We start from the raw sequence: 288,358 nt of genomic DNA on the forward strand, positions 1-288,358 counted from the left end.
CCCCATCTCTCATAGCTATTCCCTCCTGTCTCTTCCCTCTGGCCACAATCTAGTTAAGGCCTTCATTTATAACTGCTTAAACTATTGCAATAACTCCTCTTTAGGTTTTTATAATTCCACTCTCCCCCACTCCCAGTTCATCCTTCACACTGTAATCAAACTACTCTTTCCTAGACATTCATAATAAATATTTGGTGAGTGAATAACACTGAATTTTCCTTGCTGGGCAATAGGGACACATTGCTGATGGCTGAGCATAGGAGTGATGAGAAAACTCTTCTGTTCAGTCCTTTGAAACCTGATGCCAACCATCCTTTCCAAGTATAGTTTCTCTTATCTCAGCTTCCTTCCACATGCACCCAAACAGCCCAGTCATTTCTTAGACCCCATACATCCTGTGCCTTGAACATCCTCCTTCTACTCTTCTCCTGGTGAATTCTGGCTCATCCTTTAAAGTTCAATCAAATACTACCCCTCAAGGACTCTTTCCTCCTGTCTTCCATACCCCCCACTTCTGGTACCCTTTGAGACCTCACAGCACACCTCTCTGCACCTATCCTGGAAGAGTGTATATTACGGCAGCCTGGGTTGGCTTCAGCCCCCCCTCCCCCAAATTGAGATGAGAGTAAGGACCTAGCCACGTGTAAATTCCAAGGCGCTAACCGCTGACCTCTCCAATCAACCACCATAGGACTCTTTGGTACAGTAAAGTGTTTTAAATGAGAGACAGCTACCAGATGTGAGAAGAACACTTGGCCCCTTTATTTCTCCTTCAGAATACCATGAGTCACACGTACTTATGTGTATGTATATGCAAAGAAGATGCTCCTGTCCTCTTCCTCTGGTAACTAAAGAATGAAATTAGACATTTCACCTATGACTATTAGGATTCCTGGTCCAGCAAGTGTCTGTTTTCTGGGCATGTGTGTGTACATACAAGTGTGCACATGCATGTACCTGGATGTGTGTGTACCCCCTCATTAACTTCTTCAGATGGTCCTCCCCCTGGGCATGGTGGCCAAGGGGGCCAGCTATGAAGGTTAGGCAGGTAAGAGGTGTGCACAGACATGTGCTGGCTTGGGCCAGAGCCTCCCCAGCTGTCCTTCTGTTGCCCAGGGAGCAGGCTAGTCACAATAAGCGCTGAAGGCTGCATTGCCATGTCAGCTTAGCCGACAAGGGGGAAAATGGCTCTTTGGCTGAAGGTCACCATGTCCTCAGTGCTAGAGGGGTTGGGAGCTCTGACCAGTCACTCTGACAGTGCCTCATCATTGGAAGGACTTCTGATGATCATATTGGTAGCTGCTGTCATAGCAATTGGAAGTTTACAAAGCCCTTCACCTATAGTTAATCCTCACAAGGGATGCTGTGAGGTAGGTATAGACAGTGTTAGTCTGCTACCCAAGTGCCCAAAAGGGATATGGTATTAGCTTTGGGGCCATGAAGACTGGAGTGCAAATTCTGCCTAATACTTAATAGCTGTGTGACTGAGCAAGTCACTGCCTCAGTTTCCTCAACTGTAAAATGAGGATAATAATAGCATTTATCTTGCAGGGTTGTATGAGGATTGAACAGACTGACAAATGTAAAGCATACTGCCAACTTTAAAGCCCTATATAAATGCTAGCTGTTGTTATCCACATTTTACAGATGAGGAAACTGAGGCTCAGAGGGGTACATTGACTTGCTCAAGGTCACATAAAGTGTAAATGTAAATGTGAAATGAAGATTATAGGTCAGTTCTCAAATCTGGTTCTTTCAATTTAACAACAAAAACTTGAACCATCGTTAGACAATAATTAAGCCAACAATGGCCAAGGACCCCTTTGAGAAGAGCAGCGGTGGAAACTAGTGGGAAGAGGTGTCAGTGATGCAGTCACAAGCCCTGAGTTATAGTCTAACTCTGTCACTTACTACCCGAGTAGTTACTGTTCTGCTTGCCTGGTTCTTCTCAGTCTAAGCATCCTCCATCTCACATCCTCTAAGTACTGGTGTTCTGCAAAGTTCCATCCTAGGCCCTCTCCTCTCTCCTCTTTTCTCCCTTCCCCTCCCCTCCCCTTCCCTCCTCTCGCCTTCTCTCCCCTCCTCTTCCTTCTCTAATCTCTTTTACTTGGCGATCTTATCTGCTCCCCTGCGTTCAATTGTCATCTCTGTTCAGATGACTCCCAGATATCTATCTATATGTGTGAATATATATCCATCCAGGCCTAATTTCTTCTCTGAAGGACACTACCACCATTGCTCTAGTCATCATGTTCATATTGGACTTGCCCCTCTCCCCTTATACCCCATATTCATTCAATTGTCAAATCTTGTTCCTTCTACTTCCACATCCATTCCTTTCTCTCCACTCCCACATTGCTAAAACCTTAGTTCAAACCTTCAACAATTTTTGCTCTGATTATGATAATCTCCTGATTGGTCTTCTTGCCTGTCTGTTCCAGGGTCCATATAGTGACCAAAAAAATCTTCCTGTGGTACAAGTTGAACCATGTCATTCTCCTGCTCCAAAATTCTCAGTGTCTCCCGACTTCCTAGCAGATAAAATAGAAATTCTCTAGTGTGTCATTCAAGAGCCCCCAAATCTGTGGCCTACTTACCTTTTCATGTCTCCTCAATAGAAGGTGAGCTCCCTGAGGGCACCTGCTACCTCATTTTTATCTTAGCATTCCCAGAATCCAAAACAGTGAGTGCCTGGTCCAAAGCAGGTGCTTTGGTTTGCTGAATGGAATGGAAGAGAGTTGTTGATATCAGGTGATTTGGGGTTTGATAAGAACAACCTTCTTCTCAAGCATCACCTCCTTGTAGGGAGTTTATGCCAAAGCAAGAGCTGCAAAATATCAGGTGATGGAATGAATCATCAAAGGACGGCAGAGGTGGCTGGAAATGCCACCACATCCCTGTTGGTCCATCCACAAGCAAGCCTCAGGCAAACACATTGGAGGGGAGTCAGGATCAAGCCTGACTGACCCTTAGCTAAACTGAGGAGTTGATTAAGTTTCTCCCTGCCCAAACTCTTCGTGGAGGCATACAGGCAGTAGAAGCAGCACAGAACTCAAGCATGGGGCAAGGAAGGCAGGCAGATGGTGAGAAAAGACTAACAGAGTATGTGGGCATTTGGAGGGTGGAGAGATCTTTAAATGAGCCCAGCCTCTCATTCCATAAGGCACCTTCTCGACTCAGTGGCCTTCAGCTCTGATGGCTCTCGATTCCCTTCTTCCCAAGCACCAAAAGGAACCCTTGGTCTCCTTGTGGAGGATGGGATTGGGCCTCAGGGATGTCAGAAGCCTCAAGATCTGAAGTCAATGCTCAGCTCAAGAATTCTCAGAAGAAAATCATGGCATGCCTTGGAGGCAGGGCTAAGTCATTTCCTAGGAAGAGATTTCCTTTGGTCTCCTATTAGCATTCTGGAATTGTGGAGTTTAGGATGGAACAGAAGTCATATACAAACCTAAGGAGATGTGGAATATGAACAATGAGAATGAACATCCCAGGTAGCTTGGGGAAGGAGGGCCCTGTTAGGGCAATAAAGAAAGGCCTCCTGGGTACTGGAGGGTCTTGAAGGACTCTTTCTGGCTTCTATTCATCTTGTATGTTGTTGGCATATAAGTATATGAGTATGTGACCTCCCGGAAAGCTAGTGTCCAGCATAGGGCCAGGTATAGAATAGGTGTTTAATAAATGCTTGTTGATTGTTTATTTCATTCAATTGTGTCATTTGGAATATATTGAAAAGGGCACTGGACTAAGACTCAGGAGAGACCTGCATTTGAATCCTGTCTCCAACATGTATAAATGTGAACATGAGCCCATCACATCACCATTCTGAGCTTCAATTTTCTCATCTGTAAAATGGGCATATAGGGCTATTGTGAGGATCAAATGATCTAATGTGAGGCTTAGACCAGATGCCCCTCCTCCATGAACCCCCCCATCTCCCTCTTGAAATGATCTTATCTGTGTACATTTTGTCCCCCTCCCCCCATCATCCCCACCAATAGAATGGGACTGTTTCACTTTGATATCTCTGTGCCTAGTGACTAGCATAGTACCTATAGGTGACAGCTATGAGTGTTACAATCAGTAGATCAATGAGCATTTATTAAGCACTGTCTGTGTGCTAGGTACTCTAAGTACTTAGAATACAAAAAAGGCAAAAACCTGGTGTTAGCCTCCAAGGAGATGAGATTCTACAAATGACTGTCCAGTACAAGATGTGTGTGTTTGTCCTTCATTGCTGAAGAAGACCTTGCCATCAGAGAAACAATGACATGACTTGCACTTGACTTTGTTTTGAGTGAGGGAAGGCTGTGCAGGTCACTAGCCTCATTTCTCCTCCAGAGCCATCTGAATCCAGAGACCTGGCATTCCTCAGGATGACTGGAGATGACCCAGGATGAGGCAATTGGGGTTAAGTGACTTGTCCAAGGTCACACAGCTAGTGAGTGTCAAGTGTCTGAAGTGAGATTTGAACTCATTTCTTCCTGACTCCTGCACTGGTACTCTCTCCACTGTACCACCTAGCTACCCAATAGAGACAGTGCAAATAGAAGGCCTATAATAGATGGAGAAACAGGCTCAGAAAAGAGGAAGGATTTGTCCAAGGTCACCCACTTAGAGCTGTGATGGGGCTGGACGATAGACCTTCCACATGCTCCCAGCCTGCTCTCCCATGGGCCTCACCTTAAGCCCTTTAAGGGTTGCTTGGGCATCTGAGAATGAGCGTGCCCTCACACCTTCTTCTCTACCCCAGCCCCACAGCCTTGGCCAATAGATGTATAGTCGGTCCTGATTTGTGCATTTATAATCCTGAGCTGGAGCAAAAGGGGAAGGCGGAGGTGATGCTGACAGGGCAATGAATGAGCCCTGAGGTGCCCAGTGAGTCCCTTCATCCTTCTGGGGAACAGGCCACAGCACTCCTCCAGCCATTCACTGTCTATCTGCCCTGGGGCCAGATGAAGCCAGGGCCCAGAGCCAGGGCCAGGGGGCTGTGCTGTTGTGGCAGCCCCCAACTCCCTCCCCTCCATGGGAAGGATGGACTGCTTGGGGAGCTTCATCCAATCTAAAGGAGGGCCTGGGAGAGCATTAGAAATCACAGTATTCAAGAGGGTGGTTCTGAGGATGGTTGCTCACAGGCCTGGAGCACTTGAAGGCCTACTACCTTCCATTCAATTGCCAGATGATTCAATTTAATTTGATAAACACTTATTAAGCAGGTATTGTATGCCAGGGACTGTGCAAGACACTGGGGGGTACAAAGATAGCAATGGTATGTTTCCTGCCCATGAGGAAATTGACGAGGGAGGCATGGTACCACCCAAGATTACAGTGTGTGCATGAATAAGGCTAATATAGAGTACTTTGGGCAGAGGGGGAATCACAAAGGCTCCTTGGAGGAGGTAATGCTTGAGATGAGTTGGAAGGGAGATCCAGGTGGAGGAGTACATTTCAAACTGTGGAATAGCCTATATGCAAAGGCATGGAGTTTAGCTAGAATATAGATTTTGGGAGAATGAATGATATGTAGCACCTGGAAAGGTGTCCTGGAGCCAAGCTGTAAAGGACCTTAAACGTTTAACTGACAAGTTTGCCTTTTATCCTGGAGGTATCCTGGAGCCATGGAAGGTTTTTGAGTAAGGAAGTAACTTGAACTTTTTGTAACATTTTGGAAGCTGTGTGAAAGGTAGACTGGAGAGGAGAGAGTGGAAGCAGAGAGGCTGATCAGCAGGCTCATTTCATGGGTGGGAGAGGTGATGAGGACCCAAGCTAGTCTGGAGGCTGGATGAGGGAGAGAACCCAGAAAGGGAGGGAGCGATAGGGTTATAATCATATTTCACAGCCCTGGGCTGGTAATGGGGTGGGATCCTTCAGATGTGATCTAAGGGCTCATGTAGATCAATCTCAGTGATTACTACAAGCAATCTTACTTTCCCATGTTAGCACAACTGACTGGGATGGGCATGGCGGATAGGATTGGCAGGGGGTTTTAACCAGGGTCTGTAAATTTGGTTTTTTCACTTTAATAACTATATTTCAATAGAGTAGGCTTCCTTTGTAATCCTATGTATTTTATTTTATGCATTTAAAGCATGATTCTGAGGAGTCGAGAAACCTCATCAGAATCCCAAAGGGATCGAGGCCTTCAAAAAGATCATGACCTCTTGAGATAGCAAATTTAGGGTTAGTGTATTCTAGAGAGACATCAAAGCCAGTCCACTCTGCTCCTTTCAGGTGTGCTCCTTGGGGTCTTTTGCATAAAGGAAATTACCTTAGCCTGGCTTTTCCACCAAATTCACCCCACTTAGGAAAAGGCATTTTTCTTTCTAAGACCGTGGAGAATCTGTAGCTCTGCATTTCTAAGGATCACTGTGTCTTTCTGCCAGTCACCCTCTCTAAGAGCTCATTCTTAACTTGGCTGAGGGTTCAGCAAGCAAGCCTCCCCCGGAGCAGGATTTCTGGGCTCAGATCACTAGGGAGCTTCCTGCTGTCCAGCCAGTACATGTACTTTCCATGGCATGATGACCCTGCCATCCTGAACATGCATGCCCAAGAACTGGGAGAGGAGCAGATGTTCCATCTTTCCTGATGCTGCATCAATAACATTGCCAGCTGGGCCCTGGCTCCCAAGTCATTCTCATTTGTGGCAACCACTGGGGCCCAGAGAGCACAGCATGCCACCAAGGTGCCAGGATGAGCCAGGGGGCATGGGCAGTGGAGATCCATTTGGCTTTGAGATTTGTTAATGTAACCAACCGAACCAAGAGCACTCTGGTGAGAACCCATTTTCAAGAGTCAGATCATTAAGGAGGCCCGAGGAGAATGGAGGCCTTGATTGGAATAGATCCAAGAACACTTCCTCTCAGGGATAGGCCAGAAGAAGGGCAGCAAAGCCTGAAATCCACTGCCAGGGCAGAGTTTGAGGTAGGAGAGGGGATTGAATGGAAACAAGATGGCACTGAGGATGCCAGGCCTTCACTGAATCCCAGAGACAGAAGATGTCTCTGGAGCCATCTAATCCAACTCATACCCACAAAATGATACCTCTAAGCCAAGGCATCTTATATGTTCCTGTCAAATTCTCCCCCAAAACTGCTTTTAGCAAAAAATCATGCCCTTTACTTGCTCAACAGATAACAATAGCTCCCCTCTTCTTGGCCTAGCATTCATAGACTGTCCATTAGCTGGCTCCCCCAGCAGGCCAGTCTCTTTACCATCCCCTGAACACATATGTCCCTTTCCTTTTTATGGTCATCCATGCTCTTGTTTCTGCTTCCATCAATCCATCAGTGAACATAAAACATGTCCTATGTGTCGGACACTGTGGTAGGATCTGGGGCTTGGAAGAACAAAAAGCAAGCAAACAAACAAAAATAAAGCAGTCCCTGTGCCCAGGGGGTTTATATTCTGCAGGACATCCTGTGAGTGACTTTAACACCTCAGAAAATACAGTACATCAAAGTTCTCTTGGCCAGGCTGGGGGACCACTACCTGCTGAAGCGATTCCTGCCTAAGAAGGGATTCCTACTCAGAGACAGGATGGGCTGGAAGACCTCAAAGGTCTCTGCTAACTTGGTGATTCTGTAATAAATCGATCTTATTGTCTGTATTTATACATCAGAAGCAGCCTACAAATGGTCATTTTGACCATTTCTGTGATCACCTGAGGTCACCCAAGGGTCTCTGGATGGATTGCTCTCCTGGAGGGTATACAAGGCTAATACATTCTATTTTCTTGGAGGACAAGAAATATTCACAGTGCTAAACACAGAACCTTATATGCAGTAGACACTACTATAATTCCAACATATGGATAATTATATGAAAATCAATCACAAAATTGACTTGTGGACACATTGGCAGTGTGATCTTGAACAATGGAAGCTCTCTGAGACTCAGTTTCTTTATTTGTAGAAGGAAGATGATAATTCTTACAGTGCCTACCTCGTAGGATGGTTGTAATAAAAGTACTCTGTAAATCCTTAGAATGCTCTAGGAAACGCAAGCTGTTATTATTCCCATTATCATCATTATAAAATGAGGGTGTTCGAAGAGATGGTCTCTGAGGTCCCATCCAGATTCTTAATGCTCTTTCCCTCCCAGCCTCCAAATGACTCTGGTATTTACCATAATTACCTTTGGATCAACTTTTCTGTCTAAGTGTTGGTTCCACTGGATGGGAGGGGAGATTATAAGCTCCTTGAGGACAGGGACTCTTTTTCTCATCTTTGTCTCTCCAGGGCCTACACAGGGCCAGGCACATAGTAGGTAGTTCATACCTATTGGTTAGGTTGCTTGTTGACATGAGGACTCTACGTTGCCCTGAGCTCAAGGATGACACATTGGCACAAATTGACCCCAGGGCATACTCTAGCACCCCTTACTTCTCATTCTCCTTCCATCTTTAGCTTTTACAAGGTTAGAGAGAGGAACTGGGCCTATGATCTCACTGATAGAGGGAACATCTTCAGTGAATACAGACGGCACATTCTTGACGACTGAGTGGCGGAGAGCCTTGCCCAGAACATTGAGAGGTTAATGATTTGGCCGGGGTCACATGGCCAGTGTCTTTTCATCACTTCTAACAAAACAAGCCAGAGAGAAGAGCCAGGCATAGAAATGCAGCATATTCTTGCTCTGCAATGAAACCACTTCTAATATCTCAGCTCTGAAACTCTATTTAAGCTAATTTGCATGCAGCACCTAAACCTACCTATTAAACATTTTCCTTAGCAATAGCGTTAGCTTAGACATTGCATCAGACACGAGCTGCCTCCCTCGGACGCTGTTTTTCAAAAACAGCCCCTGTGACTCCTCCCTTATAATATTTTAAAGTGACATTTGAAAGCCAGAAGCTTAACAAATTGGCCCTACTATGGCAGTCCCCAATGGGCAGAGAAAAAAGGGGGTGCATCGTGAAGGGGGAGAAGGGGCTGAGTAGACAGAGGAACATTTGCCCTCTCAAAGGCATCATAGCATCACTGCTTCTTTGGTGCTCCCACCATGGGACAGAGAAGAGCCAGGGGAGTTGGAGGGAACCTGGCATCAGTTCACTAGCTGAACTAGAGACAGTATTAAAAAGAAGAGGTAGGGCGTAGAGCTAGCTTTGGAATTCGAGGACCTGGGATTGAATTCCAGTTTGGCCTCTTAAATAGGTGACTTTGCTCAAATCACTCAACCTCTGTCTGCTTTGGTTTCCCCAGTTGTAAAAATGGAGATTATAACAGCGCCTATCTCCCAGAGTTGTTATCTTTTTTGAGATAAATTTGAAGATTAATTTGTTAAGCTTTTGGATCTAAAATGAGATATTTGGCAAGCATGCCACACAGTGCCTGACACATAGTAGGTGCTTAATATTTTCTTCTTTTTCTTCTTTCTAAGGCTCCTTCCAGTTCCAAATCTATGATGCTGCAGTGGACAATATCAGAAGTGGCAGGGACTCTAGTGACAATCTAGTCCAGCTCCCTTACTGAACAGAGGAGGACACTTCTCCATGGTAGGGAAGTGATTTACTCAAGGTCACACAGGAAGTGAGCAGAACAAAGGTCCACTCTCTCCCAATTTTACTTTACCTCAAGCTTTGCCCAGGGTGGTAATTCTCTTTTCTATGTTGTGGAGGCTTTTGAGCTCAGGCATTTTGCACAGAGATCTTTTCTCTCCTTTTGCTGCTGGAGGCCAGGGGAGATTGGATTTTGCTTTAACTAGGGGTAGCTAGGTGGTGCTGCAGTGGCTAGAGCTCTGAGACCTGGAGTAGGGAACACTTATCTGCCTGAGTTCAAATTTGACTCAGACACTTTCTAGCTGTGCCACCCTGGGCAATTCCAATGCATGAATAATTGCATGGAAATGAACCACACGATTGACCTTTGGACACATTGGCTGTGTGATTTGAGGCAATTGAAACTGTATGCCTCAGTTTCCTCATCTGTAAAATGAACTGGAGAAGAGAATGGCAAACCACTCCAGTATCTTTGCCAAGAAAACTCCAAATAAGGTCATGGAGAGTGGGACACTACTGAAACGAATGAAAAATAACAACATAAGAACGAAATTAACTCCATGCCAATACCTTGAATCAAATCTGCCATGAACACTGTGCCCATGTTTCTAGTAATGCAGGTCACACGGGGAACAGGCTCCCCCCTCCTCTGTCTGTCACTAACTCCTTCATCAGTGAGGTGGGAACTCAGATCGATAGAGCTCGCATAAGAGACCATTTTGATGCCACCTCCAAATCCCAGAATCACAGAATTTCAGAGTGAAACAGGTCCTCCAAAGCCCACCTAGTCCCACCTGTGTCAAAACAAACATTTTCTCCACAGTATCCCCAAGTGTTCATCCAGACTTTTCCTTGGGGACTTAAAGTGATGGAATCAAATCACTACCTGCTAAGGGAGCCCAAAATGGACCAGTGATTAGTTCGTTGGACCTGGAGTCAGGAAGACCTGAGTTCAAGTATGGCCTGACACTAGCTATGTGACCCTGGGCAAGTCACTTAACTTCTGTTTGCTTCAGTTTCCTCATCTGAAAAATGGGGATAACTATAGTATCTACCTCCCAGAGTTGTTATGAAGATTAAATGAGATAAAATTTGTAAAGTACTTTGCAATGTAAATGCTAGTTACTATTATGAATAATAACCCATTTTTAAAATTTTCCATGGGGGAAGTATTCTGATCCTTTTTGAAAGAGATTTTTTTCCATCTTCCCCTGGGGTGGGTCTCTAAATCCTGCCTATCATTTAAAAATAATAAAAACAATAAATCTTATAACAGCATTTCTATAGCACTTAGGTTTGAGAAGTACTTTATAAATATTATCTCATATTATCCTCACAACAATTCTGGGAGGTAGATGCCACTATTACTCCCATTTTACAGTTGTGGGAACTGAGGCTGACTTGAAGAGGTTAAGTGACTTGCCCAGAGTCCAACAGATAGTCATATCTGAGGTTGGATTTGAACCCAGGTCTTCCTGACCCCTAATAATTTTATCCCCTGAAGCTCTTAGCTTCTTTTTAAGTCCCCACAACATTTATTCAGTGTCCCTCCGAGACCCAGTTGAAGCTGTATGTCTTCCAGGAAGCCTTTCTCAAATACTCCAGCTCAGTGATAGCTCTCTCTTCTGAATGTTTGTGCTGGAGAGCACAAAGAAGTCAAGTATTTGCTCAGGCCCTCTAATCCCAGAAGGTATGTGGAGGTCGAGGATGGAGTAAGAAATAGGATCATAGGAGACATGACAGCCCTGATCTTAACCAGTGATTAACTGCTCAGAGTAACCCCCAGACTGAGCAGTCATGGGCAGTGGTAGATAGCTTCCTGTCCCTACTGTGCAAGATGAAGAGGAAGGCACCGCCCTACTGGACTTCTGATAGGTGGAAGTTGGCATCCGGGCCCACATGGTGCTGAGTGCAGACAGATGGAGCTCCATGGGGAGGCCAAGTGTCACGGAGCTCCGGGAACAGAGGCAGTTCTGCCTGGCTGAGTGCATACACAAGGGGACCACCTTAAGGGATTCCCCATGGGGCTGTATTCACATCGCAAGGTCCCCTTGCTCTCATCTACTTGTGACCAAGGGCATGTGTCTGCAGGACAGCTGGTAACTAGAGTGATATGAAGTGCCTGAAGCAGAGGTGGGAAAGGAGAGCAAGGGAGGTAGGGCATCCATGCCATGTTTGTGCCTGAGCTTGTCCAGCGCTTGGTTCACTGCCAAGTAGCAAATGATTTGGGCAGCACTGGGGACTATTTCCCTACATTCTGGGGATAGAAAAACTGGAGAAGCGTAAAAAATGTATCCTCAGGGACCTGAGAATAGCATTGCTGGGCCCTTCTTGGGGGGAGACTGCAGTGGATGGAACCTTTCATACCATCAAGGGAAGGATATTCCAGGAGATGGTACTCTTAGAAGGGCATCACTTCTCTGTTGATATCGAGGGCCTGGACCAGTGGCTTTATTCTTCCAGCAAGTTTGCTCTCATGTTTCAGACAAGGCCCAGGTGTTAAAAGGGAAGGGAGAACCCCAGACATGGGGGGCCAAGGGGCACAACTGGCTGCCAGCACACCTGACTCAAAGGGGAATTTGGCGGCAATGAAGTGCTTTGGGCCTGTGGCCCCCGCCGCCTAATTGGCAGAACTTGCCCTGGTGGTTGAGTCACTCCCAAGGCCCAGTGACCCTGAAGTCCCTGAGTACAGCTAGCAACTTCCTGGATGGCCCACCAGAAACAAAGAATGGAAGAGTCTCTGAAGCACCTTGGCAAGTCACTTTCCATCTCTGGGCCTACATATCCCCTTCAGTAAAATGACAAGAGTTTGTTTAGATGAACAAGAAGAGGCCTTTCAGCTCTGACATCCTATGACTCTAAAAGTCTCTTCTCTTTGGCCTTCAGTCTCCTTCCCTGTAAAGTGAGTCATGAGAAGGAAAGGTTCTCCAAGACCCCGGAGGTCTCAGCCATCTGATTGCCTTCTGAGCCCCTTCTGCTCTCCCGGGCTCAGCAGAAAGTGCCAAGCTTGGAAAAGATAGTCCCTAAGGTCCCTTCTGCATCACATTCTATGATTTGAAAGGGAAGATATTAGAAAAGACAAGAGAGAAGGAATAGGAAAAGGGGGGAAAATAGAATATATCCATGGAAGATTATCATTATGACCATGCTGTGTACTGAGTACCAGTCAAGAGGGACACAATATAAGTAGGGCAGGGTGTCAGAGAAGGGGTCAGGAGCCATAGGTTGGCATGGGAAAGCTTTCATGGTGAGTGTGTGTGTGTGTGTGTATGTGTAGGGGGGTAGCATGGGATGGTGGAAAGCATGAGAGACTGTGAGATAGAGAACCTGGGTTCAAATCTCAGCTCTTTCACTTCCTTCCTGTGTGACCTTGGACAAGTCACTTTACCTCCCTGGGCCTCAGTTTCCTTTTTTGTAAAATGATGGGGAGGGGGGAAACTAGATGGCATTTAAGATCCTTCCCAGCTCTTAATTTATGATGTGAGGCTTTAGAAAGGGCAGAAGTCAAAAAACCAGAAAGTCAGGGAAGGGTTGAATGGGGAAAAATTTTTGGTATCAAATTTATCTGCTGAGGGTTGGGTATCCAAGATATATAAACTACCTCTCTATCTCTCTATCTCTCTATCTGTCTGTCTGTCTGTCTATCCACATATATATTACATATATGAGTAATAGGCACTCTCCAATAGATGAATGGTCAAAAGATATGAACAACAGTTCTCACAAGAACTGCAAGGCATTCATAATCACATGAAAAAACTGCTCCAAATCACTAATAATAAGAAAAACGTCAATTAAGATGACCCAAAGGGTTCTTCTCAAACCTTGAAAATTGGCAAAAAGACAACACAAAATGGCAACACTCCATGTTGGAGGAGTTGTAGAAGGATAGACACACTACTACATTGTTGGTGAAGCTGCAAAACGGTATAGCCATTTTGGAAAACAGTTTTAAATTATGTAAATGAAATGACTAAAATATCTATACCCTTTGAGTCAGGTACTCCGTTACTGAGCTTATACCCCAAGGAAACCATTGATTAAGGGGGAAAATACCCCTGTACTCTAAAAGACTTACAGTGGCACTTTTTGTGATAACTAAAAATTGGATTAATAGAAAATGAAAAAATAAATTGTGGTATATGAATGTGGTGGAATGTTACTGCTCTGTATAAAATGATGTGTGTGATCAGATATGTGAATACAGAGATCCGTGGAAAGATCTGCATGAACTGATGCAGAGTGAAGTAAGCAGAGCTTAGAAAACAATATACATTGTAGCTACAACAATGCAAATGGAAAGAACCACCAGTAAAAAAAAAAAAATTAAAGGGGAAAGTAAAAATTAAAGCTTAAATAGGACAGGAATGAGGGGAGATGAGAAGACACCCCCCAAACCACCCCATCATGAAGGTGGGACACATGGTACATATTTTCAGACTTTTCCAATACGTCGATCAGTTGTGTTGACTTTTTTCTTTCCAAAAAAATACCATTTATCATGCGGGATGGCTCTCTGAGGGGAGGAGGGATACTTGAGAAAACTATTGTGGTGTAAGAAACAGAAAATGCCAGTCAAAACTTATTTTTCAAAAAGTCAGGGTTTGGGGCAAGTGGGAAGAGGGAAATCTTACAGAGGCCTCAGACTGCCAGACTGACAATGTGGTGCAGGGCAGAGCTGGGATCAGAGCTGATCTCTAGGAAAGTGAATGTGGCAGTGGCATGACAGACTCATTGGGGAAGGTGAGGAGCTCATGCTCGAAGAAGCCAGGCTGATGTTTACAGAAGGAGGCAAGGTGTGACAGCTACCTTCTCTCCTCCAGGCAGTGCCCAGTTATTTCTACAATTTTCCCCTTGAGCGAGATTGTCCATCCTGGGAGCTGAAAATAAAAACGTGTTAAAAGAAAGATCTGAAGGCTTCAAGGACAGACTTTTAAATCAGAGGCCATTGTCTCCACGTTGTCTGCTTCTGAGACATGGTGACCAAGACTCCAAGATGAATTAGGAGGAAAATATACTGAAAGCTTGCTTTCTTACTCCAGTGGCCAATGCAAGAGAATGAGGAAAAGCGTACTTGGAGGGCCACGCATTAGGCATAACTGGCATCACTTAGCAGGGATGCTGGCCTTTGTATGTCCCATGGGTGCTACAGTCTATTTTCTTTTCATTTAGCCTGTTCTCTTTGGGGAAAAGCATTCTTGCAAATAATTTCATTATTTTTTTAATGGAAAAAACTATAAATCAATGAAAGCAGCTGCTGAATGTATTTCTCCCCTTCTGGGGTAAGCCAGGCTGAAAATAAAACAAAATGAAAAACAAGTCTAGAACTTAGCCTCGAAGGGAGAAACCGATTCAGACCTACATGAAGGCACTTCCAGAGGTGCCTTCAAGGTCAGAGGAGTGTCCATGGCCTGCTCTCCACAGGGCTTGGACCCTGGGCCCAGTCATTGTCCTAGCTATCTCAATCTTGAAGGGCTGAAAAGGAAAAGCTAAGAGACCAGCCCAGCCCTGGGGCCCTCTACAGAAGTAGGAGATGCAGGCCTTCTGCTGGTTTGGGGCCCAGGGCTGCAACGCAGCAGCTCAAGCTCTGCTCGGTTAAGGAAAAGAGAAGTTTGAAAGGCCACTTGTGATGTTTGGGAGGTGACTCCCAGAGATAGAATGCTTCAGGGAAGTCCACAGAACCTGGGATGGAACCATAGGGTGAAACATTTCAAGCTTGGAGAGCATCTAGCCTAAGCCTCTTGTTTTGGTTTGACTTTGTTTTTGTTTTGAGAGGAAACAGAGGCATAAGTAGTGATTTTTGCCCCTGCAGTAAGTCACACAAAGCTCCTGTATATTTTTAAGACAAATTCAGTGGACTGGGGAAAAGAGAGGACCTGGGGATCCAAGGCCTTATGAGGAGGGCAGAACTGGAACACCCATTGCTTGGTCAGGGGAAGCTACTTAGTGGGAAGGAGGAAGAGAAGGGAAGCCACCTGGGATGTAGCCTTCAGGGGGAGGAAGCATACTACATGGCAGCTCTCTAGTTAAGATATTCTTCTTGGCAGCCAGATACTGAGATTAGGCCTTTCCACACAGATGTCTGTATGCAAATATTCAAATCTGGTGCCCCAGGACAAAGGGCCAGTTGCCCTACCCTAGTTACAGCTCTTAGAGTAGAAAGCTGAGACTCAGAGAGGGGAAGCAGTTTGCACTGGTACATGAAACTAGTCAATATTGGAGACAGGATTTGAATCCCTGTCTTCTGCCTCCTCATCTTCAGTTTTTCCTCTGCCCCAGTTCCTTGGAGTTTGGATCCAACTATAAACCCTAACAAAAATATTTCTGTGACAGATAGAAGGCACTCACTGCTAACAGTAATACCTCCATCCCCTTTTGTGTAGAGGGCTCTGATTCAAAATGCTTGAATTCTTTTCACTTTTCCTCCTGGTCCTTAAGTTCCCTGACCTTGGTTCTAGGAGGCTAACTTCAAGCATCATCCCAAGGAGCAGGCTGTGTTTTTCTGCCTTGGAGCTGCCCCTCCAAAGCCTCAGTCTATCTTCCTGACTCAGTGCAGTCTTCTCTCCCTTTCCTTTGTCTTCCCCTTACCTCTCCAGCTGGGATGGGACAGGGCTAGACCCAGAGGAATTAAGAGCTGGGGGGAAGAGAGGGAGGGATGTGATAGGGTCACTATGCAAACTTTGAACCTTCTACTTGGTGCTTCTTTCCTCCCTAATTCCTTGGAATGCTGTGTATTACCTTAGCCCTAGAGAATTTGTTCTTAACTTGTCCCAGAGAGTTGGGGTAACAGAGCAGGGACCTAGCAAGGCTTGATGGCAGTGACAGCTCTAAGTTGAGGAGTGGGCCAGAATGTCCATTAGAGAGAAAAGAAACCCTTTGTTAGCTGGTTGGCCCTATTGGATCGCTTTATGGATCCTCATTGAGCTGCCTAATCCTTCAGAAAAAGATTCAGTTCTCCCACAATGCAATACTGGTCATTTGAATAAGGGGGAGTCACCTGATGGAGGGGAAGGAGGGCAATGTTGGTTAGTCACCTCCTCCCTCCTTTCCTCCCCTCCAGAAGAGACAGTCTATGGGACCCCTGGTTTCCAGGAAGAGGGAGGGAAGTTAAAAAAAAGAGGGAAAAGGGATGCCCTGTCTGGACCAGCCTCAAGTCTGGGGATATTTGGTTTCTGATGCAGACAAGACTGACCTCACCCTTCTCTACCCCACCTGGTACCAGTAACTGTTTACATGTCCCTCCCCTTTGTCAAGTTCTTTTCCAGGAATTTTATTCTGAACTCTGGGTGCTAAAGGATAGCAGCTGCTCATAGACTTCTAAGAAATCACCTTGACTTCTGGCACACATCCTGAAACATGAAAGTGGACAGCTCCAAATCTCCCTGGGTTCCTACCAGGTTTACTCTGCTATAACAAGCTTGATAAGGGTCCTCCAATGCGGGACCCATCTTGACAGCTGTTCCAGGAGTAGAAATCCCCTGGGATATCTTGATTTTCATCAGAGGCCTGATCTGTGAAACTAATTAGAGTGAAAGTGTTAATGGCCTCCCTGAGGATATTTGCTTTGGAAAGGAGGTGGAGAGACCCTCTACAAAAGCTTTAGTCAAGACAGGTAGAGTCTATCTTACATACACACCTTAACTGACCCTGACTCTAATTTCTAGAGGGTTAAAAGGCTTGGGAGAAGAGGAACAGGAGAGGTAAGAGGAACGGGGGAATTACCAACCAGTAATTATCTGCCAATCACCTATTCGTTGGCTTTTTTGTTTCTGTTGATGCTGAGAATGATCCTTAGTGAAAAGGGGAAGCAACATATTTGCAGAGACAAGATTGGGCATGCTTATAGTAAACTTGGTGGCCAACATCATGGTCCGCTGTGGGCTCTCTTGGGCTGATTATATAGTCAGAGGGGTTCCACTCAGTGAGCTCAGCATCCTCTTCCAAGTGCTTACAGAATGACCTGTCTAGAGGGAGAGATACAGATTTTGCTTCCCCCAATTCCCCTAATTCTACAGAGAAGCAAACTCTTTGGAACAGAGAATCAGTGGGAGATCAATGACCAAAAGTTGAATCTGAGAGAGGATACTGGACTTGGGGTCAAGGTATATGAGTGGAACATCTAGTTTCAACATTGCCTTGCTGGGGAAGTCACTTAACTTTTCTGTGCTTTCTTTGTTTTGAGTCAGAGAATGTAGCACCAGGAAGGGACTTAACAGAATAGTTAATCCAGCCTCTCCATTTTAAGAATAAGAAAGGGGAGGTGTAGAGAGGAGCCCCAGGTCTCCTGAATTCTACTCTAAGATTCCTCTCCCTATCAGATAGGTCCTGCCTCCATGCCTATAAAATAGAGATGACTTCCCTCTACACTCACCCTCACCACTGAGGATTAGTGTAATAGTTGATAAAAAAACTTGAAGTAAAACAACCACAGAGTGGTAACATGACTAGTCTTAGGAGACCTAGAAGATAATTGACCTCTTCTAAGGCATGAGGGACATTATAAAGTGGCATAAAAGGTCAAAAAGTGTGAACTAAGATTATTCAGCTGGGAGAAGAAATTACTGAAAGGCAACTAATCGAAATCAAAAGGATTCATATACAGAGCAGGGAATCAGCTTTTTTCCTCTCTGGATAAAACAAGAGGCTGTCTGGACCAGTAGCAGGAGGATCTTAGATTAGATGCAATAATACTTTTACTATCCAGATCTCAGCTCTTGGAAATGGTAGTTACTCCCAGATTAGCTTTCTGTTTAGGCAGAGCCCCACTGGGCACTGCTGATTCTCCTCTCCAAATTACAAAATATTTCCTGTGTGGTATCCTTTGTTTTTGTTCAATGACCAGGGAACTTGACTTCTCTCAAATTACATTCATTGGAGTTGGAGTGGAAACCCTTCCATCCTATGTACACAGTACCAAGAATTGTGATCGTCTGCTTTTTGAAGTCATCTGAAGACAGCAGGTTTTGCTAGAAGTAGCATACTTAGGCCAGCAAGATATCTGAGATCCTCTGTAGCTTGTAATTGTTTGACTGCAATTTTAATTCTTAATTGATTTTGAAAGAAGAGACAGAAAAATGATAAAAACCAGAGAAAATTATTATGGTCTGGGGTTATTCAGCTCAGGAGCTAACAGGTCTACACACTTCAGTAGACCCTGAAGTCATCACCCATGCAATATCTGACATTGGCAATGATGGCGTTGGCTAATCAAGGAGAGACTCAATGCCGTTCAGTGTGTTCTGCTTTCCCCACCCCTGCAACGCTCTCCTCCAACACAACATTAAGACATAGCATGAGCATGGTCACAATGATTCTGCTGGTAGAGGATGGTCCTACGGAAGGTCCTCCTAGGCTGCAAAGGTTCCCAGGACTGGACATGATGAATTCATTAAGACTATCTCCTAAAATAGAGACCTTGTATCTCTGGCAATAAAGGAGATTGCCTTCTTTCACTGATTGGCCATCAATAGGTCCCATCCTAAAATTCATTTGCTCATTGTTTGGGTTTTGATTGTTCAGAGTGAGTGTAAATAGCAATAACGTTTCTGTTCTGACCAGAAATTCTGAGGGTCTTCCCCTCCTAGATTGATTCTTTCATGAAGGCAAACTAGGTCATCTTTGCCTCAATTCTTACCTAGTTTTTAATCACTGAATGAGTGTTGCCTCAGACAAATTGAGAACTGGGAAAGACCTTGGCTTAAAAAGGCCAAAGTCTCTGGCTGCATCAGGGCCACTGTCAGTCATCCTGACCTATCTCTTGCCACTGGATGAGCAAAGGAGGTTGATGACTTTGAACAGCTCTGCCTCACTTAAATCCAGTTCATTTGCCAGTCAAGACATCACCCTCCTGATGTCATTGGTCCTCTTCAAGAAGGAAGAGTAAACAACAACAATAGAAAGAGCCCTGGATTTGGAATACAAGGACCTGGGTCCTAGCTCTGCCATTTTTGACTTTGGCTAAGTCACTTCATCCACTTTGGGCTTGTTTCCTCATCTGTAAAAGGTGAGATTTGGACCCAATTACTTCCTTCCATGTGTAAAGCTAGAATCCAATTCAGTTCCTCAGTGAGAAGCTTCTTCCACTGATGGAAACAGAACCCTTCCGTGCCTTCGTAGACACTTGATTCTTCGCGGGTTGTTGGGACCCAAACAGTTCATTCTTGAGTGATCAACTCTCTTTACTTGACTAGGCTGTGCTTAGTTTGACTGACATACTATTCTCTCTGAAAAAGAGAATCTGGAGGAAGTCATTAATAGTAGGGAATCCTGTTCAGAGTGCTGTGCTACAGTAGACATTAAAAAATTCATCTTGGCAGGTACTTAAAGTGCCATCCTTGACCTGGCCCACACCAATCCATCTAAGTGAGTGCCTTAGCAAAGTAAGATGGAATCAGGTATTCTTTGCAGCAGTCTTCCATCAACTGATGGCATAACCAGCAGTGGAACACATGGCTGTGGCTCCATACCCCCAAGTAGGAAGGAGATAGAACTGTGAGTGAAAAGTATTATTCAAGGGACAGATTCAGTTGGGGCTGCATCGTGGCAGTGAATAGTTTGATTGTGGGTGCAATCAGGGTGGGGAGCACGGTCCTATTCTCCAGAAGCCAGCCCAACCTTCATCCTTAGCTATGACAAATGGAGAGTCATGCCTTCCTTGGGGGTAGTTGTGCTATGATGTTTCCAAGCCAGCAGAGAACTTCTAGATAAATTGTTGGGTTTGGTCTGGGGAGGGGCAGGGGGAGAGAAGCATGCCCCACTCAGGCATCAGCATCCTGTTTCAGAGCCCCAGTTTCCCCATCTTTGTTATGGTTCTAGAAGCAAGTATATTCCTTTAAAGGACTACTCATGCTAAAGGAACTTATTCAGCCTTGATAGAGAAGATAGTAATGACCCCTAGCATAGAATGCCTTCTAGTTGTTTCCATAATAATCCCCTTTCTTTGCTCAGGTCTCTGAATTGATCAAAGCACAGTGCCTGGCACATAGTAGGTGCTTTACAAATGTATGTTTCCTTCCTTCTGTTCTTCCTTTATCTTTCTTGTACGGGTCTATCTTTACAATTCAAATCATAAGATTTAGAGTAGGGTAGGATTTTAAAGCTCATTTGTTCCAATCCCCTCAATTTCTGGATAAAGAAACTGCTGAGACCAAGATTAAGGAAGAGATTTACCCACAATCCCCTGGCCAGTAAGTGGCGGAGCTCACATTTGAACTCCTCTAGGGAGGTCTGGACCTTTGTGTTCTTCTCTCTTCTTTCTGGTGAAGGCACCATTCTCCTTCCAGTTGCCTGGGCTCTGAACCCTGACATCATTCTTGACTTCCTTCTCCTTAACCTTTGTTGCTGAGTCTTATCATTCCTGCCCTTCAACATCTCTTGCATCTATCCCTTTCTCTCCACTCTCATATTCTCTCCCCTGATTCAAAGCCTCATCCCTCCTTCCCTGGATGATTGCAGTTGATTTTTCATTGGTATCCCTTCTACCACTCTCTCTTCTCACCAAACAATCCTCCACCTAGCCACCAAGCTGATATTCTTAACACAAGTCACAATCCCACTCCAAAATCTTAAGTGGCTCCCTATTACCTCAAAAACAAAATATAAATTCCTCAGCCTAACATTGGAAGCCCTCTCCAAAGTGGCCTTCCTGCATTCCATCTCTTACCCCCAGGTCTCAGCACAAGTTGCTCCCTCCACCTCCACCCCTGTCTGGGATAGTCCTTTCTCATGCCCTCTCTTAGAATTCTTACATGAAGCCTTCAGTGATCCTCCAGTATTGGCACTCTCTCCATGGTATATAACTTGGATTTACTTATCTTCACGCACCTCTACTCCCCTGAAGAACAGAAGTTTCTTGAGGGCAAAGACTGGTTTGCTTGGTGCCCCCAGAATCGAGTGTGGTGCCTGATGCCCAGTGCACCTTCTTAAGTGTTTGTTTGTATTGCATTAAATCGGGGCACCTCCTGCCTCCTGGAAGTGTCTTACTCCCAACAGGTGCTAGGTGAAGTCGTTCAGCTGGATGGATCTCCTGATCTCTCGGATGTCCCACTGAGAATGAATTGTGAACGGGGCAGGGTCCAAAAAACCTCCAGCCCTTCCTCCCTCCTACAGGGTGGACTCAGTATCAGCACTGGGCTGGTACTGGGGCTTGGAACATCCTGGTACCAGATGCAGAATTGTTCTGGAGCTGGGGAAATCTGGGTGAATTCCACAGGCAGCATATTACAAGTGGCAGAGGGCAGAAAGATACAAATATTCTGACACATCCCATATGCAAAGAGAGATAGCTCTGGGCCTGGCTTCCACATATACTTTGGCAGGAGTCTGAATGATCAGGTTGGCAGCAATCTGGTGGGGGCCAGGAAGTGACTCAGTGTGCTTTGGGAGGGGGCTGGGAAAGGACAAAATGTTTGCCTAAAGTCAAATCCTTCCCATCGGGGAGGGCAAGTGGGAGTCCACATCCCACAACAAAATGGGAAAACTCTGAGGTGTTGCTGAGTAATACCGAGGCCCTGCCTATGCCAGCTATAGGCAGAAGTCTGGTTCGGGAAGATGGGCAAGACCCTGGCACCCTTAGGGGGAGGGAAGAGCATGGCCTTCCCTGTGACCAGAGCTATAGGGCACTTTTTGTCTGTCCTGAGGAAGGCAGCGGGAGGAATTGGGGGTGGAGAAGGCCCCCTGGAAGAGGAGGAGGAGGAGGAGAGAAGGCATGGATTCACCTCCCTCTAGGCCCTCCCCACTCTATGTCTTCTGTTTACTCCTAGCAGGCCTGTGTTCACTGAATGGTCAGTTTTATTTAGCACATGGCCCCTCCCTGCATCAGCAGGGGTGGGATGGGGACCATGCCACATCTGTACCTTTGTATTCTTCTGGAAGATGACAAGAGCCTATTGAATGACAACAAATGTTTATAAAGCTGTTGTGTACTATGTACCAGGTCCTATGCAAAGTGCTGGGAATAGGAAAATGTCATCATTCCTGACCAAGCATCTTCGAAAGTTCTTTGCTGTGTCTAGAAACTTGGCATAGAAAATCTTTCACTCAGATTTGGCTCCAGTCTCTCTTTCCACATAGAGGAAGTCCCTTCTAATTTCCAGTCAGACTATTCCTCTAATCTGAAACATTTCCCACCTCCAGGGCTTTGCTTAGACTGTCCTCCATGCCCGGAATGTGTTTGCTTCTTGCTTATCTTTCTTTGATTCCTGCTCTCACTTCAAAGCTCAGCTCATGTGCCACCTCCTTGAGGAAGCCTTCCCTGATTGCCTTAGTCATTAGTGCTCTCTCCCATCACAATCAAATGAGATAATATTTGAAAATCACTTAGCAGGTGCTTAGAAAATGCTTCTTTCCACTGCCTCCTCCCTCAAATGATCCTGTCTTTATTTCTTCATTCACATGGTTTAGACCCTGAGGGATTGTCAGAACCTTGAGGTCAAGGACTATTTCGTAGTTTCCACCTTGGTATCCCCCAGGCCAACACAGTACCTGGCACAGAGTACGGACTAGGTGATCACTTACTGCTATTAGATGAATAGAGGGAGAGAGTTGTACAATCTGGGAGGGGTAGGGAGGATATGATAGGTGTACAAGGAGGTATGATCCAAGGTCGGTGCAATGGGGCAAGGGAACCACTGAGGCAGGAGATGCCTTGATGCAGGAGGGAGGGCCAGAAGGCTTGTGTGAGCTCTGACTTTCCAGGATCAGACTCTGCATACTCAAGGCACTGATCCTTCTTGCTATGGGAATTGCGTAGGGCTATGGCATCTCTGGGAAGCCAGCATGAGGCCCTGGCAGAAGAATCTGAGGATAAAGGATATGATAAGGAGCAGTAGGTTGACTGACTGGCAGCTGCCCACTGGAAGCAGAGAGGGGGGCCAGAAGCTCAGGGCAATGTAATCATCAGCTGCAGGCCTTTTCAGATAAAACCAAACTTTCCCTTGCTGCCCTTGGCTGACCAGCAGAGTACAGAGGCCCTGACATCAATCCCTTCCCCAGCTCCTGGCTTAGAGCATGGGGGCAGTTAAGGAGCAGGTACCATGGGAAGAGCAACAGCTTTGAATGAGAAATGGGCTGGCCCTGCAGAGGCAGCTTCCACTGTAGCCATCAGGAAGGCTTGCTCAGATTCAGCCTCAGATGAAAGGTGGAGGAGGCTGGTCAGGTAGAAAATTAGGCCTGGCCCACTGGTCCATTTGACCTTACCTACCCTGGGTGGGGGGGAATAACTAGAAGGGGCAGAACTGAGTTCTCAGGGCATTTGCAGAGCTCCAACATATACCATCTCTGTCCTCAACTCTTGCAGAACTTGCAGTTTTCATGTCTGGATGTTTCCAAGTGAAAGAGAGAACATGGCCCACCTAGGCTGCCCAAGGGTGAAAGAGCAGAGTCTCCTCCATGAAGGGGAAACAGAAACTGTCCAATTGGGAAGGGCATGATCATTCATTTATAGAAGGCTGAAAAAGATAACTCCCCTTACATGTCACAAATCTAGGGCAAGAACGTCTCCTCTAATCACACCTGTCTGTCCTGGGGATCCCACAGTAGGAGCAGCAAACTCCCAATTTTTTGTTCCCCATGCTGCAGAGAGATATAGGACTGGAAAGGGAGGTGGGCTGGTTTTGTAATTGCGGTGGTGGATCAGTGGTGGATAGTCTACATAACACTATTGGTGTCCATGCAACATCAAGAGATCTAGAGAACTGTCCCAATATGTCGGGTGGGCCCCTAGAAAGGGGCATTAGCAAGAGATGCACTGGATAAGAAACTGTGACTGGGTATGCTCTGGAGCCAAATCAATGAGATTGCAGAGCCATTGTAGGATTGAAGTTAGCTTCTCTCCCCGGACTAACATCCCATTATACTGGAAAGGGAGTGAGAGGGGAGGGGACGTAGCCTTTAACCTTTGACTTCCCGTTCAAGCTTGGAAAAGAGGAAAGCACATAATAGAGGAAAATTCAACTGAAAAAAATGGTGTAGCCCTTTGATGAACACTGATCAAGTCCCCAGTAGGCTATAGGAACCTCTGAAAACCCAGGGCAGTGGAGGGAAGGTGAGAAGAGGACAGGCCAGCAGAAGGCAGGCCAGGAGGCATCAGAAATGGACCTGGGCCTTGGAGCTGGACCAGGCTAGGGCGGGGGGGGGGGGGGGGGGGGGGGGGGGGGCGGGGAGGTGGTTAGAGATGAGGCTAGAGGACAATGCTGGGAGGGGAGGAGAGGATAATGAATGAGGGAACAGTCGTTAAGTTAGCCCCAGTGGAAGAGGGAACTCCTTTACTCTGACTTTGAGCCTAAAGAACAAACAGGAAACCAGTGACCAGGGCATAGGCCAAAACACAGATGGAACAGGACAGGGTATCTTGCTTGTTAAATAACATTTATCCCATACTAGGACCCGTGCTAGGCCCTGAGAACATAGATGGAAAGAATGGCACAGTCCCTGCCATCAAAGGGTATAGAGGTGGGAAGGAGTGAGATATGTACAGAAATAAAGGCCATATGGAATGGCAGGAACTATAGGACTTTGAGCTCCACCCCCATGCCTTTGCACAGGCTGTTTCCCCTCCTGGGAATGTTCTCCCTCCTCATCTCTGCCTCTTGGACTCTATGGCTTCCTTCAAGGCTCAGCAACTACATGAGACCTTCCCTGACCCTCACAGTGGGGAGGGGGAAGGAAAGAGAATAAGCATTTATATAATACCTACTATGTGCCAGGCACCAGTACACTAAGAACTTCTTATAGATATTATCTCATTTGATCTTCACAGCAACCTACAAGGTGGGCTCTATTATTATCCTCGCTTTACAAATGAGGAAACTGAGGCAAACAGAGGTTGACTTGCCCAGGGTCACACAGCTGGTAGGTATTGGATCTGACTTCAAGGTCGATGCTCTTATCTATTGCACCAGAAATTACTTTGCAATTTTTTGCTTATGTTCTTTATTATTAATCTATGTACATGTTATTCCCCATTCCCACCCATCCCCAGGAAAAAGCAATCTCCTTAAGGGTAAGTTTATTCTTTTGGTTTTGTGCCTGGCACATAATTAGCACTTAATAAATGCTTGCTGAATTGAATTGAATTGAATTGCAGCATCAAGCATGGCTGTCTTTAACTGGCCAGACAACTGACCTGAACCTCCTTCTCTGGAGCTTGAACTCTCCTTCCTTCTCATGTTTCCTTCAGGTCCCTGGTGAGCCTGACACTTAAACCCCGTCTAAAAGCAGCTGCCTTGTCTGGTCACAGAGGCTGAGCCCCAAACCCTTGGAGGCTGAAGCTCAATGTTCCTTGTATTTCTTAGATTTTCTTGCCCTCAGACCAAGTCCTACTCAACCAACAGAACCTGGGCTTGGCCAGTTTCCAGCCTCCATTTGTGACTTTTTGACTTGGCCGAGGCCTGGGGCCAATTAAAGGCAGTTTAGTCACAGAATAGGACACAGAATCTACTTATTTACTGAGTCATTATCTGATGATGCCAATTAAGAGTTCTTGGATGAGTTTTTAATCCTTGTGAGGCCTCCATGGAGCCAAGGTGACAATGTGTAATTAATAGGCTAACCAGGCCACTAAGTGACTCATGACATTATCCACAAGGAGGAAGGCACAATCCCCCCCTGCCTTGGTGGGCCTCCTTCTCCCAGGAAGCCATTCAGGAGACTCAGAGCTGAAAGGCACAAAGCCAAAAGGAGGGAGACATGCTATTTGTCAACTTCTCTGTCATAGATGATGAAAAGCCAACAGGGTAACATAGCTGCTAAGAAAAGTCATTTAATTTGGAACTGCATTAATGAGGAGGCAGTGTCAGCCTCAGAGTTGGGAGCTCAAGTCTTCCTTTTGACAGGGTGGCCCTGGACAAATCACTTAACCTTTTGAGTACACCCCTCACCCTGGGCCAATTATCTAAGACTAGAAATCGAAGAGGAATTGTTGATCCACTTTGATGAAGGGAGTCTCCTCAACAGAAGTTCTTTCTCTATGCCACTGAAATCACAGGTCCTGACCTCCTCCCCCCAGCCATAGTGGACATCTAGCAACTACAACAAGGGAGGTACTTATTCTATTGCTCTCTGTTTGGTTCTGGTTACCACCATTTTAAAAGACATCACCAAATTGGAACATGTCTAGAGGAAGATGACAGTATGGTGAGGGGGTTGGAACCATGTTATGCAATGATCAGTGTAAGAAGCTGGGGATTTGAGACCTGGAGAAGGTGTGACCTGAGGGAGAGGTGTGTTCATCCTTCATTGCTGAAGAAGACCATGCCATCAGAGAAATAATGACATGACTTGCACTTGACTTTGCTTTGAGTGAGGGAGGGCTGTGCAGATCACCAGCCTCACTTCTCCTCCAGAGCCATCTGAATCCAGTGACCAGACATTCATCAGGATGACTGGAGATGACCCAGGATGAGGTAATTAGGGTTAAGTGACTTGTCCAAGGTCACACAGCTAGTGAGTGTCAAGTGTCTCTGCACTCGTGCTCTACCCACTACCCCACTTAGCTGCCCCTGAGGGAGAGGTGGAGTAGGATTGAAGGGTCATCTCATGGAAGCAGGGTTAGTTTTGTTTCTCTTGGCTCAAGAGAGGAGAACCAGGAGAAGAAATACAGGGGTGGGGAACCTGAGGCTTTGAGGTCACATGTGGTCTTCTAGGTCCTCGGGTGCAGCTTTTTGACTGAGTCCAAGTTTTACAGGACAAATCCTTTTTTTAAGGGGATTTGATCTATGAAGTTTGGATTCCATCAAAGGGTTGCACTTGAGGACCTAGAGGGCCAGCTTCCCCACCCCTGAGCTAGAGGTTGCCAAGAGAAAGATTTTGGTTCAAGATCAAGAAAGGCCTTGCTAATAATTAGTTATCCAAAGGTAGACTGGTCCAGAGCTTCTTAAAGTTTTTTCCATTCATGACCCTTTCAGCACTTCTTAAACTGTGGGTCTTGACCCCATATGGGGTCAGTTTAAGAAGCACTGAACTGGGCTACCTTGTAAGAAGTAGATGTGTTCGCTTGGAGGAAGCAGTAGAAGGTGCTGAAGTGGGTGCTTAAGTTCTATGATCTCTTTCAGTTCCAGCCAATGAACTCAGTGAGTGTGAGAAACCAAGTCAGTCCTTCTCCTTGTGGTAATCAACCATAGTGGAGACAATGAAGCAAGTTAGTCAAGTCACCTGTTCTTGATGGGCTTGAGCCAGTGAGAGAAGGCTCAGGTTCTTGTGAGGGAAAGCCAGAAGAGGCTTGATTGATCCTATCATCTGGATATGTCTCCAGATGAGTGTGCCAGAGTGTTAATGGAGGGAAGTGAGAAAGGAAGCAAAGACCAGGTGCCCACCAGGAAGCTAGAAGGCCTGAAGGTCAGAGTTGGGAGAATGTATTTTATTCTGCCTAGGTCGTAGAAAAAGTGAGACAATGAAGACAGATAGGGCCTCATGATTTTCACCTTGAAAGCAGAACCAAGGATCCTAGAAGGCTGAGATAAGGCTAGAGGCAAAAGCAAATAGCCAATTGTAGCGATCCAAGGAGAACGGAGCCAAGGAAGTTGGATGAGGAAGCATCTGAGAGCAGGTGCCAGCTCTGGACAAAGAGTGGTACCAGGCCTTGGCCCCCACTGAAAGCTAGAGAGAGTGAGGGAAGTGACTGGAATCCTAAGTGGTGACTGCCTGGCTCTGAAGGGGACTCAAAGTTACTAGGCCCAACATCTGACCTACTTAAAGCTGTCTCAGGCTGACGTCGAAACGTCCTCTGGATCCCAAGTGGATGCAGTGTTCTTACAAGCCCTTGCTTTATCTCCAAGTGACTAGGAAAGGAAATTCAGTAGTCTCAATAAAAGGAGTGACCCCTATGTGAGTCTTGCTTTATTATTGCCCAGCTAGCTCTCTGGGCCAACAGACCAGCTGGCCCTGGCTCACTGAGCCTCTGGCCAAACTTCACTGTGGACAACCCTGAAAGGCAGCTGCTCATTCATTGCCTTTGGGGAAGCTGCCTGTTCTCATACAATTCCCACAGGGGTGGAGCTCTAGAAAAGCAGGGCCATTCCTAGGGACTGTGGAGGCTGCAGTGATCTCGAAGAGAATGTCAGGACTGGGGCCATCCCTACGGGAGATTGGGTTACCGAGAGAACAGAGGGTAAAGGAGTATAGATTTGGAGGCTGACAGAGGCAGGCATGTTCAAAGCAGAGCAAAATAACCCCTGACAACCTGATGCCAAGGGAGGAGACAGAACCACTGCAAAAAGCAGACAGGAGAAGAGATAAGACCCCACAATCTGGGGCCATTCAGTGCAGGGGCCAATAGCTCACACACCTCACTGAGCCCTAAGGATAGCATTATATTTCGGTCTAAAACAACAGATATTGCTCATAATGAGGATCCCGAGTCATCAAGAAATAGTCAAATGATGTTCAGAGCCTTCTATTTCAGAAGACAGGGAAGCAGGTTATTCATTGTAGAAAGATCTTCTATCCAATCTGCCTAAATATGTTAAAGTTTTGGCACTTAATACAGGCCTAGTGATGAACACCTGTCTGTAATCTGAGCACTAGCCACTCCCTAAGTTGACCAAAGGTTACAAATGTTTGCCACAATTCTGTGTCTAGTTACATTGGTGTCTTTATCTGTCTACTAAATCATATTGTTACTGTTCATTCGTTTCAGTCGTGTCCGACTCTTCATGACTCCATCAGAGGTTTTCTTGGCAGAGATACTGGAAGTGGTTTGCCATTACCTTCTCCAGCTCATTTTTACAGATGAGGAAATTGAGGCAAACTAGGTGAAGTTACTTGCCCATGGTCACACAGCTAGTAAGTGTCTGAGGCCAGATTTGCTCAGGTCTTCCTGATTGCAGGCCTGGAGCTCTATCCACTGCAGTGTCATTAAGCTGCCCCCTACTAAGTGATAGAATGTTTGATCTGTATCAGTCGAGGGAGTAGCCATACTGAAAAAAATCCTGTATACAATTGGAGCCCCAGCTCTGCTACATATTATGTATTTCTCCTTCAAGGCCTTGAAGCTTAAGCTAGGCAGGTGACCATTTGCCAGATATTCTGGAGATGGTATTCTTGTTCAGGTGTGGGCTGGATTATGTGGCCCCTGAGGTCCCATCCTCTTTTGGAATTCTGCGATTCCCTTCTTCTCTTTGGCCTCCACTTTCCTCATCCATAAAATGGGGGCATTGCAAAATTGCATTCCCTTTCAGTTTCAAATCCTGTAATGCTATGGCTTGAGCTGGACCTTAAAGAAAAGGTAGGCCTGGGAGAAAGAGAAGGCATTCTAGATAGGAGGAATGGCAGTCGCAAAGACAGAGTGATAATGCACTTAACATGTCCTAGAGAACAACGAGTAAACCTGTATGGCTTAAGAAAAGGATTCATATGTAAGAGAAATTAGAGATAGGTGGAGAAGTAGATTGGGGCCAGATTGTGAAGGTCCTTGAATGACATGCTAGAGAATCTGAACTTTATTCTTTAGGCAATGGGGAACCACGGAATGTTTTTGAGTCAGGAAGCACCATGAGCATAGTAGTGTTTTTGGAAGATAAATCTGTTAGCCTGTGTCTAATGGAAATTGGAGAAGAAAGATATATGAAACAGAGAAGCCAATTCAGAGGCCATTGCAAAGGTCCAGTTCAATGGTAATGAGGGTAAAGACCACAGGAATGTAGAAGGGACAAATGGGAGAGATATCTTGGAGGTCATGGCGACTGGTGTGAGGAAGGAAAAAGAGAGAGGAATCACGGAGTACTCCCAAGTCACTAGCCTGAGAGTCGTCTAAGAGGAGACTACAAGCTTTTTCTTTCCCCTGTGCTGAGACTGCAGATCTCATTCCCCTAGTGGATCAAGAAAGGTCTTCTCCAATGTTCTGTCTGGTCCTGGGACACCACAGTGGGCAGGGTAATGTATCCAGACCAGCTTTGATACCATAAGTGTCTTTGTTCTTGGTGCAACCAGCCCCTTTCCTAGTAATTGAAGAGTCATATCCTTACTGTAGGCCTATGAATGTGAGCCTGTGGATAAAGGTCATGTATCAATTTGAATTGACTATCAAGGAGGTGATGCATCCAGAATCCTTTTCAATACATCTCTTTGGATCCAAGCTCAATTCCTTCTTTCAGTCAGTACTCACCTTTTTTTTAGTTTTACTGCCTTATTCTTTTGTTTTTTTCCTCCTGGAATACTTTGAAGTCAGAAACACATCTATCTCCTGCTCGGTGCCCTTCATTCAAAATTGTTCTCACAATTAGACAGATGTACCATTCCTGGGTACCTGGGGCTCGGGGATTGGGCTGTCTTGAATTCAAGAGGGGCTTGGAACCCATATTGCCAACATTACTCCTCCAAATCCCATTCATGTCTGGCATTGAGCTTGTTCTTATCTTGAAATTGACAGAGTGGCTCTACTGGGCTGGGGTGATGGATGTTTGCCTCAGCGATGCCAGGTCGCCTGTGTACAAGAGCATGTGACTTCATTAAGAGCTGGGGCATGTGGCCAGAGCTGCCCCTCTCTCATCAATCCCTGACTGGTAATAGACCACTCTTTGACCTCTGCTCCTGTCTGTAATGTTCAAAAGCTGTTAATTTGATTGTAGTTCATCAAGGCAGCTCTCCCAACTAGGAAGACTGGAAGAGAGAGGTGGGCATTTGAGTGTAACAATTCCCTCTTTGCACCTAGAAAAGGCACTAAGTTTTTTTGTTTTTGTTTTTATTTTTTTTGCAATTGACATGAGGTTCTAGTCCATGTCTATTCCAAGATCTATGGCACTCTCTCTTTTCCTGCTTCTCCCTTTGGCAAGACTTTAGGATCCATTCCCCAGGTAAGCTTCAAGCCCTCTAGTTCTGGGATGTTTAAGAGAAGGGAATGTGGTGGCCATTCTGAAAGTAGAGGAATGGGTCAGTTGGGTTACTGAGGGCTCTTCCAGTCTTATTCTGTGAAATGATGGTTTGCAGTGATCTTCTTTCAACTCAATAGGCCCTGAGAACTGTCCAGGGTCCTGGAGACTGGTGGTCCAAGAGTTGCTCTATATGAATGACTTCTATAAAGGCCTAAAACACACACACACACACACACACACACACATACACACACACACACATACACACTTGCATCATGTACTGGAAAGAAAACTGGAATTGGAATGGATTCAATGTGAGAATCATAAAATCATATAGTTAGAGCTGAAAGAAACATCTAGCCTAAACCCTTGAATTTTATAAATGAGGACATTGAAACTCAGAGAGATGAATTGATTTGCCTGAAGTCACAGAGAGTAAGTGGCAGAGGGTTTAAACCTGGGTCTTCTGGTTCCAAATTCAGTACTTTTTATTAGGTCACAGTTCCTGTGTGACTTTGGGCAAGTCACTTCCCCTCATGAGCCTCAGGTCTTTTTTCCATCATTAAGCCTATCATACCTACTGTTCTGGGCTGCAGAATGAGTAGAGCTGTGAGGACTCAGACCTCCCTCTAGAAACAAATATAATCCAAGGTACTTTGAAATTCATAGTCAGCGAGCTGACATTTTAGAGAAATGTCAATTACTCCTGATACATGGTTCATCCTGGGACTGGCTGCTTTATAACCACCATGCAGCCTGGCTGGGCTTTTTCAAAAACAGCCCACAAGCATGCCCACCTTTCTCAGTTACAATGGCCTCTCCTACCACCACCCCCCCCCAGTTGGACAAAATGTTCCTTCTGTCTTTTGAGGGCTAGAAAACAGTATCCTTAGATAACTCCTGCCTAGATTCTGTTCTCATTCTCTGTCTCTCTCTGTCTCTCTCTGTCTCTCTGTCTCTCTGTCTCTCTGTCTCTCTGTCTCTCTGTCTCTCTCTCTCTCTCTCTCTCTCTCTCTCTCTCCCTCTCCCTCTCCCTCCCTCTCCCTCTCCCTCCCTCTCCCTTTCTCTCCCTCTCCCCACCCCCCCGCTTTCCTTTAGATCACCTCCTCTCTCCACACCCGCCCATTGAATACTCCCATGTATGAAAGTATAGTTAATCCTAACTAACTAACATGTTTACCATATCTGATAATTCAGGTCTCATTCCACACCTGTAGTCCACCATTTCTCTGCTGAGAAGGGGAAAATATGTTCCCTTGCCAATCCTCTTGAGTCAAGTATTCACTCACTTCCTTGATCAGAGTTCAGAAATCTTTCAATGTTGTTTTCCTTTACACTACTATGGTAATAATACATATAGTTATCTGGTTCTTCTTGTTTTATACTTTCTCAGTTCACCTAAGTCTTCCCAAGTTTCTCTAAGTGCATCATATTCACCTTTTCACATCACAGTAATAGTCCACTATATTCATGGGCCATAATTTGTTCAGACAAACATTTAGTTTCTTTTTAGTTTTCTGGTACCATAGAGTGCTGCTATAAATATTTTGATATATAAAAGTCTGACTACTTTTTGAATATAACCATTCAACAGGTTCTGAATCAATCTGATTTTACTCTTACCTAGCCCACTTCTAGTCCATAGTCTACATGAGGCCTTTCTATCTGTTGCCTCTTCAGAGTATACAGCTTAGTAACTTTTCTAATGTCATTAGTGACTTTTCTAGTATAATTCCAAATGGTTTTCCAGACCAATTCACAACTCCATCAGCATTAGCATACCTCTCTTCCCAAAACCCTATCAGTATTTGCCATTTTTTCTCATTATTTTTTGACAATCTGATGAATGTCACATGATGTTTTTGTTTTAATTTCTCTTATTATTAGTGATTTGGGATATTTTTAATATGATTGTCACAGCTTTCATTTCTTCTTTAGAGAACCACCTGTTTATATCCTTTGTCCACACGTCTATTAGGCAATGGTTCTTGTTTTCATAAATTTATATCAATTCCCCATAAATCTCAGATTATCGGATTTTTAGCATAGATGTTGGCTGACAAGATTTTACTTCATCAGTTTATAGCTTCTCACTGATAGGTAAACTATTGGATGATTGGTCCCTTCCTAGGATTGCCATTACTTGAGGAGCCCCAGAATTGTGAATCACTTTCTTTCCAGCTCAGTTCACTCTTTGGACTGCTCTAGTTCTCTACTACCTTCTCAGTAGGTAAGGACCTGCTTGTAGGTTTCACCTTCTCTCATTAGATTATAAACTTCTTGAAGGCAGAGACTGTGTCTCTTTTTGCTTGTATCTGTATCCTCAGAGCTTAGCCCAATGCTTTACATATAGTAAGTGCTTAATAAATTCCTGCTACCTTGGCTTGGCCTGCTAAGTAAGTGCCTAAAATGCCCCTCCCCTTTAACCTAGAGATTCCACTTACAGACATATACCCTAAAGAGATCAGTGGGAAAAAAAGGGCCCATATATTCCAAAATATTTACACCAACACTTTTTGTAGGAGCAAAGAACTGAAAACAAAATGGATGCCCATCAACTGGGGACTGGGTAAATAACTAGTGACATATGAATATAATAGAACATTATTGTGTTATAAGAAATGGTGAAAAAGATGAATACAGAGAAACATAGGAAGACATGGGAACTGAAGCAGAGTGAAGTCAGCAGAATGAGGAAAACGTACAATAACATGTAATAACAATGTAAATGGAAAGAATGACAAAAATGGAAGTGAACACTGTGAACTTAGACTGATCAAAGTTAGACCCAAAGAAGAAATATGAGAATTCACATCCCTCTCTTTTGGTAGAATTGAGGGATTATGGATGTGAAACATTACATATAACATCAGACTTGGTGGATGTATTGGTCATTTTTGCTGAACTTCTTATTCTCTTGGGTTTTTGTTATTGTTGTAAGGATTAACCAAAGGGTGTAGGATGTATTGGCAAATTGAGGTGATGTAAGAAAAAATATTTCAATAAAAATTTATGAAAAGCAAGATTGTTTCTCCCTTAAAATTCAACATCTCATCCAGGTGTGGAAATATTCTGGCCTTCACTGGCAGAAGCCTAGCTGCTGGCCTATACTAGCAGATAAGACCAGCTTAGCCAAATGGAGAGAAGTTCTTCAGTAGCAGTTGTCTATTTGGGGGTAGTTTTTTTGGCCATGGTCAACCATGAAACAAAATTCACAAAATATGAAAAGATCTCCAGAAAGGCCACCAACACCTTAGATGGATCCTCTTTGGAGAATTGATGGGAGGCTATGGTCAAAAATTTCATAGGAGGAGAAGGGGAGAATGGATCAGAATGTGTATTAGTGAAGAGTATCCATACCAATGTGTAACCTCCCTTCTGAGCTCTAGTCCTATACTTCCAACTGCTAGATACCTCCCCTGGATGTCCTTGGTATGTTCAAAAAAAGAATTCATCATCTTCCTCTGCCTTCTTCTAAATTTTTTGTCCTCCAGGCCTACAGCCTCAGTGATGGCAGTAGACTATGATGACAACAACAATGAGGTGGTGGGTGGTGGCATCCTTGACGTTTTCCTCTCCTTCAGAATCCCTCTTCTCCCTCTCAACCAATCCTTTGGCGAGTCCCATTGATTCTCCTTCCACAGTGGCTTTCATAGCCAGCCCCTTCTGTCTACTCTCCTAGCCACCGCTTTTATTCAGGCCCTCATCACTTGTCATTAGGACATCTATGATGTCCTCCTAATAGGAGGCCTGACTCCCACTTCTCCTCTCTCTAATCTCTTCTTCACAAGGTCACCAAAATGGCCTTCCATGGGATATGTCTGATCCTTTGAAAGAAAATGGAGGGAGGAGGAAGGGATGGAGAGAATGCAGTATTCAGACTATAGAACTGCCAATCCAACAACTTCCTAGAAAATTATAGAACGTGAAGATGGCAGAGTAGAAAGATACACATGTGCTAGCTCTGAACCCACAGCCCATAAAATACCTGTAAAGAAGAACTCCCAACAAATTCTGGAGCAGCAGAAGCCACAGAACAACAGAGTGGAGGAGATTTCTGTTCCAGAGAGACCTGAAAAACTGACCCAAAAGGTCTGTGGCACACCGGACCCGGAGCAGATCCCAGCCCTGCCTTGGCCACGTGGCACCAAGAGGAGCAGATCCGAGCAGGCTTCAGGGACAGAATCTCCAGTGGCCACGCAGGTCCCTCTACCCACAGGCATAAAGGTGAGTGAGAAAGTCTTTTTGGCTTGCCGAGAGAGGAGCGGGGTGTCCCCATGACTTGGGCCCCCTCGGGAGGCAGCAGCGGAGGGGCAGCAGACTGGGGCTCCCAAAGCAGGTAGAAGCCCAGATCCATTGTTGAAGGTCTCCACATAAACCTCCTGAGGGAACTGAGCCCCATGTGGCAGCTCTGTCCCCACCTGAGCACCTAAACTTAATCTCACACTGAATAGCAGCCCTGCCCTGCTGAAGCCCTAAGACTGGGAAGCAGCATTTGAATCTCAGACCCCAAGCACTGGCTGGGTGGATCTGGAGGCAAGGTGGGTGTGGAAAGGACACTCAGAAGTCAAGTAACTGGCTGGGAAAATGCCCAGAAAAGGGGGGGAAAAATAAGACCATAGAAGGTTACTTTCTTGGTGAACAGATATTTCCTCCCTTCCTTTCTGATGAGGAAGAACAATGCTTACCATCAGGGAAAGATGTAGAAATCAAGGTTTCTGTATTCCAAACATACAAAAGAAATATTCCATGGGCTCAGGCCATGGAAGAGCTCAAAAAGGATTTTGAAAATCAAGTTAGAGAGGTGGAAGAAAAACTGGGAAGAGAAATGAGAGAGATGCAAGGAAAGCATGAAAAGCAGGTCAACACCTTGCTAAAGGAGACCCAAAAAATGCTGAAGAAAATAACATCTTGAAAAATAGGCTAACTCAATTGGCAAAAGAGGTTCAAAAAGCCAATGAGGAGAAGAATGTTTTCAAAAGCAGAATTAGCCAAATGGAAAAGGAGGTTCAAAAGCTCACTGGAGAAAATAGTTCTTTCAAAATTAGAATGGAACAGATGGAGGCTAATGACTTTATGAGAAACCAAGAAATCACAAAACAAAACCAAAAGAATGAAAAAATGGAAGATAATGTGAAATATCTCATTGAAAAAACAACTGACCTGGAAAATAGATCCAGGAGAGCCAATTTAAAAATTATGGGCTTACTTGAAAGCCATGATCAAAAAAAGAACCTAGACATCATCTTTCATGAAATTATCAAAGAAAACTGCCCTGATATTCTAGAACCAGAGGGCAAAATAAATATTCAAGGAATCCACAGAACACCACCTGAAAGAGATCCAAAAAGAGAAACTCCTAGGAACATTGTGGCCAAATTCCAGAGTTCCCTGGTCAAGGAGAAAATATTGCAAGCAGCTAGAAAGAAACAATTCAAGTATTGTGGAAATACAATCAGGATAACACAAGATCTAGCAGCTTCTACATTAAGAGATTGAAGGGTTTGGAATTTGATATTCCGGAAGTCAAAAGAACTACGACTAAAACCAAGAATCACCTACCCAGCAAAACTGAGTAGAATACTTCAGGGGAAAAAATGGTCTTTCAATGAAATAGAGGACTTTCAAGCATTCTTGATGAAAAGACCAGAGCTGAAAAGAAAATTTGACTTTCAAACACAAGAGTGAAGAGAAGCATGAGAAGGTAAACAGCACAGAGAAGTCATAAGGGACTTTACTAAAGTTGAACTGTTTACATTCCTACATGGAAAAACAATATTTGTAACTCTTGAAACTTTTCAGTATCTGGGTAGTTGGTGGGATTACATACATACACACACACACACACACACACACACACACAGACAGAGAGCACAGAGTGAATGGAATAGGATGGGATCATATCTTTAAAAAATGAAATTAAGCAGTGAGAGAGAAATATATTGGGAGGAGAAAGGGAGAAATGGAATGGAACAAATTATCTCTCATAAAAGAGGCAGGCAAAAGACTTTTTAGTGGAGGGAAAAAGAGGGGAGGTGAGACAAAAACATGAAGTTTACTCTCATCACATTCCACTAAAGGAAGGAATAAAATGCACACTCATTTTGGTATGAAAACCTATTTTACGATACAGGAAAGTAGGGGATAAGGGGATAAGCAGGGTGGGGGGGATGATGGAAGGGAGGGCAATGGGAGGAGGGAGCAATTTGAGGTTGACACTCTTCGGGAGGGACAGGATCAAAAGAGAGAATAGAAGTAATGGGGGGCAGGATAGGATGGAGGGTAACATAGTCAGTCTTACACAACACGACTATCATGGAAGTCATTTGCAAAAATACGTAGATATGGCCTATATTGAATTGCTTACCTTCCCGAAGGGAATGGGGAGGGATGAAGAGAAGTTGGAACTCAAAATTTTAGGAACAACTGTCGAGTACTTTTCTTGTTACTAGGAAATAAGAAATACAGGTAAAGGGGTATGGAAAGTTATCTGGACCTACAGGACAAAAGAGAAGATGGGGACAAGGGAAGGGAGGGATGATAGAAGAGAGGGTAGATTGGTGACAGGGGCAATCAGAATGCTTGGTGTTTTGGGGTGGGGGGAGGGGACAAAGGGGGAGAAAATTTGGAACCCCAAATTTTGTGAAAATGAATGTTAAAAGTTAAATAAATAAATTTAAAAAAAATAAAAAAAATTATAGAACGTGTTATTAATGAGAAGGTTAGCATACATCTATAAAGGGAAGCTGTGATCACAAAGCCACTAGCATGGCTTCATCCAAAACAGGCCATAACAGGGCAACTTCATATCCTTCTTGTTTTGCAGGTTTACTCAACTGGTATATTAGGGGAATGCTGCAGAGTTTACCTAGATTTTAGCAAAGCATTTGACAATGTCTTTCATATTATACTTGGGAGGGGGCAAGATCAAGAGATGTGAGCAAGATAAGAATACAGCCAGATCAATTTGTAGATGGTTGCATGGCTACACCCACAGTGGAGTTGTTAGCAACTTGATACTAACTTGGAAAGAGGTGTCCAGTAGAGTGCCCCAGGGATTTGGGCCAGGTTCTGTTGACCATTTTCCTCAAAGACTTGGAAAAAGGCATAGAGGGTGTGCTTATCCAGTTTGCCGATGGTATAAACTGTAGAGGGAGGATGGCTAACGTTATATATCAGAACAGATTGAACTAGCACAAGCATCATGCTAGCTCCTTGACTGTGACCCTCAGCATCATCTACTGACACTTGAGGATGGACAGATATTAGGCAGTTAATGGGGTGGGGGAGGGCACTGCTGATGAAGAGCTGCCCATAGAACTGATCTGAGGAACAGGTAGCCTGGCACAGATGGTCAGTTTGGGGTACTGGAAAGAACCAGAGAACTTGGGTTCGAATTATTTGTCTGCTAGTTACCAACTGTGTGATGTTGGGTAAATTCTTTACCTACTCTGGGCTTCAGTTTCTTTGTCTGTAGAATGAGAGTTTGATTCAGTGACCTTTAAGATCTCTGCCCATTCTAGCTACAGTTATGGGGTAACTGCAATGAAATAAACATGTATGCGTTTGTTTATCATCCGTGTGTTAATCCAGAAATTTGTGAACTGTCTGCTGCTTTGGGAAAGTTTCTTCCTCTTCCCTGAGCCTGAAGGAGCAAGGGAGCAGATTGAGGTGAGGGAGTAGAGAGCACAAGGCTGGGACTCAAGTCCTAGGGAGCAGGGCTCATGTGGCCAAGAGCCAGGAATGGGTCAGGTTAGCTTGTGACTTCCTCACCAACTTCACTAGTGACATCTTTTGTAATTTCTTCCACAAACCAGCTCCCTTGAACCCTTTTAATCTGACTGTAAAGCCATTTCATTCTGGACAAAGCACCTTATTAAAGATTTGTAACCATGGGGTTTGCCTGCCAAAACAAATAACTTGAGTCTGGACTCCTCTGGGCTTGGAGTTTGACTCATTCAGCTGCCGAGGTAGGCACTGACTTTTAGATTTATTGAATGACCACAGGGCTCTGGCTGATGGCCTTCGACTAGAGGGGTAGGGGCCTTTCTGCCTGCCTGGCACAGGGACACAAGCTTCCTCCATGAAGGAATGCAGCAACTGAGGAGCTCCATGAATAGATCATCCCATCCCCTCTTCCCAGTCTCCATAACTGTCAATAGTACCCCTTTATTCACCCTCCCTTTCCCACTGTCTCCTTCCCAGGGCTATAGTGACAATCAAAGGACAGAGTGTCCTTGAAAAGGCTTTAAAAACTGTCAAGAGCTGTATTAGTGTAAGGGATGGCTGCTGCTGTTATTCAGGGCTCTGGGACAGAAACTCGAAGGGACTCAGGGGCCCTGAGCAGGAATAACTCACTGAGCCCTGAACCGAATGGAACTGAAATCAGCGTGCATTTATTTTTCAACTGAACTCTCTTTTTTGTTTTCTTCCCAAAAACAAACCAAAAAAAAGTCTCAGGAGCCAATTGAAGCTGATTTGGAAGCTCCATATTTTCTAAAAAACAATTGAACCAGAAGATGAGAATCCGCTCCAAATGGCCTCTGAACCAGACTGAGCCTCCTCGAGGAGCTATTTTTATCTCCTCCCTCTCCTTCCCCCACCCCATATTCTATCCATCTCTAAGCCATTGATTCTTTTTCCGCAGTGTCTAAGCCATACCTCTTCCTCATCATCTCATGCCTGGCTTGCTGCAGGAGCCTCCTAGCTGGCTTCCCGGCTCCCAGACTCTCTCAGAAGCAGGAGGCAGAGGTGAGGCAGGGCTGGGAAAGCAAGGGGGAGGAGAAGGTGGAAGATGCTACCATGGACAGTACAGAGGAGACATTCCCTCCAAGGTTCACAGGGCTGTAGGCATGGCTCACAGTGGGGAATTGGCTTCTTGTGATGGCATTTTTGCAAGGGGTGTAGGGTACCAGGAAATAGAGACTGGAAGTATAGTCATGACTTGTAGGAGCAAGGACCAGGCCTTATTTGCGGACCAGAGAGTGTGTTATAGGGTACAGAGAGAGCCTGTAGTCAGAGTTGGAGAACTGAGTGCTGAGGAAGAGGGCAAGAGACTAGCTGGGTCCTGGGTCTCCTCCCTCTTGAACCTGCATTGTTAGGTGGGTAGGTACCCCAGTTGTTTGTATTACCAGAAGTTAGAGAGCCTCCACCCAGCCCCTCTCAGGACGGGAAACAAGATGCACCATCAGATCCAGTCTGTCCCTGCCCATCAGATTCCCACCAGCTGAGTTTGCTCCTGGTTCCCATCTCAGGGAAGAGCTGCTAGCCCTGGTTGCATGGCCCACAAGCAACACTCCCCCGCACCTGTCCCATGAGCCATCAATAATTCATTTTCCTCTAGCATTGTTAAGTCACCCCCTACTCATGGGGAGGGGCTCCATTTTTTTCTTCAGATTTCAACTTGTGCCCATGAATTTTAAGGACCCCTCATCCCCCAACTCAGGTTCTCAGTTCCATTGAGGAAAACACATTTGCCATCTACACCAGTTTCTGCCTATGAGTCATCCCAAGACAAGTCCTGCTCCTTAGAATTCTTATCCTCTTCCTTCTACCAATCTTCCTTCCTTCCTCCCTTCCTTCCTTCTTCCCTCTATCTGATTCAGAATCAGACAACCTAAGTTTGAATCCTAGTTTTGTTTCTTACTACCTAAGTGACCTTGACCAAGTAATTTCACATCCCAGAGTCTCAGTTTCTTTATCTACAAAATAAGGGTTTTGTACTAGATGATCTCTAAGGTCTCTCCAAGGTATAACTCTATGACACTAATTCAGGGGCCTATCTTGAGTATTGGGAAATAGGGGTCTGAATAAGGGATTCATATTGCAATCAATTATCCTCCCTTCATGAACCTTACTGTCTCTGTCCTTTTGCTCCCTCAGAACCCTACTCAAGATTCATCACAACTAGATTAGATGCTCCCTGAGGGTAGATACATTACTGCTAATGGACTAAGAGCTGACAGACCCTGCCTTTTCCTTCTTCTGTCTCCCCAATATTAAATGCCGGGCTTGGCACAGGGAAGCCACCAAAGAACTTCTCTTGCTTGACTATATCACTGGAAGCATTTATTGCACTTCTCTTCTTGAAAAATTCACCCAGATTCCCATTTGTCCAAAGGTACCAAGTAGTTCTCTGTCCTAGAACTCTGTTTTACTTCTACTCATAATGAGTAGAATCACAGGCTCTCAGAGTGAGAAGGGACCTCATTGACCAGCTGGTCCAATCCTCACACTGACAAGTGTCTAATCAAGCTTTGCTTTCCCCACTTCCAAGGTGGGGAATCTACTATCTTCCACTCCAAGCTGTACTTGTTAGGAAAACTTTCCCAGCATCAAGCCTAAATTTGCCTAGATTTGCAACTTCTGTTTCTGCCCTCTGAGGTCAAGCAGACTCTTTAAAATATTTAAAATAGCTATCATACTCATGACTTCTTTAGTGAGCCATTCTAGAATTTTTTCAGGAACTGAAGTTGAGTTCACTGGCCCATAGTTTACAGAGTCTGTCCTCTTCCCCCCTTCTTTTGAAAATCAGGACAATAGTTGCCCTTTTCTAATCCCCCACATTTAAATCTCCAAGCTCCTCTAACCTAGGGTGGGTCCCTCAGTGGATGACTAGGTACTCTGCAGGTCTGCATCCCCTAAAAACCATAAGCCCCATATATGTGTCAGCCAGAGGATACAATTAGTTCAAAGCAAAGGTGTTTCATTGAATGGTATTTTAAGAGAAGTGCCAAATCAATTGTTCTGTGAAACCAAGGCAAACTGCCACAAATACACATAGCATCAATGGGAAGAAAGTAAATACCTATGGCCAGGATATGTACATAGTGTATGTGCATGGATCAGTACACACCTACATTCAGGATGCAGGTGTAGTGTGTGTGCATGGATCAAGACACCCCTGATGTGACTGATTTTTCCCCAACCTGGTTGATATAACCAAGAACATGGGTAACAGAGATAATAAGGGATTTTGGCATTAAAAGGATAGGGATGGGACCGAAGTTGTTATTTCACTGAGAACTCTTGGGTGAGGAAATCCTCTACCAATGCAAGTCTGAACCTTCTCCATAATTTAGAATTGCCTAAAGCACTAAAGTGACTTGTGTAAGGACTTGGACAAGGTCTTCTTAGAAGCCATACTCTCAAACATTCTTCTGCTTTTGGCCAGCTTTCTGATGGCAAGATCCATTGCATTGAACTTATCTGGGCTGGCTCTTGGGGGACAGACCCAGAGTCTGTCTCCGGGCTTAGACCCCAAACTTGGGATGACTTGCCATAGCTTGGGCTCTGTTGGCATTGTCTTTGAGATTCCAGGGTCACCTTCATGTCATGTGGAAACAGCAGAGGAAGGGACACCATTTTATCATAGAAGAATGACTTATATGAGTATATACACCTTCCTATATGTTGTAGGCACTGCTCTAGGACTTAGAATGGAGGGGGTGAGAGGGGAAAGGGAGCAAAAGGAGAAACATTAAGCTTTCTGAATCTTTGAGTCAGGAACAAGCATCAAGTTGGAAACTACTACCAGTTGGTTTGTGTGAATTGAGTCAGGAAGTGGAATTTCTGGACAACAATAGAGTTGGTTTTCATTTTCTTAATAATCTCAGTCAGTAGTTGTGGTCAGTTATTCTTGTCTCTGACCTTGTGGTTACTACCCTTAGGTCCCTTCCAAAATCCAAGCAAACTTTTTTTCCCTGAAAGCCAGGGGAGAAGCCCTGAGCAACTCTAAGATATCAGCTTTTCACAGCAACCCCCCACCCCCAACCACGTATGATCCACTTAAGGCATATAATGGGACCTGATCAGTCATACGCTGGTACACTTGGTCCAAGGGATTGGGAGGCGAAAAGACAGGGGAAATATATGTCCTGAAGAACAAAACCTTGAGTGTGCAAATGCAATGGGGACAACAGGCAGATGCTGAGAGACACACAGAGAGACAGAAACAGAGACAGAGAAAGACAGAGAGATGGAGAGAGAGAGGAGAGGAAAGGAGAAGAGAGAGGGAGAGAGAGAAGGAGACAGGGGGTGGGGGCAGGGTAGGGCAGGGCAGGGTAGCAAGGTAATGGTCTGCACTTCAAGCTCATTAATCATCCAGCCCTCTTGTGTTTCCTGAGCAAGTAGTAGCATGCTGGGGATGGCAGCCCCGTCAATATTCTGTGTCTGCTCCTAAAGTTCTCTCAGCAGGAAAGGTCACCCAGGAAATGTTAACTACGCAGGCAGGATTCACTCAGCATTTCCTCCTGATTGTCAGGTCCAACAACAGGATACTTTCCATTTAATCCCAGCTACTGCCAACCTCCCAGTATGGCCCACCCAAGGAGGGAGGTGGCATTGGAGAGAAGCAATCATCTGTGTGCCTCACTCGTATCATTGCTCAGGTCATTCACCCAAGAGTCCCTACTGGGAGGTTTGTTTCCTTCATGACTTCTGAAGTCTGAAGGTGAGTGCTATGTTTTGGGCTTGCATTAAATGATTTCTCCCTCCTGTAGTCATATTTCAGGCCAAAAGATAGTTGACATCTATATCATACTTTTTTAGGTGCAACAAGTTTTACATCCAGTGTCTTGTGGATTCCTCAGAACAGCCCTGTGAGATGGGTAGTGCAAAGATTTTCTCTAAGGAGGAAACATACTCAAAAGTTGTTCAGAGATGTGCCTGAGTTCACACAGAGTTAGGGGAGCTCAGGCTTAAACCTGAGGTCTTTTAATTGAATTCTCCAAGGCTCTTTTCCTTTCTCTACATAGGGAGCTGGTTGTTCATTCATCCAGTCCTTTGAAACCATGACTTCCTCGGGTGGATAGGTTTGGAGCTAAGGCATTCAAGGATGGCATCTTCCTGCTCTTGAGAAGGGATAGGCTGCATATTATTAACATCTGGCCAATGAAGAAGGTCAGGGACAACACTAATGACCTTATACGTCAATAGAAATATGCACAGAATAGTGTAATAAAATGAACTTGAGATTTTGACAAAAGAAGATGAATACAATCTCATAGGTATCGTGAGTCTAAGTGAGAAGGGAATTGTGCTTAGAATAAAGCAAAGGAAGAGTATGCTAATTCAAAGTAAATACATTCAAGAAAAGGAGGAGAGTAGTAAAGAAGCTGTGTATTGCTCATATAGAAATCAGCTAGCATGGGAGAAAAATCACTGCAGAAAGTATTAAAAGAAAAATGATACTATTTCTGGAGTATATTACAGATAGCCTAGCCAGGCGGAGGATATAACAGATGCTTTCCTAATCCAGATCCCAAAATTGCCTCTGAGATAAGTTGTGGTAGCAATATGTGACCTCTATTCACTATTTAAACATCTGTTGAAAAACTGCATTCTGGAGGCAGAGCCAAGATAGTGGAGTAGAAAGACACATATACTCTAGTGTTTCCCCCACAGCCCACAAAATAAATGTAAAAAATGACTCTCAACAAATTCTAGAGCAACAGAAGCCACAGAACAACAGAGTGAAAGAGGTTTCCGGCTAAAGGTAACCTGGAAGGAGGACAGGAAAGGTCTATCTCATGGAACACTGAGCAGAACAGAGCTCAGTCCTGGCCATGCAGCACTGGGAGTAACAAGACCTGAATAGAACTCTGGGGCAGAATTCCCAGCAGGGAGGGTCCCATATCCCTCAATCCACAAGAGACAATGAAAGCTCCAAAGGTCAGCGTGGGAGGGGTTTCCCAGCTGGGAGAGAGGGGAATGGGGTTCCCTGAGTACTGGCCCCAGGTGGCAGTGGCAGCAGGCCAGCTACATGGAAGCAATCTGCGTCCGTTGTCCAGGCAGCTCACGTTAAAGCCTCTGGCTGAATTGAGCAGCTGATCTGAATCTCATCCCTCAGTGGTGTCCCGCCTTTACCCAAAGCCCCTGGGGGAGTTGAGCAGCTGATCTGAATCTCAGCCTTGAGCACAGTACTGGGGAGAGGAGGAGCACTAGGACCCTCCACTTGACAAAGGATTCAGAAGTCAAGTAACTGGCTGGGAAAATGCCCAAAAAAGGAAAAAAAATAAGAACATAGAAGGTAACTTTCTTGGTGAACAAGTGTCTCTTTCCATCCTTTCAGATGAGGAAGAACAAGGCATACTGTTAGAGTAGGTCAAGGCCTCTGCCTCCAGCACCTCCAAAATGAATATGAATTGGGCTCAGGCCATAGAACTTGAAAAGCATGTCAGCAGCCTGCTAAAGGAGAACCAAAACATGCTGAGGAAAATAACACCTTTAAAAAGAGGCTAACTAAATTGGAAAAAGAGGTCCAAAAAGCCAATGGGGAGAAGGAGGCTTTGAAAAGCAGAATTAGCCAAATGGAAAAGAAGGTTCAAAAGCTCACTGAAGAAAATAGTTCTTTAGAAGAGAGAATAGAGTTCAGGGAAACTAATGATTATGAGATTACCAAGAAGTTAGGAAACAAAACTAAAAATTTGAAAAAATAGAAGATAATGTGAAATATCTCATTAGAAAAACAACTGACCTGGAAAATAGATCCAGGAGAGACAATTTAAAAATTAAGGGACCACCTGAAAGCCATGATCAAAAAAGAGCCTAGACATTATCTTCCATGAGATTATCAAGGAAAACTGCCATGATATTCTAGAACCAGAGGGCAAAATAAATATTGAAAGAATCCACTGATCACCTCCTGAAAGAGACCCAAAAAGAGAAACTTCTAGGAATATTGTGGCCAAATTTCAGAGTTCCCAGGTCAAGGAGAAAATATTGCAAGCAGCTAGAAAGAAACAATTTGAGTATGGTAGAATTACAATCAGGATAACACAAGTTCTAGGAGCCTCTGCATTAAGGGATTGAAGGGCTTGGAATAGGATATTCCAGAAGTCAAAGGAACTAGGATTAAAACCAAGAATCACCTACCCAGCAAAACTGAGTATAATACTTCAAGGGAATAAATTGTCATTCAATGATATAGAGGACTTTCAAGCATTCATGATGAAAAGACCAGAATTGAAAAGAAAATTTGACTTTCCAACACAAGAATCAAGAGAAGCATGAAAAGGTAAACAGGAAAGAGAAATCACAAGGGACTTACTAAAGGTCAACTGTTTATATTCCTATATGGAAAGATAATATTTTTAACTCTTGAAACTTTTCTCAGTATCTGGGTAATTGGAAGGATTATACACACACACACACACACACACACACACACACAGAAACAGAGACAGAGATAGAGACAGAGAGCACAGGGTGAGTTAAGTAGGAAGGGATCATATCCAAAGAAATAAAATTAAGGGGTGAGAGAGGAATATATTGGGAGGAGAAAGAGAAATGGAATGGGGCAAATTATCTCCCATAGAAGAGGCAAGAAAAAGCTTTTTCAATGGAGGCGAAAAGGGGGAAGGTGAGATAAAAAAAAGTGAAGCTTACTCTCATCACATTTGGCTCAAGGAAGGAATAACATGCACACTTAATTTGGCATGAAAATCTCTTATGCTACAGGAAAGTAGGGGACAAGGGGGTAAACAGGGTGAGGGGCATGATGGGAGGGCAAATGGGTGGAGGGAGCAATTAGGAGTAAACACTCTTGGGGGGAACAAGGTCAAAAGAGAGAATAGAAGAAATAGGGGAGGCAGGATAGGATGGAGGGAAATGTAGTTAGTCTTACACAACATGACTATTATGGAAGTCATTTGCAAAACTACACATATATAGCCTATATTGAATTGCTTGCCTTCTCAATGGAGATGGGTGGGGAGGGAGGAAAGAAAAGAAATTGGAACTCAAAGTTTTAGGAACAAATGTTGAGAATTGTTTTTGCATACAACTGGCACATAAGAAATACAATTAATGGGGTATAGAAATTTATCTTACCCTACAGGACAAGAGAGAAGATGGGGATAAGGGAAGGGATGGGTGTTAGTAGGGAGGGCACATTGGTGGAAGGGGCAATCAGAATGCAAGGCATTTTGGGGTGGGGAGAAGGGGATAGATGGGGAGAAAATTTGGAATTTGAAATTTTGTGGAAATGAATGTTGAGAACTTAGAAAGAAAGAAAGAAAGAAAGAAAGAAAGAAAGAAAGAAAGAAAGAAAGAAAGAAAGAAGGAAAGAAAGAAAGAAAGAAAGAAAAATGACAATAAAATGAAAAAAATAAAAATACGAAAAAGAAGGTAAGTTGAGAATTTCTGACAAAAGTTAGAAACAAGGAAGGGAAATTCAGAACTGATCCTGACCTATATGGAAGAAATGGTTGGTATGAAGTCAAAATGCTAGGAACCTTTGATTCAAATCAACAAACATTTATTAATCACCTACTATGTGCACTGGTCACTGGAGGTACAAAGATAAAAATGAAACAGTCCCAACCCTCAAGGAGCTAACATTATCCTGGAGCCATTATATTTGAGTGGGTAGTGGTGAATGGAACTCATATATAAAATAAACATAAATTTAATATAAAGAAAGAGGAGAGATCTAGAAACACTTGAGGAGAAGATATTTTCCATTGGGCACAGCAAGAAATACTACACAGAGAAGATGGTATAGCTACATGGTATTCATATAGAACTTTAAGGTTTGCTAAGCACTTTACATATGCCATCTCATGGGATCCTCAGAACAACCCCATGAATTAGGGGCTTTTGTTAGCCCTGTATTATAGATAAGGAAACTGAGGCCCAGAGAGCACCACTACATTTCATGTGAGCTGAGTCTTGAAGAAAGATAATTCTGAAATACTGATACGAAGAGAGACTGCATTCCAGTTACGGGGGACAGTCTTATAGCATTACAGCATAGACTTGAAAGATGGCAGGGCAAATCTAAGGAAGGGCCAATGGCCTACTTTGGTTGGATATGACTGTGGAGGGGAGTCATATAATATAAGGCCATGTAGATGGCAGGAGGCATAGTTCAGAGGACCTTGAATGTCCTATTTTTTATCCAAAAGGCAATAGGGACCAAATGAAGATTTTGGAGCAAGAGAATGAGATGGTTATACCTGTGCCTCATGATGGACTAGAGATGGGAGAGATTGAGGTCAAGAGATTAGTTATTATAGTAACTTGCCTGGGTAAGTGGTGATGATGGCCAAAACTGTTGCCTGTAGAAAAGTACAGAACGAGATAGGAGGTTATCCTAGCTATCTAGGCAGTGAGGTGAATAGAGCACTGGGCCTGGAGTCAGACCTGAGTTCAAATCTAGCCTCAGACACTTACTAGCTATGTGACCATGGCCAAGTCACCTACCTTCAGTTTCCTCAACCATAAAGTAATGATGATAATAGCACCTATTTCCCAAGGTTGTTGTGAGGATCAAATGAGATTATATTTATAAAGTGCTTTCCTCAGGGCCTGGCACATAGTAGGTACTATATAAATGCTAGCCATCATCATCATCATAATCATTACTAATAGGACAGGGTAATTAACTAGATATTTCTTCAACTTTGGCGGGGGTGAGCAGGTGAATTTAGAGCAAGGGTTCTTTCTTTGAGGAGAAGGTGATTTTGATCACTATATTTCAATATAATAGGCTTCCTTTGCAATCATGGGGATTTTATTTTGAGCATTTAAGAATAAGATTCTGAGAAAGGCTCCCCCAACTGCCCAAGGACATGTGTCCATGACACACAAAAAGGCTAAGAAACCCTGACTTTGAGAAAAGAGAATTCTGGGCCCAGAATTAACCTTAGGTATGGGCAAACCAGATGCAAGAAACTCAGAGGAAAAATCCTTAAATTAGTGCACTAACATCTCTTTTTGACAATCAAAGAGTTGGAAGGGACCTCAGAGACCATCTTGTCTCCCCTCAGAAGAGGACCCATTCTACAATGTGATCCTCTCTTTTTCTTTAAGACCTCTTGGGATGGGAAACTCACTACTTACCTAAGCATATCATTCCCACTTTGGGATTATTAGGAAGCTTTCCCTCACATGAAGCCAAATCCACGTCTCTGACTCTTACACCCCCAGCTCCACTTCTGACCCCCAGAGCCAAAAAGAATAAGGCTGATTCCTCTTTCATGTGACAGCCTTTCATAGGTTTGAGGAAATAGTTGCCTGCTATTTACAGACTATCTGCCAGACCCCTCCTGATAGCTGAGTTGACTGCCTGACTTATCCTGCCTGACATCTGCCCAGACCCAGTACTGAGAGCAGAGAGAGGACTGGGGAAGGAATCAACGATGGGCTCAGGCTGAAGGGCTCCCTGATCTCTGGGAGCTAGAAGTGGTCAATGGGAACCTTTTCCTTAGCTTTGGAATACTTTTGCCTCTGTGGGTGTGCTCATGCACATACACGTTTGTGTTGACGTGCATGGTAACAGGTTTTTACCTCATTCTGACTCACAGAAGGGAAATTAAGATGTAAATTTGTCTCCATAACTCAAGGACAATCCACTTAGGACACAATTATTCCCTCTCTAGGACCAAAGAGAGAGAACCACATCTCCTGCCTCTCCACATGTCCCAAGACAATCAGAGAAAGCTCCAGTACCTTTTGTACTATCAACAGCTTAGCTGAGCTCGTGATAAAGGAAAGGAGGGGAGAAGAGAAAGAAAGAGAACAGAGAAAGAAGGATGGCTCAAAGAGATGCAGGCTGGGAAGTCAGACACCTATTCTTAGACACAGGGGAGCCTTCTGAACATCTTTCTCATTGAAGATGGTACAAGTTGGGTTGGGGACTATCCTTGGTCCCCAGACCTCAATTTCTCCCTTCTCTTCCCCTATGTCTTGGAGATCGCAAGCTATTTTTGTCTCCCAAATAGAGAGAAAGGTCCCAGATTCAGGCGGGGAGGTGGGCTCTCCCACCTTAGAATCTGGCTTTATGCAACAAGAAGCTATTTTATGCTTCCATGGACTATACTATCTCCAAAGCACTTTTACCTACATGATCTCATGTAATCCTCACATCATTATGAGATTGGCAGAGCCAAGATTATTATCCCCGTTTTCCAGAGGAGAAAACTGAGGCTAAACAATGGGAAGTTGCTTGCCCACAAGTTGAGGAGCTGGGACTAGAACCCAGGTCATGTGACTGTGAAGCTGGTGCTCTTATCACCATATTCCAGCTGCCTTCTATTTCCATCATGTGTACAATGGAAGACAGATGGACTTAATTCAAAGGGATGATGAAGTGTCATGGGTGCCAGTGCACTTAGACAATCTAAGCCTCAGTTCTCCCCAGAGCATAGGAGGGACTTGCCAGAGAGAGATCAGAATATAAGCTCTTTGAAGGAAAGGAATGTTTGGGTTTTGTCTCTGAACCCTCAGTACCTGGCACATAGTAGGTGCTTAATGATCACTTGTTAAATGAAGAAATTAATAAGGAAACACCAAGTTGTAATTGGGCAGCCTCATTGTCCCTAATGTGGGACTGGTGGAGAAGGGGTGAAAGGTGGGTATGGGTATTCAGTATCACTTAGCCATAGAGTTCTGCTCAGTCTTTAAAGCGACCAGGACCCAAAATGTTCCCTAAGGCACAAGTCTGACTATATCCCCCACCTCTACCACTGCTCCACTCAGTAAACTCCAGTGGTTCTTCATTATCTCCAGGATCAAATAGGGAGCCCTTTATTCAACTTTCAAAGCCCTTTACAACTTGGTGCCTTCCTCTCTTTCTAGTACCTGAGGACTTCTTACTCCAGAACGTTCCTCTACTCTGTGCCCACCTTCTCTCATTGGTGAGTTCCTTCCATAACCTCCATTTTGGGAAAGGGCCCAGGTCAGCCATACTTTATACCTCTCCTAGTTCTGCTTCTGTCTCTCTGGACTTTGCCACTATGCCTCAGTAGTGCACCACATACAAGCAAACATACCGTAAATTTGCCCTGAGAACCAGAATGCCCAGTTATGGCTTAGCAAACTAGATATTAGCAGCATTCTCCAAGAGGAACTAGGGGCAGGTCATTCTCACTCCAACCCTTCTTCCAACCCCCTGAAAATGGGCCTAGAAGATACTCTCAAGACATTGGGAAACCTCCCCACGAGCCTGACTTTGCCTGGATAACCTGTGGCCCTGGACGTGGTCATCTCCTGGTCTTTAGGGATGGTGACACTCAGAGGCCTATCCATGACATAATTTGGAAAATTTCCAGTTTAGGCTCATCAAGCGGTGAAGAAATTGATTGACCTTTCCACCTTCCAAGGAACCAGGAAATTGTGAGTTTGCATTCCAGTTCTGGCCCTCCTTGCATCACTACACCCCCAGCCCTGGTTCCTCACAGAATCCTCACCTCAAAGACCAGTTGTCAGGGAGAACAAGGGCATGCCTCCTCATCCTTAGCAGGCCTGCCCAAGTTCCCATGACTATCCCCTCCCCTGAGGTCACCACTAATTGTTCTCAGCAAGGGGTCCAGCTTCCAGGGGGCTGGTGATTACAGGGTTGGACAAGTCACCACCTGGCTGCTTTCTCTTAGCTAGCTCTAGGGGCTCTCCTCAGCTTCGCTATGAAAGTCACTGAAGAGTTCACCCTTTTACCCACCCCCAGCCCCAACTAAGGGGTCTTAAAAGTTAAAAGGTGAACTTAAAAGGAGAACTTTAAAAAGTTCACCAAATTTTGGAATCCCAGGCTTATCCCAGTTATCCCATGCAGGAATTTCTACTCCAGAACCCTGGACAAGGGCTTCCTTGGATGGTTTGAACGCCTCTCATGCTGAGGAGCTTCACTGCTGGGTGGCTCTGTCCTTTAGTACACCTTTCCTTAGTCTGAGTCTTGAGCCACCTCTATGTACCCTCCACTCATTGGTCCTACTGATGACCTCATAAACAATATACAATGCATTCAGCCTTTTAACAAACTTTTATTTGGTGTTTAATATATGCAAAGCATCTTGCAGCAGACCAAGGAGGTGAGGATACACACAGAAATAAGATTCAAGTCTTACTGTCAAGGAACTTACAGTCTAATAGAAGAGATAATAATAAGATACATAGCAAAATGCTTTATATATATATATATATATATATATATATATATATATATATATATATATATATATATATATATATGTTATTTTATTTGATAAAGAGATAAAACACAGATACAAGTTGTTGTGTTTGTCCTTCATTTTCGAAGAGGAACATGACATCAGGGAAATGATGACATGACTTTCAGTTGACTTTGATTTGAGTGAGGGAGGACTGTGCAGGTCACCAGCCTCACTTTCTCCTCCTGAGCCATCTGGATCCAGTGACCAGATATTCATCAGGATGACTGGAGAAGGCCCAGGATGGACAGATACAAGTAAGAAAAATGCAGAGATACAAAATCACTATGAAAGTTCCAAAGATGGTGAAGGGTGGAGTCGGGGTATGAAATGGGTGTGTGTGTGTGTGTTTGTGTGTGTCTGTAGGAAGTGGGTGGAGAAGCAAGCAGGCCTCTTAGGGGGACAGAAGGGACTTTAACAGGCATAGACAAGTGGGGATAGGTGGTCATTCCAGGAGCATGGAACAATGTCAGATACTCTCAGATTCTACTGATACCCTTTGGGCATGCTCCCCTCCATCCAAGCTTAGAGTCAATTCCCTTGGTTGTGCCTCTCCCTGGTCACCCTGATTGCCATGCTTCAACCTACTTATCTCCTGCTGTGCTCATCATGCCCCAGCTGAAGACAAGATGGGGGTCATTACGAGTGGCTGACCTCAATGACAACAGTTAGATTGCCTTTTTCTATTTGCTGGTTGAGCTGACTAGTTTTAGTTTTCCAGCAATTTCGTTGTTGCTCAGTGGAACAAGATAAAGAATTTGAAAGAGGGTCATTTAGAGGCTAAACACAAAGGTGGGTAGAGGAAAATTCCAAGTCATTGTCCCCAACACCCAAATTGCAGTGAAAAGAGTGATGGATTTGGAATCTGGAAGACCTGCTTTGAATTCCATCTGTGGTCCCCGTGCAGCCATATATTAGCATATTTGAGCTTCAGTTTCCTCTTCTGTAAAACTGAGGCAATGATAACTATGGTACCTCACTTAGAGGTGTGTCGTAGGAATCAAGTATGCTTTCCAAATTGTAAAGTGCCATTTAAATATCAGCTGTTATTATCATTATTAGTAATTGTCATAGTGGTATTCCTTCCTCTTTTTGTCCGGGGCTCAAAATCACAACATCCCAGAATGGCAGACTTGTCTAGTCCTACCCACGTATATGTATATGAATCCCCTGACATCATCATCAATATGTGGTTATCATTCCTTTGTTTGAAGACTGCCAGTGAAAGGAAACCTCTGACACCCCCTATGGAGCTTTGGGACTCTTATTGTAATCATGGGGCCTTTTGGTCTTTATATCAGTTCTAAATCTTCCTCTTGTCCCTGTCCATCTATTACCATCAGAGGCCAAACCAAACAAGTGGGATTCTTCTTCCATATGAAATGATGGTCAATAGCTGAACTCTTCTGGATCTTCTCCCCTTCAGGCTAGTCATTCCCAGTTCCTTAAGTAGATCCCCATAAGGCATGAGCACTAATGAGCCTTGCACCATTTTGATGAAGCCTCTTTCCAGCTTGGTGATGTGATACCCAGGGCTGAGCACAATAGTCCAACTACAGACTGACTCAGATGCTTCTGAGGCCACAAGGAAAGTTCCTGGGATGTTAGCTATTCCCCCCTCTTCCACTTGTGATCCAGTCCATATTGGTCTTCTCCCTGTGACCATTCTACTTTCCCACACAGCCTTTAACCTGGTCCAAGACCTCATCATCTCTTGTCATGACTAGTGAATTCCACGTTTCCAACCTCTCCTCTCTTCAGCACTCTATTTCCTCTCTCCCTGCCTTTGCACTGTCCATACCCCCTGCATAGGAAGTATTCTCTCCTTAATTCTACATCATCTTCCTTTAAGAGGCAGCTCAGGCATCATAATCTACATGAAGCCTTTCTGGATTCCTCACCTCTTAGTGTCTCCCCCTCCCAAACCACTCCATATTTAAGCACAAAGCACAGTAGTCTGTGTATACATGTATGTATATATGTATATTATATATACACATGTTTTTATTCACATATTTGAATATATGTATGCATTCATCTTTAAATATGCAAGAACTTGGTATTGGTGCCACATATATTTTATATGCACTAGCTGTTGGTAACTTTCTGGTAAGTGTTTAACAACCAGCTGGGTGGAGGGGGAGGGGGGAAATGTATACAAAACTTTTAGGTTGAATCTCTTATTAACATTTTTTCTATCACTTTCTTAAGTATAGACAATCAAGAAAAGACCAAATCAAAGCCCTGACTTACAGTATTTGCTGATTTCTGGGTTTTAAAGGCTCAGGTTGAAAATTGAACAATTGATTCCCACAGGCAGTCAGTTCAAGCTCTAAGACATTCCTGACACTCCTAGTTTTTTCCCCATTAGAATGTAAGCTCATTGCAAGTAGGAATGATTTCATTCTTTGTTCTCATATCACCAGTGCCCAGCTTGGTGCCTGGCACACAAAGGGTGTTTAAGAAGTATTTGTTGGATACCACATCATACCTATCAGATTGGCTAACATGACAAAACAGGATGATGATAAATGTTGGAAAAGATGTGAGAGAGTTGGAACACTAATTCATTGTTGGTGGAGCTGTGAGCTGATCCAACCATTCTGGAGAGCAATTTGGAACTATGTTCAAAGGGCTACAAAAATGTGAGGCCTGGAAAGACTTATATGAACTGATGCTGAGCGAAAAGAGCAGAACCAGGAGAACTTTGTACACAGCAACAACCACAGTGTGCGAGAATTTTTCTGGTAGACTTAGAACTTCATTGCAATGCAAGGACTTAAAAATTCCCAATGGTCTCTTAAGGCAAAATGCCTTCCACATCCAGAGAAAAAACTATGGAATTTGATCACAGAATGTAGTAGATCATTTTCTTTTGTGTTACATTTTGATTTGTTTTATGATTTCTCCCATTCATTTTAATTCTTCTATGCCACATGACTAAGGTGAAAATGTATTTAATAGGAATGTATGTGTAGAATCTATATAAAATTGTATGCCCTCTCAGGGAGGGAGGGGGGAGGGAGGAGGGTAGGAGGGAGAGGAAAGGGAAAAAATCTAAGTTATATGGAAGTGATTGTAGACCACTGAAAACAAAATTAATAATAACAATAAAGAAATACTTGCTGGTTGATTCATCGCTTGTCTGTGCTAATGGTCCCTGCCACTAGTGTGGATAACCCATTAGAAACATTGATAATATCAGTTTAGCCTTCATATACAATGAGAAACCCCTTGCTACTCTCAAATAGCTCAGAGTCTTTTGCAGACAATGGGGAAAGGTTGTGCTCAGCCATCCCATTCCCACAATCATCCAACCTAATTCAGGACTTCGTCATGACTACTGACATCCCTGTTTCCAACATCTCTTCTCACCAAGTCCCCAACAAAACTGCCAAGATCATCTTCATAAATCTCAGGACTGACCATGTAGCTCCCTTCCTCCAAAACTTTCTGTGGCCCTCTCTTGCCTCTAGGATGAAATACAAACACCCAGCCAGGCATGGAAAGTCCTCCACAACCCTATCACTGCTGACCTTCCAGACTTATTTCAGACTACTCTTCTTCCCCCACTCTATGTTCTAGGCAAACTGGCCTGCTAGCTATCCCCTACCCTCAGTATTTCATCTCTCAACCCCATATCTTTGCTCATGTCATACATGTCTGGAATGAACTCCTTCCTCAGCCACCCTTGCTTCTTAGAATGCCTGACTCCATTCAAGGCTCCTTAGATTTGCATTATTCAGTCTCATTGGCCATTGAGCCAATGTATTGCTTCCTATGGGAAAACTTTTCTTAGCCCTCTCAATGTACTTTCCCCCTAAAATTAGACGAGGAGACTTGCTTAGAGTGAAACTAGCCAGCCAGATCTGAGATTTGAATTCCAGAGCATCATCTTGCCTGTTGAAGTCAATTGTCATCCCACACCTCCATCCCTCCATGCCTCGCTCCTCTTGGGTTGGATCATTGCCCTAACACTGGGTAGCTTACTAACAGGATTTAGGGGCTACCAAGTATGGTTGTAATATGAGGAGAAGCATCCTTGCCTAGGGGGGCTCTTGTGATATGAGCAAATGAGACAATTACCCACCCAGTATGTTTCTTATGCCCACACATTCACACTCACACACGTAGGTAACCCACAGTATGACTCATTAGGTCATAGTTCTAGCACACATCCAACTGTGCCTCCCACATACATGTGAGCACAGTCAAAAGCCTGATCCAGCTCAGCCCAGGAGGTCAGGCCAAGTCTTCAGCACTAGGTTACAAAAGGCCTGCTGTATTTCAGATGATAAGAATAAACTGTTCTCTCCTTGGCTCACATCTTTTTCATTATCATTCACTTTTGGGGACATTGAATGAGGTCCTTGAATCAGGCCACACTATTGGTCAGCCCAACTTTGGGCTGGGCTAAGAGAGCTATTGTGATAATAGAATGGCTAGTTGTACAGAGAATGGTCCATCAGAGACAGATAGCAGTGTGTGGAATCCATTATGAGAGGGGGGAAAGCTCTATGGACTGGTAATAGCATCAGGACTATACCCAGGGACTTGGAAAAGGACATTTGTCCAAGTTCCTAAAGTAGTCTCTTGGAACAATCTTCCCGTAGCATTGTGAATCCAAGATGGTGGCCCAAGGCAAAGCTTACCTGCCCTGGGAGTTCAATAGAGCTTCCCATCAAAGTCAGGTGACCCTTCTCTGGTCTCTGGGACTACTGGCAATGGGCTGAGACCTGGAGGGAGATTTGTGTGTCCCTCCTGCTGTTCAACACCTGAAGTTTTTTCATGTTGGGGGGATAGGTTAGGCCAGCTCCCCACCCTACCCCCAGAGCCACACAGCTTTGCCTACCTCTAAGTGCAGAACACCATCTACCAAGAGGTAGCCAGTGGTACCAGAAATCGGATCTCCTGACTCCCATCTTTGTAGTCTTTGCATGATAACAGGCATCTTGATGCAGAAATTCTAAAAAATGTACTCCTCTAAGGTCATGAAAAGTATTTTTCCATGTGTGATGCTAGCATTAACATGGGGAGTGTGTGTAATTTCTAGCATTAACATAGGAAGTTCCTTTTAAATAATCTGCCAAGGGCCAGCTTGTGATAAACCCTTTTTGGCTGGGAGAAAAACATGGAGGAGTAGAAAATGCTCCATGTTCCACTTTGGACACCTTCCCTCAGTGTGGTCTTGTACAAGTCTCTTCACCCTAGGTCTCAGTTTCCTCATCTGTAAAAATCAGAGGATCAGCAGCTAGGTGTCTGCAGTGGAAAGAGCTCAGGATTTGAAGTCAGATGATGTGGGTCCAAATCTCAGTTCTCCCACTACACAGTGCCTTAGACAATTCATTTGCCCTTTCTAGGAGCATCACTTACTCCATTTGTAAAATGGCCCAGGTGGATTAGAGGTACTACTCTGATCTAGATAATCCCCAAGGACTCTTCCATACAACATCTAGGAATGACCCTGTCAGGGTTGTCCAAACCCAGCATTAAAACTAAGGCTGTGCATTAAGAAGGTTATTAAATATTTAAATTGTCATTCTACCTAGATACATAATTTATTTCTTTGATGGCCCATTGTGTTTTGAAGTGGGAAAACCTGGAGGCCCCAGAAGCTGAATGCCTACAAAGGGAGACTCCAGCTGGGGGCAGGCGGTAATAATGGCTCCCAGCTGTGGCCCAGAGCAAATGAGGCAGGGGAGGGGGAGGGAGAAGCTTGAGAAGGAGATGCACATGCTCACAAGGAAGTGTGCCTGGAGTAGAGAGGGGAGAAAGATCTCTGTACTTTCCCTGCTTTTGTTTGAGTCAGACAAAATGGTTGGAGCTCTTGTCATTGCACCTTGGGGTGCCAGGCTTTCGACAGCAAATATATGTTTTGGGGGAGAGGATTTCCTCAGCTGCTCAAAGCCCTGGTTTACCCAGGAGGAATCTCAAGGAGGACCAGGGGAAGGTACCTGCTGTCTCAAACCTGAGGAACAGCCAGAAGCTACTGCACCTTTGGGGAAACTGAGTAAAGGACAATGCCCCTGGGCTTCAAGGGGTTGCTTCCCTTTGCTGGGCTTCAGTATCCCCCTTTGTAAAAATGAGGGTGCTAGGAGAGGGCAAAGAGTATCCACTTTATCCTTCCTAATGAGGACAGAGTGGGGAAGGGATGGGGGAGTGGTGTCTGCTCTATCGATTTTTGCTCGCTTTCTTCTCAGGTATAGAATTGAAAGCAGGGATTCCCAATATGGGGCCGGTGGATAGAGGTCTATTGTTAGATTTAAGGTAATCCAAGAACTTGGATAGGAAAAGAGTGACAACTTTATTTTCATCAATCTCCAGGTGGAACTTAGCCGTTTCCCTCAGTGATTTAAAAATATGATTTTGTTAAGGTGGATCCCTGGACTTCACCAGATTGTCCAAGAGGGTCAGGATACCAGAAGCTCTGAGATGTGGAAGGACCTTAGAAGCCACTTAGTTCCCTATTTACAAAAGAGTAAATGAGTCCCTGAAAGGGGTAGTGGTCAAGGGCACTTGGGTAATGAGTGGCAAAGCTGGTATTCAAACCTTGGTCCTTGAGCTCTAAAATCAATGCCACTGCTACTCTACCAGGCCTCCTCCTTCCCTCCGTTTGACTCCTTTTGACCGGATCTAACTCAGTTCCATTCCATAGATACTTACTAGGCAGTCCCCTGGCCATGTGCTGATCTGATTAAAGCAATTGACCCAAGGACTGAATGCCCAAAGGATTTCCACTCTCAGAAGATATGTCACTGGGCTCTGGAGAAGATGGCTGAGTAATGCCTAGGAACCACAGGGGACAGTTGTCCACATCCCGGCCTTCAGATCTCTCCTTGGGCAGCTAGGAAAATCCCTTTGTGACCTGGCAGTCCAAGGAGGGGTTCCAGTTTACCCAGTGGGGAGCAGTGGTAGTCAGGTGGCCTCCTCTCTAGCCCCAAGGCCACACCTAGCTGGGGCAATGTTAAGGGACTGGAAAGAGAGATTGGGTAAAAGTAGGAATACAAAGGAGGCCGCACAGTGAGGGAGAGGGACATCCGCAGGACTGGTCCTAGGTCCCAGTTCTGTTGTCTGTGTGGCCTTGGACAGCACACTTGCTTTTTCTGCTTCTATTTCTTTATCTTCAAAAGAAAAGGGCTTGGGCTGGCTGTTCTCTAAGGTACCTTCCAACTCTAAATCTTGTGTTCCTTGGGCTGGATGGGGAACGTGCCCTTCCACCCCAAAATGCCCCAGTTGCTACTGCCAATAGGCCCCTTTATTATTAATTTTGCTCAAAGCAAGGACACCTGACAAAGATCAGTCTGAGGTCACCTGGATAGGGAGAGAGCTCAGTTTTCTCCCAGGCCCTACCTTTCATATCCTCTTCAGAGAGGGGTATGGGGTGGGGAGCAGTGAACAAGTGACATGTATCAAGAGGAAATCTCCCCAGCCCCTCCCTGTGCTTCATGAGCCATGGCTTAGCATGCATTGGTATTTCCCCACTGGACCTGGACCTGTACCAACCCAGCCCTCCTCTGAGAGTCAGGCCAATGGTCCCTTCAGTACCCTTCCCTGTTGTAGAAGGGTCATGTAATTAGTTCTCTAAGATGTTACCTTGAAATGATGGCTCCCCAAAGAGCCCAGAGGGTCCTCAGGGATGTTCTGGAACTCTCATCCATAGAGTCCCTGATTTGCTCAACAAACATTTACTGACTTTTTTCTCTGTGTGAGAAAGGCAGAGTGGTATAGTGAATAGGGGCCAGGAAACCAGGAAGACCTGGTGTAAATGGACTGTGAGACCTTGGGCAAGTCACTTAACTTCCCAGTGGTCTAAGCAGATAAGACTATGAGTTTCAGAGAACACATGGACCTGTCTTCATAGAAGGAGTTTCTTACCCTGGAAGTTCCCTATATTAATGAAATCATAGTTACGATCCCTATCCTCCTTTTTCTGTGAAATGGAGATGGGGGAGAAGAAATGAATGTAGTACATAGCCTTCTCTTCAAAGAGCCAACCAGTCCAGGAATCAATCAATAAACATTTATTAAGTGCCTACTCTGTGCTAGGCACTGTGCTGGGAGCTCAGAATACAATGACAAAAGTGAAACATGTCCTCAAGAAGTTTAGATTCTATTGGGAAATAAAACTTTATATTTAGCGTACATGAACCTCTGTGTTCCAGGTGAGAATCTCTGTGCTATGCCCATGTGGAGGAGAGAAGACACCTAGCCTGAGTGATCAAGAAAGCCTACAAGGGAATCCTACTGTCTTCTGCCCTGACTAGAGCACATCTGGAGCAGCGAGCTCAATCCTGAAGACCTCTAACGTCTCCAAATGATGCCACCCTTGGCAAAGACAATCCCATTACAGAGAGCCGGTAAGTAACGATAATAATTGTCTGTTTATAGAGCACTTGAAGTTTTAAAAGCATTTTCCTCATGTCATCTCTATGGCAATGACTACTCTGGGCTATATCCACAGTGACCCTTTGAGGTAGAGAGTTTTATTTATTATTGTTTTCATTTTACAGGTGAGCAAACTAAGGCTCAGCAAAGCTAAGTGAGTTATACACAATCCCACAGTCTCAAAGCATCATAGCTAGGATTTGAGTCCAGGTCTTTGAATTTCACATCTTATACTCTTTCCTTAAATCATACTGACTGGTAGTAAAGACACTGAAAATGTTTAGCCTGGAGAAGAGAAAGCTAAGGGAGGAGAGGAATGACATTAAATGACAGGGAGGAGGAGGTGAGCTTGCTTTCCTGGTCCGGAGGGCAGAACTCTGAGGTCTGTTGAGAGATGGATTTGGGGGCCTCCAACAGGTAGAGTTATTCAAAGGTGCAATAGACTGCCTTGGGAAGGCATTGAGGTGCTCATCCTTGGACATCTTTGGTTACAGATGGATTTGCCTTTGTTAGGGTTGCATTAGATGAGATTCTGGTTCAGATACAAATGGACCAGTACTTCTGGTCCTTCTGTGGCTTTAGTGTGTGGGCACCAGGTATGCCATGTTCACATCCCTCACCAAAGCATCCCCGCTTTGCTCTTGGAGCCAAGAATTGGGACACTGAGACCTTGATGTTTTTCTGTATTGCCAACAGGATTTTGGTTTCCTTGGGAAGAAAGAGTAAGGAAATGACCCTGGGCAGGAGGGAAATTGGGTCCCTTTTTGCCAACTGTTTAAGCGCCCACTCTGATGCTGCCTTGTGAATGCCATTGGTTGCTTTGTGATTGACTGGAATGTATAGTCAAGCAAAAGACAATTTCAACTAGAAAAACCTGTATTCATTCAGCACAAAGAAAGTGTTTGGGGAATGGAAAGTCCTGTAAAAATTGCTTTTCATGCTGGGGACAAATGCTACAGTCCATGCCCACTGAAAATGCAAATAACTCCCTGAAATTGGGTAGGCATAACAACCTGCAGTGATCTAGGCTGCTGGCTCCTGGACAGAACCAGAAAAAGGTCAGAATGGCAAGAACTCTTCCCAGGTGTTAACATGGAAGGAGACACATCCTACCCAGGACAGTTCAAAGGTGCCCATTGGCTCCCTTGCCCACCTCTTGGTGTGTGTGTGAGGGGGAGGTGGAAGGGGTCATATCCCTGGAAAAGGAAAAGAGGTGGGCTCATGGGCTAGACAAAGAAAGAGGGAAATTTGGACAGGTCACCCCAACTCTACTGTACATGCCACATATCGAGTCCTAAGCATCACTGTCTGCTTCTTCTCTCACTATACCCAGGTGAAAACATACCTGGTTATGCCTCTGGAGGGAACCTGGGCTATACCATCAAGCAGCTTGAGGAATTGTGGGTAAGGGATGGGAGTTGTAGCTTAAAAACACCTAAGTGGGGAGCATGGGGCCAGGTTGTAAGCAAAGCACTTTGTAAACCTTAGATTAGAGATTCTTACCCTTCTCTTGCATCATTGACCCTTTGGCAGGCCATTACTGAAGCCTATGAACTCTTTCAGAATGAAGGAAATGTTAAATTCCAGTTAGAAGTTAGCAGAAATAAAGATGCCATATTCCCCCCTTGAAATTATCCACAGACTCTTGTGGGCTTGTAGAGCTTAGGTTGCAAACCTTTGTCTTAGTTACTCCCGTCCTTGAAACAGGCGTGGTCTTGTCACTACAGACCCTTCCTCCCCTGACCTAGTTCAAAATGCCATCTCTGTGACATTAGTAGTGACTTCAAGAGCCGTTGCAGCTGAAAAAGTTTCCACTCTGGTGACTAGTGGTGAGCACCTTGTCTGGTCTTCAGATAACCAGCCTCATTGGGCCTTTACCCAGAACCTTTCTAACGTGCTTGAGCAATTCAGAGCTGACGCTCTGTTGATCACCCAGGGTCTTGTCTGTATCATGACGAGACATCAGTGCAAGTAGTAAGCTCTCTAGAAGTGAATCATTATTGTTCTTATTCCTTGGATTGCAATATTCAGACTCTGCTTTCCACGCTAATCACCTTGCTCTGGCAGTAAGCCAGTTTGTCAACGGAGTGCCCAGATATGAGGTGACCAACACAAAGTGCAACTGACTTGTCACTACCATTATCAAGGGAGTGTCCTGGGAATTATCAACAACATAATTAAAGGTATAGAGGACATGCTTCTTAGATGTGTGGAGGATACAAAGCTAGGAGGAGGAGCTAATATACTGTCTGACACTGAGAATCCCAAAAACAATAGACCCAAGAAAATAAGATGAAATGGTATGGGGATCAATGCAAATATTGCTCTTAGGTTCTAGAAATCAATGGAACAAGTACAAGGATGGGGGAGGTAGCTATTTACTCTGCAAAAGATGTAGTAGTTTTACTGAGCTCAGTGTGAGTCAACAGCATGCTACAATGACAGGAAAAGCTGATGTGCCCATAGGGGTGTGCTGAGTGGCAGAGTCTTGGCAGAGCCAAGAGGTTCTTTGCTTTGGTCAAACCTGGACATTTGTGCTTAGTTCTGATGGCCACATTTTAGAGTGGACATTGAGAAGCTGGTCAGAGTCACAGAGAATGGTAACTAGGATGGTGCCTTGAATTTCTACCATATGAGGATGGATTTGAAGTAACTGGAAATGTTTAGCTTGGAGAAGGCATGACATGGTGGGGGGGGGGGGGGGCAGGGCATGCTAGCTCTCATCAACTATTTGAAAGGCTGTCATGTGGGAGAGGGATTAGTCTTGTTAAGCTTGGTCTCCAGAGGACAGAACCAGGAGCCCTGGGTAGAGGTTGCAAAGAAGCAGATTTCGACTAGATGTCAGTTGAAAAAACAGTCTGGCAATTAATGAGAGCTTTCAGAAAGGCAGATGTGCTTTCTGAGTGAGGTGCTGGGTTCCCCCTCACTTCAGGACTCAGCTAGAGTGCCACCTCCTACACAAGGCCTTGCAGTGGAATATGAAGGACAGAATGTTGAGCTTGGAGTCAGGGAACCCCAAGTTCAAATGAAGACTCAATGATTTTGCTTAGAGTCAGTTTTAGAGGTATTTGGAGGGGGGTGGGGGAGAGCTTAGGAGAGTCCCTGACTTTACTCCACCATCTTGACTCTGCCTCTCTGGACTCAATGATTTTAGAAACTCCCTTGGGGCTCTCGATCTCAGATGCTCTGCTCTTGGAGCATTTGCTCTACCTGTGCATTTTCTCTTTCTTTATTCATGTGCATCTTGTATCCTCTCAGAACATAAGCTCCTCTAGGGCAAAGCCTGTTCTGTCCTTGTTTTCCCACTCCCAGAGTCTAGTGCAGGCACCAGTCCTTGGAAGGGGTTTAATAAACGCTTGTGTTGGATAGAATGGAAAAGCTGGAGAGCCGCTTAGCAGGCTTGTGTGTGAGGAAGGGCTTCTTCTTGAGGTGGAGATTGGAGTAGATGGCCCCTCAGAATTGGAGGCCTCCATCCTTGGGAGAAACACAGCTTCCACGTCTGCAGTCTCAAATGTTGTTGGGAGAGAAAGATGGTGCTAAAAGGCCCCAGTCCTGCCCCCCACTAGGGCCACAGCTATCTGATTTGGAAACTCAGAGGCAAGTGGGAAGAAAGAATTGGTCTTCTGTATAGCCTAGCACAGGATGACACCTACAATACTAAGCGCAGGATGAAACTGCAGTGCCAGGACTGGTCAAGGTGGAATGGTAGGATTTGTTTCATCCTGGACTTGCAATTTCATTAACATAGGGAGCTCCCAGTGAGGTGGTTCCTTTAATCAAAACAGATCAGCCCCTACTCTGCAACTTAGAGTATTAGACAATTCCTTGGCACGCTGAATTTAGGTGACTTGCCCAAGGCATGTGTCAGAGGTGAGATTTGGACCCAGGTTATCCCTGTAGGAAGGCCAGCTCTGTATCCACTATTCCAAGCTGCCTCTCATTTGGGCTTGGCATTCGGGGCTTTAGAAACGTTAATTTACATAAATCCCACATTTAGAGCACAATGTATTCGAAAACAGTAGCATATTGGCTGGGGCGGGGGCAGTGAGGGGGATGTTTTGTGAGTTTCAAAGAGGAGGATCTGGGAGGGTAAACATGCTCCTCCTTTATTTATCCCTTCAGCTGTAACCCTACTGGCATAAAACCTACAATCTTAAGGAAATCGGGCAGATTTTTTCAAAATGATGTGTTGGTGATTTGGAGCTTGCCATTTTTTCAGTTCTCATTCTTGGATTTGTATTTTTTTGAAAGAGGAAGTTTTCCTGGGAAGCTGGAGGGCTATGGAGCCAAACTCTGGGTCATCATGGCTAGGCCTCCTGTCCCTGTGCCAGCCAGGAGAGGACAAAGGCATCTCAGGGGATCCAAGGAGAGGGAGCTGGATGGGACCAGACAGGTCCCCCAGTCCAAACTCCTTCATTTTCAGAAGAGAAAACTGAGACTCAGTCAAAGGAGTGAGGCTAGAACAGATTTCTGACCACAATGGATATTTCCCTTCTCTAGCTTTCCTAGTCTTCTGCTTAGAAGAAGGGCCATTCTTTTTCCTTCTTTCCCTCCAAGGGCACAATCATCAGGGATGCCTAGGTGGCCAGAAGCTCCCTGCTTATGATTTTCTGGCAAAGTGTTCCTTTTGACAGCACCTTGCCCCCATAAACTTGGGTGAGGCATCAGGTAGGAATCAGAAAATTACATTTGGGGTGGGGCCCCAGAGTATTAGGCATGGAGATTCTAGGGATGGAAAGGTGTCCAGGTTCCAAAGTGTCAGAAGCTAACAGCTTCCCAATTCTGAGCCAACACCCTCCCCCCAATTCTCAGAACTCAGTGTCAGGAAGGGTACACATCAAACCCCCAGAGGTTGAAGGGTTTTTCTTCTTTCTCCCTTGTATGGATAATGAAGAGATGACCACAGATACTGAACCAAAGCCAAATCAACCAGGTGTTTTTGTGGAAGCCCAGCAACCCCACAGCCAACTTCCCCTTCATCCTCATTCTTTCAGAATTACCAGGTGTGCTCATGCCCACATTGGCTTACTATGACCATGCAGAAGTGACCCTGCCTGACCTGTGGAGCTGTTAGGGGCCAAGGGAATGTTGTAGATGTGGGAGGGGACAGACCATGTGTCCTAACGATAAGGGGGAATTTGGGATGCTGCCTGTTGGAGGAAGGGGGGAACAGGTTTTTTAAAGACAGTATCTGTGTGTAGATGGTCCTTGATGGGAGAGAGGAAGAAGAGGGCAGAAAAATTGATAATCATGGGGCTGGACTGGATTTTGAGACCTTTCTGGCTCATGTCCTTGCATTACAAAGAAGTTCTGAGCCATTCGTCAGCCGTTGTGAATATGATTTTCTGGAGCATTCTTTACCATATCAGGAAGACTGGCATCTGGAAACTGTGGCAGCTCTCCCCAGCCCTGCCCACCCACTAGGCCTCAGGAAAACAGCCTTAGAGTGACGCCAATGACAGTGAGCCACTGTGATAGAGGCTGCAGAATCCTGCTTCCTTTATCATCTTGGGAGGTGAGAATCCTTTATCTTACTGGGGACTCCTCCTCAGCCAATCAAATCTGGCCTCTCATCGAGACTTTGAGATGGCTGTAATCTGTCTCCATTTACTTGAGGTACCTTTCCTCCCTCTCATTTTAGCTGTGCTGAGAAAGCTAAGGGTAAGGGTGGGATGGGAGGAGCGTGGGCCCCTGCAGAGCACACTCAATTAATCTTCTCAATTAAAAATCGGTCAGACAAATTTTCCAGCCAAGACTAGAAATACAATTCAGAAATAACTGTATTGAACAGGCATTAAACACTGCACCAAAAGCAAGGGGAAACACAATTCTACAGAGCAGAAAAGGTCACAGTTTCCATAAAAATTCCTTTAAGAAGATCATTAACAGCCACTCAATAAACTAACCCTAACCCCACCCCACCCCCATTCAATAAAGTGTACATTTCTCTAGCCATTAATTACTTCACAGATACAGTTTTAAGAATTATGGGATTGTCATGCATTACCACTGTGGATGGCCCCGGGTCTCTTTCATAGGGAAGGATAGACAAACAAAGCAGACCGCAAGGAAGAGGAGAGGAGGCAACTAGCAAAAGGGGATGCCTAGGGTGTTGTGGGGGGGAGAGTGTCTCCTAGTCATGGCCTAATGGAGTGGTTTTTGTTATGCCTGGGTGGAGGCCAGTGTGGGCATACCAAGCTGGAATGGCCAAGGCCTCCATCTTGAAAGCCCTCTGTTCACTGGAGACATGTCCTGTGAGGGCACTGCTGGATGAGGAATGGAAAAAGGTGACAATCATTTTCGTAGACCTTGTCATGCATCTAGTATTTGTTTTGGAAAGAGATGTCTAGGTGAATTTTTTTTCTTTTCAAATCCTGTTCCTTGGCCTGCCAAATGATAGCTCAGGACATGAAGAGTCACAGTGAAACTGTGGTATGGGTAAGCACATGCCACTCCATGGTGTCTCTTGGCAGGATGAGGAATTTTCCTCCAAGTCAGGCCATTCCTGTTTTGCCATGGCTTAGTGCGCAGTTCATCAATCTGTTGATCAGTGTTGATAGGAGATCCATCCATCTGTTAAGTCAGCAGGTAGGTGATCCAAAGCTATTGGGTAGATTGGTAAGAGGAAAGTTGGGTTTTTCATACTGTCACTAGGTTGGTGCTTTCACCTGGTGATTGGGCAAGAACTCTAACTTATGGGTATCCAGCCTTGCTGTCTGTTTTTTCAGTTGTAAGGAGCAAAGGAACCTATGGTGTTTTTAGTTTGGGGTTCAGTTTATACTAACAGGCTTGGTCCAATAAGGCCAATATTAATAAGACAGGCTTGTCCAGAATAGCTGTTGTGCTAACAGCAGCTAACCAGAGGTTCGTCCTTGAAGAATGTTGCTGACAGCTTTATGCCTATTTCTTTCCAAATAGAGAATTCTCTTTCTTTTCATGCTGCTAATGAGAGATAAGATTAGTTTCTGCCTTTTAGACAAATCAAGTCAGCTCAGACTTTGGTTGAAGGTTGAGGGGAGCAACAGAATATGACTACTAAGGGCCCCTGAGGCTAGATACCCAAGCAGGCAGGGTGTTGCATGTGAAAGCAAAGTGGAAGGGTGACTAAAATGGTGAATGACCTTGATTACCCGTGGCTAGGGAGCGGGGATAGCCCTAGGGGTCTATCTGGTCATAGGAGCAATGCCTTAGTTTCTCAGTTGGGAGTTGTCATCTGTTTTTCTTAAGTTGCCTTCTCCACTTCAAGGTGGGGATGTTGCCTCACAGTGACTCTCACAGTTTGGAAACCCAAATCTTAGCCTGGCAGAGGGGGGAGGTGAGAGTCCTCATTGAAGGGCAGGGAATGCTGGCTTTAGGAATGAGGAAGGGACCTCAATGCAAGAGGAGCTACTGCCGGTCACATACAGACCATTTTCTCAGCCAGGCATTCTTTCCAGTGGTTCCCAAGTCATTGGAGCAAGTACTGTTTTCAGCATCCAAGTCTCATGAGGCTCACCCTACTAGACAAATTGCTCTGAGAATAATAACTTGACACCCTTGGAGTCACTCAGATCACTAGGTTACCATGCATCCCTGAGAATAACTGTGTCTTTGATTTGATTGACTTTGCCCCCAATGCTACACCCAGAAAACTTTGGAAATGGCTGTTTCCAAAGCACACTTTTTCACAGGAGAACTGTATTTGCAAAAGAAATTGCATGCACAATTTGGGAAGCTGAGCTGACAAAAGGAGCAAAAATGTCCTGAATTAGTCCTGGACACACCAGAGTTTGCCCATCCAGAAGATATGGGGGATGGGAGGAAACACAGCCAGCACAGGTAATTGAACCTAGGAAATATCCCTTGAATCCAGGAAGCTGAGGGGAGAAATTGGCTCCTGAGTTCAATGAAATGGCCATATGACATTGTCTCTAAGAGGACAGAGAGTGGTGTCAGTTTGCTAATCCTGAGAAACCCCAGAAGAAACTTCCTCCTACTAGGGGTTCTAAAAACAACCTGGAAGAAAGAATTCTAACCAGACATGAGTGAAAGAAGGTTGGACCTGGGTATGGAAGCAGGCATCGAATAGGACATCTCTGAGGGAAAAGAGGAGGTACTCAGAAATGTCAGTCATTCTAGAAAGTACCATGATGACCACGAGACTTTCCTGAAGAACAAAATATGAAGGAAGGTGTCTAGACTGAGCAGGGGAAAGCCTTAGACTTGGAAGAAGTTAAAAAAATAAGGCAAGTCTGAGATTTCCAAAAAAGATCTAAGAATTTCTAATTTATCTGGAATAAGTCAGTTGACCTCCTGGCACCTCAGTTTCTCTACTTTTAAAGTGGAAAGAATGATATTTGCCTTCTTCCACACCTTGCTTCATTGTTCCTTCTCAGGGGGGGTCAGGGGAAATGAAGCCTAGATAATTGTTGGGGGTTGTTCAGAAACATGATGCTCAAAAATCTCAGATATCAATGTCCATAAAGGCAGCAGCAATAAGCCCAGTGATGGCAGGAATGCTGGAGGAGGTGATTGAAATCGTTCCAAACAACTCCCACTAGAAAAATTGGTTCATAATTCATATTCACATCAGAAAGCTCCATGTCCTTCTTTAATAATCAATAGTTCTCCCTCCCCTTCCCCCAGCCTCACTTCACAATGACTGAGGACCCTTGCTGACCCAGGTGGACTGCTGGGGTCTGCAACTATGCTAATAAAATGTAGAAATACACATCCTTTTCTACATCTAGTTCCATGCAAATCTTATGTACATTTGGGTGGCCTGGCTAAAGCCTTGGGCTGTCTCCAACAGAGATGGGCAATTAACCAATTCATTATATAAATTCCCTTTCAACACTCTCCATCTCAACTCTAACATTGGTTCATGTGAACTCCTTTCATTAAAATGTTTATAGTAAATAAGAATCCCTTTGAACTTGGAAAGATTTCCTATTAATCAGGATCTGTCTTGAGCTAGCAAGCAGCTATCTTCACAACTAACTACAAAAAGAAATTCTGATGAATTTTCTATAAGTTCTACCCTATTGAGAACATTAGCTTCTGAAGGTGTACATGGCACACACGTATACACATGCATACATATGTTACAACTCAGGATAATGTTTTCTGCTGGGAAGAACCATTAGACAGAGAATATAGCTTTGTTTACAATTCTATCTGGAACCAGTTGTTAGTTCAAGTAAGACCTTATGCCTTGATTATGGGTTAAGTAAGACCTTAACCTTGAGTTAGCACTGTTTTTCAAGATTCCCAGGTACCAAAGAGTGTATTGGCTGGGCCTGGTTCCTTATTCTTAAAATCGAATATCTCTGGCAAATTGAAAACCTTTCATGGTCTCTGGTGGTCTTAGCCCAGCAGAGCCTCTTTATGTTTGTATGGGGTTATGCATCCTTTGTACCTAGCCCAGTACCTCACACAGAGTAGCTTCCTAATAAATGCTTGTCAAATTAACCTATTCAAATAATCAGCCATATTAATAGAAATCTTAGTCATGAATGTGCTATTGGTTGGATGAGAATGGCACCCACTGTTTCTTTAGGTGGATTCCTATACATGTGCCTGTCCTTTGCCTTTTCACTCTTTCTTCTCCTCCTAGAATTTCCTGGCCGTTGTCTGAATCGTGTCTCCTGCCAAATCCAACTTTTCTTCCTTAGCCATGAGGAACAGCACCTTTTAAGGTGGACCAACAACTATTCCTGATCTAAAAGAAAAAGATTCTCCAGCCCTGAAAGCTCTGTGGAGCCAGTGGTAGAATTAGTGATGAAAGGACTCAGGGAGGGAGGGGGTCTCTGCTTCTGATTTTAATATCCGGGGGGGGGGGGTCCTTCCATGAGTTCCCCTTTTGCTCATTTTATTGAGGTTTGAAAGAGAATAAGAAGGCTTTTCTCTTTCTGCCGACCTAGAGTTCCTCCCTCCCCTTGCTTTCTTACTCTGAGACCTCCATTCCTTTGGAATCCAGGTGGATCTTTTCTCTTGCAGGCTGCAGACACATCAGTATGCACAGGATGCAGGACGATGGCATTTAACCAAATGAGACTCTGACCCTCTATGATAAATGTGGAGGGAACGTAAAGGTCACATCCCAGCCAGTCATGCAGGGCAGGTGACTGGTCGTTTGGAGGAGGACCTTGAGATTGCAATGGGGAGAAGGTGCCCTAGGCTGAAGGGCTTCACTGAAGAGAAGTGAGGTGCCAGGGGCATGGAGGAGAGTAAGAAATTGCCCCCAATTTGGTCACAGAGAAGGGTGACTAAAATGGAGGCCCTAAGTCAATCTGAAATCAGTGTGGGAGGGATTGGACTCTAGGTCGGCTTTGAAGCAGGCTGTTTTTATTCTCATTACATCTTCCACTGAATGCCCCAATATTTTTAGGGCTTCCTTCTGTCCCTACCAGTCTTTTATTCGTCTTGGGATTTCTGATTTCTATGATACCCTAACTTGGGAAAATGAAAACTCAGTCTCTCATCTGGGTGATCCCAGGGTCCTAAGGTTGAGGGGCAAGGGATGGGGAGGGCAAGGAATAAAATGACAGCCAGAACTCAGAAATGACATTCTGGGATCTCCCAATCTAAAGAACATGCGAACTAACCATTTAAGGGCAATGAAGCGAAATGAGAGGTCTTAAGGGGGAGGCTTCATTTGGGGGCTGCATTTACAATGCCTGAGTCAGCAGGTTTAGTGTGTTGAGGACCAGAGACTCTCAGCGTGGGGGCTGGAAGAGCCATGGATAAGGTGGAAGTTTTAACAGCCTGGGACAGCAGCGTTCTTGGAGTCATCCTGTTTGCTCATCTCCACAGGAATCCTCCCCAGATGCCAATAGGCCCCTTGGCTTCTGGCTTCGTCTTCACAGAGAATCTATGTGGGTGTTGCTGGCTAGAGAGAAGGCTGAGCCTTTGGCAAATTGGGAGAACAAGTAGGACTCCATCTAGTCCTACCCCACTTAGCTGGTTGACCACTCCATGGGTGACTTCTCAAAGCTACAACCCCTCAGCTGCTGGCTTCTTGTCTTGGCAGGTAGTTTGACTTGGCCTGAGTGGGCTAGAGAAACTGGAGAAGGTGGAGGCTTTAGCAACCTGAGACAGAACTCTAGGGAGCCATCTAGCTGGTTGCCCTCTCCAAGTTACACAAGACCCTTGGGCTTCTGGCTTCTTGTCTTTACAGAGAGTCTCATTGATGGGGGATGGGTCATGGATATCTTGGAGAAAAGCATTGAGGTTCTAGCAACCTGAGGCAGAAGAACCTTTCAGAACCCTACCAATCCATTTGAGTGCTGTCTCACACACCTCCTCCCTTCCCCTACCCCTGCTTCTGGCTCCTTGTCTTGTCAGAATTTCAGTTTTGAATTTCTTTTGTCTTGGAGGATATCTTTTTCCTTGGTGGTTTTCTTGGTCTGGTTTTCTTCAAGAAAAAAAAAAACCAAAACTTGATTCTCTTTCTGAAGAATTTGTAGGAGAGAATTTGGGGAGGAAAAAATCTTTGCAGGAGCCACCAAGGCCAGACAAATCAATGCCTCCAGGCAGGTGCTGGACAAACAGAGGAAAGATCCTACCAGTGCTCCTAGAGGAAGAAGTTTTCCTAGGAGTGGCTGGTGTGCTTCTTGAGGACATGCAGAAGGGTGGAGGACAGCCAGGTGGGGCCAGTCACTTTTCTCCATGCGGGGCCATACTTGGGGCAGCCAGGATGAGATGGTGTTGCCATGAAAACAAGTGGGCATGGTCAGAGGTTCAGAAGTTGGTTGTTCCGCTCTTCAGACAGTCTTGTCCTCCTGTTTACACAATCCAGGAGTTCTGGTAGCCTACAGTGATGTCTGTGGCACAAAGGGAGGCTTGATAAGAAGTAGCATGAGATGAGATAGTATGGGAATCCAGTTGTTTATCCCCATTATGGAATCTCAGTTAAACATACACATGCGGCTGATGAGTTTGGCCTAGGCCATCAAGTGCTACCTCATCACCTTGGAGTACCAAGAGCAGCCAAAGTACTCCATGGTGAATAGATGGTGACTGCATATGGGGCAGGGTACTTAGAAGCATGTACACTGGAGGATGTTAGTGTGGAATTACAGGTATGCATACATTGACTTTCTTTTGAGGAGTGGCAGGGCTGAGATGAGTGAGCAAGATGGGGAAGCTAGAGAACCAAAATAATGGTAGCAACAAACGGTACTGATGGAGGGCAGACTCCCATTGTTAGAGGCATAATTCCTTATTGACATTTTTTGAAGTTGACAGCCCAAAGTGAGCCAAATGAAAGAGTCACAACTTGGTTGACTGATGGTTCTAAAGCAAAGCCTTTATGTTCAGAAGGAAATGAGAGCAGACCCGTGGGCATTGTCTCCTGGGACGCTTCTTGGTAATGAAGTGTGTGGAGCTGTGGCTTTACTGTTTCCGGATCATGCCCTTGATGGCTGACTCCCGGTTGACGTATGTGGCCCAGTACACCAGATTAAAGATGGCAAAGAGCACAGGAAAGATGATGCGGGAGATCTTGTCCACCTTGCTGACACTGTTGTAGGTCTTCTTGGTTTCAGGGGGACTCTCTACCACATGGGGTGTCTTGGGTGGGGAGACAGCTGCCCCTGAGGCAGTAGCACTGGCTGCAGCACTCTTTGAGATGGTGGAGAGGCCAGGGTCCTTGGCAATGTTGAGAGCATAGGTGGTTCCCACGATGTTGTAGGTGTTGTTTGCTTTCTTGGCCAAGGTCATCGGCTCTTTTTTCTATGGGAATGGGTGGGTGGGTGGGAAAACAGGGGAGGGGGAACAAAACAAAGACTGATTACTTCCATTGTACAAACCAATATGGAGGACTGGGGAGAGAAGGGGGAGGTAGGACGCTGGAGTCATGGAGCCAATGGTAGTGAAGGACCAGGGTTACAGTTAGGGATGATGATTCATGATGGGGAGCAATGTACTGATACCAAATGCTATGTCATCCAGGAGTCAGGGCCCTTTGGACTGCTGTGCAGTGTAGGATTACAGAAAGAAGGACAAATTTTAGTTAAGAAAAGTTAGCTACCTTAAACAGAGGCACAAACCACTTTTTTTAAGGAGGAAAACACTGAATCCCTGTTAGAGGAATCTGCCCAAGGCCTCACAGGCAGCAAGTAGCAGAGTCAGTATTTGAACCAAGCTCTTCTAGATTTTTGTTTTCAAATCTAGTGTTTTTTCCAGGTTTCTGTGTTTAAGATGTAGCAAAACGATCACTGGAGTTGGAATCAGAAGGACCTGGATTCAGGTTCTCACTTGGCCATTTTCAAGTTATATGACAATGAGAAAGTTATTCTCTCTAAGCCTCAGTATCCTTAGCTGTAAAATTGGGATGATGCTACTTGGACTATCAATTTAATGCACATTTACCACTCATTACTCATCAATATGAATATATGTATGCACTCCCCACAGGCTCAGATGAGTGAGTTCTGCAGGTCACGTGGAAGGAGGACCCTGGCTCTCCTGGTCAGCAAAGCATTGTTGCCATGACTTGTAACCAGAAGCAGGGCAAGGTGGCTGGGGCAGTTGACTTGGGAAGAGTAGAAAAAGAATAGAATGAGAGCTCAGGGCTATCTGGGAGGAAGACCCAGGCACTTGCCCTCAGTTCAGGAGCAGGGACAGGAAGGGAGGGGCAGCAGCGAAGTGAGGAGGAAGCTACTGGGTCCATGGATTCATTGTTTTCCATGTCATGGAGCTGTCCAGGGCGATGGTCCTGGAAAACAGAGAGGATGAAATCATGCTGCAAAGCAATACATGGACACACATGGGGTGACCTTCCTAGGTGATTGACAGTCTGGAGGATCAGGAAGGGCTTGGTCTGGTCCAAAAATGACCTACCTTTCCCCAGTCCTTCAGCCTAGGAGAGAGCACAGGTGCCCTAGTAGGTTATTTCTCAAAAGCTACCATTGATGCTGCCCATGAATTACTCTGAGACCAAGCCCGCATGGGAAAAGAAAGTAGCAATGTCACAACAACTGGAAAAGGAAGCCCAAGTTATCTCCAGCAGCCCAGAATTCCAAAGCATGTCATTCACAGCTTTGGATTTCACATAGTTGACTCACGTGCTACTTCACCAGATGCACATTTCTACTCAAACAGTGAAAGGCTTGGGGAAACAGGCCTCAAGCTCTCTGATGACTGGCCAAGTCAAAAGGCAGCAGGACCCATTTCTCACATGGAACCAGATCCTGATGACTGTACTTGGTGGGGGTAGGGAGGTACAGAGCTCATTTGGCATAAGGAAGTGTAGTTAAAGTTCCCCCTTTGCTCTTTGTCTGCTCTCCAAAGTACTAAAGAAACTCACACTGGTCAAAGGACCAGGTGCCAGGGAGAAGCAAACTTTGAGATTCTCCAAGTGGTCCACGAGCCCCACACTGGTCCTTATACATCCGTAGGTGCTCAATAGATGTTGGCTGCATGAACGAATGAATGAGTCAAATGCAAGTTATTTTTTCAAAGCTGAGAGATGGTGGATATTAAGGTTGCTTTCCATGCAAATTTTGAATTTCACTTAACAAGCACTAGCATGTGCTCATCCTGAGAGTTACTGACCCAGCCCCAATTCAAGAAGATTTCTATGTGTGATTAAAAACAGGGCCAGGCTTATTTTTTTAAGTTCTGAGCAGATGGCTACAATGAAGATAGCATTACGTGCTGAGTTTTAGTGTTAGAATAAGACCCAACCTAAAGCATCTCAGAGGTGCAAGGACCCCTAAAGGACATATAGTCCAATCAGTATCTGAAACAAGCATCCCTCCATATTATCCGTGACAACTGGGCACCCAAGAGTCACGTGAAGAAGCTCCTGTAAAGGGGAACTCCCTACCTGTAAGGCAGCCTGTGTCATTTTGGGGCAGTGCTAATTATTAGGAAGCTTTTCCTGACATCAAGCCACAGTCTGCCTCTCTGAAAGTTCCACCCATTGCAGGGCACCCATGGCCCCTCTGGGGCCAAGAAAATGACTCTACTCCCCTTGAACTTGACAGAACCCTTCAAATGCTCAAAGGCAGCTGCCATTTCCCCCATTCTTCTCCTGCCACATCTTTCTCTCTCCAGGCTGAATATTTAGTGTTATGCCTGATAGATGTTATGTGTCAAGGGAGCCAGACTTCACTGAGTCTAATTCGTATTACTTTTCCACAGCCATATTGAGGATTTTACAGTTTTTCCCATTGCTTCTTCAGCTCTTTCTGAGAGGCAGTATGTAATATTAGAAAGAGCAAGGGACATGGCTTCAGATCTCATCACTGACACTCACCATCATGGGCAAGACCCTCTGAACTTCAGTTGGCTTATTTGTAAACTGAGAATGATAATACCTATAGACCCTACCTTGCAGGATTGTTTTGAAGATAAAGTGAGATAATGCATGTAAAACCCCTTATAAGCCTAAAAGGGCTATGTGTATGCCAACCATTACTGTTACTGTTATCCACTTTCTCTACCTTGTGTTCCTTTCTTATGATCCAGAGAAAACCTGCACAATTTCATCCTTTTACAGTCACAAGACACTAACACTCTTTGAAAGACAAATGTCTGGAATCCCACTGTCCAAGAGCTGGGTTTTCTTAGGCCCCCCATTCTTGGCTCCAGGTATTGGGCCACAGATGGAAAATTCCACATCTTGCTTTTTCAGAGGACACTTGGAGCAGTTCCTGAAACTAGTTATCCACCAGCCTCCATCAGGCCCTCTGGTCTCATTGATGTGTGATGCCTGTTTGCATGTAAACACCATTCCAACACCATGTAAACAAGCTCTTGCCCCTTGTGTATATTAAGATGGTATGGCTATATACCAAATTGAAGTTGGTAGGCTTTTCGCAAAAGCTTGACTCTGTAGGGAGAAGTGAAGTCATTCCTAAGTTGGGGGTTCTACCTTCCCCCAAGGTAGATGACTTCTTGAATGTTGTGGTGTAGAGAGTTCTGTGCTGGAAGTCAGGGAAGTTTCAGCTCTAAAGCCTCTGTTTCTCCATGTGTAAAATTGGAGTGAGGGTGGCCAGGATGATGTCTAAGATTCCTTCCAACTCTAACACTCCATGATTCTGTTGGACTGTCCTCAAGTTGCAGTGATGACACATTTCCAAGTTCATCATGATCAGATTTGACTAGAAAAGAATTTTATGATCATGGGGCAGTCCCAGGCCCAGTGTGCACCCCATTCTCAACATCAGCTATATTTCTGTCTCTTCTTTTTGCCCCTCATTCAGGGCTCTAAGCCCTTGGAAACATTGTCTATTGATTGCTAAGACCTTTCGAGGAGGCAGATATGGAGGAAGAAGGGTGAGGAGAGTTGGTAAGGATAACCAGAGACAAATCTGCTGCCCGTATCCTGGCCTCACTATACTATGAATGACAGAGGAAGAGGGAGGTGGAGGGAAACAGCAGCAAGACCAATGCCAACCCCCCCTTTCCCAAATTCATTTTTCTCCACCACAGCAATTTGATTTCTGAAAGTGTAAATGACATCACTTTGGATGTTTTGGAGCTTGAAAGCCTAGCAGGAAATGAGTTGTAAGCCTTACAAATAAGCAGCACTGAGCTTTTAGGGGATCACCACTAAAGGTTTTGCAAATGCCAGTGCATGGGATGTACTTTTCTTGAGAAGAAGAGACAAGTGGCCACCTGTACTCTTTGGGAGAGTGCTGTGAGTGCCAGGAGGTAGAATAATGTGTCATCAGAACAGCAGAGTGTGCTTTCCTCCTCCGCACAGACCTACTGGAACAATTCTGAGAGAAGTTAACTTTTGATGGCCCTACTGTCTATAGCCTCCTTAAGGCCACTGCCCAAACTCATGTCTTCCCTCCTCGTAGAGGACTTGATTTGACCCTCTAAATCTCAAAGTTGGGAGATATGCAATCATCCAGCACAGCCCACACCTAGACAAGAATCTTCTCCCTAACAACCAACAAGTGGTCATTCTGATTCTGCATGAAGAACTCCACTCTTCTTCAAGCTTCCTCCCAAGGCAGCTCATTCCTACTTTGGATAGCTCTATTTGTTAAGAAGTTGTTGGGATTGAAGATAGCCTACCCACTCCACCCCCAACTCTCACTCAGAATCTTTCTCTATTCCAAAATTAATGCCCACAATTCCATAAATCTAGAGCTGGAATGAATGTCAGAAGTCATCTGGTCTACTCCCTTAATTTTACAGATGAATAAACTGAGTCCCAGGCAGATGAAGTGGCCAGTAGATGATTCCACGGGTAACAAGTGACCAAGGCAGAATTCATACTTAGGACTGCTGCTGCAAGGTCTATTTCTCATAGCTGTATCACATTAAACTACCTTGGATGACATCGTTTCCTGGCTCCTTATCATATGGATGCCCTAATCATATGCTATCCAAATATTCTCACTCTCAGGACCTCACTTTATTTTTACAGTTACTTATCCAATTTTCTTTTTTGTTGTTGAGATTTTATTAATGTATTTTTAGTTTTCAACATTCACTTCCACAATTTTCTCCCCATCTCTCCTCTTCCCCCACCCCAAAAGAACATGCATTCTGATTATACCTTCCCCCAATCTGCTTTCCCTCCAATTTTCTTGAAAGAAGGGAATCATAGAGGTCTCTTTGAGGAGACTGGGACAATAATCTCTAACATTTCTATAACCTTTGAAATTGGCAAAGCACTTTCCATATATTATATTATCTCATTTGAGCTCCACAACATACTTGTAAGCTAGGGAATGCAGATGTTATCTCCATTTTAAGGATGAGGAAAATGAGACTGCAAGTGGGGCAATGACTTGCCCAGGGTCTCCTAGCTAGTAAATGTCATGGGAGAGACTTGATCATGTGGTTTGCCTGTTTATCCCCATTGCTTATCTGGGCCCAGTATTGTAGTTCTCCTCCCCCTGCTTGATGCTACTCAGTTCAGAATGTAAGAACAAAGACAGACACTGTCAACTGAAGGTGTTGAGAGTACCTTTCCCAAGGTGGGTGTCCAAGGGATCGATTTTTGAGCTAGTAGAAGAGGAAACTACAATTCTGTTTGGAAGAGTGATGGTCAGAAGTATTGGATGCTTCAAAGTAAGGAGCTGTCTATCAGCTCTGGGCAATAACAGGGCAAACCAGGTTATGCTTGGCCTGGCCAGCCACTCCTGCAGATTGTAAACAATTCTCAGGCCCATGGGAAGAACTACAGAAAAAAAAGCCAAACCCCCCCCCCCTTTTGTGGCAGTGATGCTCCCCTGAGAAGTGAGTCCCACAGAGCCAGCAGAGAGTAGAGTGTAGAAACTTAAGCATTGCTCCCTGGTTCCATGACAAATTTAGGGAAATCAGAGAGATCCAAGGGCACTGTCTAGACTGCAGAGTGAGAATTCTCTGGTCCCAAAGAATCCCATCTCATCTGGACCCCCACCCCCTATTGTAAGAGATATTCCAGAGAGGCTGGAAGCATTAGAGCAGGGTGGGAGGGGGCATGACTGAGAGACCATCTAATCCAATACCCTCATTTTAAACATGGGGAAACTGGGGGCCAGAGAGGGGTAACAGATTTTCCAAAGGTTACTCAGGAAGTCAGGTGGCACGATGGGCTCTAGAACCTAGATCTTCTGCTTCCTAGGCCAGTGTTCTTTATGCTAAAGTTTCCTGTATGGCCTTGATCTTGGTTCAATTCAGTAAATTCTCTTTAAACACCTCCTGTATTCAAGGATCATGTCAGTAGGGGACCCGTGGTCACCTAATACACAGAATTACATAGAGAAAACTTCCATTGGCCCAGGCCTCTAGTAAGCTATGGCTTCTAAAGACATTGAAATGGTGATCCAGTAAAGCAGCTTGGTAGCTCAGTGCATAGAGCAATGGACCTGGAGTCAGAAGGAGTTCAGATCCTTCCTCAGACGCTAGCTGTGTGACCCTGGGCAAGTAAGTCACTGAACTTCTCTCTACCTCAGTTTCCTCATCCATAAAATGCTGCTAATAATATGACCTTTCCTCCTGGATCACTGCCTTGTCGTGGCAGAGGAGCTTGCTTAGCTCAATGAAGCTATGAACTATGCTGGTCAGGGTTCCCCAAAATGGACAGATCATAGTGGAAAGTTGTGACAAAAGGTGACCCACTGAAGAAGGAAGTAGCAAACCACTCCAGTATCCTTACCAAGAAAATCCCAAGTATTCAAATGCTAAAAGAGATGGCACTGGAAGATGAGTCCTTCAGGTCAGAAGGGCCTGGTGTGCTAACAAAGAGTCAGGCACAGCTGAGTGACTGAACAACGACAATGTAACCTATCTCCAGGGATGGTTGGAAGGATCCAATGAGATATAAAATACTTTTAAAACCTGAAGGTGCTATATAAATATTAGCTACAACTATTACTCTCATGCCAAAACAAGACTCCTCCAATCCCACAAGGAGACTGGTCCTTGCCCCAGGAAGGCTGGGTTTGGGTGGGGTATGGAGACATTATTTTTTTTAACCACTAAAAAGAGTATTTTGGAAATGCAGCCCAGGGCTATTCCCTGTCCATTGACAATATGTTCTTCAGCTCTCCTCCTGACAGTTGTTTTGAGTAGAGCTAATTAAAGACCGAGACAGAATCAGTAGTGAACTTTCATGCCAGACAGAACCAAAACAACATGGCCTATGACTCAAAATGCCAAGCAAACATGGGCGAGAGTCCCAGTCCCAATCCCCTACAGCTATTCAGCTGGTCTGGAGGGGGCCAGGAGCTCAGAGAGCCTAGAGGCTTCTGGGAGAAGATATTCCCAGTAACTCCCAGACTGGGCTCAGGAAAGGGGCCTCCTACAATTGAGAAGGAAGGACATACTACTTTAGGGTCCTTGGAGGAATTCTGGTTACATACTTGCGCGCACGTGTGTGTGCGTGTGTTTGTCCTTCATTGCTGAAGATGACCATGCCATCAGAGAAATGATGACATGACTTGCACTTGACTTTGTTTTGAGTGAGGGAGGGCTGTGCAGGTCACCAGCCTCACTTCTCTTCCAGAGCCATCTGAATCCAGTGACCAGATATTCATCAGGATGACTGGAGATGATTCAGAATGAGGCAATTGGGATTAAGTGACTTGCCCAAGGTTACACAGCTAGTGAGTGTCAAGTGTCTGAGGTGAGATTTGAAGTCAGGTCCTCCTGACTCCTGCACTGGTGCTCTATCCATTGCACCACCTAGCTGCCCCTGGTTATATATAGGTAGTGGATCAACCTCCTGGAAGAATCTGGAATTTTTAAATGAAGACTGATGCTATTCACACTCAAAGCTCCCAGGGTGCTCCTTCTCCAGAGTGGACACTGCTCTGCTTTTGAGGCAGGATGGGAAGTGTTGAGGGAAAGCATGGCGAGCATAACAAAAGCCAAATCACTTAAACTGGGTGGGATCATAGCTAAGTGTTCAGTTAACCTGAGTACCGATGTCTAAACCAGACATCTAAATGACCAAGTGGCACAGGATGTCTCAAATTGCCTTGAATGCTAGACTTGGTCAGCATGACCTGAGACTTGTTCTTAATACGATACAAGCTCAGAAATCCTGCTGTTCCAGAACAGACAAGTGAAGACAGTTGCTCAGTTCTCAATCTGGAGGCTGAAGGTGCCAAGCACCTAATCTTCCCTGGTCCCTTCCAAATCCCTTGGAGATTCTTGTCAAAGCAAGGTGCCTTCCACTGACATTTGCTACAGATCAGGGGTTCTGAAACTCCAGCCTGTAGGGTGAAGCCATCCCTGGGCTTAATTTCATCCAGTCCCTGGCACTTAGCATAATGCTTGGCCCAGAACAAACGCTTAATAAAAGCTTCTTGACTGACTGATCATGCCTGCAAGACAGGGATGTTGTTCTATGAAAGCATATTTTTTTTTCTGTTATATAGGATGTGACTGTCTCCCAGTTTCAAAAGAAAGAAGTTAGTGTTTTTTCTTATTGAAAAGAAAAAATTGCCAGAAAACCTCTCTGGCAAAGAAGGAAGCTACCTCTCTCCCTTTATCGTGGTCTCTTTTGCTTTCCCATCTCTCTATTAACTGGCTGTGATGTAGAAAAAAAGTATGTTTTTATTAGGTGTTCTATTTATAGGTAACATTTTATGTTCACTTTTCTTAATTTAAAAAGTGGATGGGGGTGATATTTTATCGGTCTTCTCAAAAGACAAAATTAATTTTCTTTTCATTTATATGACTTGAGATTATTTTCCCCCTGTGACTCAGTGACCCTTGATAGAAAAAGGTCCCCTACATATCCTATAGAAATACAGAGAAAATCCAGCCCCAACTCCTAGGTCTAGCCATCTGCCCTCTCTGGGATTTACTTTCAAATCCACTGACTTGCCACTCATTGGATGACCTTGGACAAATTTCACAGACTATCTGGGTACCAGTGTCCTCGTTCAGTTTAACAAATAAGTAGTGGGGTCCTACTAGGTGCTAGGAGATGTTGGACTAAATGACCTCTAAGATGATGGTCAGTTCTAACATTCAGGCTCCTGCACTAGGGCCCTTGCTTGCTTCAATGGGCTCACTTCTTGGCACTTGCCCCTAAGGCTGGGAGAGCACCTTGCTATGGCAAGAATCTCACTCTCCCACTCCTTTTCCTTTCCCTATTTGACCTACAAAGCACATTCTGATGAGTTTCCTCCCTTCTCAGCCCCACCGCCATCCTCCAAGTCCAGCGTCCAGAATGAATGTCAAGGACAAAGCTTGATTTCAGAATTGATTCACTAATAAAAAGATGGGACCGGTCATGCTAGAGTAAGCATTTTCTGTAAGCATACGGGGTTGGAATAGAGATCGGCTGAGGGGTGGGGTGATGGAGGAGCTGTCTGGCAGTTATTTGCCCAGAAATTAAGAGAGTAACTATGGAGAAAGTCTATGCCTAGGAAGGAGGGCACCAAACCTTTCCCCAAGCTGGTCTTGGCTCCCTGCTCAGTGAATTTTCCTCAGAGCCTAAAGGGCGAGCTCTAGTGGGCAATAACGTCCTAGGGAGCCAAGCCATATATTCAGCATGGCCACCTACCCAGTCTCTGAAGAGAATACAAAGGTCCCCCTTCATAGTTTCAAATGGATACAGAATTATCCAGAGACTGTTGAGCTCTGTAGATGATTAGAAGTAATGGATTTATAGTCAATGGACCTGGGTTTTAATCCACATTCTGGGCACTTTCTACCTGTGTGACTTTGAACAAGCTATGTTCCCTCTCTGTGCCTCAGTTACTTCATCTGTCAAAAACAAGAGCCTTGGACTTGATATTCAAGGTCTCTTCCTTCTTCAAAATCATGATATTAAGATCAAGTTAGAGCAATAGAGGTAACAGGGTAGACACCAAGATCTTAAAACAAAGGATAGTTAAAGTTTGAAACAAATGACCGCTTGAACTTGTGAAACCTGCAGCTTTAAGCATAGACATATTGTTATTTGAGCCACTTTAGGCATAGTCCTGCCAGCCTCTGAAGTCTCCTTCTATCCTTTAAGAGCCTTTCATTCCTCCACTGATGGCCTATTAGAAGAAGAGCTAAGGAACAGCTTCCCTTCCCCTGGTCTCCCGCGGCACTAGTTGGCCACAGAGAAAGCTCCATTTGGCACCCAAGATATACTGGTCACAGGCAGCCCTTGAAGTGTTACAGGAGAGTGTGAAGCTGCTCTGGTTCCTTTCCTCTCTTACTATAAGAGCTGGTCAGAACCAGTAGAGGGGTGGGAGGGTGGAGGAGAAACCATGCTGCTGAAAGGATAGAAAAGGTGTGGGCAAAGAGAAAGCCCAATGAGTTAGGAGGATGAGTTTAGTGGTGAGTGCTAGAGTTTGAAGGGATTTGGGGAGGTTATAGGGTCTAGTCTCCTCCTACCCCAATTCAAGAATGCCCACAACAATGTCCCTTTGAAGTAGTGATTTGACCTCTACTTGAACACCTCTAGTCATGTGGAGCTCATTACCTCACAAGGGAACCTAGTCCAGTTTTGAACCAGAGCCACATGTTAAATTCTCTTTACTGAATTGAAATCTGCCTCCCATTTGGTCCTAGTTCTGGCCTCTGGAGCTACACTGGACACTTGTATTTCCTTTTTCACATGACAAATCTTCAGCTATTCAAAAGCAGCTATCATGCGCCCTCCCTTTCCCCAAGTCTTCCCTTCTCTAGGCTGACCTTCCTTGGTTCCTTCAGCAGTTCGTCTTATGGTATGGTTGCCAGATCATTCACCTTCCTGGCAACCCAGCCTTGAACACACTTATTAATGCTTCGCTTAACATGTGGTACCCAGAAGTGAGCACAATACTTCAGATAATATTTGACAAGTGCAGAGTACTGGAGGGCTATTATCTTCCTTGTTCTGGACACTGTGTTTCGATTAATGCAGCCTGAGATTGCATTAGCTTTTGGGGCAGCTATGTCACACTACTGATTCACTAAAAGTTCCAGGTTTCTTTGTCTTTTTTTTCAAGTGAATTGTTGCAAAGCCACATCTCCTCCATCCTGTATTTGTGCAATATTTTTTGGACACAAATGTTAGACTTTATTTTTCTTAAAGTGATTTTTTTAATGTTTCAGCCTATCATTCTAGTCTGCTGATAAATGGTGAATCTTGATTGTTATCCCTCCCAGCTTCATGCCATGGCATCTAAAACTTTGGTTGACATGCCATCCATGTCTTTGTCCAAGTCATTAATAAAACTGTTGAACCAGACAGGACCATGGACAGAGCCATACAATGCACCATTAGAGACTCCTTTCCGGGGTAGGATCAATCCCTTAATCACCACTCATAGTTGTTGTTCAGCTAGCTATGAATCTAACTCTACTATAATCTAGCCCCCATTTCTCCATCTGTTCACAGGGATAGGAGAGACTCTGTCAAATGCCTTGTGGAAATCAAGATACTCTATATTGATAACATTGCTATAGATTTGCCAGTCTAGCAATTCTGTTAAATAAAGGAAATGTGATTAGTTAGTATGACTTGGTCATATATAGGTCAATATAGGTAAACCTATATTGGCTCCTAGCATCTCTGCTTTCTTAAAGGCCCACAAATCATTTGATTAATAATCCATAATTGGAATTTGTCAAGGACTAGTGTCGAGGTTTAGTTCAGTAAATTCTAAAATTCATGTTTTTCCCCTTTTTGGAACATTGGGAAATTTGCCTGTTTCCAGTCTTCTGGCCTCTGACCATGATTTCTCCAAGATGATTGACATTGGTCTTGAAGTGATAAGAACTGCACGTTGTTTGAATTCCCTGAGATGTAATTCATCTGGGCTAGAACTCATTTAGTGACAAGCTGCTTCCTTACTATCTCCTTGCCTGATTTGGGATTAAATCTCCACTTAACCAGATTTATTTTACCCATTCTGAACTGAAAGTCATTGTGCTGGACAGAGAAAATGGAAGCAAAATCCAAGTTGAGTCATTCTATCTTCTTTCTGTCATCCATTCATCCTTTGTGTATTTACCCCAACATGACTGGTATATGTTGGGGAATCATACTCCTGCCCACCAGCACTGCGGTTCCTTCAATCTTGCTCTAGCCTTTGCCCCTTCCCTCCCTGCCTCCCTCCCTCCTAGCTGCCAAGAAGCACACCAGTCAAGACCTGGATTGATGACCCCAGTGAATAGAACACAGCCTCAACCAATGCCAGCAGGCTGCATGCTGCCCACTCCTGGTCCCAATGCAGCTCACTCATGGGTTGCTTCTTAGCCCCTCCCTCTGCCCTCTTCCCATAGCCACTCACCTTCTGTTCCTGAGACTCTATCACTTTCTTGCCATCCCAAGCCCAGCTCCGTTTGGTGAAATAGTTGACAGTGGCAAATTCAATCAGCGCAGAAAACACAAAGGCATAACAGACGGCTATGAACCAGTCCATGGCCGTCGCATATGCCACCTTAGGTAAAGAGTTTCTGGCGCTGATGCTCAGGGTGGTCATGGTGAGGACGGTGGTGACCCCTGGGGGAAAAGAAGGGAAGAATCCACTGCCATCAGAGGATGCTAAGTCTGATAAATGGGCTCACCAATTTTACCTGGGGAAAGAGGGACCATTTCAAAGGAAGTCATCTAAATCAGAGAGCATCTCAGAGCTGGAAGAGAACTCCAAAGTCATGTTGTCTAACCTTCTACTCAGGTCAGGATGCCCTCTCCAAACAAATACCATGCAGCCACTGCTCAAACATTTCTAGTGCCAAGAAGTTCATCATATCATGAGAGCACACAGGTTATTTTGGGGCTGTTTCCATCATTAGAAAGTTTTTCCTTTCATTGAGTAAGTCTGCCTCCTTGCTACTTTAGTCGCAGTCCTTCCCTGACACCCCAAAGAAAACTCATAGGATAAGAAATTCTGAGCCAGAGGGGATCTTAGAGGTCTAAACTAACCCCTTCATTTTACAAAGGAGACTGAAGACCAGAGTGGAGGTGTGGGCTATGGTTTGCAGTTGGTCACACAGTTATAGAGCCCAAATCCAGTTCTCTCAAATCCCAATCTGATGCTTTTCCATCACAACACATCTCCACTCTACTTATTGCTCCATGAGATAGGTAATGTCACCTTAGTTCCCCTTCCCATGATAAGTCTTCTCTTTTCTAAGAGGGCTCAACATCCCCCATTCCGTGAACTGCTCCTCATATGGTAGTTCCCCCTGTTCCCCCTCCCCTGGACACCTCGGCTTGTCATTAGCCTTCCAGATTTCACCATCCTATTATCCATGTAACATGACCAAAGCAGAATTTCACAGGGCTGTCGCCTCCCACATCTCATCACAATCCAGGCCTGTAGTACCTTGGTTGGCAGCCACCCGACGCTGTTGGCTCATGTTGACCTTGAAATCTTTTTCCTACCAATGGCTATCATATGATCTATCCCCCCAGCTTCTGTGCTTCTGCAACTGATTTATTAAAAACCCAAGTGGATGACTTTACCTTTATCCCTGTTCAATGTAATCTTGTTAGTTTCAACCCAGAATGCTATCAGTTGGGATCTCTGGTAGATGGCAAGTTTCATATGAATCTACAGTTTGACATGGCAGCCAACAAAGCTCTGTAACCAAAGGCATGAGACCGGGACCAAGGGAGGGTTTGGTCTCTGTTGCCCTCTGCCCTCAGTAAACCATCTCCGGAGCACTGGGTTTGGTCTTGGTGCCATGTTGTAGGAAAGTTCTTGATGAACCAGAAGAGAGAAATAAGGCTAGCCTTGGGGCCATAGATGGCACCATCCATGGAACAGTTGAAGGAACCAGGGAACTTTATACTCAGGAGAAGAAAAGACTTAAGAAGGACACAATAGCTATCTTCAGATATTTTCAAAATGGAAAAGGAATTAGTTTTGTTTCACTTAGACTCAGAAGTAATGGATGACCTTGAACAACAACTCACTTCATCCTTCTGGGCCTCTAGCTCTAAAATGAGGATGGACCAGAGAACCCTTCTGGCTCTGTATCTAGGATCCTAATATGCAAACAGATACATCAACAATATATGGACAAACTGTCTAAGAGTCAGAGCTAGCCCAAGGTGGAAGGAGCTTTTCACCAACAGACATCTCCAAGCAGAGGCTGAATAGCCACTTGTTTGGGTGACTTCTGTTCATGTGCAGGTTGGGCTAGAAGCTTCTAAGGCTGAGATTCTGGGTGTAGAGATGTAGAGATCGATATACAGGGGAACCACTAGATCTTGGGGGCAACTGTGGTGCAGTGGAATCAAGAGATTTGGGTTCAGATCTCTACTGTAATTTACTAGAAAAGGTTTCCAATCTGGTGTTTTTTCCAAAGCGTCTATGAGGAAACTAATTTCCTCATCTGTAAAGTGGGCATGAATACCAAAATGGGTAATCGAGATTCAGTGAGAGAATGAAGAAGCTGATGTGGAAATTGTCACCACTGTCCATGTGGAAGGGAGGGTTGTTCTCCACATAAGGAAATGTGAGTTGGGAGCTGGGAGGGTCTGAGAGTTCAGTATCTAGGATACAGCTGAGAACTGCTATGCAAGGCAAATGTTTAGGGATGGAGGGAGGGAAGGTATGGTTGGAATACCAGGAGATGAGGTGCTTTGGAAACAGGGAAGGAGGCAAGAGCTGGAAGTCAAAGAATCTCTCAGGCTTCAACCTCCTCAGCCAGGGGCTGTTTTTGGGGGGCACTGGAGCACCAGCCAGAGCTGGGGGTGAGGGTGGGGAAGAAGGGTAATTGCATAGAATAGGTTCTCCTATTTCTACTGAGGGTTAACAATCTGAGACTACAGTGTGCAGCTCCAAAATTAGCAGGACGTCATCAAGGGAGCTGATTAGCAGGGACAAATTTTGAGCCATGACAGGAATCAGCCCAATAAATTAATAATATTGCCAGCGACTAATTAACACACTAACTGAATTTGTAGCTTGGCAAGCTAAGATAATGGGCCCAATTGTTCAGGAAACCTCTGCCCATCACAAACAGGCACTGTGTTCTTTTTGGGAGGGTGCATATTTTATGGGCCTGTCAGAGAAATGTCCTGAGTAACCTTCTCTTCTAGGGGTAGAAAGTTTGGGGAGAGTCACCATCTTGAGTGAGCCCTCCTCATTAGCAGTCACCTGGAAAAACAGCGAAGGGTCCTTACAACACACTAGGGCTGGGGGCAGGAAAGGACATAAGAGGCCCCTCTTGGAAAAGTCTTCTTCTCCCCTTAACTCGAGAGATGACATCAGAGTAGCAAAACTCCTAGCCTCGAGAGACATAGCTATCCACTGAAGAGGGATGAGATCGGTCTGCAGTGGAGAACAACTTGACCACAAAGTTCTGGCCAAATTGCCTGATCCAACTCTCTCATTTTACAGATGGGGAAATCTAAATTACCAAGAGGGGAAAAGGATATTTCCAAAGTCAATAGAAAGTGTTAGTAGGAGAGCCAGAACTTCAAGCTAGATCTGCTGACACTGAACCTTAAGCTCAACATACCCAAAACTGAGCTCATTATATTTTCCTAAAGCCCCTCCCAAACTTCCCTCTTACTGCTGAGGACACCATTATCCTCTCAGTCACCCAGACCCACAAATGAGGTAACATTGTGGACTCCTCTATCTCTCTTACACCCCATATCCAATCTGTGGCAAAGTCTTGTAGATTCTACCTTCACAAAATCTCTCATATATGCCTCCTTCCTTCTTCTGACACTGCCACCACCCTGGGGCAGTCCCTTTTCACTTCATACCTGGACTGCTGCAATAGCCTGCTGACTGGTCTTCCTGCCTCAGTTCTCTCCCCACTCCAGTCTATTCTCCATTAAGCTGTCCAACTTATCTTTTTAAAGTGCAGATTTAACCATGTTGCGTACCCCCATTCAATAACCTCTAGTGATGCTATATGACCTTCAGGTTCAAATAGAAAATCTTCTGTTTCATTTTTAAAGCCCTTCCTACCTTTTCAGTCTTCTCCACCTTACTTCCCTCCCCATAACTTGCAATCCATTAATACTGCCCTCCTTGCTGTCCCCTCATGCATGACACTCCACCTTCTATTGACTCCATGCATTTTCACTGGCTGTCCCCCATGCCTGAAAGTCTTTCTTCTCAACTCTGGCTTCCCTGATTGCCTTCAGGTTCCAGCTAGGATTCAACAGTCTCCAAGAATCCTTTACCAGCCCCACTTAGTGCTAGTGCCTTCCCTCTGAGATTACCTCCAATCTATACTACCTATATCTTATTTGTACATAGTTGTTTGCCTATTGTCTCTGCCCCTACCCATTAGTCATGATCTCCTTGAGAGAAGGGACTGTAATTTGCCTTTCTCTGTGCCCCAGTCCTTATCATAGTGTCTGACAGACGGTAGGAGCTTAACAAATACTTGTTTACTTGGATTGACCCAAGAAACACTTATTGATTGGCAACGGAATTGAGCAGTTGGTTCCTTGGTAGGATATGGAGGCCAGACAAATGAATCGAGAGGCCTCTATTCAAGCCCTAGCTCTTCCATGAACTAGGCATGTGACCTAGAGCAAGTCACTTATTTTCTTTGGGCTATAGTTTCTTCATCTGTAAAAAAGAGGCAATTGAACCAGATGACTTCCTAGGTCCCCCCGCCATGTCCCAAATCTCTGCCCCATGGCCTTTCTGCTCATTTGTTGGGACTGCCTAGCAACCCTACATCTCCTTTAGTACCCAAAATGCTCCCTCTCTGAGATGGGTCATCAGACAGGATTAGAAGGATGGAATGCTGAATGGACTCCAAGCAAATGATTGGGGAGCCTGAGGTTGCATGCAGAAAGAGCTAAGTTACAGCTTCATAGGTGAGGACCCCCCAATGCCTGGGTTTTACCCTTCACTATAATTGCTTTGCCTAGGGGCCATGCCTGGGAGCACAGTACCCTCCACAGGGAATACTTACACTCTTGTTCAACACTCACCAAAGACTGTACGGGCAGGGACAGACTCCCGGTTAAGCCAGAAAGAAACCTGGGACAGGATGACAGTCATGATGCAAGGTAGGTAGGTCTGTATCACAAAGTAACCGATCTTGCGTTTAAGGTGGAAGTAGGTTGTCATGACGACATATTCTCCTGGAGATAACAGATTAGGCAGAAAACAGCAGCACTATTGACATCACCATGGAGGCCAAACTTAGCTAGCTCAGGTACCTGAGCATCCCAGGCCTTATTACGAGGTGTGAAATTTCCAACCACTCCCTCACACACATGTACACATTGTTAACCATTCCCAGATTTCTTTTTGCTCCAATAGACAGTGACTATTTGCCAAGTAGTCATTTGAACTGATGGAGATGGGCTATAGAACTCCTGGGGGATGGGGCTGAGCTAATGAGGGATCATATCTGGGAAAGAGCATAGGATTTGGCAACTGATAAGAAACAGGATAAGGGAGAGAGGGCAAGAGTTCTGAATGGCCCTAAGCTTGTGAATCAGACTGACTGGAATGAAAATGGTGCTATCAGCAGAAGTGGAGAAGTTTAGAAAAGGGATGGATTTGGGAGGAAATAGAATGATGGAAGATGTCAAGATAACTGTTTTCTGGCCAACTTCGAACAAGTCGTTCTACCTCTCTTGTTTCTTTATCTGTAAAATGAGTATAATTATACTTGCCCTAACCACCCTGTGTTGGCACATTGTGAGAAGGAAATGAAAAAGCAAAAGTTCTTTGCAAAATAAAATTCACTTTATCAAAATAAGGGGACAGGGAAGGAGACAATAATTAAATCACTGAGTACCAAGAACAGTGTGACCCAGTGAATGCTTGACTCTCATGTAGATGCACATCCCATAGTTGTATCCTGTAACAAATGATGTAGGAAAATGATCAGTCTCTACTGTGGGTCTTTTTGGCAGTTTTTAGGGCTATTCATTTATTTGCATGAGCATGTCCATATCTAAGTCCAAATAGAAGCTATCTTATTTCCCTCCCAATCCCATCTTTCCAAATTTCCCCATTTCTATTGAGGTACCCATTATCATTTCAATCATCCAAGTTTGCAACATCTGAGTCATCCATAGCTCCTTTCTCCGCCATTGAATCAGGTGTCAAGTTATCAATTTGACTTCCCCAATGTCTCCAGCATCTATCCCCTTCTCTCTACTCTTACAGCTATTGCCCTATTTCAGGTCATTAGCCTCCCTTTCTCTAGGCTCTCTCTCCTCTTCTCCAATCCCCTCAAATCCACACAGAGAGCAGCCAATGTAATCTCCCTCAAGCACCGATCATGCTACTCCTCACTCAAAAATCTGCAGTGGATCTCTATTGACTCTTGGATAAAACCCAAATTCCCCAACCTGGCATTGAATCTACTTCCTACCTCTCTTTCTAGACTTGTTTTATATTACTTCCTTTCAAATTTTCTGTTCCAGTCAAACTGATCTGCTGTTTCCTATATATAATATTCCATCTCTCACCCTCATATCTTTGCCCAGATGAACTGCCATGTCTGGAATGCACTCCCTCCTCACCTCAGCCTCTTTGAATCCCTAGTTTCCCTCAAAGAACACATCAGGTTTTACGTCCTCTGTATGACAAATATCTATCCATGAGGAATTTTCTGATTCCCATCCCCCATTACTAATGTCTTCTCCCTCTTGAAATGACTTGTGCAATCATTGTATTTACTTATTTGTGTACATATTGTATATCTTCACACACACACACACACACACACACACACACACACACCTACCTCAGTAACTTGTAAGCTACTTGGGGGCAGAGACTTTGTTTTTGCTTCCTCACCACATATCATAGTACATGATACATAGTAAAGGCTTAATGAGTACTTCTCAAATTAAATTCCCTTCACTACCACCACACTCATGCATATAATAAAATCAAAGTTTGTTTCTTTCTTGCTAGTTCTTTTCTGGAGAAATAGACCTAGATCAGACATTCTGACATTGAATTCTCAGACTCCCCCATGTGCCCTTGGGGGCCAGTTAAGGAGAAGATACAGGTTGTTAAAGGCAGGGTCTATTAACATCCAGCACATTGGATGGAAAACACTCTATGGTGAGGGGAGCGCTCCCTGATGTCTGTCCAGGGGTAAAATATTCATGAAATGTAATGAGGAAGAGAAAAGGGAAGAGGAATGAATATGGAAGAGTTATGGAGAAGGGGAGGGGAGGTGGCGGAATAAAGGACCCTTGGAGCTCCCTATACCATGGACAACTAACAAAAAACAAAGCACTGCAGATGGAGAAAAATAATCAATATTCATTACATCAGAAAATATTTTCTAGAGACACGTTCTTTGTAATTGGCATAATTAGTTGAAGTAGATTCAGCAATAATACTAGCAATGACCTCAGACAAGTAAATCCTTTAACCTCTCAGTGTCCCAAGATCAGGATGACATCTGTGGCTATGGGAGCTCCTGGATGGAGGAAAGCTGCAGTAAATACGACACCCAGCCCAATTCAACCAGAATGGAGGCTCGTGAATGGGCTGTCTACTCTTCAGTTATGCTGGTAAAGTGACATGTTAGGTTCTCAAATGCTATACATTGCTATGCCCTCCCTGGACATATATAAGAGGGCCTGAAGCTCACCATAGTTCCCTGCTATAGTGGTTAGACTTGTTACCATCTTAAAAAGCTGATATTTTTATTTCTCGGTGTCTTGGCCAGAGAAGGAAGGTACGTTAGCTGGAGTGAATGGGCATTGCTATACCCTAATGGGTACGTTGCTAGGCAGGCTAACATCTATAAAGTGGCTAATACTATATTTAAGTGAACCCCTCTATGGTTACCAAAGCAGGCCAATCTGATGGAGTACCCCAGTCATGCCCTTTACACAAGTTTGCGTTCTGGCACATCATGCCAGAACTAATACATAGGCATCCTCTACCTCGGTAGAGATATGCAAATAGCTTCTTCATCCTTTAGAACCACCACCCAGTTTTCTTCCTCCCAACACAGTGCACTGTGGCCTCTGTTGCCATATGGAAGTCTAGCTGGAACCACTACCCTTGGTACCTGTACTAGATCTGATAATCTCAGTTCCAACGACATGGCCCAGCAGGTCATACTGGTTCAGGCGGGAGCCATCCTGTGCCACTTCGACAGATTTGTTTTTTCCAAGAGTCCAGGAATAGATCACTTCAGCCTTTGTATAGGCATCTGAGGGAGAAGAGGAGGGAGGGAAAACAAAAGAGTCATCCTTTAACCATAAGAGATAGGAGGCGAGGCATAATTCCCATTTAATCTCTCCTACTCAAGGAAGCTCTGGACATTTCTTCAGTTGCCAACTGTCAATGTTCACATCTAACCAGTCACTAGATGTTTAAGCTTTTCTTTCTCTTGGGTGCCAGAGGAAGGAAGTATGGACCCCTTCTCCTGGAAAACCCTAGCTTTCTGATCAAAGATGATTTACTAGTCAGTGTCTCTAAGCTCATCACTACAAGTTTGCTCCTCTGTTCCAAAACCCCTCTGCACACATCAAGGAGAGAATGTGGCAATGACAACTGGGGAGGGCAAAGGAGTGGCCCCTGTTTTCCAGCCAGGGAACTTCTTTCTGGACTGTCTGCACATTCCTGTCCTACATGAGCTACCCACGCAGGTGGGTCTAGTCCAGACCTTGGTTGTTATATGTTGCCTGGTGGAAGTCCTACAGAAGGCTTGTCCAAAGAATCTCAGAAATGTCAGAGCTAGAGGGGACCTCAGGGGCCACCTAACCCAAACTGTGTCTAAACAACATTCCCAACAAATAGTCATCCAGTGTTTCTTTGACGATCTCTAGTGGGAGGGAAGCCACCACCTACCAAGGCAGCTCAAAAAACTTGAGTAAAAACTCAAGGATAAATCTACTTGCTAGGAAATTTTTCTTTACATCAAGCCTAATTTTGCCTCTGTGACTTCCATTTGCTGCTGCTTCTGCCCTCTGTGGCTGGACACAAGAAGGAAAGCAGGAGAGCCCACAGGAAAGCCTTTCAAATCCTTGAAGACAGCTATTATGTCCTCCCTTCTCCATGCTAAACATCTCCAGTAACATTAATTGCTTTCCACATACCATGATCTCCAGACCTTTCACTATCCTGGCGAGCCTCCTCTAACTTCTCTCCAATTTATCCATGTCCTTTCTAAAATGTAGCACTTAGAACTGAATACAATACCTTTGGATGTGGTCTGACAGAGGCAGATAATGGAAGGAATATTTCCTCTCTTGCCCTAGTCATTATGACTATCTTATTATAGACATAGCATTCATGGCTTACATGTAATGCTGAGGCATACTGAAGATACAATACCACAAAAGCCCCATAATGTTTCATATGAACTGCTGTCTATTTACTCTTTCCCTATCTTGGATTTGTACTGTCAGTTGTTTTGAACCCAAGTTTACATTTAACCCTATTGAATTTCATCCTCCTAACTTCACCCCCAATGTTCTAGACCTGCAAGAGTCTTACAGCATGTTAGCTACCCCTCACTGCTTTCTGTCACCTGAACATTGGATAAGCATCCTACATATTATGTCTTTATCCAAGTGACTCATGAAAATCTTCAACAATGCAGAACCAAGCACAGATACTTAGGGTTCTCCAATAGACACTTCCTTCCTAGGTGGCCATTTGACCAGTTCCAAATTTATCTAATAAATAAATATACTAAACAGTAAAAGTCTTTTCTCCATACTTCCACACAAACAACATTAGAGTATTTTTCCAATGGTTTACTAAAATCCAGGTAAACTATGTCTAGAGCACCCCAATCTAATCTAATAATCCTGTCAAAGGAGGAAATGAGGTTAGTCTGGCATCACCTGATTTTGAAGGCATGTTACTGGCTCCTGTGATCACTACTTCCTATTCACTTACCATTTCTCTCTCTTTTTTTAATATTTCCCAGGAATAGAAGTCAATCTCACAGGTTTATAGTTTATAAATTCAACTAGCTCCCTCTTTGTATAATTAGAATATCTTTCCTTTGCCAATAGTGCTCTACCTCTGCCAATTTCCAGTATTTCTTAAAGATCACTTACAATGACTCAGCAATCACACCTGCTAGTTCTTTCAATATCCAAGGTTGTTGTTCACTTGGGCCTGGTAACCCAAACTTGCCAAGAAAAGCTAGAAGCTCTCTTACTCTCTTCCTATTTACATTAGGTATCCACTCCTCATTGGTCATTTTTGTTCATTTCTGTCCAAATTTTGAAAAAATGGGAAAATAGTGAAGAGTGCAGGATATAGGTAGGAGAACTCATCTTGGATTCCTGGCAAAACTCAAGACCATGTTATTAAAGGGATTATTAGTAAAGGAAGCAGCAATCACAAAGTGGTCTCACAAAATGGCTTCATCAGGAACACCTGTCCTTTGAGATGTGGACTTGGGATTGAAGCATCCCCTGGAATCCAAGGAGAGGAGTATTGAAGAGTGAAGGACGTTGAATCTACTCCAGAAAAAGAGGAAAGAACCTGAAAAAAAATTCTGAAGCTCCGTGCTTGACACTTTCTCATGGCACTTTTCATAAAGAATGCTATGCTGTTGTTAGACCCCGAATAACCAGTATAAGATTCACACAAATAAAGATGTCTAACCTCAATATCTTCCGACCTGTGCCCTTTAAAATGTTTCATGTTTTTTAAAGCAAGATGATCAAATCTAGATCCAATGTTTGTTTCCATCTCCCTATTCTAAAAATGTGTGATTTGCTACAACAATTTGTCTATACTCTTCTCTGATCCTTTTAGCTTCTTGTAAACACCACCCCACTCTGTATGACCATGGAATTTCCTAGTTGCTAATCACACAGGCAAGTAATATCCTCAGTATACATTTCACAGTATTGTATAGTTTCTGGATGAGCAAAGTGAGTCAGTGGAGAGAGCACCAGGTCTGGAGTCAGGAAGACCCTGAATTTAAATGCAGCCTCAGATACTGACAACTTGTGCGACCCTGGGCAAGTGGCTTAAACTGCCTCAGTTTCCTTATCTATAAAATGGGGATAACAATAATGCCTACTTCCCAGGGTTGTTGTGAGGATCAAATGAGATGATAATCATAAAGCACTTAGCACAGTGCCTGTCCCATAGCAAGGGCTATATAAATATTAGTTGTTATTGTTATTTTAGTTAGCAAAAGTTTTCAGAATACTGCTGCTAAGTTCCAGGAGTTTCTACAACAACACCCAGGGATATCTAGGGATAGAATGTAACTAACAAGGGCTGGTAAGAATGTATTTGGTGAGTGTTTTGTAAAAATAATCAAAAGGGCTAAAATGGATATGAGATGGAGAAAGTTGCCTGTCTTTATCCACCAACTAGATTCCATAGAGAACAGCTATAATGATGGAAGAGGAATAGCTTCCCGGAAATCCACAGGAGATAAAATCCTTAAAAGGAGTCAATAGTACATCCCACAGCACAAATGCCCCAACTTCAGGCAATAGGTAAGATGAACTAGAGGTCCTAACTCAAGGAGAAACTTTTGTTACTGGAGTAGAAATGAAGGGAATATTGGGATAAAGTGACCATTCCATTACATAGTTGGGGATGGAGAAGAGGAAAGCCAGGTCTGACATTCATCCTAGATTTGGGGAGACCAGATTGCAAAAGGTTCAGAGGAAAAATAGGTAGATTTTGGGGGATGGGATGGGAAACTCTCGAGAATGGAATTCTAAAGACAGAAAGGGAAACAATTTTGGTGAGGAAATGAGAGGGGTAAAATTATTTTCAGTCTCAAATTTTTCTCTGTCTCTCCCCCAACCACTGAGAAAGTGAGAAAGACAATAACTCAGATTTTAAATAATTGATACAAACTATGGAAGAAAGAACAGTTAACAGAAGATGAACGTAAGAGTATGGGACAATTCTGTAACAACGGAGTCAGGAGTTCTCAAGAGCAGGATGAGCTGAGGCTCAAAGGCAAAGTTAAGAAAAACAAAAAGGGATTTTTAAAGAACTATATTGGGAAAACCGGGAAAATCAGAGAAGGACTAGGATGGTTGTTTTGGGTAGATGGGACAATGATAACTGACAACAGAGATAGTAGGAAGGGTGTGCTGGTAAATGTTTAACAACTAACACTCTGGGGAAAAAATGTATACTTGACCTACTTGTGAGCTTAATCTGCATTATTAACACTTTCTGAAGTCTAGACAATCAAGAAAACAATAAATCAAGCTCTTATTTGTTACATTTGTTTATTTCCTAGGCATAAATACTGGCACTGAAAATTTAACAATTGACTCTAATGACCCAGTACAAGCTAGCTCCCTGGGTAGAAGACAGAGATAGAGATAGAGTTCAATTCATATTTTCCTTCTGCACTAGTAATAACAGAAAAATTGACTAATAGAGTGTTGGTACCCAAAATAAGTAAGGAAAGAATAAGAGTTGCACTTAGTTGCACCATGATGAATTCGAGTCAACTGAGGCAAATAAATAAAATACATCTTCAGCTACTACAAGAATAGGCAGCTATCATTGGTGAGCCACAGGCAGTGATGTTAAAAGACACAGAAAATGAAAGAGGTACTACTGGACTGGAGGAGGACAATTATTATGCCATTTTTTAAAAGGAAGATAATGAAGTCTACCAACTATAGGCCAATGAACTTAACTTGGATTCTTGGCCAAATTGTAGGCTATATTGTCTCCATCTAGAAAAGGAAGCAGTGATCACAGAGAGCCAGTATTGTTTCTTCTAGAACAAGTCATACCATATTACTTCTAGTTCCTTCTTTGACACGATCACTCCACTAGCAGATGGGAGGGATGCTATAAATATAGTTCAGCTCCCTCTTAGCTAAACATTTAATAAGGTATCTCATACTATTTTGTGGGAAATATAGAGTTATGGACTAAATAATATGTGGAGTTTGAGCATGATCATTCAACCAATTCTGATCTAAGATGCTGGGCTGTGTTCAGAGAAACATAGCCTTCAGAAATCAGAAAATGACCTTCCCATTGGCCTCTGCCTCAATTCAATGGCATATGAGGAATTGTGCTCATTTCTGGACCACATCTTATGACTGATGATGACACACTAGAGGGTACCTGGAGAAGGGCAACCAGCATAGTGGAAGGCTTCAAGTTTATATCACATGAATATTAGTTGAAGGAACTGAAAGAGAAGACTTGGCAGAAGAGGGGGCAGGGGAAGTCCATGGTTAGCTCTGTTCAAGTATTTGAAGGGTTGCCATGGGGGAAAGGGTTGTCTTGTTCTGCTTGGCCAGAGAAGGGAGAACTAGGAGCAATGGGGGAGGGGAAGGAAGGTGCAAAGAGGTCCATCTAGGATGAATATCAAGGAAAATGTCCTAATAATTGGAGATATCCCAACATGGAACAGGCCACCAGGGGAAGTGGTGAATTTCCACTCACTGGAGCTCTTTGAGCCAAGGCTGGATAACTACTTGTCAGGCACAAGGTAGCACAGTAAGCATTTAGTGCCACCCAATAGACTGGTCCATGGGGACAGCATGTTAATCTAGTAGATGACCTCTAAGGTCTGTAACTCACCAGTTTTGTGGTTCCACCTCCTGTCACATACCCTAGGGGAAAGTATGGCAAAGGTATAGGTGGTACCATACATCTTTCCGATGTTAAATCAAGGCTGAAAATGTTTGAGTGTAGATTTGAAGCTCATGCCGTCAAGACTTCTCCAGAGATGTTCTAGAACTCTAAATCTCCTTTTTCCTGGTCACTGAGGTGTGCCTCAGTCTCATGTCAAGAAGTGCTCATTAATGGCTCCCCTTGGTTTTTAAAGGGGAACAATAAGTCTTTGTGAGGTTCAGGGCAAGGCCTAGGAGCTGAACCAGAAAGTCTAGATAGAACCTCTCCCTGCTGTACCATTCCCGGCCTGAGCTTAGCCACATCCCTTCACAGCTGACTTTTCAGCAGCAGGACACAGGCAAACCAAGGCTTGACTTTTCCAGTCAGAGTCAGCTAACCTCAAGCCTCTTCTTCCAAGGGAGTCCATCAGCTCCAGCTCCCAGCTCATGGAAGCCCTGTCAATGACTTTCCAAAGGAGGCTGCCAAAAGTCATCTGGCACACTGCAGTGGAGGCTTAGAGTATAAGGGGCACCTTTAGGTGGTAGCCAGTGTTACCAATCCTCCCTGTTTTCACATGAATCCTATGATGCAGTTGCCTCTGTGACTAGTCAAACCCATTCTTATTTTCAGTGAACCAGGAAGAACATATTAAAACCCCACCAATTCCTGCAACTGGAGGAAAGTTCTGCATCATACATAATTCCTATTCACACCTTCAATATTCCAAGCAAACTGTCCCATTTGGTGCTCCCCATAGATGACATTACATTTCCTGCTTCCAGGTCTTTGCACAGACTGTCCCCTATGTCAGGAACGCCATCCTTCATCAACTTTACCTCACAGCCTATCTCCCTTCAAGGCTCAGCTCAAGTGCCAGCCTTTCTTGTTGGCTATTAGTCCCCGCCCATCAATTATTTTGTATATACTTTGTGTTAATTCATCTGCGCATATGTAAATAATGACTCTATCCTTCCCAGGGACCCTGATCAAGGGTCTTCCCACCCCACCACTGGAACCTCCTCAGGGATGAACAAGCTCCTCTTTGGGGACACAAAGTCGAACCTCTTGGTCATTCATGCTTAAACTAGTCATTAAAGTAGTAGTTAAAGTGTTGTTGCAAGGATTGAATGTATAAAGTGCTTTTGAAGTGCCCAACACAGAGCAGATTCTATATAAACACCTGTTTCCTTCCTTCTTTCCATCATGTGGCTATTACTATCCTTTCCAGTCTTTGGTCATACTGTTCCACACTCACATACTCCAGCCAAACTGAGCTGCTGCTTCCTGTTTGCCATATGCAACATTCTATTTCCCATCTCCATGCCTTTGTCTAAGTGGTGCCCCAAGTCCAGAATGAACTCTTATTTCCTCCTCTTCTTCTTAGAATACCTAGTCTTCCTTCTAAACACAGGTCGAGTCCTCCCCAAGTGTTTCCCTGATATCCCTACTTGCTGATCTTATTATCCCCCTGAATTATTTCGTGTTACTTTTTTTCAAAGCCCAGGTTCTTCTTTCTTCAGTTCTTATCCCTCTCTCCTTGTTCTATCTCAATAACTAACATGCCTTGAATGATTCCGGGCTTTTCATGTCTAGAGGAACTTGTGCCCATCAGCCTGACCAAATCTGGAAACTCCCAAACTACAAATAGGAACAAGTTTGGCAAAATCTTTCGTCTCACCTTACAGGAAGTAAGGGTGCATGGTATCCAGGAAAGTGGGTTTGAGGTGAACTCCAAAAACCTGATTCTGAGTCCTAGCTAACTGTACTCTTTACTTACTATATGATCTTAGTTAATCATTCACCTTCACTTTTCTCATCTGTTAAATGGAGGAATAATTTTTGCACTGCCTACCTCTAAGTTTAAGCTTACTCAGTTGGCTTTTCTCCCTCTGCCATCCCACAAGGCAATGCTTGCCTTATTCTCTAGGGCATATGTGGACAACATATGGGTGACAGGATATATAGTAGAGAAAACCCAGGTTTTAGAGTCAGGAGACTCTGGTTCAAATACTGCTCTGGCATTAGTTCATTGTGTGACATTGGACGAATCACTTCAATTCTCCAGGTCGTTTTCTCATTCATAAAATGTAGGAGTTGAACTAGATCAGAGGAACTTAACCTGGGGTCCATGGACCCTGGAGTTTATAAATTTCGGAGGAGATGCAAACTAGGACAGGAAAAATCCATCTTAATTTTCTCTAACCTCTCACATCAATTTACAGGGGTGGGGGTGGGAACTGGTTTCACCACACACTATCCAAGGGGCCCAGGACACAAGGAAGGTGAAGCAGCCCTAAATGATTTCAGTAGTCCCTTACATTTCCAACTTGTCTGATTCTAAATTGGCACCAGCCACTGCACCTTCCTGACTGCCAGTATATTGGGGTTTCCATTCATGAGTGCTAACAGATTGGAGGAAGGAACAGTTAAAGGGGTCAATATTACTCAGGGCCTGGGGTTGAACTGGGTAGAGCGTAGGACAAAGCAGGAAGGGAAGACATGCTATCTGAGACACTCTTCTTTTCCAGTGTTTGGATTTTCTCCAAGATATCACTGTTATTTATGAGAAGAGTATGAGGGTCTCATGCCTGGGGAGAAATGGGGGAGAGCAGTTACAATTCTTCATGTCAGATCAATGAGTTGGCCCACACAGGATCCTGGATGGAAGGGACTTTAGAGGTCATGCAGTTCATCCCCTTTATTTGATCTCCAAGGTCCATTTCAGCTCCAAAATTCTTGCTTCCATGAGCCAGACCACTGGCTCTTTACATGTAGGACCATGCCAAAAGACTAATCTAATAACCTCTGGAGAAGGCCACCAGGAAAGGGAAGCATGTACTATCTGCTCTGAATGGTTGATAAGAAGTAGATCTTGACCTTGCCCTCTGGGCCCAAGTCATCTGGTTAGGTCCATGTCCTGATGTTCAGGCCCAGTTCCTTTCCAAGAAGATCCCAACTCCTCTTCTATGGGCTCATCTCCCACCCAGTACCGTGAATTCCACTCCCCTGATCTTGTCCCATCTACACTGGAATAAACAGAAATGAAGACATTCTGGTTTTCTGCAAAGATTTTGCATACTAGGAGACCAGGATAGGATTGAGCTCGAAGCTTATTCTTTTCTTCCTGACTGGACAGTACTGCCTCCCCTCCCCATTCCCCCTCTCCCTGATTCTCAGATCACTGTAACAGTTACCTGTGGGTACATGTTAAACAATGAACAAAAGTGCCCAGGATAAACGCTGGGGCCTCATCTCTCCCACTTAAAAGGCCACAGGACCAATGAACAATCAGAGCAGACTTACAGCTTCCGAACTTCAGTGGGCAGGCATGCACATCCATGGGGAAGTCTTCCAAGTGCATGGGACATTCAGCATGAATGGTCAACCTGGAAGACACAAGACAAGGCATTGTCCTACTTAAGCCTCAATACCCAGGATTTAGGTCATCTGCAATAGAGGACTTTTACAAGGAAGCTTGTTAGATCCTCAAGCTAGCTCCCCAACTCCATCTCTGGAGAGCTCTGAGTAGCAGATTCTCACTGTTGATGAGGTACCTGAGGGAAGGCCAGTAGAGTGGGTGACTCCTCCAAGAGCCCTTATAATGCAGACTTGACCCTGCCATCTTGGAAGGATAGAAGGGAAAACATACACAAAGGTCACAGCCATGCAAATGAAAAGAGCACTAAAAAGAAGTCAGACTGAGTAAGTGGGAAACCACATGGGACCATCCTCCTCTAGACAGAGAGGTGAGGGATGTTTAAGGTACAGTAACTGGATTGGGTGTTTTTGCTTGGTTTTCTTAGTTAGAATGGTAGATTCAATATCAAGGAGAGAGGGGAAGCTGGAAATGACTGTAATAAAAACAAAGGGTACCAACAAAATTTATTTAAAAGAAAACAAAAACATAAAGCTCTTCTTGGGTTCCCTCCCTTAGAAACTGCAGAGCAAGCTGACAGCAAACATCCTGGTTGGTCTACTGCAGCAGGCCAGTGACTCACCACCTTCCTGCTCAGTTTAATTCTTTCCCAAATGGGGCTAATAACACTGATCTTTCTCAGCAGGCTGTCTTGCAAGTTAACTAATTAGTGATTGGGGCAGGGAGAGGGAGAGGGATTTGAAGGGATGAATATCTTTACTCCTATAATGAAAGATCATCTAAGATGCTTCTGATGGGGATGGGCTACTGCCCACAGTAACTGGCTGCTCCATGGGTGTGGGGGGGCACGAAGAGCCAGTTTTTTGGAGAATGTAAATGAATTGTGTCTGCTCAGAGAAGAAAGGGGTCAGCAAGAAAATTCAATGTTACATAGTAACTGAGAATAGAGGGGATCTCAAGCTCCAGAAACCTGTGTTAGAGAGAGCCCTGAATTTGGAGTAAATGTCAGGAGTTTGACTATGAGTTTGACTATTTTGTATGACCTTGAGCAAATGACTTCAATCTCTGGGCATTAGGGTTCCTTTTCTGTCAAGTGGGACCTGATGATGACTAATGTCTTTTCTATGGTCCTGCTGCCAACACCATCCAAGGTGTACTCCAAGATCCATGAGATCACAGAAATCTGGACCTGAAAAGAGCTTTTGAGGTCCAAGAGGTTGTTACTTGAACAAGACCATGCAAGTGGGAAGGGACAGGCAGATTCCCTGACTCAAGTCAGCTGCCTTTCCATCATACTACACTGTTGCCCCAGAGTAGAAATGTACTTAAGGTTGTGACTTGGACTGTCCCCAAACTCAGCTGTGATCCAGGACTCTGCCACTTCCTATCTGTGGAACATTGCATTCACGCTCTGTGCCGCAGTTTCCTTATCTGTAAAATGAGAGTTGGACGAACTGGCCTTTGAGGTCTCTCTAAATCTGTGATCTTCTGAACCTACAACTCATGATTTCATCACAACTCATTGGTGCCTCAACAAGATGGTTCTCATGAGTTGCTATTCTCTTCACTTTCCCCAAATACATCTGACCAGTTGCCTGGTGTCGAACCTCTTCATACATAACTAGGTTGGTTTTTGGATGACAGATCCACAGTACATCACCACACTTATATTCAAAGCCTTTCCAGCTTGGTGGGACTTGGCAGAGTGTTTTCTCTCAGGACAGACTTTGAAAACCATATTGAGTACCCAGAAGAGGGCTCTTTTAAAGACCCAGCCACAGGAAGCCTTAGTGAATAACGAAAAGCAATATGATACCAAGAACATTATTCTCTCCTATCACAGATGAGGAAACTGAGGCAGAATGACTGGCCTAGTATTACAGAGTGGAAGTCAGGCCTTGGACCCAGGTTTTCAGAGTCCACATCAAACTGCTTTCATTGATACCATATTGTAACCCTCCAAGCAGTTTGTCATTCAGGAAAGTAGGAAGGAAAGTTAAATGTTTGTAGGAATCAACAAAATTAACAATCATGGAAAATAAGGTTGCCTAGAGATGGTGGGACTTTGAGGGCTAAACAGAAGTTTGGGCTAGATGTGCTAAGTGGTGGGTGCTCATACAGGGTTGGTTTCTCTGTGGTCTTGCCCTCTCCACAAGCTTCTTCCTTGTTAAAGTCTCAGGACTCCTCCAAACAAAGAGAGGTAGGGAAGGATTCCTCTGGAAGTAAAGCCCCTTGCTTAAAGAGTTTCCTCTGTTTAAAAAAAACTACACCACACACACACACACACACACACACACACACACAGTCATGGGAACCAATTCCTGAAACATTTAAGTTAAATTCTTCAGGAGAAATACCACTGGACATCAGCATTTATTCAGGGGGATGCAAATTGTCCTAAAAGACCTATGTAGTTTCAATCATAAATGTAGCATAAAGAGTTTAAAAATCTATAATAAAAAGCCCTCTGAATCATGTGCCTAAGGCAACTGGTTTTAAATACACTGAGGCCTAGAAAGCAGTTTGGCAGAAGTGAGGCTTAGGTTGGCACCTTGTATCATACATCCACACCAAGTAGAGAAAATGCATAATCTGAATGGTAAAGGTCATACAATAAGAAAATTAAAAGAGAATGAGATCAGATACCTTTCAGACTGGCAGTAGAGGTTGTCAAAAAAAGAAAAAAGAGATCATTTCCATCACATGACATTGAAAAGCTTTTGTACTAATAAAATCAATGGAACCACTAATGCCATGTACTAATAAAACTAATGATGCAATGTACTAATAAGCCAACTACTAATAACAAGTAATGATGCAAAATACTGAGAACATCAATAGGAGGGAAGCTATCAAATGGGAAAAATTCTGAGTCAGTCAATAGGCCTTTATTAAGCACCTGGGCCAGGCACAGTGCTACTTGCTGGGGATGTTGTCATTTGGTTGTTTCAGTTGTGTCTGACTCTGTGTGACTCGACTTGAGGTTTTCTTAGCAAAGAATGGCTGGCCAGACAGCCCAGCATGGGAAGCACAGCTCAGCATGGAGCATAGCCCAGCAGGGACAGGACCCAGAACAGGCTTCAGGGAGCCACCCGCAGCAGCAACTCCCAGATTGCTCAACCCACAAATGCCATAGATAGCTTCAAAGGTCAGTGGGAGGGCTCCTTCACTAAGGAGAGGGGAGCACTATCTGGACAGCTTCCATTTTTGGAACCCTCTGCCTAGAGTCCCCGGGGGAATTGAAGCACTGATCTGATTCTCAGCCCTTGGATGAGGAGGAGTTCTGGTGTGGTGGAACTGGAGGCAGATGTGGTGAGGGAATTCTAATTGAAGATTCTGGGCAGAAAAGTTTTTGGTTGCTCCCAGATCAGTGTGCAGGCCAGGAGAGGAGTAAACTCCTCTCCCTTGATTGTGCCCCCTTGGAGGAACTGAGAACTTACAGATTCCCAGAGTATACCCTACTCTTGACAAAGGATTCAAAAGTCAAGTAACTGGCTGGGAAAATGCTCAAAAAAGGGAGAAGAAATAAGACTATAGAAGGTTAGTTTCTTGGTGAACAGTTATTTCCTTCCACCCTTTTGAATGAAGAAGAATAATGCTTACCATCAGAGGAAGTCAAGGCCTCTGCATTCAAAACCTACAAAATAAATATGCAATGGCCTCAGGCCATGGAAGAGCTCAAAAAGGATTTTGAAAATCAAGTAAGAGAGGTGGAGGAAAAACTGGGAAGAGAAATGAGAGTGATGCAATAAAATCATTAAAATTGAGTCAACAGCTCGCTAAAGGAGACCCAAAAAATGCTGAAGAAAATAACACCTTTAAAAATAGGCTAACTGAATTGGCAAAAGAGGTCCAAAAAGTGAATGAGGAGAAGAACGCTTTAAAAAGCAGAATTAGCCAAATGGAAAAGAAGGTTCAAAAGCTCACTGAAGAAAATAGTTCTTTCAAAATTAGAATGGAGCAGATGGAAGCTGATGACTTTATGAGAAACCAAGAAATCACAAAACAAAACCAAAAGAATGAAAAATAGAAGATAATGTGAAATGTCTCATTGGAAAAACAACTGACCTGGAAAATAGATCTAGGAGTGACAATTTAAAAATTATGGGACTACGTGAAAGCCATGATGAAAAAAAGACCCTAGACATCATCTTTCATGAAATTGTCAAGGAAAACTTCCCTAATATTCTAGAACCAGAGGGTAAAATAAATATTGAGAGAATCCACTGATCACCTCCTGAAAGAGATCTGAAAAGAGAAATTCCTAGGAATATTGTAGCCAAATTCCAGAGTTCCCAGGTCAAGAAGAAAATATTGCAAGTAGCTAGAAAGAAACAATTCGAGTATTGTGGAAATACAATCAGGATAACACAGGATCTGGCAGCTCCTACATTAAGGGACTGAAGGGCTTGGAATACGATATTCCAGAAGTCAAAGGAACTAGGATTAAAACCAAGAAGCACCTACCCAGCAAAAATGAATATAATACTTCAGGGGAAAAACTGGTCATTCAATAATATAGAGGATTTTCAAGCATCCTTGATGAAAAGATCAGAACTGAATAGAAAATTTGCCTTTCCAACATAAGAATCAAGAGAATCATAAAAAGGTAAGCAGGAAAGATAAATCATAAAGGACTTTCTAAAGTTGAACTGCTTACATTCCTACATGGAAAGATAATATTTGTAACTCTTGAGGCTTTTCTCAGTATTTGGGTAGTTGAAGGGATTATACACACACACACACACACACACACACACACACACACACACACACACATAGAGAGAGAGCACAGCGTGAGTTGAATAAGAAGGGATGATAGCTAAAAAATAAAATAAAGGGGTAAGAGAGGAATATATTGGGGGAAGAAAGGGAGAAATGGAATGGAACAAATTACCACTCATAAAAGAGGGAAGAAAAAGCTTTTTCAATGGAGGAGGAAAGGGAGGAATTGAGAGGGAAAAAGTGAACCTTACTCTCTTTACATTTGGCTTAAGGAGGGAATAACATGTTCACTTAATTTGGTATGAAAATATTATATTACAGGAAAGTAGGGGAGAAGGGGACAAGTGGGTTGAGGGGCATGATAGAAGGGAGTGAAAATGGGAGAAGGGAGTAATTAGAAGTAAACACTTTTGGGGAGGGACAAGGTCAAAAGAGAGAGTTGAATAAATGAGGGGCAGGATAGGTTGGAGGGAAATATCGTTAGTCTTATACAACATGACTATTATGGAAGTCTTTTGCAAAACTACACATATATAGCCTATATTGAATTGTTTGCCTTTTCAGTGGGGATGGGTGGGGAGGGAGGAAGGGAGAGAAGTTGAAATTCAAAGTATTAGGAAGGAATGTTGAGAATTGTTCTTTGCATACAACTGGGAAATAATATAGGTAATCAGGTATAGAAATCTATCTTGCCCTATAATAAAAGAGAGAAGATGGGGATAAGGGAAGAGAGGGGTCTGATAGAAGGGAGGGCATACTGAGGGAACGGGTAATCAGACTGCAAGGTATTATGGGGTGGGGTGAGTGGAGAGATAGAAAATTTGGAACTTGAAATTTTGTGAAATGAATGTTGAAAAATAAAAGTAAATAAATAAACATTTAAAAAAGAATGGCTGGCCATTTCCTTCTCCAGCTCATTTAGCAGATGGGGAAACTGAGGCAAACAGGGTTAAGAGATTTGCCTAAGGTCACACAGCTAGTAAGTGTCTGAGGCCAGATTTGATCTCAGGTTTCCAGGTCCAGTACTCTATCCACTGTGGCACCCAGCTACCCCTAATTGCTGGCGATACAAAGAAATACATCTGATCAAGGTCTGATTGAAAGATATATAGGGAATTAACAGAAAAATATGACACTAAGTATAATTTGTCCAATAGATAAGCAATCAAAAAATATGAATTCATTTTTTCAAAAAAAAAAGGAATTGTAAATGATTAACAATCATAAGGAAGATGGCTCCAAATCTCTAATAATAAGAGAAATTCAAATCAAGGATGACAAAGGTAAATAGATGAGTCCCATATGCACCAAGATCTTCACTGCAGCAATCTTTGTGGCAGCAAAGAATGGAAAGCAAAGTAAAGTCCACTAATTGGAGAACGGGAGGAAGGGAACAATATTTTTCAAGTGTCTACTATGTGCCATTCACTGTGCTAAGCATTTTAGTAATATTATCTCATTTGATCTTCTGAGAGGTAGGTGCTATTATTATTCTCATTGTACAGACGAGGAAATGGAAGCTATCAGAAGTTAAGTGACTTGTCCAGAGTCACACAGCTAGTGAGTGCTTGGGGTTGAATTTGAACTCATGTCATCCTGACTCTAGGCCCAGGGTTCTATTCAATAGGCAGCCTAACTATCTAAAATGGTTAAATAAATTATGGTACATGAATATAATGGAATATTACTGTGCTGGAAGAAATGGTGAGCATGATGAATGAAAGGAAGTGAAGTGAGCAGAACCAAAAAGTAATATGTGTGATGACTACAGAGTAGTATTCATGATGTATATTACAGTTATATACACAATGCCTACAGCACTGCACATGGAAAAGCTGAAAATGACAAACTATCCAAACTGAATGGTGTTACCAAGCTCAGTCCCAAGGAAGAGATATGAATCCCCCTCTTGCAGAAATGGGGGATGGTCAGGGGCAGGAAGAACCTGCACGTGTCAGGCTTTTCTCTTTAATTTTGCAGAATATTTGTTTCTTCCTTTTTCATCATTCTAATGGACTGCTTTCTGGGAAATGGAGGAATATAGTGGGAAATATGAGTAATCAAAAAACAAGGGATCACAATAAAAATTATTTAAAGAAATGAATTGTAAACTGTCAACAACATATGAAAGATGACTCCAAAACACTCATAATAAGAGAAATGCAAATCAAAACAACTCTGAGACTTCACCTCACACCTAGCAAATTGGCAAAGATGACAAGAGATGTAATTAGTCCATGTTGGAGGGGCTGAAGGATGACAAGCACCCTAATATACTATTAGTGGAGCTGTGATGTGCTCCAACCATTCTGGAAAGCAATTTGAAAATATGCTCAAAAATGTCCATATTCTTTGACCCAGACATCCCACTGCTAGACGTCTATCCCAAGGAGGGCAAAGACAGAAAGAAAGGTCCCATTTAGACCCAAATATGCATGGCAGCTTATGGTAGCAGCAAAGAACTGGAAACAAGATTGGCAGTGGAGGAGAAAGCTGTCATTTGGTTGCTTTCTGTTTTAATTAATTATTCTTGCTAACTAGGTGCTAAGCTCAGTTGTTTCTTTGCTCTTCTGAGATCAAAGGTGCTGTCAGAGCCCCCCATAAATTTCACCACCATGGGACAAGCCCCAATTGTCCCACTCTAGCCATGGCTCTGATGAAAGACAAGCCCAGGATTGAAACACCACATCTGTTACATTCCTCATAAGAGGACGAAGGGTATTCATGCTACAAACATACCTGGACATGGACTTCAAGTCCACCATTTCTCACTTGATTCATTTCCTTGGCTGTTTTAATCACCTATTTATATGACTCAATTCAGTCATTTCACTGTTGATTCAGAGTGGGGGCATTCTGCAAACTGGCTTGCCGAATTTCAGCCAGTCTATCAGCAACCACTTGAGCATCTACTCTATGCAAAGTATAATCCCAGACATCCAAGGACACCAAGAAACAGTGAACCAGGTTCCTGACCTCAAAGAGCTCACAGTCTAGTTGGAGAGAGAAGGCTCCCATACTCAAAAAAATAATGAAACATTTTTGTTGTTCAGACACTTTCGATTCTTAGTTATCTCCATTTGGAGTTTTCTTGGCAAAGATACTGGAGTGGCTTGCCATTTCCTTCTCCAGCTCAATTTACAGATGAGAAACTGAGGCAAACAGGGTTGAATGACTTGCCCAGCTAGTCAGTGTCTGAGACCAGATTTGAACTCAGGAAGACTCACCTTCCTGAATTGAGGCTTGGCACTCTGTCCAGTGCAGCACCACCTAGCTGCTCCAACTTAAACATAGAAGACATCAAATATTATTGAAATGATGTTCCAGGCAATAGGTACTATATTATCAGAAGAGTCATGGCAACAGAGGATTTTTGAACTGGATGGGAGCTCATGGCTCAAGTGATCTAATTCACTTTATAGAGATGATTTAGAAAGGCTTCACAGCAGAGGTAAGATGTGACCCACGGCTTGAGGGACGGACTGGATTGGGATAAGCAGAGAGGAGGAAGTACAGCATTCCAGACAGGAAGAACAGACTGACTAAGGGTAAAGAGAGGAGATAACATATGGTATGTGCAAGGAGATGGGGCTGGCTCAAGTGGAAGGGGTGTATTTGAGAGGAGCCAGGGGTAAGGTGGATGATGGAAGTTGGAGTTAGGTTGTAGAATCCTTGAATAGTAAGCTGAAGAATCTGGACTTTCTCCTGTAGGCCATGGGCAGCCACTACTGGTTTCTAAGCAAGGGAGGGCTATGGTAGAAATAAATGTGTTTTTTTGGTAATTTTGCTACCAGATGTGATTTACAGCAAGAAGCAGCCTTACCGGAAATTTGGCCCCAAGGAGACTAACTCTGAGGGCACTTGGGCTGGTGTACTCTCCTGGGCTAATGCCCTTTTGCATGTTGTTTTGGTTTTACATGATTCCACCCCTCCAGCTTTCCCTGTACATTCTCCCCTTATCTTGGCTGTAACCAGAATCAAGTATCTGTTCAGAGCTTGCTTGGCTGCCCAGAGCTGCTTAAGATACTGTAGGAGAAAGGAGAAGAAGGGAGCAACATATGGGGGCTCGAGCTCCCACAGGAGGATGCCATAGGAGACTAAGGGGGGGGGGAGTAGAAAATTACCCAGACCTCCCTCCCTTTCCTTTTCCCTCCCTCATAAACTTGCAAGGGGCTTGCTTTGGAGCCAGCCACATCCATTTTCTTTGGGCTCCCCTCATGATCCCTGAACTCGAAGATCACTTCATATCTGAGAGCTAGACACACATACCCTTTTGATGCTAAAGTCAATTTCTCACTTCTCTTTGACACTGGTAGAGCTCTCACCTGGTTGGAATTCTGAATGTCACGCCTTATGGAATTGTGACGGGCATCTAAGGGGGTCATTGAGCCAGATTGTAAGAAAGATCACTGAGTCTCTTTTATTATTATGAAAAAGCAAAAATCATCCCTTTTCAGCAACTCCAAACTAATCTGTTATTCTCAAGGCATAGTGGTTCATTAGTGTGGAGTATGTGGTTGTGGCATATATAATGGAGGTGTGTTGGTATCAAGAATATATTAAAGAGAGGACGGCCTCTAGCACATTGGGTAAATCCCACCTTGGGAGTATTTGTGGAAACACATAGACAAGAATTAATGAAGGAAGGAATGAAAAGGCATTGATTTCGTGCTTACTACAAAGCGCAAAAGGGAGCAAGGTGTTGAGGTGTGATCTGAAGAGCTAGAACCAGACTAGAGCAACAAAACCTTTTCCTCATCTCACTGAAATTTAGAGGACAGGGGAAAGAATCTATTAATCCTCCAGTAACAGAGACACAACTGAGCTTAGTACCTAGTTAGCAAGAATACTTAATTAAAATAAAAAAAAATCCAGAGGCTGTACCTCCCTGGTCTGCCTATTTCTCTCCCTGATATTCTGCCATACATGCTCAGCCCTGCCCTGGATCAATGGGATCTATTTTTTAAAGTTGGTGCATGGTATCATTTTTTAATATTTGTACCCAGTGTACAAGTGACTAGTTATGGCTCTGGTGATGCATATTGATGGGTTGACGGATTCATTAGAATATTGAAACATGGTGGACATCCCTCCCTACAAGTTGTTATGGGCTGAATGAATGTGTGAAGGAAAGGCGAATGTTTGCCATCTGAAGAGCCACGGTCATAAACATTCCTCTCTAATTTCCCTTCCTGACCCAACTTCCCTTGGCCTAGATAGCAGACCCCAAGACTGAAATGGTATCAACATAGTAGAAAGGCACACAACTCTGGCTATGTTAAGCAATTCTCAATCAGCCCTATGGGTTCTAAATATTTTTTCAAATCATCCTTCCTAAGCTCTAATGAGATGACAACCAAGCCATCAATCCTGGCATCACTTTCACCCCCTCTTGCCACTCTTAACCCCACACAGCCCCCCTCCCTGCCATTCATTTCCATGCATGGTCCAAGGACTCCTTGGGACCAGGAGTCTTGCCTAATGAAACATCAAGATGTCAGGCCAAGAGGAATATGTCTCACTTCCCAAGCAATTACTGAGGCAGCTCAAGTGAAAAGTGACGTGTTGTTGTAATAAATAATCAACATGCTGTGTATACAGTTCTACATGCAGAGCAGAGATCAGGCCACAGGGAGCTCCACTCGCAAGTTTCCTGGCAACTGGGGCCAAGCCTAGTACTGCCATGGTGGATCTCATCTATTGAGGACTTTGGGAGAAAGCTCTACAGAGATGGCAGAGAGAGGGAGACCAGTCCTCTGGGGGTCAAAGGACCAGCCAGAAAATGGTAAAGCATGGGGGAAATGCCAGGGCCAGCAAGTGAACTACTGAAAATTCAGAAATGTTGATGGAGTGGGAAAAGCATTACATTTGGAGACAGGAGACTTCGGGTGGTATCCTGACTATTTACTCATCTGTATGACTTTAGACAAGTCATTTTACCCATTGTTTGTAAAAATGAAAGTGTTAGATTCAGTTGATCTGTAAGGTCCCATCTAATTACAAATCCAATGATCTTGAAATACTTGGTACTAAATGTTAAGTTACTTAGGTACTTAGTACTACATGTTAAGGGAACTATAAAGTGAATAAAATGTGGTTCCCCCCCTCAAGGAGCTTATAGGTGGGGAAAACACATACACACACACACACACACACACACACACACTATACCCCATTAGTACAAGACCAGGTTTATTAAGTGCCAAATGTTTGGCTTCTCTGAGTCTCAGTTTTCTCATCTCTATAATGGATTCAACAATGCTCACACTGCTCATTTCATAGGGCTATTAGGAAGAAAGAACTTGGTCAACCTGAAAGAGTTCCAGAAATGCTAGCTATTGGGATTCTTAAGGTTGCTCTCATTCTTCTTCCTGTGGTTGTACAGAATAGTCTCTGCTAGCTCTGAGGAGGGAGGGATTTGTGTGACTTGGAGTAACCAGGGAGGGGTGGGATTTGGAGATTGGCTAAGACTTGATCAAATCAAGAAGGGAGAAGAATAATATGAACAAAGGTAAAGAGGCTAAAAGATTGGGTAACCAGAGAGGGGAACATAAAATATCAAAGGGCAAGAGATACCTACAAAGCCCAACACCTGACCAGCTCTACCTAGTCTGGGTTTGGGTAGATGAGTCCCCTTTGCTGGATCACCATCCACGTTAACTATGGGTATGACCCTAGAGGTGCTGTCCAAGGTCCCATTGTCCTTTCTCTTGATCTGATCTCACTTTTTGACCTCACCAGCTGCCATCCTTTGGACTATAATCTCTATGCAGATGATTCCCAGATCTCTATGGTCAGATTAAGTTCCACATTGCCAACTGCCTCTAGGATACATCCAGCTGGATGGCATCTCAAACTTACCATGAAGTAAACAAAACTCATCATCTTTCCCCTCAAATCTACCCATCTTCTGAACTCCCTATTTCTTTTGAAAGTATCACCATCCTTCCAATGGCCCAAGCTCACAACCTTGGTGTTATCCTCAGCTCCCCACTTTTGATCACCTTGTGTACCCAACCAGTTACAAATTCTTATCATTTCTACTTCTCCACCACCTCTCAATATGTCCTTTTTTTTTTGACTTGCACAACCACCACCTGTAGGTTAGGTTCTCATGAGCTCTCACCTGAACCATTGTGATAGCCTCCTCATGGGTTTCCCTGCCTCATATCTCAACTCACTCCAATTCATCCTCCCCACAGATGCCAAAATAATGTTTGTGGAGTACAGGTGTGATCATCTCACTTCTTTCCAATGGCTCCCTCTTAATTCTAGGATCAGATATAGATGCCTTTGTTTGACATTTAAAATTCCTCCTAGCCTGCTCCCAACCTACCTTTCTAGCCTTATTATGCATTACTCCTCTCCCACACTATGATATAACTGTACTATATAGTCGAACTTAACATGCCTTCTCCCATCTCCATGCTTTTGTATGGTCTGTACTGCATGCCTGAAATGTGCTCGCTCCTCACCATTGCATGTTGGAATCTTTAGTTTTCTTCAAGAGCCACCTTCAGCATGAGACCTTTCCTCCCTCAGCGACTAGTGCCCCCACAACCTTGCAAGGTTTCTTTATATCTACCCTGTGTGTTTCATAGCTCATTCTATATGCATGTATGTTGTCTACTCCATCTGAATGCTCCTTGGAGGCAGCACCTGTTTTTGTCTTTGCATTCCCAGAATCTAGCTAAGAAAATTCCTGGTTTACAGTATGTGCTTAATTAATGCTTATTAACCAGGCAAGAAGCAGATAAGCAGGGAATGGCTCACCTATAATATAGTCCTCACATCTATAGCATCTTGTGGTTTGCAAAGGACTTTTCTATGAGGTAAGGGAGTATACATCTTCTAAGGCAGGGCTTCTTACACTTTTTCCACTCATAATCCCTTTTCGAGACCCTTTTTCATGTTGTTTTTGGCAGCTTTCCTTGGCATTGGATGGCCTGAGGACATGTGCAGTACAAAGTATACATGCCTTGTGCTCAGAACCAAGGCTGTTCAGTGAAGCTGCACTGTCAGAAACACCTAGAATTCATTAAACATTTGATTTTTAATCAATTTTGGTCATGTGAACAGAAAACTTTGCCGCCAAATTTTTTGTGACCCCCATATGGGGTCATGACCCACAGTTTAAGAAGTATTGTTCTAAGCCCCATTTTATAGAAGAGAAAACTGAGGTTTAGTGACTGGGAGGAACTTACCCAAGGTCACATTGCTACTAAGTAAAAGGCTGGAACTCAAACCCAGATCTCCTTTCTACTACACTCCACTGACTCTTAGGGGAATAATTTTCAATCAACATGCCTCCCAACTGGATATTCTGTATGCAGTGAGCAGCCTGCATAGATCATCTATCTGCCCATACATTATTCTCAATGTCCTTGGGGCAGCAAGGTAGCTGGCAATGTAATTTGCCCTGGAGATTACTGCTAAGAGGCTGAATCTTCCAAATATTCATATACATTGAGGGAGGGGAACCCAATTTTCTTTATTAAACCTCTCTGGAATCCTTTCAATAAGTAATATCTGACACAAGAAGCCATTGTGTCAGCAAAACTCACTTCTCCTGAACCTGCAAACTGCCAAGGCCCTGTTCATATACCTTCAAAGTGCAAAACTCCGTGTGTGCCCTAAAGGATGAGGAGATGATGGGATGAAGATTCCAGCTACCCTGGGTCTACTAGAGAATAGAGGAGAGGAGGGGTCCATAAACACATCTAGCAGTGACTTGAGCGTTCACCAATACAGCTACTCTTGAGTGGAAACTGCTCACTTGGTTGCTCTTGGAAGATTGTCACAAATCCATATGTTCAATTGCAATTTTTTTTCAAAGACTGTGTGCATTTCTGCCCAGATTGGAAGTATTGGCCAATTGGGCCAGCTGGAGGTTGGCTGCTAGCAGCACAGCTAGGCTGAGAAGGAAGCGTTCCCCACCCACCCTTCACTCCCCAATTCCAGCATTCAAAGACCCTCATTTGATTCCTGAGTTCCCCTGAGTTGAAGCAGAGTCTACAGTACTTACTCCTTCACCCACCAAATGCAAAAAGCTAAATTATGACTTTGGTGCCTGTGGATTCATTGAGTGATGTATGGAAAGGGCTGCACAGTCAGGGTCTTGAGAGAAAGTGTGGTGCAATGGACAAGAACCTTGGCCTAGTAATCAGAAAACCTGGGTTCCCATCTTGGCTGTACCAGGAAGTAGCTGCATAACATTGAAAATGTTACTTCATCTGTCTCTGGGCTTCAGTTTTCTCTGTGGGTAAAATCAAGGGGTCAAATTCTCTAAGGTTCTGTCCAGCTTTAGATTTGTATGATTTCAAGCCCTCCCTGTTCTTCCTGGGGCTTGTGTGCCCATGTACATAGAGCACACCCTCTCTGTGGAAAATACCAGTGACCTGGAAGTGCCTGGTAGGCAAATCCACATCATTTCTGTACCTACAGCTTTAAGGAGATGCTTGAGAGTGTCTATCACTGGTCTACTAAGAATCCATCATCTTAAAGGAGCATTCTCACTCTCTAGTGATTGGAAGGCTAGGAAACTTCCTTCTAATGTGCTGCAACTAAGGTTTATAGTGACTCATAAACAGTGTACTGGCGCTTTTATACTCAGCTGATCGTTGTTTTCCATTTAGGATCATTTATCTCAGAAATAACTCAGCACCATGGACAGCCACTGGAAATTGTCATTATGTATCTATAAATGCAGATGGCTTCCCTGGAAAGAGTGCCGGCTGCTTCCCAAGAGGATGTGGGATTAAAACAAAGGTGTTAATAACGTTAGAAACCACATGGGAAACTGTGCACAGAATATACTAGCTCCTCTTTAAGCCCAGGCTCCAATCCAAACTTAAATTGATATCATCAAATAAATAGGTTATAAGAATGTGAAGCTTGATTCACTGGTCTTGGCTTCTCAAAGCGCCCCCTTGAGGGGACTAGAAGAGTAGCCAGTTATTTCCATCAGAATAGCTCCTCTCTTCTCACAAGGCAAGCCTTCTCTAGGTTCTTCTCCCACTCCTGATCTCACCTCTTCTCCCTCATCACTTTCAGTGCCTTCAGAGCTAGATCATCCAACAGACACATTGAGTGAGTGGTTCAAGACTCTCGTGTACATAGAAACCCCTGATTTTAGTGGGAGAGAAGTGATTAGGTTGGGATTCTTCTCTAAGACAAGAGGTTTGTGATTTTATAGCCCTGGGGGCCCAGGGGTGAGCGTACTTGAATGACCTCTCCTATCCTGGTGCCACTATCCAACCTATCCTCACTCATGTGAGTGGCTAAGTAATGACTGAACACTGAGGAACTATGGCCAGGCATTAGGACGGGGGTGGGGAACCTGTGACCTCGAGGCTACATGTGACCCTCTAAGTCCTCAAGTGTGGCCCTTTGAATAATAAAAGGATTTGTTCTGTCAAACTTGGATTCAGTCAAAAGGCTGCACTCGAGGACCTAGAGGGCCACCTGTGGCCTTGAGGCCACACCTTCCCTATCTCTGGGTTAGGAGAGCAAAGTCCTTCCCAACATGTCCCATTTCCTTACCACGAAGTTCATCAGACCGTCATTACCTCTTGCATGGGGTTTAGCTTCTTTTTCTCTAATATTAAGGTCACAGATCTTTAACCTGGAGTCTTATGTACTTGTTTTTAAAAATATTCTGACAACTGTAATCAATATAATTGATTTCCTCTGTAAAAGTATAACGTGTCTACTTTGTAAAGTATAAAAAAAAGGATTGCAGTAGCATCTTAATCGGTTGCCCTAACTCACCTCTCCCTATTCTAATCCATTCTCCATATATCTGACAAAGTGGCAAAGTCCAGCTCTGACCACAGCCCAGCATTCTTCCTCACATACTCGATGCAGAGCTTCTTAGCCTCAGTTTCATGAACTTGTTTCGTCATTAATACTCTGAAAATTATTTTAATAGAATTCATTTCCTTTGTAATTTATGTATTTTCTTTCATACATTTACAAGCATTATTCTGGGAAGGGCTCTGTAGGTTTCACCAGATGGATAAAGGGGGGGTCCATGACTCAGAAAAAGGTCAAATTCAAAATTCCATGGTGTAGCTAAACTGGTTTTCTTGTTCCTCACAAGTGCCGTTCCATCCTCTACCGCCTCCATGTCTGTGCACAGGCTGTAACCTGTGCCAGGAATGCCATTCCTCATCTCTACCTTTCAGAATCCCTGGTTTTCTTTATAGCCCTTCTACATGAAGATTTTCTTGATGTCTCCCTGATTACCTTGAGTTTCCATCGTATACATTTTCTTTATTCCTAGATGTATATGTGTAAGGGGAGGGCACCAATACTGTAGCTGTTTCTCTCAAAAGTACGTTGACTCCTGGAGGACAGGGGCCATTTCATTTGTCTTTGCATTGTGTGCTCGATACCTCACATAGTGTTTGACACACACTTTAAAATGCTTGTTGGTGGAAGGGCAGATAAAAATCTCATGATACCAGTGAAAATATTAGCCAGCAGGCAAAAGAAACCATGAGCCCATTTTCCCTTTTTGCAATGTGTTATGTTAAAGGTGAATCACTGCACAAACAAATGCAAAGCAAGCAAGATTAGGAGAGAAGCAGAAAACTGGGAGAGATTTTTTACAACTAGTGTCCATGATAAAGGCCTCATTTCTTTTTTGACTCAGTTCTTTATATATTTTAGAAATGAGGCATAAATATATAAATAACTGAGTCAAATATACAAGAATACAAGTCATTCCTCAATTGAAAATGGTCAAAGTATATGAACAGGCAGTTTTCAGAGGAAGACATTAAAGCTATCTATAATCCTATGAAAAATGCTCTAAATCACTGTTGATTAGAGACATGCAAATCAAAACAACTCTAAGGTACCACATCACACCTATCAGATTGGCTAACCTGACAAAACAGGAAGATGATAAATGTTGGAGAAGATGTGAGAGAGTTGGAACACTAATTCACAGTTGTTGGAGCTGTGAGCTGATCCAACCATTCTGGAGAACTATTTGGAACTATGGGCTATAAAGGGCTATAAATATGTGCATAACCTTTGACCCAGAAATACCGCTTCTAGGGCTGTATCCCAAAGACATCATAAAAATGGTAAAAGGTCCCACATGTACAAAAATATTGATACCAGCTCTTTTTGTGGTGGCCAAGAATTGGAAATCAAGGGGATGCCCATCAATTGGGGAATAGCTGAACAAGTTGTAGTATATGAATGTAATGGAATACTGTTGTGCTATAAGAAATGACTAACAGTCAGACTTCAGAAAAACCTGGAAAGATTTATATGAACTGATGCTGAGTGAAATGAGCAGAACCAGAAGAACATTGTGCACAGTAACAGTCACAGTGTATGAGAACTGTTTCTGATAGACTTAGACCTTCACAGCAGTGCAAGGAACTAAAACATTCCCAAAAGACTTGAGGCAAAATGCCTTTCATATCCAGAGAAAGAACTATAGAATCAGAACACAGAATAAAGCAGACTGTTTTCTCTCATGTTTTGTTTTGATTTTTCTCATGATTTCTCCCATTCGTTTGAATTTTTCTTTGCAACATGACTAATGTGAAAATGTGTTTAGTAAGAATGTATGTATAAAACCCATACAAGATAGCATGCTGTCTCGGGGGGGGAGGGAAGGGGAGAAAATTTAAAACTTACGGAAGTGACTGCTGAAAACTGAAAACAAATTAATTAAATTTTAAAAAGGAATAAATCTGAAACCCTAAAAAAGGGAGTGAATCACAGTTTTTAGGGAGTGTGGATGGGCATTGCTACTTCATTGGAGGGAATATCCAGGCTATTGAGCTCACAAAGCCAGTGGGGTATTAGCATTACAGAAAGTTTTTTAAAGATTAATTATAATACTAGAGTTTGAAGGCCTTTTTCTTGGTTTGTAATATTTTATGATCAAAGTCCCAGTGCCTGAGGGTCCTTCTTTCATTTCAAGAACTTATGACTTCATCTTCCTGGGCATTCCCTCTACCAACCCAGATGACAGCCCCTCTATGATGTAGAAGTCCTTGTTAGGAAGAAGAGGGGCAATCCTGACGCTCCCTGATGAATCTAGCCATTTATGTTATCTCCAAGATGAAGACACCATGAGCCTGAACTCCAGAAGCAACAAGGCTGAGAAGACAGAAATCACCAGAGGGCAAAATCCTTCTCCTCCTTGACTACTGCGCAACAGCATGGCTTTGTGGGGAAAGCACTAGATTTGGCATCAAAGGGCCTGTGGTTAAAACCTGGTCACTGCACATCCTTGGGCAAGTACTTTGCTCTTCCTGAGCCATAGTTTCTCTTACAAAACTCAGGTTAGGGGCTCTTAACTTGGAGTCTTTGAGCATTTTTTTAATATTCTGATTACAGTATTTCAACTTTCTAACATTAGGAATTTGATTTTATGCATTGAAAAACCTAATTCTAGGAAGGGGTGCGTGTAGATATATGTATGTAAGCATAACAACTTCCCCAGATTGTGAAGGGGATATGTGACATAAACAATCCCAAGAAGCCTTGGACTAGATTCCAATTCTATGAGTCTGGGAAAGCCTCTCTGGCAGGAGCAGGACAAGTGAGCGGGTTCCTTGGATTCCCTGAGAAAGCTGAGATACCAGAGACTGTCAGGACACCCCCCCCCCCAGATGGTCTGTCAGAGACTATACTTTCCCCTGACCTGGGGCAAATGCCCCAGTCTTATTCTAGACAGCACTCTCTGCACAGAGCCACCTTTGGCTTCTTTTGTTTCTCCCGTCTGGAATGCCTTGTGATATTCCCTATAAACTATCTGTCCTTCGAAGCCCAGCTAAAGTCCCACTGCCTCTACGAAGCCCCCTCTGTCTTCTGCAGTCATTCCATTCAATTCATCAAGTGTTTCCTTTATGCTAGGTACTATGCTGGATCCACGAGAAAGACAAAAAGCACAACAGCCTCTGCCCTCAAGAAGCTTCTGTTCTACCAGGTAAATACACCATATATGCAGTGGAGAAAATGCAAAGCATGTACAATGGTATGCTTAGATACCGTGACATCTAAGCTGAATTTTCAAGGAATCTAGAGATTCTAAGAGGCAAAGGGAAGAAGACTGTGCATTCTGGGGCACTTGGGCAAAGGTCCAGAAGAGGAAGGTGGATGGGTGATAGCTAATAGTCCCACATGCTGGGGATACAAAGTATACGAAGTGGAGTGAGGTGTAGTAGTATCTTATTGAGACTGAAGAGGTAACTGGGAATCACTGGGAAAGATGTTCAAGGTCAGACTGAGGACTCTGCACCCTGTCGTATTACCCCTGTAATAGGAACCCACTGAAGCTTTTCACACAAAGTAGTGATATGATTAGACTTGACCTTCAGAAACAAAGCACATTAACTTTCCTTCCACCACTCCAACTCCTTTCTGGCTTCCTATCTCTGCAACAAAGGGTCATACTTGAAAGTACTCCTGGTTTTCTTTGGTTGCTCCGTGTGGATTGGGATTGTTTCCTCAGCTAGATTAAAAGCTTCTAGAGGGCAGGAGCCATGGCCAGGTCATCTTTGTATGTCCAACAGTGCCAGGCCTTGGATGGGCAGTCAGTCCTTGTTGGATGACTGAGGGATGGGAGCCTTGTCTTTGGGGAGAGACAGTTAGCATTTCTGCCAGTGGAACAGCTAACAATCTCGAATGTGGAAGTGCCATTGACCTCCAGTGTGAAATCCTGAGCTGCCCTCGAGGAAGAGCTCCCAATACCACCTCTTCCATGAGACCTGTCCTGATTTCCACTCCACACTCTCCCTCTTGAATTGGTTTTCTTCCCTGTTTGGTTACTTGTGTTCAAGTCAAATCAAACTACTCCCTTGTTCCCCAACCAATGGAACATAAGGTCCTTGAGAGCAGGGATGGTTTCCATTTTGTCTTGGTGTTCTCATTGCCTAGCAGAGCACACAGTAGATACCAAATGGTGGTTGGTTTAGTTGGATTGAATGGAAAGGGCCAAAAGAGCCCCCTGTCACTGGATACAACCAGCTCTCTTCCCCTGGCAAGCCAAGCAGTTTTGGTAAATGATGTGGCAGGATGTAGAATCACTATAGTCACTGTGTGAAGGGCACTTTGTCCCCTAGCTATCTTTGTACTTTATTGGGAATAAAGAACAGTAAATCGCTAACAACTATTATCTGTAGAGGGTGAGTCACTTGAAATATGAGCCCAAAGAGCCAAACCAAATGACACATTCATCTACAGAAACCCCTTTCTTCCTGGCCGGATACCCAAAAGGGAGCCTCAGATAGAGACGAGGGACAAGCCAGGGATGCCTTTCCTTCCCATGCTTGAGAAGCTGGGCCCTTGAGAAGGAGGAGGTGCCCTTGGTGGTCCCCTGATTACCTGCATGAAGATCTTACAAGGAGAGGATCATTCATTTGTGGGCTACAAAGGGCCATCAGAACTCTGCTAGCTCAACCTTGGTACATAGGCTTGAAGTGGTGGAGGCAGGTTTTGAACCCTGTTCCTCTGACTCCAAATGCAGACTTGTTTTCTACTGCCTCTTTAGCAGCCATCCATCATAAAAGAAGTTGTTGTCCTGGCTGGCTGGTGAATAGGGAATCACTGAGTAGGACTGCATCATCTGGAAGGAAGCACTAAGGCACCCAGGGCAGCTGGGTTAGTCCAACAGCCCCAATCTTTACTGGCAGTACCCCCTGCCATGCCTAGAATGCCTGCCTTGCTCCCCTCTGCCTCAAAGAATTTCTGTTTACTGTGTTTGTGTCATACTGCCTTCCCCCACACAAACACACCAGAATATAAGCTCCTTATAGGCAGGGAGTTCCATTTTTGTCTGTATTTGTTAGATTGTCCCTTATGGCACTTTTACCTGGTATCTTGAGAACAGAACAAGCCTGAAAAGAGTCTCACCCCCTTCATTTACAGATACTCCTAGAGCTGAAGTGACTTGCCCAAGGTCACACAAGCAGAAAGCAACAATGCCAGACCTGAACTCAGATCCCCCAACTCAAGATCCACCAGATCCTATTGACTTTCAGTGTCCCACATGCCTGGATGCTGGGATTGGTAGGCAGCTTCCAAGGCCATAGAACTTGTCTTATTTGTGTCTCTCTCCCTAGAATGTCTGTACAATAGAGCATTGGGCTGGAGTCAGGAGTTACTTCCCAGCTGTATGATCTTGGGCAAATCACTTAACTTCCTCTACATCAGTTTCCCCATCTATAAAATGGAGATCATAATACCTACCTTGCGGGGTTGCTGTGAGGAACACATGAGACAAATTTGTAAAATGCTTAGCACAATGCCCAGCACATAGTAAACACTTCATAGATGCTTCCTTCCTTCCTTGGTGCCTAGCACAGGGCCCTAAGCCCACTGGATATTCAGTCTGGAGCAGACAGTAAAGGGAGTGCTGGGAAATAGCCAGCTTGGAAAGCTCCTTTTTAGTTGACTCAGGAAAAACTCTGGTACTCCCCCCCACACTCTGGGTCTCCCACCAAACCCTGGGGCTTCTGCTCTGCCAGTCCAGCTGCCTCCTGTCTTGGCTACTAGCTCTGCTGACTGTGGCCACCTGGGTAACCTTTTTCACCTGGTCTGGGTGTGTTTCTTCAAAGGGACAGTTGGAGCCAGTCACCTGGTATGCAGAAGTCTGGTCCTACTCTGCAAAGCTGTCAAGATTGTGGCTGCTGCTGGGGAACAGGGAGTCGGCAGGAGTTCTATAGGACCCCATCCCAACAGGTGGAACAAGAAAATCCAAGGGACTGCCCCCTCCCCAAACATTGAGCAACACACTTTCTCCTGTCCTTTTGTCTCAGCCTGAAAGGATGGTGTCTGCTAGGTTCGAATTTGTGGGGTGTTAAAGGTAACGAACAAGGAACTGAGGTAGAATCCCATTGTAGCAAATACCATTACAAGGAAGAGTTCCACAATGGGGAAGGTGATTGTTAGTCATCTTGTTCAAGTACTTTCTCTGGTCCCCCTCCATTTTATAGTCCTCCATCATGAAAGAGCTCAATTGTATGCTGTTTGCACAGGGAGCAGAGAGGGGAGAGCAGCCAGGCATCTCATTGGACTCTTTTCTTGTCTGTGAGTCAAGTTGCCCCTTTGGCTTTGCTCACTCCTTCCTCCTTGTAGGACACCCACCCATAAAGATATACCCAGCCTCTAGGAAAGGAGGCAGGGATGGGGTTATTAGATTCCAAACACATCTACTCCTCTCGATAATGTGCTCTCCCACAGGCTAAGTTCATGTCGGTGTTCACTTCCAATCCTGAAGCTTCTTTGTCCTTCGATAAGCTCTTACTGAGTCCCTGCCGGGAAAGGGCTTCTTGGTCCCTTGCTCCTTCCAATAGAATCCCTCTACAACAAAACGATGGAGATCCAACACAGCATGCACTTAATTTAGTCCTGACCAAGGATGACCATTGAGGCAACATTGAGGGCAGTAATGACTTTTTCCCAAAGTGATTAAATTGGGCTGTTCCAGTGGCTCCCTTAGTGAAGTAATGTGTGAGCCTCACCCCACCCCTAGTTTCCTCACTAGCAGGCTGTCAGTCCTCCTCCCCAGGAAGCTTGGATCAGGCTACAGAGGGGCAGAATAATGATAGTGAAGCTGTCTCCAATATTGCAGAGTGTCTCTTCCCGAACAGTTTGGAGTCCTCTGCCAATTTGGGCTCCCAACTATGTTGAAAGGCAGGTGGCAGCGGCAGGCATGATTATTATCCCCATTTCACAGAATCAGGCCCAGGAGGAAGCAGAGACAGGTTAAGTGACTTGCAAAAGGTCACAAAGTGACTTAGTTGCAGGGACAGAAATAGAAGAAGGCTTTTGCTCTGCATCTCTCCCTTTTTCTCACTCCCTCTCCCCCTCCCCTTTTTGTCTCCCTTTCTTCCATTCTCTCTCTTCACTTTCCCCCTTCCCCATGAAGTGTCTGCTGTCCAAGGAGCCAGGTTTCTTCCAGGATGATATACTTGAAGGGCTTTGTGCAAGTTACATTCCTTCCTCAGGATCAGTGGAAATGCACAGAAAGCCACAAAAAGCAGCCTTATTTCCCCTTTACTACCTACCATGGGAGCTAGAACTTGAAGGGTCTTTCGAGATGAGCTATTCACACATTCTTCCAGTCAAACTGGCCTGTCAGCTGTTCCTCAGAAAAAAACCCATCTCCAGCCTCCATGCTTTTATATAGACTTTGCTTAGAATTTGCTGCTGCTTCACCTCAGCCTCACAGAATCCCTAGCTTTCTTCAAGATACACACCAATCAATGCTGCCTTCCTCCCAGTTGTTAATATTCTCTTCCTCTTGATATTACTTTGTATAATTTCTTGTATACCTTCTATGTCCTTATTTGCGTGTCTATTGTCTCCCTCCAGAGGAACATAAGGGACTCTTGGTATTGTTTTGTGTTTGTCTTCTCATCACTTTGCACAAGTCCCAGCACATGGTGCTTAAGAAAGGTCTACAGAATTGAATTCAATCGTCATGCTTATCAGCTGGTATCAGCTGATCAGCTGATTCTCCAGGATGGTTCTTTGCATAACCTTAAGCTTTCCTATGTCTGTACCCAAGGTTTCCTCTCCCTCTGTGCTTCAGTCTCTGAAGGCTTGGGGAGAGGGAAGGGCTGCCCAGTACCCTCTACCCAGCATGCACTAACCTCATTGTGTAGAGAAGTGTCCCATTATCCACCAGCCTCAGCAGCTTATTGGGTGTGGTCATATTATGGGCCACAGACTTCTTGCCATTGTGGAAGAAGGTATCTGGGGTCCAGATCTTACTGGCCAGGAGATTGTTGAGTGGGAGGATCTTCATGGGCCCATCAAATTTGAGACGCTCATCATGCCAGGTCTGCCGGAAGAACACATCGATGGTATACTCCTAGGAAGGAGAGAAAGAGGCAAAGAAAGAGGACCAGGCTCTGAGTTCTCTTTAGTATTTGTTATTTCTAATTCATAAATTCCAATCGATACTTGTTCCTTCTGCTTATCTCAGGTCAGCACTAATCTATCAGGTTAGTTTCAAGGGTTCCTTATGACTTGTCAAAAGAATTTGGCCCAGATAATCCAATTATAGACACTAACTCATTTCTAGAAGCTAAGTGGTAGGGTGGAGAAAGCACTAGACTTGAAGCCAAGAAGACTTATGTTCAAACCCAGCCTCAGAAACTTGCTAGCTGTGTGACCCTGGACAAAGTAGAACCTCTGTTTGCCTCAGTTTGTTCATCTGTAAAATGGGGTAATAACAGTATCTACCTCCGAGGATCAGTGGGAGGATCAAGTGTGATAGCACATGTAAAACATTTTTCAAACCCTAAATGTGCTTTATAAATACTATCTATATTGTGACTTTTTAATCCCTTTTTGCAGACTATGGCCAATGCCTGCAATTCAAGGTTCAGCTCACATGCCACGTACTCTGCTTGATCTGCCCATATTACCTTATAGGGGTCTCATCTGTACTTCCCCCCCCTACACACACACACACACACACACACACACACACACAACACACACACACACACACACACACACACACACACACACACACACACACACACACACACACACACACACACACACACACACACACACACACACACATACACACTGATCTTAAGCTCCTAGAGGGAATGGACTATTTGGTTTTTATCTCGGTATTTCCAGTTCCTAGCCTGCTGCCTGAGCCCATTAAGTTCTAAATAAACACTCATTGTTATTCTGGTGACAGATAAGGGCTCATCTTCTCAGTAGAGTGCTGGAGGGCTTGGGCAGTGAAAACTATCCACAAATTCAATTCCATAAACATTGATCCAAGGCTTGCTCTGCTCAGGATGCTGAAACTGGGGGTACAACAACCATCTGCTGTGGTACTGCTATTACAAGCCACCGTGCCAGGGGGTCCAAACCCAAAAGCTGGCTTATACCAGTCCCTGCCCTCGAAGAGGTCACATCCTCCTGGAAAGGTACTTAAGTAAGAAAGAGAGCACGAACATTGGGTGTAATCAGGAAAGGCCTCCTGGAGGAGATGGCAGAGCTATGCCTTGGAAGAAGCTGGGGATTCCAAAAGGCATTCACCAAGAGTTAAGAAGCTCTTCCTATGCCAATTGTCCAGCAAGAGGAATCCCACATTTAGGATGGGGGTGGAGGGGAACTTTATGAGGCATCTAGTCTTCTTCATCTTACAGATGTGCAAAGGGAGGACCAGAAAGGGAAAGAGACTCCCTCAAGGTCACACAACTAGTAAACATCAGGGGAGACTTCCTGGAGGAGGCACTGCCTGACTTCTGGGGTCAGTGATGTGCAAAGTAGAAAATCTTTCATAGATACTTGAGAGTTGGCTTAGTGAGTACAATGGATCATGATGAAATATGGATTTTCCTACAATGCTGAGTCTTCTAAATCCAGAACAAACACTCTTGAATGTAAAAAGTTTTGTTGGATTTGTTTTAGGGAAATTCAATTTATACATGACACGGATAGGAATAGGGCTACTGTGGGACCCTGAAGACACGCACCTTCCTTATCATTCAGTATGACATCGGCAGCCTCATCTTGAGATCGGAGGGGCTGAGAATTGGGCAGAAGTCCAACCCTGGAAGCCAGCTCTTCGAGCCAGCCCCTTCTCCCAGGGTGGACAGAGAGAGGTCAGGCTACTTTCTGAACAGTTAGAAACCATAAGGAGGGACAGCAAATGCAAGTAACCAGTGTCTCGGGTACCTTCTCAGTGTGTTCCGAGCTCTGGCACTGCATAGCAGAGACCTCTGCAGCCTCCCTCCTGGGGGAAAAGCACTGCAGACACTCTGCTATGCCAGCTTCAGTAGAGTGCTGCCTCAGCTCAAACACCGTCTGGTGCCCCAGCCTTGGAGAGCCTAGTTATGTGCTGCTGTTGTCCCCACCTCCCCCAACCCCAGCACTCCTGGCTCCCTTATTTGGAAATCTTATTTCTTTTTTTTTCTTGATGATTCAAATATCCCTAGGTACATATATATGGATTTCAAACCACACACATACAGACACACACAGACACACAGACACAGACACACACAGACACATACACACACACACACCCATACTTCCTTTGCTCCCAAAAGCAGCTCTTGGAGAGCAGCGAGGCAGGGAATATTGCCTACATTTGAAAGATGAGGAAATAATGACGATGACAGTAATCATACTAATTGTCTAAGGTTTGCCAAACACTGACATGCACTTGATCCTCACAACAACCTTGTACAGTAGGTTCAATTATTAGCCCTGTGCAAAAAAAAAAACAACCGAGGTTCAGCCTAAGAGGTTAAATAGCTTGCCTATGGCCATATGGATTCCATTTCTAGTCTTCCTCATGTCAGGGCCAGTTCCTTATGATGTCACGCTGTCAACAGGAAACAGAGGTTTGAAGGGTCAGGATGGATAGCCCCCTAGGGCACCCCCACTGGCATGGCTTGTGGAGCGCTGTCCATGCCATAGTGTGAGGTGTGAACTGCCCCACTCTGAAGACATGTGCCTCCTTCTAAATCAAGAAGCCAGAGACTAGAGAAAAAGGGAAGGAAAGTAGTAGCCAAGAGGGTCCTGTGAGGCAAACCCTCCCTTTTTTTTCTCCCTAGAGCAGAGAAAGGCTTGAAATTGACAAGCCAGCTTCCCTCTAATGGTCATGAGGCAGCCAGTTCATCAGTGTCAAGCCCAGGGACACCAGGAAAAGCACCCAGCATGGCCCCTGGCCATGGTGCTAACTTGTTTTTAATTAGCATCATTTTTTCCCTCTACAATCCTCAGGTACTTTGCATAACATTTTATAAACCTTTGTCAGATAAAAATGGATGTCATCTGACTGTTCCCTGGAATGACTCTGGTAATGTTTTTAATACCTCCTAATTTCCCAGGCCTCCATTTTATTTTCCTTGTTAAACAAGATGGTGAAGCTTTTGATTGGATTGTGGACTTAGAGCATTGCTTTGGGGTCCTAGTAAGCTGGGAGGCTCTCTGTGGATCACAGTCAAAAAGTGTTTTCTACCTAACAGATGTCTGAGTGGTACAAGTCCCCTCAGGACAGGATCCTCAAGTTTACAATACCTAGAGAAATATTTCCCAGCTCTTCCCTGCTTACTCTCTCCCTGACTTTCCTGACAGTCTTTCCTTTGGAGTTTCTGTGTCAGCTCTTTTTTACTTCAAGCAAGTATTTGAGGCCCTGATGAGAATGGAAAATGGGATGAAAAGGAGAAGGAAAATCCTTGGGATTGAGGAACAGGCACTTATGTCTTCCAGATAAGTTATTCCCAAGGAGCACTGGTCTTATCTAGGAAGGAAAGCAAGGGATATTTCACCTGCCGTCTTTCTACTTTCTCTTAGGATGTTGATAGGGCAGAGCATCAAAAAGAGAGTGCCTAAGACAGTGTAGGACCTTTGACCACGTGAAGCTCCACTGACAGAACTGGAGAAGAGGAGATGAGATCTGTGATCTAGTATTTATATGGAAGAGAGATTGTGAATTTGTTCTGCTTGGCCCCAGATAGCTGAATTAGGAGGAAGCTGTAGTGAGGTAGTTTGGGGCTTGAGTATAAGGAAAGTTTTCCTAACACTCAGAACTAACCCAAAATGGAAAGGGTTGCCTCAGGAGGGGGTAGGCATCTCTCACTGTTGGCCTCCAAGTAGAAGCTGAATGCCTAGTTGTTGGGGATGATGTAAGAGGAAATTTTTTTGAGTTCGTGATTCTATAACTGGATGTAATGAATTCTCCCTCACTGGAGATTGGCCAAGCAGATGCTAGATGACCACTCACCATGAATTCAGTAGAAGAGATTCCTGTTGATATATGGGTTGTACTAGGTCATCTCACAGGTTCCTTCCAGATTCTTTGCCTCTGTCTATACAACTTTTGATCAGTCAGCTGTGTGCCTTAAGGTTCTAACTGGTCCCACCAGCTCCCCTCCTTAATTGCCAAACAGTCATCTACTTTCTTCAGGGACCTCCAAGTCACAGCCTTTTTGATGGATGGCAGTGGGTCAGGTTCCCACTCATCCTCAACTTCAGGGATTTCTCAAAAGAGGTAGGGAAGAGGCTTTTGGGGGGCCAAGCATCCCTCTGAGATCAAGAAGAGCCTTCCTCCATGTAGAACAAGGTTTCCCAGCAAGAGAAATGCAATTGAGTTCAAGAAACATTCCTCTCTGGAACATCAATGAGCTTGGAGTGTCCCCATACAGCCACCATATAGCAAATTAGGAAGGAAGCAAAATAATCCCCAACCTAAGCCTACAACAAGCGTGTTTTCTACTTTCCCTCCAGCTAGAGTTTTCCCAGTTACTCAGAGGTATTATAAGACTGCCCAGGAGCTAAAAATAACTCTGGAGAGTCCTTTGTCCAGAGTATAGCCTCCACTTTGTAAGAGTGAGCATATAGCTTTAGCTCAATCACGAGAAGCAAAGACAGACAGACAACAGGAGCGATGAATTGTCATCAGGAAAATTGTCCAGCAATCAGAGCTGACTGTCTGGATGCCCCGAGGTGTTCGTGGATGCCATGCCAAGGGTAGCTTTAGTTTCTTCCTCATGATGGACCCTGAGACAAATTCACAGCAACTAGTCTGGAAGTCAAAAGAAAAATCTTGGCCTTTTTTGAGTTACATGGCCCAAGGGAAGTCACTCCCCACTTGGAGCCTAGAAAATTGGGGAGATCTCCTTCAGGCTGGTGGGAGTCAGCATGCTTGGCAAAACATCAAGCCCCTACAAATGGTTATAGAGACTATAGGTGATAGGGCTCCTGACAGAAAATAAGCAGTCTTTCTTCCAGAAAGCTTATGGGCTGCTCACTAATATGATAGTAACCTCTTTGAAGGGAAGGATAGTGTCTGGTATTCTGGCCAGATCTTCCAAACCCCTGGCACTGTGCCAGACACCAAGAAAGCACACAATGATCCCAATACAATGATTGAAAGAGCACTTGCTAAACATATGCTGTATCACAGGCATCATGCTTAGGTGTTGGAAACAACAAAGACACAAATTGAAACGGTCCCTATCCTTATTCTGGGGAGGTAGGAAAAGACAGATCAGTGTCACATAAATAGGTAAGCATCAGGCAAGGTACGGTGGGATGGGAGTAAAGGAGAGATGAAGACAAAGGAAAAAAGTGGCAAAGAGAGAATGCTTTCTGCTAGGCACATCAAGGAAGGTTCTGTAAAGGAGATGGCCCGTGAGCTGAGGCTCAGAGAGAGGCCTCTGAGAGGAAAAGGTGAGCAGGGAGAAGGTGTGTTGAGTTTGAGAAATGGCTAGTAGACTAGTTTGGTTGGTGTGCATGTGAATGAGGAGAATAATGTCAAATAGGTCTGGAAAGGTAGGCTGGAACTAGGCATCAAAAGAATTAAGTAACAGGCAAAGGTTTCTGAACAATGAACTGATAGGATGCCTTTGGAATATTAATTTAGTACCTTGAGGAAACTGGACTGGAGAGAGCAAAGCCAATTAGGAGGCTGTCATAATTGTTTGGAGAGATGATGAGGGCCAGAGCTCTGAGCGAGTGGGGGATAGCTTGGAGAGATGCTATGAGTTGAAATTGACATCTTGGCAAATGATTGCATGTGGGGAGCACAGGAGAGGGAAGGATCAAAGAGGATCCCAAAGTTATGAGCTCGGGAGCCTGGGAGAATGTTGGTGCCCTCCCTGGGAACAGGGGAGTTAAGAGGAGGCAAGTCAATTGATTGCTGTCCATTCTTTAATCATTCATAGATCAGGAGTCTCTGGGCATTGAAAGGGAAAGTATTCCAACACATATAGTGAGTGAGTTTCTCTGATGTGCCCAAGATGATGCCAGGAAATGATAGAGAAGTTTAGGACATTTATCTGAAAAGAAGAAGAGCTTAGAAGAGAAGATCTAGAAACAATTATAATCCAGACTGATGAGAGAGTAAACCAAAGCAGTGGGTAATAAAGTACAAAGTGGTGGAACTGTAAGGTTCCAGGTGTCTTTGGAGAAAGAAGAAATCACTAGGGGACTAGAGCAGTCAAGGGGGCTTTGGTACCTGGACTGGACATTAAGGATAGCTAAGACCTGGTGAAGTGGAAGGGGTGGGCAGGGCACGAGTAAATGTGAAACCAACATTTTAAAGGCAGCTTTTCCCATTGGATTTCAACAAACAATGATTTGGTTTACATAGAATCTTCAAAATTAGAATTTTCACTGAACACATTAGATTGCAGTGTAGCACACTCTCCTCACCCCATACCTACACATGTGGTACAGCGGAAAGATTGCTGGATTGAGCCAAAATCTCAACTATGTCTCTAGGCCTCTGTTTCTTATCTGGGAAGTGAGAGTGTTCAACTAGCATACTTCCAAGGTCTCTATCGATGATACTACGACCAATTAATGCTGACTATCCTCAAATGATCAAAAGCCAATTTTTGAGAATAGGCATGAAAAAATGGCTTGATGTCATCGTTGTTTTACCAAATATCGGGATTTTTGTAAACTTGGGGTAAATGGCATTTGACATCAATCCACGTACGCATATTCAAATGAAAGATTGGTTTATTCCCAGAGAAAAAAAATAGGTATTGAGTATGACCACAGGCTCACCAGTATCCCACATGTATTATTAATGTTCATCCAGGCAGGATCATAGGAATTCGATTTAGAAGGGACTTCAGAAATCCATTTGTCTGACTCCTTCATTTTACACTGAAACAAACTGAGATTCACAGTGAGGAAGGAACTTGCCCCCAGTGACACAGCTAGGAAGTAGCAGAGTCAGTTCCTAACAGTCTCCAATCTAATTCTTTCCACACTAGGCAATTTCAGGGAGATAGTGAGGAGCATGGCACATCCAAAGGGGTAGGGAAAGGCAGATGACTCCAGCGAGGAGCCAGATACATTGCCTGAGAGATAAGATCTCTTGCAGGACAACCTCTAGCCTAAGTTGCTGGATTTTCTTTCCCTCTGGATCTTCCCTGGACAGGAAATGGTACTCACCATGTCTGTGTCAGAGACAGGGCCAAAACTGGTCACGTAGATGTCCGTCTTGACTTCAGTGACAGTGTCTGGGGCAGAGAGGAGAGAGAAAGCATGGCACCACCATTTAAGAGCTGTTTGTCTTGACCTAGAAAGGCTTTTAGTGCTTATTGATAGCCGTGTTCTTTCTTAGCAGGCCTCCAGAGTGCCGAGCAAACCGATTTGATTCCCACGACTACATCCTGAATGCTGGCTAGCAGTCACAGCCTGTCTTTCGGAAGGGACACCAACCACGTGAACCAACCCAAAGAAATCCCTCTCTTGCCAAGCCTTGTCTCTCAAAAGACAGTGTGCCTACTGTACAATCAGATTCATCTCCCTAGGGAACAAGTCTGGGAAAATCCAGGAGGATTGAGAATGGCCATGTTTGCTAGAAAACTTGGGAAGTCTTGAAAATCTGCAGCAAAAGAAAAGGGAGTCCCCTACCTTGCCCTTTGGTCTCAAACTCCCAAATCCCATTCACAGTGTGATACTAGGCTTATCCCAGAGCTACGGGAGGGAAGGAGAGAGCCTTGCCTTACCACAGCCATCCCCAGTAGATGCTGCTCTGAGCCCAGACATTCCCTAGTCATTTAGGAGTTTCCTAGTAGGTCAGGTATGCCAGAAGAACACCCAGGATTCCAGTTGGTTTGAGGAAATCTTGGAGTGGGGTGAGGGAAGGTGCGAGAAGATAAAACCTCTTCCTTGAAAGGCAATATGATACACAAGCTATTTGCCAATCCCATCCCTGCTACTTCAGGCCATGCAGCAGGGAATGGAAAAGCAAGGCTATCTCCTATCTAGTCTCCTAGCATTACCTGAGACAAGATATGTGCAGCCTAAAGGACAGGAGAAACACACACATGCGCGCGCGCACACACACGCAGAAAAAGGGATCCCCTGTTGGGAGAGTCTGGGAATCAGTAATGGAGACAGAATTCATATGTATTGCTTTTGTTTTTAAGAAAAAGGGGAACCTAGAGAGGTACAATACACCTTAGTTACCAACACAATAAATAATTTCAAGCAGGAAAGGTTAGTGAAGCTAGGGCATTTAGCCTGGCAAAAATAAGGCTTGGGAGAGAAGAGAAAGGAATAATAATCTTGAAGTCTATACTGTCATCCTGAAAAAGATCTCCCAAATCCCCTTGAAATCTAAAGACAACAAAAATGAATAGATAGGAGGGATTAACAAACAATGGTATTCCTATCAAATAGGGCTGTCTCAGCATGGAATAGATCACATTGCCTGGTAGTGAGTTCCCCATCACTGCAGGTGAGCACTGGATGACCAGGAATGCTATGGAAGGGAACCTTGCTCAGGTATAGACTGAACATGGCTTGTGTGGTTCCTTCCAACTTGGACATCCTATGATGATGTAAGTTGCACTCAAGGACCATGGCTAGACATACAGTTGAACATTTGGACTCTTAGGATAATGAAATGCTGGACCCCAACCAAAGGAGACTGAGCAAGGTTTAACAATGAAATGGGTCACCATCTGTCTAGGCCAGATGATCTCTTGAGATTCCATCAGATCAATTATTCATGGCATTCCCCCTAACAGATATACAGCTGTGTGGAGAGGGAGGAGACAACTCACGGGTTATGTTTGTCCTTCCTTCTCTTGATGCTCTGAATCTCTTAGAGAACAAAGGGACCTCCCTCTTAGTCTCCTCCCTCTCCGCACAGCTATATTTTGATTTGAGGGAGAGAGGGAGGGCTGTGCAAGGTCACCAGCTTCACTTTCTCCTCCAGAGCATTCTGGGTCCATTGGCCTGATATTCATCAGGATGACTGGAAATGGCCCAGGATGCAATGGGAGACACTGGCCCTTTTAGGCTGAGGTCTTTTCACATTTTCACTTTGAGGGAAGGAGACAGGGGGAGATGGAGATAGAGGGGAGAAAGTAAGACAGTGTCCTTTGTTCTCCAAGAGGACTATTAGATGATAACTCCCCTATGTTCCTCCCCCTCTCTTCCTTATCTCCCCTCCTCCATATCTCCTTCCCCTATCTCCCCCCTCTCCCTATCTTCCTCTTCCTCTCTACATTTCTGGCTTCCTGGCTAGATTTCCTTCTCAAAGACCAAGCCTTAAACTCAATTCACTCTGAAGCTCATAGATTGGACACCAGTAGGTCCCTGCCCTCCTAGCACAGAGTGAATGTAAATAGTAACTGTTTTTCTTGGCCAGCAACCCTGAGGGTCTTCCCCTCCCCATTTGATTAATTTTTATTAAAGGGTCCAGCCCTTGACTCATTTCTTAAAGAGGACTATTCACTCAAGTGAGCACCTGATAAGCCTAATAGGGCCAGGGTCTCCCATTGCATCCTGGACCATCTCCAGTTGTCCTGATATATATCAGGTCACTGGACCCAGATGGCTCAGGAGGAGAAAGTGAGGCTGGTGACCTCGCACAGACCTCCCTCCCTCAAATCCATCAACTGTAAGTCATGTCATCATTCCCTGATGCCATGGTCCTTTTTGAGAACAAAGGACAAACACAATATAGCTGTGCAAAATATGTCATCTCCCACGATATTAATAAGCATTCATTTAGTGCTTTCTCTGCCAGCTGTGCTGACCAGCAGTTTTGTTTATGGCAAACTGCTGGAGTCACCACTTCCTCCTGTACTCAGACAGTCCCAGAGGGTCCTATGGCCTACATGGGCCTCAGTGTTGGTTGAGGCCAGGACCAAAGGTGCTAGGAGTGGCCTGCCAGCTGATTGCCCGCTCTCTGTCTTTAGGCCTCTTTTGGAAGGAGTCCTTCCTGGAGTGGATGCAGCTCTTCACAGGAGAAGAGTCCTTTCCTCACCAGCTATGTTGGGGGTGACCAAACAGTGAGCAGTCCCTTAGCTTATCTATCAGTTCTATTCCATTCCCTTCAACAAGCATTAGTAAGTACCTACTATGTGCCATGTACTGTCCTAGGTTCTGGAGAAGTAGTCCCTGACCTCAAGGAGCTGCCACTCTACAGGAATCTACACTCCTGGCTAAGATCTCTGATCCCTCCTATGGATAGGGAATGGTCCATTAGGGAGAGCAAAGTTTTCCACCTAGGAACCTTGATCATCTCTACCATCCTCACAGGTGCTGGCATCATAGGAATCTGGGAATGTCAAAGCTGGAAAAGATCTCAGAGGTCACCTAGTGCAATCCCTCTCACTTTACAGGTGGACAAAAGCAAGGCTAGAGACGATAAGTGACTGCTCCAAAGTCACCCAGCAGTTTAATGGAAGATCTAAGTCTCTGGACCCCCATTCAGGGATTTTGTTGGCCCTTTTACTGCCCAAAGCTTTGTAGCTGCCTGACGAGAGTTTGGGATAAGAATTACTCCCTTTCCTCTTGGCCCATTAATATTTGCATTATACTCTTTTCCACAGTCAACTTGGGAGGGAGACAGTGCAATCATGATCCTCTCCATTTTACAGAGGAAAAAAATGAACTCAAAGAAGTTAGGAACCTTGCCCTTTGTTATTCAACTTGTGAAGTAGGATTTGAATCTGCATTTCCTGCTTTCAAGTCCAACACAATTTTTGGTATAACAGGCTGCCTCCTTAGAAAACATTCCATGGAACCAGGCTGGGTGTTGAAAAGCACAGACAAAATTCAACCATGGGTGGTCGACTTCATGGCACTTTCTAATGGCTAAGGATCAGAAACATATCATTTTATCAGCTGATCTGACATTTAAAAAGAGGCATTAAGCATTTGCCTTGCCACTGCACTCTAAGGACCAAGATGTTTTTCTATCTGCCTTGCCACTGAAAACTTCTATTTGTGTTGTCTCACTTTCGAGAATATAAGTTCCTTGAGAACAGGGGCAGCCTTGCTTTTCTGTTTATATCCCCAGAGCTTAGAAGAGAGTTTTGCACAAGGTACGCACTCAATAAATGCTGTACTAATTCATTCATTCGTGTTGGGATAGGGGTGTGATACAGGGCCTCCATATCGGCTGTCCCTGTCTTTTGAAGTGTACTTTTAATGGGGTACTTTATTCTCAAGAGTCGGGAGGATAGTGGAGAACCAGGGCAGGGTACATCTAAGGGGCAAGGTTCTGAGACATTGACCTAGAACAACTGGACATGGCTGAACTGTGGATGGCCAATGCTTCTCTTCAGACTACAAGACGATTGCACAGGCAGGCTAAAGAATGAGCATCTAGGGGCTAGATACATCAAAGAAGGAGGTGCACAAACCTTAGCTATGCAGTCCTGGGGTCCTGCAGTCTTCCCCACATACTTGGAAGAAGTGGCCAAGAGCTCGTGTTGGGATCCACTCAGGGCCTCTTCCTCAATGGAACCTCCCCCTGCAAGTGTTCTCCAGCTCCCCTCATCATCCTGGCCCAATCCACTGGGCTCTCTCCCCTCTTTACTCCCTACTGGACATCATACTCATCTGTCTACATGGCCACAGTAGAGTGGAATAGAGGCCAGACTTGGAACGAGGACATCCTTGGCTAAGTCCAGTAGCTCACCCAGGGAGCTATGACCTGAGGACTCTAATGGCTGAGTTTACAGAATCACAACATTGGAGGCCACCCAGTCCCACTCAGTCTGGCTGCATGACCCTAGGCAAGTCATTTATCACCTTGGTGCCTCTAGGTAACTCTTTCCGTGAAGCTAGAGTAGCTAAACTTCATTTGCAGCTTGGCTACTTATGGCATGTGGCATGATGGATAAGTTCCCTCATCTCTCATCCTTGTTTTCTTTTCAGTGCTTCTTAAACTAGAGACTGTGACCCCTAGTTTAAGAGGCATTGAAGGGGTTGAAGTAGAAAGTTTAAGAAGCCCTGTTTTAGATAAGATGTAGAAGTTAGACTAGATCATTTCTTCCATTTTCAGCTTTAAATCTATGATGCCTGGGGGTAGAGACAGCCATTTTTTTCATCTTTGTACGCCCACTGCCTGGCAACAGGCCCTTCCTAGACACTTGTTGGCTCAGGTTATCCACAATGAAACCCCAGTTGTGGCTTACTTCAACAGCTGAGAAACCGCACATGGCCAGAAATGAATGCAGTATCTTTGCCCCTTCAAACCCTCTTCTCTTCCAAAGTTCACTCTTTCTATCAAAAGTACAAGCATCCTTAGAGTTTCCTGGGTTTATAATCTCATTGTCATCTTGGACTCTTCACTCTCCTCCCACATATCTAATCAATTGTCAGATCTGTCCATTTCTACCTCAACCCCACCTCCCACATCTGACCCCTTCTCTCTCTTCATCCAGTTACCACTTTAGACCAGGTCCTTATTGCCTCTTGCCTGGATTGTTGCCACAACCTCCTAATCACTCTGTCAACCTCAAGGCTCTCACCATTCCATTTTATCATCCACACAACTGCAAGTATGATTTTTTCTGAAATACAGATCTGACCCTGTTGTGCTTTTACTCTGTCTCAACTCCAGTGGCTCCCTATAGCCTCAGATCAAACATAAACTCCTCTCAAAGGCCCTCTCAACCTGTCTCCAACATCAGCCCATGAAACACTGCTCTCCCTCTCCCACACCATGTTGCAGCTAAACTAGCATTCTTTCTGTCTTTCACACATGATACTTCATTTCCCAACTCCATGCTTTTGCATCAGCCATCTCCTATGCCTAGAATGCCTTTTAGAGTCCCTCTCTTCCTTCAGTATGCAGATTAAACACCCCCTTCTTCACCAGCCTTTGTGATCTGCCATCCTTCCCATATTTTTCTATTATCTTCATATTTATTCTGTGTGTACTGATACATGTATTTATTGTTTTCCCCTTAGGAAGATTAGCTCTCACAAATTGCATTTGATCAATTCTCAGTTCTGTATCCCCAGGGCCTGGCACATAGTAGGCACTTAATAAATGCTTGTTGACTGATTAAAATTACAACAGAGAATGGGCTCCCAGCAGCCTGAAAGAGGGGAGCCCCTTGTTTGCCAGGTATCAGGCGATCAGAGGAGCAGAAGTTTTAGAGGAAAGGAACATTGAATTTAAGCTAATCTGCTCAGTAAATTACGCTAGGATTTGTCCTACCCTCCAAAACATCTTTTTTTTTTCCATTTGTTCCTCATTTGTGAGCATTCTGCCCTCTCTGCAGAAGCCCCTCTGTTCCTCATTTCTCACAGAACTGGGCTCTGCCTGCTTGCCTGCCCACCCACGCTCTCTCTATCCTTCTCCCTTCCTCCCTCCCTCCCTTCATAGTGCTGGATGGCACTTTGTTTTCCCTGAACTGGAGAAGGGGAGGGACAGCAGGCTGGATAGACAAGGGGATATAGAGGCCTGATGCACAGAGATTTCCAGCCCCCACTAAGCAGGGCTTTTCCTTATAGGAGGCCAGGGATCAGTCACTTCCTTTGTATCTCAAGTGCTTGGAGCAGATCCTTCCCAAGCAAGGAGGAGATGTGTGCACATCAAACTTCCATTCCCCAGGGCCCCTCAGCCCCTGGGTCCCCCCACCTCCTCCACTGGCTCCATCCTATTTAGGGAGTGGAACTATCACTCCTCCCAAACTGAAACCTCGAGAATCTCAGCTGCCAATGCCAAGAGATGCCACACAGAGAGAAGAGTGATAATATCTCCATGTTAGAAAGCCCTTTTAGCACCACACCCCTAGGAGGTAAGGGGTCAGATGCAGTATTATTCTGTTTTGACCAATGAAGAAACTGAGGCCCAAAGCTGTGAAGTGGCCTCCTCAGGCTCACACAGATAGTAAGTATTGGAGCCAGATCTTTCAGATCTTTCAACTTTTGAATCTTTTATTTTTTTCAGTGCACCATAGTATTATCTACTCATGCTCCTATAAACATTATAGCTACAAAGCAGTAAGAGCCTTGGCTTCAGAGGGCTGAGAGCCTTAATTCAAATCCCAACTCTATAACTAATTATCTATGGGGGTTTGGTTCAAGTCACTTGGCCTCTTTGAACCTCAGTTTCCTCATCTGCCAAATGAGAGGTAGTTCTTAAATGTCTGATTCTGTGGGAATTTCTTCTACATGCTTCTGCGTATTTATATTGGATTTTGTTCCTCTTGCCTTCTCAATGGGTGGAGAAGGAGGGAGATAATTCGGAACTTAAAATGAAATTGCATTAAAAAATAAAATGTATGATCTTTGGAAGTCTTGCCCTGCTATGTGGGTGCTTTTTTCCACAGAGTAGATTCAAAGAGGGAGGGCTAAGAAGCTGCAACAGCACTTTAAGAACCAACCTGCATTTGCCATCTGTGAATCCCTTGGAAAGGATGAGAGCTATTTACTGTCCACGGTCAGCAAGAACTCCACAGTGTACTGTTTCCATTCTCAGATAAGAAAAAAAATCAAGTTGACATGTTCTTTGGTCTGTCTGTTCCTATGGGAGAGTGCAGCACGATGAGGTCTGTCTACTTCTCCCACAAAGGTAGATGGCGCAGTGGATAGAGTACCAGGCCTGGAGCCAAGAAGACTCATTTTCCTGAATTCAACTCTGGCACTTCCTAGCTATGTAACCCTGGGCAAGTCACTTCACCCCATTTGCCTCAGTTTCCTCATCTGTAAAATGAGCTAGACAAGAAAATGGCAAGCCACTTCAGGAGCTTTGCCAAAAGAGTTAGACAGGACTGAAAAACAAGGAGACAACAAAAATTAGGAGTCAACTGAAACAACTTAACAACACCTACTTCTCTAGCAGAAAAGACAAGATTCTGTGCATGCAAGATTGACCTTATGCTAGGCCAAGTAAGCTGCTGCTTATGTGACTGGCATGAAAGGGCCTGAATCCAAAGCACCCAAACCACACTGACCTACAGTACAACTAGTACCCAAACAGAAATTCTATTTAAAAGATATCTAACGAAAAGTCATCTCACCTCTGCTTGAAGGACCTGCGACCTCCCAAGGAGGCTCTCTGGGGCAGCTGTGATGGTTAGAAAGGTCTAAAGGCACTTCTCTGCTTCTCCTCACCCTGTCTGTACCACTACTTGCTCTATTTGAGGCAAGTTGTAATTCCTATCCCGTTCGTAAAGAAGCCCTTTGAGCACTTGAAGACAGTTATCATGTCTTCTCTTCTATAGGCTAATATCTCCAATTCTTGCTCATCACTTGGCATGGTTTCCAGTACCCTTCCCTTCCTGCTCCTGGTTTATACCTTGCAATTCAGTTCTGCTACTGGCTCAGCATCGTGACCTGGACCCCAGCATCCTTATGACTGGGCCTTGATGTCTCCTGTCTTGTACCTTCCAGATACTAATCACGTGACCACTTGGTCTTTCTCCCATTTCCTATCCTATCTCTGCTTGACTTGACACCTTTCATCTTAACAGTACATAGTCCTACAAGTCCTTTAACTCAGAAGCTCATCTGTCTAGTAACAGCTTAAGTTTCTGGCCTCACATGACTGTTCCTAGAGAACTCAATCCCTGGTTGTGCTCCTATGCTTACACTCCTGGTATCCTCCTCCCAAACAGCTCTGCCTGTACCCCCAGCCTCAGTTCTGAAGACTCCTTTAAGGGAAGGCATAGGAGATCCCTATCAAAATGGAAAATTACCATTATAAGTGACATTTGAAGCCATTATCAAGTATTCTCACTTTCAAGTCAAATTAATTTCTCCCTTAGCAGGAGAGAGGAAGACAAGGAGCTTCTAAAAGAATGGGGAACAGAAGAGAAAACATTTGCCTTACTACCTGTGTGACCATTGATAAGTCACTTGACTTCTGTAGGTCTCAGTTTCCTCATCTGTTACAAGGACATTAGCACTCCAACCCCATCATTTAATGACATGATCTTTAAATCCTCTGATGCCTCTATAGGGGTGGAAGGAAAGTAGTTGGGAGGGGCCAGCAAGATTGAACATCAAACTTGATGACCTCATAGTTCTGCTTGGAGCTAGCCCTGGGCAGAGGTCAGATTCCCAAGCTAGAGATTGGAAACAAGACCCCAGAGGAACGAACTGTGAAGTTTCTACCCATTTTGCAATCACAAAAAGCTTCACTTAGAAGCTTCCCATTCTAGCAGCAAAAAAAAAGAAGAAGAAAGAGAAAAAAGACTAATGCATTCTGGCAAGACTTTCTTTTTTAATGGCTAAAATCTAAGGATACATGTCTTCCCTGATTAAGATCCCAAAGCTTCCTGTGGCAGTTAAGGGTCCCCAGATAGCTATTGCTTGATCTCTTGCTTCGTTAAAAGAGGTTAAACCACAACAGACAATAATAGCTACCCAGAGTAGGCATTTTGAAGAGCAAGCAAGTTCCTTTTGTGGTGCTTAAGGGAGGATGGCATATAGCTAAACACCATGGGCCATGGGAAAGTAACAGAGAAGGACAAATTGGAAATGGAAAAGGCTTCATTTGATTAAGAAACAAAGCCTTTTTCTCATCTTTCTAGGCTAAAAGTCAGTTTTCCCAAACCAATCTGTGAAAGGAAACATTTTGTTTTGTTTTGACAGTCACCATAAATAAACATGCACTGAGAAGTCACATAACATGGGATGACATGGTAGGGGCTGGGGGCTTTGCCACAGGAGTGAGCCCCTGCTGGCAGAGACTCCACCATCTGGTGGAAACTGGGGGTGTAGATCAGAGGTTTTTATGATTGCTCGTGGAAGGAAACCCACCCCCACCCCAAATTCCTATCTTTCCCATTGTGCTACAGTGGAAAGAGAGGACTTAGAGTCAGGAGATCTGGGGGTAAATCTTGGCTCAGTCACTTCTGACAATGTGGCCTTAGGCAAGTCCTAAGTCCTCTCTGAACAGTCAACAGCTATATAATGAAGGTATTAGATGTGATGGCCTCAAATCTCTTTCAGCTCTGTCTAAATTTATGTTCCATAGGACCAAAGATTCAGATCTGCACAAGGGACCTTGGAAATAGAGTCCAGTGCCCTCATTTTATAGATAAGCATGCTGAGGTCCAAAGAGGTTTAACGATTTGTCTGGTCACATAATCAGAGTAAACAGTAGAGTCAAGATTCGAACTCACATCCTCAGATTCCAGATACAGCATTCATTTCATTGTACCACCCTCTAGGAAATTCTGCATCAATAGGAGGAAGGAAAGGCAAGAGGAGAGAAGGCTTTCTGGGAAAAGAAAGAAAGATTCTGCCACAAAGTTTGTTTCTATTTCCATTATAACACTGCTGCAGGGTGTGTGTGTGTGTCTGTCTATATGCCTGTGTGTGTATGCGTGTGTCTGTATATGACTGATCCCATATTTCTCTTTTATAGTGAGGGAGACCCACTGTACCTCACTTGGGCTAGGGTACAACCTTAAACAACCCCTTTCTCCTTTTCAATATCCCCATTTCCACTGAAGAGCCACCAAGCTGTTTCTACATCTCTGATTCACTTTGGAATAAACAAACACAGCTTGGAGCTAAGGCTTGAAAGAGTATTTCTATTTACTATAAATTCCCAGTTTGGTCTGTTGAACTCCAAAATGTCCACACTGCAGCTATAAGAAAGCCCTCTCACCTTGGCCTGAAAAGACCAGCCCTTTCCACTACTGCAGGCATAACATCCAGCATCTAGAATCCAGTCATTCCAGTTTGGCAATTTGACTGTAACAGAGTTGATGAAGTAGGGAATTGATTTGCCATATGTTACCTTGAGATTGAAACCTATGCCACACTTAAAATTTGCCTCAAAGAGAATGTAAGGAGAAACTTTCACCATCTGAGCCTGTAATCTTCTCCTTTGGGGGCTCCAGAATCACCTGCTGACCCAATGTGACAAGAAGCGAGACCTTCCTCCCCTTTTTAGACTCTTCTCCCCCAAAAGCTCATTTACTGTTGTTTTGCCCAAACTCCATAGCATTTAGTGGACAGGTGCAGCGATCCATTTATTCTGAAGTTAGGGAAGGCTGCAGTGAGATGCAAGAAATACCCATTAAAAACCCCATGGGACTCTGGGGTGGACTGGTTCCCTCTCCTTTGGCCTAGTGAAGGCAGACCAGGGAGGGCAGCTGGCCATTGAAAGGCTTCTGGGGCTTGGTTGGAGTCTGAGAGGCAGCTGGTCAGGAGCAGCAATGGTCTCAGCCCCCAACTCAAAACTGTTGGCTAAAGAGCTTTGAACTGGCCACACCAAACTTTGGGGTCCAGAGGGAGGAATCTGATTTCTAGACAAAACTAGTGCTGCACAAGCAGAGTTCAAGTTAAGTGAGCCCCCTAGATCTCTGGAGCCACTGGCTTGGGGCTCAGAAGCCCCCCTGTAGCCTCCCTTTGCTCTATAACTTTGGCTTGAGCTATCTTGCTAGCCACAGAAACTAAACAGGGCTTCCACAGGAGTCTTTTCTGGAGAAACCAGGTGCCACAACAGGGCTGCCTTTTTCCCATAGGGTCTAAACCTGGAACTAACTGGGGGTCTGAGACCAAAGCCTAATTCTGTTCAGTTCTCTTCTCAGCTTCTGACCACTTGCTTCCAGGCCCAAGGATTTTGTTGAATGGAGATAAAAAAAGCCTGAGAGAAGGCTGTCTGGGAATGGGAGCAGGGACTTTATGACCAAAAAACTGTTTCTAGTCATTATAACACTACTGCAAGGTGTGTGCATGTGTGTGTGTGTGTATGTGTATGTGTGTGTATGTGTGTGTGTGTGTGTGTGTGTGTGTGTGTGTGTGTGTGTGTGTGTGTGTGTGTGTGTAGGGCTGACCCCATGTTTTTCTGAGGAAGATCCACTGCACCTCACCTCACGTTGTGGATGTTATTTAACTTGGAGCAGGATTGATTCTAAAGAATATGGAGAGACTTTGAGTGAGTTGCTGTCCATGGTACTGGCTTCTCTGCCATCTCCACCCCACCAAAAAACAAAAACAAAACAAAACCTTCATTAAGCCCAGATTGTGGAGAGGTAATTGGGGCAAACAAAACAAAGACCAAAACAACCACTGTCTGCCTTCAAGGAGCTTACATCGACTGCAGAAATGGATCCACAAGAGTAAATACATTGGCTTCTTGTTGCACTGAAATGCAGTCACATAATAAGCTAGTAGGGGCTTTTAGAGATTTTCAGTCACTTCAGTTTCTCCATTTTAGATGTAGACTCGGAGGCCCAGAAAGATGGCACGCCTTGCCCAAAGCCACATAGCTCAGCAGTAGTAGAACAGAAGTTAGAATTCCTAATGATCTTTCCAATAACAGCATTGACAAGAGTAGACCCAAGAGACATCCTTTGTTCTCCTGAGGAGCCTAGTCCCACCACTACCACCTGTGGCACCAATGTACCACTCCTCACTCACCAAGATTCCATTTTATGAGACAATTATTACCATCCGATAATCAGCTGTACCGTAATCAAGTCACCCAGGCACACATTCTACCCCCTGCTTAATTAGCCAATAATGTGTATGTCTTAGGGGGCTAGTCCTCAGAGGCTGGGGATGTTTTCTAAACACCCCATTAAGAGTGGGTTCTCATCTGGTAAACGCTTCACTCAGAGCCACTAATGTGTGCAGAAGTAAAGAAGGCATAGCTTGAGAGACCCAGCAACCCACTCCTCCCACAAAGGCAAAGTCCCTCAGTGAGACTGTAGGCCGGCTGCCTGCCGACATCCTGCACACCCCCTACCTTGGCTCCCAAAGCAAAGGCCCATATGCCTAGTCTGTGGCGTGTATCTGCATAATGAGCTCGAGGCCCTAACTCCAAGTACATAAAACAAAATAAATTAATTAGCCCAATCGACTGCAATTACATTTCAATCCAATATTCTAAGCAGGACACATGTGAAATACATAACAACTTTTTAAACTAATCAATGTAATTGTAATTGTAGGCAAGCCAGACTGAACCCCCACCAGGGAGCCAAGTCACACAGAGATGAAGGAGAGGCAGAAGAGAAAGGGAGCAGGGAAGATATGGGGGGATAGAACTGACCCCAAAACAACAGTGGGCAGGTACCTCATTTTATCCTCTTTACCAGTCTATCAGTGATATAGGATTTTACCACTGAAAAAAACACAAGGGAACATCTAGTTAGGACTCCTCAATATACAGATGGAGAAACTGAGGCCCAGAGTACTGGAAAGTACTTGGCCAAAGTCACACAGATAGAATCATAGGATCATAGATTTAGAGCTGGAATGTACGTTGGAGGCAATCTATTCCCATTCCCTCTTTTTACAGATGAGTAAACCAAAATCTAGAGAGGTGGTTTGCCCAAGTTCATATAAATGGTATTATGTTCAAAGCAAGAGAGAAAGAGAGGGAGGGAGGGAGGGAGGGACGGACAGGGAGGGAGAGAGGGAGAGAGAGAGAGAGAATGAATGAATGAATATGAATGTGTGTGTGGCTGATCCCATATCTCTCTGTTATAGTGAGGAAGACAGACCCTCTTTACCTCACTTAGACTAGGGTACAACCTTAGACAACCCTTTCCTGCTTTCCAATGGCTGCATTCCACTCAAGCGCCAGTAGGCCCTAATTCCCTACCCCTAATTCAAACAGCAAAATTAAAAATGGCCCCATCCTCAACGAGTTTCTGTTGTTATATATTGGAGGATATAAGGTGTCCACAGGTAAGTATATACATGAGCATTTGAGAAGGGAAGAGTGGATCACAGAAGACTTGCCATAGAAGGTGGCACATGAGTTGTCATGGAACGTGGCAGGAGGGCATTCCAGGAACACAAGCAGGAAATAGAATACCCACTTAGGGGACTAGAAAGCAGGCCACTTAGGTTGACTCTTAGTGTATGTGATTGGGAAATAATGCTCCCTATTCACAGCTGAAGCCAGCCTGTGATGGGCTTTCAATGCCAAATTGAGGTGCTCCTATTTCATCCAAAAGGCAATAGAGAACCACTGCCTAGCAGAGCAGTGACATGGTCAGACTTGTGCTTTGGGAAGGTTCCTTTGCCAGTTGCAAGGAGGTGGACTAGGAAGAGGAGAAAATGGAAACCAGCAGTCTGATCAAGAAGCAGCTGTAATACTCCAGGTGAGAGGTGATTAAGGCTTGAATTGGGGCTATGAGAATGGAGAAAAGAGTAGCAATGTGAGACGCTGTGTCAGTCCACTGACAAGCTTTTACTGAGTGTTTCCTATGTGCCAGGCACTGTGCCAAGTGCTAGGGAGACAAAGAAGGACAAAAGCAGGCCCTTCCCTTAAGGAGCTTGCATTCTAAATGGAAAAGAGACGTAAATAAATAGGGACATACAAGATAGACACAGAGTAGAAGGGATATCATCTCAGAGGGGAAGGCCCAACAGCTGGGTGGGGAGAAGGCAGAGAGGACCTGAAAAGGTCCCCTAGCGAAGTTGAAATTGAAGAATACTAGGTAAATTAAGAGGCAGGGATAAAGAGAGAGAATATTCCAGATTTGGGGGGAGGGGAGGAGACAGAGAGTACAAAGGTGAGGAAGAGGAAGGAGGAGGAGGAGGAAAAGAAGAAGAAGCAGCAGTAGCAGCAATGGCAGAGGGGTAGACAGAAGTTGTTGTTAAAGTAGAATTGATAAGACTTAGCAAGTGATTGGATATGGAAGGCGAAGGAGAGTCAGGACTCAAGAATGTAGAACATTGAGTGGGAGGATTGTAGCACAATCAACAGAAACAAGGAACTTTTCAATGAGTGGTGGTTTAGGGGAAAGGATAGTGGTCCTTGCTTTTGATATGTTGAGCTTGAGATGTCCACAGAATACCCAGCATCCAAAAGACAGCTGATGAATGGGAGCGGAGCTAAGGAGAGATGTTAGGGCTGTCTATATAGATTTGGGTGTCATTTGCATAGAGATAACAATTGGACCCATGGGAGCTGATGTCACAAATAAAAAAAGGTACAGCAGGAGAAGACAGTACAGAGCATTGGGACACACTGATGGTTCATGGATGATGATCCAGCAGAGGAGATGGAGAAGAAGTGTTCAGATAGGTAGTTCAATGGCAAGAAATATGGAAAGGAGAGACTCTCCAGGAGGAGGGACTGTCAGCATTCTTCAATGCTACAGGGAGGTCAGCAAGGACAAAGCCTGAGCAAGGAGCCAAGAGGGCATGCTGATGACAGTCCAGGGTACCCAATGCTGCCTAGAAAAGACTAGCATCTGAATAGGGAGTTTTGGAAGACACAGAAGCTTAGCCACTGTCAGAATCACTGTTTGGGGGGCTGGATTTCAGGTGCCATGACGGACAGCTGCAGACCTCTGCTCAGAATCTGTGGCTACCAGCATCAGCAGTGAGAATGCCACATGGACCATGGAGCTGCCCCTCAGGCCTGCCTGCAGTAAGGTTAATGTGACAGGAAGGGGCCCTGAGTAGAGGAAGAATGACCTGGTTGGGACCCACTGTCCTGATGCTTGATGGGCAGCCTGGGGGACACAGGGAAGGGGAGGCATGAGCTGCCCAACAGACAACTCTGCTTGGGAGCGGGTAGGCAGGGGTCATGGCTCTGCCTTCTTTTGCTTCAGTACTAACTGCTTGCCTGCTAGGGGAAGTGTTATTACAGAAATCCATCAATGCAGAGTTTGTTTTCAACCCGTCAGTTTTCTTTAATAGGTGCCCTCTGCCTCATTAAAAACAAAGCACAGAAACTGGGGACCTCTGAGAGAGCCTTGGTTCTACCTCCTCAGGATTTGTACTGGATGAGGACAGGTTTGGGGATGGCTCATAAGAGCAAGACGCACCCCTTTCTCCAGGCCTCCACCATCCAGCACAACCAGTGCTCAGGCCAGAGCTCCCGAGGGCCCAGTAGCAGCTGCTGTGGCCATGGCCCAGGCAAACTGCCAGGCTGTGCTTTCACCAGCCTGAGCAGACAGACAGCCGCCCCCTCACCAGCCACTCATTCCTGAAATTTCTCACTTCTCCCCAGAGCAAAGGGGGGGTTACAGTTTGCGCCAAAGGACTGAAGGCTATTTTTACTGAAACACAGAAACATCCAGCTTGAGTAGGGCTAGAAGGTGACCTACCCCCTCTCTGTCTCTCTGGCTTCTCTGGGGAGGGGGTGTCACAGTAAGATAAAAGGAAGGGCTCAGCCTTCTCCTCTCTCCTGTGCCATACTAGAATTTCCAGGCCAGTGGGTTCCCATACTGAGCTCAGTGCTGTGAACTGAGCTGATATGACATGAGAACCTTAGGGCTAGAAGCCTCAAATCTGGAACCCAAGGGCCAGGAGGCACAGCACTGAGCCAGCACTTGGGAGGAGGTCCATTTGGTCAACAGGCAATTGGGATCCAATGGAAAGATCCCAGGGCCTGCAGGCAGTTGCCCCTCCCCTGGCTCTGCTCCTCACTTCTTTGCTTCTGTAAATGAAGGTGAGGGCCTAGATCCTAACAAATGCCATTTGTGGAGCATTTTACAATCACGCTTTCCTTTGAACCTCAGAACATCCTATCACATCGTGATGTCATGGATCCTTTCTGAAAACAAGGGGCAAACATAATCAATGATGGAGCTACTACAATTATCATGATTTATAGAGGGCAAGCCAGAGTTTCAGAGGTATATATCTGTGAGTGTGTACGTGGATGTGTGTGTATGTGTGCTTGTGTATTATATGTAGCTAATAAGTGTCCAAGGAAGATTCAAACCCAAGTCTTTCTGACTCCAAGTCTAGCCCTCTAGCTACTAATCAATGCCACCTACCAAGGTCTGAAGGTCCTCTAACAGCCATTCTAGCTGTCTTCCTGGGAGCCACTGGCCCCCATACCCTAGCATTTGGCACAAGGTGAGAGGCCAAAGACCAGCGTCTCTGCTCAGGTGCGGGATTCCAAAGGTCAAGCTGCACCCTGGACAGCTCACAAAGCAAGTTCATCTGAGCCTTGACTCCAGAAGTGGAGATGAAAGAGGAGCTGACACTGAGGGAGCTAAGGCCCCGTGTGGCCCAGTCTCCAGGGCTGACACATCAGCCTCAGGGGTGGCACCTGGGAGCTTTGACTCACCTTCGTTTTCTCCACTTTTTACTTTGGGGATTCAATTTCCTTCCAATTTTAGCCTTTGGAACAAAAGGTGAACAGAAATATCTTTTCCTTTTTGCAACCTCTGAGGCACTCTCAGGAGGACTGAGCTTCAAACTGTGTTAAAGACTTGACAGAATATGCGTTGCTGTGCAGGGGGTGAAGGGGCCCTCTACCCTGGTCCCCAGGGAAAAAAACAAAGTATCAGAGATTTGGAACTAGAAGAGACTTTAAAGGGCATTTAACAGATGAGGAAACTGAGGTGCAAAGAGACTAAGTGACTTTGCCTAGGGTCACACAGCTAAGAGGTGTCAGAGACAGGATTTGAACTCAGATCTTCTAGACGCCAAGTCCAGGGCTTTATTTTTCTAGACCACCTAGCTGCCTCTAAAAGTACAACCAAAAGTACTCAGTTCCACTGAGGTTTGTACTCAGAACTTTTAGCATGGAAAACAGGTGTGATAACTATAAAGCATATGTGATGACCACTACACTATGGAACCATTTGTTGGAGTCCCTGGATGGAACCCACCTTGGGCTTTCTGACTTACTCTCTCCTTTTATCACCTCCATGCCTTTATCCAGGTCATTCCCCCTTTGCTTCTGGCATCCCTAGCTCCCTCCATAGCTTAGTGGCTCCTCCTGCAGAAGCCCTATTCTCTCCCCCTCCAACTGGTAGTACTCTCCCGACAAATTACTTTGCATTTCCGTGGTACATACTTGCATTGACTTCTCTGTACATGAGGTTCTCCCCTAATTCAGTGGAAGTTCTTTGAGGGCAGGGGCCATTTTGCCATTGGATCCCCAGCACAGAGCCTAACATGGGACCTGGCACAGAGGAAGTACTTGATAAAGACTTCTTACATGAATGCTGAATGATGTATGGTATGATAAGAAGTTCCAGTTTCTCTCGCACTGACTGGTTCCAAATGCAACCCTCTTTTCCATCTACCACCCTGCCTCCAGGGACTTGGGTTCCAATCCTGCCTCAGCCATTTACTCATTAAAATTTCACTTCCACAGTTTCCTCATCTGTAAAATAAAGATAATACTACCTGTAGAATCTCCCTTATAGGATAGTCATGGGACTAGAATGATGTAATCATGATGTAAAAACTAGATAGCTGACCTTGAAGCCAGGAAGACCTGGTTCTGATCCAGATTGTCATATGACTTTGGGCAAGTCACTTAACTTCTGCTCCAGGCTACTCTCTGAGCTTCTAAACTGCAGAGAAGGTGCTGACCTACATTTGTAGAAGACACTTTCTTTGTTTCTAAATAGTATTTTTTTCCAATTACATGTAAAGATAATTTTAAACATGCTCTTTTTTAAATAAAATTTTGAGTTCCAAATTTTCTACCTCTATCCCTCCCCTCCATCTTCCCTAAAACAGTAAGCAATTTAATATAGGTTGTACATGTACAATCATGTAAAACATATTTCTATATTAGGCTGTGAAAGAAACAAACCAAAAGGGAAAAGTAAGAAAGTGAAAATATGATGCTAGAGGGCACTTTTCCACTGGGAGTTCCCCACAGCAAAGAAATCACAGTCTAGTTCCTTCCCCTACTAGGCAGATTTGAGGCCCCATTATGAGTTAGTAGGTTAGTCACAATTTGGGAGCACATTTCCCAGGGGCCTGTCTCTGCCTTCCTCCATTTCCTCCCAAAACTTAGCAATTCACTGACGACGGCAGGACCTTACTGACTTATGGGATAGGTGCTAAGCCCAGGGAGCTCAGGGTACCACCTGAACATAAAAGAGGCCCTTGGAGACTGTAACAACCTCGCTGAAAGCCAGAGATGCCAACTGGTTCTAGGCCTCGAATCCAGCCTATCTGAAGTTGCCCTGATCTTCCACAACAGGCCATGAAAAGAGCCCAGGACTGGGAGTGCCCTGCCCATAGAGAGCTAACAAAGAGATGAGAAAAACTGTAAAAACTTGGCCTGGCTATGTAAAAGCAATACAAATTACAGACATTTATGGCAGCTACTTACCATTTATGGCCAGTCCCCATGCAGCACATAACTTTTCATGCATAGCCCTAAATGTTTATTCTGGAGAAGACTGGGGGGGCATAATCACTGTCTTCCAATATTTGAAGGACTGCCATGTGGAAGAGGGATAGATCATCTGGTTCAGCTCTCTCATTTAATAAAGCAGGAAAGGGACTTGGCCAAGGTCACAGCAAGTCTGAGCAAAGCCAAGACTAGAATCCATGTCTCCTGGCTCCCAACCAGCTCCTCCTCTCCAAAAGGCTGCATAGTGAGCAGAGCAGACAATATAGCTAGATGACTCTCCAGAATACAGAATGGAACAGAGCAAGGGTCTAGGAGAAAGACTGAGCCATGGTGGGCCCCTGAATTTCAGGCTCATGCTGTTTACTTAGCTCTTTTCCTTTGAATAAATGCAGCTTTGCACAGCCCCATTGCAGCCCCAATGCCCATGCCATCACATCTCAGTGATGCCCATGAGGCCAATGTATCTCCTTGCTTTTAAATCCTTCATCTTTTCTGGGGTTTTTACTCCTACTTTGGATACAGTTATCTAGGGTCACCTGTTTTATTGTGGATTGTCTTCCATGAGCTGTTAGTCCCTCCTTCTGCCATTCTTATACCTACTGCTCTCATTGGTATCAGCCTGGGCAGACTGATTCAGGCAGTTTCCTCTCTTCTTTTCCCTTTTGAATTGCAAACCCTCTTGATCCAGATAAAAGTCCAAACTCTTTAGCCTAAAATTCAATGCCCTTCACCATCTGGCTTCCAACTCATCCTTCCAACCTTATCTCCCACTACTCCCCTTCACCAAGGATCCAGTCAAACAGAACTCTCCATCTTCCTTGAATCCATCCTTTGCTTTCCTTCCTCCATAGTCCTCTACCTCCTGAGAGCCTTTTCTATGCCTCTACTTGCTGAAATCAGAGCCATATCCTCCACTTTGGAAATGTTCTCTCCTTCCTATGATTCCTCATTGAACTTTTCTCACTCTTCACTTGTGCACTTAACATGATTTACTCAAGATTACAGCTATTTGTGAAATATCTTCCCCGGTAGATTGTAACCTCCTTGAAAGCAGAGATTGGGCCTCATTGATTATTGACCTCCCCTCAGCACCCAGCAAGGAGCCCTGTGTCTAAGCTGCACTTAATGGATGTTTTTTAGCTAAATTGAGCCACTCATCCCTCAGCCTGTGGAATGGAAGGGGCATTATGGGGATGCCATGGGGGCATAAATTGGCCTGGGGCTTTTCTCTCTCAGCAGGTCTTGGAAGGGAGGGAGCTGAGGCTCAGCACTCACTTGACAACTCTAAGCTCTGCCTAATGCTCCAGAGGAAGAACCCTGGAGCTGGTCTCTTTAAGGTCTTTCTCCTCTCTGTTCATTACCTTCAAGTCCCATGCTATCATCTCACGTTAATCTTGCAAAAAGCCCAGGACTCGATTGATTCCTCTGACAACACAGGCCGCAGTACTTTCATGCCTTAGCAGACCGTTTTGTAAACTACTATGTCCAAGAAAAAATCCATTATCTGGTGGTTGGGCCATTATCTGGGTGGTGACAAGCTTTTCCACACTTAGCCAGATTCCAGCAATACGATACAGTGAAAGGAGCTTTACATTTGGCATCAAAAGACCTGTTTCTACCCCAATCGTGTCATGTTCTATCTGTCGAACCCTGGGCAAGTTGCTGTTTCCTCATCTATAAAACAAGGGAATTGGGGGAGGTGACCTCGAACATCTTTTCTAGCTCCAAATCTAGGATTCCAATTCACTTCATCTCTCTGGGCCTCAGTTTCCTCATCTGTAAAAATGAACTGGTTGGACTAGATGACTGCCAACATCCATTCTAGTTACCCAACATGATGAGGCATCAGAGGAGGCTTTAGTGAAGGCAGATATTCGAATCAAGCCTCAAAAACTTCTTCCCCATGGCCAGGCTGAGGCAGCAAGCCCTGATTTCTAATCAGTTATTACATCTAAGTTGTGGTATAAGGGACACTCTGAGGAGGGCAGACCCCAAGGACAAAACAATAGAGAAGGAGTAGAGCATGCTGACATAACTTAAAGGCATTTGGCTGTCGGTCCCCCATCTGGGCAGAGCTATGCCACTGGCCAGTCCCCTAGATGTTTGCTCAGATGTCTCTGTGGCATTCAGTCTGAAAAATTCAAGAAAGCTCATCAATCAGCAAGCATCTATTATGTCCTCAGGAGGCCTGGAGCAGGAAACAAAAGGCATTTTAAGCCCAGTGAAAGTCAAGGTTTCCTGGTTGTCCCTGGGTCCGCCCATCACAATAGACATTAAACACAGGATCACCAGCTTGGAGGTATCGAGCAAAAGCCCTCTCCGAAGATTAAAAGGCTTTGCTCCATCATCTAGCTTTATTGTCTCTACGTTCCCACCTGAGAGAGACTGCCTAATGACGATGTGGAAGGGGGGCATTAACCAATCATCTGCTCCCTGCTACAGAATGGCCACATTAAGGAAACCAGCACACAGGGCTATCCATGACAAAAGTGGAATCTGATCTAGTAGCTAGGGAGCTGCAGCCAAGCAGGAGCCTGACTTCTGACCTTTGCAGAGCTTATAGGGAAGCCATCAGGGATGAGCAGGTCACCCTTCAATTTGTTCTTCTATTTCAGGTCTCCACAGGCTAGACCTGGTCTGGAGAGCCAAAGCCCACTACTGACTGTCTTCTAGACGTTGACATGGCAAGAGCCCTGGGTGTGGGGTAGGAGATCAGGGTTTGATTCAGATCTTGGACCCTTGCTGTCATGTGACCTTTGGACACATCACCTCACTGCTTCAAGGGTCGCTGCCTTCATCTATCAACCAATCCATCAATAAGCATTTATTCCCCACATACTATGTGTCAGGCACTGTGTTAACCAAAGACTAGGCATATCATCCTGGCCCTGAAGAAGCTCATGTTCTACTGCATTGAAGGGGGATTTGGGGCACCCTTTGGGTGCCTGTTTCTTAAGATTATGGTCAGGAAAGCCCTTTGTTGGAAAGTATAAGCACTGACTCCCACTGCCAGATCAGTTCACTTAAGGGGGTTATGGATGAGTCCTCAAAGATCATAACAGCTGACATTCCAACACTTCAGAGATTGCAAAGCACTTGCACAATACACCTCATGTGCTTCTTACAAGGCCCCTGGGAGGTAGGCATCATAGGAATTATCAGCTCTATTGGACAGATGAAGAAACTGAGGCTTGGAAGGAGGCAACATGGCTAATTAACATCAGAGGCAGGTTAAGTGGGAATCCAAATCTGGCACTCTTTGCATACTACCAGGTACCACCTCTTTATTGCATCCACCCATAGGTTGGCTCTCTTGTCTGATCCCTTATCTCTGGCAAGCCTCTGTGATAGCCTCTGGAGTACAGTGCCCAAGAGAGTGTCATGATGTGCTGAGGACTCAGTGCCTATGCTCACCATTGTCACCACACCCTAACCCATGCTGCCTTTCTGCCCCTCAGTCACACCGAAGAGGCAGAATGGAGAGTCTTAAGCTGGCAGAGGGAAGCCGAGAGACCTGGACTCCAGTCCCAGCTGTCCATCCCTAGTTTTGTGACCCACCCTTCTCTGAAGCTCACTTCCCTCTTTGATGGGTTGAGAGAGCTAGACTGGAGAATGACTAAGGCATTTTCTCTGGCCATCCCCCAAGCCTGGGATGCTCTTCTTCCTTATATCCACTGCCTGGCTTCCGTGGCTTCCTTCAAGTCTCACATAAGCCCCCATCTTCTACAAGAAACTTTTCCTGATCCCAGAATGCCCATGCCTTCCCTCTGCTGATTTTTCCCCATTTATTCTCTAGATAACTTGTTTGTACAGAGTTGTTTGCACGCTATCTCCCCATTGGACTGGGTGCTTCTTCAGAGAGATGACTGCCTTCTACCTTTCTTTAGATGCTGGCACTTAGCACAGTGCCTGGCACAGAGTGAGAATGTAACCAGTGTTTATTGACTGAGTGACTCATTCTAAGCAACTGATCACAACACTGGAACCTGATAGTCCTTTATTTCTGAGGAAAGGAGGCCACTCCAAGACGAGGTGTCAGTCAGTCAGTCAGCAGTGGGGATACAAAGAAATGCAAAGCCACTGGCCCTGCCCTCACAGAGTTACCAGCCTATGGAAAATGCTTTGCAAACCTTAAATTGCAATGCTAGTTATCATCATTATTAATGGAGGAGGAAAATCTGAAAGTAGCTAGGTCTGTACAGATCTAAAGTCAAGATCTATATAGAGTGGATGAGTATTGAAAGCCCTGGCATCTGGGGGGGGGGCAAGAGAAGGCTCATGAAGAAGGTGGGCTTTGAGCTGAGTGTCCAAGGAAACCAAGGGAAACTGAAATAGATGTGAGGGCATGGAGAAGAGCCAGTACAAAGGCACAGAGATAGACAGAAGATGGAATGTCATGCATGAGAAATAGCAAGAAGTAACAAGAACAGCAGTAGCTAACATTTCTTTGGTGCCCACTCTGTGCTAAGAGCTTTGCAAATATGATCTCATTTGATCTTCACAACAACCATGGGGTGGGGGAGGTGCTATTATTGCTATCTCTATTTTACAGATGAGCAAACTGAGGCATACAGAGGTTCAGTGACTTGCCCAAGGTCACACATCTAGTAAGTATCTGAACTCAGGTCTTCTTGAATCCAAGGCTGGCACTATTCACTGCACCACCTGGATTCCCAAAAAGTCCAAGGCACCCAGATCCTAGAGTTCATGGAGGGTAGCAAAGTGTAAAAAAGACTGGAAAAGTAGGGAGGGCTCAGGTTCTGAGGACTTTTAAGTATCCTGAAGGCAATAAGAAACCACTGGGGATTAGAGAATGAGGAATTTTCCATGAGAAAATCACTTTGGAAGCTGAGTGGGAAGAAACTTGAGACAGATCAGTTAGGGGGCAATAGTCCAGGCAATAGTCCAGGCAAAAAGGTAATAAGGGCCTGGACTAGAGTGGTAGCTATGTGAGGAGTAGAAGGGGAGGATAGGATAGGATAGGATAGGATAGGATAGGATAGGATAGGATAGGATAGGATAGGAGATAGGACAGGACAGGACAGGACAGGATAGGATAGGACAGGACAGAACAGAACAGGATAAGATAGGACAGGACAGGACAAGATAGGATAGGATAGGATCGGAGAAGAGAGGGGTTGTGAAAACTGAAACAATATTTCAAGATCTGGCAATGGATTGGCCTGGTTAGGTGAGAGAGAGAGAGGGAGGAGCAGAGGATGACACCAGGGTTGTGAAACTGGGTAATAGGGAAGGGAAAAGGGTGGGGGAGGGGCATGAGTTTTGCTTTAGACATGTCAAGTGTAAGACATCTATGGGATATGAAGTCTAAGATGCCCAAAAGGCAGTTTGTAAAACTAGAACTCGGGAGAGACTAGAGCTAGATAAATAGATCTGGAAATCATCTGCAGAGAGATGACAATGGATCTATGAGAGCTAATGAGATCACCAAGGAAGATATTATAGGGGAGGGCAGGACTGAGCCTTGGGGGAATGCCTACAGTTAGTGCACATGACCTAGATGAAGATATAGCAAGAGACACAGAAGAACCAGGGGGAGCAATGTCATGCAAACCTAGAAAAGAGAGGGAATTCAGGAGGAAAAGGTTCCCCCAGTTGTTGTGTTGTTTTGCAGCCACTTCAGTCATGACCTCATTGGGGGTTTTCTTGGCAGAGATACTGGAGCGGTTTGCCATTTCTTTCTCCAGCTCATTTTACAGATGAGGAAACTGGGGCAAACAGGGTGAAGTGACTTGCCCAGGGTCACACAGCTAGGAAGTGTCTGAGACCAGATCTGAACTCAGGAAGACTCATCTTCTTGACTTTAGGCTCACTCTATCTACTGCAGCGCCCCCTCGCCGTCCTTAGTACCTCCTGTGGTCATTTGATCATTAACCAAGGAGTCTCATCTCGCTTGCTATAGCAATGACTGGAGCTTGTGTGCCACTGTCCCGTTCCTGCTTTCAGTGCCAGGGATTTTTCCCATGGCATGCTGGTGTTCAGTGATGAACTGAGGATGGAGGCAGTGAGGAACTTCTGGAAAGAGCATTAAATTTGAAGTTATAAGATTTAAATTCAGATCCTGCCTCACATATTACTAGCTGTATGACCCTGGGCAAGTCATTTCACCCTTGTGGGATTCAGTTTTCCCAACTGTACAATGAGGAGGGTGGACTAAAAGACCTCAAAAGGTCTTTTCCAGCTTTAAAGCAATGATCACTTTGTCTTTCCTGCACCATATGGTTTATGAGTTTCCTCCCTTTCAATTCCAACTCAACTTTGAAAGCCTAAATTACATAGCATTTCCTCTACCAAGACTTAGTGATCTTTTTTTATTTAGGACCTAAAGGAATGGGTCAGCTTTCCACCCTGGACCTTACCTGGCACTCTGCACCTCTCTGATCTACTTATCATGTATATTTATGCATATGTGGCATAGTGTCCTATAGGACTGTAAACTCTAAGAAATCAGGGATTATCGAAGGTATCCAGCAGGATTTGGAGTCAGAGACCTGGGTTCAAATCCCAATTTTGACACTACTTGTAGCATAATCAAATGAGAGGGCTGCAGTAAATAGCTTCAAAGATCCTTTCCATTCTAAATAGATGATCCAACACCCAACACCATACTCTATGCAGGGTGGTAGCTTAATAACTGTTTACAGAACTGAAATGAATGAGAAAAGAAGTCACAGAAAAATACAGGGACCCTGACACAGAGAGGCCAACAGGTGACGCTGCAGTGGATAGTGGCCAATATGTAGTCAGAATGCCTGGAGTTCAAATCCAGACTGAGACACTTAGTAGCTGTGTGACCCTGGCCAAATCATTGAACCTCTGCCTCAGTTTTCTCATCTATAAAATGGGGGTGCTAATAGGACCGAAGTCCCTAGGTTGTTGTGAGAATGGAATCAAATAATATTTGTAAAGTGCTTCACAAACCTTAAAGTGCTAAAGAAATGCTGGTGAGGTTGAAGATAAGGATGATGAAGAAAGACTGACTTTAGAACAGAGTGGCCCCTCAAACACAGAGGCCAAAACGTCTTACTAGCACTACATAATATCACTGCGTCAGGGTTCATGTCCTGGGCTGCCCAGGTCCATGGAAGGGCTTCTGGCGTAGAAACATCCCACCCTTTGTAATACATGTCACTGACTCACGGAGGTTCAAACATTCCCAGGGACTAGGGAGATCCATTCCAGACATCAGGATCCATTAACAGAGTCTCCTTGAGGAGACAGATGTCTCCATTTTTGTTTTTCTCTTCCCAGAGCTTAGCTCACTGTGACCACTTAAAGTTTGTTGAATTGAATGGCAAAATGGCAGGCCTGCCCCCAAACAGAAGTATTCTCTCCCCACTAACTGGGCGCTGGTGCCAACCAAACCCAACTTGCTTAGATGAATGAGCGAAGGGGGCAGGAAGACCCAAGGGGAAATGAGCATTTTGGAGCTGTTCACTGTAGACTTCTTGCCTCCAGTCCCCATTGCAAATAGCACAAGGTGCCACTATGAGGGGGGTGGTGTTTATTCCACGTGCTGAACATCATCCCTGTGCAGCAAATAACTGTGAGGGATTCTCCAGGGGCTGGGCCACCCCTTCACTGACGTATTCGTGCTCACAGTTGTCTTAATGTAATTTCCCAGAAGTAACTTCCTGGAATGCCTCTCTCTGCCTCAGGCCTTTCCAGAGACATCTCGGACTCCCCAAACCTATTTTCACTTGGGACCACAGGTGATACAGGACCCAAGAATCGAAAGGAAAAGGGGATTTGTGTAACGTGTGAAACCAGTTCTCCACTCGAACAGGTGAAGGGGATAAAGACATTGGAAAGGGGTCTTGGCAGGCTGCATCCCTTCTCAGTACAAGAAGTCTGTCCCTTAAACCTGGAATATTTATAGGGAGAAGTGTTTGGGAAATGCAAGAAAGATGGTAAAGGGAGCTTAATGATGAGTTACCAGTAGGGAGGGTCTTTATCTAGTGACACCTCATGTACTAGGACTGGACTATTCAGGCAACCTCTTCTATCTGGACCATGGCCAAGAATCAAGAAGGGAGCAAAAGGGGCCTCGAATGAGCCAAAAATCAATGTCACTAAAGCCATGCAGGCCATTACTCCAAGGAGAGCCCCTCGGATGACCACTGAAAACCCCATTTACTCTCCTTTCACACACAAGTCTAATAAACTTGGATTATTGCAGTTTTTAGCCTATATCCAATAAGAAACAGTGGATTAAAAGGAGGGAGACTGTCTGCTAGAGGCAACCACCCTGACAATAAACAGAAAGTGACAGCTAAGAGTGGGTAAGGAGAAAGAAAAAACCTCTAAGAAGCATATACAAGAATTCACAAAGCCCAGGAAGAAGTCCTTACACAACTCCAAAGACCCTGAGATCTTCCAAGCCAGGACAATAACTAGCATTCACAACAAGGACCCTGAGCAGTCATTCTGTGTCCTTTAACAATATAGGAAAGTATGTTATATGGGTATTTTTTAAAAAAAAGATTACAGCCAAATGAAGTATTTTGAAATTTAAAGATGATAAGTCAGATATCTGGAAACCCCAATTATCCAGAAAGACTTGGATCCCCTAGATTACAGATCCTTGCAGTTTTACTCATTCAAGTTATAATGTGTAATTTAGGATAATGCAGGGGAAAAACACTAAACTGGAACTCAATAAACCTAAGCTGTGCCCACTCTCCCTACTATCATGGGCTATAATTCTAGAAATGCTATCTAGAGCTATAAGGTAAAAGACCAAAATCAAAGGCATAAATCTTGGCAAAGAGGAGACAGAATTACCCTGATCTGTAGGTAACCTGATAGTGTCGTTAGGAAATTTCAGAGAATCAGCAAAGAAATAAAGTGAGATGATTAACAGCTTCGGCAAAGTAGCAGGATAAAAAAAATCTGTTCATGCACGTCATCAACCAGGAGGAAATAACAATAAAAATTATATTCAAAATAACTACAAAATAAATAAAATATCTGGAAGCTAACCTCCTAAGACACGTAAAATTTCTATAAGTATGACTACAAAGCATTCTTCATAGAAATTTAAGAAGACTAAATCAGAGGGGTATTTACTGCTCATGGTTAGATCATGCTAATATAACAAACATGATAATGCTCCTTAAATTAATTTCCATATTTAACGCTAATACAAAACTACTAAGGGGATACTTTTAAAACTAGACAAAAATAGCGCAATTCATTGGGAAGAAAAACAAGTCTAGAATGTCAAAGGAAAAACAAAGTACAGATGAAGGGGATATGGTATGCCAGCCTTCAAACCATATAATAAAGTCATTGAAATTATTTGGCTCTTTTTTAAAAAATCAGGAAAGTGAATCAATTGTACAGACTTGATAAGCAAGAGAGAAAAGCAATTAAAAACAGTCATTCAGTGTTTTGATATGCCCAAGAACATAAATGAGAGGTCTGTGTTTGACAAGAACTGCCAGGAAATTTGGAAAGTCATTTAGACCAATACCTTACACCATATACAACAATAAGGCTCAGATGGGTACCAATCTGAATATGAAAGGTCACACAATTTTTAAAAAGAGAAGAGAATAAAATCAAGTCCCTTTCACAGCTATGAGAATTCCTAATCAAGCAAGGAATGGAGGATTCCATGAGAGAGAAAATAGGCAATTTTGAATAAGTAAAATTTTAAAGCTTTTGCACAAATAAATTCAATCACGGCAGAATTCAAAGAGAAACACAGTACAGTAAGAAAAATATTCACAACAAATATCATTGATAAAAGTCTGCTATCCAAAATATTCAGGGAACTGGTAAAAATATATAATACTAAGAGACCTTCCTATTTATTAGGAATAAGTGGTTCAAGAATACGGGAGAAAGTATTCAAAAGAAGAAATACAAAATATAAATGAACACCTGAAAAGTAAAAACAAATAAAACAACCCTGCAGTTTAACCTCATATTATATAAATTGGCAAAGGAAGACAGGCACATTGATGTAATGCTAATGGAGCAGTGAAACGGCCTAACCATTCTGGATATCAATTTGAAACTGGGTGAAAAAAAATAACTAAACTTTAGTTCGGGGATCCAACTTCTAGAAAATCAAAGACAGGAACAAAAATCCAATATCTTCTAAAATGCGCACAGTAGGCACTCTTTGTAGGAGCAATGGCCCTGAAACAAAGTAGAAATGGAAGAATGACTTAAATAAAAACTATATTATATGAAGGTAATGGAATATGCTTGGGAAGTTAAAAAATGACTAAGATGAGGAATTAGAGAAACATCAAAAGATTTCTATAAACTGATACAGAGTGAAATAAGTAAAACCAGGAGAACAAAATGACTACAAAGCAAATGAAAAGATTGCTAACTTGTATAACTGCAAAGTCTATGAAGGTCCTGAAGAACAACTAATGAAACACATCTCTCCAAACATGGCAGAGTCAGGAGACTATTAGGACAGAATAGTGCATGCATTATCAAGTGTGGTCATGTTCTCCAATGTTTTTTGCTTTTTTTTGTCCAAAAGGAGCATTCATTCTAGTGGAGGAGGGCAATTTGAAATGATAGCCTCTGAATATTTTCCAGATCTCTACCTATAAGCCTATGACTCTGATGTAAAGGCATTAATAGAATTTTTTAAAATAAAAGATAAAATTTAACCACTTAATAAAGGTATGGAGGGGGGCAAAGAGAGAGACTTAGGTTGTACTCTACTGCTACTAACTCACTATGTGACCCTACAGAAGTCATTTTCCTTTTCTGAATCTCAGTGCCTTCATCTGTAAAATGGGGATAATAGCACTTACTCTTCCTATATCCTGGGTTTGAAACCCTGTAGCTCAATGCAATGAGCTATTCTCATTCTAGTCAAGGGAACCCACTTTTATTTATCTTATCTGAGCACAGAAATGAGAAGAACCAAGCATAAATTGTAATGGATTAGGACAGTACTACAGCACACTCTGCTTTGGAGTTCTCAAAACAGGAGAGATTCTCCTAAGCCTCCATTAGGAGGATGGTCTAGCTTGAAGGAAAGGTCCTGGACTGGAGGCCTCTTAAGGAGCCTCTGTCTCCTCAGGGACCTCCATTGACCCAGTTTCAGAATGGGGGGAGTGTTTAGGTTTGGGTCAAGCTCCCTCTAGGTTCTCTGGTATCACCTGGAGAGAAGGAGGAAGGGAGAAGCATGCAGCCCCTTCCATCAGAATTTCCCAGTATCTTGCTAAAACTCAGGCTACTGCCGATCTCATCCCTTTTCTTGCCTTCCTGTTCCTGGGAGAGAGAAGGTGCCTTCAGACTCCCCTGCACCTTTTCTCAGCTTCCTCCCCTGGGTCTCTTTAGTCTCCCCAGAACAGTCACTTTTTTCTATGTCTCACAAATACTGGACAGAGCTTCCTCTTCTTTTCTTTTGGAAACTGCTCATCCTCCTCTTTGGTGCAAGCATGATGCACTTTAGGGAGCCATTGCTCGAGTTGGCCTAAATCCCCAGCGCCACCCTCTTCCCTGCCCCTTCCTCTCACTATGCTCCCTTCTGCTCTTGTTCAGGAATTATTCGGTCCAGCCTGCCCTTTGGGGCCTTTTGTCAGGAATTAAGTCCAATTTCAAGATGTGACCCTGATAATGACAGATAACTAAAGTCCCAGACTTGGTTCAGGGCCAAAATGCCCAGTTCACTCCAGCTTTCACCTGCTCTGTGTTTAAATCCCTCACTGGGATCTCACATGTTAAGGGGGAGGAAAGAAGGACATTGGTCTAAACAACAACAAATCAGGCTTCTAGCCCCTACTCAATCTGATGCCCTGGTGCTGCATATGCTTAAGGAAGTTGCAGCCCCATTCTGGACCTCTATTTTTGCCTCTGTAAAATGAGGGGGTTGAACTGAGTCCCTAAGATCTCTTCCAGTGCTGACATGTTTCTTATTCTCTAGCCCAGTGCTAAGGGATTTGGGGAATCATCAGAAATCATCAGAAAATAATCTCCCAAAGGCTCACAAGATTCTTAAAAGGAAGATCATTTCCTCATCTCAGGATGGACTCCCAGCATCCTCTGATGATGGCTGCCATGCAAAATGAGGGGGTGCTATCTCTGGGAATTCCCAGAGGGAAAGAGGTGCTAGAGACAGACAGACAAGCAGCTAGTCAGACAGACAAAGAGAGCTCACCAGGCAGAAAAACAAAGGAGGTCAGGCAAAAGACAGAAGAGAAACAAAGACAGGAGATGGGACAAAAATAACAAGAGACCAGCAGAGACAGTGAGAGACCAAGGTTGGGAGGCGAGACTGAAAGTAGCTGTGTGACAAGTGGGAGAGGAGGGAGGGAGGGAGGAAAGATTCTCCCAGACTGGAGCTCGAAAAAGCAAGACCTGACAATTAGGAGCAGAGATGAGCCAGCCAATTTGATAATGAGATTACAAAGTGCCAAGGGGAGGAAGGGAGAGGAAGAGGATGTGGTGAGGGAGGAAGGGGAGGAGAGGAAAGGAGAGAGGAATCTGTTCACTTTCTCCTGAAATACCCAGGAATGTGAGAGTGACAGAGAGCCAGGGAAATGATCAGAAGAGGGAGGGAGGGGGTTGATGAATTGGGTCCTGGCCACCATTTGGAATAGATTAAAGTGGAGGAAAGAACAGTAGAGGAAGAAAGTCAAGGTCCATTTTGAGGAGAGGAAGGAAAAGAGAAGAAAGGGAAGGGAGGGAAGAGAGAAAAAGAGAGAGAAGGAGAGAGGGAGGGAGGAAACAGAGGAGGGGGAAAGAGAGGGAGAGGGAGAGAGGAGGCAGGGAGGATGGAACAAGAGAGGGAAGAGAAAGGAAGGAGAAAGAGCAAGGAAGAAATGAGGGTGGGTTCTGTCCTGTGAAACTGCTTCTCAAAGTCAATCCTGCTCCTCTGGAAATGTGGCCTGAGGGTGCCATTACTCTCCTCTATCACCCAGGCTCCCTTCAGAATTCTGGGAGAAGAGAGAAAATGAAGGGCCCCAGGCTACATGAAAGATGCTATAGGTCTGAGGTGGTGGCAGGGACATTGGTCATGACTGTGGCACAGAGGGAAGCAGGTATGAGAAATCCCAAAGAGATAAGGCACACATTAGGCACTCCATGTGTATCAGAGCCCTGAGAGCTGAATGTAACAATACTAATGGATTATCTCACCTCTGTAGTACTTTAAAGTTGACAAAACACTTTACTCATAACAGCTGTTTAAAGTGGGTCATGCAAGTAGTATTATTACCACTTTAAAGATGAGGAAACTGAGGCTGAGTGAGGGGAAAGGACTTGCCCAAGGTCACAGGACTTATAAGAGGCAGAGAATCCAGGTCTAATTCTTCCAAATCCATGGCTCTCGCCATTCTACTACACTGTGTCTCCTAGGTCCAGTTTTTAGGATCTAGCATTTTTTTTGGTGAGTATGGAGGAGAGTCATAGATTGAGAACTGAAAGATATCTTAGAAGCTACCTAGCCCTATCCTTTCACTTTGCAGGTTGGGGCCAGAGAAACTAAGCAACTTGAGCCAAGTCAAATGGACAGGAAGTGGCAGGGCTGCAGTTTGAAACCAGGTCCTCTAACTCGCAAACTGGACTCTTTTCATTATCCCACTTAAACATGTGTGATTGATCAAGAAAGAAGAGACAGGCCATTTCTCTGATCCAGTTACTCTCCAAAGCTTTCCCACATACGCACACCCATTATGGTTTAGCTAGTAGTTGTGATGGAGAGGACAGCTTTAAAAATTTTCCAGGGATAAAGCTATCCACTCAAAAAGACAAAAACACAGTGTCTAAGATGAGGACATCTGAATTCTATGAAGTAGGTAACGAAAGAGGCATTATCCCCATTTCACAGATGAGGAAACTGAATGATGCAGTGGAAAGAGGACTGGATTTGAAGACACCAGAGCTGGGTTCAAATCCTCACTATGTCCTTTACCTCCTCCTCTCTAGGACTCAGTTTTCTCTTCTAAAAATGTGAGAGTCTTTAAACTTCCTTCCAGCTCTAAACCTATGAGGCTATGAACCCCACAGACCATAAGTTGGATTTTCCAACTGGGTGATGCCCCCTTGTCCCATTCCATCTGTGTGATCTGTCTTGTTACATCTTGGTTTTCTTTGATATATATTCAGGGAAAAAACCCATACCCCAGCCTTCCTGAGACCAGACTATTTATTTCCCCATATTCACAATATTTTTGGTTGACAATGACCAAAAATAAAGAAACCGAAATATGTGCTCATCTTGTTTGGTTTTTGTCGTGACTAGTTGGGATTATTCTTTACTTCAACACCTGCCTATCCTCCAGGTGCTTGATTTTTAATGATTCAGACTATTTGGAGGGGGAGAGGGTGATGATATCTCATTCCTAGCTATAGGAAGGAGAGGAAAACAAAGAGGAAGAGAAGAATGAGTCTTAAATCTTTATGAGCAAGACAGAGACACAGATGGCAACAAAGAAAAGCATGAGGAGGGAAGGAAGGGTAGAGAAAGAGGAGAGAGAAAGAGAGTGATAGAATAAGGAGGAAAAAGAAGGAAAGGAAGGGGAGGGAGAAAGGAGGGAGGGAGAGGGATAGAGAGGGAGGGAGGGAGGGAGGGAGAGGGATCATAGTTCATCCTCACCTGTTCTCAGAGATTTGGGAGCTCACCAGTCCTCCACAGGGTCTCACATATAATCATTATAGACTGCTATTTCATGTCTGTCCTTAGAGTGCTCTAGGGCACAGTTCATCAGCCGCGGTAGATTTAAAACTGTCTAACTTGACTGAACAGCCCTGATCCATTCAATCTCAGAGCCAACTTCCCCAGCTCTACCTCCTCTGTTGAGATTAATATTAAGATTCTAATTCTATTTGACCTTATTTTGTGAAAAAGTGTGACCAATTGGGAATTTAGGACGTCTCCCTGCTGCCTCCCTGTCTTCATGTTCATTGGCTGTGTTTATCCTCCTTCTTAATTAGTGACATTTCTAAAGCTCCAAAGAAACATTCTCTACTGGTCACCTATAAAGGCTTTGGGAGCTTCTCCCTTGGGAGCAGGAACAAGAGGACCCATTTCACAGCTCTCAATAATATCCGGTAAGTTTCAGACCCACCACAGATCCAACCTATCCCAAGTTCTTTTGTTCTCACTATGTCAATATCATCTTCTTTGAAGACTTAAGAGAAAGCATGCTCAAAATTGAGGCTCTTTCTGTACATTTCCCTAACTCCATTTGGAACAACCACTATGGGATTTCTGGATTTGGGCTTCTCCCATCTCCCCCAAGCAGGATTCATCTGCTGTATCTTAAGTATGCACTGCCAGAATCTTGATCCTATTGTATCTCCCCATTCATTCTGACCTTTGATTCCTGCAAAGAATGAGCCCCTTCTTTAGTTGTACTCTTTTTTTTACACCAGATAACACATCTTCAGGGATCGAGTAGGGTTTGGAATTGGAGTCAGGTTACATGGGCTTAAATACCCAGTTCTGTCACATTTCTTGGGAAAGTCACTCCTCCTGTGTGGGCCTCAATTTCTATATCTGCAATATTTTTCTTTTCCCCACATTCCTTAAAGCAACCTTCCTAATGTATAAATTGGACTGGAATCATTTGGTGGGCTTTTTTTCTTTCTTGATGCTTAAGCATCATCATCAACCTAATCTGAGGCCATATTTGGGTCCTTAATGCTGTTAGCTTTTATATTCTCTATTCCTCTTGAGGAGACCAGAGCACTACATCAGACAGATATATATGATCAGTATTCATAGAAAATAGTTCAAAAGAACCTCCAGAGATCAGGCAGTCCACTCCCACCCCCACATCTAAGCAGGCTTCATCTAAAATCACTGCCAGTCTCCCCATCTATGAAATTAGGGGGTTGGACTAGATAATGTCTAAGGGCCCTTCTAACCATAATAGTCTATGATTCTAAGATACTATTCGAGAGAGACTTGGTATATTCAATTTTTATATGCCAGCGATCCAATCAATTATCACAATCTACTGGGGTAAAGGTCCTTAGATCCTGCTCCTTAATGGCCCTGTATAATTTTTCACCTTCACATTACTGGCACCAAGCATGGTATCTTGCACATGTTAATTGCTTAATAAATGTTCGTTGGATGGAGGTCAGTTGTTAATCCAAGCATTTCTTAAGTTCCTACCATGTGCAACTCATTTGGCAAAGTACCGGGTGGGCAGGGAGATAGCAGAAAACAGTTAATCGCCATCCTTGTAGGGATAGTAGGAGTACATCTCCTGATGGTTCTTCTTCATTTGAAAGAACCCAATGGATGAAAAATTGTTGTAAAGTCACTCAGAAAAAGTCTTTCTTTCCACTCTACAATGATGCAAGATAATATTTGATAAGACAGTCAGTGATAAAAATCTTCCCTCTGATGTCTAGATACAAATGTGGAAAGAATAGGTAATAATCAAAGAGATATGTTAATTAACAAAAGGAGGCAAATTTAAGCTCCTAAGCATCACTGAATCTTGAGGAGATGTGATTCATGACTGGAAATGACTCTGGAGAGCTCCCAGAATTTTGAAGAACAAAATGTCTAGAACTTCAAGGAAATTAATGAGAAAAAGAACACCCAAAGGAGACACAGCATTACCACACCTCAAACTATACATATATGAAGCAGTAGTCATAAAAACTATTTGGTACTAGTTTTATAAAACAGAAAAGTAGATCAGTATAACAAACTAGATAAATAGGAAACAAAAGCAATTGTTTGATAAACCCAAGAACATAAATTAGTGGGGGAAGTACTCCCTATTTGACAAGAACCATTAAGAAAACTGGAAAACAGTTTGGAAAAAAATTAGGTTTAGACCAACAATTAATGCCACATACCACAATAAGATCAAAATGGATATATAACCTGAATGTAAAAGGAAAATGACAAAAAGTAGAAAGAAGAGGAAGAGAAGGAGAAGGAGGAGCAGGAGGAGAAGGAAGGAAAATAAAAAGGAAAAAAGAAGAAGGAGGAGAAGAAGAAAACTAGATATCAGAAATTATAACTTTCACAATGATGGCTAGGAGAATTCCTAATCAAACATGATAGAGAGGTGATCATAAAAGATTAAATAAATAATAGCAACCACATAAAATTCAAAAGCTTTTGCAATAATAAAATAAATGAAGATGAAATTAGAAAAGAAAGTATAGAGGTAGCAAAATATTTGTGTCAAATCTCATTGATAGAAGCCTGTTATCCAAAATATTCAAGGAACAGGTGCAAACATAGAGCAAATCATTCTTCCCAACAGAATATGAATGAATATAGTCACTTTTCAAAAGATTTGTAAGCCATAAATGACCAGATGAAAATATGCTCAGAAGCACTAATAGTAGGAGAAATACAAATTAAAACACCTTCTCAGAGGTGTTAGACCTCACTCCATGCAAATTGGCAAAGATAGGGACAACAGTCAGTGTTGAGGAAACAAATGCTACCTCCCCCCCACACCAGTAATCATTGGCCCCAGAGGGTAGAGATTCCCATCAGCTAGGTTCTTCCCCGATCCTATTAAAGGCAAACTCCTAGGTCCTGCTGGATTTCTCCCCAAGATTCTGAACCAACATCTGCTGAGATAACCATCCTCCCTAATTGCTCCCCACCGGATTCTTTATTCTTATTTCCCTCTCTCCTATCTTTCCACAGTTCATATCCACTTATGTCTTTTGATTCCATCAGGGCCTGAGGAACCAACACTCACGAACAAAATCCCTTTCATCTTGGATTTCTTCCTCTCACTCTTTCCATCTTCTAGGGCCCATGGAAACCATGCTTTCCCTAGAAAATTCTGCATCTCTGGCTAATGTAGGGTATTCTTTCTCTTATGCTCTCTGACCAATTTGGCCAAGAGGGGGAGTGGGCATTCACCAAGTTCCTCACTGCCTTTTCCACACCCTCTCTCAGATGCCTTCCCTTCTCCTTTAAAGTTCCCTCTATCTATGACTATCATCCCCATTTCAGATTCTTGTTACCACAGTATATCAGACTCAAGGTCATTTTCCTCCCATTCTCAAGGAGTTCAGTAACTAGCTCAGTTTGTCTCCATCGCCACCCTGCCCTCATGCTTGGGGACACCAACAAACACATGTTGATATTTCCTTGAACATCCTGGAAATTCAGTTCATTAACCTCAACACCTCAACTATATATTCACTCAGCCTCACCTATCCACAGTGGTGGTCATCCCCAAGATCTTACCACCACCAATAACTTTGCCACTTCTGTAATCTTGAGCTCTGAAATTCCCCTATCTGACCATAATCTCTTTTCCTTCTGTTTTTCCCCACTGCCTCAATCATGAACTTAGTCTTTTTCCTCACTATGACCTCTAATCCTTTTACCCATCTCTGTTTTTCCAAATAATCACTCTTGGCCTAACTTCACCTTCCTTTCTTCACAGTATTGATTTCTACCCTCCATTTCCTTGCCCCCTTGCCTTTCTGTTCACATTTTGCCAGTCTTCAATCTTGGGGTCCCCCATGGTCCACCATTTTTCTTTCTAGTTCAGTGTTGCTGAATATTGCTGAAAGGAGTCAGGTGACTATTCCAACTGGGTCCCCTTCTTGTTTTTGTTGTTTAATCTCAACTGGGCCCTCATTGTTGTGTATCAACTCTTTTATTCCTCCCCAATTACCTATCACACTCCCTGAAGCTGCAATTTCAAACATTCCCCTCCCTCAAACCCCTATCCCTCTCCCAGACCCCTTCTCTTAGCCCTTATTTTACTGAGAAAATCAGGGCCACTCGTCATGGTCTCCATAATCTCCCTTACCATCTGTCAAAAGTACTATAGAGGGGAAGCCCTGAAGTGGCACGGAATGTCTTGAAGTTTCTTCTCAATTTGTGATTCAAGAATCTAGTAGCTAGCTCATGTATTTCATACCACATAGCATGAGACCTAATTACATTTGGGAGATCCAAATTAACGTGCCAATCTCCTTCAGTTCAGTAACACTGCTTGTCCAGATACACACACCAAGTGTGAACCTGGGCCAGTAGAAAGTTCAAATGCTTTCCTAGTTCTCCTCCTCACTGGGCATTTGGGAAAGGGACAACCTGATGAGACCTCATGCCTGGGGAGGTGCGACAACGACTAGGCCACATATTTGGCTTTACTGACTAGCACCAAGTTCCCATGGACCAGAAAGCAAAGCCATTCTACCAGCAGAGACTTTCCCTGCTTGTGATTGCAACATGAAGCCTATGAATAGTAAGTAATATAGCTTCAATAATACCCTAGCTTATTCGAAATTAAATGTTCACCAGCCAAACATGGTCAATGACAGGGACTGGGGGGGAGGGGAACTATTCACCCAAATGACTCTTGAACCAAATACCAATTCCTTCTCTATTTCATCCCCTTGTAGCTGGAAACCAAGAAAGCCCATCTGTATGCTCATCTTGCCAAAACAATGTCTCCTGTAGTTAAGAGTTTTCTCTCTTGCGTAAAAAAAATCCCATCGGGGGGCGGAGCCAAGATGGCGGAGTAGAAAGACGCACATACACATAGCTCTGAACCCACAACCCATAGAATGGCTACAGGGAAGTAACTCACGGCGAATTCCGCACCCAGAGGCCACGGAACATTGGAGCGAGGGAGATTTCTGTTCCAGAGAGACCTGCAAACCTCTCGCGGGGGGGTCCTTTGCGCTGCGGACTGGGCGCCGGGACTGGGAGCTGAGTGCAGCCCTGCCGCGGCCACGGCACCGAGAGGAAAAGATCCCTCTCGCAAAAGGTCCGTCGCGCTGCAGACACAAAGCCCAGCCCAGACCTGCTGCGGCCACGGCTGCGGCACCGAGAGAAAGAGATCTGAGCAGGCTTCAGGGACGGGATCTCCAGCGGCCGCACAAGTCCCTCCACCCACAGGTGACAGGGGTGGGTGAGAGAGTCTCTTTGGCGGGTCGAGAGGGGAGTGGGGTGCCCCCATAATTCAGGCCCCCCCCCCGGGAGGTAGAAGCTGAGAGGCGGCTGCAGACAGGGGCTCCCCAAGCGGGCGGGAGCCTGAATCCATTGCAGAAGGTCTGTGCATAAACCCCCTGAGGGAACTGAGCCTGAGAGGTGGCCCTGCCCCGACCTCAGCACCAGAACATAATCTCATACTGAATAGCAGCCCTGCCCCCGCCAAAAGCCCTGAGGCTGGAAGCAGCATTTGAATCTCAGACCACAAACACGGGCTGGGAGGATCAGGAGGTGAGGTGGGTGTGAGGAAAATATTCAGAGGTCAAGTCACTGGCTGGGAAAATGCCCAGAAAAGGGAAAAGAAATAAGACTATAGAAGGTTACTTTCTTGGCGAACAGGCATTTCCTCCCTTCCTTTCTGATGAGGAAGAACAATGCTTACCATCAGGCAAAGACACAGAAATCAAGGCTTCTGTGTTCCAGCCCACCCAATGGGCTCAGGCCATGGAAGAGCTCAAAAAGAATTTTGAAAATCAAGTTAGAGAGGTGGAGGAAAAGCTGGGAAGAGAAATGAGAGACATGAAGTCAAAGCATGAACAGCAGATCAGCTCCCTGCTAAGGGAGACCCAAAAAAATGTTGAAGAAATTAACACCTTGAAAACTAGCCTAACTCAATTGGCAAAAGAGGTTCAAAAAGCCAATGAGGAGAAGAATGCTTTCAAAAGCAGAATTAGCCAAATGGAAAAGGAGATTCAAAAGCTCACTGAAGAAAATAGTTCTTTCAAAATTAGAATGGCACAGATGGAGGCTAATGACTTTATGCAAAACCAAGAAATAACAGAACAAAGAGAGAAGAATGGAAAAATGGAAGATAATGTGAAATATCTCATTGGAAAAACAACAGACCTGGAAAATAGATCCAGGAGAGACAATTTAAAAATTATGGGACTACCTGAAAACCATGATCAAAAGAAGAGCCTAGACATCATCTTTCATGAAATTATCAAGGAAAACTGCCCTGAGATTCTAGAACCAGAGGGCAAAATAAGTATTCAAGGAATCCACAGAACACCGCCTGAAAGAGATCCAAAAAGAGAAACTCCTAGGAACATTGTGGCCAAATTCCAGAGTTCCCAGGTCAAGGAGAAAATACTGCAGGCAGCTAGAAAGAAACAATTCAAGTATTGTGGAAATACAATCAGGATAACACAAGATCTAGCAGCCTCTACATTAAGGGATCGAAGGGCATGGAACAGTATATTCCAGAAGTCAAAGGAACTAGGACTAAAACCAAGAATCACCTACCCAGCAAAACTGACTATAATACTTCAGGGGAAAAAATGGTCTTTCAATGAAATAGAGGATTTTCAAGTATTCTTGATGAAAAGACCAGAGCTGAAAAGAAAATTTGACTTTCAAACACAAGAATGAAGAGAACCATGAGAAGGTGAACAGCAAAGTGAAGTCATAAGGGACTTACTAAAGCTGAACTGTTTACATTCCTACATGGAAAGACAATATTTGTAACTCTTGAAACATTTCAGTATCTGGGTACTGGGTGGGATTACACATGCACACACGCTCACTTACATAGAGACAGAGTGCACAGAGTGAATTGAATAGGATGGGATCATATCTTTAAAACAAAATGAAATCAAGCAGTGAGAGAGAAATATATTGGGAAGAGAAAGGGAGAAATTGAATGGGGCAAATTATCTCTCATAAAAGAGGCAATCAAAAGACTCATTAGTGGAGGGATAAAGAGGGGAGGTGAGAGAAAAACATGAAGTCTACTCTCATCACATTCCACTAAAGAAAAGAATAAAGTGCACACTCATTTTGGTAGGAAAACCTATCTCACAATACAGGAAAGTGGGGGACAAGGGGACAAGCAGGGTGGGGGGGATGATAGAAGGGAGGGCATGAGGAGGAGAGTGCAATTCGAGGTCGACACTCATGGGGAGGGATAGGATCAAAAGAGAATAGAAGTAATGGGGGACAGGATAGGATGGAGGGAAATATAGTTAGTCCTATACAACACAACTATTATGGAAGTCATTTGCAAAACTACACAGATATGGCCTATATTGAATTGCTTGCCTTCCAAAGTGAAGGGGTGGGGAGGGAGGGAGGAAGAGAAGTTGGAACTCAAAGTGTTAGGATCAACTGTCAAGTAATGTTCTTGCCACTAGGAAATAAGAAAAACAGGTAAAGGGGTATAGAAAGCTATCTGCCCCTACAGGACAAAAGAGAAGATGGAGACAAGGGCAGAGAGGGATGATAGAAGAGAGAGCAGATTGGTCATAGGGGCAATTAGAATGCTTGGTGTTTGGGGGGGGAGGGGATAAAAGGGGAGAAAATTTGTAACCCAAAATTTTGTGAAAATGAATGTTAAAAGTTAAATAAATAAATTAAAAAAAAAAAATCCCATCGGCATCTTCAATTTGCACAATAATCCTATGCAGTGTTCCTTGCCAAAGTTGATCTAATACTATAAATGCTGGTCCATCACGTGCACTCTGTATGTTGTTTCTCTCCTGATCCATGGAAGGAAAGGAAGCCTACAACCAGAAATTATACAGCTCCTCTCTCTCATTTTTACTGGGAGAGAAAAGCAAACTTTCCCAATCAAGAATGGCTGCCTTGCTTTTCTTACCTGGTTGGTGCCACCCCTCTACTCTACTCATTGGCTTTCCTCTCTGTGACCATGAGAAGACTCTAAAAACAGCCACTCGGTCATTTGCCTGATCATCTCTTCAATGTATGCTGAGTCCTTTCTGTCCCACTGCCCAGCACCAATTCCCTGAGTCCCATCTTGATTCCAAGTGGGGACTGACAATGTCCTAGGGCACAGATGGGGAAAGCAAAGCTGCTCCCAGCCCTCCCTGGGCTCAAAAGCTCCAGCTGTCAGTGCTGCGTGGCACCCCAGGCCCCATGCCAGATGTCATCTGACAGGACTCCTCCCTCTGCTCACTGTCTTCTCTTCCCTGCAAAGCCTCCCAAAAAAGTTGATTGATGTGTTCTAAACCTGCCCAATTAGTCTCCCTTGGACCTATTTTGTGTCTTGTCCATTTGGAGCCCCCAAGAAGTTCTTCCTTCCACTGCTGGAAGTTGTTCACAAAGTTACATCCATCTCCTTTGTCTCTTGCATCTGTGTTCATTTTGAGGGGTCCATTAATCTCAAAGGGACTGATGAAAGGTAGGACTGACCCACATAATGTGATTGCAAGGGACCCATGCCCAAGCCTCACTTCATGGCTGATACCTCAGATATCAAACACTTTGAGCAAACAAAGTGTAACACCTTCTATTGTTAATTGTTTTCAGCAATTTGCACCCGAGTTTGAATAAAGGTTGGGGTGCATAGTAAGCAATTAATAAATGCTTGTTGACTGACTAGCTGATTGATAGCAGAAAAGAAAGGGACAGGAAGCATTAGGGTACTAAGATTTTGAAGTAAGGACCATGTGAAGATGTGAATACAAGAGTAGAGGGGAGGATAGAGCACAAAATTTTATGATTTCACAATTTTGGCAAAGTTGGTCCCAGTTGGAACCTGGTTAAATATTTCAGTCTGATCTTTAATTCCCCAATTCCAAATGAAGAAATCTTATCACCTATAGGAGCCTAGAAAAGTCACCCAAACATGGGATGTATTAAGAGAAGTATCATGTCCAGGGCTAGGGAGATTATAGCCCTTCCATCCTCTGCACTGGTCAGACCTCATCTAGGGTCCTGAGCTCAGTTTTGGATGCTTCATTTTGGGAACATATGTATAATTTGGAGAGGGACCCGAAGAAGGAAGCAGGATGGCAAAGGACCTCAAGTTCACACCATATTAGAATCCCATTGAGGCAGCTAAGAACATTTACCCTGGAAAAGAAATTGAGGGAGCCATGATAACTGCTTTTGAGCCTTACGTAGGAGGGATTCAACTTCTCTTTGGCCCCAGAGAGCAAAACCGGAAGCAATGGGAAGAGACTTCAGAGGGACAGATTTAGGTTTGATGTCAAGAAAAGTTTCCTAACAATGAGAGCAGGGATGTGAAATCTGCTACTTTAGAAGGTAGTCAAGCGCTCCACCACTGAAAGTCTTCAGAGGTTTTCCTGTTTGGGGGATGGGGGATGGGGGGTGGGTGGATGTTGTAGAGGGGGTTGCACTCTGCCCCATGTCCCTCCCAATTCTCTGCCTGGGACCAGCTGAGGAAGCATCTAATCACATTCACCCGTCTCCTTGTTCCAGTGTTCTCAAGAAAAAACAAAAACCAACTGAAGCAAACGTTTCCCAAAGAAAGTGCTCTCCCTGAGTTGCTCTTCTCTTCTTTCTCAACAATAGAGCACCTTTAGCACTGATTTAAGCCTTGCTGCTGTCCCCCGAGCACATAATTACTGGGCTTCTCTAAATGACCAAACAAATGACTGGGGGAGGAGGAAGGTTGCCCAGAGAAAACCCAGCCCCTGTGGCTAGGTATAATATCCATAGCTCTTCACTGGCTCAAAGAGCTTGAGTGATTGCAATGTGAGTTTTATTTAATATTCTCTTGATTTGTCTATTTGTATTTGTTGAGAGGGTAATTAAGCTGATTATAGATGTTGCTTTATTAAAAACAAGTGGTCTGGATTCCTGCTATACATGTGCCCTTTCCCATGCCAACTGTACTTCCTGTTAATGTTTCCTGGTGCTCCAAGGGACTGGCACCCACAGGAGGTCTTTAACTGATGGGTTCAGAAAAGGCAGGACAAGCAAAAACACAACAGGTACTGTTAAAGAGAGAGAGAGTGGACTGGCATTCTCCTTTTGTGGTACAGGAGAAACACTACTTGGCTTAGACTCAGAAGACCTGGGCTCAATTCTCAACTTCTCCATTTACCAACTGCACCTCTCTCCTTTCTCAGCTGTGAAAACTTCATGACCCCAAAAGCCCCTTCCAGCTTGAAATCCCTGAACCTAGGACTCTTCCAAAGTAGACTGATTTTCTTTTGAGATAGACACCCACAGAGAGTCCAAAGTTTAGAAGGACATGATGCCATCCAAGCAATCTGCCAGTGATCTTACTGCTGAGTTAACTGAACTGCATAAGAGCCATGCTCTTGGGTTGGCATCTTTGGATTTCCATGGTTCTCCTGATTAACCCTTAGGTAACCAGGCCCTGATGATCACTGAAGCTGCCATACACTTCCCATGTACCTCAATCCAAGATGCTCTCTGAGAGTTGATAAGAGAAAAGGAAAGGTGGTCATTCGCTTCACTGCTCCTTTCCTCTGCTAAGGGACCCATTTTAGATCATAACCATACCTTATGCTTGGAGAGTACCACTTATGTTTTCTTAGCACTTGAATGGGAAACTTAATTAAGTGGTCTATCCTTTGGATCTTTGGAGGATTGGGACATTCCTGCACATGTAGAATGTCATGGAAGGTATTTGAGCTATTTCATACATGCACTGCTTGACCAAAATCCCCCTCTGATGCCTCAGAGGGGCAGCTCAGGTCCTGGGGTCTTGAAGGGAAGGCCCAAGGAGCACAAGCTCTCATAAACCTTTTCCAGACTAGGGAAGTGCATGCCTTAGGCCTGTCATCTAAAGCCTAGCAGAACTAGGTCAGATAGGTTCAACCACAGAAAGATATCTTTTTGGACACAATTCATGAAGAACATTACTAAGAAAGGCAGTACGACAATCTACATCACTGGATGGTGTCTAATCTGAGGCATCAACAAGCACTTATTAAACACCTAGTATGTGCCAGGTACTGTAAGACTCTCTTTTTTTATCTTTGACCCCCTGACTCCCTAGTAAAGTGGCTGTTGTCCTTCGTTCTCAAAGAGGACCAAAATGACATCACTATTCTAGAGTCAAGTTTCAGTGTATCCAACTGTGGTTGATCAGACCAATACAAGCTCAGAACGTTCTACCACAGGTTGGGCACAAATAGTCCATGTGAACATTTATGGTAGAGATGGCTCTAAATTTGTGCATCTCGAGTTTCTTTGGAGCTGCTTCAATTCTGCTTTTCTCATAGGGCACAGCCTTTTCTGATGAAGGCACACCATGCTAAGAGGTCCTGTGTCAGTGTCTCCTATGTCACACAATCAATTCCAATGTTCTTAGGAGAGACCTTGAGAGTACCCTTGTATGGCTTCTTTGACCACCATGTGGATGCTTGCCCTACTACTACTACTAATTCTTATTGTTATTGCTGAAATTTCCATTTCTTAAGGCTTGCAAAGCATTCTACATATACTCGTTCATTTGTTCCTCACAACGGCCCTGCAAGGTAGGTACTACAAATATTCTTATTCCCATTTTACAGCTGAGAAAATAAGACTCAGAGAAAGGAAGTGACTTGGGTTTGGCCTCAGAGTTAGTAAACTTGGAGCTCTAATTCCTGATTCTAAGTCTAGTACTTGATAAACATTTATTGAATTAAACCTACCATTGAATTTTACGATGAAAACGACCTCTAAAGTCAGGTATTATTATCTTTATTTAGCTGAGAGGAGATACCAAAAGTCAGGCCCCAAAGTCCGTGACTAGGCTGAAACTAGAATCTAGGTATCCTGACACCTGAGCCCAGGGCTTTTCTCAAACACCCTGCCAGGAGCCCATATGTAAAAAATCAACAGGAAGAAACAAATGGGCAAGTTTTCTGTGAACAGGACATTAGCTGATGAAAAAGTTGGTTCTGCCACCTTTCCCATTTGATCAAACAGTGCAGGTGCTTTGTTGAGCCTATCTTGTGGTCTTGCCCTTGCACTCACTGCCACTCTGGCCAGGGGCTGCACTTGCTGGGCAGCTGGCAGGATCATTCATCTTTTGGGCTGTGCATTGATTTCTACCAAGGTAGGACTCAATCCACTTTAGGAAATCTCCTCCAGATGTGATCAATCTGTCACCAAGGCTTAATAGAAAAACCAGTGGAGTGGGGCCCCAAATGAATCTGCTTGCTGGGCCTGTACAACACCTTCAAGCTGAGAAGCTTTGGGAAGCTGTTTCCAAGTAAATCAACCCCTCAGGACAGAAGAGAAGTTGGTTCACATGGGGAAATTAATCTCCTTTCTCCTACCCCCTTGACCTTAATGACGCCAATTGTTTTGGAAGATATTTTTCTGCTGAATTTTGCTGTTCTAGAAGGGTCACTAAACCACAATTTAAGATAACATGAGTGATAAATCCTAGAGGATGCTGGTACACTACAGCAAGTCCTTGGGGGGGAGGGGCTGCCTTTGCTCCACTCTGCTCTCTCCTGTCTTCAGCCAGATAGAGGATCAGATGAAATCCTCAAGCTTGGGAGCTTATTATGTCTTACTTGAACTTTTGGCCTGGGGTCTCTTGGTGGAAATGCTTGTGTTATAGAAATAACAACTGTCATTTCTGTAACACTATGAGATCTGCAAAATGTTTTACATAGATTATTCCCTCCTTTGAGCCTCTTAATAACATGGTGATGTGTATATTATAGGTATCATTACTATTTTTCAAGGTCTCTCTTAAGAACTTTGAAATTGATTGTGTGGCATGGGAGACACTGGCACAGGACTACTCCCTTCATCAGAAAAGGTGCTGAGCTCTATGAGCAAAGCAGAATCTTTAATAGATGAGGAAACTGAGGTTCAGAGAGAGAAAGTCATTTGATCAGTCACACAGCTAACAAGTGTTAGAGGTGAGATTTTAACATGAATCCAAGCCCAACACTATCTCTACCACCTCCACGCTACTCTTCTTCTAGAGGCCATAAGGAACTTCTATTGCTGTGCGTACTCATCCTTCTGGGGATAGGGAAATGAGAGTTGGCTCTCCCAAATCTCCCAGGAGATTAAAAGGCTGCAATGCTGATATGGGACCAGATTATGGGATTTTCATTTCACAAGCTCCCAATATGCTTGACCCTTCCCTTCCTGTCTACCACTGCAAAGGAACTAAACTTCTGCTTCTTGACAACTGATCAGCAAGTATGCCATGACCTCTAGAGAGGACTCAACTCCCTAGTCCTTTAAGGGCACTACTGAGTCACCGATAAGTCCTCACTTTATGTAATGGGTTCTCATTCCAAACAATTCCTTGGAGCCCATTCAACTTGGAAAAGGTCACTTCATTATGGTGGGACACAAGATCAGGGTATGGCTGGGTTTGGGTACCATCAAAGGAGGGAGCAGCTCCCCAGATATCCATGTCCACAGACTTGGAGTAGGCAGGCTACAAGTTTCTCCACACCCTCAAAATCTGCACTGGGGTGGCAGGAACATCTGGAAAGAGAACAACTTGAGAGACAGATTGCTCATAAACCATCCCATTCCTTTGAGGATTTTCTTCTGCGAGGGTGTGGCAGATGTCTCCCTGCCTCAAGGGCCCACTTCTCCTCTGGCTTGGGAACCACATGGCTTCCCAGGAGGAAATCACACTCCATCAGCTGTCAGTCTCTTCTTCTCATCCTGGTGGAGGCAGGCAGGATGTCATCCAGTTCAACCTCAGAGCTAACACCCATCTTCTTTGTGTTATACCCCCTGTCCTCCCCAAAAATGAGCTCCTCTCAGATCTCTAAGCTGCCATTCCAGCTATCTGCCTCCCTTTCTCAGAATGAATCCCCAGAGCAGAAGCTGGGAGGGGGGGAGGTAAATTAACATTCCCAACATCACAAACAAGATGACAAAAAGATGCTCACTTTCATGACATCATGAAGTCAGGAGAACTGGTTCTACCACAAACTTGTTGTATATCCCTGCCCAAGTCTTTTCCTTTCTCTGGGCTTCAGTTTCCTCCTCTCTAAAATGAGTATATTGAACTAGGTGCTTTCTGAGGTTCCTCCTTGGTCCAAAGTTCTATGGTTCTGTGACCTCTATACTGTCAGCCCCCCCAAAATCTATAATTGCTATCATCTAAAAAAAAGATTTGACTATTCTACTTGTACAAAACTAAACTCAGTCATTGGATGACCCAGAGATAGCCTTTGGCCAAATAAGGAAAGACTTCCTAAAATCAGGATTGTCCAATGAGCCACCTTAAAAAGTAGGGTTCCCTGTCACTGAATCATTTTCAAATGCAACCAGGATGCCCATTTGTCAGAGAGATTTTTAAGTTGATTCTTGACCAGGAATGGGTTAGACTAGATGATTTCTGAAGTCCCTACTCTGAAACTCAAGGAGAAAGGATTGAGTGATATGGAAATCCCACGTTTACTAAGCTTGCCCTAGGACTTGACGCCAGGTTGTGGGCCAAGAAGCTTTGTCAAGAAGATGTCACTTTGTCCTCCCAGCAAAAGCCATCATCCATACATAGGCATTCTGCCTCCGTTGCTGTGAAAACCCAACGATTTGAATGGGGGCAACGCTCTTGGTAACCAGGAGCTGTCCAGAGTTGAAGCTCTGATAGAGTGATGAGAAGGGCAGAACCAAACCTGCCTGCCTCTCCTACAACCCAGAAGGCTCTTAGTCTCAAGTGCTGACTGGTCCTACCCTCTGACTGGTCCTACTCTTAGCCACACCCTCAGGCAGAACAGCACATTCATGGAGTGGTCGAGACCAGATGGGAAAAACAGAAGGCCTCCAACAATAAATAAAACAGTGCCATCTCTAGGGGAAAAGTCACCACATCAACATTCTGCTGCTTACTAAATATTTCTCCAAGGCTCCCAAGAGACAGAAACAAGTGATAGTGAAACTCAGCAATCAATCAATCAGTCAACAAGCACTTATTAGGCAACTGCCTATAGTTTCTGCAAAGCTCCTTGGGGGAGTTAGGCTTGGTAGTCTCCAGGGTCTCTTCTCTTGGGTACCTGCAGTTCAATTCCTGGCTGAGGAACTCAAATTCTAAACAGCTAACTTTCCTTTAGCTGTGGATAATCCAGAAATGTGGATGAGCATGTGTTGACAGTAAGTTTTACTTTCTTTTATACGACCAAAACTCTTTCCTTTACTCTTTACAATTAATAAAGCATAAGTGTTGAGTGAATCTTCTTTCAGAGCACAGGATTGCAGATTTAGAGCTGGAAGAAAACTTTGTATTCATTAAATATAGTCCTTTAATTTTTTTTTGGAATGAGGAAACTAAAGCCCTGAATTAGGAGACTTGTCAAAGATCATACAAGTAATGTTATTAGCTGCAATTTGACCCTGTCTCGATTCTAAATCCAGATTTTTCCAAAACTCTAATGTGTCATCAATGTGGGTGTTCCTCCACTAAGGCAGATCGCAACTCATTCACACCTTTTTATTCTCTGAAGTTGTCTGTGTTCTCCCCGAGATCCGTCACAGAAGATCTTCCCAACATGTGAAAGTCTTCCTCTAGCTCTCTTTACGTTTTGTGGGTACCAAGATAGCATTCAGCCTATCTATCTATTACTCCCCAGGTCTCATTTCATGGCCAGCTCGCTTGCTTTTCCATTTATATGGGTCCTCACTCATGCTCCTTACAGCACTTCTTGCACATAGGTCAAGTGTTGCTACAGCCTACTATCACTCAGCCTGAATCTCCCCATTGCCCTTTAGATCATCTGCATCTTCAGTTGCCTAGAGACCATGATGCTCTGACATTTACAACTATAGAGCATTGCCAGGAATACATGTCCGTTAAAAAGACAGTTTTCTATGGCGGGGAACAGGTCTAGATCATTAAAAGCATTGCATGGCTTCCCAAATACAATCTACCCCCCTTTCTTCCTGCTATTCAACTCTGGGCCTGATCCACTGTCCACCCAAAGAATCTGACCTAGACATGCATACTAGTTCAACGGACATGCCATCCAATGGCACATCTCAGTCTGAACAATGGACATTTCTTTATTCATTTTGCTTTTTCCATATGGATTGTTGGGTTGATCTGTCTTGAGTAAGAATAGACCTCACTGAGGAGGCCTCACAATGTTCTGAGACTCAATTCAACCAGCACAGTGTCATCCACAAATTGGAGCATCTAGAGGACCTCCCAGTCTACTATCTATTTCACCTGTGGCTGATAAGCACACATCTCCCTGTCCTATGCCTTGCTTAGTGTTCATAATATTGAGCAGAGTTATCTCTGTGGTTGCATTTATCACAGAATCTTGACTGATCTTAGCATATGCATGAGACACTCCTTGTTGGAAAAGAGCCACTGAGGCCGAGTTTTGTTCTACCAAATCAAATGCCTTTTTGTAAATCAGCACGTAACAAAAATAATCAGATACGGTTTTCCCAGCATCTCCCAATCGTGTGGCTAGAAAGATGTACTCTACTGAAGAGAATTGTTTATGGTTCTCTACAATCCATACAGGAAAAATTCAATGATGAATAATGTCTATTGCACAGGTGATGACACACAATTGGATGGCCAGTTCACTGAGTTCATAGATCATTCCATATATTTAGGACAGACACTGCAAATAGATAGCACATCAGGCTCACAACTTAATGGGAAGAGGAACAAAAGCTAAACTGCTTCGGGGAAATCGTTCAGTGCTGTTAATGAGTCAAATGTTTTTTTGGTAATCAACAAACAATAAACTCATCAGGATCTTGTATTTTCTGTACCTTTCAGTTAATTTTGTGACTAAAAGATGCAATCTGTTATAGAAAGTTACATGCAAAAGCCTGCCTTGTCTGTTTTCTTCTCATAGTTTCATCAGGGATACCCTAGATATAGATATAGATCTTTCTGACAAAGATTTTATACATATGAAAAATTAGGCATATGGGTCAATATTTATTGATGTCCTTTCAATTGATCTTTTGGTTAATAATATAGTCTGTATTCTTTAATCTATAATCTTTGGTTAGTAGTATAGTCTGTGATTTGTTTTTCCTGCTCTCTCGGTGTCCTTCTCTCCCTGAGCTCTTGTAAGATAATCTCTCAATGTTTTTAATGTTCTGTCACCTCCAGGATGTGTACTTAGTCTGGTTCACCATCCTTCCCAGCTTAAAGGCCACAGTCACTGTTTAAGAAGGACATTGATGAGCTGAAGTGTGTTCAGAGGAGGGTAGGCAGGATGGTGAAGCTCTTTGAGATCCTGACACAAGAGGATGACATGAAGGACTGAGGCATGTTTAATGCAGAGAAGGGGAGACTCAGGGAAAGGCATGATAGTGTCCTCAAATACTTGAAGGAATGTCACGTGAAGGAAGGATTGGCCTCGTTCTCTTTGATCCCAGAGAGCAGAACCAGGAACATTGGATGGAAGCTGCTGAGATTCCAATTTCAGCAAAGAATCAAGAAAAACTTTCTGATGATTAGAATGGTCGAAACATGAATCAGACTGCCTTTGTGGGTGATGAGTCCCTTTGCCTTGGAGGTATTCAAGCAGAAACTGAAGGACTACATGTCATGGGTTTCAGTGGTAAATTATTGCCCATGGCAATCCAACAGTAGCTAGCTGACTAGTTACAGAGAGTCCCCATCTGATCAGATGTTTTCAGAGCTTGTTTACCAAGTTCCATGTCCCTGCTTTTCTCTAAATCTCCTTCAATTGAGTTCAGCAAACATTTATTATTCAGCAACTGTGTGCAAGTCATATAGTAAAAGAAAAAAATGAAAAGTCTCTGCCTTCAGGGAGTTTACATTCTACAGTATTTACCTACACACAAGCAAGCAAATGCAAAGATTGTAAAGCAACACAGTAATTTCAAGAGGAAATGAGCAAGCTAATAACTAGGGAGAATCAGGAAAAGCCATATAGGAGGTGGCATCTGAGCTGTTATTTGGAGAGAAAGTAGGAATTTTACAAGACAGAGGTGAGGAAGGAGTGCATTCCAGGCCTGGGGAGGCCAGCTATGTAAAGGCAAGGAGGTGGGAAACTGAACGGTATGCATGAAAAACAGCAAGCAGGCCAGCTTGACTGGAATGGGAAGGAATATAGGGAAATAAAATAAGACTGGAAACATAGGTGGGAATCAGATTGTGGAGGGTTTTAAAAGTCAAACTTAGGATTTTGTATTTTTATCTAGGGTGCAATAGGGAGCCACTGAAGATTTTTGAGTAAGGGAGTGACACGGTAAGATCTGTGTTTTAAACTTATCACTTTGGTGTCCTTGTAGAAATTAGATTGGAGAAGAGACTACTGTTATTCCATTCTCCACTAACCTTTCTCTCATGAAGATCCCAGATCCATTTTTTTCTGCCTTATAGGAACCCAAAGCTCAGCTGACCCCTAACGCAAGGCTGCCACTCCAACTGAGTGCCCAAGGCTACTTCCTAGCTTTCCTTCCTAACCAGCTTGAGAATGACTGCATATTGTTCAGCCCTCACTTCAGACTAGTGAGCCATCTGCTGAGATGATCCCAGTTTGCCATGGTGAGAGACCTGCCTGACATCTGTGTTCTGGTCTTCTCAAAGGCAAAGGCCCCAGTATACAAGCAACAAGAAGACATTGCTTCTAAGTTTCTCCAACTTACACCATTCCTTTTCAGCATCCATGGAGGCCAGCTTCATTTAACTGCCCTCAAATCTCCAAAGAAAGCAAATAGGGGACATGATAATATTCATTGAGGCTGAGAGGGGTGATGGTGCCCCAGTTTAGTGTCATGGAAAGAGCACTGCACCCAAGTCAGGAGGCTTGGGCTTGAATCCTGTCTCTGAAATTTTTTTTACCTATGGGATCATGAGAGCAAGTCATTTCCCTTTCTTGAGTACCAATTTCCTCATCTCTAAGATGGCACTAATATTCCTTGGATTTCCCACCCCATGGGCTTGTTTCAAGGAAAGGGCTTTGTAAGCCTTAAAGCACTCGGGAAATAGGAACTATTTCCACTGGGCCTTCTCTCGAGGGAGCAGGAATGAGCTGCCCAGAGTGACTTCCAGACCAAAGCATGGGGAAGGGGGGACAAGGAACCTCAAAATCCCCAGCCCCCTTCCTACCCTGGCCATATATTCTGTTCTTGTTAGGATCCTTCTTTCCCATCACACTCTGCCAACTCACTTAGGGGTCATTTCTTTTGTGGGCCCAACCTTTTCCAGTTCTCTTGTTGCCCATGAATCTGATTGGAACCTCCCTAGGAACTTCAGTCCTAAGCTACCTCATTCACAGAATAGTGGGATGGGCCAGGAGTAGAGTGCCACTTCTGCCACTTTCTAGAAGCCTCTCTTCTCTAAGCTTGAGTTTCCTCATCTGTCAAATGCGGATAATGGTCCCTAATATGACACCCCTCCCTCCTACAAAGAAGACAACCTAAAATAGCTGGGCTGGAAAGTTTGCTGTTCTGAGGCCTTGCCCTCTGGCGGAATAATGCTTAGGAAATGTTTCTCCCCCTAATCCATCTCATTGATGTTTTGTTCTAATCCAGAAAACTCCTGATTTTGTATGTATAAAGGCAACACCTGGGGCCCAATCCCAGTCTGACATCTCTGCTGATTCCTGCCCAGGCTGCCAATTTGCCCAGACGTCCATGAGAATCAGAAGCCGTGACAAGGATGATATGCTCAGTGAGCCAGAGCCTCTTGGTAAAGGCAATTACCCCCTGCTAGAGGGTTTCTGATGCTGCTGAGGAAGATGAATTAACTCTTTCAGGCCCTCTGGGTGCCAATCCATACACAGGCTGACAATTAAATCCAACTCACCAAACATTCCCAAAGTGCCAGGCTTTGTGCTCTAGAGAAAAGACCTGATTTCTGCCCTCAGAGAGCTTGTGATCCAATGGGAAGGATCCAGTGGATAGACAGCTAAGGATACTATGAGGCAGAGAGGGACAGAGTAAAGCATGCTAGGATAAATTTGAGAAGGAGGAGCTCACTTTCTGCTAGTAGGGAGAACAGAGATCAGAAAAGGGAGAAGGTGGCCTTTGAGCTTCATCCTGGCTGAGGAGCATGGTTTTGCCTCATCTAGAGCATAGATTGGAAATTGGAAGGGACCTCAGAATTCATTTCATCCAATGTCCTCACTTTGCACAAAAGGAACCCGAGGTCCAGAGAGATCCAATGGTTTATCCAAGGTTACACAGGCCGAGCCAAGATTTGAACCCAGGCCCTCAGACAGCAGAGGTGAGGTTCTTTCCCTTGGCTACTATCCCTTGAACAAGATTTAATGTCCTAGCAGTCCAACTTCCCTCCTTATTTGAACCCACAGAGGATCTGTTTGATCTGGTTCTTGTGGGAAAAGGCCTTTGCTTGGTTCTTGAGAAAAGGGCATGATTGCATTTCAGGCTATTAAGATGACTTGAGGAAGGGTTTGAAATCTTACAAAGATAAGGCTCAAGGGAGTCATTGAATCAGGGGCCTCAAAGAGATCTCCAGAGGCCCTCCACCACTCTTATTAATAGCTTTCAAAGAGTTGCATTTGCTATGGAGTCCTGACAGGATTTAAATGTCCCCTAGCTCCCCTTTCAGCTGGATTCATCCTGTATTGATCCACTCACCAGAGAAATGAAAGGCAGCAAAGCTATTAATGGGATTGTGGTTAATTCTGGAAGAAAGTGATAAACCCAGTGGATAGGTAGGCTAACCTGATGCATTAACCCTTTCCTCTAGGCCCAAGAGGCACAAAGCAGGGCAGATCTCCTATGCTCAGTACTCCCAGATCTGGATTTGGGGAATCATGGGGCTGGAGTTCAGGCAACTTTTCAATAAGATGTAGAGTTGAAAAATGCTGTCAGAGGACCTGGGTCCAAAACCTATCTTAATAATATTTCTTGTTAGTCCTCTGTCTTTCCTCAGATAACATTGCACTTACTCATCTGAATACATATTCTAGAAGTAACCCCCAGTAAAACATAAGCTCATTGAGGACAGGCCCTAGATCAAAGGTCCCTTCCAATTCTAACCCTTTGACAATGTAGCTATAATGACTTGGCAACAAAGCTAGGATGACTCTTTTATATCCTAGAGTGCCTACCACAGGGCCTGGCATATAGTAGGTGTTTAAGAAATGTTAGTTAAATTGCCTTAAAGCCTTTGTCCATAAGCCCCAACTTGTGAGAAAACTCACTTAGCCAAAGGCCTAGAACCCATCAGCCCCAAGGGGTGAGTGAGAAGAGAAGTAAATAATCCACACCTAGGTCACCTTCCACTCCAGAACGGAGGTGTAGACAAATCTCCTCAGGCCAGCCAGAAGACATAAATAAGCCCTGTACACAATGTGCCGGACGCCACTATCCCCTCTCATATCAGCATACAAAATCCCAATCCTGCAGCATGTTTCTAGACTAGAAATTGAGGAAGCTCAGCCAATGAATTACTCATGTTTTGAGTTTCAAACTGAACAGTGCCCAGGGCTTCTGAGGTAAAGGCAATTCTCTCTGCTGTGGGCTGTTCCTGCTGCCTGTGCCAGGGAAAGCCAGGCTGAGCTCCCTAGGGAAGATCACGTTCTTTGTTAGCAGGAATATGCCATGAGCTGAACCCTGTTGCTCACTTCCAACGGGGAAATACCCCACGTGAAACCCAAGAAGGCCGCAAGCCCTGACCCACTGCCCGAGGGACACTCCTGATAAAAGCTGCCAAGCCTAGGCAGAGAGACAGAGCCAGGGGGCCACTACCATTGAGGTTTGCCCTTCAAAAGGTAAATGGTGACACACTTCTACAGTAAAGCTCCCTAGGGATAGAGCTTCATGGGAAGAACAGTGAAGGAGATGCCCAAGTCCCAGAGCATAGCATAAGACTTTCTCCCATTGTCTCCAAGATCCAAAGACTGAGATCATGCTAACTGTGGCCTATGCTACTGTAATGGCACAGCTCAGGGCATTTGGCAGATGGCAATAACCAACACAGTACATGATTCCCACATAGAGACTGACCTCCAAGCCCAGGTCTTAGCCGATTATCATAGCCATCCAACAGACGGTCTAGGATCCTGGTGAAGATGGTGATGTTGTCAGTACTGTCATCTGGAATATCGGGACCATGCTTTGGAGACAACCTAGAGCATTGGGAGAAAAAAAAACAAACACAAACAGGAGATGTAATCCCATGCTTCCACTCAGGCCCACTGTCTTCACCTTCCTTGAAATTTCTTAAACTCAGTTTTCACTTTCCCCAGGAATAGTTTCCATCCCTCTCTGATATGATTCTATGTCTACTGCCTGGGGCAGATATGTCTCCTGTCATTCAGCACAAAGATAATGTAGGAGACACTCCATTGACTTAGTATTGACTGCAGTTTTCATAGCCCCTTAGCCAGGCAATGGTGCCAGGGCCCAAGCTGGTTTACCATTGCAGCCTCTGGCACCACGCACCAAATGTATGATGAAGGAATTAGGCAATCTCCAAGTCCAGCCTGGGTTATTTTGCAGGACTTCCCCAAATGGGCACCCCTTAGGAACCTTTTGGGATCCCTTTTGAGACATTCAGAGAAGCAGACTCTGCAGGAGTTGATGGTGAGGCACAAGGGGGTCATAGAAGGGAGGCAGGTTTCAGAGTCCATTCAAAGCACAGCAAAGATGCAAGCCTATTGCTATCAGTTGTGCAAGGGAAGAATAGCAGTCTGGGAAAATAGCAAGGAGGCAGCAATGGATGTAGTGACTTTTAGGCCTGAGAAATGAGGCTCCCAGGAAATCTGTGGGAGAGTGAAAAACCAAGGCTAAAGGAAGGATGAGAACACATTCCGTGATCTAATTCCTACAAGGTCCTTGGGGGAGGTGGCTGAAAGAGTATTCTTGGCTCAAGTTTCTCATTCCTAGTTGTGAGACCTCAGCCTCCCCAGCAGGATGGCAGTGGGACAGAGCTGGGAAACTAGCGGAAAATGCTAGTGGAAAATGAGAGGGGTTTGCCTAAGCTTGAGTCAGCTTCTTGGTACCATCACCTAGTCAAATCATCTCAGATCTTGAGAACTGGAAAAGAACTCTTACAGATCATCCAGCCCAAGCCCTCCACTTTTCCAATGAGGAAACCAAGGCCAAAAGTCACATAAATAGTCAACAAGGAGAGCCAGGGTTTGATCTCTCTCTAAACAAATCTGTATTCCCCTAGTATAATCACCAGATATTAGAGCTGCGATGTCCCTTAGATGCAGAAAGGGAAAGGCACTAAGCCAGGCCTCCCCTCCTATGAAAGCTCTTCTGTCATAGCAAACATCTGGCCTAGTTTGGGCAAGGACTACAGTATCTCAACTTTGTACTACTTGTCCATGGCAAGTTATTTTATAGCATAGAAAACGAGGCAAGTGGAGGAGGAAGAGAGAGTCCAAGGAGGTCAGGCTCACAACCTCATGCAACATGTGTAGCTTCCTGGCTCCTCTCTCCCTCTAGAGAAGGCCAAGAGGAAAAGCTCTGAGACGTCTCCAAGCAATGGTCCACTTCCCAGCACTCAGCAGGCCTCCTGATTGATAGGAGGCAGAGTTAGAGGCGGTAGAGTAAAGCCACCATCGGCAACCATGAGCCAGAGGGAAGGATGACAAAGCACAGTCAGAGGAAGAGAGGAAAGGGCCCAGGAGAAATGGCAGCTTAGCAGATGGATTGTGAGAATTGGTGCAAGAGCCTCATTTAGTGGGGATTGGGGCCCAGAGTTGACAAATCGATGTGCTCCTGCTAAGGAGCAAAAGAAATGACCTGGAAGTGGGCACTTGATTAAGACGAGTGAGCAAAGCCACCACTAAGCACACAAATGCTTGTCAATGGCTTTGTAAATGGTGCCCATTCATTTCCAGAGGCCAGGCTGGTACTCTCTGGGGTCCCCCCACACTCCTGCCTACCCCAACCTGGGGACAAGTAATGGCTATGCAAAGGAAGAAAATAATCTGTGTCACCATCCAATAAGCCTTTGCTGCATTGGTTTTTCCTTTTATTTCTCTTCTTATCCCATTACTCTATTGGGGTATATGGGGTCATCTCCTCTCAGCTTCTCTTCACTCCTGAGAATTTTTAATTCTATGATTTAAAGTCCATTTTGGGGGAAGGGGAGGGAACATGCCAAAAGGAAGCAGGTTCAAATCCTCTTCATTTGTTTTTCTTCTCCAAACAAGGGCCAGCATTTCTCTGCTGTTGTTTGGGTCATCCTCAATTTATCCAGCATTCAATTGTGCCTGTTCAACCTGAGGATGTCCTCAATACCATTCCTATCTCTCAAGTGTAGCAGAAGAGGAAGCCTCCACCCCCAAGGATTCTAAGCACAGTAGAAAGGGAACAGCTTGAAAGGCCTACAGAAATCATCTTCTTCTAAGCCCCCATTTTACAGTGGGGAGCAGATAGAGGGGGGAAATAACTCATCAAGAGTCACACAGTAAGTGAGTAGCACAGCCTGGTATAGAACCCAGGCCTTCCTACTCTCAATACAGCCCCCTACCATGCTGGCCCCTCTTATGGGAACATAGATGCTCATCAAAATTTATGGTTACTCTCTGTTTGGTCTATGACAGAATGCCACTGGTATTTCTTCATTACAGATTTAATGCAAGTCCCTTTTAAGATTCGAGTTAATTAATGTTGTGATGTAGCCCCAACCCTCTTTTCAATAGATCTCTCTGTGATTTTACACTTGGCTGCTAATGAATTTCCCGCCTGAGTTGAACTACATTATTGAATGGATGGGAGCTTGTTGGGTCTCCCCAGATTTCTAACTCAGGCCAGAACTCCCTCTCTGGCAATGACTGAACTTCAGGCCATTCCAAATGAGATTGATTCTAGCACTGCCTCCATGGGGATGACCCTGTGCCAATGTAGATTAGCCCAGAGGCAGAGTTCCCAACAACATCCAGACATGGACCCATAGAGCATCAGAACTGACAGGGTCAAGGCCCTTATTGGAGGCAGAGGAGAAAACAAGACTCAGAAAGGGGAAGTAAGCAGAAGAATATGGGAGATGGCAAGAGAGCTGAATTTGGAGGCAGGGGCATGGGGTTGAATTTTGACTCCATTTACTGTGTGCATGACTATGGTCAAATTGTTTTCCCTCTGGGACATAATTTCCCTCTCTGTTAAAAAGAGGGGATTGAAAGCATGGAACATATTACCTATCAGATTAATGGATAGGAGAAGAATTTATGAATAAACAAGAGACAGAGAGCATTGTGGGATGTAAAAGAGATAATTCTGATTACATTAAATTAAAACATTTTGTACAAATAAAATACAGCCAAGATTAGAAGGAAAGCAGAAAATTGGCAGGGGGAGGGGCAGAGATAAGCAGTTTCTCAGATAAAGGCCTTCTATCTCAAATATATAGAGAAGTGAGTCAGATTTGTAAGAATATGAGTCATTCTCTAATTGATAAATGGTCAAAGGATATGAATAGGCAGTTTTGGGGAGGAAATCAAAGAAATCAAATCATAATTATATGGAAAAATGTTCTAAATCATTATTGATTAGAGAAATGCAAATTAAAACAACTCTAAGGTACCATCCCACATTTATCAGATTGGTTAAAATGATAGAAGGGGAAAATGACAAATGTTGGAGGAGATGTGGAAAAATTGGGACATTAATACACTGATCCAACAATTTTGGGGCACAATTTGGTATCATGCCCAAAGAGTTATAAAACTGTGTATAGCCTCCGATCCAGTAATATCACTATTCGGTCTGTTTCCCAAGGCGATCAGGGAAAAAGGAAAAGAATCTATAAGTTCTAAAATATTTATAGTAACTCTATTTGTGGTAGCAAAGAACTGGAAATTGGGGGGATGCCTTATCAACTGGGGAATGGCTAAAATGTTTATGTATATGTTCATGATGGAATATGACTGTGCTGTAAGAAATGATGAGTTGATTTTAGAAAAAACATGGAAAGACTTGCAATGAAATAATGCAGAGTGAAATGAGAAGAACCAAGAGAACACTGTATACAGTAACCGCAATATTGTTTGAAGAGTAACTGTGAATGAGTAAGCTATTCTGAGCAATATAAACATTCAACTCAAATATGAAGGTGGAAAATGCTATTCATCTCCAGAGAAAGAACTGACATATGGAAGTATGTATTGTATGGTTATATATGTGTATGTATGTATGTATATACATATATCTGTGTCAAATGTCGACTTTTTCTCTAATAAGGGGATTGGGAGGGAAGGAGGAAGACAATTCAGGATTCAAAATGTAACAAAATATTTTTTTAAAAACAGGGGGGTGGGTTTGATGATCTCAAAGGTCTCTTCCAGTTCTGGAGTTTACTCACCCAAGGTCACACTGCAATTAGCAGGAGAGCACCAGAATCTTTGAACCTCAAGACCAACACTAACTACACATCCTACTGTTTTGTTAATAAGAGATGTTATAGAATCTTCCCTAAAGACGTTTAGGGAAAGGCTAAGTGCCTTCAGGCTAGATTGCACCCCTGACATCTCTAAAAGACAACGACCTTTTTCTTAATTATCCCCTACACAGTGGGAAGGTACCTAGTGAAGTCTGGCTATTTGAGGAGTGATGCCTCTTCCCTCCAACTAAGTCTTGCATGGCTACTTAGCAACTGGATGTTGCATCCTCCCAGGGAGAGAGTTAGACAGATTTGGGGAGCAAAACATTTATGGCTGATCAACCAGAGCATGTTAGGCCATTTGCTCTCTGCAACTCATTTTCTTGCTGGATTTCCGTAAAGGCTGGTGTGTAATGGGACTTCAATTTCCAAACACATCATCTATCCAATGTGTGCATGTTTGGAATATTCAGAGCACATTTTCTCCAATGAACAATGTTCAGAGTCATATATGGATTCCTGGGCTAGTCCACAAAGGCCTATTTAACCCAGAATATGGTAGAAACATCTATGTATTAGGACTATTGGTCAGTTATATTATGGATAGATTGTGGGTGTTCACACCTAGCTGGGAGCATGAAATGAAAGTGGGGGAGAAAGTCAAGCAGCTTCCGCTCTAGATCAGAGGTCACCTGTCAGTTTGGTTTATCACCCAGACCAGAGGCTCTGCTTGCTTCCCAGAACACATAGCAGTACTCATTTGTTTCTGAGATCAATTTGAACTTTGGCTTTAAGTCCTTGTCTTCCTATAGACCTCCTACATCTACTCTCAATGTCACCCTCATTTTTGATTAGCTTCACTCCAGATCCTGGCTCTCCTATCCCCCCCCTGCCCCATGCCACATGGTACAAAAGGAAACATGGTAGCACTATAAATCCCTCCTCCCTTGATCAAAGCATAGTACAAGCTAGTCCATTCACATAAGGGGAACTTTATCAGCTTTATAAATGGGGCCAATCCCATCATTTTGTAGAGTAGGAAAACTGAAGCCAAGAGAGAGGAAGAGACTTGTTCAAGGTCACACCAGTAGCAAGTAGCAGACACAGGATTTAAAACTCAGTTCTTCTGATCCCATGGAAACCACACTGTGCCTACTCTAGCAACATTTGTAAACTCAGGAATATGTATTTTGGGGCCTGCCTGATGCATATTGATTTAAAAATTAGTACACCTGCCTAAACAGCATAATCACCTGGTTTCTTTGTGCTCACACTTGCATGTATGTGAAAAACAGTGTGGTTTGTTCACTGCCCTGGTTAGGCCACATCTGGAGCCTCGAGCGTTCAGCTCCAAGTACTACAATTTAGATGGGAGATTGGAGAGCTGGAGAGCATGCAGTAGAGAGTGACTAGGGTGGTGAGATGCCATAGTTAGACAAGATAAGAGAATATCTTAGATGTGGAAGGGCTAATAGGAGATGATCGTTGTCCTTGGACAAAGGACACAGACAAAGACGTGTCAAGATTGGAAAGCCAATCTGAAATCTAATCAGGGGGGAAAAGAGAGAAGAGGTAGGAAGTTGTGGAAGCATCTGGAAGTTAAGATTTCTGTGTGAGTCCTACTCAAGGACAACAGTTGAAGGCAGCTTCTGTTTGCGTGTGAAGTTTCATAGGAATCTAAGGCAGTTGAGCAAAGTAGCAGCATATCACAAGAAGATATAAGAAGTCCTGTATAGATAAAACCTTGCTCATAATATCCAAGGCAGTTAAGCAAAGTAGCAGCATATCACAAGAAAATATAAGAAGTCCTCTATGGATAAAGCTTTGCTCATAATATCCAAGTAACTGAACCCCCAAGAAGGGCGAACAGACAAGGAAAGTTAGTTTTGTCAACAGACATAGCCACAAAAGTTACCAACAAGAATGACATGGGATTAAGGACTTTACTTCCAACACACACGGAGGCCAAAGGGAATTTTGAAGTGAGTGGAAATAAATGCGCTGTTTGTGTTCCTTCAGTGCCAAGTAATGGTTATATCTGTGGAAAAAATGCAAATCAATCTTGTTAGGAGAGGAGACAGTGAAGGGCTAGAGGCACACCTCACTACAAACAGTGATAACAAAATGTTCCTTAGAAGTTTGGGAGGAATTCTTTAAAGGGAAAACAGAGAGGGGAAAGAGTAAGAAAAGGCTCAGAGGAAGCATAACCTATGTCAGGAGCCTGGAAGGAGGAACAATGAAGCACAGGGAAAGAATGAGAAAAGGAGGATCACTGAACATTTTGGATTATGGAATAGGTTGAAGGATTTTCCTGGAGAGCGAAGAGCTGAAACCTCATTAGAAGAAATCATTTCTTGGGCTTTCAGAAATTATGATAGGGATATACATCTGGCACCAGGAGAGAAGTCACCCAGTAAGAATCAGAGACAGAAGAGTAAGGAGTGATGGCTGCTGAGGAATACCGAGGCAGTCATATGTCAACCTGACATGTTGCTGTTTAGTCATTTTTCAGTCATGTCCAACTCTTAGTGACCCTATTTCTTGGCAAAGACACTAAAGCAGTTTGCCACTTCCTTTTCCAGTTCATTTTATAGATGAGGAAACTGAGGCAAGCAGGGTTAAGTGACTTGTCCAAGGTCACACAGCTAGTAAGTGTCTGATGCCAAATTTGAACTCAGCAAGATCAGGCTTCCTGACTTTGAACCTAGCGTTCTATCCACTGTATCACCTAGCTGCCCACAAACCTGACATGACTATGGTTTAAAATAAAGGAACAATGATATCTTGGTCAGAGATCAAATGCACATGTCAAGAGCCGGTAAAAATCTATTTGCCTAGAGTCTTGCAAAGCTGATCCAGTGGGATTTAATTTGAAAATAAAGGTGAGGTAGAATAAATACTACCCCCATATATCTGCCACGGAGAGAATCAGGTGTTACATTATTTTTAACCAGACCATCTCAAGTGAGGGTAGCTACTAGCGCAGAATTTTTCTACCAATACAGATCAGCACCTTTTCTGTAACATGTCTTAGAAGTATAACATTAGGAAAAGAGAAGCAGCAGGGAGGACCAATAATTCACCAGACATAATAAAAGACCCAGAAGCTCATCTATCAATGTGGTATAATAAATAGAATGCAGAACTTGGAATAGGGAAGGCCTAAGTTCAGAGTCTACCTCTGACCCGGACTGTATAAGCATGGGCAAATCAATTGACCTCTCTGAGTCTCAGTTTCCCTATCTAAAACTTGAGAATTATAATACCCATAGCACCTATAAGGATCAAATCAGATGATAAACAAATTGCTTTACAAAGTTAAAAACACTACGTAAATATTATCTATTACTCTCTAATCTTTCAGCCATGCCCAACTCTTCCTTACCCCACTTGGGGGTTTTCTTTCTTGGCAAAGATCCTAGAGTGGTTTGCCATTTCTTTCTCCCATCAGCTATTATTACTTTATTGTATCTGCAAACAAATGCGTGAACTATGGGTCATAAACAAGGTAACTGAAGAGCTTTAAAACTAAGGGAAATGTGATCTCATAAGTAGGAAGATTTTGTGTGACAGGACTCATGAATGTGATGTATCTACAGAAAACTATTCAAATGAAACAGGATAAAAAAGACAATGGAGTAGCACTGCCTTGTATAGCTAGCATTTATACACTTTAAGGCTTGTATCTTACAAACAATATCTCATTTGATCTGCACCACAACCCTGGAAGATAGGTGCTCTTATTATCTCTAATTTACAGATGAGAAAACTAAGACAGACAGAGGTTAAATGACTTGCTCAGGGTCCCATAGCAAGTAAATATCTGAGGCCAGATTTGAACTCAGGTCTTAGCTACCTCTAAAAAGTCAAACTCACAGAGAACTCTAAGAACTGGAGTGGAGAAGCAAAGTAGAGAGCATTTGGTTGTGGGTGTCATTGGATGGATAAACAGAAAGCATACTGTGGTGGAAATATACTACAGACCACCCATCCAGAAGGATGAAATAGCTAAGTAGTTCAGGAAACAGGTAACAAACCTAGAATGAAGACATTATATAGTTGTGATATGGGAGTTCAGTTATCTAGACATCTGCTAGAGTCCTCACTATTTCAGAAGTGGAGCAACTAATAAATTCTTCACTTCCTTAATGATAATTTTTGCTCTTTAAAAGGTAGAGGAAGCAACAAGAAATGCTACTCTGTACCTGATTCTGAGCAACAAGGAGAAACTAGTTGCTGGGGTAAGAATGATAAAACCTTCATTAAGAAGAAACCATTCTAATTAGAAAAACATAAGTTACTCATGGATAGACCAAGCTAATATAATAAAAATGACAATTCTACCTAAATTAATTTACTTTTTTGTGCCACACCAATCAAACTACCAAAAAATATTTTATAGAGCTAGAAAAAATAAAAGCAAAATTATCTGGAAGAACAAAAGTTCTAGAATATCAAGAGAATTAATGAAAAAGAAATGCAAGGGAAGGTGGTCTAGCTATACCAGATCTTAAGTTGTGTTTTAAAGCAACAATCATCAAAACTACTTGATACTGCCTAAGAAATAGAGTGATGGATCAGTGGAACAGATTAGGTACACAAGACAGAGTAGTTGATGACTATGGTAATCTACTTTTTGATAAATTTCACTTCAGTTTCTGAGATAAGAACTAACTATTCAACAAAAACTGTTGGGAAAACTGGAAAATAGTATGGCAAAAACTAGGCATAGACCAACATCCTACACCGTCTACCAAGATAAAGTCAAAATGGGTACCAGATTTAGATATAAAGGCTGATACTATAAGCAAATGAGGAGAGCAAGGAATAGTTTAACTGACAGATTTATAGAGAATGGAAGAATTTCCGACCAAACAAGAGCTAGAGAACACTGTTAAATGCAAAATGGATAATTTTGATTACATTAAATTGAAAAGTTTTTGAACAAAGTCAGAGAAACCAAGATTAGAAGGGAAGCAGAAAACTGGGAAAGAACTTTTACAACCAGTGTCTCTGATAAACGCCTCATTTCTAAACTATATAGAGAATTATGTCAAATTTATAAGAATACAAGTTGAACAGGCAGTTTTCAGATGAAGATAATAAAGCTGTCTATAGTCATATGAAAAAATGCTCTAATCACTATTGATTAGAGAAATGCAAATCAAAACAACTCTGAGGTACTACATCACACCTATCAGATCAGCTAACATGACAAAACAAGAAAATGATCAATGTTGGAGAAGATATGGGAAAATTGAAACACTAATGCATTGCTGGTGGAGTTGTGAATTGGTCCAACCAATCTGGAGAGCTCTGGAATTCTGCCCAAAGGGCTATAAAACTGTGTATACCCTTTGATCCACCAATACCAGTTCTAGGTCTGTATCTTATGGGGAAAGGATCCATATGTACAAAAATATTTATAGCAGTCTTTTTTTTCGTGGTGGCCAGGAACTAGAAATTGAGGGGATGCCCATCCATTTGGGAATGGCTGAACAAGTTACGATATATGAATGTAATGGAATACTATCGTTCCATAAAAAATGAGGAGCAGACAGACTTCAAAAAATGTGGAAAGACTTATATGAACTGATGCTGAGCGGCATGAGCAGAACCAGCAGAACACAGAAACAGCAGCATTGTGCAATGACTAACTTTGATAGACTTATCTCTTCTTAGCAATGTAAGGATCTTCTTAGATTCCAAAAGATTCATGATAGAAAATGCTACCCACACACAGAAAAACAACTGTGGAGTCTGAATACAGGTTGAAGCATACTATTTGCTCTCTCTTTTTTGTGGTTTCTCTCATTGGCTATAATTCTTCTCTACAATATGACTAATGTGAAAATATGTTTAATATGAATGTATATGTAGAACCTATATCAGATTGCACACCATCTCGGGATGGGGAGAAAATTTGGAACTCAAAATCTTATGGAAGTGAATGTTGTAAACTAAAAATAAATATTTTTTAAAAGAAGAAACTATTCCATCTTACCCTCTTCCCAATTTTTGTTCTCCTTCCTTATCATAAATTCTGACATGACACCTAGATTTTTAGAGAGCAGATTTTAAGGGTTCAAATAAAATATAAATATTATCCCCTGGTCTAAAATTCTATAAGGAAATACAGTGCCAGAAAGATGGGAAGATCTCAAGAAATCTTGCAGACACACGCATTAGCAATTCCAAGGGGGAAGAAAAGAATATATTGTCTGAAGACACCAATATAGAGAAGGCATAAGGTTAATGGTCAACTTAGATTTTTAAAAGACATACATGGGAGATGGAAGCAAGATAGAAAAGAACAGAGTAGCACTAGAAGAATAGGATCAGGAAGACTAAAGCTCAGAGTGAACTGAAAAGGGTCATAAATGCAAAGGACAACAAAAAGATCTTTTTCTATATTACAGGCAAGAAAAAAACAAAGAGTTGGATCAAAGAAGATAATGGCTCAGGGGAGATGGGCAATGACAATGTATGATGATGAGAAGGAAGAACTACTGAATTTTATATTTTGCTTTGATTTTCTCTGCCAATGAAAATTATTTTCAAGACTAAGAAGGATGGGGGGAAAGTAGTTACTATATAGATGACCCTGAGAATAAGTGAGAAAATAGTAAGAGCAATTAATTGCCTTTACTAAGTTCACGTCACCAAGGTTGGATAAACTACATCTCAAGGTGATGGATAAGATTGTAGTCATTGCTGATGATTTTTGAAAAATCACATAGAATAAGAGAGGAGCTCTGGGACTAGAAACTGGCAAATGTCCCAGTTTTCAAAACAAAGAACAGAGTGGAAACTACAAACCATAAGCCAGTGTACTTGACTTCAGTTCCTGACAAAATTGTAGGATGTGATTCTAAAGTGAGCATTAAAAGATGAAGTTATGATCACTAAAAGCCAGCATGACTTCATTGAGAACAGGTCATGCCAGACTAACATCCTCTTTTTAGTAGCAGGGTCACTAAACTAACAGCTCAGGGAACTTCGATGGTGACTATAAATTGCTTTCCTGAAATATAGTTATGCTAAATATCTCATTCTATCATTCTGTACAAGATAGTGCAATGGGATGAAATCTAGATTTGAATCAGAGGACGTGGGATCAAATTCAGGTTCTTCCACTTATTGCTGCATGACCTTGGGGAAGTGATTGAAGCTCTCTGGCCTTCATTTTCCTCATCTGTAAGTGAATGGGTTGGATACGATAACCTTAAAGATTCCCTCCATTTCTAAATTTTATGATATGATAATATGATAAGGTAGTAAGATATGGCCTAGAAGACAATACAACCAGATGGGTTGAATTCATGAATTAATATCATCTAGAAGAGAGGGTTCTAATCCAGTACTTAGCCCTATGATCATTGACATTTTTGCCAAAGGCTCTGATGAAGGCACAAATGAAATGTTTATCAAATTTGCTGAAGATTTGAAGCTGGGCTAGGCAAGGAAAATACTGAATCCAAAAATATCTCAATAAATTAGAAAAATGGGCCAAATAGAATAGAATAGAATTGAATAGAGATAAATGCAATATACTTAAGATCAAAAAGTCAATTGCACATATACTTATACTTAGGATCAAAAAGTCAACTGTACAAGTCCAGCATGGATGAGGCATGGCTAGATAACAGTGTAAAAAGGATAGAGAGTTTTAGTAAACCCCAGGCTGAGTCCACAGTGTGACATAATGCAGTCTTCAACTACATAAAATAAATGCCAGTGTCACAAATGAGGGAAGTGACACTTCCTATGTACTCTGCCCTTCTCAAACAATATTTGGAGTAATATGTTCAGTTTGAAGAGTCACATTTTAAAAAAATGTCAAAGGCCAATAGATTTAGAATAGCTTGAGTTAGCCTCCCTCCACTCACACACCAATAACCAGGGTGTTCAACAACTATGAATCAAGAGACTGGGAATAGATAGGGTAGTTTGAGTTAACTTTGACTCTAGATAGATCAGCCTGAAACCCAAGTCACTGTGATCCCTTTAAGCAAGGAGTATATAAGGATCGCTCTACAGGTCAAGAGGAAAACTTGTGAAATATCCATGGAGTTTCTTTGTAGGCTGCTTTTGCCTTCTTGGGGCTGTCTTTACTTGGGGGTCAATGAGTGTATTTTTGTTAAAGTCATGTTTTCTCTGTCCATTGTACTAGAGGCGGAAATTACTCCCAGTACAAAAGGACATTGACAAACAAGGGTGAGTCCAGAGGAGAATGACCAGGATGACCATGCCATAGGAGGGTGAATGAGGGAATTGGGATGTTTAGCATATAGAAGAGAAGACTTAGGGAAAACTTCATAAATGCATTTAAGTATTTAAAGGGCCATCATGTGAAGAGAGCCTGATTTCAAAGGGCAGGACAAAGAAGGTAGAAGTTGCAGAGAAACAGATTTCAGACTAGATGAAGGGGAAAACTATCAAAAGTAGAAGGGCTGCCTCAGGAGATAGTTAATTCTCTTTCACTGGAAGTAAGACAAAGCTCTGTGCCTGCTTCTCAGGGGCATTGGAGCTAGGCCCTGTTCTGAGTGAATCCCTGAACACCCCTCCAACTCTAAGCTCATAGAGTTCATGAATGTGCAGATACCAGATTCAAAATGGGTTCAGACTAACAGCATGAAATACAATGGAGGTTAGTATAAAGTCATGCATTTGGAATCTAAATATCTATTTCCTAAGTCTAAAAAAGGAAAAGAAATGGCCTGACAGCAGTTCATGTAGGAGAAAAGACCAAGTGGTTTTGGTAGAGTATGAGCTCATTACCAGTCATTACCAAAAAAATCTGATGTCAATTAAAGTCTAGTGTCCATACCAAAGGAGGTGATAAGCCCTTCATACAGTGCTCAGTGTTAGGGGGGCCATCTCTAAATTGTCCTATTTACTTCTGAGCATCACATTTAAGGACAGTGAAAAAGCTAGAAATGTCCAAAACAGGGTGGGGGGCCCTGAAAATACATCATATCAGGATATGGTTAAAAGAACTAAAGAAGCTGAATCTCTACAATGGGGCCTCTGCTTGAGATCTAGGAATTCGTTTGTTTTTTAATATTTTGAAAACTGCATTTCAACGTAATTAATCTCCTTTGTAATCCTATGGATTTTGCTTTGTGTTTAAAAGCATGATTCTGAGAAGAGGGCCATGAATTTCACCAGACGTGACACACACATACAAGAAAGGGTAAGAACCACTGCTATATAGGAGAATAGACTTGGGAGAACGGGTGGAGAGAAAGGCATAATAGCTGTCTTCAAAGAGCTATCACAGGCAAAGAATGAGTGTCATACCTATTCTGTGTAGCGTCAAAATAAGGGCTATCACAGGGAGGCAGACTTCAAGTAGTCTGAGAAGGAGCCTTGTAACAAGTCAATAAAGGAACAGACTGCTGTACAAAGTAGTGAGCTCCTCATCAAGGGAAGCATTCACACAATGGCTGGATGACTATCTGCCAGGGACAGGATAGATTAAATTCCGGAAATGGCTGGAATCTTGGACCAGATAAAACTGTAAGACCCCTTCTGGTTCTGACAGTATAAAACCAAATAGCCCCAGAGAGAATCAATTGGCTTTGATTCAGTTCAACCAGTATTTGCATTCCTATTATCTGCCAGGTTCTAAACTAGGTACTGAAACGGTTAGCTCTCTGAGATACAGAGATTATAAACTCCCTGAGGGCAGGCATTATGTTTTATTCATTAGAATTCCTTCCATAGGCTTTGAAGGGAGTAGGAACTCCATAAATATAGGCTGACTGATTGATTGATTAAAGGCAGCTGAGATAGCCAGCGGCTGCAATTTACCAAACAAACCACCAGATGGGGGGTGGGGGGGTGTGGAGAGGGAAGAGAGAAAAACAACAGAGAAAATGGTTTTTCCACCACGTGAAGAAATTTCCAAAGAACAGCCAAGAACAATAAATAAATCTCAGAAATTGTATTAAAGAGTAAAACCATTAGCTTGTACCTTATAGACTCCCAGGCTTTCTTCGGCCCCTTTTTTCTATGTAATTACAAGAATTAAGTCATCTAGCATCCCACACATTCCAAGGTCAAGCTTCCAGCAAGCTCAATCTCCACTCAGAGCACACAACCCGAACCTGGAAATAAACCTAAAGAGGCCTTGGTCACACAACCCCTCTCCGAAGATCATGTACTTTATTCCTGGTGGCTGCACTCAGACTTTTGCTGACTCATTTTTAAATATGCAATTCTAAGCATGCTTGGTTTTTTGTTTTATTTTTTTCCATTTAGCCTAAACATATTAGCAGCAGAAGGGAGCCTGGGTGGAGAGGCTACCAGAAATAGGTGTAAAAACGGCACTGAAAAGTGACCGGTGCCTGTCTGGCACCCAGGGAGAAGACAAGCACTAAAAACAGGCACAGACCTATATTACTGCATGATGTGATGGGCAATAAATTCACGTTGATTCAACACCTCCTATGTGCAAAGTAGCATGGTGTGCTGGTGACATAGCCAGACCAGGAGTCTAGAAAACTTGGATTCAGTTCTGCCTCTGATACGTATGGTTTCATGACTGAGCAAGTTAATTAACTTTTCAGTGCTCCAGGAAACTTTCTGAGACTATAAAGTTGCAACAGTTGATGATCTACTTTGGAAGAGAAGTTTGCTCAGCAGGACCTCCCTACACCAAGGAAATCACAGATCTAGGGTTTGGGTTTTTTTTTTTGTTTTGTTTTGTTTTAGGACAGCCAGGCACTGTCCTAAGTGCTAGAAATATGAAGACAAAAACAAGTGTTCCTGATCTCAAAAAGCTTCCATTCTACTGAGGGAGGATGTACCCCGAGTCATCTTTTTAAAAAAAAATCAAAAGGTTAAATTGTGTTCAATGTCTTCTGTTTGTAAAATTTAGAAAGATTTTCATTAAAAATGGCTAAAATAGTTTCTCTTAGAAGGTTCACCAGTCACCTGGAAATTTTACCGATGCAGAACATCAGATTCCTCAATGTTACTGGATAAATGAACTACAATTTAACTCCACACTTGTGCCCTGGGCCCTTCTTTTTTTTTTTTTTTTTTTTTTGGTGGGGCCGGGGGGGGGGGGGGGCAGGGGGAAGGGGAGGCTATCAGGATTAAATTACTTTCCCAGGATCACACAGCAAGTATATATCTAAGGTCAAATTTGAACTCAGGTCCTCCTGACTCCAGGTCCAATGCTCCATTCACCTAGCTGCCCCTGTCTCTTTTCTTTCCTTTGGTGTTCTCATCTACTCCCTGGGATTGTTTTACCTCTGTGCCAATGACTCCTAAGTCTGCTTCTCAACCCTTCAAACCTCTCCTCAAAGCTCCAATTTCATAGTTCCAACTGCCTACTGGACATCTCCACATGACTATCCTACCAGCAAATTCAGTCCATCAAAATCTAACCCCTCATTTCCCTTCCCAAAGCCTCCCTCTCACTCCCAATGTCTCTATGCTAGCACCACCAACCTCTGTCACTCAGTCTCAAAACCTTTGACTCATCTTTGACTTTTTCCCTTTCCCTCCCTCTCCACTGCCAAGTCCTGTTGATTCTACTCTGCCATTTCTCAAATCTGTCTCTTCCTTTCCACTCCCACTGAAATCAGCCTAAATTAGCCCCTTATCCTTTTGTTGAAACCAGGGTAATAGCCTCCTCTGACCTCTCTCCACTGGTATTCATCCTTCCTAGTTTTGCCTAAGTAATCTTTCTACCAAAGTGCTCTGATAAAATCACTCAAAAACATCAGTCAATTTTTATTGCTTAGTAAATAAAAGACACTAATCTCTTCTCTGACACTTATAAATTCTGTAACCTGGGGCAAGTCACAACCTCTTTGTAGTGGGGACTTTCTTCACTTGTAAAAATGAGAGGATTGGACTAGACGGCTTTTGCAGCTTGAAATCTACAACCCTTCTAGTTAGATTGGACTCCTATCCTGTCTTCCATTCCCTTCTTGTCCTCTCTTGTCTCTACAATTGTTTGTCTTTTCCCCCTGTGGAATGTACTTTCCACCCCAACTCTTGCCATCTCAGCCTATTCAAATATCTCCCTCTTTAAGGCCAAACTCAGATGCCTCTTATTCCATAAAACTTTCCCTAGCCTCCTTCCCTGTCTCCCCAACTGCCTTGAAACATAATGGGAACTTTCATCCCTATAATTTCACATCATTGCCCAAACCCCTGCTTTGCAGTTATTACACTCACATTTGTTTCATTATTTGTATACTCACCCTTTCTTCCCATTAGATTTTAAGCTCCTTAAACAGAGGGGGCACACCATGTCAATCTTTGTACCCCCAGCATGTAGCCCTAAGCCTTGTACATAGCATATTCTTAATAAATATTGGTCAAGTGACTAATATGGAAATATGTTTTGCATGATTGCATATATATATATAACCTATATAAAATTGCTTACTGCCTCAGGGAGGGGAAGGGAAGGAAGGGAGAGAATTTGGAACTCAAAATTTTAAAAACCAAATGTTAAAATTGGTTTTTCATGAAATTGGGAAAAAAATAAAATACTATTCAAAAAATAAATATTGGTTGAATTTTGCTTCCTAACAATGAGAAATATCCCAGAGTGGGATGGACTGCCTCCAAGATGTAGTGGGTTCTCCACTCACTAAAGATCTTCAAACAAAGGCTGTTGGCAATATTGCAGAGGGTATCCTGGGAAGGATATGGATTGGACTAGATGGCCTTTCAGGTCCTTTCCTATTCTGAGGCTCTTGTTCATTGAACTGAGTTTATTTTTCCAAATTTGATAAGTGAAATTAAAGGGGGAGGTTGCTTCCCAGCCAAGAATATAGTCAAGATTCAACCAAAGCATTCCCATATTTAGAACTTCAGAACACCAAGAATATTTTGCAAGTGCAGCTGGAACATTAAATGAACAACTCAAACCATGTTAAAGGGATCTGTCCCTCAACACTAATGGAAAGGAAGCCTTGCTTTCACATGGAGCATCCCAAAAATGTGCAACAGTAGCCAAATACTGGAATCCTGTCTATCTTTCATGACACACTCAAGTCAACAAGCTTTCATTAGATGCCTGCTAAGTACCAGGCTCTGAGCTCCACTCTAGACATACACAGACAAAAAGAGTAAACAGTCTATCTACCTTCAAGGAACTTATATTCTACGGGGGTGAGAGAATACCCCCAAGTAAATATATTATATAAACCAACTAAAAACAAAGTGATTTCCAGAGTGGAGGGGGAGAAGGGAAGAACACTAACAATTGAGGGGATCAGAAAAGACCTCAAAGACAAGAGGACTCCCAAACTGAGTCAGGCATGCCAAGAGGTGCAGGCAAAGAGGGAGAGCGTTCCCAGCATGGAGGACAACTCTAGAGCTACCTCTTCCATTAAACCTCTTTCATGCTTCTCCCATCTCACCCCTGAGTATAACCCCTCTTCCCAGCCTGACTCTAGCCATGGCATAGAATACATTTTCTTATTCTCTGTGTGTGCTCATCATCTTCCAATTAGTCTCTAAGATCCCTGAGGGCAAGAGCTGTGTTTTTTTAATTAAGCACTTATTTGTTCTCCCTCCAATTCTCCCTCCCCCCAAAACTTTCATTTTCATTCACTTTAGTGTATCTCTTACTCTAAAGGCCTTTGTCATGGCTAGCATTCAATGAATATTGGATGGATGGATGGATGAATGGATGGATGAATGGATGGATGGATGGATGGATGGATGGATGGATGGATGGATGGGTGGGTGGATGGGTGGATGGGTGGGTAGATGGATGGATGGATGGACAGATGTATGTCTGGATGAAATGGGCCTGAAATAGAATAGATATCTTTAAAAAAAAAGGTTTTTAAAACCTGGAGTATTTTTTAGGGAAGCATGGGAGCCTTGGGATAACAAATGGACCCTCTAAACATCTGGTATCATACAAAAATAGTCCAAGATAGCGTCAGGAAGATATTTTTTATATCATACTAGAATATTCCAAATGGGAAAGGAGCAAAGAATATACTGTAATAGCAGGAATGTTCCCCAAGGGTTGAGATTTTGTTTGGTTTTTGTTTTTTGAGTAACCAAACCTTTAGCTCCCATGAACAAGTTGCCACAAAAGCAATTCTACAGTTTCTTAGTCCTTCTGCCCAAACTTTCTGGTAATCCCATAGAAAACCACCTTTGTCCGTAGGACTATATTGGCTCTTTCTGTGTATCCCATGTCCTAATGGATATGACCAGATAGCATACTGGAGTAAAGTCTGAAGGACCAAGGGTGAAGACGTTGACTTTGGGTAACCATTTGTGGAAGTTTCAGGGGCCAAAATGTCCCCTTCTACCAATGGCTAATGGTTGTCAGGATGCCCTAATAGATTACTGGCTACTGTCCTTACCCGCCAATGTCCTGCTTAACAAACTCTCCTGGTTCTTTCCGTTCTTGCCCAGTTCCAGTTGGCAGAGTGGCCATCATGAAGAGAAGCCCAAGGCTTATGGGAAGAATTCCTGGGAACTTCATCTTCTCAGGGAAAAGCACACAAAGACCTGTATGAGAAAAGCTTGAGAAAAGAGCAGATTGGAAAAGAAGGAAAAGAGGTAGACAAGAGAGAGAAAACAGGGAAATCAATATTCAATTCCATTTGAATCTTCCCATTTCTATAGCAGCCCAGTTACCAAATTATCAGCTCCCTAGTTTCCTCTTTTCCCCAAATTATCATCTAAAAATGACTTCTGCCAAAGGTAATTAGATCTTGCAATCTCAATATCACCCACAGTATTTCCAACAGAGTCCCACCAACATGGGATTTTTCCTTTGCTCACCTAAGGAAGCAAGAGTGGGCTAATGGAGCGGTCCCTAGACTGAGAGCAGGGAGACAGAGGCACCAGCCTCATATAGCCACTGCCTTGAGTAAGCTATTTTACCTCACTGGCTTTCTGTTTTTTTTTTTTACTTGCAGAATGAGGAAGCAGATGCCCTGACATTTTATGATATTCATAGGCTGAGTCCACAGAACATCCAAACATTCAAGTGAAAAAGTCAGCAACCTTGGTGTTCTGTCTGTGCTTGGATAAACAGCTGGATGTTTCCAATCATGAAATGCCAGTTTAAATGAGACTTGAGTCACTAGAGGAATGACCTTTTCCCCTTAAATTTGATTCTTTGTTTTTATGTGGCTCTTGTCAGGTGGAATCTTAGAACAGCTAACACATCATTCCCTATACTGGGAATGCCCTTAGACCCATCTCTGCCAGCTAAAGTGCTACCTATCCATCCAAGAATGCCACCTCCAGGAAGTCATCCCCTCCTGCTCTGTGTCAGAGCAGATCTCTTCCTTAGGATCACAGATTTAGAGCTGACAGGAACTTGACCTCACTCTCTTTGTAGTGAAGAAACTTGTCCAACATTACCCAGGTACTAAGTAGAGAAGCCAAGATCAAACCCTGCTCCTCTGACCCCAAAACCAGCATTCTCCACTGCATCACAGTGCCTCCCTCTAACTCTCAAGACACTTTATTTGTTCCCCTCTTATGGATTCAGCACTTTCTACTTTTCAGTACCATACCAATATGGTAACACAGCTCATGAATATTGGTCCAAATATAGGCTACTTCTGAGTGTAAGCTTTACTCCCACTATGAGATCTCTTTCTACATACATATATGTATGTGTGTACATGTGCATATGTATATACACATATGTAGATAGATGGGCATATACCAAAAATAATACAAAATAACTTTATAAAAATGCTGTCTTATTTTTAAGACACCTTGTTTTGTTTTTTCTTTTAAAAGATTTTTCATATGGGTTTTTTAATTTGCATTTTTATGTTTGTATTCACTTTATGCATTTATATACATAGCACTTTGAGGTTTGAAAAGCATTTTGTGTATATTATCTAATGTGATCCTCACAACAACCCTAGGAAGTGAATGCTGGTTCCCTCCCCTCCTCCTTAGCTGAGGGAGGCTAAGGAACTTCCCCAGTGTCAAAGTATCCCAGGGGAGAGTTGAATCCAAGCCAGGGTTCTATTCACTGCCATCCAGTTGCATCATTTCTATGTAAATTGCTTTGCAAACTTTACAAATGTCAGTTATTGTCATCCTACTTAGAACTACTTTCACCAGCCCTCCTCTACCTAGGCTAGCTAGTAAGCTCCCTGAAGGCATAGATTGTACCTTATTTGACTCAGCTAAACTGTGAAAGGGCCTTTGGCTGCACCCTTTGGTTTGAGTCTTTGGGTTTGCTGATAATGGCACTCTAGCGGGGCCTTTGCCCCTCAGATCTCATTAGTGACCTCCCCTGTATGGAAATATTTTGGGGGTTAGTTTTGCTCATGTACCCAGTTTCAGGCCTTCAGCATTTTGGGGCTGTTTGGGAAGGAAGAAGATGCCTGGGATGTGTTTAGAATCCTTGGAGTGATTTAGCTGGAGTGGCCAGGGCCCTGGGGGAGGGGGGAGGAGGGAAGGATGCTGGAGGTGCCAGCTGACCAACACGAGGTGGGCTATAGACAGCCCCACAATTTGAAGGTGTGGCCAACTTCGGGACAGAATGGGGCTGCTTGTCAGACCAGGGATGGCTGAGTGCGGCTGAGGTACGCAGGATCTGTTAAGAGCAGTGAAGACTGCTAGGAGAGACGATAAGCTAGCCCAGAGGGAAAGCCCCAGGGCCTGCCCTCAGCAAAGTGGAAGCAGGCAATTTGTCTTCAGTAGCCTAAGCCCCTTGAGGCAGGTTTCCTCAAAGCTCAGTCAGTGCTGGGGAAGGGGCAGAAGATCTGAAGGAGACAGACTGGGAGAAAGTGGAGGGCACCTGGAGATGGGATAGGGGAAGAACACAAGTGAGCTGGCTAAAAGCTTTTTAGGTAGGTAGGTAGGTAGGTAGGTAGGTAGGTAGGTAGGTAGGTAGATAGGTAGGTGGGTGGGTGGATGGGGAGAGAATCAAGAGAGGATATTTATTAAATAATTATTATGAGCTGGGGATGTGAATCCAAGCCAAACAGCACCTATCCTCAAGGAATTTTCATTCTAATGGGGCCTTTGAGAAGATCCAGGAGTTGCTAACCCAAGAGATTCTTGATATTCAACCCAACTCTTCCCACAGACAGTGAGAGGTGCTTGGTCCTGCTTGCCAGGTGAGGTCTTTGACAGAGAGTTGGGGGCAGTCTCCTCTGCTCATGGTGGGGTGGGGGGAGTTATTTAGGGTAGAGTCAATAAAGATTAGGATCAAATAATACTAGCTGGTGATAGGTGTAAAGGGAAGTAGATGGAAGGAAGATTCTGTCTATGCTCCCAACCCCAGGCTTTCTGAAGACTATCATGTTGGTGGGAGAATTTAGAGTATGCCCCAAAATTCTTTGGGAAAAATTCCCTAGCCTCAGTTGACTGGAATTCCATCAGCTTAGGGAATTATTTGAGTTAATGGGCAAGCAGCTGCCTATGACCCTTAATATCTAGCTAAGATCCATCTTAAAGGAATGGGAGTTTCTTGCCCGTTGAAGGAGCTCAGAACTCCAGGACTTGGAATCCAGAAGGCTTGCTCGGGGACAATTTGTTTCAAAGTTCTTAACCTTTGTTGTGTCCCAGACCTCTTTGGCAACTTGAAGAAGGCTGGAGATTCTTTTTCAGTCATGTTTTTAAGTACATGAAATATGAAGAATTACAGAGGAAACCAATTACATTGACAAGGTGTGTTAGCAAAGAAAAAAATATGTTCACAGACCCCCACATTATAAACCCCCATATCAAGTCCTAACCCTTCATTTTACAGACGGTGAAGCCAAGAACCAGAGAGAGAGATTGATTTGCCCAATGATACAACTAGGAAGTCATGGGAAAGAGGGTGGAAAAGATTGGCAATTGGGGGTAGGGACAGGGTAAGGGATGGTGGGGGTAGGGGAGCATCTGGGAATTCAAAAGGCACTGAACCTTTATAGAACAGGAAATAACACTAGGAACTAAGAGAGAGGTGCAGAGAGGGAAATGAAAGGGACCTTTTGCCTCCATCACAATTTTTCCCAGGGTTCATCCTTCCTTTTTTCTCTTCCCATCTCCCTCCCAGAGACAATATGAGGAGGGTCAAGGGATTTGTGTTCAGTTGTTTTAGTTATGTCTGACTCTCCAGGACCTCATTTGGGGTTTTCTTGGCAAAGATACTGGAGTGGTTTGCCATTCCTTTCTCCAGCTCATTTTACAGATGAAGAAACTGAGGCACACAGGTTTAAGTGATTTGCACAGGGTCACACAGCTAAGTGTCTGAGTGTAAGGGTCTGAAAACAGATTTGAATACAGGAAGATAAGTCTTCCTGATTCTAGGCCCAGTGCTTTATCCACTGCAGCTAACTGGGTCAAGGATAATGGTCACTTAACTCCAATAAGATTCTCTTGTCCCTAAAGCCATTCTCCCTCTCCCAGTCTCAAATTCCTCCTCTATAAAATGAAGATGTTCAATTCAATCCAACAAACATTCATTAAGCACATACTTTTTGACAGAGATATAAAAATAAATGAATACAGTCTGGTCCTCAAGGAGCTCACCATCCAATGGAGAAATAAATAGCTGACAGGTGCAGCTAGGTGGTGCAGTGGATAGAGCACCAGTGCAGGAGTCAGGAGGACCTGAGTTCAAGTCTCATCTCAGACACTTGACACTCACTAGCTGTGTGACCTTGGGCAAGTCACTTAACCCCAATTACCTCATCCTGGGTCATCTCCAGGCATCTTGATGAGTATCTGGTCACTGGATTCAGATGGCTCTGGAGGAGAAGTGAGGCTGGTGACCTGCACAGCCCTCCCTCACTCAAAACAAAGTCAAGTGCAAGTCATGTCATCATTTTTTCTGATGGCATGGTCTTCCGCAAAGAAGGATGAACACACATACAGAAATAGCTGACAACTATAAGAACTTTGATGTTTGAGGCTACTAAGCACCCTCCCCCTTTCCCCAAGGTAGAGGCCTGGCAAACATTATTATTCTGATTTTATGAGTGATCAGAGACATTAAGAGACTCACAACTTAGCAACTATCTTATAGGTGAGAGGCAGAGGCAGAATCTAAACTTTAGGCTCCAAGTCTCAGATTCCTGCACTCCATTGACTACACCAGGCTCCACAACCTTGCAACTCAAAATCTCTAATTCTATGATCAAATCTCATGCCTTGACTCCATTCAGGGAAATGCCCCTCACTTTTCTGTAACTTTGACCACAATGAGCTACTTCCACCTGGGGCTTAGGCTCAGCTTTTCAGCTATGGGATCTGGAGTTCTGTGCGTGGGTGGCCACACATTCCCCTTAGAGGAAGTGGTATCCTCTGTTTTTCCTGGCTTACTAGACCACTCCATCACAACTGAGCTGCAACTACTGCTCCATTGCATCACAGAATTAGAGCTGAAGGGCACCTTAGATGTCAGGAAGATCAGCCCTCTCATTTACAGGTGAAGAAACAGCTAGTGTCAAAGCTGGAATTTGAACCCAGGTCTACAGATCCAGTACTTTATCCACTATGCCATGCTGCCTTCCTCTGTACCTTTCCTTACCACACAATTTTGTTATCTTGGCTCAGGTCTCTCAGAGTCCCTTAGAATCTCCCATTTGGATTCATCACTTTATAATTTACAAGGCTCTTCCCCACATATATTAGCTAATTGGCTCCTCCCAATAATCCCATGAAGTCAGGCAGGAATTATGTTCATTTTACAGAGGGAAAAACCAAGGCTCCCAAAGAACAGCAGCTCACATTTCCACAGAGCATGAATGGTTACAAAGTGCTTTCCTGGCTATAACCCCAAACTGGTAGTGTAAGAGCTTTAAGGTCCATTTTATAAATAAGGAAACTGAGGTTCAGAGAGCTTAAATGATGCCCCAAAACACACAAAAAGCATTGGAGCCCCCTCTGACATGAGTCATGTGACTAAGTCTAGGACTCTTTTCACTCCGAGGGCTGCCAGGTGATAATGAGTTAATTTGCTTGGCCAAGTTCTACTAATATGTTGTCTAGCTAATGTGTTCCTCCTCCCAGGTTGAATGTCATTTTAACGAACGGGCCTCCAGTATGTGTGTGTGTGTTCAGCCTTCATTGCCAAAGACCATGCCATCAGAGAAATAACGACATGACTTGCACTTGACTTTGTTTTGAGTGAGGGGCCTCACTTCTCCTCCAGAGCCATCTGAATCCAGTGACCAGATATTCATCAAGATGCCTGGAGATGACCCAGGATGAGGCAATTGGGGTTAAGTGACTTGCCCAAGGTCACACAGCTAGTGGGTGTCAAGTGTCTGAGATGAGACTTGAACTCAGGTCCTCCTGACTCCTGCACTGGTGCTCTATCCATTGCACCACCTAGCTATCCCAGGCCTCCAGTAGTGACTTTGATGGTGGAAGTTCAGGCACTGTGACAGGCCCATGAGGAGAGACTTTGGATCAGGCTACCCATTGGCACTTTCTGATGCCCACCAGTGCAAAGGATAGGCAGAACTTAGACCTGGCCCTGGGCAGGGATGCTCATGTTGGGGATAGCAGACTGTTGCAAGGCTGAGAGATATTGGTGAAACCAGGACTAAAGGATTTAGGCAGTCTGCTACAGCTGTCTAAGGAGGCCCAAGCCACAGAACCTTTGCACCCACAGTGTTCTGGCTTCAGCCAGAGCCAGTAATCCTCTCCACTTCCTGCTGCCTGTTTTAACCCTAATTCCCCTCCCAACATCTCCACAACTGAGCTTCATTTCAAAGATCAAGAAACTAAGAAGCAAATCCCCATTGATACGTGAGATGGGCTGGTGAGCTGCTTAAAGAGCCCTTGGCCCAAAGGAACCTGTTCTCCCCAGGGCCTTCTACCTCCTTCTAGCACCACATCCCAAGGTGCCCAAGGTAGAGCCCGACAATCCCTCTAGCCCAAGAATCAAAGGAAGAAAAGCCCCCACCTTTCCTTTGTCATCCTCTGGTCATGTACTGATGATGAGAAAGTAATACGCCCCCTTGGGCTCCTAGGAGGCAGGATTGCAGCTAAATGATGCCACATATTTCAGAATCATCCCACAATATCTCATTCCCCAATCCTGGGCCTTAGTCTCCACATCAGTGGACTAAAGGGATCAGAGGCCCTTCGAAGTGGGGGGAGGGGTCCTCTCTAGTAGAAGCTACAGGAAAGATTCTTAGTTAGGTACAAGTTGGATTAGATACCCTCCAAGGTCTTTTCTGGTTAAGATCCTGTATCAGGCTGACTTATCCTTCTTTGCCTCCTCCTTAGACTCAATAATGGGCTTTTTACATAGCAGTCCCTAAACTCAGAAAAGAGTATTGTCTACCATGTAGGTGACAGCTTCTCACCATTTCCTGTACTGCCAGCCTGGGTCCAATCAAGGTTGGTGGTGATGTCCAGAGTCACTATCCCTTCATTCATATGGATTTTGCTGACAAAATTAGTTCTCTCCTATGAAAGGGACCATGTGCTCCTCTTCAACCCATTGACTGATTGATGAAGAGAAGTACCATTCAAAGATTCATCCCTACCCTCCAATCAGACTCTTCAATCATAGGGCAAAAGATTTCACAATGGCAAGGATTTATGAGCCTAGATGACTGAGTGGATGGTGATGCTGGCACAGTAATAGGAAGTTTGGGGAAAAGGTTTGAGGGGAAAGATGAGTTATATTTGAGACATACCGAGTTTGTGGTACCTACAGGATACTCACTGAAGATGTTCAAATGGCTGTTGGTTATTTGGGGATTGGAACTAAGAAGAGAGATTAGGGCTGGACAAATAGATCTGAGATTCATCTGCCAAGAGATGATCACTGAACTCATGGGAGCTTAGGAGATCACCAACAGAGATAGTATAGAGCAAAGGTTCCTGGCCTTCTGGAGTGGTGCTCCTCTTTTCAGTCTGGTGAACCCTTCTCAGAACAATATTTTAAAGGCATAAAATACACTAGATTACAAAGGAAACCACTTATATCGAAATACAGTTATCAATATCTTAATAAAAAACCAAGTTTATGGAGCCCAGGTATAGAAGAAAAAGATAAGAGGGCCCAGCACGAAATTTTGGGAGATGCCCATGTTTAGTGGGCATGACCTCGATGAATATCCAGCAAAAGACTGTGTGCCCATCTTTCCAAGAGAATGGAAGCTGCTTGAGGGCAGTACTTGGTCTAGTACTTGGTCTTGTGTTTATCAAATGGAGACTTGGCTGGCTAGTCTTTCTCTCTGTCTCTGGGACCTCCTTTCCTGTATCTTCCTTTCTGGTCCCTCATCCTCTGCTATTCTCCCTAGACTCTCCCTCTCTTTAGTAGTTCAGCCAACCTAATGCCTCATAAATTGATAGCTCCAACTCTGACCTTTCACGGTGATTCTCATCTTGAGTCACCTCCAGCTGCCTAGAGAATATCTCTGTTCACATACCCCACCAGTATCTGAAGCTTAAATCCAAATCGAGACTCATTATCTTTCCTCCTAAAATGGCCCCCTCTTCCAAGTACCACCAGCCTCCTAGTTCCCTTGTTTCAAAATGGAGAGTTTCACTATTGTCCTCATTCCACATTCTGTCACCAAGTACCAAGGAGGTTTTTTCTGTGTATCTTCCTCTCCTTCCCCACAGCAGCAATCCTGCTCAGACCTTCTTCAGCTCATTCTGGAAGGACTCCAGTAGCTTCCTATCTGCTTTTCTGCTGTCTCTAATACTCCCATCTATCCTCCCACACACACCTTCAACAGGGATCCTCCTCAAACACCATTTTACCACATCAACTGCTCAAGAGCCTAAAGTGCCTTTGTCTTATTTATTGTCTCAAATCCCAAGCTCTCAGCCTGGCCTTCAGGGCCTTGCATTAAGTGGTCCCCTCTCCTGCCAAATGCCTCTCTAAGCTCCAACCTGGTTATTCCTCAGCATGGGCCTCTCCACTGCAACCAAATCTATCTGTCTCCAGTTTGCTCATTCTAGCCTTTGGCCCTTAGACTCAAGCCATTTCCTACACTTGGTTAGTGTGGTAGAGGTGAATGAGCTCTGGACCTGGAGCCGAAGAACTCTGCCCCTTGCAAGCTCTGTGACCTTCAGCAAATCATTTCCTCTTTCCTGCTGACGTTTGCAACATAAAACAAAGGAAAAGGCAGAGAGGGCTGGACTTGATGCTCTCCAAGGTCCTGTAGCTGCCTTACCTTTGCTCTTAGCCAACCTCTGTCCAGCAAACTGCCTTTGAAATCCAAGTCACCTTTGTTAGAAAGCCTTCCTTGCTGACCTCCCACTGCACTCTGATCATTCCTTGACTGTCTATGCCCTCAAGCACTTAATCATTATGCTCTCCTGGATCCAGAGCTTTGGAATAGCTCTCTCCAGTTACACTGTGTCCATGTGCCCATTTCCCTAGGCTAGTGTGCCCTCATGGAATACAGGGAGGGTAACTTTCTATTTCTTTAAAGTTTATCTCCTCCAGAATCTTTGCCTATAATAGCCCCTCGATAACTACTTAACCATTCATTAGGAAATAGCCCCTGCATTCTACTCATAAGAGAAAGCCCATCTCCTTAGGCACTCTGTGATCACAGAAGCAGAAACCAGAGCAGCCAGCCCACTTGGCAATAATTGGCCACTGCCTTCTTTCCTGATTGAGAACCAAGGTGGGGATGGGAAGAAGCAGGTCCTGGTGGCATCCTGAGGTGCCCTGCCAACTGTGGGCCAGGGAGCACCTCTACACTGTGATCTTTGCTGATCAATAGAGGGTCCAGCCCCATTCTCCTCTTATCTAGGTGAGTACAGTTGCCTCTAGCTCCACCAACAACAGACTCAACAGAACATCAGAGCTGGAAGGGAAGACCTCCAGTCCAGGAGTCCTATTCAATTCCTAATAATTCTTAACCTTTTGCGTATCATGGATCCCTTTGAATGATGTTTTTACATGCATACAATAAAATGTGTATGTGTTCCTCCTTCGCTGCCAAAGAAGACCATGCCATCAGAGAAATAATGATGTGACTTGCACTTGATTTTGTTTTTGAGTGAGGGAGGGGTGTGCAGGTCACCAGCCCCACTTCTCCTCCAGAGTCATCTGAATCCAGTGACCAGATATTCATCAGGATGACTGGAGATGACCCAGGATGAGGCAATTGGGGTTAAGTGGCTTGCCCAAGGTCACACGGCTATTGAGTGTCAAGTGTCTGAGGTGAGACTTGAACTCAGGTCCTCCTGACTCCTGTACTGGTGCTCTGTCCACTGCACCACCTAGCTGCCCATACAATAAAATGTGTACAATAAGAAAAGAGACCAAGTAGAAATGCAGTTATTAAGATATTTTGAAAAACAAGCTCATGAACTTCAGATTAAGAGCCCCTGCTCTAATCCAAATGTCTCATTTTACAGATGGAGAAACTGAAGCCCAGAGAAGAGAAGTGATTTGCCCAAAGGCACAGAACTGGGGCTAGGTAGAAACAGAATTAGATGTCAGTACCATGTAGTAAGAAAAAGCAATGGGTCTAGAGTCAGTAGAGCTAAATTCAAATCCTGAATCTCCTGCCTTATTACTTAGGTAACCTAGGGTCTTCCCTTCATACTCTATAATAATAATTGAGTGACATAACAATAATAATAGTGACTCAGTTGAACTAGGCTGGGCTCATAGATGAAGAGCTGGAAGAGACTTTGGAAGTCAAGTCCAACCCTCTCATTTCTTACTAGATCTTAAAGGTTCTTCACAGCTCTAAAGCTACGATGCCACTCCCAACATACATGGGCACACACACACATACACACACACACACACACACATATACACACAGCCCAATGCTAAGTCAACTCTCCAGTGAACAGTTAAGAAATTATCCCCTGCCTCCAGGCACTATAGACAACCTAACTCATTGTCCTCCACCTCAACCCTTCCTTTCCACTCAGGAATTCTGTGTGGGTGGTTTTAAAATCAGAATAATTGCCTCAACTCTCCATTTCAGCCTGTTTCCATAGGCCCAGAAGCTATGAGCAGTAGCTTCTAGAAGATAACAGGCCCATCTAATTCCTCACAATTCAATTCAATTCAACTCAACAAACATTTATTAAGTCTTTCAGGTGCTGAGACTAGACAATGGTCCTTGCCCTCAAAGAGTTTTCCAACAACTAGAGCAGGCCTGTACAACCTTCAGCCCTTGGGCCCCTCAGCTACTTGAAGCAAGCCAAAGGATTTCAGGGGATCCATGAAAAATGTAGAGGAAAACATACTTTGCCTAAGACCTGGACACAAATATAAGTTTGTGCCTAGGAGAATTCCCAAAAGTGGGAGACCAGATTTCTTAGGGAGAAGGGAGAGAAGGACAGGGATGGAATTGGAAATATCTTCAAGTGGGGAACCTCCAAGGACTCCCAAGAGGAGATGAGACCTGTTCTTTTGGAAGATTGTCTTGGCCAAGATGGGAAGCATGGGGAGAATCTGGAAGCAGAGGAAACTGATCAGAAAGCTGCTGCAGTGGTAGAACTGATGACGATGGAGGGCAGGGTCGAGGAGAGCAGCATAGCTGTGGCACTCTTTCAGGTCACCTACAGCCCCACAGTATTTGTCTTGCCTCTGAACAAGCAGCTACCCGACATCACCATCCCTTTCTCCCCCTGCACACTGTTGATTGATATTCTGGGACAACTCCACCTTGGACTGAACCTCTTTGAATAATGGAAATATGACCCCTGGCTTCCATGGTTCAAATCTCATTCTGGGATTCTCCCCATTGATCACTCATTCCTAGCTTCCTCAACCTAACCCCACCAGTGCCCCACTCTAAAGCTACCCACTCCATTCACTGGAGCAGCTCCCTAGAATGCCTAATCCATGGCTAACAAACCAGCTTTTATGTTAAACATTTTTCCTTTCTCTCTCCCTCCATCTTCTTGCATTCACTGAGACTTGGCTTCCTCTTGATGACACAATTGGCCTGGCTGCTCTTCCTAGCATTGGTTCCACTTTTGTTCATACCCCACAACTGGTCACAATGGAGGAGTTAGAATACTCCTGGCTCCCCATTGCTCCTTCCAAGTTCTCCTTCTTCCACCATCACTCAATAATCTCTCATCCTTTGAGGTTCACTCAATCCATATTTATGATCTAATCAAGATTCTGGCAGTTGTTGTCTGTCTACCTCCAGAACACTTTCCTTCCTTCCTCAGAGTTCACAGTCTGGATCATAGTCTTTCTCTTGTCCTCAATTCCTGCCCTCCTACTAAAGATCTTCCACATACTTATTAATACTCCCTCAAATACTCTAACCTCCCAGTTCCTCAACCAAGTCATTTTCCATGAACTATTCCTCTACCCCACTACAACTACACACATACTTTTGATCTTGCCATCAGCTACAAATGCACCACTTCCATGTTCATGAAATCTGGAATTCCTTTATTTGATCAAAGTCTGTCTTCATCCCACCTCTTCCTCTGCCTTGCAACCCCAAATTCTATTCATTTTCACCATGACCTCCAGTCTCTCAGCCCCTCAAGTTCTTTCCCAGGTCACCACCTCTGCATTAAATACAATCTCCTTCCTATTTCATCTTGACTCCTTGGTGATCCAGTCCAGCTCTGGGCTCTCCTCTTCTCTCGAGTCTCCTGCCCTTTATCATATCAAAGATCTTGCTCTGCCAAACCTCAGCTTGGACTATTCTGACCATCCACTACCTTGGTTCTTCCTCATATGCTGATGAAAGGAGATGAAGAAAATCATAAAACTATGCTGACTGGGTCCACTGTAAATATATGTTACATAATCTTGACTGGGCCCTCACTGGGGCAAGGCAATCCTCTTCTACCTTCCTAATTGCCTCATTATTCCACTCATCACAACAGCTTTTCCAAACCTTTTCATCCCTTCTCAGACTTCTCATTCTCCTTGCCCACCTTCTCAGCTCAAAACTTTGCCTCATATTTAACTGACAGAACTGAGGTCATTTGTTGAGAGCTCCCCCTTTTCCCCTCCTCATCTCACATCACCCAAATGCCTTCTGCCACTTTCTCCCCCTTAAGCCTTGCCTCCTGTAAGAGGGAGGCCCTTCTCCCTACTTGTATAGGCCCCATTGTCTCCTCTGATAGCACTGCCACCCTGGAGAAGGCCTTCATCACTTCATACCTGCACTATTGTAGTAGCTTGCTGCTTGGTATCCTCGCCTGAAGTCTCTTACCATTCCAGTCCAGTCCACTCAGTTGTCAAATCAATCTTCCTAAAGCATCAACCCTGCCTCCATTCAATCAACTCCAGTGAGTCTCTGTTGCCTCCAGGATCAAATATAAAAGCCTCTGTTTGACTTTTAAAGCCCTTCCTACATTTCCAGTCTTACTACACCTTACAACCACCCCCCACCAACACATTCTTCAGTCCAATGATACTGCCTTCCTTGCTGTTCCTGGCACACAGAACTCTATCTCCTGACATTTTTACTGGCTGATCTCATGCCTGGAGCTCTCTCTTTCCTCATTTCCTCCTTCTAGATGGCCTGGCTTCCTGAAAGTCTCAACTTAAGTCCTACCTTTTATAAGAAGTCTTTCCCCATCCCCTTTAATGCAAAATGACACAGTAGACAGAGCACTAGACCTGAAGTCAGAAAATCCTGAGTTCAAATCCAGCCTCAGACATTCTCTAATTATTACAAAATTCTTTTCCCCTCCCCCTTACAAATTGGGTGACCCTGGGCAAGTCACTTAACTTCTATCTGCCTAAGTTCCTTCAACTATAAAATGAGGACAAATGTTGCTAGGGACAAATGAAACAATGTTTATAAAGTGCTTAGCACATAGTAGGCTCTATATAAATGCTTGTCCCCTTCCCATTCCCTAAGTGCCTTCCCTCTGAGATTATCTCCAACTTGCTCGATCTATAGCTTATTTGGACATAACTGTTTACATGCTCTCTCTCTCCTCCATTAGACTGGGAGTTCCTTGAGAGCAAGAACTAGCTTTTGTTTTTCCTGCCCCCACCCCCACCCCCCGGCCCTTAGCACAATGCCTGGCAAATAGCCAGCATTTAATAAATTCTAGAGTGAAAGGAGGGGGCTGATATGAGAGAGCACATGGTGGGCAAAATCAACAGTTATTGGACTGGCTATGGAAAGGGGCAGGGAAGAGACTGGGGAAAATCAGAGATGACTGGGAGGATGGTGGTGGCCCTAAAGTCCGGCAATTGCCAGGTGAAGATGGAGCTGCAGGAACAGCATTAGACCTTGGAAACCATCAGGCTGAAGTTAATGGTGCATTCAAGCCTGTCTGGTTAGAGGTCTGACTTTCCACCTCCCTTTCAACATGAAACTGTCAGAATAACAGGGTAAATATGAGACAAAGCTGCCTTTTTCTCTCTGAACTGAGAGATGTTCTTCACAAGGTGACCTCCTACAGAGGAGTATGTCAAGGCAGCTGGCCCTGCTTAACTATAGTCCAACTCATTGCCCCTGATGGGGTACTCCTCCTCCCCAAGCAGCCTGAGATCTACTTCCTGACCCAAGGAAGCCTGAAATCTGGCCCACCAAAAGATCCAGCCCTGCCAGTTCCCAGGAAATCTTGAAATATACACCAACTCAGCAGGCTTCACACTTGCAAATCTCTCATCCCACCCCACAAACACTTCACAACCCCTCCCACACACACACACATCCAGTTCTCCCACCCAGGTGCTCACAGACACATGGCAATCTCCAAGTAGGTTGGCATCCCAAAACTCTTTTTCCCTGACACTCTTAAAGATGAGACACCTGCTAAGTTGGACAAAAGCACAGGGCACGTAGAGAAACCAGATACCTTTGTTGCTTCATAGTCATAGAAAGCAAAGAAGGAGCAGGGCTTTTTTGTCCTCAATCTGTACGCAGAGGTTTATTGGCAGCCCTAAAACACAGAAAGGGGCAATCTCCCCAAGAGGGGACACCAGCTCAGCAGCTCATTCCCTGAAAATTACAACCAGATACCAGCTAGCTCTATATTGGTCCAAAACAGAAGAGATAGCATAGCCAGGAATTGAGGATCTGCAGTGCTGGCCTGGGAGTAAGGGATTCCCAGATTCAAATTCTGCCTCAGAAACTTACACATTATGAAACCCTAGAAAAGTCACTTAGCCCCTCTCAGCCTCAGTTTCCTCATTTGTAATGTGGGAATAATAATACCAGTACTGCCACAGTCTGATTCATTTTCTCCATAGTTGCAACTGATTTTCCAAAAGCCCAAGTCTGATCATGTCCTTCACTTACTAATAAACTCCAATTGCTCCTGATTGCCTTTTAGGATGAAAAAGAAACTCTTCTGTTGAGTTTTTAAAGCCTTTCATACTCTGCTCTCATGCTTTTCCGGTCTGTATTCTACAGTCCAGCCATATTGGCCTCCTTGCTTCTCCTCCTCTGTTCTCAGAACCTTCGCAAGGGCTATGTCTCCAGGCCTGGAAGACTCTACCCACTTCCCTCTGCCTCCTGGATTTTCTTGTTTCCCTCAATAGGTAGCTTTCCCTGGAGCCTTGCCTAATCTTCCCCACCCCAAATCCCCTTAGATCTACTTTCTACATCATATCTCCTCTAATGAAATGGAAGCCCCTTGAGGGCAAGGACTCTAATGTTCATCTTTGGATCCCCAGTGACTAAAGCAGTATCTGGAATACAGCAGGCACTTAAAATGCTTATTGATTGATAGAACCTACCTCAGAGGGTTGTTGGGATGCCCTAATTAGATGTCGGAAAGGTGCTTTGCCAACCTCAAGAGCTGTCTGCATGTCGGCTCTGATGGATAAAGCATCCCAAGATCAGGCAGCTGTCCAGATGTTTTGGTTAAAGTATATGCAACATCTGTATGTGGGGAGCCAACCCAGAGGGGCTCGCCGGCATGTTCTCCTTGCCATGCAGACAGTTGGCCTCCCCAGACGCAGCAGCCACCGCCTCATATACAGACAGACACTGAGTCACGGTAAGGACAATTATAGGCACTGATTTACAAACAGAATCACCAGTGAGAGACATCCCAGCTTCCGATGTGAGCACAACCCCCGCCAGGGCCTGCCTGCCTTACAACTCCCCTCCCCCTCGCCACCCCTCACTGGTAGAAGGAGCCCTGACTCCCAGGTCCCTTCCTTGCCAGTCCAGCTGCAACTGCAGCCAGCATCTCCAGGCTTGGCCCAGCAGCAGCTGCAATGCTCTGGCTCGGCCTCCCCTCATCCAATCCCTCTCAGCAGTTGGGAGAAGCAGCAGCAGAGCTCTGCTGCAGCCTCATATATCAAGCCATGCACTCTGCCTCCATCGGACAGCTGGCTTTGTCCTCAGGCTCAGGGCACGGGCACCATGCAGGGAGCCTAGAGGGAGTAAACTGAGCCCTAGGACCCATGCCCCCAAATGATGACTCATCACATCCCTGTACTCATCCCCCTTCCCTGAACTACCAGTGAAACCAAAAGCAGCCCTATCGAACCCACAGCCTTACCAGCTTGAGATATGCCCACACTTAAGGATTGATTCAGTGCTGCTTATGGATTTCTAACGGGAGCCCAGAGAACCTGTGAAAAGCCAGTATCGAGGGGGAGAGGTCTTCAGTAAGATTTGGACCATCTTTTTATGGCTTAGCTGCCTGCCTGTCTGTACAATGGGCTACTTTCTGTTGACCTTTAGCCAGAGGCCACGAACTGCTGAAAAGGGAGGGGAATATGATTCTTTTCTAAGCTAGAAGACAGAGGGCTGAATTGAAGGGGGGCAATACTGGGAGAGACGGATGGCAACAAGGGAGGATGGGGAAAGAGGAAGTTGGTAGGAGAAAATGGAGGGGCAAGGGAGAAAGAATGGGAGCCCAGAGCAAAAGAGAGGGAGCCAGAGGCTAGGCTAGGCTAGGCTGGTGGGGAAAAGAGGATAAAAGACAAGATGGAAAGGATATGAAGTCTGTGTAGCTGTGTTGTGGAACACTTCCACTCAGAGGGATGCAAGTATTGGAAAAGCAGGGTTTGGGGCAGACAGGACATTCCCCAAGGTATAGCCTGTGTTAGACTCCATAAATTCTGGTTTTTCTCCTGGGCTAATCTATGAGACTATAGGAGAGCAGTCCAGAAAAGGGAAAAGGACCTCATCCTTGGGCCCCATTTGGTTATATGGAGAGAGCCCACTGCATTAGAACAGAGGACTGGGAGAGGGCCCAGAGAGATGCCAGCAGCATGGCTTGGCACTGCCCCATATTCCTAAGTTGGAGGACAAAAAGATGCTTAAGGAAACCCTTCATTTAGAAAACAAAAGCCCATGGAAAGCAAAGGCATCCTGAATGGGCTATGAGACCACTGCACCAGTGGCCTGGGGGTCACTATTACCAACCCCTCCAGGAGGCTAGCTGGCCAATTTTACTTGGATCCAGGCTGCTTTCCCTTCTCCCCAACTCCATGCAGGTCTTAGGTTATTATCTCTGCAGTCTTCTCCTTCCTTTAGGAGGAGGACTAATAGATGAGTTATCACAGACTGGCCAACCATCACAGCTGGAAAGGACTCTCTAGGCCAACCCCTCATTATGCAGAGGTAACTGAAGCCCAGAGAAGGGAAGAGACTTGCCCAAAGCCACATAGCTAGTTCATGACAGACTCAGGACTAAAGCTCTTGATCTGACACTCTGTCTTGAATTTGAAGGTATGATTAATCATTATAAACAATCAAGGACACATCTTGGTTGAGAGTTTCCATCCCCTCATGGCATGTGAAGGGAGGTTAATATTCTTGACACAGAGAACACCTGAGTCAAATATTCCTTTAAAAAACCTCGACACCATCCAATGTGGGATTGGGTGCTTTTATTTCATAGTGCTCTGAATTACCTTATCCCAGTGTATCATTCATGGGCAGCTAGATGGCACTGCAGTGGATAGAGCATTGGACTTGGAATCAAGAAGATTCCTCTGCCTGAGTTTAAATCTAGCCTCAGACATTAACTAGCTGTGTGACTCTGGGCAAGTCACTTTATCCTTAGTTTCCTCATCTGCAAAATGGGCTGGAGAAGAAAATAGCAAACCACTCCCGTATCTTTGTCAAGAAAAAGAAAAAGGAAAATGGGTCATGAAGATTCAGACATAGCTGGAAAAAAACCATGACTGAACATCTACAGTGTATTGCTTCCAAAAGTGTATATCCTTTTTCATTGTGAATAAGCCCTGGAGAATCCACTCTTGTGGTCTTGAGTGTGTGGCAGCAGGGTAGGGAGGGGAGGAGCAGGTGCCAGGCCAGAGTAGCCAGTGATAGTGGCAGGGGCAGAAGGAAGAGAGATTGATAATAAGGGCCAAGGCATGGCAGCTCTCAGAACTCCAGGAGCCAAGTAGATACAAAGGCAAGAAAGGGCAGAAAACTTAGAGTCTCAAGTTGGGAGGTTAAGGGCTAAGGAAGTCTTAGAAAGTACCAAAAGATGAACTTTCTGAATTTAAGGGCAAGGACCCCTAGATCACTTTCAAAGAGAAATTGAAAACCCCATAAAACCAATTAAAATCAGCAAGGCCTAAGGACCAGGATCCAATCCCTACTAACCCTAACCCTCTTCCAGGAAGAGATGTAAATCACTTTATGGACATTTCTCAGAGGGAGAAGTAGAAGCCAATCTAGGTTAGCTAATGTGCCCCTAGAGCTCCCCCAAAACTGACACAAGGAGAAAGAATATAATAAAATAATCTCCCAATATTTTGTTTTTTTTTAAACTGGGTCTTCTCATCTAGAAGCATAAGGGTTCCTCGTGAGACTGGTCAAGCTACTGATCTTCATAGGACCTTTGACCCAATCCATATCTGACCTGGATTGGTTTGCCACTTGCTACCACTCCTCTCCCAGGGGCTCACTGTTTTGGTGCCAGCTTTAATGGAGACACTTGATTGGCATAGCCTCCTTCAGCTCAGAACTCCTAAACTCCCAGGCAGATGGGATTACAGACATGCACCACCATCTCCAGATCTCCAAGCTTTGCCAAAACTTAACATGCCTGGCAGTCACAGCTGAGGAAGTACAGTGCTGGCTACTCTCCCATTCCCACCCATCTACTTTTCCTGGTCTTTTGTTCATACATTGCACACAGGGGTGTGTGTGTGTGTGTGTGTGTGTGTGTGTGTGTGTGTGTGTGTGTGTGTGTGTGTGTGTGTGTGTGTGTGTGTGTGTTTCCAGTAAACAAGCATAATAAAAGGGGCACAGCCTTGAAGTAAGAATACTTGGACTTCTAGCCTCAGTTCTATCATTAACTCCTCATAGGACCTTGAACAAGTCAAGTTCTTTAGCCTTTCTGGGCCTCAGTTGGTCCATCTACAACATAAGGGCATGGACTAGATGATCTCTAGAGTATGTTCCATGCCTTCCCTAACATCCAAACACATTTTTAGCTTTTTAATTTGGGGTCCTAGTTCCATAACTTCCAGAACAAGGTACCTGTCTCCTATGGCCAGATATTTTCACCCTTGTGCAAGCAAAAGAGAAGACAGGGCTAATTACAGGTCAACAAATAACCTCAATGAACACCAAGGAATAGTCACGGTGCTTTGGTTAGAGTGCCTGAAATGAGATGAACACTGGTAGGGTTGCTTCAATCATTTGGGCCTCTACAGAAAGCAGTGGTACTGGGAGGTACAAGAGCAGACCATGATGGGCATTTCCCAGACTTCTTCAGCGCCATTTCTCCCAAAAAATGAAGGACCCTAGTGTGCAATGTGGATCCAAACAGCAAAAGCCTCTGGATCAAAAGAGAGCTTTTGCTCCCGAGGCCCTTTTCTGTGCAACTAGAGCCCTCATAAAAACGCTGGGATGGACCCATAATAGGCACTTAATAAGTACTTAGGAAACAGAAAATAAAAGCAGTCATTGGTTTTCACTCATCCATCCTCTATTACCTCAGCCTACAGGTTCTTCCACAGCAGGGAGGACCACGCTATTATCTTGAAGTGAAACTCCTAAAACCTTTGCTCATAGCAAGACTCAAAGTGTCATGCCCCTTTCCCATTCATGTCAACTACACATACATTTGCAAACTCTCCCTAAGAACATGCAAAAGCCTCCTTGCCTCTTTAAGCAATGGCATAGTTTACTAAATGGACACAAGGTCCATTGGTCTTTGTATTAATACCTGCAGAGCTGATGATCAGGAACACTCACTTTGAAAATGGCAACCAATACATATGCTGGAGCTAAAGATGTAACATTGGCTGCTATGTGTAGAGAGAAAAACGGTTCACATATTCCTGGCAAAAGCCAGCTGGAAGTTCAGTTCAATAGGAATAGTTGGTAAGTGTCTCATGAGTGCAAGGTACCTCCAATACAAAGACAAAATGAAAAACCATGCCTGCCCTCAAGGAGCTTACCTTACTATCTGTTGGTAACTATTCTATTGTGAAGGATGATAGTTAATTAGTTTAAATTTAATAACAAATAGTTTGTTCATTTTACATCATTTTGGGTGCTGTAAAAGCAAAAGATATCAAATTTATTTCGGAAATGTAAATAAGACCTTATATTTTGATAATAGCTTTCAGTCTGTGAAAGAGTTGGCTAGGCCTGGGTCCTTGCTATGAAATGTAAGGCATGAGATTCAAACCTGTTCAAACACATTTGCATTTCCTCCCAGGATCTAGTGACTTAAAGCAAGTCTAAATACCTCACTTAACCAAAAAAAGATTAGCCTTGTTAAGAAGAGTGTAAACTAGACCTCTGTTGAGTCATTTGCTAATTGTTCTTCCCATTACAGACATTGACCAATGTTCTACCTTCAGTCCTACACACAGGAAAAGTTTCCAATACGACTTAGTGGCCAACTGTGGGTCTGTTCCCCAGAGACCTGTGACATAAAGTTCAGGGTTGCTCAACACCACAAGATTGTACATCAGGTAGTGAATGTTTTTTGTCCATAGCAATTCACTAAACTTGTTTACTAAGGTGTAGAGGGCTAGATTCCGTGGCAAAGAACTTCAGAGTTGCAAGGGAGCTAAGAAACTGTGGAGTCCAACTCCACCTGAATAAAAATACACTCTACACCATACACAGTAAATGGTCATCTATTCCAAGTCCAAGCATGACTTGGAACTCACTGGTCCCCAAGGCAGCTCATTCTACCTTTTGACAGCACTTTTAGGGAATTTTTCCCTACATCAATCCTAACTTGATCTACTTAAAGCTTCCACCCACTGTTCTAGTCTGTTGTGCCCTCTGCTGCCATGCAAAACAAGTCTATTCATCTTGAGTGGAGAGTATACCTATGCTCATGAAATCAGGATTGGGAAATGATGTGGTATAATGGATCAGATTCTTTACCCCTTTACCCCTAGGATATGGATCCTATCTTTACCCCTAAATAGCTAAGGAGGCACTTAACCATTTAGGGTATCTGTAAAATAGGATAGAGGAGGTAATAATTAGCCTACTGTAAAGATCAAATGAAATACTGGTTGTAGAATGCCTTGTACACCTTCGATACTTCAAGAACCTGTGCCTTTTGTCGCTGTGAGTCCTCCCCCTGGTTCACAGCCTACCATAGCTTAGTTGATGGCCTTCAAGAGTTAACACAGCCAAAGTATTTGTGATCAGTCTGGTACTGAGACTCTCTGAACTTAGATGGACTGCTCCTCCTTTCAATCCATTGCCCAACCTGTACCCAAAGCCTTCCTGGGTTGCTAGGCCCTGCTCAAGGTCTGACTCCCCTGGTATAGTCGACAGGAGTTCAGGGTGACTTTCCTGGCACAATGCAGCTACACAAGACTTCAGTGGAGGGTGAACCTTGAAGTGCTTTGAAGATGCTTATTATTATTATTTGGAGTAATAAACATATTTCAACATAAACACCTAATATACAACCAGTGTAACATGGAAGTCTTATTATAACACAGAAATTGGCATAAGGCTGATCTTTCTTGAGATTTACTCATTCCAGACAAATTAGTTCATAGAAATTCCAGTTTTCCTTATACCATTGTCCTGATGTAAGGACTCTGGAGCCAACACTAAAAGGAAGCCCCCTGGGACCTTGATGATTCTCTCCAGGTGAACATACATGTTATTTAGACCATTTCTGAGCTGAAAGCTGAATTTTCCTCTCACCCTAGTAGAAGCATTTCTAAATTTGCTTTCAATACCCTATATTGTCAAGTACACAAGTGCTTTTCCCTGCCTCTTACAGTACATTATCATTGGCCTTCTCCCATTGGGCAGAGTTCTTAGAAGCCAACAATTTGGATACTTTCATTTGCTCCACACATCATACTCTGTGGTAACTTGCAGCTAAGGCAAGTTCATCTAAAGTCATCATGGTGATACACAGTCAGAGCCCTGGAGCCAGGATGACTGAATTTAAGAGGTACTATATTGACATGGCTTCCCATGGTCTGGGATCAGAAGACCTGAGCTCTACACACAACTCTGTCATTTGCTAGCTTTGTGACCTTTGAGCCCCAGATCCCCTAACTATAAAATGGGACTGGGGGAAGGGGTTGGGACAAGACTGGACTAAGTTAGTCTCAAAGACACCTTACACCTTTACTAGTATCTGAATTGATACTCTCAATTTAGACAATTCTATCATTCCATACTTCAAGGCAACAATGTGTAGTATCATGTTCTTTCAGACTATCCTACTAAAGGATTCTTCTGGGCATAGCATAGAAACCATCACTGCCTGGAATGATAGTAATGCCCTATTTTTCTTCCTTGAACATGGTCCTTGCAGAGAATCTGGTTGATTACCTGACCTGTGATGTCAGAAGGAAGGCTATCATATACAAATCCAGAAAGAGTAGCCTCCAGGGGATCCACATATGGGGTGGACAAATCTCCTGCTAGGAATCCAGAAGAAGGGGCAGTTCTGCCTGTGGCCCTGAAGATCACACAGTTCAGTTGACCACAAGTTTGAAATATATGATGCAGCTGCTAAAAAAAAATAAAGAAGACCTTTGGCTTTGTGAACAGAAGTATGACCACATAGCCCAAAGTCCTGGCCTTTCTGTGCTTTGCCCTGAGCAGACCCCCTTCTGCAGTGCTGTGTTCAGTTCTGGGTGACACTGTTTATGAAGGACATTGGAAAACTGAAGCAAATGCAGTGGAGGGAAACCAGGACAGGGAGGGGACCGAAAGCTATGTCATATAAGGAAAGGTTGAAGGAAGCAAGGATGTTTAGTGTGGAGTTCAAAGTAGGACAACAGATGCTTTTGGTTCTCTGAAGGGCCATCACACAGAAGAATCCTAAGTGGGTTTTCAGAGGGTGAGAAGTAGGCCTAAGTAGTGGAAATTGGAGGGAGGCATCTAGAAGTTCAGTATGAGAAAGATGTTTCTGGCAGTGAAAGCTACCCAAGACTCAAACGGACTGACTGAAAAGGCCGAGACTTCCTCGGCCACTTGCCAGCTGTGTGATCCTGAGCTAATGACTTTAATCTTTATCTGCCTCAATTTCCCCAACAGTGAAACGGGGATAATAGCACTTACTTGGTAGGATTGTTGTGAGGCTCAAATTAGATAACCGTAAAGTACTTAGCACATTGCCTAGCACAGTCAGTACTTAATAAATGCTTGTTCCCTTACCCCTCTCCAAAGAACTCCCCACAGCAAGCAAAGGATGGATGATCACCTGAAAGAGATCCTGTAGAGGGAATTCCTTCATGGCTCCCATAATCTGGAGAGGAATCTATTTCAGGAGGTCTTAGACACCATATGAACCTCTATGCCATGTCTCATGCCTTCCAGGATATCGCCATTTTCAGTTTAGAAATAAATACCATGCCAAGATCAGATGTTTCTCTGCTATAAAACAGGGGTTTTTAATCTGGGGTTCATGAACTTGGGGGGTTTATAGTTTCATAATTGTATTTCAAAATAATTGCTTTCCTTCATTATCCAATGTATTTTATTTTATACACAATTCTAAAAAGGGGTCCATAGGTTTCCCCAGACTGACAAAGGGATCTACAACACACAAAAATGAAGGATTCCTGCTACAGAACTCCCTCTACCTCCTCAGATCTCAACCTGTCTATAGCTTAGTAGTTATTTTTAAAGAGTTGATTCTGGTTCAGAGGAGTGAAATTACATGTCCAGGATCACACAACTAGAATGTGACACAGAAACAAGATTTGAATCCAGGTGCTATGACAAGTCCAGCACATTTTTCATTACATCACACTGACTCTCAGAAATAAACATAAATCCTGGAAAAATATGTCATCAAGAGCTTTTCTCCCCTCTAGGCTGTGTAAGATGAGATGTACAATGTGGAGACATCAATGCCTTTAAAATGATTGTGATCAATTGTAGATTACATTTTCCCCTTATTTGTCAGTATTCTCCTTCACGTAATACCATTACTCTCTAGAAATATGCACTACAAACCACTCTGTTTAAGATTCTTGAGCGGGCATTCATTTTGTCTCTAATTTACAGTAATCCGGCACCATTTTCTCCCTGCTTCCATTAGTGAATCTAGGAACATGGACAGTCGGAGAAGTATTGCACATTATACAGGTTTACCACAGCCCTTAGAACGCTCCAAGTCTGGCTTTCCCCCAAAGCTTCCTACCATTAGCTCTGAGACCTTTAGGCCATTCAATAGGCAAAACCTTCCCTATCTCCTTTTCCCAGAGACCACTAGAAGGGATTCCCAAATTCAGCACCTTGGTCAGAGCTCAGATACCTGTTACAGTATTTACCTGATAGATTGAATGAACCCCAGAATCCTACATTGAATTTTAGCATGGTATCTTCTATATTAAATTTAAACCCAAGAGAGAGTTTTCAGTAGACTCAGAAGTGCCCATTGACATGGTCCCTTCCCTTATAAGTTTAGCATTTGTTGAAGCTACCAGTCCTCTTTCCTCAGGGCAACATGGTAAGGTGGAAAGAATGCTGGGCCTGGAGGCAAGAGGACTTGTGTTTGTAGCTTACATACTACCTTTTACTATCTATGTAGCCATGGACAAGTCGCTTTGCCTCTCTGGGACCCAGTTTCTTCATATGTAAGATGGAGAAAATACCACTTATAGTACCGCCCTCACAAGGTTATCATGAGTCTCAACCGAGATCTGTGTAAAGCACTTTGAAATCTTTAAAGTATTATAGCAATATCAGTGATGACTAAGTATTTCCCTTCAGAATGGTGGTATGTGAATTGTAACTCCATTTTAAAGGGAAATGTGCTGGATAGAGCGATGGTTTGGGCGTCAGGAGGACCTGAAGCTTCTGACACTGAAGAGCTATATGACCATGAGCAAGTGACTTGCTCATTCGGAGCCAAAGCTTCATCATCTGTAAAATACAGATAGCAATAGCATCTGCCTTTGAAAGTGAGGATAAATGTAGGCTATTATTATTTCCTGGTAGGGTGAATGTCTCAGAGCTCAGATCGAAAAAGGCAAAATTCATGAGCGCACTGGGGCAATTGTAGTGGGGAAATATAGGCAGAATCAAGTGACCCACATTTGAATTCCAGGAGGGCCTTCTGGCTAACCTTACCATGATGGGCTGGGGAGATCTTTAAGGAGGGGAACTTCATTTAAAATCTCTCCAGTAACTTGACACCCCTGAAGGGCACAGAGTTGCCTCCTCCCCGTCACACCCCCATCCACTAAAGCTCCTTGGGAAATAGAGGGCCAGCTGGATTTTTGGCTGACTTAGGCAAAGCAGAAACTGTTTGTTTCAACCCTGCTTATTGGGCTCCTTTTGAGAATGCCTGAATTCTCTCCCCTGGCCTCTTCAGTACGTCCAGTCCAGAGAAAATGATTGAACGGTTGCTTGCTGATGGAGGTTTCTGAGCAGGGTCAGAGGCAAGCTAGTATGAGGTAGGCAGAGCACACTTGGGTCTCTGGCCCTAGATTCACCACACCAGAGATACAGAATTTTAAGCCAGTCCCTTCCTCACCTCTGGGGCTCAGTTTCCTCCTCTGAAAAAATGAGGGGGTAGGGGGCCAGAGGAACTTCCAGACCTACCATTCTGTTTACCTATTCCCTTTCCATTTTTTCTGAATGGAAAGTGAAAATGGGGAAATTCAGGAAACTGGGTTGACTACCCAGATCCCAGGATACAGAGGCCCATTACTCTGTTTGGGCATTTCACTGATTCCTTGCTATAAACTGGGTCATTTGGCCCCTTCCTTTAGAAGACAGAGAGGGAAAGGTGGAGGAGATGCTGGTTAATTGAGGGATCTAATCACTCAAGGCATTATTTTTCCCTGTATTTTTCCAGGACTGGCCCTGAGGCTAGACCATGGGAGTCTGATTATAAAGGTTGTTACTGAGTCCCTTTTTCCTCTAGAAGTTAATCTCTGGCATTTTCTTCCTCAAACATGGGATAAATCATAAATGCACCCCTTCCTCCCTTCAAGTTTATCAGTCCTCATTCCTTTCATAAAATGAAAATTGCTCTCCCCTCCTACCAGCAATTGGCCTTTGGGCTCTAACTACTTCTAAAAGGTATACTGGTCCCCCAGAATGTCAGATGCCTTCATTTTCTGTCTTATCCCAGCTGAATTTGGACAGCGAGCTATCCAAGGTGGAGCACATGTCCTTTACGCATTGTTTCAGTCATGGGCTGTCTCAGGCTCTCAAGAAGTAAGGAATCCAGTAGTATCCAGACAATGACCTACTGTGTTAGTTTTGCTCTACTGAGCCGGTATCAGGGAACATCAGGGTGATATACTGTGTGTGTGTGTGTGTGTGTGTGTGTGTGTGTGTGTGTGTGTCTTTGAGGCAATTTTTCCAGTTCAGGGGGAGAGAGGGTGCTGGCTCAGGAAGCTAGAAGCCCCACTTCCACACTGTTTTCATTTCTGAGCAGCACTTGTACAAGTCTACACAAAAGCTGACAGCTCCACTCCATACCACTTCCCCAAGCCTGAGCCTAGGACTTGCTGTCACCTTTTCACCTAGTAGCCCACTGGCCTCTGGCTAATAACAGGCTTCTTTCAACTCTTCCCCACCCCCCACCCCATAGGAGAAAGACATAGAAGATGCCTTCAGGGCTAGGTTCCCTTTCCAAGAACACAGTACCCTTTCATGCAACACCTCTCAAGCACAACGACCATCACAGTACCCAGAAGCCAAGTGCAAAGAAAGAAAGCAAACACAAAACTTCTCCAGTCCCCAGTATCTCCAGGTCATGAACTTGACCCCAAGACTTCATGGATCCCGGGGAGGTGGGGGAATGAGCTACATAATTCTATCAGCAGGCCATAGTTGAGTCCACACAGGAAAGGAGGGAGGGGAGGTTACCCTGATTGCATCTGGGAACAGTAGAGTTCTTCCCAAGCCTAGTACTTTCTGCCTTCTTCCGCTCCCCCTCTCAGATCAAACTGACCCTTTGTTTCTTGAAGAAAGAGTTAGCATTCCCCCCTGTCCCACCCACCCAATCACCTCTGAACCCAAGCAGCATCTGTCCCTCCCACTCACAGTCCTACCTGACTTCTCCACTCCGGAACAATCAAATGAGCGAGGGCCTCTCTCTAAACCAGCAGGTGTTTCTGGTGCCCCTTCCAAAGCCACTGCGTTTCCCCCACATTGCTAAAGGAGGAGGGACTAGGGAGGGAGCCGGCCCCCGTGGGGAGGGGGAGGGAGTGTTTCGGAATCTGCCTAAATACTCACACCAGTCTCAGGGCCGAAGCTACCTGTCCCAAGTGTCCAGTCCCCAGGTTGGGGACCAGCTGCCAACCGGGGCGTTTAAACTGGGCCCTCGTCCCTGGCCCCACTTGGGCACCAGGGCGGGCTCCTTCCTGTCCCCAGGCGGGAGCTGTTATTTACAACTTTGCTGCACACTTGCAGCTGGCAAGCAGGCAGAGAGAGGGAGAGAGGAAGGGAAGAGGGGAGGAGGGAGGAAGGAGGGAGGGGAGGGACCCAGGGAAAGTGCAGTTAAGCAGGAGGTCCTGCTTCTCTGATGGATTTTCTCTTTGTGGAATAGCTGCCAAGAAAGGGTTAAAGACACACCAGCCATTACCCATTCCTTCTCGGTCCCCAGCCCCTGGGTGAGCGGGTCAAGGCAGGGGGAGGGGAGAGGAGAACAGTTGGCCGGCGGAGGGGGCCGGGGGCTTTTTGTTTGTCTTTTTATTCCGTGTCTGCCAGGTTTCCTGGAACAATTTGCAAGGTCAAGTCTGACCTGCTTCCAAACTGGAACGAAGAGGAACAAAGAACCGAACAGTTATGGCCAGTCTTCCCGCAGCCCCCGACCTTCACTCCCCAGCCCCGGACGGGGCTCCCCTAGCCCCAACCCCTGTTCCCATTTGTCATGGAGGTGGGGGGGGGGGGCAGACCCCACCAGTAGGGAGGGGAACATCGTAGGGCAGCGCATCTCTGCCCCTGCCTGACAACACAAGGAAAGGAGGAACAGCATGGGGAGGGGGGGGCGCGCAGTGGGGAGGGACGAGGGGGATAGAAGGAAAGAAACGTTTGTATGTCTTACCAGTCTCCACAGTCACTTCCCTGAAGCTAGGAAGAGACAAAGATGAATGGACTGAAACAAGTTAGAGCTTGGGGGCTGGCGGTGCTGGGCTTCCTTCCTTTTCTTTCTCTCCTACTTTCTTTCTTTCTCTCTCTCTCCTCCCTCCTTCTCCTCCACCTCCTCCTCCTCCTCCTCCTCCTTCTTCTTCTTCCTCTCTCTCTCTCTCTCTCTCTCTCTCTCTCTCACCCCCCCCTTGTCTCTTTCTCTGTCCCTCTCTCTCTCTCCCTCTCCCCACCCCCCCACCCTGTGTCTGTCTTGTCTATCTGGCTGGCTGGCTAGGTTTGCATTCACCAGAGGCTTGCTGAGCACGCTGCTGCTATTCCACAGCTCAGAACACAGGCTCAGTCAGGATCTGTGCCCAATTCGGTTGAGACTAAAGTGTTTTATTCTTTAAGGTACCAGCAGTGAGAAAGAGGGCGGGCTGGTGGGGGGAAGAGGGGGGAGGGATAGAGAGAGGGGAGAGGGAGAGAGAGAGAAGGGAGGGAGAAAGGGGGAAAGAGAGAGGGGGAGGGAGGGAGGGAGGGAGAGAGAGAGAGAGAGGGAGGGAGAGAGGGAGGGAGAGAGAGAGAGAAGACGGGAGGGAAGGAGGGAGAGCTATGTGTGTGTGTGTTATTATAGGGACAGAGACGGTACTCCTTCTTTGGCTGTTCTGAGGTTGGTGATGAGAAGTGAGAGCCTCCTCCCTTTCTGCCTTTCTTCATCCCTCCCTCCCCCTCTCCTCTTCTGCCCAGCTCCAGAGAAGGGCTTAACAATCATGCCTCTACAGATTTCATCTCAAAGGGGTTCAATGAGACAGAAAATGCACATCAGGGGCACTTCATCCACACCTATCAAAGTGAAGCAAACAACATCCCTCCCAGGGCTTCAAACCCCACCCCCTTCACACAACTCACCCACACACTTAGGTGAGAAATGCTACAGTCTGTAGCATTGGGCTGCCTATAACTGTCTGACAGGCTGCAGGCCAGAATGGCCCAGCAAGCCCAGGGTTGCCTCCTGAAGGAGACAAGGAAGTGCCTTGGCCCCAGTGGGCTTCCAGACACAGGGTATTTTGAAGGGAAAACAAAAACTCCTACCTGTTGAACTAGAATACTGGGGCAGGGGAGGGGAGCAGCAGCCCTAGAGGGATCTCAGCAGCCTGGCTTCCATTCTCAGCTTTATCACTCACTAGTTGTGTGACCTTGGGCAAATTCTTTGCCCTCTCTGTGCTTCAACAGTCTCTTCTACAAAATGAAAGGGTGGGATGAGGTGAGTTCTGAGGTTTTTTCCATCCCTAACTTCCTGAATTAACTCTAAAACAGGGTTTCTGTTGTTCAATAGTGTCCAACTCTTAGTGACCCCATTGGGGCTTTCTTGTCAAAGATCCTGAAGTGGTTTGCCCTAGAACAGGGTACTCCAGACTAAAAGAAACTCAATTCTGGTTTAAAAACCCACTTGGAAACAGGACTAGACGTAGAAGCAGGAAGGCTTGAAGTTCAGAGCCTTTCTCCTGACACTTATTGGCTGTGTTACCCTGGCCAAGTCACTTCAACTTTCTAAGCCTTAGTTTCCTCACCTCTAAAATGGGCTCAGAATATTCATATTGCTCATTTCACAGGTTTATGAGGAAGCTCATTTAAGATGATAAATATCAAGCACTTTGCAAACCTTCAAGTGCTATCTAAATAACAATTATTGTGATTGTTATTAACATTTTCCTTCTAACAACAAAGACCACATCGCTATAAGCAAATGGGAAGAACTCTATTCCACCAGGGACATTTTCAAAGAAGCTGGTTACTCTGGGTGCATTTCTTGACTTCTATGGTGAGAAATGACCTTGAAATGTCATCTAATCCATCCCCCTGCCTTCCCTGCTCCTACCTAGACCCATTACAGACAGCTGTTGTGAAAACCTTCCAAAAAAGGTGCCTCCTTGCCCTCTCTCTACAATAAGGATGGTACCAAGTCTCATCTGGGTGCATGATGATACAATGATGTGTGAGCTGGAGACCTTTGTTGCCCCAAAGGGGAGGGCATGTTTAGGCTTTCTGCATCATCCCCTGTCCCCCACGTATAAGAATTACAGCCCTTTCAGAAATGAATCTAAATTGGCGGGGTGGGGTGGGGTGGGGGGTGTTCGCTTTAATCATCTGAACACCAGATTCCCCAAAGGGTTGGTGATTGTAATTACAACTCCCGTTCGATGAGCGCTTCACTGACCACTCACCCTCTCCTCCCCATCTCCTCTTCACTCTCAGATAACCATCCAGCTAGACACCCTTTCCCCACCTCCCCCACCTCTCACTGTTCTTTGCAATTTGTGCCTGTAGCTGTGTGTCTGAATCGTGACTATGCCTGTGGTCAAGTGGGTGCTTATGATTCCGAGTGGGGAGCTGGGTCCTGGATTGGAACTGTGTTCAACTAGGGATAGGGAGGATCTTTGATTACATGTGAATATATGTGTATGTATATATATATATATATATATATATATATATATATACACATACATATATATATATGTGTGTGTGTGTGTATGTGCGTGTGATATGTGTATATATATGTAATATATGGTATATGTATGTGGGGAGGGAGAAGGGGAAGGAGGGAGAGAGGGAGAGGAAGGAAGGAAGGAAGAGAGAGAGAGAGAGAGAGAGAGAGAGAGAGAGAAAGAGAGAGAGAAAGAAAGAAAGAAAGAAAGAAAGAAAGAAAGAAAGAAAGAAAGAAAGAAAGAAAGAAAGAAAGAAAGAACCTCAGTTTAGGTGGAACATGTTGAGGGGAAATCCACCCACTGGAGGTTAGATTATCAGATTCTAGCCCTACCTCTTTTTTTTTTTTAACAGATGAGAAAACTAAGATCTCAGTAGGGAAAAGGACTTGCCTAAAGTCACATAGTGAATCACTCCTAAATCATAATAAATCTTTAAAACTCACTATGTGGGAAAACCCTGGGCTAGGGAGGTCTGGGGAATATACAGTGTTCACATAAAATGCTGTCCCATCCCTCATGGAATTCACAGTATTGTATTGTAGGAGGATAAGATAATAATAATAGCAAGCTTTAAGGTTTGCAATGTATTATACATACATATATCTAAATCTATAAAATCTCATTTGACCCGTTGAGCTAGGTTCTATCATCATCCTCATACAGATGAGGAAACAGATGTTGAGTGATTTGTCCAGAATCACCCAGCTAGTGTCTGAGGTGGAATTTTAACCTAGGTCTTCCTGACTCACAGGTCTCCTCTATCCCAAAGAATAGACTGGATAGATGAGTGAACATGGAGAGGAAAGACATTCCAAGCTTAGGAAAAAGCCCAAGCAAAAGCACAGGAAAAGGCAAGTTCAGGACGTTTTGTGGGAGAGGAAGTGAGGTGTCCAGTTTGGCTAATGGCTTTCATGTGTGTTAAGAAGTGATTATCATGCAACCATGAAATCTCCAGGCTGGGACTTTAGAGAAAGTCTAGTTCAGGGGTAGGGAACCTGTGGACTCAAGGTCATATATGGCCTTCTAGGTCCCTGGGTGAGACCTTTTGACTAGGTCCAAGTTTTACAGAACAAATCCTTTTATAAAGGGGATTTGTTCTGTGAAGTTTGGATTCGGTCAAAGGGCCACACTTGATGACCTCGAAGCCACAGGTTCCTAGTCCATGTCCCTCACTTGGCCTATCAACCTATAGGACGCTATGAGGTTACCCCCTTTCATCTTCTCCCTATCCCCTTTTCTCTCTCATTGACACCCTTTGTTGCCTCCTCTCTAACATCATCTAAGGGGGTGTTGATCATTGTGTCAGAAACCATTTCTGCCTACTGTGTGGGTTCCAAGATTGTTCTAGGATAGATGGGATTTCTGCATGTCACACATGGACATCTTTGAATATTAGGGAAATGGAAGAGAGATAAGAAGACAGTTTTTCTTTTTTTTTTTTTATTTAACTTTTAACATTTATTTTCACAAAATTTTGGGTTACAAATTTTCTCCCCTCCCCCCCCAAACCCAAGCATTGTAATTGCCCCTGTAACCAATCTGCTCTCTCTTCTATCCTCCCTCTCTGCCCTTGTCTCCGTCTTCTGTTTTGTCCTGTAGGGCCAGATAGCTTTCTTTACCCCTTAACCTGTATTTCTTATTTCCTAGTGGTAAGAACATTACAGTTGATCCTAACACTTTGAGTTCCAACTTCTTTAGCTCCCTCCCTCTCCACCCCTTCCCTTTGGAAGGCAAGCAATTCAATATAGGCCAAATCTGTGTAGTTTTGCAAATGATTTCCATAATAGTTGTGTTGTATAGGACTAACTATATTTCCCTCCATCCTATCCTGTCCTCCATTACTTCTATTCTCTTATGATCCTTTCCCTCCCCATGAGTGTCAACCTCGGATTGCATTCTCCTCCCCATGCCCTCCCCTCTATCATCCCCCCCACCCTGCTTGTGCCCTTGTCCCCCACTCTCCTGTATTGTGAGATAGGTTTTCCTATCAAAATGAGTGTGCATTTTATTCTTTCCTTTAGTGGAATGTGATGAGAGTAGACCTCATGTTTTTCTCTCACCTCCCCTCTTTATCCCTCCACTAATGAGTCTTTTGCTTGCCTCTTTTATGAGAGATAATTTGCCCCATTCCATTTCTCCCTTTCTCCTCCCAATATATTTCTCTCTCACTGCTTGATTTCATTTTTTTTAAGATATGATCCCATCCTCTTCAATTCACTCTGTGCGCTCTGTCTCTATGTATGTGTGCGTGTGTGCATGTGTGTGTGTGTACTCCCACCCAGTACCCAGATAGTGAAATGTTTCAAGAGTTACAAATATTGTCTTTCCATGTAGGAATGTAAACAGTTCAACTTTAGTAAGTCCCTTATGACTTCTCTTTGCTGTTCACCTTTTCATGCTTCTCTTCATTCTTGTGTTTGAAAGTCAAATTTTCTTTTCAGCTCTGGTCTTTTCATCAGGAAAATTTGAAAATCCTCTATTTCATTGAAAGACCATTTTTTCTCCTGAAGTATTATACTCAGTTTTGCTGGGTAGGTGATTCTTGGTTTTAGTCCTAGTTCCTTTGACTTCTGGAATATCCTATTCCATGCCCTTCGATCCCTTAATGTAGAGGCTGCTAGATCTTGTGTTATCCTGATTGTATTTCCACAATACTTGAATTGTTTCTTTCTAGCTGCTTGCAATATTTTCTCCTTGACCTGGGAACTCTGGAATTTGGCCACAATGTTCCTAGGAGTTTCTCTTTTTGGATCTCTTTCATGTGGTGTTCTGTGGATTCCTTGGATATTTATTTTGCCCTCTGGTTCTAGAATCTCAGGGCAGTTTTCATTGATAATTTCATGGAAGATGATGTCTAGGCTCTTCTTTTGATCATGGTTTTCAGGTAGTCCCAAAATTTTTACATTGTCTCTCCTGAATCTATTTTCCAGGTCAGTTGTTTTTCCAATGAGATATTTCACATTATCTTCCATTTTTCCAATCTTCTAGCTATGTTCTGTGATATCTTGCTTTCTTACAAAGTCCTTAGCGTCCATCTGTGCCATTCTAATTTTGAAAGAACTATTTTCTTCAGTGAGCTTTTGAATCTCCTTTTCCATTTGGCTAATTCTGCTTTTGAAAGCATTCTTCTCCTCATTGGCTTTTTGAACCTCTTTTGCCAATTGAGTTAGGCTAGTTTTCAAGGTGTTAATTTCTTCAACATTTTTTTGGTTCTCCTTTAGCAGGGAGCTGATCTGCTTTTCATGCTTTTCTTTCATCCCTCTCATTTCTCTTCCCAGTTTTTCCTCCACCTCTCTAACTTGATTTTCAAAATTCTTTTTGAGCTCTTCCATGGCCTGAGCCCATTGGGTGGGCTGGGACACAGAAGCCTTGATTTCTGTGTCTTTGCCTGATGGTAAGCATTGTTCTTCCTCATCAGAAAGGAAGGGAGGAAATGTCTGTTCTCCAAGAAAGTAGCCTTCAATAGTTTTATTTCTTTTCCCTTTTCTGGGCATTCTCCCCAGCCAGTGACTTGACCTCTGAATATTCTCTTCACACCCACCTCGCCTCCTGGTCCTCCCAGCCAGCGTTTGGGGACTGAGATTCAAATGCTGCTTCCCGCCTTAGGGCTTTTGGCGGGGGCAGGGCTGCTACTCAGTGTGAGAATTAAGTTCAGGTGGTCAGGTCGGGGCAGGGCCACCTCTCAGGCTCAGTTCCCTCAGGGGGTTTATGCACAGACCTTCCACAATGGATCCAGGCTCCCGCCCGCTTGGGGAGCCCCTGTCTGCAACTGCCTCTCAGCTTCTATCTCCCGGGGGGGCCCGAGCCATGGGGGCACCCCACTCCCCTCTCGACCCGCCAAAGAGACTCTCTCACCAACCCCCGTCACCTGTGGGCGGAGGGACTTGTGCGGCCGCTGGAGATCCCGTCCCTGAAGCCTACTCGGGTCTGTTTCTCTTGGTGCTGTGGCCGCAGCAGGTCTGGGCTGGGCTGGGCTCCCCGTCTGCAGTGCGATGGACCTTTTGCGAGAGGTTTGCAGGTCCCTCTGTGGGTGGAGGGACCCGCGTGGCCGCTGGAGATCCTGTCCCCGAAGCCCGCTTGGATCTTTTCCTCTCGGTGCCGCGGCCGCTGCAGGGCTGCCCTCTGCTCCCAGTCTTGGCGCCCAGTCCGCAGCGCGAAGGACCCCCCACGAGAGGTTTGCAGGTCTCTCCGGAACAGAAATCTCCCTCACTCCAATATTCCGTGGCCCCTGGGTGCAGAATTCACCGTGAGTTGGTCCCCTGTAGCCGTTCTGTGGGTTGTGGGTTCGGAGTTATTTATCAAAGTGACTGATAAATAACTTGCTGTTTTGAGAGTCTCCAAAACTGGTCCTACTGTCTCCAGTCCATAGAAAACTGCAGTGTCCACGAACCATACTTTATAGGGGAGCTTGAACCCAATAAAGAAATAGACTTTGGACCTAGGTTAAAAAATCATTTGCCCAAAGCACTAATTTGATTAGACTCAATAAGCATTTATGACGTGCCCACTATATGCATGGTGCTAGATACTGGGGCTTGCAAAAGCAAAACTGAAACAGGTCCTGACATTCAAGTGCTCATCGTCTCCTGGCGATTTTGAAATCAATTATCAACGTGAGCCACCTTAGTCATGGTTACTGGCATGTTGGAAGTATGCTCCTCTCTCATGCCTGGCTGGATGAAGAGCCTGGTGGTCTCCTTTGGACACCAACAGAGGGCAAGGGAACTGGTATTCAAGCACCATCGGGCCCTTAAAAGGTCTTCTATCTCCAGCAATGCCAGCATAGCCTTGCTTTGCCATCACTGGACCAGTTTTGGGAAACCTCCAGGAGCAATAGAAGGAATGCAGGCTTCTAAGTACAAGAGCCCGAGCTCTGGTCCCAGCAACAGCATTTCATAGCTATGTGACCTTGACCTCTCTGAACCTCAGGTCCCTCCTCTTTAAAATGAGTGAGAGATAAAGTTTTCGCTAAGTATTCACTTGATATTAGGCCCTGGGCTAAGTGAAAGGGATAAAAATACAAGCAAACAAAACAGTCTGCCCTCAGGAAGCGCTCCTTCAAATGGAGGAGGACAGCACATAAAGAGATGGGGAGAGAGTCCTGGAGAGGAAGCAAGGTTACTGATGAGGACGCCAAGCCCAGAGAGTTGAGCTGAACGTGGAGCAAGGCAAGCATATCCTATGCCTTGGACTCTCCAATCTTGAGAACAGGTATCTTAGGCATGGGAAGGCAATGGGAAGGGTGGGTTGGACCAGATGGTTTCAGAGTCTTTACAGGTCTACCTGGGCATGCACAGATATACTTGGGTCAGGGTTCTCTTGGGGGAGGAGGAGGACACGGAGGAGGAATGATTTTTAATGGGCTTCAGACAAATCTTCCACTCAGCTGTTTTGTATCAGTTCTACCCATTTTGCTGAATGCCACTCCTGCCTGCCTGCCTATCTTCAACAAATATTTAGTGATATCAAGGCAATGTGTTTCTCCACAGAACGGGGTACAGAAATGAGGAAGACTTGGGCCCTGCCATCAGGAAGCTCTCAGTTCAGAAGAACAGAGAAGACCCAGAAGCCTGGCATTGGAAGGAACCACTGAGGTCATCTCATCCAATCCAGACCTGACCAAAAATCCCTTCCACAACATACCTTAGAATTGTTTGTCCAATGAGGAGGAGGATTCTGCGTCATCTACTCTGAAGATATCATGAATCCAAAAAGATTGGCCACCATATATGCTTGAAAGTGGGCAGACAAGGCCCAGAAGACACTCCTGGCTGAGACTAAGGAAGCACAAATGCATTGGCGAGAGCACCTACTTGTCCAAGAAGGCGGAGACCAGGAATTGATTCTCTCCTTCCTCCTCTGTACATAGTACCCCTCTACTTGACTCAGAAAATAAAACTTGACAGATTGTCCAAAAACATTTTGCTTATCCAGACTTTGTTTGAAGATCTCCAGGGAAGGAAATCCCATTAGTTCCTGAGGCACCCTATTGCATTGTGGGATAGCTCTATTGGCTAGTAGGTGTTTCTGTTCCTGAGGCAACCTGTTGCACTTTGGGATAGCTCTAACTGCTAGCAGGTGCTTCCTGACAAGCCTAAAAATGTCTCTTCACACTTTGCATCCCACTTCTACATTACAATACTTCATCTTCTCGGAGAGAAATGCACCCCTCCCCCACACAGACATCACCCTCTCTTTTTCTGGCTATCATCCCCTGTCCAATCAACAAAATATCAGGTCTCTAATGTTCTCACCCTCCTAGCTATGCCAGAAGGCCAACTCCAAGCTCAAGTTTGAATGGATGTGGACGAGAGAAGAAGACCACTGGGGCGGATTCTGTAACACCTCCAAACATGGAAGATAGTGGCCAAACCATAACACTCAATGTATAGCTATAACTCCCATCAGTTCTCAACCAAGAAAGCCTCCTGGAAAATAATAATAATAGCTAGCATTCATAATAATTATAATTTGTAACAATCGTAATTTATAATATATTTATAACAGCACCTTAAGGTTTACAAAGGACCATATTGTGTGATCACATTTGATCTTCTCAACAATCTTGTGGGGTAGGGGCTATCCTTATCCCCATTTTACAGATAAGGAAACTGAGGCTGAGAAAGGTTAAGTGACTTGCCCCAGGACACACAGCCAATAAATGTCTGAGTCAGTCAGACAGTCAATGGACATTTAAACATTTACTGAATGCATACTATGTACAAATATACTAAGAAAAAATAGTGCCTGTCCTCAAGGATCTTACAATCTAATGGACAATACAGAACATGAAGGAATCTGAAAAGCAAGAGGAGGGGAGGCCCAGGGAAAAGGTTCCCAGGACAGGAAAAGGAGAGTGCAGCTAAATGGGAAATGGAGAGAAAACACAAGGCTAAGTAAAGCTTAGTGTACTTCTCTTAGGGCCACTACCTCATTTTCATTCTGCTCCTTTTGGTGAAAAAAGAAACTGCCTCAAAGAAATTCTATAGCTTGCTGTTTGACGAGGTAAAAATAGGATCAGTCATAGAGCCATGGGGACTCCTACTAGGGAACATCACTCAGTGCCCTGTGTAGTCTCTTGTACACACAGCAGCCCTCAGATGCTCCTTTCTCCTCACTACCACCATCCTCAACACACATCCATACAAATGCATGTGTGCATGTGCACACGCACAGTCAAACTCCTCAGGTGCCTTCTACGTGGTTTTCTTAGGCATTCCCTGGAATCTGGAGTACATTGTTGCAGTAATCTACTGTATTTATTATCTATACTGGCAAGTCAACTACTTGAGGAGGAGGGGAAAGGAGGCAGTCTCGGATGACCATTGGACAGCATTCATCCTTATTGACCCACTGGGGCCTGACAGAGGACAAAGCTAACTGAGAACACAAGATAACTAGGTAGTTCTGATATCACCAATATCTGGCACTTTCATCACATTTGGGAGTTTTCAGAGGGCTTTCCTGGCACAATTTTATCTGAGATGGGAAATGACTTGCTCAGGTTCATATGACTGGTAAGTGGGCATGATCTAGGCTTATAAACATCATCTTCCAAATTAGAAATCTGTTTTCTATAGAATATCCCCTTAGGTAATAATAATAATATTATTATTATAACTAACATTTATATAGCACTTACTATGTGCCAGGCACTATGCCAACCATAGAGTAATAGTAGAATTATTATGTAATTTGATCCTCACAACAACCCTGAAAGGTAGGTGCTATTATTATCCCCATTTTACAGATGAAGAAACTGAAGTAAACGGTAAAATGGCTTGTCCAAGATCACATACCTAGTAAGCGTCTGAGGCTATATTTGAACTCAGATCTTCCTGACTCCAGGTCCAGCATCCTATCTACTGCAGCACCACCTCGCCGGTATGAAGCCTCTGGTCTTGGTGACTGCCACTCAGGGCCACAGCACTTCATATCACCTGGGTTTCAACAAAGGAGACCCTAAATCATTCAGCAGCAATCTAAAGACTGAGCAGTGTGTGGCATTTCCAAAGCAACTTGCTAATGATCACAGTATATAAGACTTTGGCTTGAAGCCTTGTTGCTGGTGCAAGCAATGATGACCAGCTAGATATAAGGTCAGGTTTTTGTCTAGTACAGTTTATCTTAATTGTGGGCATAAGAGAGCTCGCCACCAAGGTTCTGTTTTGAAAGGAGAATTGGAAGATGGGATAGGAAAGGAAATAGTCCTGGGCGATCTAAAAGCAACAAGTCCTCTTCTCCCTCCTGCTGGCAGAACAAGAAGCTTCTGGGAAAGGGGAGACAAAAGGACCAGAGCAAGAAGTTCTAGGTCTCAAGGGTCCACACTAGAGAGTTCCACAGGGCCCAGAGAGGTCATTGGAAAGCATAGGATGGGCAGCCTCCAAGGGAGACTGGGAGCCCAAGCCCCTTGTTGACTTGTAATGCTGTCTGGGCTGAAATCTGCCTGTCATGCCAAGAAGAATTCTTCCTTGGTAGCAGCTGTTACTGAGGAAATGCTACAGTGACTGGTGAAGAGGGACCACAAGAAGACAAACCCTCCCAACAAACTCTGGCAGAAGGCACAAGCAGAACCATGCTCAAAGTACAACAAGGGGGGAGCCATTACTTCCTAAAATAGGCTTTTGGATAGCTCCAATCACAAGGAAGTGTTTCCTTATGTTGAGCCTAAATCTGCCTCTTTGTGCGCCACCCACCCACCATTGCTCCATTCCAGTGCCAAGCAAGACAAGACAAATTTCTCTTCCACAAAACAGCCCTTCAAGTTGGTGAAGGTAGCTATTACATCCCTCCTGAGGCATCATTCTCTGGGTGAAGCATTTGCACATGCTCTAATCAATCTTCGTATGTGGAAATCCTTCACCATCCTGGTCTCCCTCTGTTGGACCTTCTCCAGTCTATTGACATCCAAGCACCCAGGACAGAGCACAGCCAGTAAGGACAGATGGATTGCTATCACCTCCTTATTCCTGGAAGCTCACCTCTCTTTTGAAATTACTTCTTTTTCAATTAACAAAATTCTGTTTCTCTCCCTCCCATCTCTCCCATTGAAAACCAAAAAATAAAATAAAACTTTTGTAATGAATATGCATCAGCTCGCCTTGTCTCCATGTAGCCGAAGAAGCCCTTTACCCTGTGAGATATTCCTCCCATCTTTAGCTCCCTCCTCCTTCCTGGCTCCTGGGCAATCCAAGAAGCTGAGACTCTGGAGGGCAAAGCGGCCCCCACCATCTATTTTAGATATTTTTCCACTCTGCAGCTAGTTGAGTTGGAAGACACTGCAGTGGAGGTAGAAGGATTAATCTCTGTGGGCAAGGAGCCAGGAAAATAAGGACCAAATGGGGGGGGGCACTTAACATAAATCATAGTTAGCAAGAATTTATTAAGTGCTTACTATGTGCCAGGCACTGTGCTAAATGCAGGTGATACAAAGGAAAAACAAATGCACTGTCTGTCTCAATGAATTTATATTCTGATGGGAGAAACAAGTTATATTCATTCGACTAAAGAAGGTAAATAGAGTAGATGAAAGGTGACTTTAGAAGTTATAGCACTAGCAGCTGTGGGGACCAGGAAATGGGAAGGAGTGCTTGAGCTCAGTCTTAAATCCCTTAAAAGGGATTCTAAGAGTCAGGGACTGGGAGAGACAGCACTCCAGGTATGGGGAATAGGCTGAGCAAAGGCACAAAGATGGGAAATGAAGTGTTCTGGTGGAGGGACAGCAAGTAGGCAAGTATCACTGGACCACAGAGTACATGGAAGACATTAGAATATAAGACCAAGAAGATAAGAAGGGTGCAAGCTATGAACAGCTTTAAATGCCACATGAAAGCCTTTATATTTGATCCTGAAGATAACAGGGAATGATTGGAGTTTAAAATGAATTGGAAGTGACATGGTCAGACCTAACTAAACTTTAGGCATCACTTTGACAACTGATCAGAGGATAGATTGGAGTAGGGAGGGACTTGGGACAGAAGTATTAATTAGAAGCATATTGCAATAGTCCAGGTGAGAGACAATAAAGGCCTGTACCAGGATGGTGGTTTTGTGTAGGGAGAGAAGGATGTATACAAGTGATGTTGTGAACATAGAAATGACAAGATTTGGCAATGAATTGACTGTGTGAGATATGAGTGAGTTGATGGTACCAAGGTTGTAAGCCTGAATGACTAGAAGGCTCATAGGATCATGATTTTAGAACTGTAAGGGATCTTAGAGGTTGAGTCCAACTCTCTCATTTAACAGATAAGGAAAATGAGGCTTGCCTAGAGTAACCCAGCTGCTAAGTATCTAAGGCTAGATTTGGACCCAGGTCTTCTTGTCCTGATCCAATGCTTTATCCACTATACTGCTCTGCCTCCTTAAAAGCTGTGGTACCTGATATTCCCAAATGGCTTTCCATCCAAGTACTGACCCTTGACAACCATTATTAGCTTCTGAGATCATAACACATATACCAGGAACATTCAAGATAGTATGACCAAAGACAAAAATTAAGTTGTAATATCATAGACAGATGAGATCACCTAGTCTCAGAGAGGTTAAGTGACACAGATAGCAAGTGATATTTAATTTTATTGTTTTCAGTGAACAAAAATCTATTTTGTCTCCTGCCTACCTCTTTCCTCATTGAGAAAGAAAAAGAAAGAAAAAGAGAACCCTTTTAAAAAATATACAAGCAAAACTAATTCCCACATTGGCCATGTACAGAAAATACATATTTTATTCTATACTCTGAATCTATCAACTATCCATCGAGAGGTGAGCAGTAGGCTTCATTCAGTCCTCTGGAATCCTAGCTAATCATTGCAGTGATCAGGGTTCTTAAGTCTCAAAGTTGTCTTGACAATGTTGCTGTCATTGTATAAACTGTTTTCCTGCTCTCTGCTCACTTTACTCTGTATCAGTTGCTCTTACAAGTTTTTCCTTCCCCTGTTGATATAAACATGATTTTTGTTGTTCTTGTTATTAACATGGTCTATTATGCTGATAGTTTTCAATATCAATATTCAATATCCATCCAATCAATATCAATCCAACCCAACACTTATGGCATAAATCCAACCTGGTGGTGGTGTTGGTAATGGTGGTGGTGGTGGTAGTAGTAGTAGTAGTAGTAGTAGTAGTAGTAGTAGTAGTAGTAGTAGTAGTAGTAGTAGTAGTAAGTGTGTCTGCATGTGTGTAAAATATTTGTGGTATGTTGCTATAGCCTCTTCGCTAATGTTTAAGGTAAAAATTTTACATTAATGCTCATTAATTTTCTACAATTTTCCTTCTGTTTTGATTGTTCCTGGTTTAGCACGGTTATATCATAGAAGGAATTGAATATAATCCTTTCTTTGACTATTTTTCAAAAATGTATGCAATATTAGAATTGTTCTTTGAATATATGATAGATTTTATTTATGAATCTATCTGGTCCTGAGTTTATTTTTTTCCTGTTGGGAGTTCATTTTTGGCTTGTTCAATTTCTTTTTTTTAGATTAAGCTATTCAAATTCTCTGTTTCTTGTTCTGCAAATGGGATGTTTTGTGTTTTTGTAAATATTTGTCTATCACATCATCTTAAATTTCATTTCAATTGTTAGGTTTTGGTATATAATTCAGAAAAATTATTTTTAATCATATTCTTTTTCTTTATTTGTTGTAAATTCTCCTTTTTCATTTTGATAATGGTAATTTTGTTCTCTTTTGTTCTGAATATCAAATTGGCTAGTGGTTTATTTATTTTGTTTGTCCTTTTAAAATCATCTCCTAGCTTTATTTATTAATTCAATTTTGCTTTCAATTTTGTTAATCTCTTCTTTGATTTTCAGAATTTCTGTTTTGATGTTCATTTGAAAAAACTGTTGGCTTTCTAGTTTGAAAGTTTGAAGCTCAATTTTTGTATCTATTCTTTGTCTCATTTGTAGAGTATTTTGGAGATAAATTTTCCTCTAAAGACCTCTTTGGCTGCATGCTCGAAACTTTAGTGCGTTATCTCATTGTTGTCATCATATCATTAAATGTGAAATTGTCAATTGTTTCTATAATTTGTTCTTTGACCCACCAGTTATTTAGGATTCTTATTTAGTGCCCAAAGAATTTTTATTCCTTTCTTTAGCAACACTTTATGGAATATATTTTTTGTTGCATTATGGTCAGTAAAATTTGTGTTTAATATTTTTGCTTTTCTACATTTATTTGTGAGGTTTTCAAGCTCTGTGGTCAACTTTGTAAAGGTAGAATGCACAGCTGAGTATATATTCCTTTCTATTTTCATTCAATAACTGCTAGATATTTATTTGTATCTACATTTTCTATGCAGGTCCTTCATTCTTGGTATTTTTTGTTATATTTGTGTAGGTATTAAAGGGAGGTCCCTCACCATTATAGTTTACTGTCTCTTTCTCCCTGTATCCCATTTAGCTTTTTCTATAAATACATACAATGCCATTAGTTGCATATATGTTGAGTATTGATGTGAATTTATTATCTAAATACCTTTTGGCATAATGTAGTTTTCCTGTTTATCTCTTTTACTCAATTCTATTTTTGCTGTCACTTTTTCTGAAATGACAGTCCTTACCCCTGCTGTTTTGAGTTAAGCAGAAGCACAATAGATTTTGTTCTCATTTCTTATTTTGATTTTATGTGAATACTTAAGTTTCTAGTGTTTCTTATAAGCAACATATTGTTGGATTCTACTTTCTATCCATTCTGTTACCCTCTTTTATATTATGTGTGAGTTCATCCCATTCACTATGATCATTAATTGTATATTTCTCTTTATCCTAATTTTGTCATCTTTGTCTTCCACAATCCTCTTTACAAAGTAGAAGAGGATGGAGAGAGAAGAGTGTACTCAGTGACCGCGCTCTATGCTTGATGCAATCTCCTTGTTCTCCCTTGCCCCTCTTCTCTTTCCTTCCTCCAAAATCCAATAACAAATTCTTGCCCTTTCTTTCTCACATTTTAAATCCCTCTTCACAATCCACCCCTTTAGTTTAGGGTTTGTTTTGCTTATGACTAATCCTTTTCTCTAATTCTTTCCTCTCCACTTTTTACTTGTTCCCTCTTGTTTCCCTGTTGAGCTAAATATATTTCTACATTCACTCTGTGTATGTGTCTTCTACCCTCCTTTGACCAGTTCCGATGAAAATAAAGTCCAAGTGTCACCCTCTCCTCCTACTCCTTCCTTGTTTGTATAATCTTCTACTTGTGCATCCTGATTATGTGAGATATACTCCCCTCACTTTTTCTCCCTAGTATATTTCTTTTTCTCTTCTTTTTCTTTTTTCTTTTGAGGTGTTCAAAATATAAGAAAACCATTCCCAGGAGCTCTCCCTTGTTTAACTCCCTTTATGAATCCTGATAGCATCAGGGTTATGAGGAAATACTTGAATCATCTTCCCCTACTAGAATGTAAACACTTCTTTGCTGGTTAATTCCTTCTGATTTTTATGCAGTACTTAGCATTTTGTGTTTTTCCTGAGCCTGTTGTTCAAAAGCTAAGGCTTTGTTTTATTTATGTCTAATCCCTTTTATTCTTCCCTCCCTCCCTCTCTACCTGTTTCCTCTTATTTTCCTGTTAAGTTAGATACATTTCCACTTTTTTCAAAATTTCTGTGCTGTTCTGGATCTTTTCACCAGTAATACTTAGAAATGTTCTGTTTCATTAAAGGTCTATTTTCTCCTCATGGTATTATATTCATTTTTGCTAGGTAAGTTATTCTTGGTTGTTAGCACATATCTTTTGCTTTTTGGAATACTCTATTCCATGTTCTCTATTCCTTTATTGGAGTAACTGCTAAAACTTGTGTGATTCTAACTGTGGTTTCTCTATACTTGAGCTCTTTTGTTTTGTCTGCTTTCAGTATTTTCTCTTTGACCCGGAAGCTTTGGATTTTGGCTATAGTGTTCCTGGGAGTTTTCATTTTGGGGTTTCTTTCAGGAGGTGACCACTGGATTCCTTCTCTTTTCACTTTGTCGTTTAGTTCTAATAGATCTAGGCAATTCTGTTTTAGGATTTCTTGAAATATGATGCCCAGGTTCTTTTTTGCTCATAGCATCCAGATAATCCAATATTATTAAATTATCTTTCCTTGATCTGCTTTCTGAGTCACTTGTTTTTCATGAGTCACCTTTTTCATTTTTTCAAATCAACAAATATTTATTAAGCACTTACTATGTGCCAGGCACTGTGCTATGCAGTTTTTTTTGTCATCTCATAGAATCATTATCTTCTGTTTGGATCATTCTATTTTAATGAGACAGTTTATTTGGATATGATTTTGCAACTGTTATACTAAGCTATTAATTCTCTTTCCAAATCTTTCCTCCAGAGCTCCATTCCTTTTCCAATTCTTTCCTCTAATGCCCTCATTTCATTTAAAAAATCATTTGAACTCTTTTTAAAATAAAACTATTGCTTTGTTTCTGTCAGGAATTCCAACTGACCTTGTGTCCAAGATAAGTTTTCCTCTGAAGCTTTGCTTATAGCTATTTTGGAATCATTTTCTTCTTCCAGGTTTGTGTCTTGGGTATCACTATCTTCATAATAGCTTTCCTATGGGAGTCTTTTTTGTTGTTGTTTACTCATTCTTCCAGCCTTCCTTCCCAAAATGAGATTTTGAGTTAGGGCCAAGTCCCACACACTTCTGGAAGGAATGTTAAGGCTTTGTTTGAACCTGATTTGTATTCTTTGGGGTCCTGATGCTGCTTTCTCCAGGTATTGAGTGTTATATATTTTTGGCATCTCAGAAATGGCTCAGGCCAAGAGTCTACAAACTTTCAGTGTGCCCAAAACCATCTGCAGTAGGACAAAGTCTGATCTGCCACAAGTCTCTTCTCACTTCATTCTCTTCTCCTTTTAGCTGCCAAAGGGACTTTTACTAGAGCACTGGTCTGACCTGCCTGACCACTCATCCTGTTCAATAAAATCCAATGGCTTCATATTGCCTCCAGGATTAAATACAAAATCTTCTGTTTAGCATTCAAATTCCTTCATAACCTCGATCCCCTACTTTTCAGTCTTCTATCGTCTCACACTGCCCCCCGAACCATATGCTCTTTAATCCAGTGACACTGACATCCTTACTCATCCTCAAACAAGACACTCCATCTCCCAACTCTGGGCATTTTCACTGGCTATCTCCAATACCTAGAATGCTCTCCCTCCTTATCTTTTTCTTCCTGGATTCCAAGTCCCAGCTAAAATCTCACCTTCTATAGGAAGCTTTTCCCAATCTCTTTTAATTCTAGTGACTTCCCTCAGGTGATTATTTCTTATTTATCTTATAAATATAGCTGTTCATAGCTGTTCACATGTTGTCTTCCCCATCAGACTTGGAGATTCTTAAGGGAAGGGGCTATCTTTTGCTTTTCTTTGCATCTCCAGCACAATGTCCAGCACATAGGCACTTAAGAAATGCCTTTTGACTGACTAACAGCTGCTGCTTGCTTCTATCTTGCTCCTTGCCCAGTAACAGCCTCAGGCCTGTGACCACTCCTTTCCTACATACAAAGCCACAAGTTAGATTGATCACACCTACATGCAGGCACCCTCTTCAGCCTTACACTAGATCATCAAACCATAGATAAAAGCAACCCATCTGCCTGCTGATTCCTGTTCCAGTTCCCTGCATAGTCAACAGTACAGATTATCAGGTGCCTTCCCTGCTGTATCCCTTATCAGTCCTTTCCCTGGTTCACAAACGCAGGCCCTAGTCCAGTCCCAGTACTAAAAGGATCAGAGAGGATAAGTGACTTTCCTATAGTCACATAGTGTCAGAACTAGGAAATTAAAAAGCCATGATTTGAACACAAGTCCTCCAGCTCTTCATCCAACATTTATTCTATTGTACCAAAACGTCAATGTCCACACATGAGTAGGGTTTCATTCAGAGAAATCTCTCAAGGAGGCTACAGATGGATTCCTCCAGAATGCCACTGCTTAGGCCATTTGCAGACATCCCTCCACTTTCAGAATGATCTTCATAGCCTGGTTCATGCTCCCTTGAATTTCCTTAGTGGTGACAACTTTCTTCTTGAGAGAGAGGAGGTTGAACTGACAATTTTCACTAAGCTCTTACTATTTGCAAGGCACTCAATGAATACTTGTGGATTTGACTTCTTGGAAACAGGTAAAAGTCATTTGAAGAGAAACCTGGTAAATGAGGTGGGTGATCAAGCTAGGGGATGCTATTTTTGATCACATACAAGATAGGAGTAGAAAGTAAGGTAACTAGTTTCCTTTTGTAGCTCATAAATGGGCTCTGAAAGCAAAAACCAACACTAGAAACCAACTTCCCAAAAAAGCAGAAACCAACTTCTGCCCATTGCTCTTTCCCAGTTCTGTACCCTACCCTTCAATTCCCCAGAATGCCTAGGCCTGCATCCTCTTCTACCTCACAGCCCATCAGATACTGGACAAAAGCAATGTTGCCTCCATTAAGTCTTCCCCAGGCTCAATTGTTCCATATACCACATGGTTTCCAAACCCCTTACCCTCCTGGCTGCCTTCTTCTGGTTCTAGGCTCACATAGTCTAGATCTGAAAGAAACCCTAGAGCTTATTCTAGTCCATCCCCTTCATTTTACAGATGAGGGAACTGAGGCTCTGAGCAGGGAAGAGACTTACTTAAGTATTCACCCCCATTTGATGAAGGTCTTAACACCTTCATGCCTTCTCATCCTGAACCACTCATCAATGTCTTCTCATAAATCCTTCATAGAGGATGTACCAAATGTACTGGGTGGGGGTAAGGGTAGGACAGGAAAGAAGAATTTATGTAGGGCCTATTATGTACCAGGCACTATGCTAAGCACTCTCAAATATTATCTCATTTGTACCTCAAGAACCCTGGAAGGTAGGTGTATTATTACCCCCATTTTAGAGTTGAGGAAACTGAAGCAAGCAGAGGTTAAGTGACTTTCCCAGGTTAACACAGCCAATAAGTGTCTGAGGCTGAATTTGAACTCAAGTATTCCTGACTCCAAGCCCAATGCTCTATTCACTCCACCACCACTTCCTCAAAGAGGCCTTAGATTCACACAATCACAGATTTAGAGCTAAAGTATGACTTGGGGCTATCCATCTTCATGATCACCACCATCATTACCACCAGCATCATCACCATCACCACCTCCATCATCATCATTGTCGTCGTCGTCGTCATCATCATCATCATCATCATCATCATCATCATCATCATCATCGAAGACAGCCAGTGTGGTACAGTCTTAAAAAAGCACTGACTCCAGAGTCAGAAGATCTTGGTTCATATCCTACTTCTTGTTCCTACTACCTGTGTGACTTTGAGGAAGTCACTTAATATCCCTGAACCTCAGTTTCCCCAACTATAAAATGAGGGGATAGGAGCTGAGATTCCTTCCAATTCTATATCTCAGAATTTGGGGAGAGGATGGATATCCCTATCTCACTAAGGTCAAAAGTTCAATGTCTACTCATTGACCTGATTCTACTAGTGATCAGGAGCTCTGATCTGTTCTGTTTTCAGCTTGGTCCAGTTTGCCCCTGCTCAAGCCACCTGGTGGCCCCCAGTGCTGATGGCTCCCTGTATTGGTGCCAGATTTGGCCAAATGCAGCTCAAAACTCCTGAGCTCAAATGATCCACCATCCTCAGCCTCCCTGGTAACGAGGATTACAGATTGTGACACCAACACCCCTAACAACAATAAGAATTAATAATAAAATCAAATTGCAAACTGATGCTGTTTATCTTTTCTGACAATTTGATTAATGGAAATACGCTAGTAGTATTGTTCCTTAAGGATTTCAAATTTTTAAAAATTTTTGCTGCCCTAGAATGGCACATTTTCTTTATTCCTTCTTATAAGTCTATCTACCTGCATGACTTGTCATGGGTCAATATAACTTAATCAAAATCCCTTTGAAGGAAGGTCAATCATAACATCTTAGATTTAGAGCTGGAAGGATTCTGAGAGGTCAACTAGCCCCACCTTGTCATTGGACAGAGGAGAAAACAGATCCAAAGAGGCATCAGGACTTTCCCCAGGTCACATGAGCACTAAGAAGATAAGCCATGACTGGAGCTCAGCTGCTCTACCTCCAGATCAAGCACTCTTTCCACTGCACCATACACCAACCTAGCTGCAAGCAGATCTGCACCTAATGAAGTGTTTTCTAATGGCCTACACTGCTTTATACTTAAGCTACTCAGGCAACTGTCAATTTCATTTGCCACATGGAAACCACATTTGTGTCTGTCGTTAAGCACTTAAATTAGGAGAAAATAATTAACTGTGCTCTTTAATAATTACTGAAATTTGTATTTATTATATACAAAGGTTAATACAATGTTGATTTCCTAGCTATTGCAGGTATTTTAATGGGTGCCTTATAAACAGAGGCAAAACAAAAACAGCAAATAAAAATTCATATCCATGGAAGCACACTGAGGGCCTTGTTCCCTCTTTAGGCTGTGGATCACAAAATAATATTAAGGTAGTACTTGAGTCTGAAGTCCTTGGCCTGATTTGAGCGAGCAACCCTCATCAATATCTATTTAACAAACAATTATGAAACAAGACCCTGTACCAAGTCCTTTCTCCATGACCCCTCCAACTAAAGGTTTATTAACCACATTTTTTTGAGGAAACTGAGTAATATAGGAGGGGGAGGGGAACGCTGTTCTCACTTTTAGCATAATTAAATTATGCTTATGGATAAGATGGTAAGATGTGGACTGGATGCTAGTACTAGTGGATTTGTGATGATTGAATAACCTCATGCTTGTGTATGTTAATGGATGGATATATGCTTGAAAGGAGATCTATGCTGGTGCTTACAGGACTCTGATGAAGATAGTGAACGAGACTGGTTAAAGGTCAATGGTTAAAGGTGATCAGATGGAACGAGGGCAAGGGGATCTTGTATGGAAATATCTCAAGTTCTTTAAGAAGACAGAAAGGAAAATCCTTAGAGCAAAGTGGTGTGATAATTTTAGGAAAATGATTCTCCAGACCCTAAAGATATCCATCCCCACCTCAATTCTTGAGTTAGTTTTTGAATTTGATACTTGAACTCTGAACACTTGCTCAATTTTGGCAGGACTTTTATCTTCTTATATGTAAATGTTAGAAGAATAATGGAAGAAACAAGTGACTTGACCAGGTTCACATAGCTAGTAAGTGTCTCAATGCTTAGACCAAAATGGCTTAATGGTTAGAACTAGTTTCATCTAAATTAATAAAAATTGTTTCTGGGAGGCTTATGCCTAAAACACAAAAATACGGATTCCCCTCCACATCTCAATAAAACTTTAGGGTTTCCAAAATGCTTTTCTCATGACAACTTTGTAAATAATATAGTGCCAGTATTATTGTCCTCATTCTACAGATAAGAAAATTTGAAGTTCTAAGCAGTGACATGATTTGCCCTATATTGCAAAGTTAATAAGTTGCAGAACTGGGATTTGAACCAAGTATCCAGACTCCCCATCAAGTGCTTTTTCCACTATCTTCCCCCCCCAGCTATTATTTGATACCAGATTGACCTTGTTGTCTTTCTGTTTACCCACAAGTCACCATGAACATCATGCTAGATCTTACTTATGTCTACTTATGTCTGTTGCCCTTTGAGGTTTTGTTCATTTTTATTTTTCCTGTTGTAGTCATCTATGATTGATAGCCATGTAATATCCTGGAGATATTACTGGTGTTCAAAGAGAAAGTCTAAGGGTAGCAGTGGGAGTAAGGGTCAACAATCAGTTGTGGGGCTGCAGTGCAGCCCAGGAGACACAGAGCACTTGCAACATAGCCCAGGAAGCATGGAGCACAGTCTGATGTGGCAGGGACAGGACCCTGAACAGACTTCAGGGAGCCACCATCAACAATCAGTTCCCAGATTGTTCGACCCACAAACAGTTTCAAAGGTCAGTGGGAGGGCCCCTTCATGCAGGAGAAGGGAGCTTGGTCTGAACCCCCAGCAGTGGCAGCTTCCATTTCTGAAGCCCTCCCCCTAGAGCCCCTGGGGGAATTGAGCAGCTGATCTGAATCTCAGCTCTGTGCTCAACCCTAAGGAAGAAATCAAAAGTCAGGTAAATGGCTGGGAAATGCCCCCCCAAAAGGGAAAAAGAATAAGACAACAGAAGATTACTTTCTTGGTGAGCAGGTATTTCCTTCCATCCTTTCAGATGAGGAGGAACAAATTAGGTCTTCAGAGGAAGATCTAAAAGTCAAGGCTTCTGTAGGCAAAACCTCCAAATTAAATATGCAATGGGCTCAGGCCATGGAAGAGCTCAAAAAGGATTTTGAAAATCAAGTAAGAGAGGTGGAGGAAAAATTGTCAAGAGAAATGAGAGCAATGCAAGAAAAGCATGAAAAGCAAGTCAATAGCTTGCTAAAGGAGACCCAAAAAGCTGAAGAAATTAACACCTTAAAAAATAGACTAACTCAAATGGCAAAAGAGGCCCAAAAACCAATAAGGAGAAGAATCCTTTAAAGAGCAGAATAAGCCAAATGGAATAGGAGGTTCAAAAGCTCACTGAAGAAAATAGTTCTTTAAAAATGAGAATGGAACAGATGGAAGCTAACGACTTTATGAGAAACCAAGAAATTACAAAACAAAACCAAAAGAATGAAAAAATGGAAGAGAATGTGAAATATCTCATTGGGGAAAAAAACTATCCTGGAAAATAGATCCAGGAGAGATAATTTTAAAATTATGGGACTCCCTGAAAGCCATGATCAAAAAAAGAGCCTAGACATCATCTTTCATGAAATTATCAAAGAAAACTGCCCTGATATTCTAGAACCAGAGGGCAAAATAAATATTGAAAGAATCCATAGATCACCTCCTAAAAGAGATCCAAAAAGAGAAACTCCTAGGAATATTGTAGCCAAATTCCAGAGTTCCCAGGTCAAGGAGAAATTATTGCAAGCAGCTGGAAAGAAACAATTCAAGTATTGTGGAAATACAATCAGGGTAACACAAGATCTGGCAGCTTCTACATTAAGGGATTGAAGGGCTTGGAATATGATATTCCAGAAGTCAAAAGAACTAGAATTAAAACCAAGAATCACCTGCCCAGCAAAACTGAGTATAATACTTAAGGGGGAAAATGGTCATTCAATGATATAGAGGACTTTCAAGCATTCTTGATGAAAAAACCAGAGCTGAAAAGAAAATTTGACTTTCAAACACAAGAATCGAGAGAAGCATGAAAAGGTAAACAGGAAAGAGAAATCATAAAGGACTTTAGAAAGTTGAACTGTTTACATTCCTACATGGAAAGACAATATTTGTAACTCTTGAGACTTTTCTCAGTATTTGGGTAGTTGGAGGGATTATACAAACACATATACACACACATACATATGTATAGACAGAGAATAGAGCACAGGTTGAGTTAATTAAGAAGGGATGATATCTAAAAAAAATTAAATTAAGGAGGGAGAGAGGAATATATTGGGAGGAGAAAGGGAGAAATGGAATGGGGCAAATTATCTCTCATAAAAGAGGCAAGAATAAGCTTATTCAATGGAGGAGAAAAAAGAGAAGGTGAGAGGGGAAAAGTGAAGCTTACTCTCTTCACATTTGGCTTAAGGAGGGAGTAACATGCTCACTCAATTTGGTTTGAAAATCTATATTTCACTATAGGAAAGCAGGGGAGAAAGGGACAAGTGGGGTGAGAAGGATGATAGAAGGAAGGGCAAATGGGAGAAGGGAGTAATTAGAAGTAAACACTTATGGGGAGGAACAAGGTCAAAAGAGAGAATAGAATAAATGGAGGGCAGGATAGGAAGGAGGGAAATATAGTTAGTCTACACAACATGACTATTATGGAAGTCTTTTGCAAAACTACACATATATAGCCCATATTGAATTGCTTGTCTTCTCAGTGGAGATGGGTGGGGAGGGAGGAAGGGAGAGAAGTTGGAGTTCAAAGTATTAGGAATGAATGTTCAGAAATGTTTCTGCATACAACTGGGAAATAAGAAATATAGGTAATGGGGTACAGAAATCTATCTTGCCCTATAAGGAAAGAGAGAAGATGGGGATAAGGGAAGGGAGGGCTGTGATAGAAGGGAGGGCATATTGAGGGAAGGGGCAATCAGAATGCAAGATGTTATGGGGTGGAGGAGGGAACAGGTGGTGAGAAAGTTTGGAACTCAAAATTTTGTGGAAATGAATGTTGAAAACTAAAAATTAATAAATACACATTTAAAATTTAAAAAAAATCAATCACTTGTGGGTCATTGAAAATGCTTTACCATTTACCAAATGCAATCCAACCTTCTGCCATCTTGCTTCCTCAATTTTGGCCCCAACTCATGGTCCATCAATGGCACCTATCCCCAGGTATACTTATTAAGCGCGGGGCCTATCCCAAGTCTTTTTTTATATGAACTTCTGCCAAACGTCCTAAATTTAGGACTATTTTGAAACTCAGAATGATACAATTCCAGACTATCAAGATCAGGAGGTAGTATGAGGTGTTGGGAGACCATTGGATTGGAAGTTAGAAGATCTGAGTTCAAACACTGATTTCAGCTACCATTTCAGCTCACGCCTTTTCAACTTTCCTACTTGTAAAATAGGGACAGCTAGGTGGTGCAGTGGAGAGAGCACCAGTGCAGGAGTCAGGAGGACCTGAGTTCAAGTCTCACCTCAGACACCTGACACTCACTAGCTGTGTGACCTTGGGCAAGTCACTTAACCCCAATTGCCTCATCCTGGGTCATCTCTAGTCATCCTGATGAATATCTGGTGACTGGATTCAGATGGCTTTGGAGGAGAAGTGAGGCTGGTGACCTGCACAGCCCTCACTCACTCAAAAATAAAGTCAAGTGCAAGTCATATCATTATTTCTCTGATGGTATGGTTTTCTTTGGCAATGAAGGATGAACACACACCTGTAAAATAATAGAGTTTGGTCCTGGATCTTCAAGGATTCTTCTAGCTCTAAGACTCTATGCTTCTCTGAATCACAATTCAGTCATTTACCATAGTTAATTCTCCTTGGTTTGAAGCATCTAAAATGTCTACAAGCAATTCTTTCAAGTTTTCATATGAGTCATTGACCTTTAACCGATCTTGTTCACCGTCTTCATCAGAGTCTTGTATGCACCAGCAGAGATCTCCTTTCAAGCATATATCTATCCATTAACATACACAAGCATGAAGCTATTTGATAACCACAAATCCACTAGTACTAGCATCTAGCCCACATCTTACCATCTTATCCACAAGGATAAGATATTCCAAGGCCTCCTCAAGGAGCTCTATGATCACTCAAAGGAACCAATCTAATCTAGCAATACAGGAAAAAACAAGTAGATGAAAGGTAAGTAGTTAGTTACCAGACTATGACATGGAGTTGCTCCATATCTCCTGCAGATAATGCAGAGGGACAAAATTCTGGGACCAGAATTGAGGGAGGTTGAGTGGGTGATATGAAGCACATAGGGGAAATTGTGAAGTATTTTCAATAGCCTCAGGATGTGCCCCAATACACAAGCCCATATTTTCAACATTAGTCATCTTTTCAACATCAGTGTTCTGGTGATGCTGGATGACTGCAAATCATGGAATGTCTTTTCTCTCCAAAGAATCAAAACTGTGGGTGTCACAGTGAAGAGACCTGCATGATGGGTGTAAGTCACCTGAAATATGTGATCGATGATGACTCACAAGAAAAAAATGTGGTGTGAAAGACATCACTAAGGATATGAATGACTGGCAAAGGAGGTGAGATACTCATGTAGCAAGAGCAAAGGATAACTGATGGGCAGCCCAAGGGCAGTACTGAGAGCTATGAAATATTAAAAGCTCCATAGGAAAGTCTCCAGGGCCTTGGGTAGATTCATTTTGAAAAACTCAAGGAGGACATGGATAAGACTCAGAATGTAGAAAGTAATAATGGCCCAGAGGCAAAAGTCATTTAATCAGCCAGTAAACATTTATGACGCACCTATTACATGTCAGGCACTGTGCTAAATTCTAGAGGTACAAAAGGAAGCAAAAGACAGTCTGCCCTCAAGGAGCCTACAATCTAATGAGGGAGACAAGTAAACAAGTATGTACAAACAAGCTATATACACAACAAATGGGAACAATTAAAAGAGGGAAAGCACCAGAATTAGGAAAGACTAGAAAAGGCTTCCTATGGAAGATGGAATTTTATTTGGGAATTAAAGGAAGCCAGGGAAGTTAGTATGTGGAGATGAAGAGGGAGAGCATTCCAGGCATGAGGGACCTAGTGGGGAGTAAGATGTAAGAAGACTGGAAATGTAAGAGGGGGATAGGTTGTGAAGGGCTTCAAATGCAAGCAGAAGATTTTGAACTTCATCCTGGAGGTGATAGGGAGCCATTGCAGTTTATTGTGGGGTGGGAGTGAGTGGTTTGGACCTGCACTTTAGGAAAATCATGGTAATGACTGAATGCAGGATGGATTGGAGTGGGGAGCGGCTTGAAAGAGGCAGACCCACTAGTAGCTACTGCAATAGTCTATGTATGAAGTAATAAGGGCCTGTAGGGGTGGCAGTATCAGAGAAAAAAGAAGTGGGGTGTATTCAGGAGAGAGTCAAAAGGTGAAATTGACAGACCTTGTGACAGTTTAGATGTGGGGGGAAGAAAGAAGGGGAGAAAAGAGATAGTAAGGAGGTCAAAATAACAGTTTGGTTGGGAACCTAAGGGACTGAGGAGATGATGCAGCCCTCTACAGGAAGGAGGAAGAGAGTTTAGGGGGAAAGATAATGAGTTCCATTTTGGACATGTGGAGTTTAAGATGTCCATTGGACATCCAGTCTGAGAGGTCTGAAAAGCATTTTGAGATGCAAGATTGGAGCTAAGCAAAAAGATTAGAGCAGGATAGGTTGATAGGAGAATTTTTAGCATAAAGACGGTAATTAAATTCACAGGAGCCAATGAGATCGTCAAGTAAATTAGAATAAAGGAAGAAGACGGTCCAGGACATAGCCTGATGTACTACCAACAATTAGAGGGCATGATCTGGATGGGGATCCTATAAAGGAGACTGAAAAGGATAGGTAGGAAAACCAAAAGAGAGTGGTACCCTGATAAACTAGAGAGAAAAGAAGGTGATTAACAGTGTGAGGGCAGCTAGATGGTGCCGCAAATAGAGTCAGGAGGACCTGAGTTCAAATCTGGCCTCAGATACTTGACACTAGCTGTGTGACCCTGGACAAGTCACTTAACCCCAATTCCTTGGGCAAAACAAAAAAAAACCAGCATCAAAGGTGAAGAGAGGTCAAGGAGAATGAGGATTGAGAAAAATGCCATGGGATTTCACAATTAAGAGATCTTTGATAGCTTTGGAGAGAGCAGTTTCAGTGGAATGACCAGGTTGGAAGCCAGATTTTAAGGGGTTAAGAAGATGGTGAGAGGAGAGAAAGTAGAGGCATTGCTTGTAGACTGCTTTCTCAAGGAGCTGAGCCACAAAGGGCAGAAGAGTAGGATAATAGAAGAATAAAATGAGGATTTTTTAGAGAATGGGCAGTAGATAATGAAAGATTGAAAATAAGTAATAGAGTGAAGATGACAGAGGGGGCAATCTGTTAGGGAGGCAGAATGGAATGGAATAATTTCTGTAGGTAGAAGGAAAATCTTTGGGTACTTCTTCATATGAGACAGAAATGAAGGGGTGATAGCTGCAGAAAGCATATGAGCAACTGAATGTGAGGAAGAGGGAGTGCGCAGTGAATAATCTCATTTTTTTTCTGTAAAATATAAATGCCTTCAGCTGAGAGGGAAGTGGGAGAGGGAGCCCTAGAAAGCTTGAGGAAGTTTGTAAAAGCCACTGTGATGAGCAAGATAGTGACTTGAGAAGGCTGATATATTTGAATTACCTAGCAGCAGTGAGGGCCCAGTTAAGGTTAGGAAACATATATTTATAGTGGACTTGATCAGAATGGTTGTGATATTTTCTCCACCTTCATTCAACAGCACATGTGGAGGAGTGATGATAGTAGATGATGGGAGTCATCCAAAGCAATGGCTTGGCAGGATACCATTGGCAAAAATATAAAGGGGCCAGGAATTTAAAAGAAGAGGACAGTGTAGAGTTGAACTGGTTCACCAAGGGGACAAGATGAAATGCAAGTAACATCAGCCCGATCCTCACCCCCATAAGAGAAGAGACCCAGCAAAGGACTGAAGCAAGCCTCAAACACACAAAGATGGGTCAAATACAGTCCACAATATTCTCTAGTGCTAGCTGAACCAGATTAAACTATAGTTGGGAAATCTTTAACAAAATAAATTTAAAATACAGCAAAACGCAGATAATATCACATTTTATGTTTATATTTTATGTTCCTTATGTGCAGATTCGTGGTCTCTGTTTCTATTTGAGTTCGACAACATTGCACCAGAAGGTCATAAGAGATTCTGTCAGACACTGGTTTCTTGAGATTCACCTTGACATGCCTCCCCTCTTTTATCTTTCCCATTGGAACAGACCACTTAGCATTTCAGAATCATAGTTTCATTTTTCAGAGCCTCCAATCCCTCCTGGATTATATTACACATCGAATTCCCACCCCACCCCTTTTCTGTCCCCTTTTTAATGTTTCTGTTTCCTACCGTGTGGCTGGGAGCTGCAGAAGGCCTGGCAAGCCAGGGATCTGGAAAGGGAAAGACCATTCTTCATTTGAAGGAATGGAGGAAAACCAGCCCACACCCAGTCGATAAAGCCTCTCCCTTCATTTGATGCTCGAGTATTTTATGGGGCCATCATTAATAAAGATGCAAAGTCTGCATGGAAATAGTTCTTTGAGAGAGCCAGGCTGGAAATGCCATCAATAAGAAGGTACGGCTTCACCTGGGGCTGCTTTAGAAAATCAGAACTTTATCCATCACCTGAAGGGAGCTGGCAGAGAGTGGTCTGAGCTGGGATTCATTAGAAAGAAGAATGTGCTTAATGAGGCAGTGTTTGTTGCTAGGAAAAGCCTTAGAAAGCAACTTTTTTTCACTAGTGTGTCCACATTTCCAGTGACAGGCCACAAAAAAATAATACTCTCAGTGCTCAAAAATACCTCCAAGCCAAAGATGAAATAAACCCAGCATTCTCACTGTCTTTCTGTTATCAGGGCCCATACATGGTTACCAACTTATAGGCAAGACTGCCTTCGAATGAGGTTCTTTAAAAGCTTCAATCATAAACACCACCCCTCCCCCTTCCCACCCACCTCCACAAGAGCTTCAAGACAATGAATCTAGGGGCAGATGGGCCTTACCCGTATGACATGTGAGCAACCAGCACTTCCTGAGATGGGCTGACTTCAGCTAAGACTAAGCAGACTAAGGCTTAAGACAAAACTTTCCTTGGGAAGGTGGAGGAAGGTCAGGCTTGGGTAATGGATATGGGGGGAGATGATGTACAAGTAGTATGACTGGTTCCTTAGAGTAGGGTCAGGCCAACACTTTACTAGGTGACCCAGAGGTGAAAAGTGGATAGGATCATGCCTGGAAAGAACCTTCTTGGTCATCTAGTCCAACCCCCTTGTTTTACAGATAAGGAAACTGAGATCAAGAGGGACTTTTTCAGAGTTCCTTTAGCTAGTATGGTCCCCTCTGACCCGAAATCCTAGATGAGAGCAGAGCAAGACCTGGTCAGGAATCATGGGATAACAAGTAAAGACAGCGCTGAGACACAGGGAAAGTCACAGGAAGAAACCAAGGCTAGTCATTATTAGCAGCAAACTGATGGTCTGTGAACCAAAGCCAGGTGGAAGAAGTTAAGGAGCATCATGGCACAATGGCTAGGTCAAGATCAGAGGTCATACTAGGCTCACTACCAGGAGGGGGAGTTCTGCCAATGGAGATTTTCCACTGAGGGCTGTTCATTCAAGGACTTTTAGATAAACCTACCTTGAGATGAGGAGAATAAGGAGATCTATGCCAGTTCCAATGGGACACAGCCTCCTCATCTTCAGCCCAGGAAGCCTCCAAGTTGAGTAGGATATAGGAATGATAAAGACCAACACTCATATAGCCCTTTAAGATGCATTACTGCATTTGATCCTTGCAACAACCCTGGGAGGCAAATGCTATTATTGTTCCCATTTTTCAGATGAGAAAACTGAGGCTCAGAGAATTAAATGACTTGCCCAAATCCCCACAGAGAGTGTCTAATTTAAGTCAGATTTGAACCTAGGTCTTCCACTGTGTCCTGAACTCTGTCCCCAAGGGAGAAAGGGAGACTCTCCAGGGCCAGAATGGATACTCACCTCTTTAGTCTTTTGCTTCATAGTATGATTCACTAGGAAGGATTTGCATTAATGACACCAGGTCAGGGCTAGTGGGTACCATGCAGGGAATACTGCCAGAGATAAGCCAGTGATGGAAGAAGTATATTCCAGAGGTGAGTAGAACTGTACGGCCTTCACATTGGGTTCTGGTGCATGAAGACACCCGCCCAACCCCATTATAGCAAACCAGGTTATAAAGACTACTTGAAAAGACAACAGAGATGGATAGCTGTCATGTCGGGAGCAAGCCCTTTGGAAAGGCAGGAAAGGGATAATGGCCCTGAACCATTTTACCTATGTGGGGTGTGAGGCCAGTGATAATTGGTTAAAAAATTGATCAATTCACTCTGCTAATACTCTCCTCTCCAGTACTTTCGAGTGGGGCATGTTACCCTGTTGTCTTTGTACCCCCAGTGCCTAGCACAGTGTCGGACACATAGTGGGCATTTATTTCAGGCTTGTTTTGGGACTGAATAATTGATTTGCTTCAGTGCCTTGGATTGGGGGGTCTGGGAGGAAGGGAAAGAAGAAAGGCTCTGTTTGCCTCAAAGATAGGGCAAGGTAGAACTTTTCTCTTCCTCAGAAAGTCCTATCCTCATGCCATCTGGTTCAAATTCTGGAAGAGTTTGAACCCCAGCACAGGACTTAGCATTCACCTGCACTAACTAAGTTCCATTCAATCCCACAAACAGTTTCTAAATGCCAACTATGTGCGCAGCCTCATGCTAAATATCACCTTGGTACATCTGGCCCATCATTCCAGTCTATCAGGATGGGGTTTTGGCTCTCAGGTGGAGTCGCTGAAAGCCAAGGACTGTGTGGCTTCCTTTGATGTGACCTTTATTAATAGTGAGCAGCCACCTTTTTGTAGCTCTGCAACACAAAGCATCTACGTGGAATGGCAGATCGCTGTCCCCAAGGCATTACTATGAGAGAAGGCTAGGGCTTCTGAGAAAGGAAGTGCAGGGGTGGACCCACATGGATGTTTACCCAAGGACCCCTTTTAAGTTCTCAGAATTGAGAGTCCCATTGAAGGGGCTAACTCAAGCTTGAGGAACAACTTCCCTAGTCCTAGGAAGAAAGTGGTGTTTCTAGAACTCACTCCACCATCCAGCTCTCACTTTCCACTGCACCACACTGTCTCAGGTACTGAGGTTAGCTAATAGAATCTGGCTTTATCAGCATAAGTAAGTTATGCTGAGAGCTCCCTTAGTCCTGGACACCTAGCTCCAAGAGTCCCATTTGGGCTTGTACTGATGTTTTCAAAGCCTTTTCTATAGTTTCTTTTCAAGTCCACCCTGCTTCTTATTCCTGACCCCACCATCAAAGATTGAGTAATTTCCTGCTTAACTTCTTTAGCCACTTCTTCACTCCCTTCCTATAATGGATCCCGACAGGGGTGGGGAACCTGCAGCCTCGAGGCCCCATGTGGCCCTCTAGGTCCTCAAGTGCGACCCTTTGACTGAATCCAAATTTCACTGAACAAATCCCTTTAATAAAAGGATTTGTTCTGTAAAACTCAGACTCAGTCAAAAGGATGCACCAGAGGACTTAGAAGGCCACAAATGGCCTTGAGGCTGCAGGTTCTCCACCCATGGTCCAGAATGAGCCACAGTCAGTTGGATCCCTCTGACTCTTTGTCATCTGGCTCCCATTTTCGCTGCTTTCTGCACTTGAGTGAAAAGGAATGAAAAAGCATTTCTTAAGTGCTTGCCCCACCCACTCAGGTATGGTCAGAGCCAGGCAGTCTCTGGGGTCCCATCCAGCTCTGAACTACTGTGAGTCTGTGAGGGGACCTGAGGATCAGGCTAAGTTTGCCTTACTCAAGCTCATGGAGATAGAAAAAGCTGGAGAAACCCTGGGTAGTTTGTCTCGGATGCGGCCCAGTCCCCCTTCTACTTATCCCTCCCCTCTCCATGGTACCTCTGCCTCCCTCTTCTCCTGAAGTCAGTCAACAAATATTTATTAACCATTTACTGTGTTCCAGGCACTATGCTAAGCACTGGGGATAAGGAGAAAGATTGAAAGTCTCTGACCCCAAGAAGCTGCCATGGAGGGTGGGGAGCATACAAGATCCCTTCAGGAAAGGAGTAACACAGTGAAAATGTTGGCTTGGGAGCCGGCTGACCTGTGTGATCCTGAACAAGTGACTAAACCTCTCAGGGCCTCAGTTTCCTCATTTGTAATGAAAGGTGCTAGGCCAAATGATCCCTATCATTTAGGGTGACTGGGGGCATGATACCCCCTGACCATTGTAGTCACTCTCCTCTGGACATCTTCCTGAAATGCATCTTCCGGTCCTCCAGACATACTCGTTAGAGGGCAGAAGACGTTGGGGCTAGCCCCTCCCTTGCTACAGGCACCCTACAAACGTAAGAGTGGTTATTATTACTCATCTGCGAAAATCAAGCTGTGAGCTCATTTGTGTGCACATTTCCTCCAGTGATGCAAATGGCAAACCATCCATGCCTGTCTGGCCTGTGCCACTCCCCCGTGACAAACTCATGGGACCCAACGTGCTGGAGGGAGTAGGGGGCGGCTTTCTCACTGTGTCTATTTATTGGAATTCTCATCATCATCATATCTTTGGGTCATTTTCTCTTGTTTCCTTCCCTGATTCCAGGGGTTTCTGTCTCTAGATTTCTCTTTTGGATTCTATTTCTGTTTTCATTCCCTCTTTCTCTCTCCCACCCTCCACCCCTTCCTGCTGCTACTGCTATCTCTCTCAAAACTCTGTTTCCCCCAGACAGATGGGTGGCCCCATTGGGGTGACTGGAGGTGTGGCATTGGGCCTCTCCCTACCCTCACTGGAGAGCACTATGTGAATATCTGCCCAGGAGAGAGACAGAGGTACCTCTCCCAAAACCGTATGCGCTCGATTTGCTCCTTTCCCACTGTTCTCTCTCTGCAGCTATTGCTTTTTTTCCCTACTGCTTCTTGTTTCTCTAGCAGAGGCTTCTGGGTGCATTATTAGCCAATCTCCATGGTAACCCATGCACAGCTTAACTCCCAGAGACCCCTATCCCTGCACATTGGTCCATAAATCACCAGGTTGTGGAAAGGGTGAAGCCTGGCGTTGGTCTCCCTGTCTGCTTTGGCACTAGTTGGGGAGTCTGATTGGTCATGTGAAGATGGGTGGGTTTGGGGGGATTTCTTGAGGGGAGGGAAAAGAGACAATAGTGGCAGCATGCCAGGTCCTGGCTCTTCCTTAGGCAGCTGAAACCTTAGCCAGAATGGCAGAACATTCCAAAACTCCCCTCTCCTGGCCTTGCCTGCTTTTTTTTTTTTGGAGGGGGGGGGGTGTCATTGTCTCCTGAATTTGCACATACTGGGAATTGACCAGGGATGGTGCCCTAGGAGAATACCCAAATGGTAGGGGAGCCAGCTGCTTCCATCTCCATGGAGGACAGAAAAGAGATTCTTCTGACTTCCTGCTGAAACCATAGCCCCATTAATGAGGAAGCCTGCATGGAGCTTAGGGGCGATGCCGTGCTGAGATGAGAGAGGTATGGTAATAAGGAGGCTTAGCCTGTACGTGTGCGTAGGTAGCCAGCGTCACCTCAGTAATTAGAGAAGAAAAGATTGAACAAGGCTTTCAAATCTATAAAGGCTACAGAGAGGAAGGGGGGGCTCAAGTCAACAAAGTAAGGCAGAAGATTATTAGAAAAGAAGAAAAGACACATAACTGAAGATATGAAAATGGAAGAAAGCTTCCAAAACATTGAAACACTGAGTCACAGACTCTCAAGGTCGGGAGGGAGGGGCATGGGGGCCTCATCTGAGTCAACTCCAGCCCAACCCAGGATCCCTTCTATAACATATCTCCCTGACCCTCAGTTTAAAGACCCCCCAATAATGAAGGGCTTGCCACTTCCCAAGGCATGGATTCATATGATGGGTTTATAATCTCTAGTATTCCCAGGTACTGATTAAGGAATTGATAAAAAAAAATTAGGTAACACTGATAGATAGATAAATAGATAATAAAATAGATAAAAAGACCAATAGATAAATGGCAAAAGACTATGAACTAGCAGGTTTCAAAAGGAGAGGTGCAAATGATCAGTGTCCAAATGAAAGAATGCTCCAAATCACTACTCATAAGAGAAGTGAAAATTAAAAAAAAATCTTGGATTTCACCTCGGCCCATGCCCTTCCTCTAGATAGAATGCAAGCCATTTCAGGGCAGAGCATTATTTGGGTTTTTTTTCTCTTTGCCCCTTCCAGTGCCTAGCACGATGCCTTACATTGAGGAGATGCTGAATAAAGGTCTATTGTCTGACCGATTAGGGAATACACTTTGGAGGTCCAAGTTCTGCCCATGAATAGCTGGAGACTAAGGTGAAGTAAGGAGTCAAAGAAAGGGCTAGAGGATTTGGGGACTAGCCCTCTACCAGGGTGGGAGATGAATTCGCCAGGCAATCCAAGTCTGTTCAAAAACATGTTCCAAGTGCATTTGTAAGGAGCTGAACCCCTTGTGTATTCAACATTGTGTGCTGAGGAACACACAAAAAGAGAGATGAGCTTCCCTCAGGCACCACTTTGAACACACTTCTCTTCTTCTCATATACCTTCCTTGGCTCACTATTGCTTAGAAAGTCCAAGCGCCTTGACTTGGCTTCCAAACCCTCCCTGGTCTGATCCCATCCTACTTATCCCATCTTACCTCCCCCTTCTCTTCCAAACAAACCCTCTGCACCAGTTAGTTACACTGTCCCCCAAATATACATTTGACTCTCCTCCTTCTATCTGTTTACTTAAGCCCTGGCCTCCTGGGATAGAACTAGGGGGTGTCAGAGGTCAATGAGACCTTCCAGGTGATGATCTCATCCACAGAGGTTTGTTCAAGAACCCCATGGACACATTTTAGGGTGTCTAGAAAATTGGATGGGAAAAACATATCTTGATTTTTCTAACCTCTGACTTAAATTTAGGGAAATGTCGACTGTAAATGTTATAAAAACTGCTGAAGAGGGATTCATCTATAAGCTTCACCAGACTGACTGTCCATGGGGCCATGACAAGTAATAAAGGTTAAGAAGCTCTGCTTCACTCTGATGGCCTTGGGTGAGGCAGCGCCCCTCTCCATACAACACCCTCCTCTGTTGAATGACTACATGAACTAGATGCTCCCCAAAGTCCTTCCCAGCTCACAATCTCTCATGACCTTAAGAGGGCTCACTCATAGCCTATGTCAAATAATCTTGACAAAATGAATTTTCCAACTGTGTTCTCCAAGGGCAGAACTTGGAAGCCAATTTTTGCACCTTTTAATTGTTTTTGGAGGGACTTCAGTATCAGTGCTCAGTCTGATCAGATTTGAACAGCCAGTTTTCCAGGTCAAAATTTTCCCCATTGTAAGCCTGTATTCATTTTATGTCTAAGTTCTTGCTGTACCCCTATCTCATTTTCTTGCAAGTATCTTTCTCCTCTTTTCATTTCCTTTCCTTTCCTTTCCTTTCCTTTCCTTTCCTTTCCTTTCCTTTCCTTTCCTTTCTTTTCTTTTCTTTTCCTTTCTTTTCTTTTCCTCTCTCTCTCTCTCTCTCTCTCTCTCTCTCTCTCTCTCTCTCTCTCTCTCTCTCTCTCTCTTTCCCTCTCTCTCTGCCTATCCATCTTTCTCTGCTTATTTTTTTTGTAAATTTTTATTTATTTTAAACTTAAATACAAAATAAGAAAAGAAAAAAACATTGCCATGTACGCAGCAGAACATGAGAGGATTCAACATAAAACAAAAAATTTCCATTTCTAGAAAACTTATATAATAAACACTACATATTGTTTTCAAAGCTGTCCAACTTTTCTTTGCTTCTCTGCTGGTTTTCTTGTGTTCTCTGCTGTACACTTTTACTTGATTTTTCCCCTCCCTCTCCCCCACCTATTCCTCACCCTAAAGCAGACTAAAATCAAGTGAGGATATATATATGTGTGTATATATATATATACACATATATATGAACATATACATAAATATCTATAAACATTTATATATACAGATACACTCATACACATTTATGTCAGACCACACTATGCTTACTTCCACCTGCCATCTGTTTCTCTGAAGGTGAAAAGCATCTTCCCTCATAGGTCCAAGTCTTTCCATACTTTTCTAAACCAACTAGCTCATCATTTCCTACACCACAGCAATATTCCGACCCAATCCCATCCTATCTGAGAGATTGTCTTAGAAAGTTTTTCCCCCAATTTTCTGCATTCCTTCTGTTCTTGGCTACATAGGTTTTATTTTGAGAAGAAAATTTTAATTTTAAATAATCAAAATTATCCATTTTACATTTCAACAATGCTTTCACCTTATATACATAGTTTAAGGTTTGATACTGTTAAATCTGTTTCCTTTACATCTTTTTTTCCCCTGATTTCTTCCCCTGACCTTTTATTCTTCCAAATGAACTTTGTTATGTGTCTGTGTTTTTATGTCTCTTCTGTCTCTGTCTGCCTCTCTGTGTCTCTGTTTCTGCCTCTCTCTATGTCTCTGTCCATCTCTGTCTCTCTCTGTCTGTATCTCTTTCCATCTCTGTCTCCATCTGTCTGTCTCTTTCTTTGTATCTCTCTTCCTCCCTTCTGTCTCTGTCTCTTTCTTTTTCCTTTGCCACCTCAAAAGGTAATTTAGTGTAGTGCATGGAGTTCTGACCATTGATTCAGGAGAACTCACAATGTCAAATACCACTTCTGACACTGACTATGCGACCATAGGAAAGTCACTTAACCTCTCTGATCCTCAGTTTTCCCATCTGTAGGAGGGAAATATGGCCGGTAGGACATCGCTCCCAGGAGTGTCATTAGGTTCAACTGAGCTAATGGATGGAAAGCACTTTCCATCCCTTAAAAGGCTATAATTGTTATTTTGAATATCTTAGAATTTAGTCCAAGGCTATAAACAATTTTGCCAGGAAAAGTGGGAAAGACAACTTGAAATTTCCTGTATAAGCTTTAAGGAAGTCTCAGTTTTTTTATGCTTCAATTAATAGCCACTTTTATTTGAAGAACATTTTTAAAAATAAGTTTTTGTTGAGACTTTTGCTCTCATGTCCCCATTATTTCTGTATAAACCTGCTGCCACCACCCCACTAAGCCCCACCTTATAACAAAGAAAACAGTTAAGCAAAGCCCCAGTAACCGTATCTGACACTGTATGTACCATTTTCTACCTGTGGCCCCTCACCTTTCCAATGAAAGAAGGCTACCTGTCACTATGGAGCACAGACTCTTTGCCTGTTATTAGCCATGCCACCTTCAAAAAGTCCCTTCCCCTATCTGGCCCTCATTCCCCAACCCCATGTAAAATGGGCACGGATAGACTAGAAAGCAGAGATTCTTAACCTGGGGTCCTCACACTTGCTTTTTCGAATAGGTGGATAACTATATTTTGTTACAATTAATTTCGTTTGTAATTTTATATATTTTATTGTATGCATTTAAAAGCATGATTCTGAGCAGGGGTCCACAGGCTTCTCCATGCTAGCCCCATTTTACAGATGAGGAAATTGAGGTCAACAGAAGTTCACTGACCTGCTCAGGATCACAGGGTTAGTATGTTTCTGAGATGGGAAGAAATGAAGCCCCAGAGAAGGCAACCTGTTTGCCCACAGTCACACAGCTAATCCATGGCAGAGCTGGGACTCAAACCCAGGTCTCCTGACTTCCGATCAGCTCATCATTCTTTGTACTAGAGCAGTCAGGCTACCTGTTTCTCTGCCATGGTTTCCGAAGCTCATGGAGCTGTGCAATGGCCTGGCAGGGACGCCAGCTGGCCAGCTGTGCTTCCAAATCCACTAGCCTAGACAGCTGTGGGAGCTGCTCCCTGAAGTCATTCCTGTGAGATTCGAAGGAAGAAAACTAACTTGCCTTTCCTTGAAAAATGAAGAAAGGCTTGGCCAGATTCTGCCTGGGAAAACTGGCTACCAACCTGCTCCAAGTTCTTCTCCAGCAGCAAAAGAGGCCCTCAGGGAGATGTTTTCATCCTTCCCAGGGGCCACTTGGGGCAGGAGGGCCTCTCACTCAGGGCATTGCAGCTAAGTGTCAAGAAATCTGTCAGTAACAACATTCACTATGCTACCGCCATGAACAGAGGAAATTGATGGCAGCAGAGAGGAAAGGGGGGACTATGTCTGTGAATGCTGCTCTGGGGGGTACCTGGGGGAAAGGGACTCCTGGACAATCTAGCACTGATCCAAACAGTTTCACTCATACCTCCCACCACAAAAAGAGTTCCACAAAGGGGTAGAAGATTTGTGTTCTTGCTCTGTCTCCCCTTTTTCTTGTAACCAAGAAAGACAGGAAAGCAAAACCAGTCGATATAATGACCACAGGGTATATAATATTTCATCCCCATAGTCCCCCACTTCTTAACCAAAAATGAAGAAGATTCACTTTAGGGAGGATATGAGACTTAGCATGATTTTTCCCTGGCCTAGTTACTTCACCTCCATAAGCCTCAGTCTCCTCCTCTGTAAAAATGGGAACAAAAATAGACATACTGCTCACCTCACAGGGCTGTTGTGAGGCTCAAAAGAGAAGCTCAGCATTCGTGAAAGCAGTTTACAAACTCTAAGGGACAAGCACATGTAAGGTCCTGTTAGATCGAAGTGGGTAGGTGACTTCATCCCAGGAGGTGCTCAAATAGGTGTTTAGAGCACCACCTAACAGACATCTCGCAGAATGGGGTCCCTGCATGAGTTGACTTTTGAGGACCCTTACAACTCTGTGGCACTTTGAATTTCTCATGATTGCTGCGGGTATTATCCTCGCCTTCCTATTAAACCGTGAACCTCTTGAAGGCAGGGCCCTTGTCTCGTTTGATTAAGCGTGTATTATTCTTCAGGCACTATGCTATGTGTGACCAGCTACAAAGACAAAAGGGAGTAGACCCTGTCCTCACAGTTTCCATTCTCCTGGGTAGTCACTATTAGTCCACAGGTAACAAAATCCCAAAAGAATGCACAAAGCACGAGGTCATTTCAAGAGGAAGAGAGTGAACTTCACGAAGTGAGGCTTCTTTCCAGTGTAGACAGGAGAGTCAAGCTGACTTCCCCTAGCAAAACTGATTACAGACTCAGACTAAATTCTCAGACATTAATAAGCAATTTGGGTAAATCAAGAAAGACCTCCCTGTAGGAAAGAGCAACTGCAGGAGGTGACTTGGAAGAAATTCTCAGCTCACTCTCAGTGATTTGCCCAGGTCTCAGAACAGAGGAGGCACTCGATGTGGCTTTGTGGATTGTTTGGTTGATTAGATCCATGGAGGATCCTGCCAGTGCCTCTTTCCCAAGGACCATGAATCTCCTGTCCCCTGTCCTGTCCTCTCCCAAATCCTTAAACCTACTGCACTCTGAAGCTGGGACTCCAGTCAAAGGGCTCCTCTGAACCGTCCTAGCTTTAGAGTGATTATCAATAGTAACTGTTGCTGTTTCCCACCCAGCCTGATGTCTTTGTTTTTCTTGACCTCATTAAAGGGGCCATGCCCTGGCTACTTCTTAAACAGGCCTGTTCAACGAATGGGCATTGCCTCACTCTAAGTGAGTACCTGCAAAGACCTTGACCTAAAGGACCCAAGGTCTCCCAGTGCATCCTGGATCATCTCCAGTCATCCTGATGAATATCTGTCTGGTCACTGGATTCAGATGGCTCTGGAGGAGAAGTGAGGCTGGTGACGACCTGCACAGCCTTCCCTCACTCAAAACAAAGTCAATTGAAAGTCATGTCATCATTTCTCTGATGGCATGGTCTTCTTCAACAACGAAGGACAAACACGAATCCTGTCTTTGGAGAGCTCCTCCATATCCATTGGATTTCCCCACACCATCACTTTTCCAGTGTGCTGCTGGCCTCTGAGTATACATATAGCCTAGCCTGCAGCCCAGGTTTCCCTGCACTGATACCCCAGGCTAGGGAAATTAGCTATGCTGTGCTCCAGCACCCCACCCCACCCCCTAGCCAGCAGTCTTGTTCCTGTGTCTTCTACACTGGCTCATCCGCTTACCCCCCTCACTTCACCATGGTTTTCTCCCAAGGTTCTATCCCAGAGTCCTCCACTCTTCTGCCCCTCCACTGGCTCCCTGAGAGAGAGCAGCCAGTCAGTTATGGCTGCTTCTCCCCAGTGGGCTGTAGACTTCTGCTGATGACGTTAGAAAATCACACCATGCAAGAACATGACAAATGAGGTTAAAAGACATCCTTTTGCCTCCAGAGGAAACAGGCTTGGGCTCTGTTAATCCCAGATTCTCTTCTACTTGTTATCAGGGTTGGGGAGGGGAGGGGAGAGGAGGGGGAAGGAAGCAAAAACTGTCTCCCAAGTCCCTCTCTTGGCATCAGAAATATCCTCCTAATCTCTCTAGCTCACACCATTTAATAAACCTTTGTCCAGTCCCTCCTTCATGTCTAGCCCTAGGCTGGGTACTGCTAGGGAGAGAGACATAAATAAAGACCCCAGCTCTACCCTCAGTGAGCTTCTAGATTCATTTGGACAGTGTTATAGAGTGCCAAGGTAATGAGGCTGAAGTCAGGAGAGCTGTGGGTCCTAATCCTGTCCCTGGAGCTTGGTTAATTGTGTGACCTAGGGACAGCCCCTAGCCTCAGTTTCCTCACTTGTACAGTAGATGTTTTTTAAACATGTGGACTAGCTCATTTATAGGGCTGCTGTCCAAACCTTAAGTCACGATGCCAGTGCATTTATTAAGGGGAAAAAGACCCAGCATACTGCTTTGTATTATAGTTAGTTGGGGCTGATTGCCATAAAGGTGGTCTCAACTGGGAACTGGGAGGTATCATCCCAGGGCGGGGATCAGAGAAGGTCTCTGGAATCAAGTGGTCTTTTGAGTCAGATCATGAAGAATGGGGAGAATTTAACTGGAAAAAAAATGAGAAGGGTTAGGATATTTCAAGCTGTTAGCAAGGACCAGGAGGCAGGAAAGCATGATACATATTTGGTGTAGATCGATAGAACCCTGGAATGGAGTCAGAGAGGATCTGGCTTAATATCCCAACTCTGTTACTTGCTAGCTATGTGGAGGTGTCATGGAGAAAGTGCAGGACCTGGAGTTAGGATCAGGCCTCAGACACTTCCTAGATATGTGACTCTGGGCAAGTCACTTAACCACTTCCTGTCTCAATTTCTCCATCTGTAAAATAGGGATCATAATAGCACCTACCTTTCAGGGTTGTTGTGAGGATCAAATGAGATTATACTAGTACAACACCTAGCACGGTGCCTGGCATTCAGCAGATGCCTAATAAATCTTTGTTTATTACCCTCCTTCCTGTGTGATCTAGGGAAGTCATCTGACCTCTCTGGGCCTTGATTTCTTCAGGGGGAATGTGGGATGAAAGCTCCTTGAGGGCAGGGACTGCTTCACTTTTGTCTTTGTATCCTACTATGGAGCCAGGCATATAGTAGGCATGCAATAAATGCTTGGTAAATTGAGTTGAAGAAGCTATATTTGCTCTGAACTGCCTCAGCATGGCTTCATGACTTTCTCCATCAATAGACTGAGGAAAGATAGAGAAAGGAGGCCTGGATGCCCCAGGTAATGGAGGTGAAGTCACTGTCAATGCCATGGGTCAAACAGAATCTGAGGCCCATTGGCATCTGAAATTCCTCATCTACTTAACTTTGGACAAGGAGCTGGGCCCAAACTGAGTCACCTCATAAAGGTAATAGAGCATTCACCATTGAAAGAAATCTGCCAAAGAGCCCTTTTGGTAAAGGGGAAATTAGCTCCATAATTTATCTGTTTCCTAAATCAGAATTCTCTGACTTCTGGTTGGCTCAAAGCAAGTCCCGCCCCCATGTGCAAGGCTCCTCTAACATTGCCCCCTGTGGGCTGCGGATGGTGTGACATTAAGCCATGTGGCTGGGTGGTAATTCTTTCAAGTGGCACTCCGAGGTTTGCAAAAAGCGTTCTATTCCTAATAATGTAATAAGTCACAATAATTCATGTATCCTATAATAACAACTAATTATCATCAAAAGAAATACTTTCTTTTACACAGCATGCAATCAACCTGCAGACCTTGCTCTCACAGGAGATCACCAGGGAGAGAGCCAGCAGCAGAATGGCAAGTGGAAAGGAAGCCCTCAAAGTGCTTGGCACATGCAGCTCCCTTAGCCCCAAAAGCAGGACAAGGTAAACACCCAAATGAACAAAATACAAGTCTGCCAGTTCCCTGGAGGGGATGGAGAAGAGCCAAGCATAGCATTTATCTAGAGCACGGGTCGGGGGAGGGGCTGGAGAAAATCGAGAGGGTGTCTTAGGCCTGAGTGGGTGAGGTTGTCATCCTGTGAGTCTATGCCCATGCGTGTTTGTGGCTGAATCCTGTGCTCTTGGCACTACACTCCATACAAACAGCCGGAAGTCATGAGTTCAAATCGCATCTCCACTACTTGTTACCAATGTGTCTCACCTCTCTGGGCCTCAGTTTCTCCTTGGGCAAAAGAATAATGTCTGGCAGCTAAGAAGTAAGCCTAAGCAATTCCATAATACCCCCTGAACAGTTAGTGTCAGTGATCTCATTTGATCTTCCCAACAACCCTGTGAGGTACTCTTAGCATCATCATTATCATGTTGTCCGGTGGAGAAACTAAGGCCCACTGAGGTGAAGTAATTTGCCCAAGGTCACACAGCTTAGCATCAGAGCCAGGATCTGACCTCAGGTTGCTCCTGGTACCAAGTCCAACATGTTGTCATCTTTCAGGCTACCTCTAAATGAGGGGTTTTATTAGATGATATTCAAGCAGGGCTGTAACTAAGCAGGGTGCCCATGGATCTGCTCCAGGACTCCAACATTTAGAGGGCTCTTCTTTTACCTACACCCCTTTAGCAGGGAACCACAGGTAGTATACCTAGTTAGTAGGAATAAGGAGTCAAACTTGGAAGCTATTGGGTAAGGTCTGAGGTCTTTCCTGGCAATCCCTGCCTCCTGGCCACTCCCACTTTCAATGATTTGCCCCAGGTACATTTTGTGATACCTGCCCTAAGAACCTACACCGCTAGTTATGACTGCTCATTCGGCTCCCTTCAAAGCTCCTATGATCCTAGGGGAAGGGATCGAGGTTGGGAGGGGCAAGAGATTGTGTTTGGGGAAGAAGGAATACAGCTGAAGGCAGATTTCCAGGCAATGCAAATACCTCCAGCCCTGACCCAGCAAACCTTTCCTTCCTGGCAAAGGAGCATTGCACCATGAAATGGCAGCAGCGACTCTCTGTGCCATCGGTGTGGCTTGCCTCATCCTGAGCAGCAAGGGAAGCCCCCAGAATGCAGAAAGTGAGGAGAATTCGCTCAGCAGGGAGAGAAACAATTCAAGATATTCTGCTCTGAGAACATAAATTGAATCCAGAGCAATATTGGCTACTTAGGGAGTGCTCTAATGAGCTGTGGAAAGAAAGGAAGGGCACAGAGACCCCGTGCTATTGTCTTTGGAGGCTCTTTTGAGGTTATGGTTGGTAAATGTTGCAGAGATAATATAAAGTGGAAAGGTGGGAAGGGAGGGGCTATTACCTCCTGCTCAGAATGAGATCCTTCGATCTAATTAACTAAAACACAAACCAAGGGAGCCCCTGGCAGTGAGAATTTCTGATGGGAAAATTCAATTCAAGTCTTTTCATCCCAGAAAGCAGGTGGGCACTGAGGGAAAGGGAAGAGAGACTGAGGAAGACAGAGAAGTTGGATTTCCTTATGACTATTAGAATGTGAATTCCTTTGGAGTAGGGGTTGTTTCATTCTTTGTATCTAGGACAGTTAGTTCTCAGCACATAGTAGGTGTTTAATGCCCTCTAAGGTTACCTTCCCTCAACTCTGTAAATATCTTAACTATACCCCATATTTCACCATTAGAATATAAACTTCTTGAGGGAAGGGGCCACTTCATTCTTTGTGTTTGTATCCCCAATGCAGTGAGTATAGTGCCTGGCACATAGTAGGTGCTTAATCCTCTCTAAGAATGCCTTCCTCTAATTAGTATTGTTCTTGTATACACCTATTCATGGACATGTTGTTTCTGTCATGTAAGCCCCTTTGAGAGCAGGTACCATCTTTGTACCACCAGAGCCTGGAACAATGCCTGGCACATCAGAAGTATTTAAGAAATGCTTGCTGATCAGTTTGTTGATTCCCTCAGAAACGCCTTTGGACAGACACTAAGACAAAGCAATTTGAGATCAAGGCTGGTGTGGGGAGAGAAGGAGGTATACGAGATGGGCAAGAAGGAAGCCACCTTCAGGTGGTACAAAGTCCTGAGCAGTAGCTGGAGGGTTGGAGGTTTGAATCCAGCTCCACCAAGGTGTCCTCTGCCCCACTTCTAGGACTACCAGTGATTTAGCCTCATTGGATAGCAAGGAAATAAGGCAATGGAGAGGAAGAGGAAGTGATGGTCCTCAGTTTCCCTTTGGGCTCCATGTAGTTGCCCTCCTATCAGATGAAATTGGTCATTCTGGGTCCCATTTGGAAGGGGAGAGGGTGTTTGCAAACTGCCTAGCTCTCTTTTGTTACTACTAAAATACTCTCTTTTGTTACTACTAAGATACTCAGCCGAGCCTCAAATGGCCATATCCTCCGAATAGTCCATTCTCCTGGCAGAATGTTAGAGTTGCATCAAAGTCCTTTGTACTGATCTGATTGAGCTGATCAAAATAAGACTAACAGAAAAGTTGTATTTGAAGGCACTTCATTGATTTTTTTCCCTTCCACAACCACTGGCTTAATCCTTACAATTCCGGTTAATCAGGCCAATTTGTTCACTGTCTAATAAAAATGGTTGAGGATTCAGTAAGAATTAGTCATGCAACCAATCCACAGCTAGCTGCCCTTGGTGATCTCCTAGAGGCCTCATTTAGGCAGCACTTGGCAGCACTTTGGATGGAGTCACATCTAGTTCTGTACCCCAGCACAGCACACTCACCACAGTGAGGCTCTGGACATATTGGGACTTGGTCAGAGTGGCTAGTCTCCTGATACCCTTGCACATCCTTGCAGGGACCAGACACGCAACTAGTGGTACTTGGCTCAAGATCATCACTGCCTCCCTTTTACTGGTCATTCTTATTGAGGAGATGTTGAGGTGAGGATTCAATTCCACTGAACATTTATTAGGGAGCTAGGTGGTATAATGGATAGAGCCCTGGACTTGGCTGGAATCAGGAAAACCAAAATTCAAATCCTGCCTCAGACTATTACCAGTTGTGTGATCCTGGCTAAGTCACTTAAACTCTCTCAGCCTCAGTTTACTCATCTGTAAAATGAGGATGATAATCATAGCCCCCCCCCCATATCCCAGAGTGGCCAAGATAACACATATAAAGGGCTCTGCAAACCTCAAAGCCCTGACTATGCTAGCCATTATTACTTTGGGCCAGGTACTGTAAACACTGAAGACATACAGACAAAAGTAATACAGTAGTCTACTCATATACAGCATGTACACAAAGTATATACAAGATAATCCAGAATAACTTGAAGAAGGAAAGAGTGCATGTTCAACTGGAGAGAGCAGAACAGACCTTGCAAAGGAGGCCACAGGTTCTAGAAGGCTGGAGGGCCGAGTGCACTCCAGACCCTGGGGTAGCCTATACAAAGTCGCATGGGCTTTATGTCTCGTCTCTTTTGTATTCATGTTCCCTAGCACTTACTGCCTGGCACATAGTAATTATTTCATAAATGCTGTGTCATTTGCTCATTTGATCAATGTCAGTTCAGGTAGGTGATTTATGAAGACCCTTGCCAATTTTGATGGTGGCAGGAGTGTGGGTTTAAGAACAGACTTGTTGTTTGTCAGAATTTTCTGGGAAAACTAGGGCTAATTTTGGGAGATTTTGTGATTCAAATGTCCTTAAACACTAACCACCCCCCCCTCCTTTTTCTATAATCTGTTCAAAATACAGGGGTAGCCAGGTAGTTTATTAACCAAATGAGGGCTACCCAGTCTTCCACATTCTGAACACAACAGAAAAACAGACTTAGAACTAGAATGGACCTTAGAGGTCATGTAACTTCCTTGTTTTGCAGAGGCAGAAACTAAGGCTTAGAAGAAGGGAAATGACTTGCCCAAGGTCACACAACTGAGGATGGTCTGTGCTGGGATTTGAATTAAGATCCTCTTGATTCCAAACCTATTATTTTTTTCTACTGTACTATGATCTTTAATAATTGAAACTATCATGTGTCCAAGACCCAGACTAAGCTCCAAAGGGAATGGATAAAAGTTATAGAACTCCAGTAATATGGTACAAAGTAAACTTATCTAAAATCTAAAATACATACAATCCAACTCTGCAGCAAAAGTCAAGGAGAACACAGATCTTAGTGAGGTCCTGCCAGGGAAAGTTGGCAGTATGGGTCCACGTTGCCACCCCTGAGTCAGAGAAGAGCAAGCCAGGAAATCAGCCACATCAGCAGCCTTAGACAGTTACTAGTTGTATGACCCTGGGCAAGTCATTTACCCTCTTTCTGCCTTAGTTTCCTCATCTCTAAAATGGAGGTGATAAAAACACCTAGCACTCAAGCTTACTGTCAGAATTAAATGTAATAATATTTGTGAAGCACTTTATAAACCTGAAAGCACCATATAAGTTCTATTATTAAATCATTGTACATATTATTTTCCTGCTTCTGTCTGATCCACCCTATATGAGTTCATATAAGTCTTCTCTTGCTTCTCTGAATTCCTCATCTCATCATTTCTTTCAGTGTGATATCCTATTACATTCATATACCATAATCTAATTTATATTATCCCTTTATTTTCAAGACCCCTCTTGCCCACTACATCTAACTCCTACTCAATGGAGTGGTTCAGATTGATTTCTATCTCTTTTTGTAATTTTCAAGAAATTTTAACCTCAATCATACTAATGAGTAAGAGTGAAGTGTAGCAGCTGAGAGGGGTCTTCTCCAGGTAGTCTCTAGGTATCCTCATCCTTTATAAGTGAACATCCCCATAGGGAATCCTTGGTACCTTGAGCTCATCTCCTCACCCTCCTCAATAAGCCAATCTACTCAGCCTTGTGTACTCGTGCTGCTAATGGAGGTCCCCTTTGCCATTCTGATACACAGTCATTGAGTCTTAATGGTTAAAATACAAATCAAGAAAAACTCAGCACATTTTGGAGATTTCCTTTTTTGGGAAACAGAAGACTAATTCCCAAGGCTAGAGATCAATGCTGATGGACCATTACCTTGGGATTACATCAAAAGGTTACCAGATGGATCTGTTGCATTTTTCTATTATCTCTTTATTTCAAGATTTGAGTAAATAAAGTCTTCTGATGAATTAAGTCATAGGCAGAGTGAAAAAAATGGTTAAGTAGAGTTGACCTGTAGAGTTTGGAACTGGAAAGGAGTTCAAGGTTCATCTACTCCAATCTCCCTATTTTACAGAGGAAAACACTGAGGCCCAAACTGTCTGAATGATTTGTCTGTGGTCACATAGTCAGGGGTCTTCAAATCCAGCTGTCTGCCTGTTGTCTTATAGCTCCTGAGTGAAGAACAGTTTTCACATTTTAAAATACAATAAAACTTTATTTTAAGCTGTAAAAACCATTCTTAGCTCAAGGGCCTTAAAAGAAAAAACAACCAAAACCAAAACCAAGAGGTCGCAGGCTGCATTTGGCCTGTAGGTCATAACTTGCCTTTGCCAAGCCTTAGCAGTAGAGCTAGGATTCCAGGCCAAATCCTCTGACTTCCCATAGTACCATACTGCCTTGCTCTCTAGTTAGTTCCAGGACATTGGCACTTTCTACTGAATGGGAGAGAATGTGTATCAAGAAGTAGAGATCATAACTAAAAACAAATGAGAAAAATGGAAACCTAATAGTATAAAAAGTCCTTTATTGAGCCAGAGTCTCAGGGGAGAAAAGGGCCAGAGAGGGCTGAGAAAGGAAGAGAATTGGAAAACCTTTGGACTGGCATTCTTTAGCAAGGTGGCATTTTTAAATGTCTCTTCCCCTGTACAAATAAACCTTTTTCCATTGGTATTCAAGAGACAAGGCAGTTAGAGAGAAATCACACCAGTTTGGGAGTAGGGAGGCCTACGTCCTAGTCCTGTATCTGTCCTCTAGCTAGTCACATGACCTTGGCAGAACCAGGACTTGATATAGGCAAGGTTGGTAGCCTCATTGCCTAGGGTGTCATGAAGGGTACTTCTTAATTTTACTTTGACGGTTCCATTATCTCATCAGTATGGGCATTCCCTCTACTGCTACTGATTGCAGCCCATTCCATGACCTTATCCTGTGGGCTTCTTATCCTTGTTTTTTCATAGACTTTCCATGGAAGAATCACCCAATTCGTCTGGCTCTTTTAATATCACGTGAATATCAGTTTGACTCTATGGCTTTCTATCCATCTATCACCCTTTGCCCTCTTTATATGAAAAGTAGACCTCCCTTTCTGGTCATGCATGTCATGGATTATATATTTGGGGCCTCTTGAGCCATGTGAATTATCCCACCACCAGTCTCCCTGTCACCCTTCATCAACTACGATTTTGATTCCCCTGAGACTGTGCTGTTCTATGATTTAGAGTGATCCATTTTGAGCTGGAAGCTACCTTAGTGATCATCTAACCCAACTCCTTCATTTAACAGATGAGAAAATTGGGGCCCAGTGCACAGCCATATAGGAGAGGCAGGAGAATCCTTGAATGACTCTGCAATCTCTCTAATAAGGTCATTCATCCCAACCCATCCATTCCTGTCCATCCCATGAGCCTCTGGTCCGAATCTTCCTATAAATCTGACACTAGTGGTCCACCTAACACAGGGTCTGCCTTACCTTCTCCTGCAATCTTGAATGATATCAGAGACATATGTGGACCAGCCATCAAGTTACCTCTGCTTCTCATCACATGACCTTTCCTTCATCTTTTTCATTCATATTATTTCTTTGATTGCATCCTTTACACAGTTTCTCCATTATAATTCTTCATTTGTAATGCCAAAAGGATATTAGTATTTGAAAGCGGGGCTTTTAGACAATGTTGGCTCATTGGTTTCCCAGATGGAATCTGAGCCTATCTCCCTCCCCCATTTGTTCACTCCTGGGCCCAGTTCACTATCTATCTGCAATGACTAAACAAGCAAAGTCCTGAGTTAAGCTCACCCAGCTACCCATCCAGTGACATGCCATAGTCTTGGAAGTATGCATTCTTCATCCACTTTCTTCGTTTCCTTTTTTTCTGTGTGGGTTGCTAGCTTAATCTCTGTTGAATGGCCATAGATATCAGAGATCATGACTGGATGAGGAGACTTCAGAGAGAGACCTCAGACTTTGCCTGGTAGCAAAAGGTTGTTGGTAATCAATCCAACAAAAACTTATTAAGTATCTACAATTTTCAAGGCAGAATAACATATTAGACAAAGGGGAAGGGAATAAGCATTGATTAAGTGCCTATTGTGTGCCTAGCACTGTACTAGACACATTTTACAAATGTTATCTCATGTTATCTTCACAAAAGTCCTGGGAGGTAGGTGCTATTATTATCCCTATTTTACAGTTCAGGAAATTGAGGTAGGCAGAGGTTAACACAGCTAGTAAGTGTCTGAAGCTGATTTTGAACTCAGGTCTTTCTGATTCCAGGTCCACTGCTCTATCCACTGTGCCACATCAAGGTTAACTTGATTTGCAGCCTCTTGTCCAGTTTTTTGTTAGAATCTCCCTACTCTTTTTCCTATGAAACCTAAGTTGCCACACTTTTCATAGAGGAAATGCCCATTTGGTCATGCCCATCCTGAACACTGCCAGGGGAGTCCACTGAATGTCTTGGAGAGTTTTGTTGCCCTTGAGCACTGAATGAATCCACCTCCACGGAGTCCTTTGATCACCCCTCTGACGGAATCTGTGAGCCATCCTGCCTTTGAGTTGTGACTTTCTTGGTGCCTTTTGCTTTTATTTACAATGAGAATGTCAATATGGCGGTGGTTAAGTTCCTCTGATGATGTCTTATTAACTCATTGGGCAATCCATCTTGCCCCAAGTACTAACAGCTGTGCTTCTTAGTATCCTCCTGTCCTTTTCTCTCACTCCTTCACCCTCACTGGGGATTTGCAAAGGGGCTGCCTGCACAACAACCTCCTATTTCTTACTTGTTCTAAACACCCATATTCTCAAGATCAGAAGACTCCAGGGAATATAAGTATAGATTTTGGCATGTTAAGCCATAGGTGTTGCAACTAACAATACAACACCTATGATAGGCAATACCAAAGAAGAACTGACTAGGCTCTAGGACTCCCTTCCCTCTCTGGGATGCCTCAGTTTTCTCCTCAGTGGAAGGCGACAGTTGGATTATGGACTATGTGGTGAATTATCTCCCCTAATAGAATATGAAGTCCTCGAGAGCAGGGACTTTCATTTTTTTGTCTTGGTGACCCCAGTGCATATTAAGCAGACACTAAATAAATTCTTGGTGATTGGTTGATTGATAGAAGGTCAGTCTTGACGTGCAGAAAGACCTGGGCTCAAGTTCTGCCCTGATATATGATAGCTGTGTGACCTTGGGCAAATCAATTGACCTTTCTGTGCTCTAAGCAACTCTCTAAGTTTTCCTATTACAAAAAAGTTGCTAATATGCATTGAAGAAGGCAGTTTCCCTCTAGGGGAAGGGAGGGAGATTCCCCCCATCACAAAAAGACTCAGCTTCCATAAGTTCCTTTTCTGTGCATAAATCCAGAGATGAGTTCGTGTAGCTCCCAAAAGATCTCACAGAGATCACTGCAGAAGAAGATAGGCACATAAAGGGACCGAGCCCCTGAACTTTTGTGTGGCTTCTCCCCAGCAAAGCAACCCTCATCATTGAGGCCCTGAGCTGGCAAAGACAGTGGGGAAAAGTCTATCTGTCCAAAAAAACCTGGAAAGACTTGCATGCACTGATGCTGAGTGAAGTAAGCAGAACCAGGAAAAGATTGTACACGGTCACAACAACATTGTGTGACAAGAGGCTTTGTTAGACTGAGCTCTTCTGAGCAATACAGTGATCTAAGACAATTCCAAAAGACTCCTGATGGAAAATGCTATTCACATCCAGAGAGAGAACTATGGAGTCTAAACACAGATCGAAGCAGATTATCATCTCTTCTTTTGTTATTGTGTTTTGTTTTTCTCTTTTATGGCTTTTTCCTTTTGTTCTGATTCTTCTTTCACAACATGACTAATGTGGAAATTTGTTTAATATAATCATACATGTATAGCCTATATCAGATTGGATGCTGTCTTGGGGAGGGGGGCGACGTTTAAAACTCAAAATCTTATAAAAGTGAATGTTGAAAACTAAAAATAAATAAATACCAAAAAAGTTTTTTAAAAAAAATCTGTCTCTTCCATGCAAAGAGACCTTCCTTCTAATGAGCTCCCAAGTTCTCCAGGCCTATTTTTTAACTTCCTATTCCTCTTCCTTTCATTCCACCAGGGAGCAACTGAGGCACTGGAGAGAATCAAGTCATCAGTTTCCTAAGCTCGACAGAGCAAAGCTGTGGGTTTTTTCCCTCCACCATGGGGAAAGCACCAACCACTTCTATTATTGGTTGCCTAGGGATGGTTGCTCCTTCAGTAGACAATGAAGCTGAAAATATTCCACCACTTGTATGCTGTAGATGGCCTCAAGTCCCTACCAGAACATTCCACTATTGTTTCTAATTAGAAGGACTCTGGGAGAAAATGCCAGCAGCTAGCTCTTTCTGACTATGTTAGCATCTGATGGAGCTGGAGCCTAGGCAGACTGGGAAGGGGGCCTCCCAGGTAGAAGGGAAGAGGGGTGCCATTACATCGACGACTTTGTGACTAACCTGGGGCTCTTTAGGAAGCGGACGGATTGCATACATTAAAATATCTGGACCACAGGAGAGATTCACAGGAAAGGTTGAGAAAAGACAGAGAGATACAGATGTTTTGTGAACTCCCTCAGAGGCTTTAAAGTACTGTGGGGCTTAGAGTTAAAATCAATGAGACTAGTTAACTAGTGGGGTTGGGAAGGGGGAGGACAAGATATTTTACTGCAGCCAAAGGGAGCCTGCCTAGACCTTCCAAAACCAAATATGTCTTCCCCCTTTCATTCCTCCCCAAATAAATATACAATCTTTGTTCAACTGCAGCATATGTGGGACCAATAAGACATTCTCACAGACAACAGAACATCCTATTTGGGGCTGGAGGGGCCCTTCAACACCATGTAGACCAACTCCCCTATTTTACAGATGAGGGAACTGAGGCCCAGAGATAGGAAGAGACTTGTCCAGGCTCTCACAACTGATAGAGCTAGGCCTAGGACTTTTGTCTCCTGATGCCTTTGGAAGGACCACCCTCCGTTATTGTATCTCTAGCTAAACAGACATAGATAGATAGATAGATAGATAGATAGATAGATAGATAGATAGATAGATAGATTTTTTATTAGATAATCATTTGGAGCAACAGAGAAAGCCTGAGACTCTTGGGAGGGGAGAGATCAAGGACAGAAAAGAGGGCTTTGGCTCAGTGGCTCAGTCAAATAAATGCCAAACCGGCTTAGCAATGCCCTGCCCTGCCCAGTCATCAGTGGCTGGGGTTTTCTCTGGGAAGCATCTCCCAGCCTCTCCAGTTTGCAAGCATAAGAAAACAAGCGTGTTCAACGGCTTCTGCTGCCCCCTGCCTGTCAGCCAAAGCCAGCTCTGAGAAAGGCCAGGTTCTGATCTAAGAGAATCTAAGCAACCATTAAGAAGTTAGCAGTATAATGAGATCTCCCAGACCCTTTTCTTCTTGGAAATGTTTGGACAAGCTCCCACCAAGGGTTTTTTTTAAAGGGAGGAGAAATGGTTTGAGACAGATGCTTATCCCAGCATCAGCGGCCCCCAAACCAGGTGTGCAGCTGAAAACCCTCCATGGTAGGCACTGACTTATTTGGACTGGAAGCCTGCCACTTTGAACTCAAATCCCACCAGCCCAATCACAACACCTACAGCCCCCACTGTTCAGGTTATTCTTCTGCGGGGCACTGAAGGGTCCCTATGCCACTGTTCAAATACAAATACACAGGCACCAGAAG

At 43.9% G+C, this 288,358-nt stretch overlaps 1 protein-coding gene across 1 annotated transcript; it reads right to left on the reverse strand.

The window, feature by feature from the left end:
• Positions 1-66,391: 66,391 nt before the first annotated feature.
• On the reverse strand, positions 66,392-206,806 carry GABRA3 (gamma-aminobutyric acid type A receptor subunit alpha3). Its single transcript, XM_072627280.1, has 9 exons — positions 206,651-206,806; positions 187,961-188,082; positions 132,531-132,598; positions 125,231-125,451; positions 101,804-101,886; positions 92,982-93,125; positions 89,917-90,069; positions 85,289-85,500; positions 66,392-73,343 (listed from the first exon to the last, which is right to left on the reverse strand). The coding sequence occupies exons 1-9, from the start codon at positions 206,770-206,772 to the stop codon at positions 73,005-73,007; spliced, it is 1,464 nt and encodes a 487-aa protein (XP_072483381.1). The 5' UTR covers positions 206,773-206,806; the 3' UTR covers positions 66,392-73,004.
• Between the last annotated feature and the right edge of the window lie 81,552 nt (positions 206,807-288,358).

This window comes from Notamacropus eugenii, chromosome X, assembly GCF_028372415.1.
Source record: "Notamacropus eugenii isolate mMacEug1 chromosome X, mMacEug1.pri_v2, whole genome shotgun sequence".
In the NCBI taxonomy this organism is placed as follows: Eukaryota; Metazoa; Chordata; class Mammalia; order Diprotodontia; family Macropodidae; genus Notamacropus; species Notamacropus eugenii.

Excerpts from the sequence above, each read along its gene's own strand:
- GABRA3 (XM_072627280.1), bottom strand. The coding sequence starts at position 206,772 with ATGAAGTTCCCAGGAATTCTTCCCATAAGCCTTGGGCTTCTCTTCATG. Across the intron at positions 132,599-187,960 it reads GCTAAGACCTGGGCTTGGAG|ACACTGTCACTGAAGTCAAG; the intron begins GTCAGTCTCTAT and ends TCTCTGCCCCAG. Across the intron at positions 101,887-125,230 it reads ACACTTCTCTACACAATGAG|GTTGACCATTCATGCTGAAT; the intron begins GTTAGTGCATGC and ends TGTGTCTTCCAG.